The 288358-nt window shown below is 45.3% G+C and overlaps 4 protein-coding genes, 1 non-coding gene and 2 pseudogenes across 9 annotated transcripts; 4 read left to right on the plus strand and 3 right to left on the minus strand.

Annotated features, from left to right (window-relative positions):
* Positions 1-4237: 4237 nt before the first annotated feature.
* On the minus strand, positions 4238-14741 carry LOC118672282 (annotated as a pseudogene).
* Positions 14742-18523: 3782 nt separating this feature from the next.
* LOC118672498 lies at positions 18524-23457 on the minus strand (annotated as a pseudogene).
* A 9951-nt stretch (positions 23458-33408) lies between these two features.
* TRIM16 (tripartite motif containing 16) lies at positions 33409-51842 on the plus strand. Of its 3 annotated transcripts, none has more exons than XM_036341703.1 (6): positions 33412-33996; positions 39818-39913; positions 43021-43254; positions 46087-46252; positions 46716-46811; positions 50670-51842. In XM_036341703.1, the coding sequence occupies exons 1-6, from the start codon at positions 33511-33513 to the stop codon at positions 51251-51253; spliced, it is 1662 nt and encodes a 553-aa protein (XP_036197596.1). In that variant the 5' UTR covers positions 33412-33510; the 3' UTR covers positions 51254-51842. The 3 variants fall into 3 exon arrangements, with proteins under 3 accessions (XP_036197597.1, XP_036197596.1, XP_036197598.1); XM_036341705.1 differs by lacking the exon at positions 33412-33996 and adding an exon at positions 37713-39328; XM_036341704.1 differs by lacking the exon at positions 46716-46811 and having other exon boundaries at positions 33409-33996.
* Positions 51843-63268: 11426 nt separating this feature from the next.
* On the minus strand, positions 63269-63372 carry LOC118672520. The gene has a single exon (XR_004973087.1). It is a non-coding gene; the product is annotated as a U6 spliceosomal RNA (small nuclear RNA).
* Positions 63373-64681: 1309 nt separating this feature from the next.
* On the plus strand, positions 64682-117897 carry CDRT1 (CMT1A duplicated region transcript 1). Its single transcript, XM_036341709.1, has 14 exons — positions 64682-68764; positions 70557-70733; positions 72607-72807; positions 72896-73023; positions 74016-74138; positions 77716-77825; positions 80291-80491; positions 84007-84128; positions 88761-88909; positions 89808-89950; positions 109153-109311; positions 110970-111235; positions 112839-112988; positions 115700-117897. The coding sequence occupies exons 1-14, from the start codon at positions 68263-68265 to the stop codon at positions 116518-116520; spliced, it is 3252 nt and encodes a 1083-aa protein (XP_036197602.1). The 5' UTR covers positions 64682-68262; the 3' UTR covers positions 116521-117897.
* Positions 117898-119388: 1491 nt separating this feature from the next.
* LOC118672190 (Golgi apparatus membrane protein TVP23 homolog B) lies at positions 119389-145904 on the plus strand. 3 transcript variants are annotated; one of them, XM_036341706.1, is made up of 7 exons: positions 119394-119556; positions 122496-122578; positions 123547-123691; positions 127466-127555; positions 128967-129098; positions 138415-138543; positions 145250-145904. In XM_036341706.1, exons 1-7 carry the CDS (start codon positions 119545-119547, stop codon positions 145283-145285), a joined length of 627 nt encoding a protein of 208 aa, XP_036197599.1. In that variant the 5' UTR covers positions 119394-119544; the 3' UTR covers positions 145286-145904. The 3 variants fall into 3 exon arrangements, with proteins under 3 accessions (XP_036197600.1, XP_036197599.1, XP_036197601.1); XM_036341708.1 differs by lacking the exon at positions 145250-145904 and adding an exon at positions 139826-141023 and having other exon boundaries at positions 119398-119556; XM_036341707.1 differs by lacking the exon at positions 127466-127555 and having other exon boundaries at positions 119389-119556; positions 145248-145442.
* An 87387-nt stretch (positions 145905-233291) lies between these two features.
* Positions 233292-258657, plus strand: CDRT4 (CMT1A duplicated region transcript 4). Its single transcript, XM_036341884.1, has 5 exons — positions 233292-233314; positions 236840-236903; positions 237123-237244; positions 238883-238905; positions 258215-258657. Exons 1-5 carry the CDS (start codon positions 233292-233294, stop codon positions 258655-258657), a joined length of 675 nt encoding a protein of 224 aa, XP_036197777.1.
* Positions 258658-288358: the final 29701 nt, after the last annotated feature.

Raw genomic sequence — 288358 nt, forward strand, 5'->3', positions numbered from 1 at the left:
TCTAACACCCATTCTCCCCCTTTTATAGCACTTCCACTATATGTGTAGCTCTGCTGTAAAAAAGAAGGGATTCTTAGCATTTGCCACAGCATGGATGGAACTGGAGAGCATTATGCCAAGTGAAATAAGCCAGTCAGTGAAGGATAAATACCACATGATCTCACTCATTTGTGGAATATAATGAACAACATAAACTGATGAACAATGTCAGATCCAGAGAGGGAGGGCATCGATTCGACTGTCAGGCCTTGGAGGGAAGGTAGGGGAGGGCGGGGGTAAGGGGGAGAGATCAACCAAAGGACTTATATGCAAGCATATAGGCCTAATCAATGGAAACGGACCACAGGGGGTCGGGGGAGGGCATGAGCGGGGGAATTGGGGGTAACATGGGGATAAGGACACATATGTAATATCTTAATCAATATATATATATATATATATATATATATATATATATATATATGAATAAAGTAGCTATCCTATCTAATAAAAGAGAAACATGGTAATTAGTGTACAACCGCTACCCTTCCCATTGGCTAATCAGGACGATATGCAAATTAACTGCCAGCCAAGATGGCGGCTGGCAGCCATCAGCTTGAAACTAACATGAGGCTTGCTTGCTTCAGTGACAGAGGACTCCAACGTTCCCCGCCTGCCGCTGCCGACCTCTGAGCCTGCAGTTTGAAATATTGTAACAAATATAGAAGCTAAACAAAACCCCAGAAACCTGCTTTTAGTGAGCTCGGATCTCAGAGCTGGAGTTATACATTGTTTCGATTATAGAACCCAAACAAACCAGATACCTGCTTTCAGCAGCAGAGGCCTCAGAGCTGGAGCCAGAGCTAAAGCTGGCCCAGAATAAAAATAAAAGAAAAAAAAGGAGCAGTTGGGAGCTTCAGCCCTCAGCCCCTCACCCAGACTGGCCAGGCACCCCAGTGGGGACCCCCACCCTGAAGGGTGTGTGACCACCTGCAAACAGCCATCATCCCCTCACCCAGGCTGGCCAGGCACCCCAGTGGGGCCCCCTACCCTGATCCAGGACACTCTTCAGGGCAAACCAGCCAGCCCCACCCATGCACCAGGCCTCTATCCTATATAGTAAAAGGGTAATATGCCTCCCAGCACCAGGATAAGCGGAGCCGTGAGGCTTCCCAGCACCGGGATCAGCAGAGCCAAGAGGCCTCCCGGCACCAGGATCAGCATGACAGGGGGCAATTCCCAAACCCCCTGATCACCCTGCGGCTCTGTGTTTGACAGGGGGCGGGGCCACAACCTCCCTATCCACCCTGCTCTGTTCGTGACAGGGGAAGGTGCCCCAACCTCCTGATCAGCCCTGCTCTGTGACTGATACGGGGGAGCTCCCCAACCCCCTGATTGGCCCTGCTCTGCGTGCAACAGGGTGTGGGCCCAAACCCCCCGCCCCCCCCCCCATGGGCCCTGCTCTGTGTGTGACAGGGGAGCCATAACCTCCCCATCGGCCCTGCCCTGAGTGTGACAGTGGCGGCACCCCAACCCCCTGATCAGCCCTGCTCTGTGTATGACAGGGGGCGGTGCCCCAACTCCCCTATCGGCCCTATCTGTGAGTGACAGGGGGGAGCTCCTCAACCCCCTGATTGGCCCTGCTCTGTGCATGACAGGGGGGAGCTCCCCAACCCCCTAATGGGCCCTGCTCTGTGCGTGACAGTGGGGAGATCCCCAACCCCTGATCGACCCTGCTCTGTGTATGACAGGGTATGGTGCCCCAACCCCCCTGATGGGCCCTGCTCTGTGCATGACAGGGGGTGGCGCCGCAACCTCCCTATTGACCCTGCCTTGAGTGTGACAGGGGGTGGTACCCCAACCCCCCAATTGGCCCTACCCTAAGCATGACTGAGGGTGGCATCACAACCTCCCAATCTGCCCTGCTCTGTGCATGACAGGGGGCAGCACCCCAATTCCCCAATAGGCCCTGCTCTGAGCCCAACCAGCTGCTGCACCTAGGGATTGGGCCTGCCCTCTGCCACCCGGGAGCAGGCCTAAGCCAGCAGGCCGTTATCTCCCGAGGGGTCCCAGACTGCGAGAGGGCACAGGCCAGGCTGAGGGAGCCCCCCTTACCCCGAGTGCACAAATTTTTTGCACTTGGCCTCTAGTTATTAATAACAAAGAAAGAAAGAAAGAACTGGTGAGCTGATAAAATTGTCAAATTACAATATCAAACACCTGAAACACTGTAACTATATAAGATTGTATATCAACTATTCATAAAAATAAATTTAAAATAAAAATAATTAAATTTCTCAGATGTTGTAGGCTTTTTAGAAAATTAAACCTAGGAATGGATATTCTAAAATTTAAAAAGTTATCTTTATAAAAATTAATGAAATTGACAGGCATTGAAAAAGCATCTGATCCAAAATGCAACAGCCATATCTGATTATTAAAATATTGTTGTAAAATACAAATAGATAGTTGCTAAATATCTTTCACTTAAAATCTTTCACTTAAAATCCTCTAAAACTACTTATTGCACTTGGAATAAATCTTACAACCTGAACAAGACTGCAGGCTCTGGACCCCTTGACCTGCACAACTTCTGTCTCACACTCGTCTTTACTCCAGCCACCCTGACCTGTATTTCATTCCTAAAACCCGGGGAGCTCTTTCCCACCTCAGGGCCTTTGCACACACATCTGTGTCTGCAAGGCTCTTTGTTCAGGACTTCATAGGACTGAACTTTTTCCTCCTTTACATCTCATCTCCCCCCAAAAAAATCAACATGTGGAAAGTGTTATCTATCTCTACATCATGGAACTGAATAGAGTCTATTTATATTCTCTCATTTTTTGTTTTTAAATTTTTCATTCCACCTGCACTAGACTTTCAAGAGAAAAAAAGGCGCAGTAAAATGTATTCATCTTAAACTCATTTTAAGTGTTTTTGGTGAGATCTGAAATACTGATCTAATATGTTCCCCTAAATCAGTGGTTCTCAAACTTGGCTGCACATTAGAATCACCTGGGAGTCTTTTTAAAATCCTGATTTCTGGGCCTCATCCTCCGAAAATTCTGTTTCTTTGTTACTAATGTTGTGACCCCAACCCCTAACAAAGAAACAGAATTTCCGGAGGATGAGGCCCAGAAATCAGGATTCTAAAAAGATTCCCAGCTGATCCTAATGTGCAGCCAAGGTTGAGAACCACGGCAATAAACAGCTGTCCCAGTGCTATTTGTTGCCAAAGGGCCCCCACAATAATCCCCTGAGTCTCATGTGTGCTGCGCCCTGTTCCTGATGTCGCTGCCCAGCTCCCAGGACCTGCTCACTCCAGCACCAGGGCCGCACTGCTTGAGAGTCCTTCCTAATTGACAGAGCAAGTCCCCTTCCTATATTCTTTTCAACTGTTTCCTGATTTGTTTGCATATTTATTTTTAGATAAAATTTAGAATAGTTTTTGTTTCCCCAAAATCCTGTTACGATTTTTACTTCAAAGAAGTAAATTGTAGATTAATTCATGAGGCTATGTGCCCTTGCAATATTTTATCTTTCTATCTAGAACTTAGTAAGTCCATCCACTCAGGATTAAATGGACAAATAGAGCACTGGAAGGCCCTGGGCGATTCCTGTTAACATCTTAAAGCATTAGATTGTTTTGTTGATGTTACACATGGTATTTCCACCTGATGATTGTTCACATACATATGTATTTATAAAGTAATGGACCATATATATTGAGTGTCCACCACGTGCCAATTCTTTATGTCAAGCACATTTTACTTAATTTTATCCTTGCAACTCATTTTCCACATGAAAGGGGCAATCCTTAAAGAACTCAGCCAACATGCCTGAGGTTTTAATGCAAGTGGCAGTGCCATTCTTCTCACTAAGTTGTTGTTGTTGTTGTTAATTCTCACCCAAGGATAAGTTTCCGTTGATTTTTAGAGAGAATGGAAGGGAGGGGGACAGACAGAGAGAGATACATCGATGTGAGAGAGAAATCAACTGGTTGACTACTGCTCTTCCCAGACTAGGGCCAAGGATCTAGCCTGCAACCAAGGTATGTGCCCTTACTGGAATCAAACCCACGACCCTTCACACTGCTGGCTCCCTGCTACTACTGGCTGACTGCTCTGTCTCTTTCACTCTCTGACTGCTCTAATTTAATTGAGAACATCCAGAATTTTTTTCTGGTCACTAGTATAAAGAATCTTATATCCACATACAACCACTGAAAAAGCATCTGATCCAAAAGGCAACAGGCCAGCTAGATGTGCTGATACCTCCACTCCAGGGCCCTGAACCACACTCCCCAGAACCACCTGGATGTGGAAACGGGAAGCTGTAAGAAAAGGGGGAAATAGACGTCATGTCCACCACAGGCCATTGCCAAATAAAACGTCAACTTCTGGTTTCCACTCTAACATATAAGAAGTTGGAAGTCCTTACTTTCATCCTTACTATAAAAAATTAAGAACAGGTGAACAATCTGAAAAAAGGAACGCTTTTGAAATCCATCAGTTCATTGAAGTCACATGACTATGAAACTAACTTTTGCTGCTGCAAACCACTGAGGTTTAGGGCTGTGTTAGCACAACACAACCTGGCCTATCTTCCAGATAAGACAGAAATCACCTTTTCCCCTCAAAGTGAGAGACAAAATCAAAAAGCATAAGAGAAGACAGATTTGACCACATCAAAATGTAATGCATTTCCTTGGCAAAACACACAGCAAGTGGAGACAATGGCAAGCTAGAGAAACCATTTGCAAGTTACATGGCAAAAAGCTGATATCCATAGCAATTGAGATTTACTAACAATCCAATGGGAAAGAGGGCAAAAGCCCTCCAACTGAAATTCCAAAACAAGAAACAGGGCAAATAGTATGTGAAAAGGTATCCAATTGCAGCATAAACCAGAATGAAAAATTCAAATGAAAATATTGCTCTCTCACACCCTGGACAGGGTGCCTCATCAGTTGGTTGGACAGTCATTTCATACACCAGAAGGTGGCAGGTTTGATTCCTGGTCAGGGCACATACCTAGGTTGTGGGTTCTGAAAATGTTCCAGAACTAGAGTGTGTTTGTGATGTGATGTGATGTGACAGTTGTGAAAAATTGTGAATGTACTTGAATTTGGAATTTACTCTTTGAGGGATGATATAGTTTAAATTTATATAATTTAAATTTATTTGAAATAAATTTTATTTTATTTTTTTTTAAATATATTTTATTGATTTTTTACAGAGAGGAAGGGAGAGGGATAGAGAGTTAGAAACATCGATGAGAGAGAAACATCGATCAGCTGCCTCCTGCACACCTCCTCCTGGGGATGTGCCCGCAACCCAGGTACATGCCCTTGACCGGAATCGAACCTGGGACCTTTCAGTCCGCAGGCCGACGCTCTATCCACTGAGCCAAACCGGTTAGGGCTGAAATAAATTTTATTTTAAATAAGTATTCTTTTACTCAATCATATAAGAAAAATACACTAAAATTCGAAGTATGTGTAAGATAAACAATTTTTTTTTTATATTGCTGTTATCAGGGAAGGGAAGCCCTCCTGCCATAGCAGCTGACACATGCTGTGGCCCAGGACCTGGGACCACAAGCCTCAAAGGAGATGAGGCCAGTGGCCTGTATCCTCCAGATGATGGTGCTGAAGGCTGCCTGGACCTCAGGCTTGGAGCAGGTGCACACCTCGCCAGCATGTGTTGCTGCAGGACTCAGCCAGGAACTGCCCCTGCCAGTCAGAGGCATTGAGGAGAGGATGTTCTCGGCAGCTGGTTGTCAGAGATGAGGGTGCAGTTTAGGAGATCATACACTGTCATCCTGGGGATCTGCAGCTGGCTCGGTCGGTCAGGACAGTGCTTGTCCAGGCTGTTGACCTGCCTTTGTGTGGCTGTGCCACTTGTCGCTCCTTCTGGGATGTGCTCCAGCCCCAGCAGCCCACCTGCTGCCCAGAGGATCTGGGGGAGGGGATGAGGAGAGACTCGGTTTGCTGATGTGCCCGCTGCTTTCTAGCATCTCATCCTGTCACGTTGGTTGGATTTGGCCGCTCCTTCTGGCTCCGGCACTGTGGATGGTCTAGATCTCCCTCTGAGAGCCGGGGTAACATAGGTTTTCCCAGAATGGCCTGAGCCAGGGATTTGGGTTGCTGAGGACTCTCTCATGAGCTACTGTCGCTAAAGTTCTCAATCGAATCATACAGCGCATTGAGGTCATCGTCCTCCTTGATGACATTCTCCCAAGACTCCTGCTCCAGGCTCAGTTCTTCCTCCCACAGTTTCGCCCCACGCAGCCACGCCCCAACCTTCTTGATGGCATATTGTTCCCTTGTCAGGGGTGGCACACTTCCTACTCCTTGGAGCTGCATTTTGGACTCCCCAAAGTCAAAATCCTCCTCCTCTTGGTCCTGCCAGAGCCTGGGACCATGGCTAGCCTGATGGTCAGAGTAACTAAAGCTGGACTTGGCTTTGGGGCAACCCCGCGGGGTGCTGTCCTCCACTTCCATGGGCTGGCTGGACAAGGAGGAGATGCTGACCTCAGCCACATGGGCAGATGTCTCCGTGATGGTGCTATGGAGGCTCAGCATCTGGCCACCCTGGAGGGGTCGCAGCATCAGCTCAGCCATGTTGATGGTGCCCATGGCGAGCGTCTTATATCCCACGAGGGCCTGGGTGCTAAGGTGCTGCTTCTGCTGCAGCAGGACCTGCAAGGTGCTGCCTTTCCTCTTCAGGGAGTGGGGGTACTGCAGGGAGAAGGTCAGCGCCAGGTCGGTCTGCACTTGACCACTGGGGGGCAGCAGAATCTCATCTGACCTCAAGATGGTCTTGCAGCCCTGGATCTTCACACTGATGACCACACCCCTGACCTCCTTCTCCAGCTCCTTGTAGATCAGCAGCTTGTTTAAGGTGAGGCTGCACTGCCGAGGCACACAGGTGGGGCTGGAGCAGTCCACCTCCCAGGTAGCAAAGTTGTTCATCGGCACCTGAGTGTTGAGTGCAGCGGGCATGCTGTCCAGGCCTGCAGCCGCAGGCCCCATAGAGGCCTTATTTCCACCCTGTGTTGGGACAGAGGGGGCACATAGCATCAGGGTCAGCTCATAAACTGCCAGGTGGGTTGGACCCTACAGCTCAGACTGAACCCCAAGCACTCAGGGATTGGTAGCTGGAGGTGGGGCCAGAGTGATCACAGAGACCACATGCTAACCTGGCGGCCTTGCAAAGTCAGAGACCTAAAGTAACCACAAAGGATGATCCGAAATTAAAGTGTTTTTTAAACTACTTGTAAAAGTAGTGTATAGTGGGTAGTCATGTCCCAGGCTGTCATCTTCCCTGACAAAGGTCAATCTTTACCTTAACTGAGCTTGTCTATTGTCTTTTTGAATCTACAGCAACATATTTTTGTAATGTCAAAGTAATTTTCCTTCTTTCAGAACACTCAAAGCACAGGCATCATTCTGCCAAGACCACAAACCCGCTCATTGTCATTGAGTTCATTGTTGATTGTTAACTATCCTGCTCACACCTATGTAAAAGAAGTATGTGTCTATCATTTTACCTTTTATCCAACCCCAGAGATTCCCTGCTTTGATTTCTCCTGCCTCCCTAATCTATCACCAATGGATTTCATGCAATCCACACAAGTCTCTCTTTTGATTGTAATGTATAAATCAAGGTGCAAAGCTGCCATTCTCTGGAGCATTGCTATCTCATTCGGTTGAGATTTTGCTTCAGCGCAATTGTTTACTCTTTGGCTCAGAGAAACTCTGAAAAATTCTTCACAGGTTTTCATGTTTTCTACATGGACAAGAGAAAAGGTTCTTGGCGGAATCGACTTGGAGGTGAGTTATGATGAGACACATTAGTACCTTAGTCATTTCTTAGCAGAGAATGGACAGCACCTCCTGGTGTTAAAAAGGTCAACCTGGGATTTCTGACAGAACATCCCATTCTGAGATGGAAACACAGAGGCTTTTCCAGGGGTGGGAGAGTCTGGATATGAGGACAAGTGGGTTGTTCAGGGCGGCACCATTGACATGACAATAGGAGGGGGTCATGTCCAGGTCCCACAGCAGTGAACAGCTGGATCGCCAGCCTGATAACTGGTCCCCCCTTGGTAAGTAGTGCAGCCCAGGTTGGCCCCAGCTCCTGACCTGGAGGGACCATGGGGATGTGGTCCTCGGGGCAGCAAAGGGCAAAGCAAGAGACTTGGTACCTTGAGCCCCATGTCCTTTTGGGAAAAGCATCCCTACTAATCACAATGATATGTAAGAGTGGGAGAAGGTGTGTAAGCATTGTCAGGCCGATGTGGACACTTGGAGATGGGTGTTAAAAAGGGAGCGTTTGTAGAGAAATGCGAAAATACACTTGACTGAGCATGAGGTGAAATGGTAAAAAGTCTCTCTTCTGATATTCCTAAAACTTTGTGGGCAGTGACTTTGCATCTCATCTGAAAGATGACGGACAGTGAGAGTGGTTTGGGAGGAGGAGATGGAGACCCAGATTACTTTGGAAAATGGAATCCGGGATGGATCTTGAGGGAATAACAGGGCAGCATCTGGAACCCAGGGACCCCTTTGACTGCATGGGGTCCTGGAGTCTGGGTCACCTCAGCACCTGCACTCACCCTGCAGGAGTACAGCACGCTGGAAGATGAATGGGGCACCTATGCCTCCTGCAGGGGCATGGAGTTGAGGACCCCATCTTTCAGCTCCTCTCAGTTCTCCTGCGTGGGGCTCTGTGAAGACAGTTCCCATTCACCAGGGGGAAAGCCTCAGGGCCCTGGTTTGCTGGTTCTGTGACCCCTGTGTCCCTCCACTGCCGACACACACACAGTGTGATGAACTCAGACCTCCCCTGCAGAGGAAAATGTCTGACAGCCAGAGGGCTAGGAGTGTCATTGTCATTGGCACAGATAAGGGACCCCTCTGGAAGCCCATCTCCACCTGCCTGCCCTGTCCAGGGGTCTGAACACAGCAGGACCTCTAGGGGATTCACTGCCCCAAAAGCTGTTCCTGCCCCCAGGCTTCTCCCTTCAGATCCTTCTTCCCACCACATCAAGGGGAGGGGATGTGGGCTGCACGGGGATGGTGCACAGAGGTTGCCTGGCCTGAATGGGTCTGACCCAGGCCACCTTGTGTTACCTGAGGCGATGTTTTTGGACAAGGCCAGATACGTCTGGAATGAGGGTTGAACCAACGTCGGCACCGTCTCCAAAAGCTCACACTGCGGGGTCTCCCGAAGCAAGAGCACCAATCACGGGGAAAACAGCAAGAGAACATCTTGCACTGGCAAATGCCTCTTGGCAAGTGAGCTGCCTGTTGGGCTAAAATGTGGGTGCCTGGTTACGGGGGTTTCAAGTTCTATTGGATAGTGACCTCATACCTGGGATTGTCTTCCCTGAGTCCCCTCATCTCATGACAGCAATGCAAGTAGTCCTGTGGGCTGCTGTCTGCAGACCCCTCTTCTCCATGAAGCCCCTTATCTGTACACAGTGACACCAACACACCCCCAGCTCTCTAGGAGCTCTGGGTGCAGCCAGGGTGCCAGAGTTGAGGAAACCGACCTGAGCTCAGACTCAACCTCTCATTCTTTACTCTTCTTGATCCGGGATAAGTCATTGTGCCTGTGAGTGCCCATCTCTCTCCTGCCTGCACAATGGGTTATGGAGCAAGTGCTTCTTAGGGCTGTTCAGGCTCCTGTGGGGGAGGAGCTATAAAGTAGGAGGAGGACTGTCACATGTAGGTAGTGCCTCCAACGTGTTTTTCTTTCCTGTTGTCACCTCCTCTGTGTCTGCTTTTCTTCTAATCCCACCCAAGATCATCAGATCTAGACTGTGTGTGTGTGTGTGTGTGTGTGTGTGTGTGTGTGTTTGCGCGTGCGCATACCAGTGCTCCCTTTCTGAATCCCAGAACAAAACAGCCCCCACAAAGGGAGGAACGGGCAGGAGCTGCCAAATAGGTCATGATTTCTAATTTCCAAACCAACTCTGTGGGGGAGGTGGGAGCCTTGACCTAGAACAGTAATGGCGAAACTTTTGAGCTCTGCATGTCAGCATTTTGAAAAGCCCTAACTTAACTCTGGTGCCGTGTCACACATAAAAAATTTGTTATATTTGCAACCATAGTAAAACAAAGATTTATATTTTTGATATTTATTTGATATATTTAAATGCCATTTAACAAAAAAAATCAACCAAAAATGGGTTCGTGTGTCACCTCTGACACGCGTGTCAGTTCGCCATCACTGGCCTAGAATGTCTGAACTTTCCTGAACTCTGGACCCTGAATGCCATGTACCCTGGCCAGTCCCTGCCTGACGACAGGCTTCCGTTTCCCAAGTATCCAATGAGGATGTGATTCAGGACTGCATAAGCATGAGCTCAATATTAGGGGGCCTGGCTTTCTCCACTGTGGGTGGGTTGTGGACAGAGGTGCACCTTCGTGATTCCAGATCTGAGCATCTTTTCAGACAAATATTGTTTAGGCTGCCAAATGCCCACTGTCTCCCCCATGCCATCTCCATGTCTGCACATGATTCTACCAGCACAGCCTTTACCACAGCCCCTGAGAAAACCTGGGTGCAGCTAGGATCCCAAATTTGAGGACACACAGCTGGGTTTACTTCAGGCTCTGCATTCTGACCGTCTGTGATCCTGGGCAAGGCATGGACCTCTCAGGTCAGCAGTTTGCTCCTCAGGGACTCCCTATGGTCTTCACCTTCCTCCTGTGGTGTGAATGTGTGCCATCTCCTTAAGTGTGGGTGTCAGTAGTGCCTACAGAGAAGACGGCAAAGGGTTCCAACACAACCTCAATGACTTGGTTCTAAAAGTCAGTGCCTGGCCCAGCCAGAGAGGCTCAGTGTCGTTCTGTGCACCAAAAGGTTGTTGGTGTAATTCCATGACAGGGCACATGCCTAGGCTATAGGTTCAATCCCTGGTTGGGGCGGGTACAGGAGGCAACTAATCGCTGCTGCTCTCTTGCATGGATGTTTCTCTACTTGTCTCTTTCCCTTCCTTGCTCTATAAAATCAATTAATTTTTGTTTTCTAAAAAGTCAGTGCCTCACACTTGCTCACACTGAACTGTTTTCTCTCTGTCTGTCTGTCTCTCTCTCTACCTCTCTGTCTCTCAGGCCACACTGAGGAATAAGCCTCTGTGCTGTGAGTTGCTATCTGGAGAGACCCACATGGCCTAGCACTGAATGAGGCCAACAGACAGAGAGGAAGTCAGGCCTTCCATCCAAACTGAATCCTAAAGACCCCCGGCCCCAGTGAGCTCAGACCCTCAGTGACAGATCCTGCCTCAGGTGAGACCACTGTAGTCCCAGCTGAGCCATGCGGGATTCCTTGTCACAGACTTGTGAGCTAATGCGTGTCTGTTGGTTAAGTCTGTAGTGTGGGGTAACTCTCAGCAATAGATCACTAGCACAGTCATCCCACACCAGGCCCTGAGCCTGCCCTCCCTCCCTCCCTTATCTCCTCCCAGTTCCCTCCAGCCACCCCGTCCATCTTTCTAACCTCCTCTCTATCCAGACACTTTCTGCCTCCAAGTGTCTGCACAGCTAGCTGTGCCTTCCGCCAGGCTAACTACACCTGAGTGTGTGCAGGGCTGGCTCTTTCTGGTCCTGCTGATGTGAAAATAAATGCCACCTCAGTGCAGGCTTTCAGCCCCTCACCCAGAAGCCTCCAGCCCTCTTCTCAGCACCTGCTCCTTTTCTACACAGCCACTGCTCTTCCCTCTCACGTGACTGTTTCTGCATGGTTGTGTCTACCTTGCCTGCAGCCTTTGACCTCCTAGAGGGCAGGCCCTATGGTTTCTCCTCATGGACCAGTGTGAATGCTCAAGACACAGTTCCTGAGGGAACAGAAAGGCAGATCCATCCATTACAGATCAACTCAGTTCTTAGAGCCAAATTGACTTTGTCATTTTAAATGGCCTAGAAGGATAACCATGTAACTTCATCCTGTGGCTTAATCCTCTTAGGGAAGGATTAACTTATGCTGAATTATGGAAAAATCCCCCAAAATTTTCATAGCATGTCATACCAGTGCTGGTGGTTCGGGGGAGGATGCTCAGATTGGAGAGATGCATCCTTCTGTGGTCACTCAAGAACCCAGAGTTCTTCCCTCATGAGCCTTCTTCATCCCTAGGACCTCACCCCATATGCTTCCATCAGCACGAGGGGACAGGTCATAGAGAAGTGCATGGTGGGGGATTGTATCCGCCAAGTCTGCCATGTCGGTCATCAGTCCCTTTCCTCTCCGCTGACAAGGGCAGCTTCCATCAACATGCTTTGGTTTATGTATATTGTTTTCAACCAGACAAATGGCACTTTGATGAAGGCCCATTATCCCCACACTTCCTTGCCCCTGCCCTGGAGTCGAGGAACTGGGACCTTGTCTGGCTTTTCTGTCCTGGAACCCAGGGCCTGACTCAGGAGCTCAATGCAGACTCCCTGAAATACAAGACCTGGGACAAAGCCTGTGTCTTCCTAGTGTGAAGTGACAGGACAATGACTTCTACCAGGAGGCACCCCATAAAATTGACTCTGACTGATTTTATTTTGTTCTAAAGGCAAGCCGAGGCACCAAGGCTCAGTTTGGTGTCTGCTTCTATTGCTGTCAGAACCATGAGCCCCACAGCATGTGTGCCATGTCTCACTTGTCCACTGGAGGGCAGTGCATTTGCAGCTCATGACAATGACCTTGACCCCCTTCCAACTTTGACAAGTTGGCCTTTTTCAGAAGGTGCTTCATCAACTTCAAGGATTTCTCTAAGAAATATTCATTTGATTTTTTCCTTCAATTTAATTTGGAAGTTAATGTAAATCCTCTCTAAGTAACAAAAATAATAAGATCAACTCCCTGGCAGCTGTCACTTGTGACACTGACATGTAAAATCATGTGTCCCACCTTGTATATGCACCTCCTTAACTACCTCTCTCCCTCTAGCCATGTATAAAGATCTTTCTCTGTAAAGTATCTCTGACCTTACAAGTGACGTATTAGAGATATCTGTCAATCATGTAGCCCTGTCTTGGTGATAATGATCTTTAGGTAGCAAGTGGTCCTACCATTAGAACATGGAACTGACTCTGAAACCTGGGAGACCTGAGCACAGTGACTGGCAGGAGATCTCAGCAGAACCAGGCTGGCTGCTTGATCATCTCTGGTGAGAGGTGTGTGTCTGTGGGAGGTCTAAACCCTCTACAAGTGTGTCTTCTGAGACAGGAACCTGCAGGTCAGTTGTTCACCGGTGCAACCCCCAAGGCTTTGCAGGGGCACAGCAGGCATCTTAGTATTTATGGGAAGAGAAACGTGTGTGATTGAAGGGGCTTCACCTCCAGTCTCAGCAACTGTCCCATAACCTGAAGTCTGTGACAGTCACCATCGTCCCGCCCACCCAACCTCAGCTCAGCGCCTGCTCTGTCCACAGAGAAATGAGGCTGTTCTGACCTGGCCCCTCTCTGTCCCTATTGGAACCTGAAATTCTGCTCACTGTCTACTACTTTGTTTGACCCTTTCATGATCCACTGACTCTGTCACCTTAAGCTTAGATTTGGGGCTGTTCTGAGAAGATGACGTGTCCCGTATTTTGAGGAAAGGGAAAAGAGTGAAGACATGTCCTGTGTTCTGAGTTTCTGTCCTTGGTGGGGGCACAGCCATGGACTGCCACAATCAGAGCCATGGAGCAGCACCCTTTTGGCAGAAGCCAGTGAGCCCAGCTCAACCGCAGGCCTCTGAGACCCCGAGTATCAATAAAGTGTCTCCTCTCCCAGATATGGCCTCTTTGCTGCTTTTCTTTGCCTACATATGCTGTTAAAATGGCCACTTCCTGGTAAATTTAATTGTTGAAATTTGCAGAGGGGATTTACCCAGGAAGGTGCTAGCAGGGCACCCTCCCGCTGGCCTCCAGCATAAGTGACCCTCTCTCTCAGCAGGGCCTTTTGTCCACAGCTGCCCCTGTTCCCTAGTACAGCCCACGTGCCAGGTCCCAGGGGTGAGCAGCACAAAGCATTCTGCTTGCCCCAGCCATGCTTTTCCTTCTCAAGTCTCGATCTGCATCTGAGAATCAAGGGACTTCAGTGAGCGAGCAGGAGCCCAGGTATCAACATGGTGCCTCATTCCTACCAGCTTCTGCCCCAGCATGATGCGGAGGACGTAGGGAAGAGGGCACCAGTGAAACAGGGGTTCTGTGGAGAGCATTGGGGATATGTGGGCACTAGGAATGAGACACTCAGTTGTGCCTAGAGGCCTGGCTCCCTAGTCCTGTGTCATGGGCTCCTAAGCTGTTTTCTCTCAGTGTGCATCTGTGTGTATTTAAGACTGTGTGCGTGTCCCTATGGAGGTGAGCTGAATCTCACAATGGTTTCTTAAAAGCCAGGAGCTGGTGGTCTATGAAAACCACTTGGTGATGGTGCTCCAAGTATGAGGAGTAAACTAGGCCTGGATTGCAGACAACCTCGGGGTTCCCAGTGAGCAGACAGGGCTGAAGGGGAGCAGGGAGGAGAAGGCACTGAGGGGAGAGTGGAGAGCTATGCTGGGCATCCTAAATAACCAGGCCCTTTATCTGTCATCTGAAGGGTCATGTCATTACCCTTGGGCTTTTCAAGATCTTAAAGGGTGCTAGCAGCTGAGGATTTCAGAAACAAGCAGGACACAGGGGCTCCCTGAGCAGCGCTGGCTCTCCCCACAGGTGGGGGTGTCTCTGTGGCGCCAGCAGGCCAGTCAGCACTCACCTGTATACTCAGGGCCACCTCCAGACATGCTCCTGTTGCTTCAGGAGCTCCCCCTTCTTGAGATTCCATCATCCAGGTGGGTAACCACTACCTTCTGCCACAGTCTTCTACTAACCCATCAATCAGGCCACATTCTTTAGGGACAAAGTAGGCAACAGTCTCCAAAATCTCCTTCTGTCTCACCTGCAGGAAATTCGGGATTGTCCTTGAGGTTGCCTCGTCCACCTCTTACTCCCACCATTTCATTAGCACCTCAGTGCTGAGACCATCACCTCCCTCCACTTCATGGACATCTGTCCTCACCATACTCTGCAGCTTTTCATCATTTAGGACATGTGTGACATCTAACCACCTACACCTCACTCTCTCCTCACTATTGTCCATGCCCTTCTGCTTCTCATTCCACCTGCTCTCAAACTCAGGAACATCTGCTTCCCTTCTCTCCTCCTGCACCAGGACTGCGGGTCACTGCTAGGGACCATCATGCAGGGCTCTCAGAGCTGGTGTCTGACTTGCTCTCTGCTCAGCCATCCCTGTTCCGGTCCTGGGAACCAACCTCCTGATGATCCCAGTACTTGCAAGCCCACCCCCACATCCCTTATTGTTTCCTGACTCAATTCTATTTTTCTAATTCTTCCCTCTGCCTGAAATGTCTCTCAATGCCTGGCTTGCCTGGTTAATATCATATATCTCCACTGACTAGAAATAGAAAGTTCTCTATAGGGACTCTCTTTGGAAGTGGACACACAATACTTCTCCACAAAGAAATGTCCTCTTCCTGTCACCCTAAGCCCACTAGTACTATGGGAACCACATGATTTCATTGTTCTCATATATCTGTATTCCAACTTGAATCGTGATGAAAAGACTTTAGCATCGCTGGTCCCTAGTACTTAGCAGTTCCAGCACACAGGACTAACTCTAAAACCATTTTTTTTTTTTGTTAAATATATTTGTTCAAATTCTGGTCCATCCCAACTACTGAATGTTAATATTGTTAACAGCAATCCTAAATGTACAAAGGCCCATGCCTCTAAGGTAGAACTACCCTCCCTTTACTTCTCCAGCCTTTGTTTAATCTCACAATGCTTCCCTCAATTGCCTTGGTGCATGAAAAATCAGCATAAAGTGGCTAGACAAATCCTTATGCATCTTCCGGTTTGCTTTAGGAATCCGATCCTAAAGAGCCTTGTGTATGGTCCCCAGATGGGCTCCTGTTCTCAGTGCTTATGGTGCCATGTTAACCATAGGACTCATCACATTCCACTAGAATTTTTTAGTACCCCTGTCAGCCCAGAGAGGTGCTCATCTTGAGGGCATGGGTTGTATGCCTGGTACAAAGCTTATTCCCATTTGTTCAGAGACTTTGCAGCTTTTTCCAGGGCATGGTGCCTAGAAGGGTGTAAGTCCTTTCTCTACAGGGTGGTTTGGAGCGGTGAAGAGGACTGATGTAAATGGAGAAGCCAGGCCACATCCACAACCTTGTTCAGCCTTGGGGCATGAGAAAGAATAGCCGCTGGGCTCTGGTGAGACAGAAGAGCCTCAGGAAAAAGCCCTGCTGAAGCAGAGCTCAGGGACTGAGGGTGGAGAGAGACACTGACCCCAGAGGAGACTTGGAAGCAGTGCCTGTGGAGGAGATGAGTGTGGACCCCAGGCCCTGGGACATGCCCTGTCCCCTCTTCAGTGCTGCGGGCCAACAGAGGAGACTCAGAATGCTGTTCAGTGCATGTGGAGCAGGTGGAGTTTCTGTGCAGGTGGAGGTCAGTGTTCAGGAACTGCTTGCTGCTGGTTAAACCCTATAGCAGTGGTTCTCAACCTTGGCTGCTCTTTAGAATCACCTGAGAATTTTTTAAATCCTGATTTCTGAGCCTCATCCTCCGGAAATTCTGTTTCTTTGTTACTAATGTTGTGATCTCACCCCATAAAAAAGAAACAGAATTTCCGGAGGATGAGGCCCAGAAATCAGGATTTTAAAAAGATTCCCAGATGATTCTAATGTGCAGCCAAGGTTGAGAACCACTGCCCTACAGCATTCTGCAATGTGCACGCCAGGGGGCGCTTAAGGCCATGCTTTGCCCATGTGCTGGTGGGAGATGAAGTCAAACAAAATGGGGGTTCCCGGGCGCAGCCCTGACATAAAGGGTCCCTGCCCCAATGCGCCTCAGTCAATTTCCCCTAAAGTCTCATTGTCCTGGGCCTCAAGAGCCTTTCTAGAGCGGATGGCTCCTGAGAGGCTAATTCTTCCCAACCTATGACTCATAGTAACACGACGCAGGCCCAGAAGAAACAGACTTGCTCAGGGCTCTGAAGGATTGTAGAGTTACATTTTGTAGAATAGAAATTAAATTATCTTTAACAGTATTTCATTACATTTTCTTTAAAATAGATTGTAGTTTACTGAATAGTATGAGAAAAATACAGTAACATTGTAAGCATATAGAAAATAAACACAAATATTTTAAAACTGTATATAAAGGGGGTGTTGGAGCCCCATTTGCTGTGGCAGCTGACACACTCTGTGTCCCAGGACCTGGCATCAGAGGCCTCATAGGAGCTCAGGCGATTTGCTCACAAGCTGCAGCTGGTTGTGCATCTGGAAGCTCAGTGACGGCTGTGCCTGGAGCCTGCTCTGGCTCAGGTTAGGGCTCCAGAGTAGGCGTTGCCTCTTTAGGTGTTTCTTCATCTTGCTCTGGAGCTGCTTCTGTAGATCCAGGAAGAGAACATGTTACCACCATGGCTGCCTTTGTGTGCCTTACAAGGACGGAACCTCCCCTCTCCATCACTGAAGTCCCAGTTCAAGCCCCCACCCCAGGAAGCCCTCCAGACTGCAGGCCACTGGGCACTGACCTGAGCGGCTCTGTGCTCCTGCCTAAGCTCAGCCTCTGGGAGCTCTTCTCTGAGTGGTTCAGCCACGTGCCATCCCACTCACACACACACCACCCAATCCACACGCACAGCTCTCTGACTCCTTCCCTTTTTTCTAGGAGAAGCCCTCAGACCTCTGCCCTCGTGCAGAAATCCCACCATATGTAGGATCCTGGGTGTTGCCAGCTTCTCCAATTCACAGTCCCATATTCCCCTTAAGGCTCTGATCCAAAGCACATTCACTTTTTCTGCTGGTCCAGAGATCCACTTTCTGCTTCACAGTACGTGTAGATCAGCGATACTTTGAGGAAGAAGTCATATTGGCTGTCCTGTGGATGCTACCTGCCTGTGCAGCCCAGTGTGACTGAATCACTCCTGACTAGAAGGAAGCACTGGAGTGCAGTCCTGAGGGCAGGGCCTTTGCTGAATGAATGAGCCCAAACCAGCCCCATCTCACATAGCTGGGTGAGCCTGGAGCCCCACTGCTCACCCCTGGGATTTCTAATCTGGCTTCACCCAGGACAGAGATACCTAATGGAATCTCCAATGACTTTATCAAAAGAGAAAATAGCTTAGCCTAAGGCCTGAGGAGAATCACAAATAAGGCAGAAGTTTCTTTAAAAGAAGAGAAAATGGCCAATTAGAACAACCACAGGCCCTCCCGCACACATCTCCAGTGTCCAGGAAACCAGAAGGCCTTTTCCCAGGGGAACCCCCCTCCCCAAGTCCCTGCAATTATCTGATGAGGCTGAGCCTAGACTCTCCCCATGTTTAGAGAAACAAATACTGAGAGAGATGCAGGGACCGGGAGACTCACAGCAAGCAGGTGGCTGAGTGACCACTGTGCTGTGGAGGGGCAGGGCTCACCTGGTACATGGTTGGTCCCACACATGTTGGTTAGTAGCAAATATTATGTATTAACACAGAAGGGTGGGTGGGGTCAAAGGTGGGGACGCTGCTCAGAAAACTGGGCACCAAGGATTTGACCAGTTTGTCTAATCCGTGATCCTGGGCAATCTGCACTGTACAGGTCCATATATATATATATTTGCCCTCTAAGGGTCAAGTTTATTTGAAATCCAGAGTGAGTGGTGCTGGGGCCACTTGGCGGGTTGGCAGCTGGGGCCCAGGGCTGGGCTGACTGGCCTCCATGTTCTGCTCAGGATGCCCCCAATGGGCGTTCAACTCTGAGTCTGGGCACAGGGTGGAGCCAGCTCCCTGGGACGCAGAGTCCTGGCTCCAGGAAGGGCAGGTGGAGAAGGTGAGGACAGTTCTCCCTGGGTGGGTCAGGGTCCAGAAGAACAGACTTGCTCAAAGCTCTGAGGATTTTTAGGGTTAAATTTTATAGAATCTAAATTGAGGTTATGTTTAGCAGTATTTCAGTGTATTTTCTCTACAGTACACTGTATGTTATTAAATATCATAAAAATATAGTAAAATCATAAGCATATGTAACATGAACAGAAAACTTTTAACACTGCGTCTAAATGGGGGTGAGGCGGTGCCCTCTCTGCCATGGCAGCTGACAAGCGTTGTGCCCCGGGATCTGGCACCACAGGCCTCACAGGAACTGGGGTGAGTTGCTCAAATGCTGCAGGTGGTTCTTCTGCCTCTTAAAGTTCAGTGAAAGCTGGGCCTGGATCTGGCTCTGGCTCTGGAGAGGCCACTAGGGTGGCGTTGCTCTTGAGGGTTTTCCTGATGTTCTTCTGGAGCTGGTTCTGTAGATGCAAGAAGAGGACATGTTACCACCCTCACTGCCTTTTGTGTGCCTTCCAAAGGCACACTCACCCACACCACCCCCGGAGGCCTCCTCCTCCTCCTGTCTCGGCCTCAGTGGGCTCAGGTGCTCCCGCTGAGGCACTGGGCCTGGTTTGGCAGGTAGGAGACTGCAAGTTGAGCTTTGTGGAAGCCAACAGCATCATCAGGCTGGGAAATTCTGGGGGTGCTGGTCCAGCCAGATGCCCAGGATGCAGGAGATGGCCCTGGGGAGAGAGATAGGTGAGCAGCAGAATGTGAGGCCTGCCTTTCCCTCCACACGGCCCTCCCAGAGCACCACTCAGGGAGCCTGGGGTGCTGGGCCTGCTGCTCCAGCCCATCCAAAGCCAGACCTACTCCTTGTCCAGCTTATCTGGCAGTCCTGGCAGAGATGGGCCTGGTCACCCAGGAATGGTTGGCAGAAAGCCCTCCTACCTGACAGCTCTGGATCAATGAGGGAACCACCTGTCCCCTTCTTCAGGGGAACCTGACATGCTCTCGCAGTGTCCCTGTTCCCTCCCATTAGGACTGAGAGGGCTGGTGTCCACCCTGTTCATGTCACTCATTGGCACGGAGTAGGTGCTTCAGGAATACTGACCAGTGAGCAAACGAACGAACCCCAGGGCCGTCCTATCACCTCAAACTTTGGCTCCTGCACCTACATGCTGCCTCATTCACTAGCTGTCCTGTGTGGTTCTTTGCCTCCCACTGAAACTCAGCTCCCACAGGGCGGGGTACCCCCAAGCTGCCACTGAGGAGGTTCTACAAGATTAGTGAGCAAGGTCCCGGAATAGGGGTGCAGACTGGGCTGGGATTAGGAGCGGAAGGCTATGAATTGTCTGAGGGGCTCTCTGTTCACTGACCTCCCCACTCGCCCACACCACCCATATACACTTGCACAGCTCTGTGACTCATGTCCTTTTTTCTAGGGAAGCCCTCCGACCTTGGCCTCTTGCAGAAATCCCACCATGAGTGGGATCCAGGATTTTGCCAGCACCTTGAATTCACAGTCCCCATACTCACCTCATGGATCTGACCCAAAACTGACTCACGTTTTTTGCTGAACAGAGGACCACCATCCTCGTCACAATATGGGAAGATGTAGCCATAGGTAGAGAAGGCCAGGTGGACATCACATCGGCTGTCCTGTGGACACTACGAGCCTGTGCTGCCTAGTGTGAATGAATCGCTCCCCACCAGAAGGAAAGGAAGCTCTGGAGTGCAGGCTTGGTGTCTGCTCTGAGCACTGGATTATGGTCAGGGCCTAGAGGTGTGTCTGTACCTGGCAGGGCTTCTAATGTATTTTCTGAGTGAATGAGCCCAAAGCAGCCCCATCTCAGATTGCTGGGTGACCCTGGAGCCCCACTGCTCACCCCTGGCATCTCTAACCTGGATTCACCTGGGACAGAGACCCCTAATAGTATCTCCAATCTCTTTGTAATATTAGAAAAGAGCTTAACCCAAGGCCCCAAAGAGAATCAGAAATTTGGCAGTGGCTTCTTCAACAGGAAGAGAAAATGACCAATTGGCTCAATCACAGCCCCTCCAGCAGACCTCTCCACTGTCTAGGCTCCCAGAGAAAACTTACCAGGGAGGACCCCAGCGAGCCCCTACAGTAGCCCTATGAGCTTGCTCCCAGGTTTACCGAGGGTTCAGAGGAACAAACACTCAGAGAGTTGCAGTGACCTGAAGGCAAACAGCCAACAGGTGGCCTGGTGAGCATGTGCTTTGGAGGGGGAGGGGCTCACCTGGTAAATAATTGGTCCCACAGCTGTTGGGTGGTAGCAAATGTTCTGTAGTAACAGACAGGAATGAAGGTGGGTTCCCTGCTCAAGTATTCAACCACTTTATCTAGCCAGTGTGCCAGGGCGATGTGCACCATACAGGTCTTTTTTATGTCTGCCTGTGAGGCTGAAGTTCACTGGTAACCCTGAGTAGGTGGTGCTGGGCCAGTTGGCTGGTTGGCAGCTGTTTCCCAGGGCTGGGCTGATCGGCCTCCATGTCCTGCTCAGAATGCTGCAATCAGAGGCTAGCCCTTGACCTTTGGCTGCCCAGCTCTGAGTCTGGGCACAGGCTGGAGCTGGCTCCAAGGGAAGCAGAGTCCTGGCTTCCACGTAGGGCAGGTCTCCAAGGCCAGAACCCTTCTCACTGAGAATGTTGGGCATCCTGAGGCCAAAACACATCTTCCATGATGCTCCAGCTCAACACTACCCTCCTGACCTTCCACTTACCAGAGCGTTCTGGCTATTGAACAGAGCAGTTAGGAGCTCCCAGTGAGAAACAACCCCCTTAGGTTCCAGGCTCTGAGTGCATTCGAACTCAAAACAGTTTCTCTTTGGTTTTCTCCAGGGTCTGTGTCTTTAGTTAACTGATCTGTTCACAGAAAAGCAGCTGTGTTCTTCTGAGGTTGGCCAAGGCAGGGTGAAGGGCAGGGAGAGAGGCAGGGCTAGAATGTGGAATTGGAATGTCCAAAGATGCAGATGGGGAAGAGCTTGATGTGAGAGGACCACTGGGCTGCCAGCTGGAAGAATGTCACGTCATTCGACTCTGTGCCATCAATGATGACTGGCAGCATTTTCTGCTGGTTCTTTGCCTTGCAAACCAGGTGACCGATGCCCTCAATGCACTGGCTTGTGGACTCCACATCCTTGTTCTTGGTTTTCTTGGGTGCCTTCTTTTTCATCTCATTGGTGACCACTGTCATGGACATGGTGGGTGTTGCTGTGGCCTCACCACTGCTGGGCAGCTTCTTCCCAACACCAGGGAAGAAGCACTTGAGTGTGCTTTTGGCGGTAGGTAGGTCTTTCTTCTCCACAATTCTCTTCATGTCTATTGGTTGGGCTGCTGTTCATTAATCCACCTGCAGCTCCACCATCTCTTCATGGACACTGGCTGGGGAGGACAGACCCCCACTCATTGACAGAGGGGAGAGTGTGTTGGGTGAGGCCTTCCTGGCAGGAAGAACACTGGAGCATGAGGGGTCCACATCATCTGAATCTCTTGACATGGCTGAAGATCGATCCACTCTTCCAACCTTCACTGCCCCCACTAAGGGAATGAGCTTCTGTGAGGACTTCTCGTTGGGGTGTTTCTGCTGCTCATTGAGCATGGCCTCTGCGATGGGCAGCAAGTAGACACAGTTGGCACCTACTCTGTGATTCTCGACAAAATGTCCTGTGTGTCCTGAAAGGTGTTCTGGGACTCCAGGTTGTTGAACATGTCCCACCAGTATAGGTCCTGGAAGAAGTTGCTGTAGCGACATTCCATGGAACCCAGGTATCTGGCCAGGTGGTGGGAACCCAGCAGGATGACCAGAAAACGCATGTAGTCGAGCTATTGGGGTGGTAGGTGGGAAAACTGCTATCAGAGCTTGCGAATTGCAGTTGCAATATCTCTGCATCCAGGAGATGATGATGCTAAATGCCTCCTGGACATCAACTGTGGAACAAGCGCACACCACGGGCCCCTGCAGGATGTCTGAAAGTAACTGGCCCTGCCAGTCCGAGGTGTTGACCAGGATGATGTTGTCAGGCAACTTGTCTTGGGAAATGAGGATGTTGTTTGGCCGGTCATTCAAGGGCTTCCTGAGGATCTGCTGCTGGTTTTGTAGGTCTGGACTGTCATTGTCCAGGCTGTTGAACCACTCATTCGGGGCTGTGTTGCAGCCCCGGTGGCCAGCCTGTTTCCCCTTGGACCTGCTGGAGGGGATGACTACAGACTTGGTGAAGCGCACTATGGATGGGAGCATCTTGGTGAACCAACCCCAGATGGAGGACTCTGCCTCCAGGCTGTCCTCCAGCTGCTTCCCAGGGGAGCGAATTCTGTGGGCCATTGAGTCAGAGCCACTATCACTTGACATGCTGTCAAAGTATCGCCTGAGCGTGGGCTTTGGGGTTCTGGGGACACTTACATAGTCCTCCATGTCTAGACTACTCTCTCTGGAGCTCTCCACAGTGTGATACCGAAAGTCCAGGGCCTTCTCTACTTTGGGGACATGCCTCACCAGGCCCTTTTGTGAGGATATGACGTCCTCTGACACTTGGGCCATGAGTATGCATGCCACAGCTTTCGGGTGGTAATTCTGTTGCCTGGTCATGCATCTCCTTCTTACTATCAGATTCCCTTCGTTATTCTCCTGATGTAGTCCCATTTGTTTATTTTCTCTTTAGTTTCCAATGCCCTAGCTGTATCAGTGTAGAAATTGCTTCGGCATATGTCTGAGATTTTGTTGCCTTTGGATTCTTCTGGTATTTTTATGGTTTCCCGTCATACATTTAAGTCCTTTATCCACTTTGAGTTTATTTTTGTGTATGGTGTAAGTTTGTGGTCTAGTTTCATTTTTTTCATGTATCTGTTCAATTTTCCCAACACCATTTATTGAAGAGACTATCTTGGCTCCATTGTATGTTCTTGCCTCCTTTGTCAAATATTAATTGAGCATATTGGTTCGGGCCGATTTCTGGGCTCTCTATTCTATTCCATTGATCTATATGTCTGTTCTTGTGCCAATACCAGGCAGTTTTGAGAACAGTGGCTTTGTAATACATCCTGATATCTGGTATTGTGATCCCACCTACTTTATTCTTTCTCAGGATTGCTGCAGCTATTTGGGGTCTCTTTTTATTCCAGATGAATTTTTGGAGATTTTGTTCTAGGTCTGTGAAATATGCTGTTGGTATTTTAATGGGAAGTGCGTTGAATTTATAGATTGCTTTGGGTAGTATGGACATTTTAATGATGTTGATTCTACCAATCCAAGAACATGGTATGTTCTTTCATCTGTTTATGTCTTCCTCTATCTCTTTTGTCAATGTCCTGTAGTTTTCTGAGTAGAGGTCTTTTACCTCTTTAGTTAAGTTTATTCCTAGGTATCTCAATTTTTTGGTGCGATGGTAAATGGGATTTTTTTTTTCAGTCTTTCTTTCTGTAAGTTCACTATTGGTGTATAGAAATGCCATAGATTTCTTGGCATTAATTTTGTATCCTGCTACATTGCCAAATTCATTTATTAAGTCTAATAGTTTTTTTTTTTATGGAGTCTTTAGGGTTTTTTATGTATAATATCATGTCATCTGCAAATAAGGACACTTTTACTTCTTCTTTTCCAATTTGGATGCCTTTTATTTCTTCTTCTTGTCTAGTTACAATGGCTAATACTTCTAGCACTATGTCAAACAGAATAAAAAGCTTCTGCACAGCAAAAGAAACCATCAATAAACCAGCAAGAAAACCCACTGCATGGGAGAACATATTTGCCAATGTTATCACCGATAAGGGTTTAATCTCCAACATTTATAGGGAACTCGTACAACTTAACAAAAGGAAGATAAACAATCCAATAAAAAAAATGGACAAAGGACCTAAATAGACACTTTTCAAAAGATGCAAATCAAAACAACAATGAGGTACCATCTCACACCTGTCAGAATGGCTATCATTAACAAATCAACAAACGACAAGTGCTGAAGAGGATGTGGAGAAAAAGGAATACTCGTGCACTGCTGGTGGGAATGCAGACTGGTGCAGCCACTATGGAAGACAGTATGGAGTTCCCTCAAAAAACAAAAATGGAACTCCCATTCGACCCCGTGATCCCACTTCAAGGAATATATCCCAAGAAAACAGAAACACCAATCAGAAAGGATATATGCAACCCTATGTTCATAGCAGCACAATTCACCGTAGCTAAGATCTGGAAACAGCCTTAGTGCCCATCAGTAGATAAATGGATTAGAAAATTGTGGTACATCTACACAATGGAATAGAATGCTGCTGTAAAAAAGAAGTAATTCTTACCATTTGCAACAACATGGACAGAACTGGACAGCATTATGCTAAGTGAAATAAGCCAGTCTGAGAAAGATAAATATCACATGATCTCACTCATTTGTGGAATATAAAGAACATCATGAACTGATGAACAAAAATACATATAGAGAAAAAGAAGCATCAAACAAACTGTCAAACTACAGTGGGAAGGCAGGGGAGGCTTTAGGGGGTAAGAGATCACCTGAAGGACTTGTATGCATGTGTATAAGCATAACCAGTGGACACAGACACGGGGGGGGGGGGAAGGACAGTGAGGGCATGTGCTGGGGGGTAGCGGGGGCTGGGGGGAGGTCAATGGGGAAAGGGAGACATAGGTACTACTATTTGTAATACTTTAAACAATAAAAATATGTTTCCACCCTTCAAAAAAAATGACTGAAGTTTAACCTGTGAAATTACTTTGGGTTTTATTACACCTATGGTTCTTAGGGTTGATATGGTGATTCAACAGAGCACAGATCAATGATATGTGTGAACTATTTGCTTCATAAAAATGTCCTGCCCTTGGGTCTGGATAGTGTGGTCAAATTCCTGGCCACTCCATTTCCAGGGCATCAAAGGCTCCTGGGTAGTCCAGCTGCTCATTCTGGCTCCGGGCATACCTGTGTAGTTAGAAAGAAGAAGTGATCAAGAGTGTACCATGACCACACCTCATTGGCAAACAGAAGGGAACCTGGGAGCAACTCAGGACTAGACCTCCTATGGCTTATGGAGGAAATGACCCCAGCACACTTTCCTAGTTGGAGGATATTCATAGCTAAAGGCGCTGTTGAAGCTGATTCCGGCCAGTGTTCACCCACCAGCAGGAGTCCATTAAGCATTGTGATAGGTGCTGGCAGCTAGACCCTACAAGAGCTTGCAATCTCATCTTCTGAACATGTGTCCCAGTCTTTATGAAGAGAGGGCATCTGCAATGCCCTAGGGCAGTGGTCAGCAAACCATGGCTCTCGAGCCACACGCGGCCCCTGGCCCCTTGAGTGTGGCTCTTCCACAAAATACCACGTGCGGACGCACACGTACAGTGAGATTGAAACTTTGTGGCCCATGCGCAGAAGTTGGTTTTCGGCATGGGCAAGTCTATTTTGAAGAAGTGGTGTTAGAAGAAGTGGAGGGTGTCAGTCGGGTGGCAGGAGACCTGGTGCAGGCACAGGCGGGCCGTAAGATATGCAACGCAGGGAAGGCGCGAGCGATTCATGCATGAGTTCAGTAAGCCAGTCAGTCAGCAGTCTCATGTGCAGTGGTTAGTGCTACTCGCGTCCGCAAATCGTGCGAGGTGACAAAAGTACCTACTCAAAGCATAAAGTTACCTGTATTTTTCCAACCAGCTACAAATCCTACAGGTATTTTTGTCATCAATTTAAGAATTGTAATTCTTTTGTGTTGGTGGCTTTATTATTATAAAATGAAACATTTTTTTAGGTGCCCTGTTTGACATGGCTACAAAGAAGAAGCAGAGAAAAACGGAAGACGAAACCCGTGAATTTAAAGTTGAATTTAAAGTTGAATGTACCTTCCTATATAGTTTAAGTAAAAAATTTGGCTCTCAAAAGAAATTTCAAATGTTGTACTGTTGATATTTGACTCTGTTGACTAATGAGTTTGCCAACCACTGCCCTAGGGAAACCCCTCCTTCTTGAACAGGCCAGTCATTACCCCACAAAGAGATATGTGTGGGGAGTAGAGTACAACCATCGTGTTCTGAGACTAGGAGCAGTGATCCTTTGCGTGGGTAATCTCTGTTCTCCTCTCCATCAGTTAATTCTCTTGTTTCGCTAACAATAATTAATGACCAGAGCATTCTACGAAAAAAGCAAGGCTGAGGACCAATTTGCTAATAGCAACCCCAGGTTCAAAAACCCACTGGGACAATGCCCCCTAGGTACCAGGAAAATTCCGGGTTTGTTTCTGAAGGAGTGATGCAGCTTCCAGTTCTGAGGTTCCCAGACTTTGGGATATTACCAGAAAAGTTGCACAGTGAATTCAGAGCACTAAGATGTAACTTCCAGATAACTCCCCAACCCCAACACACATACTATTATCCCCATAGTTTCATAAAATATTAGACTTTTAATACCAGAAAAGAGGGAAGGACACAGTCTCAATAAAGTACAATCCCTTGGAATTCATTAAATTCAGCTGTATGAGTAGTTTATCATATTATTCTTAATTTTCTCAGTCAGATGGTCTGATTTTCCTGAGTTTCTACAGACCGGTGGACAAATGTTTGAGAATCAGAGCACCACATGGCTCAGCAGAGATGCAAATGAAAAATCCAATGTGATTATTGAAGAGATGAACTAAAAGCTATCTACTTAGGAGAAAAGCTTGAGGAGCCAGAAACAGACAAATAGAGTGTTTGGGTTAAGAAAGCTTTTCTTGAATTCTTCCAGATTCCTCAAAGTGGTAGGGGATCTGTTAGCATTCATTGTTTATGTACTAAATTCCTGGTACATCAACAATGAGCTTTGTTAGTTTGTGGGATTATTTGGCACAAAGTCAACAGGAGGAAAGATTAATAATTAGCTTCCTATGTACAAATTACCTACCACATGGCTTGGTAGAATTTGAGTTTTAAGAATTCTGGGTAGAAAAATCTCCCTCAGTTCTGTAAGGAAGACCAAACCACAACTTTACCGTAATATTCTGGTGGCATGTTTGATTCAGAAAGGGGCATCCAGGTGAAATCACATTTGTTTTGTGAAGAAGAGAGAGAGAGACTTCATTTTGTACCAGGCTGAAGGTTTATGGCTGGTTAAGATGAAGTCAGTGGTGTCTGATTAACACCACTAGGTAAGCCTTCACTCTGGCAGGACCATCCTGTTGCCTGAATTGGTCTTAGTGAATTGTTAGCATATAATAATTTGAAGCTGAGAAGACCAACTAGCAGATTGAAGAATGCCCCGTAGGACCTGATGGTCAGAGCTGAGCTGAATAGAGCCAGGAATGGGAGGAAAATGGCAGCCAACCCTTTGGTGTCACTTCTTGTTCTTTGAGTGGTCAAGCAAGACTGTCTAAGTGACTATGGAAGGCAAATGGTTTCAGTAAGAGCTTCACATCCTCATGGTGGCTCAGGAGCATGAAACAGGAAATGACATATGCCAGAAACTGTCAACCTTACAGTTATAAGGGGTCTTGTACACACCAAATGAGCCTATAGGAGCAGATGAACCATCTGTAGTCATTCACTTATTCACTTAGCAAATCTATAGCTCAAATGATAGGTGCTAGATAAACAGTGGGAAGTGGGATGACAAGGTGAGTGGTCAGGAAGTCGGTGGGGCTCCCTGGGGAAGGATATTGAAGCTGAGATTTGTAGATCTGAGTTGGACCAGCATGTGGGGTTAGGAGAAAATTTTGTTAAAGAAGGGAAATACTAGAGTGTATTTACGTGTTCATGGGAGCTCTCTAGTGGACCGGGGCAGAGTAAATGTGCAGGAAGACTTATCGCTGAAGGAGTAGAGTCCCTGATAAGGTGTAGGAGGAGGGACTAGACTTTCACAGATCTAGGGATGCCGCTTCCATTGCAGCAGAGGAAAGCGGGAGGAGAGGCTACAGATGCTGGCGCCTTTGTAGACTGGCCATGGGAGCATCAGGGAGTTCCGAATTCGTGGATCGCCTTCATAGTAAAGCATGAGTCAAGGTTGTGGAAGTGGGAGATGTAAGAATGTTGAGGACTGAGGAACCTAGTCCTTGGGGTGGGAAGAGAGGAACACAGCATAATGACAGTGCAGTGCCAGGGTCCCACGGAAGGATACTGATCCTGAACTTATAGTGGCACTACTCTTGGTGATTTTGCTCCAGTAATTCTTGCTTTTAGATGCAGGTTCAGGGAAAGTGAATGGTAGGGGTCACTTAGGGTTTTGGGGTTGTCAAGAGAATGTGATAGAGGTTAGAAAGGGCAAGGGGGCTGAGGCCAGCCGTAAGAGAAGGATGTTTGTGGTGGACCATGGAGTCTAAAAGGGACAAAGAAGAAAATGAAGACAGGAGGGGAAAGGTGACAGAGGAAATGGTGGGGAACAGTGCATTAGAGGCGCATTGAACCAGAGGCCCTTTTTTCCAAAGGGCATTTAAGCAAGTGATCCATAGGTGCAGTCAGAGAGTAGGATTATCAATTCATGGTTTTGGAGACAGAGTTCTGGTGAACTTAAAATCCATGTGTGAGGAAGGAAATTCTGATACATTCATGGAACCTGAGGACATTATGCTGAGAGAAATAAACTAGACAAAGGACAACTGCTGAATGATTCCACTTACATGAGGTACTTAGCAAAGTCAAATTCACAGAGACAGTAGGTAGAATGGTGGCTTGCCAGGGGCTGGGGGAGGGAATGGGAAGTTATTTAATGGGGACAGATGATCAGTTTTGCAAGATGAAAGAGTTCTGGAGGTGGGTGGTGATGGTAGTTGTGAATGTGCTCCATGCCACTTACAAATGGTTAATGGTAAGTTTTATATGTTTATTTTACCACATTAAAAAAACAAAAACAAAAAAAATCAGGTGTGACCCCAGGGTGGGAGGCTGAGGAGAAGGGCCTCAGCTATGAGGTGGTGAAGGGCAATTCAGAGGTGGAGGTTCTGAGAGCTGGGGTGGAGAGGGGAGGCTATGATCCAGGGGCTTCAGTCTTCCAGGAGCAAGGGGCATGGTCGAGAGGCTGGCAGAAGACAGCCCGGAGGAGAGGAGAAGGTGGAATTGCCGACTGGGATGAGCATCAGGGGAGCAGATCTGACAAGATGGTGGGGGGCAGGGGAGATGCTTGGCGGTCTGGGTATTTTAGAGGAGGTGAGGAGCCTCCCACTCCACCTTGGCTCTGAGCTACACACATGGCAGAGAAGGAAGAGAGCTGGTTGAGAGGCAGCAGGAGAAGCACAGTGTTGGGGGAAAGCCACATTCCTGGTAAGGCAGGGAGGCAGAGGGAACTATCTAGAAGAGACAGACTATTGGACGTTGTAGGGGGCACAGGGAGGAAAGGGGTGGTGGCGGTGGTTGGAGAGTGACTGTTTCAACAGGGAACTTGATTTTGGGAGACTCACAGGGTGTCAGCCCCAGCCTCCTGCTGCTGAGGTGTGGATAGGGTTTGAGGCGTAAGGAGGTGCGCTGCAGTTCCTGGAAGCAGGGTATGTGATGGTGGTGCCTCTCCCACTCAGCTCAGATATGAACTTAGACATAACAGTTTCCCAGAGAGCCAACCCAGGAACTTCTTACCAACGCTGACTTGCTCATTTTATGGACAAAGAAACTGAGGTTAAGAGAGGAGAAATGATTTTCTCAAACCAACCTGGGACTGAAAATTCAGATTTCCTGTTTTCCACTTGGCTGTGGAATGTCAGTAGCTCAAGGGCCCCAATGGGGTACTGAAGAAGGATTGAGCAGCATGAGCTGCCCTACAATTTTAGTAGTAACGAAGGTGTGGCAGGGAAGCAATTCATGGAAGGGGGAAGGGCAGGAATGAGAGGGGAGATGAGTGAGAGGCCACAGGAGACCCAGGCTGGACCCAGGCCCTCTGATTGGCACTTGAAACTGTGGAGCAGGTCAGACAGGCACCCACCTTCCCTCTGCCTCCCTAGAAAGAGCAAAGGCCCTGTTCCATTCCCAGCACCAAGTCACTCTGACATAGAAGCAACCCTGTTCTGTTAATAACCGAGAAAGCCCAAGGCCTACCAGCAGAAGGCAGCTCCTTTCCCTGCAGTTGGAGATTTAAGAACCATGAAATGAAACATAAGGAAATCTCTCTGGGGGGATCTTCAGCAGTGGAGGAGGGTAGTTCGGACAGGGTACTTGGGAAATTTTATATTTATTGTTGGGCCACATCTGAGATAGATTGTTATAATTGTCTATGCCCTCCAGCTATAAGCAGATGCTGGGTTTCTTGCATTTGTGAAATGTCCTGGTCACTGGCAAGAAACATCCCTTGGTTTATATGTTTAATTCAGATCCTCCACAATTGACCGCATGGGTGGAGAGCCACGGGGAGTATGACATTTGGGAGACACCCTGAGCCCTGATCTCAGGGGTGAGCTGGACCAGGGCCTCCTCCTTCAGTCTGTCTTTACTACATTTGTTTTCTAAATCCATGCAAGTTTATCTGAAGAAATCTGGGGGAAGCTGCAGAGTCTTTTCAGAATACAGAGTTGGGGGAAGGTACCCTGGGTTCTCGGGTGCTCATCTGGCAAATACTAAGTATGCTGTGTACCCCCACATCCAGTGGCAATGCCTTTGTTCTAAGGGGATAGATACTTCCTGTCTCATCCCCTAGCATTGTGTTATGAGCTGAATCATTTCTGTCCCCCACCCCAATTCATAAGTTAAAGTCCTAACCCCTAGTAGCTCTGAATGTGACTGTATTTGGAGACGGGGTCTTTAAAGAGGTCATTAAAGTAAAATGAGGTCATTCAGGTGGGCCCTCATCGGATAAAACTGGTCCCCTTATAAGGAGAGGAGAATGGACACAGGCATGTACAGAGGGAAGACCCTGTGAGGACGCAGGGAGAAGAGGCCTCTCCAAGCCAAGGAGAGAAGACTCAGGAAAAAACAACCCTGACAACACCTTCATCCTGGACTCCCAGCCTCCACAATTGTGAGAAAATAAATTCCTGTTGTTCAAACTGTGAAATGTTGATATAATTGAAGCCATTTAAAAATAGAGCTAGGGAAGCCTTGCATGCATATCTTACTCCTCCAACCTTTGGAATGTTTGAACTTGGAAAAGTAATCTTTGGACTGGGCCAGACCAACATTGGGTTTCAAACAACTGTTTGCAAGTTACTAGGGAAGCAGGCATCCTGAGTACTGGACTGCAAATTAAAGGCATTCTTTAGATTTAGCATCACCATGTACAGCTAAAGAATAACAGCTTAATACCATCTTCAGAAATTGTTCCTTTATTCATGTAATTATCCCCCTTCCTTTTCCTCATATAGACCCCTTGCCTGCACTCCCAAATCAAAAGACTATTTGGGTTTGAAGAGGTTCAGGACAGGCCTCCTCAACATGTGCCACTTTGGTATGTAAATTATTTTGAGCTGAAGGTAATCAAGATCCTGCAGTTTCATGAAAAACGTTTACCTCTCCCTTACATAATTCACATTTGGGTCCTTGCCCAGAATAAGTTACCATCAGAAGTAAATATTCATGACCTATCTAGATAGGAGGGTGGGGCAAGCCTCTAATTACTGAACATATGCTCTTCTTATTGTTCTCCAGTGAATGACCTTTCTCCTCTCTGAAGCCCCAAGGCGCCTTACCTCATCCTGAGCTCCAAATGCCAAATATATAATTTTCCTTTTCTGTCTCTGAAACTTTCATGTATGTGGGGTGTCTGGTTCTCCCAGGTATGCAGTGTTCCCATACATATGTATGGAATTAAATTTGGTTATTTTCTCTTGTTAATCTGTCACATGTTTATTTTTGAATATTAGACCAGCTGGAAGAACCTAGAAGGGTAGAGGAAAATTTCTTCCTCCCCCACAGGTTTCTGCCTGAATCAGTGTTTTCCAAATAGCTATCCTTTTTTATCTCAGACAAACACTGGTTGCTTCTCAGTTTGGTCTTTTATTTTCAGATTAACAAAACCAGCCAATCCGTGTATTTTATTATGGCAGCCCAAGCAAACTTATACAGCGTATCTGGGAACAGACACCTTCTTAAGTGGGCAAAAGGGCTATTTCTTGGCATACACCCCTCTCCAGGACCATAGGGCAGGATGGGAGGTTTGTCTGAATGGAGCTCCTCCCTGACCCCCCTGATCCACACTAAATACCCACCTGAACTGAAATGTGCAAGAAGATGATGTGGAAAAGGTCGGATGTCAGATGCAGAAGCATGGATCTTGTTCCTGGTTGCCTGTGAGAGGAGAATGGATGAATGTGTCTGCCTTAAGCCTGAAGTCCTTGCATTTTGGATTTCTTTAAAAAACAAAAACCAAAAAAATGTAGCCTGCAAAACCATGTCAAGCGACACAGGCTTCTTACAACAGAGCTCGGGGATATCTAGTCCTTTCCGGAGCAGCCACAGACACACATGCTCTTTGGCTTAGCCTATGGGAACAAATGATTCACATGAGAATTGAAATTTTGGACCAGACCCAAGGAGGGGCCTGTGCCTGTGGGAAGGCACCCTGAGTGGCTGTCCTGAGTGTGAGTAACCTAGCTGCTTTGGCGCCACCCCAGCTGGCCGCTGTCCAAGCACTGAGCAGAGTAATGACTAACCCAGCTTCCTCTGGGAGGGAGGAAACAGTTAAGATCTTGCAGCAGCTGCAATCACCTGGGCGTGGCTCTCTTGTCTGACTTTGGCTTCAAGGATCCTGGGCCCAGGAGCAGAAGGAGGAAAGCTCTGCCGCAGTGCTTTCCAGATGGCCGAGTTGGACCTGATGGCCCCAGGGCCGCTGCCGGGGATCGCAGCTCACTCCCTGGTCACTCTCAGCCCAGACTCTGGGTCAGCCAGCCCAGCAGAAGAGGACAAGGGCTCCCTGGAGAGCCCCCAGGGAGAGTTGGAGGGGCTGGGCGCTGGCTCCCACGATGGTGGCGGTGGTGAGGAGGAGATCCCATGTGACTTCTGCCTGGGGGCCCAGAGGGTGAAGGCGGTGAAGTCCTGCCTGACCTGCATGCTGAACTACTGTGAGGAGCACCTGAGGCCGCACCAGGAGAACAGCAAGCTGCACAGCCACCAGCTGACGGAGCCGGTGAAGGACAGGGACCTGCCCACCTGCCCTGCCCACCACAGCCCGCTGGTCGCCTTCTGCCGCCCAGATCGCCAGTGCATCTGCCAGGAGTGTGGCCAGGACCAGCACAGGGGCCATGCCTCAGTCTCCCTGAATGTTGCCCGCAGGGACAAGGAGGCAAGTGCCAGGGTCCACTTGGGAGAGGGAGGTGGGAAGGTGCTGTGCCCGGGAGGGGTTGAGCCACACTGCAGCTCCCAGGGTGCTCACTTCACTTCCGAGCTCTGGGTTCACCTGAGAAGGACATTACCCCAGTAGCCGGCAGCACCCAGTGGCAGTATCTATTTCATTTGGCTTTGGAAACTGAAATAGGTCGCTCTGCCCCCATAGAAGTCCTGCTGCCTCTGTTCTGGCTCTGCCTGTGGCTCTCTCCTCATGCTGGCTTGTTTCCTGCTGTTTTTCACGTGGCTGACGTCATTGTTACATGTTTGGATGTGGGGTGCAGAAGCTGTGGGGCTTGGGGCAGAGATGGTCCCTTTTGCCTAGGTCTCGGTGGCAGTCAATGAAATGTAAAGCTTGGCATAAATTCAAGAAAAAAGCATCAAACCTTTCCCCTAATTTCTCTTATTCCCTCTCCCCCAAACAGGAGACCAGTAGAAAGTGCCCCCCTAGAGGTACCCAGGGTGAAATTCAAGAGCTTGAAAAGGGCTAAGATAACATAGAGTTGGAAACTTACCTCCAGGCACAATGTCAAGGAAGCTTAACTCTGGGAAAATACAAGTTCCTTATCAGATAGAGGAATCAGGAGAGATAGAAACACCATACTCATAACCTGTAATTGTATTCACATCAGATAGGGAAACTGTTTCTAGAACAACTAGCCCTAAAGCTGAGAGCCTAGAGTTCTTGGGAATGGATTTGGCAAATTTGTGTACTTTGTTTCTCAGCCTTGAACTTCCCAGTGAGGAAGTGCAGTTGCTTTTGTCCCACATTTCCTCGTATTCGTATTCGCACTGCTGGCGGTTTCTGCTCTGCTCACTGCTCACTGGGCAGGCCCATCTTGTCAGTCAGGAGGCTTCTGGGAAGCGTAGTTTACTTGTTAAGCCCCTCCCCCTGCCCTTTCTTAGGCATAGATCCCGTTAGTGTTAGTGGGAATTGTTTTGAAAAGCGCTGTAGCCCAGATGCCAGTGAGTCTCCGTTTCCAACTCTGGGAGCCACTCGACAGTGGTTTCTAGAGTTCCCAGTGTCAGGGAAACTCCCTATTTTCATAACCATGAGCAGACTTTGCATGAACAGATAGTCAGGTCAAGGGGAAAAGCTCATATAACTGAGGAAATTAGTCTCTACTGAGCTCTGCTACTTGCTGACTGCTCCCCGTGGATTTTCCCATCCAGTCCTCAGATAACTCTACGAGGTGGCGATCTGTTGTCTCCACATTAGTCTAAACTCGCACAGGTGACTAAGTCATGGAGGGAGGAGTGTAAGCTCCTGGGAGCCACCCCACTGAAGGAGCCCGAGGGAAGGACCCCACGATCACAATACGACAACCTGGCTTTATTTTGTACTAACAACCTACCGCACATATAGCAGAAATAGTAAGACAAAGGGCACTGCTTTTTCCCTTGGGTATATGTCTGGATTTCTTTACACTTTACTGGCAAAGTGGTGTGTGTACATGTTGAAAAGCAGTCTCCACCAAACACTGCAATAGGTTATACAAGAAGGTTCCACCCCCATCCTGCATCTCCATCTCCCTCCCTGGAGGCAAACGCCACCATCTACACTTCCTTCTGTTTTCTTTTTTAAATTTAACTGAAAAAAATTTTTAATCCTCACCTGAGGATATTTTTTTCCATTGCTTTTCAGAGAGAGTGGAAATGAAGGAGGGAAATGGAGAGAGAGAGAGAGACAGACAGACAGACAGACAGAACTCAAACATCAATGTGAGACATGTCCATTGGTTGCTACTGGCTGACTCCCTCACGCACCCCAGTGGGGGACTTGGAGCAAACCTACAACCCAGGTATGTGCCCTTGACTGGACAGTGTGTGGGCCAGTGCACTAACCACTGAACACACCAGCTGGGCCCTTCTGTTTTCTTTAAGGAATGTTCTATGCCTGTAGCAGCATAGACAAAATATGCTTTTTAAATGTAGTGTACACTGATGCATTACAGAGACTTAGGGTAACTGCAATTCTGAGCAAAAAGTTGTGTAGAGCATGTGAACCAAACGCAAATTCAGACACCCTAAGGCAGTGGTTCTCAACCTTCCTAAAGCTGCGACCCTTTAATACAGTTCCTCATGTTGTGGTGACCCCCAATCGTAAAAATTTTCGTTGCTACTTCATAACTGTAATTTTGCTACTGTTATGAATCATAATGTAAATATCTGATATGCAGGATGTATTTTCATTGTTCGCGACCCACAGGTTAAGAACCGCTGCAAGGGAACTGGTAGGATAAAGTAAAGACAGCTGGTTAGGGGTTCTAGGGAAGGTTTTAGAGCTTAAAAGCAATCACGGTGTTCAACGGTGCGACAGCCCCAGACCCCAGATTTTTTGGTGATGGCCTCAATTCACAGGCTCGGCTTTCTGGTCTGCCTAACAGAGTACGTGTCCTGCCCACCCTGGGTCCTTGTTTTCAGCTTAAATAGTCAGTTTACTCTGTAAGTGGCAGCCACGCTCTAGATGGCTTTGCCAAATCTTAGGAGCCAAAAGGTTTCCTGCGAGGGGCCCAAGGTACTAACCCAGAAGACACAGTACCTCAAAGAGGCTGCAACTGCCAGTAGAATTATTTTGAAAGTTTTATTAGACAAAATTAAATTCCTTTCATCTGGCCCAAACCTGCTGGCATCACATGCTGAAGGTCACTCAAGCAAGCATGTTGTGCATAGAAAACTGTAAATAGCATGGTCAGCCATGAGGACAGAATGTAGCCGAAATCCAGCATCAGCGCAGAGCAACTTACATCTCAGTTAACCAAGGGAGCCCTTTCGGAAGCTCCCACAGACTTTAGCTATCCCAGGGGACAAACGCCGAGTTTGGGGAGTTCTGGGTGTTCTTTGATTATTTGTTCTATTCTGCTAGACTCTTCCCATTAGGTTCCCTTTGCTTCAAACCAGCTTCCCAAGGCCCCTTCACTTCTAAGAGCCTCTGGTCTTACCTCCTCTCCTGCCTGCCCATCTCAGGGGAGCTGTGCAGCGAGCTGTGCTAGGTGCATGCATGGGAAAGTGTGCACTCTCTCTGACTGCTGTCCTGTTTGTTCTTCCCCAGGAAATGCACAAGGTTCTTTCCTGTTTTTCCTCAAGTTTATCACTTATGGAGTGCTTCCTCTGGGCAGTGTCCTCATGACTGGCCATGCTATTTACCCTGTCTGTCCTTAGGAACAGGAAGCCAAGGCACATTCTGTGGCTCCCCAGAATGCCAAAGGGCTGGGCAACACAGCTGCCACGCGATCGAAGAGGGCGTGGTCGTGGCGCTGAGGTCAGGGCAGGCAGGATTCTTGAGGGAGGGAAGGCTGATATGGGCCCTGACTCAGATCTCAAATTCCATTAGTGACAAGCCATCGCACTCAACCTCAGCACTGGTTCCAGGAGCTCAGGCCTGTGTGCTGCCCGCAGACACAGCCTCCATGTGGAACAGGAGCCCAGTTTCTGAGAGCCCCAATATCAGTGCATCTCTGGGAAGCAGTGGGCCAGCATCGCTCACAGCCTGTTTGCTGGCATCTGGGAGGCAGTGAGCGAAGGCCTCTCAGGAAAAGAATTTCTCCTAGAAACTTTGAGGAGTGCCTTGGACTCAGTCTTATGTCACTTGTTTTTCTAAACATTCCACCAGGCTGCACGGTATGTCTTTCAAGAGCAGGGAGGATGTCTTATTTCACTGGGCTGGCATGTGGCCGGTTCTGACCGATGACTGAGGAGTGAAGTCAGGTGGGAACCAAACGCAAACACTCCCGAAGGACCAGCATCTTGTGGTGGGAAGTACCAAGGAACGACCACCATCCAGAATCTTCTGCTCTTTTCTTGTGCTCTCTGCTCTTCCCATTTGCATCTCTAATCTGGCTCCTGGCCATGGAGCTCTGGGTGGCCACCTTCTCCCTGTAGATAGAAACGAGGACAATTCTGTGACATAGTCTTGTGGCCCTGCACCAGAGGGATACGAAATGACTTGATGAAGGTTGTACAGGCAGCAACCAGGCCTCCAGACCCCAGATACGGTGCCTTTTGCACATTTGTCATTGCCCTGCTGAAGCAGGCAGGACTCTGTGCCCTTCAACACTGGGCTGTCTCCGCCATTGACACTGCTGTCCTGCTCGGGCGCCCTGGCCTGAGATGTGTATGGCTGGCATCGTAGGAAACCCTGAAGCCAGAGTCTGAGCTACCCCATCATTTTCCAGGAGGAGGAACAACTGGAGATACTGGTTTCTCAAAGTGACCCCACCTTTTGTGGTAAACAGGAGTGACTTCTCTTGGGGTGACTCATTCAGAGAGGTCACCATTAGGTTCATAGGAACCTTTTTCTCCTTTTATGGTGGTTTGCAGAAGTGAGAGAAGTGCCTCCCTGGAGATTCTCTGGGGTCTCCCTGTGGCTCTGGCTCATGGTGGGACTCACTGCTTCACCACATTCTCACATTGCCAGGGTGTTCTGCTGTATCTGCGTCTACTTTTAAACAGCAGCTCATGTTTCTTCCCCTCCTCTGGGAAAGGTTGTTGTGTAAACCTTTTAGACCAGCAATCGCCAACCGGTGGTCCACTGACCACTGGTGGTCTATGAGGTCTGAAAGGTTGGCGACCGCTGTTTTAGACAGATCAAGATTCCACAATTGCCCCCAAATAGACCCGATCCCCTCCCCCATCCGCACTCCTGGGCATCAGGTCTCAGGTCTCAGGAGTGGGAGGGAGGTCACTGGGGTTCCCTGGGCTCCAAGTCAGCGCCCCAGAGCTGAGCAAGCAGTACCTGCCTGCCAAGGCTCCCTCACTGGGAGGCCTGGGTGTCCCCCAGGTTTCAGTGGGAGAAAGGAGAGGCACTTCATTTGTAGCCTCTGAGTCCTATTAGGGCACAATGACTCATGGCTTTGAATGCAGACAACCTATTAAAAGCAAGTACAGCTAAAGCTATTCTTTTTTCTTTTTTGCTGTCTCATGCCCTTGTGGAAGCAGGAAAGTGAGAGGGCCTTGAAAGTTTTCAAAGGCTTATGTTTCATCCCTTGGCACATTTTGTGGCAGAAAGTGCTTAGGGTGTCCCAGGAGATGAAGCTGGGCAGTGGGGTCAAACCGAGGTTCCCAGGTGGGCACTTGCCTCGCTGGCTCACTATACCTGCCTCCAGGAGTGAACAAGAATGCGTGGTGGAAAGCAGCTGTGGCAGCAACAATACTAAGGATACTGACGAAGGTGACGGCATCCCTGGCATTGATGCAGCATTCACAATACTCCAGCTACTGTGCAAAGTTCTTATTAACACAGGCTACCTCATTTGACTCTCACAGGAACCCTGCAAATTAGGACTTCACAGGTGAAGAAATGGAGGTCCCAAGGTGTTAAGTAGATTTTTTTCAAAGTCTTAGCTGCCGAGTAGAAAGCCTGGGGTCCCCTCCATCAGCTCCAAGCCCATGCTCCTTGTTAGGTTATTCTGGCCTAGGTCAGATGGCCTGGACTCAACTCCATAGTTCACCTTTCATGTTATCATCTGTAAAATGGAGATAATGACCTTAACCTAATATGGGTGTGGTCAGGTTGATATGAGGTAATCTGTACAACTGCTAAAAATAATGACAAGCCTGCACCATGTATGTGCTCCCCATATTATAGCCAATTCGTGCTGCGTTCAGCACACAGATGACCCTGGGCACCTCCATTTAGGGTGCTTTGGGCTGACTTTGAGAGCAGCTTCCGAGGTCAAACTCTCCTTTCCATGAAAGGAGGTGGAGAGTGCTATTGCTCCTGTGACCTTCTGTGTGCGTTGGACTCCTTCTTACTTAATGCTGTCCTTTTCTTTTCTTAGGCTGAGCTTCGGAGCACCCAGCTAGACCTGGAGCGGAAACTCAAGTTGAATGAAAATGCCATTGCCAGGCTCCAATCCAATCATAAATCCGTTTTGGTAAGGCTGGACTGGGTCACCTGTCAGGCTTCAGCACACATCTGGATGCAGCTGCAGGCTCAGCTAGGCCATCAGGGTTGTAGAACATGGGGCTGCAGGCCCAGGACTCTTTGGGGTCTCTCAGCAAATGAGAATGATAGGAACAGATGCAGTCAGCTACACTGCTGAGTGGCAACCTTGCTGTTGGGATTTTCTATGAAATTAGTTTAAGGCTCAAACTTGGCAAGTGAGTTACTTTTTCATAATATAGAGTAAAAGCAAGACTAGTCCTGTAATTAATTACATTTGCATATTCTTTCTTGAGCAGGAGAAAAGGGTGTGGGGGATTGCAGGGGGTGTTTAGATAGAGCTCCAGGAATTATACATAATCTTTGCTTCTCCACCTGCATGTGTGTCACTAGTCCCAAGTCTTGGCAGACAGAAAAGAGAGTTGAAAACTGCTGGATTAGTGGATGGTAGTAGTTAAGGTCAATGGTGTGCAGGCTGCTTAGTGTTAGTCACTCTGGTTTTATGACCATTTTGCATATAAACTGTCTGTAGACCCAAACAGTCCCACAAATGTTTCTCATTAGTGGCAAACCAATAACCACTACTCAGAAGAGAACTCAATACACCTACCCTGTGGCAGTGAATCAGCAGCAGCATCTTTGTATAACAAGAATTATTGTATCCCATCCATCTATCCATCCACTCATCCATCCATCCATCCATCCACCCATCCATCCATCCATCCACTCATCCACTCACCCATCCATTAACTCATCCATGCATCCCTCCCTCCATCTACCCACCCATATGTAATGCATGTATTCATTTCAACTTAATTTCCTCCTCCTTAGTGTTTACAACTAACTAGCTCCTGAAGGGCAAACACCTCTTTCTTACCCACATCATCAAATGAAAACAAGAAAAACAATCGCCCATTTGAAGCCTTATAAACCCTCAGAGATTGTTGATTTCCAGGCTTGGCATAATCTGGACAATCACACAGAGCACCTTGCCTTTTTCTGAAATGTTCTTTCATTTTCAGACACTTAGATCCCTACCCAGCTCTCTTCCTAATTGCATGGTAACTGGGAGCAGTAGTTATCACCAGGTCACCATGTACGAGGGACATGGAGACAGAGATATGATAAGACTTGCCTGAGGCCTCCAGACTGATGGAACAGGTGAACCTGGGACTGTTGCTCCCTGGACCTAAGAATGAGTCAGTACACTGGCAGACATGTGCACCATCCTCTTTACATCATCACCTTTGGCACTTTGATGTTTGTGGCCCCTCCTTTCCCTCATCTTTATTTGTCATCCTTTGGGCAGTAAATTAAATCCTTCACACATTCCATTTACATGCAAGGAAGAAGTGCTTCTCCAAGGGAACGTTTAGGAGTGAGAGGCTACACATAATAGCGGAAGAACGAATCCACCAGCATCATTGGAGGCCTCCTGTCTACAGCTCCTCCTCAGGAGGACCCCTCTAGGGAGAGGGGATTTGGACCCTGAGGTTGTCTTTAGTTTTATGCCTCTGAGCTTCATGCAGTCATGCTTCTATGAGGAACCTACATGTCATCATTATAGGGAGTAAGTGGATTCCTCTCCTTTCCCACAACATCCCAGGCCAAACCAACCTTGTCTTGCTAAGGCAACAGGAAAGCAAACATCTGGCCAGAAGGACTGAAAATTATGGACTCTCTTCCTGAAGAGGAATCAGAAACCAGCCGTGTATAGCTCAAGAGTGACCCAGCTTGTCAGCACCAACAGGAATTTCTTTTTTTCCTGTTCATGTAGTTATTCCCTTCTTTTCCTCATAATAACCCCTTGCCCTCATCCTGTAATTGGGACACTGTTTGGGTTTCTGCCGGAATTGGTGTTCTCTGAGCTGCAATTCTTTTTAATTCCAAATAAATGCTTGTTGCCTCTGAGGAAAGAGTGAAAATAGGAAATATATAAAATGAAGTCACTTTCACAAAGCTGATAACATTATTAACATTATCAAGGCTGAGGCATGAGGCAAGACTCTAATCTTGTCCTAACTATCCTGGGAACTTAAACTTTCTGAACTTTCCAGTCCTGTGTCAATGCCTGGATCCCCATCTGCATACACCAGACCTCCAGGAACCCCAATTCCCTCCTGAAGGGCTCACATACCCAGGCCACCTGATATCCAAGTGACATTCATTATACAGACCACTGGATGTGGCCAGATCTCCTGGGACCCATCTTCTAGGTTACTTAGCATCCAGCATCCAGACCACCTAGCATGTAGTTCTAGGGCTAGGAGTGTAGGGCTCATTATTCATGAGAATGCAATATTTTTACTATATTTTAAGAAATCTTAACTAGAGTGAAAAAGAACTTTTTACTAGAAGAACTGAAGGCACCAGTACTTAAGAAGTACCAAAGAGAAGCAGAAACCATCCACAACTTGGATGGATATTGTAAATGTGAGACTGACTGAAGGAAGGCATTTATAAGATGTTCACCTGTGAAAGATGGATGGATGGATGTCCCACATGCACAGTGCCATGTGACAGCTATCACTCTGAGTTTGTTTATCTGTTATTTAAATATGGCGCTCACTCTGCACCAAACACACCCTAAGCATTTCATGCCTGGCAGGATGCCATAAACTTACTTATGCTTTTGGCACTGATGGCCTCAGTGGGCTGTTTAGACAGATATAACAAAATGCTAAGAAAGCTAACTCATGCTACAGATTTGTACAAAGATGCCAAAATAATAGTTTAACTACAATAAATACAACTATAAAGTACACTGAACTCTTGAGTTACCCTGGTAGAGAAATTGATTTCAGAACTTTGAATAGCAGCCCAACTGTCAGAGCCAGAAGGTGTCTGGCACACATACAATTCACTCTCTCATCCAGTGGGTGAGAGCCTAAGTGAATGACGGGTACACAAGTCCTTTTACATGCTGGGGAGTATCTCTTTTCATAACCCAGGGCTCATATGAGAATAAAGCCCCCTTTTACAATAGAAAATTGTTCCTTAATCTGCTTATCAGGTTTACATTTCGGTGTGTTTAGCTTCGATAACGGTGGACACCTTGCTAACAGGTTCTTCTCTGTGTCCCCCTCCCCGCCCGGCCAGGTGTCAGTGTCAGAGGTGAAGATGGTGGCTGAGGAGCAGTTTGGGGAGCTCCTTGCTGCTGTGAGGAAGGCCCAGGCTGATGTGATGCTCTTTCTGGAGGAGAAAGAGCAAGCCGCCCTGAGCCAGGCCAATGGCATCAAGACGCACCTGGAGCACAGCAGCGCAGAGATGGAGAAGAGCAGGCAGGAGCTGGGGAGGATCGCTGCCATCAGCAACACCGTGCTGTTCCTGGAGGTACAGTCTGGGTGGGGACAGAGGTGTCCGCACAGGACCACCAGGGAGTGAGCTGGCAGATGTGGGGATGGAGCTGCCCTCTGATCAGTGTGAGCAAGGGGGGCATAGAGGCAGGTCTTGATTCAGCATAGCACAGGAGAACAGGCAGGGCAGGGGAAACTTCGCAGAGTAGGAAGCTGGAACCAGTCAGGGAAGATGAGTACTGCTCAGAAGAATGATTCAGAGGTTTGAGGAAGCATGTCTGCAGGCAGAGGTTTGAGGAAGCATGTATGCAGGCAGAGGTTTGAGAAAGCATGTCTGCAGGCAGAGGTTTGAGAAAGCATGTATGCAGGCAGAGGTTTGAGAAAGCATGTATGCAGGCAGGGAGGTTTGAGAAAGCATGTATGCAGGCAGGGAGGTTTGAGAAAGCATGTATGCAGGCAGGGAGGTTTGAGAAAGCATGTATGCAGGCAGAGGTTTGAGAAAGCATGTATGCAGGCAGGGAGGTTTGAGAAAGCATGTATGCAGGCAGGGAGGTTTGAGAAAGAATGTATGCAGGCAGAGGTTTGAGAAAGCATGTCTGCAGGCAGGGAGGTTTGAGAAAGCATGTGTGCAGGCAGAGGTTTGAGAAAGCATGTCTGCAGGCAGAGGTTTGAGAAAGCATGTATGCAGGCAGAGGTTTGAGAAAGCATGTATGCAGGCAGAGGTTTGAGAAAGCATGTATGCAGGCAGAGGTTTGAGAAAGCATATATGCAGGCAGAGGTTTGAGAAAACATGTATGTAGGCAGGGAGGTTTGAGAAAGCATGTATGCAGGCAGGGAGGTTTGAGAAAGCATGTATGCAGGCAGAGGTTTGAGAAAGCATGTATGCAGGCAGGGAGGTTTGAGAAAGCATGTATGCAGGCAGAGGTTTGAGAAAGCATGTATGCAGGCAGGGAGGTTTGAGAAAGCATGTATGCAGGCAGGGAGGTTTGAGAAAGCATGTATGCAGGCAGAGGTTTGAGAAAGCATGTCTGCAGGCAGAGGTTTGAGAAAGCATGCCTGCAGGCAGGGAGGTTTGAGAAAGCATGTCTGCAGGCAGAGGTTTGAGAAAGCATGTATGCAGGCAGAGGTATGAGAAAGCATGTATGCAGGCAGAGGTTTGAGAAAGCATGTATGCAGGCAGAGGTTTGAGAAAGCATATATGCAGGCAGAGGTTTGAGAAAACATGTATGTAGGCAGGGAGGTTTGAGAAAGCATGTATGCAGGCAGAGGTTTGAGAAAGCATGTATGCAGGCAGAGGTTTGAGAAAGCATGTATGCCGGCAGGGAGGTTTGAGAAAGCATGTATGCAGGCAGAGGTTTGAGAAAGCATGTCTGCAGGCAGGGAGGTTTGAGAAAGCATGTATGCAGGCAGGGAGGTTTGAGAAAGCATGCTGATTTGGGGGGTTAGGTGCTTTCCCAGAGATGGGAGAGGAGGCTGGCCAGGCCTGGCAGGCATCTGGCTGTGAGAGAACTTTGCTCTTCATCAAGAAGTCACAGAAGCAGTGGAGGACCTCAGGTGTGGGAGGGATGAACTCAAGGAGTGTGCTTTTGAACCACTGTGATGTGGTGAGGCCGGCCTGGCAGGGTGAGGCTGGAGGCCTGTTACATGTGCAGAGATTGAGGAAGGCCCCATGAGGAGAGACTTAAGTTCCCTTCTAGTTACAACAAATATAAATGTTTACTGTGTGAAAACCAGAAAAATATGAAGGAAAATAATCACCCATACTCCCACCACCCAGATAACCATAATGAGTGAAAGAGAAGCAAAGACAAAAATATGGATGGAATATCTTTTTGTTAGTTCCTTGCTTTCCAATATCAAAACATGAAGAGACTATGAATCAAAATTGACCTTCATGTCACGAGTTTCTCCAAAGAGAATATACACAATTTCTTTTCATTTTCCTTTTATAGCTTTAACATAAGAACTTTAATAGGCACAAAGTATCTTACATAAGTTAACTTACTTTGGGTAAAAATAATTTCCTTTTCCCCAAATTGCTAGCCAGCTGACATGACAACAGCTAATTGATAACCTGTCCTTTCCCTGCTGGCTACTGTTATCGTGTGTGGTTCAAAATCTACATACAGTGTTTCAATGTTCTTCTACCTTTCTCTCTATCAGCTCTCTGGTTTGGACTGTTTCTTCTTTCTCACTGATCTATCTTACCGTTTTGGTACAACTGCTTCCATCACTAAGTTTTACGCTGTACCCAGTCTGCTCTTCAATGCTTCAATTACGTTTGAGTTTGGATAACGTGTTACATCTGAAAGCAACATTTCCTGATCATCATCTTGTTTTGCAGCATCACTGACTTAATGTGATTATCTCTGTGGAAGCACTTTTCAAACTCTGAATCACAGTACAAGAATGAGCGGGAATCGTGAACTCGGGCAGGGAGAGAGCAGCCAGCATTCCTGTCTGAGGTCTTATCCCTGCACCTCTGAGCGCCATACAGACTCCTCCGTTCCCCACTGTGGCTTATGTCCAAATTATTTTTAAAAGTCCTGAGGGTGTGAGCGTAGCAGGAATATCATTTCCTTTGGCTGTTGGCATGAAATGTCTTCTTGGCTCCAGTCTGGGCTGTGTATTGGAGCTGCTCATGGGCTTCTAGTACCTCTTGACTTTTAAAAACCCACTTTCCCAGCTTAAAAAATAAATGGTTTCTATGTTGCTAGCCCCTGAGACTAATGCACATCTGACATACTTCCTTTGTGAGGTGCCCATTGCCATCGACCCATTTTACAGCAGCAAAGGGGGACAGAATGAGGAGAGCAGCCAGTTAAGGAAACACAGAAACCAGGGCAATGCCGTGCTTCCCTCCCTGTAGGAGTACTGCAAGTTTAAGAACACTGAGGACAGTGCCTTCCCTAGCGTTTACATAGGACTCAAGGACAAGCTCTCGGGCATCCGCAAGGTCATCACGGACTCCACTGTGCACCTAGTCCAGTTGCTGCACAACTATAAGGAAAAGCTCCAGGAGTTCGCGAAGGACGGTGAGAAACTTCCTGTGGGCTGTGGTGTGTGTCTCTCAGAGTGCTTGATGGGGAAGGTGAGAGAGAGAGCGCCAGGGGAGGAGGCGAAATCAGCGGGACGTCTCATTTTCAAAGCCATCCTTTGGCCAGACTGTGTTCCTAATGGACAGGCCTTGATTTCATTTTACAATTGAGACCAGGTAAGGTGGGCTAGTCACATCATGCCATTGGCTGACATTTCTATGTCTCTCAGATTGCTAACACCTATGCTTTTAAGTGAAATACAGGCCAGTCTGACATCTTTTTCAGGCTATTTTGCTTCATGAGAGAAATGTGGTCCAGTGAGCATGGTTCTCTGAGATGTGATGAGGCTCCAGCCCCATATCCCTCCAGGAAACCTGGGAAAGGGTGGCTGGGAAGACCTGCTTCTGAGTTCTCCTGAACACCTGGACAGGTGTGCATTCACAACTCTCTGACTTTCTAGAGGAATATGACATCAGAACGCAAGTGTCAGCTGTGGTCGAGCGCAAGTATCGGACCTCAAAACCTGAGCCCAGCACCAGGCAGCAGTTCCTCCAATGTAAGTGTGAGCAGCTCTCTTCCTGGTTATCGAGGTCAGTGCCGTGCTCTGCTGAAGCAGGAACGCCTTCTCTCCCAGAGGTTTCAGCTTCTTGCAATCTTTGGTCTATCTCTAAATGGTACATTTTGAAAAATTTAATTACAATTGTTTTTAACTTTTCACTTCGAAACAATTTCAAACTTAAAAAAACATGCAAAAATAGGACAAAGAATTCCCATGTACTTTTTATCCAGCTTTTCCAAATGTTAACACTTTACATAACTTCAGTACATTGATCAAAACCAGGGAATAAACATTGTGGCTACAGTGATACTAACTGTTCTATAAAATGTATTCCCGCCTCACCAAGTGTTCTAACCAATGTCCTTTTTATTAACCTAAAGTCCAATCCAGGATCACAGGTGTTTCCATGCCTCCTTAGACTCCCCCAACCTGGATCTGGTCCCTCAGTCCTTCTTTGTCTTTCGCGACCTTGGCACTTTTGTACAGCCTTGTTGATACCAAATGGTTCCCCATGAAGTCTGGCTTGGCCAGGACTGCATAACACATTGTCCTGTCATGATGTGGTATTGACCTGCTCTGTTAGCATTATTACAACACTGCACTGCCAATCGACGCTTCATGATGGTTAACAAGCCCATGAGGCTTCATCTCCTAGTAGAGGAAGGACTGCATCTGCATGTGAAGGCTCGTTTTGGTGACATGGCTAATTCATCTTTTTGGAATACGCCATTGAACTCTGCTTCTTATTATTTGTGGGGATGACCCCTGGCTGACCAACTCCTGGGCCCCTTTTTCTCCAGTTATCACATGCAGCTTCAGGCTCTGATGCCTGCCTCCTACTCCTGCCACAGCTCTGACTTTTCCCAGGATCTCTTGGTTTCCACACCATTTCTATGGCTTATTCTTGCCTTCTCCTGGCAGAAGAACATCTGTATTTTACAAACAGATATGATTCATACAAGACGCCAAATACCCTTCATTCTTAACATAAAACAAAAATGACACATATCCTATTACAATCTGTTTTCTTTTGCATGACAAATATTTTTGTACACCCAATATTAACTATTTCTATGTGAGCGTTGTTATGAACCTTTAACTTTTGTAGACGCAGATGTTTCACTTTTCAAAGTTCTGGGGCTCAAATTGCCACCTTGACCAGTTGGAGCCACTTGTACGCTGGCCTCTTTCTCTTTTAAACATTGGCATTCTGCCTTTGATATCCTTAGAAGTATCATTGCGTTTAGGGCTATTCCAGACCCATTCTTGTCCCAAAACATAGAATCACCTACCCTCCAGGGAGTCCTTCATCCCCTTAAATGAGAGGAAAATCTTTGTTCAATATCTGGATGCCAAGGATTGCCCAAGGAGTTGGTGGTGGGTAAGAGCGATACTGCGGATACTGTTGGGGCCACTTTTAGTAATAGCTGCAGACTATATGCCTTTGATGGTCCTCAGTTTACGCTCATTTTTGCCTTTAATTTCCTGCACTGCTGTGTCCTTTATTCCAGGATGTAGTCTCATTGACTACTAAGAATTCCTCTTACCAAAGGAATTGGGAAAGCTCCTAGTTAAACTGAGAACTTTTTAAGTTAATGGATTTTAAAATAGCCTTTAATATGTGCATTCATTTGGCAAGTATATACTGCGCATCTTCTCTGAGCTGGAATCCCAGGAGAGAGTCCCACATAAAATGTGCCTCTTACAGATAAGAAGAAGAACAAGCATGAAGCAAAAAAATTATTACACATTGTGATGAGCACCATGAAGTTTAAAAAAGCCAGAGTGCTCAGTGATGGGAGTGATTCGGATCAGGGAGTCACAGGGAGCCTCTTTAAGGACAGGAATCTCAGCCGCAACCAGAAAGGATCAGTAGGAATCCCCGGACCCGGCTGGGGCAGCAATGACATCATGGAAGGAATGGCCTGTGCTAAAGTCCTTAAGGGGGTTCAGTATTAGGTGGGTCTGAGATCAGTGGAGAGGGCAGTTGACAAGGCTAGAGACACAGTCAAGGACCCATCATGCAGGGCCAGGTAGGTCAGGGCAAGGGGTCACTGCTTTATCCTAAGACAGTGATGGCGAACCTATGACACACGTGTCAGAGGTGACAAGCGAACTCATTTTTTGGGTTGATTTTTCTTTGTTAAATGGCATTTAAATATATAAAATAAATGTCAAAAATGTAAGTCTTTGTTTTACTATGGTTGCAAATCTCAAAAAAATTTCTATATGTGACACGACACTAGAGTTAAGTTAGGGTTTTTCAAAATGCTGACACGCCGAGCTCAAAAGGTTCACCATCACTGTCCTAAGAGCAAGGGGCACCACCTAAGGGCTATAAGCTGGGGGACATGATTCACCTTGACCTACATCCTGAAACAAACACTGTGGCTCCATCCTGGGGAAGATATGAGAGGCAGGGGTATGGGAGAGCAATATGACCAGCAAGGAGTCTATAGTCCTAGTCTGGGCAAGATCCGTGGAGGGTGTGTGTGAAGCAGTACCCTGGAGAGAAGTGGGTGGCATCTACAGAGTTTGCTAATGCCTGTGTGTGTGAGGAGGGCCAAAGTGGGTGTGAGGATGAGAGCAAAAGAAATGTTGCAAATAACTTTAGTGAGATTTGAGCAACTGGGTGCATGGAGGTGCTATCATTTTCTGGGACTGGGAAGAGATGTGTGGGGATTGTTTAAGAGTTCACCAGGCTAAATATTGGTCAGATATTAACTCCCCCCCCACCCCCCCCACACAAATAATGGATAAAATGTGCCAACACTCGGTAGAATTGTGCCTGGTTTTCAGCACATATTTGTTGAAAGAATTAATAAGTGAATCTATGGATTTTATTTCTTGATTCAATTCAGCAAATAATAAAGGAAATGCCAAGCAATTTGAGCTTCAGAAAGAAAGGAAGTGGAGTGACTTATTGAAAAGGATCTGGGACCACTTCCAACATGTGTGTGCATAAGTTTCTCAAACAAGCAGTTCTCTGAGACACCAGCTGGGTGAGCTATAATTTAATTCAATTCTGACACTATCTACCCGGAGATGGCGTCAGATCCCACCGGCTAAGGACTCAGTCCCATGAAATTGCTCCTACCCCACTTCAGATGCTGTTCACAAATAATAGGTTACCCACAACTTCTATACAATTTGGTACAAATTGTAGGTTCCCATGACCTCTCCTTGGTTGGATTAATTTGCTGTAGCAGCTCACAGATCTGTTTATTATAGGACATGATAGTGGACATAGGTGTACAGCCAGGTGAGGAGCTACAGATGGTGAGGTCTGGGAGCGTCCGGAGCTCAGGAGCTTCTGTCCCATGGAGTTGGGGTGCGTCACCTTCCAGGGTGGATATGTTTACCCACATGGAAGCTCTTTGCCTACTAATGGGATTTTTTAATGGAGCTTGCTCATGTAGGCACGATCAAGTCACTCCATTTCCTGCCCCGCTCCCTTATTTGGAGAAGTGGGGGCGGTACTGAAAATTCCAACCTTCTAATCATGGCTTGCTCTCTGCCCCATCCAGGAGCCATCCAGAGGCCCACCCCAGTCACCTCGTTAGAACAAAAGTCAGTCCTATCACCCAGGAAACTGCAAGGGTTTCAGGAGCTCTGTGCCGGCAAGGGGTGGGGGCAGGGACCAAGCATGTACTTCTTATTATAAATCACAATATCACATTGTATTCCATTTTCTGGTTTGCTAACCACAGGGCAGCAACTTTCTTCCAGGGTTCAGAGCAGCCTGGGTAAGCAGAACAGAGAGATGGGTGTATTCTCATACTCCCTAGGATGGTCAGGTTTGAGGTGTTCTATTGGCTTTCTGACCTACTCTCCCTGACTTCCGTATCTCCTCAGATGCCTGTGATATCACGTTTGACCCTGACACGGCACACAGGTATCTCCGGCTGCAGGAGGACAACCGCAAAGTCACCAACACTACCCCCTGGGAGCATCCCTACCCAGACCTCCCCAGCAGGTTCCTGCACTGGCGGCAGGTGCTGTCCCAGCAGAGCCTGTACCTGCACAGGTACTACTTCGAGATCGAGATCTCTGGGGCAGGAACCTACGTCGGCCTGACCTGCAAAGGCATTGACCGGAAAGGGGAGGAGCGCAACAGCTGTATTTCAGGAAACAACTTCTCCTGGAGCCTGCACTGGAACGGGAAGGAGTTCTCGGCCTGGCACAGCGACACGGAGACCCCGCTCAAAGCCGGCCCTTTCCGGAGGCTGGGCATCTACATCAACTTCCCGGGAGGGATGCTCTCCTTCTATGGTGTGGAGCCCGATGCCATGACTCTGGTTCACAGGTTTGACTGCAACTTTTCGGAGCCAGTCTACCCAGCCTTCTGGCTTTCCAAGAAGGAAGACACCATCCGCATTGTGGATCTGGGAGAGGAGCCTGAGAAGCCGGCACAGGCCTCAGTGAAGGCTGCTCCTTAGACGCTGGATCCACATTCCAAACTGTTTGCTAACCGCAGGGCAGCAGCTTGCCCTCCGGGGGCAGAAATCTCTGCCAGGGGTAGCTGGCTTGAGAAATTTGTGGGTCTGTGAATGAGGACAAGAGTCGCTGGCTTCTCCCTTCTGCTCTATGCTGTGCTGGTCTTCGAGTTTGTAGTCATATTCAGGTAAAAGTCCTTTTTGAGTGATACTCGAGTCTCCAATCTTTGAGTGACATCCTCCTGTCTGCTCAGGTGAACGGCACATTGTACCTATAACTGGTAACCAGGAATCTTCAGGGAGATAAAAAAAAAAAAATCACAGAATAATCGCAATAAATTGCTAACTTTATCACGCGTTTCCTGGGTCCCAGACACTGTTTTGAGTGCTTCCTGTGCATCAACCCAGGGGCTCTCATATTACAATCCCATGGGTGGTGGGTGGATGCTCATATCAGCCCCAATTTGAAGACGGGAAAACTATGGTCCAGGGGGGATAGTTAACTTGCTCAAGGTCACTGCGGTCACATGGTGAGTAGGTGACAGAGCTGGGGTTCAGACTTGAAGGGATGACATTAAACTTTTAACCACTATACCGCGCTGCCTTCCTCACTAGATCATGGGTGTCGTGTATAAGGGAATAAACTACATGATGACCTGTTTACATGGCAACAGAGCATCCTAAACCCTCCTCTCAGAGTTTGCAAATCTCTCTGCAGCCCCCACCTCTGATGGGACTCTACCTGTGCTGTAGCAGACAGCTCACTCGTGCGTTTTGGGGACAGCAAGGGTGATAAGAAGTGTGTTAGTGTATCCAAGTCTAAGACCCCATGACTCTGGGCAAGGGTCTCATTCCTCTCTTCTGAAGTCACCTGGAGTATGTGGACTTGTGATTTCTCTTTCAAAGGACAGTTCTTCACATATTTAAGGGCGGTTCTCACAACACATCCTCCCAGGAAATTCTTCACACTGTATTCCTCACTTTTCTTGTTTTTACATTTTATTTCCCATTTTCCTTCATGGTTTCCAGGTCTTTCACTCCCCTAGCCATTTCACCCTCCTTTCCACAGATGTGGAAATCCATAAGATTTATGGCGAACATTCACATTTTTTTATTTAGGCAAATGACAAACTATTTTTAAATGAGTTTCTGAGAATATAACTGAAAGTCCCTGTAGAAAATGTAACTTCTGGTTCTGTGTCAAAGCAAACGTGTTCACCCAGCTGCTGATCCCCTGGGAAAGAGGTAGGTGAGAAAAGAAAACAAAAATGTGATATTGTGATTTATAATAAGAAATACATACTTGGTCTCTGCCACCCCCCCACCCCCCCACCACCGCCCCTGTTCCTGGCACAGAGCTCCTGAAACCCTTGTAATTTCCTAAGTGATAAGAGCTCTAAGAGCATCTCTTGTTCTATATGTCTTGCCTTTGAGCAGTCTGATGCTTCTATCTGAAGAGTACATTATTACAGCATCACTTGACTTGTTTCCAGAGACCCTGTATTATTTGTATCTGAGAATATATATGGTGTAGGATTTGGCATCTTTTTTTTTTTAAATATATTTTATTGATTTTTTACAGAGAGGAAGGGAGAGAGATAGAGAGTCAGAAACATCAATGAGAGAGAAACATCGATCAGCCGCCTCCTGCACACCCCCCACTGGGGATGTGCCCACAACCCAAGTACATGCCCTTGACCGGAATCGAAGCCGGGACCCCTCAGTCCGCAGGCCGACGCTCTATCCACTGAGCCAAACTGGTTTCGGCTAGGATTTGGCATCTTTACTGAATTCTTTAAATTTGAATTCTATTGAATTATTTTTTTTAAATATATTTTATTGATTCTTTACAGAGAGGAAGGAAGAGGGACAGAGAGCTAGAAACATCAATGAGAGAGAAACATCGATCAGCTGCCTCCTTCACACCCCCCACTGGGGATGTGCCTGCAACCAAGGCACATGCCCCCGACTGGAATCGAACCTGGGACCCTTCAGTCCGCAGGCCGACGCTCTATCCACTGAGCCAAACCGGTTACGGCTTGAATTATTTTTTTACTTGAATTTTAAATTTCATTACGTTATTGCTGCTTGCTGAGATGGTTTTGATTAATGACTATTTCCAATATATTAGCTCTCCTTCCTAGCCTAAAGTCACCTATACAATTGTTGCTGTACTTTTCTTCTTAAGTCTTGATCTTGTTGATACCTACATTGTTTAGGGTAGGGCCAAATACAGAATCCTGCAGCACACAGTCAACACTCTTTGGGTTTAATTACTCAGTAAGTTATGCATCGGTAGAACTTTTGCCCCTTTATCTGCTGGACCCAAAGAAGACCTCTTTTCAGTGGCAAAGATCAAGCGAAGCATTCCCTGCTGCATCTCTATGTCTGCAGTCCTTGCTGCTCCTGTCTAGCTATGCTTTCAAAAGAGAAAATGAGATCCGCCTGGCCTGCTTTAATTTTATTGAGCCCCTGTGGGCTGGTGGTGCTTGTCACTTCTCTAACTGCTCAGAAAATATTTAATAAACCATTTAAGAATTCTGCTGTGGGCTAACATCATTTACTAGTCTGTTGTTTCCAGAATTTAACTTATTTTTCTTTTTAAAAATCAAAACGATTTTCCTGTTCCCAATTCTCCTTAATTTCTCAAAGAATAAAGCCTAGTGTTTAGTCACATTGACAAGATGTGTCTGTCATGAGTTATAAACTGTTTAGACCAGAATACTTGGCTCAGATGAGAGGAACCCTTTGGGTGTCTCCTTACCTGTTGTGAACTTTGTTCCCTCTCAGCTCCTTTCATCTGTTCTCAGTTCTAAAACTTTTCTTCTTGATATAAAAGATCAAAGCAAATTTGAGAGTTGGGGATATTTGCTTTCTTTCTGTCATTGCTTCAACTGATAAGGCTTTTTTTATTCTTTTTCTTGGCTCCCAAACTGAAAATTGCCTAAAACACACAAATAATTTTTTTGAAAGAAAATAAAGGCCTATTTTATATTCTCTGTCATTTCCCCAACTGTGTGTGTTATTCTTCTGTATTTACCCACCTTTATTTCCTCTCATTATGTAGACTCATTCTGGAAAGAAAAACAAACAAAAACTGAACTCATCAAGAGCTCCTTTTGGTGCCAGATTATTTGGTTCCATCACCAGATCACTTGTGACTGGAAAGTCGGAATGCGATTTTAGCCACTACATAAATGTATTCTATGTCAACTCTTTCTTTTTTAATTATATTTTTATTTTTTATTACAGTTGCCATACAATATTATATTAGTTTCAGGTGCACAACCCAGTGATTAGACATTACATAACTTATAAAGTGATCATCCAATAAATGTATTTCCCATCTGACATAATACATAGTTATTACAATACTAGAGGCCCGGTGCACAAAAATTTGTGCACTCGGGGGGGGGGGGGGGCGGGGTCCCTCAGCCCGGCCTCTGCCCTCTCGCAGTCTGGGACTCCTCAGGAGATAACGACCTGCTGGCTTAGGCCTGCTCCCACGTGGCAGAGGGCAGGCCCAATCCCTAGGTGCAGCCCCTGGTTGGGCTCAGAGCAGAGCCGATTGGGGAGTTGGGGCGCCGCCCCCTGTCATGCACAGAGCAGGGCGGATTGGGAGGTCACGATGCCACCCTCAGTCACGCTCAGGGTAGGGCCGATTGGGGGTTGGGGCACCGCCCTCTGTCACACTCAAGGCAGAGTTGATGGGGAGGTTGTGGCGCCACCCCCTGTCACGCACAGAGCAGGGCCAATCAGGGGGTTGGGGAGCTCCCCCCTGTCACTCACAGAGTAGGGCCAATAGGGGAGTTGGCACACTGCCCCTGTCACACACAGAGCAGGGCGGATCAGGGGGTTGGGATGCCGCCCTCTATCACCCACAGAGTAGGGCCGATCAGGGGGTTGGGGCACCGCCACTGTCATACTCAGGGCAGGGCCGATGGGGAGGTTATGGCTCTACCCCATCACACACAGAGCAGGGCCCGTGGGGGGGGGGGGGAAGGGGGGGTTGGGGCGCTGCCCTCTATCACCCACAGAGCAGGGCAGATCAGGGGGTTGGGGCGCCTTCACCTGTCACGAACAGAGCAGGGCTGATAGGGAGGTTGTGGCCCTGCACCCTGTCACACACAGAGGCACAGGGCAATCAGGGCATTTGGGCGCTGCCCCCTGTCACACTGATCCCGGTGCTGGGAGGCCTCTCAGCTCTGCTGATCCCAGTGCTGGGAGGCATATTACCCTTTTACTATATAGAATAGAGGCCTGGTGCATGGGTGGGGCCGGCTGGTTTGCCCTGAAGGGTGTCCTGGATCAGGGTGGGGGTCCCCACTGGGGTGCCTGGCCAGCCTGGATGAGGGGATGATGGCTGTTTGCAGCTGGTCACACACCCTTCAGGGTGGGGGTCCCCACTGGGGTGCCTGGCCAGTCTGGGTGAGGGGCTGAGGGCTGTTTTCAGGCTGGCGGGTGACGGAAGCTCCCAACTGCTTCTTTTTTTCTTTCTTTTTTTTTTTTTTTTTTTCTGGGCCAGCTTTAGCTCTGAGGCTCCAGCTCTTAGGCCTCCGCTCCTAAAAGCAGGTATCTGGTTTGTTTCGGTTCTCGAAACTCTGTATCAACTCCAGCTCTGAGATCCCAGCCAGCTGAAAGCTGGTTTCTGGGGTTTTGTTTAGAGTCTACATTTGTTACAATGTTTGAAACTGCAGGCTCAGAGGCCTGCAGCAGCCAGTGGGGAACGTTGGAGTCCTCCGTCACTGAAGCAAGCAAGCCTCATGTTAGTTTCAAGCTGCCTGGCTGCCGGCCGCTATCTTGGCTGACAGTTAATTTGCATAGTGCCCTGATTAGCCAATGGGAAGAGTAGCGGTCGTACGCCAATTACCATGTTTCTCTTTTATTAGTGTAGATTATTGGCTATATCCCCTATGCTGTACTTTATATCCCATGACTATTCTGTAACTATCAATTTGTACTTCTTAATCCCTTCACTTTTTTCACCCATCTCCAAAACTCCCACCCATTTGGCAACTATCAAAATGTTCTCTCGCCCTAACCGGTTTGGCTCAGTGGATAGAGTGTTGGCCTGCGGACTAAAAGGTCCCAGGTTCGATTCCAGTCAAGGGCATGTACTTTGTTTGTGGGCACATCCCCAGTAGGGGGTGTGCAGGAGGCAGCTGATCAATGTTTCTCATCTATGTTTCTAACTCTCTATCCCTCTCCCTTCCTCTCTGTAAAAAATCAATAAAATATATTTTTAAAAAATGTTCTCTGTATCTATGAGTCTGTTTCTGTTCTGCTTGTTTGTTAATTTTGTTTTTTGATTCCACATTTAAGTGAAATCATATATATATATATATTCTTTTTTATAAGTTTAGTAATGTTGCTTTTTAAAAAAATATATGTTTATTGATTTCAGAGAGGAAGGAAGAGGGGGAGAGAAATAGAAACATCAGTGATGAGAAAGAATCATTGATCGGCTGCCTCATGCAAGCCCCTGACTTGGGATCGAGCCCACAGCCCAGGTATGTGCCGGCGACCAGAATCGAAACTGGGGCCTTTCAGTTTGCAGGCCAATGCTCTATCCACTGAGCCAAACTGGCTGGGGAGATATATATATATATATATATATATATATATATATATATATATATATATTCTTCTTAATCCATTCATCTATTGATGGACACTAGGTTTCTTTCATATCTTGACTATTGTAAATAATGCAGTATACATATGATGTATGTGTCTTCTAGATTTAGTGTTTTGAGTTTCATTGGATAAGTACCCAGAAGTGGATTTGCTGGGTCATCCTTTGTCACTTGTTATAGTCTTTGCTTTAAAGTCTATTTTGTCTAGTGTAAGTATTGCTACCCCAACTTTTTTTCATGTTTCCATTTTTCTGAAATATATTTTACTATCCCTTTTTTCAGTCTGTCTCTTGTACACAGCATATGTAAGGATCTTGTTTTGTTATCTATTCAGCCACCATATGTCTTTTGATTGGAGCATTTAATCATTTGCATTTAAAGTAATTGTTGATAGATATGTATTACCATTTTATTATTCACATATTTTTTTTATATATTTTTCTTCTCCTTAAATAAATCCCTTTAACATTTCTTAAAATACTGGTTTGGTGGTGATGAAATCTTTTAACTTTTTCTTACCTGGGAAGCTTTTTATCGGTCCTTTGATTCTAAATAATAGCTTTTTCTTTTTTGGATAGAGTAATCTTGGATGTAGGTCTTTGTTTTTCACCACTTTGAATATTTTTTGGCAATCCCTTCTGGCCTGAAATGTTTCTGTTGAAAAATTAGCTAATAGTCTTATGGGGAGCTCCCTTATAGGTAACTACCTATCTTTCTCTTGCTGCTTTTAAAATTTTCTCTTTGTCTTTAACTTTTTGTATTTTACTTATGATGTGTCTTGGTGTGGGCCTCATTAGGTTCATCTCATTTGCAACTCTTTGTGTTTCCTGGACTTGAAGTTGATTTTCTTCACCAGGTTAGGGAATTTTTCCACCATTTTTTTTTCAAGGAGGTTTTTAATTCCTTCTTCTCTCTCTTCTCCTTCTAGCACCCCCAGGATGCAAATATTGGTATACTTGAAGTTGTCTCAGAGGCTCCTTAAATATCCTCATTTTTTGGATTATTTTTTTTCTTTTTGTTGTTCTGATTGAGTGTTTTCTGCTTCCTTATCTTGCAAATCACTGATTTGATTATGTGATTCATCTACTCTACTGTTGATTCCCTGTAATGTATTCATTTCAGTTATTGTAGTCTTCATTTCTGACTGGTTCTTCTTTATGTTTTCTATCTGCATCTTTATTTTTTCTATCTTTTTGTTGAAGTTCTTCTACTCTTCCCTTAAGTTCATTGAGCATTGTCATAACCAGTGTTTTGAACTATACAAAAGGAAGATTGTTCTATTTTGTTTAGTTCTTTTTCTGGATATTTTTTTCATTGGTTTTTATTTATTTTTATTGTTTGATTAATCCTCACTTGAGGATATTTTTCCATTGATTTTTAGAGAGAGTGGAAGGGAAGGAAAGAGACACAGAGAAATATTGATGTGAGAGAGACACATGGAATGGTTGCCTCCAACATGTGCCATGACCTGGGTTCAAGCCTGCAACCGAGGTATGTGTCTTTGATCAGAATCAAAACTAGGACCCTTCGATGGGCCGATGCTCTATCCATGAGCAAACCAGTTAATGCTCCATTGATTTTTAAAGAGTGGAAGGGAGGGAGGGAGGTGAAGAGGGAGAGAGAGGGAAACATTGATGTAAGAGAGACACATCAATTGGTTGCCTCTCATGTGTGCTCCAACTGGAGCCAGGGATCAAACCTGCAACCTAGGTATACACCCTTGATTGGGAATCAAACCCATGACCCTTTGGTGAATAGGCTGACACTCTAACAACTGAGCCACACAAGCCAGGGCTAGTCTGTTCTTTCATTTGGGACATGTTTCTTTGTCTCCTCATTTTGGCTGCCTCCCTGTGTTTTTTTCTCTATATTAGGTAGATCTGCTAGGTCTCCCAGACTTAATAGCGAATGGCCTTATGTCATAGGTGTTCTGTAGGTCCTATTGGCATAGCCCCCTCAGTCACCTGAGCTGGGTGCTTCAGGTTTGTCCTCCATGTGGGCTATGTGCACTCTCCTGTTGTAGTTGAGTGTTGATTGCTGCTGGCACATTAATAGGAGGTATTTACTTTCAGGCAAATTGGCTGTGAGGACTGGCTGAAACTACCATGGAGGATCTACTGTGCAGAATCATGACACTTCAGTAGGCTCCAATACCCATTAAGTCCTTCCCTTGAGTGTGTTGCTAGTGGAGGTGGTTGGTTAGTGTTTATGTGTGGTCTGAGCTGTTCACTGGGTGCACTGGCTCTGGGCCTCCTGGGAGATGCAGGCCAAAGTCAGATGACACCTGTATCTTGCCTGGGGCCATCCAGCATAAGCTACAAAGCAATCTGTAGATGGCTTCTATTTTGCTGAGGTTAGAGGTGCCCAGGAGAGACCGAGCTGTGAACCAAGGCTGGCTGATGCTAGTGCCAGGCCTGGGGCCACTTAGCAAGTGGTTAGGAGCACTTCAAGGCCAAACGCTGCTTGTTTGAGAGATTTTAGGGAGTCCACAACATGAGCTAAGACTGGCGGCTTGCATGGAAAGGCACTGGGTTGTCCTGCAACTTGAGTGGAGTAGGATCTCAGGGAATCACCAGAGTGGGGGGAACAGTGTTTGACAGGGTGATGGAGACTCAGATATGGTGCCCACCTGCCAGCTCTGTGAGAGCTCAGCAAAGGAACAATGGCTTTGCCAATACTTCTGTTTGGGAGAAAGCTGCCCTTCTAGCCCTTGCCCTGATGCCAGACAATTCAGTTCTCCCTATATGTCCCTGGCCCCTTTTGAGCTTCTGCCTCAGTGCTGGAGCTCAGAGTGAGTGAGTCTGAGTAAATTTGTGCACAGGTCCTTTAAGAGGAACACCTGTGACTCCAGAAGCCCTCTGTGTCACTCAGCCACAATCCCTGTGGTTTTTATAGCCAGAAATTATGGAGACTTCTCTACTTGGCACTGGAATCCTGGGCTTGGGGGTCTGGTGTGGGGTTGGGATGTCTTGCTCCTCAAAGGGGACTGTGCAACTGAAACATCCCTCTGGAATTTTAGCAGTCACATGTGGTAGTAGGACCCACCTATCTACATCTCTGTCCCCTCCTACCAGCCTCCACATGGCTTCTTCTTTATATCCTCAGTTATAAGATTTCTGTTCAGCTATATTTCAGGTGATTCTCAATAATGGTTGTTCTGTAGTTTAGTTGTAATTTTGTTGTGGTTGCAAGAGGATGTTGGTATTGCATTTACATGCTGAACCTTCTTGACTGGACTTTTTGAAATACAAAGGTATATGCCATTTTCTTCTGCATAGCTTATTAATTCTGAGTAAATTCCCACATTTTTCGAAGACCCAGGATAAAATGATGAGATATGAATACTTGCTCAATCTTAAAGCCCCTATCCCTTCAACTTGATTCAGCATGTTTTTGCAATGACTGTCTTCAAATCAATTTAATTACATCCACTGTGTTAGCTGCTAAGATATAGTAACTTAGAAGACAACTAGCTGTGTCTTTTGATCACAAGAAGTTGATTTTGGCCATAAAACATGCTAAAATGCTAATGTCACTAATCATCAAAGAGATGCAAATTAAATGACAATATATCAGCCCACACCTGCCAGAATGGCTACCATCAATAAATCAACAAACAAGTGCTGGTGAGGTTGTGGAGAAAAGGGAACCCTAGTGCACTGTTGGTGGGAATGCAGACTGGTGCAGTCATTATGGAAAACAGTATGGAGTTTCCTCAAAAACTTAAAAATGGAACTGCCTCCTGACCTAGAGATCTCACTTCTGAAAATATACTCCAAGAATCCTGAAACAGCAATCAGAAATAATATATGCACCCCTATGTTTACAGCATAATTATTTATAACAGCTAAGATCTAGAAAACCCAAGTGCTGATCAGTAGATGAGTGGATAAAAAACTGTGGTATATTTACACAATAGAATACTACACACTATAAAAAAAGAAGAAACTCTTACCCTTTGTGACAGCATGGCTGAACCTGGAGACTAATATGCTAAGCAAAACAAGCCAGTCAGAGAAAGATGTATCACATGATCTCACTTATATGTGGGATCTAATAAACAAAGTAAACTGGCGAACAAAATAGAACCAGAGGCATGGATACATGGAATAGACTGACAGATATTAGAGGGGAGTGGGATGGGGGTAATTGGGTAAAAGAAGATGAAGAGAGTAGCCAAAAAAGATATATACATAGCTTGTAGACACAGACAACAGAGTGGTGGAGGCAAGGGGAGGGGTGGCAGGAGCTGGGTGGAGGTGGGCAGATGGGGGAGGGCAGGGAATGAGGGACATTTGTAATACTGTCAACAATATAAAATTGAAAAATATGTTAGGAAAAGACAATAATAAGAAAGTTGTTATAAGTTAAAGTGAAAATTGTTTATATGTGAAGAGCTAAATAGGAATCTACTATTCAAGACAATTATAGATAAAGCAATATATGAAATGAATTCCTGATTTCCATGTCCTTCTAATGTAACATTTTCTCAGGCCATCTTCAGTGACTGAGTTTTGTATTGTGTCATTGACTGACCTACTCCTTGATTGCTTCCCATTTCTATACCAACTGCCCCTATTCCAGGGGCCACCAATCCAGCCCCATTAGCCTTAAATAGAAGATGCAAGAAAAAGTAGTGGGCACATGTCCAGCTTCTCCTAGATTCCTCGAATTTGAGCACTGACTTCCCCCTCACTACACATCTGTTATGAGACATGGTGGTGAGACAGGAGCCCTTGCAGGACATTCACTGTACCAGATGTATCTGTGGCTGGCTCAGGTAGAGTGACTGGCCATCTGAACTTTGCTGGAATATGCTTAGTCTTTATCTCTATTTCTGGTTTGCTCCATAGTCTTGTTGAGAAAATCCCACCATCTCTCTGAAAGGAGGAGACCAGGTACTGGAAAGGAAGAAGAAAAACAGGTCATCTAACAAGGATTGAGGATTGACATAGCAGTGATCAGTCATTTGAGGTTCAAATTTTCACCCTAAGTTAAAGACTTTCATAGAGAGTGACCTTGATGATAACCTAAAAAGAGGTATGTGTGTGTTTCATATAAAAAAAATATTTAAAAATCCTACCAAGCTGCTATTGGGTGTTCACAGCCTTTTCAAATTATAATGCACTCTCCAGAAGTTTACATAAAACTCTTGTTATTCTTCTGTTCCATCCATGCCTCTCAGACTCCTCTTGCTTCTTCTTTCTGCTCCTCCTTCAGTTCAGTCAGTTTAAAGATTAATTTTGAAGTTGACCTTTATTTTCCCACAGGATGCTCCAGGCTTTATGCTGTGATGGTAAGGCAGTGGGATTGGCTTTGTGTGCCTGGTGGCTGGCTCTGCCCTGGCACGCTGGCCCTCACTGCTGGAAGGGCTCAGGGAAACCTGTGTGAGGTGGCAGGTGTTGTGGGAAATGGGGACTACCTTAGGGGTCCACTCAAGTGTCTGACTCCTGGTCTGTCTTATCCAGCTCCCTCTGGAGGAAGACTAGGATGATTGGTTCTGTGCGATGAGCTCATTTGTCCTATTAGTCAGTAAAATCAATATAGAGTGGAACAATAACCCAAAAAGTATGGGGTCTGCTTGTTAGTAAGTTTGCTTACTCTTCAACAACCAGTGTTTCCACTTGGCAATATTATTCATTTCATTGTTCTCATCCATTCTTCAGTTTAGTTTTCCTTTTACTTTTAATCACATAAATTCTGTGCTTATCTCAGTAGCCATGGCTAGTACTAGCCAGGGCCAGGACCCCAACTCTGTATCCAGTTGGATGAAAGGTTTGCCAGGTGAACATTACTCTTCTTACTTTTTTTTCTCCATCTTCTCTTCTACCATCCTTTCTTTTTCTCTTTCCTTCCTCATTTATTCTATTTATGCTGTTTTTGACCTGCTCCTCAAACTGGCTACTGTAACTTTGGGGTTTCCTGGGCCCTATCTCAGAGAAGTAAACTTCCAGCTTCACCCCAGACTGCCAAGTTTTATGAAATGTATTATTTGTCACTCTAGTTTTTATCATTGAACTTCAGCTTAGGCATTCTACTGGTGGTATTTGGCTGTCTCAACTATTCCGGGCCTCAGCTTACCCATATATAAAATGGGAACATTGGTGTCCCCACATGTCTCCTAGAGTCATCCAGATCTAAAAGCTGGCCCTTTGATAATTTTTTTAAATAAATTTTATTTAATTTACTGGTATGACATTGGTTAATAAAATTATACAGGTTTCAGGTGTACAATTCTATAAAACATCATCTGTATATTGCATTGCATGTTCACTACTTCAAGTCAAGTCTTCTTTTGTCACCATTTATCCTCCATTTACCCTCTTCAACCTCCTGCACCCCACCCTTTACTTCTGGCAATCACCCTACTGCTGTCAATGTCAAAAATATGGAAGGCTTCCAGAATTTGCATGTCATCCTTGCACAGGGGCGCCAATCTTCTCTGCATCCTTCCCATTTTAGGACCTGTGCTGCCGAAATGAGCACAAGCCTGGCCCTTTTCATAGTCACTTTTGTAGCCTTAACCAACACATCCTGTGATAAACATAGAGCCAGAACCCATAAGAAGCCATGGAAGCTACTGTGACATGAACTTTAGGGCCTGGATAAAAAATAACTAAACAACTGCCACACAGAAGCCCTCACCGTCTCTGATAACTCCTCAAATACGAATAAGAATGTATGATAGCGTATTGAGCTGGTCAGACACATCAGAGGTTCTGGGTCCTCTTTTTCTCTTCAAACCTACCTCTGGCTGACATGTCCCTGTGCTGAAGTTTTGCTGAGGTCCTTAGGTATCTTCCAAAAAGCTTAGATTTTTTTTTAAAGATTAATGAGAAGAAAGGGCTGTAACATTGGGAGTACCATTTTTAGATACCATTTCCCATCTCTTTTCTCATTTAATCTTTGCAGCCCTGTGAGATAGATAATATTTTCTCTATTTCATGGAACAAAAGTGAGAAACTGGTTGCTCAGACAGGTTAAGTAACTCAGTCAAGGACACTCAATAATACCTTTTGAAAGAGTTAAACATTATGTTTACTTCTAAAGTGAAGTCATATTTACAGGTATGGAGACACAGACATAGCTTATATCAGTGGTTCTCAAAGTGTGGTTTCCTCTGCAGCAGCAGCACCTGCTGAGAAGTTATTAGCGATGCCAGCTCTGGGCTTCAGCTTAGGAGTACTGATTCAGAAGCTCCAGGGAGCCCAGCACTGCCTTCACAAGGCCTGCAGGGAAGCTGATGCACATTTAGGTTTGAGAGCCACTGGTTACCTCTGTTCTCTTCATTCTGGTCTGCTCTCCAGCCACCAATAGCAAGTGCCCACAAGTTTTAGTACAAGCAGGAAGAAGTCTTGGCCACCCCAAGGATACACTGTCTTCTTGGGGATTCAGTGGTTTTAGCGAGGCTGAGAACTTTTCTGTGCTCTCTTGGTTCTCCCCATTCTGGATAGAAAACATTTCTAGCCGGTGCCCTTATTTCCTATCTGTTTCTTTCACAGCCAAAGGGCAAATCGGCGACCTGGAAACTCAATGATTTCTCATGGACAGAGACGTTATCATTTAACTTGGTCATCAAGTGTAACTCACATGATGGGAAAGTGATGGTTCAAACATGGCAGTTTTCCCATTTTCCCTCATGATAACAATACAGTAGAGCCCCTTATCCATGGTGCTGCTTTTTGTTGTTGTTAATCCTCACCCCAGGATATTTTTTCCATTGATTTTTAGAGACAGTGGAAGCGAGCGGGGCAAGACAGAGAGAGGAACATCTATTGGTTGCCTCCTGCATGCGCCACAATCAGGGCTGGGGATCCAGCCGGCAACCAAGTTAGGTGCCCTTGACCAGAATTGAACCCCAGACCCTTCAGTCCTCAGGCCGACCCTCTAACCACTGAGCCAAATCAGCGAGGGCCATGGTGCTGCTTTTTAAAGTTACCTGGAGTCAGCTATTGTCCAAAAATATTAAATGGAAAATTTCAGAAATGAATAATTCATAATTCATATACTTGGCATCAATTTGAAGAGTGTGATGACATCTCACACTGTCCTGCTCCTTCCTGCCTGGGATGGAATCGCCCTTTTGTCCCGCGTCTCCACGCTGGATATACCACCTGCCTGTTAGTGACCTAGCAGCCACCTTGGTGATCTGAATTTTGGAGAGAGAGACCACAGACACATACATTTTTTACAGTGTATTATTGTAATTGGTCTCTTTTATCATTAGTTGTTGTTAATCTCTCACTGTGTCTAATTTATAAATTAAACTTTGTCATAGCTATGTACCTATAAGAAAATACATAGTGGATACACGGTTCAGTGCTACCCAAGGTTTTCGGCATCCACTGGGGGTCTTGGAACAAATCTTCCAGAGATGGGGGTGGGGGCGAACTACTAGTATTTTTCTTGTATTGTTCATCTCACGTTATAAAGTGCCTTTTATATATGTCCATTCATTTGACCCTGACACCAGCCTGTGAGCTAGGTTGAACTATAATTTCCATTTTAGAAAAGGGAAGCAGGCAGAGGGCAGAAAGTGAGTTATCCAGGGGTATGTAGTTGCTCAGAAGCACAGCATGGCTTCATTCCACACTCCCCTGCTCTGGGGCCTGAGCCCTTTCCTGACTTCCTCCGGCTGGCCTGAGGCAGGCAGCTTTGATGAGAACCAGAATAGACTCAGGTGCAGTGTTAGGCAGTCACAGAGCCAGGCAGGAAGCAGCAGCTGGACCTGCCGGATTCTCTAAACCACGTGGCAGGATGGGAGAGAAAGTGTAGATTTGGGGCAGGATGGCAGGAGGGCTTAGTCAGAATCATAAACAATGAATATACCAGTAGAGGGCAGAGAGGAAAGCTAGGGGACTGGTCTTCAGGGTGCTGGTAGCCTGGATATCTGAGAAATACCAATTTCTCAGCCCAAAGCCTTCCTTGGAGAAATGTTTCCTGACCTGGGTTTCACTCTGGCTGAGACCTGTTTGCCTGCTCACCTCTTTGGGTATCACTGAGCCACTTCTCCACCCATGAGAAATCATTGAGTTTCCAGGTTGCCTATTAGCCCTTTGGCTTATCCCATCTGGTCATCTTGTCCTGCCCTTCACCAAGGCCACTTTTTAAACCCTACCATCAGATCCCAAATGAGTCCTGAGCCAGGTGAGAAGCTGTGTGTGCGTACCCGGGTGTGCATATGTGTGTGTGGGGTAGTGAGTGGAATGGAGAGGCAGCAGAAGCAGCATGATGGCCTACTTTGATGAATGCAATCCTCACGTTACATCCTGCAGGGTAGGGAGGATCGTGTGTCATCCACAGGAAGGAAGCTGGCTTCAGGGAGACTGGAGGTACTTGTTTAAGGCCGCACCTCTGGGATTCCACCTAGTCTCTCTGACTTCCCTCAAAGGGGGCCACAGTGGGCCTCTGAGCATGGAGTGAAGGCTGTTGGCTTAGTAAAACTGTTTCCTTCATGTATATCAGCCTCAAAGATTAAAATCTTACTTTGGATTTTCAAAAACAAGCTACTTTTAGTTTTAGTTTGTAGTCCTTCTGGGGACAATATATACCCAATCCTCTGCTTTGGGGCTCCCGCCTCCTACACCCTCCTTTGTCTGGCCTTTCTGATAGATTAGATACTAATCTGCTCTTGCCTTTCAAATATCTCTTCAGATAGAAGAGGCTGAGCTACCAGCACTGTCCTTCCCAGCTTGATCCTTGTCCCACACCCGACCCTTGTATGGGACTGCCATTGCACACCACCGCTGGCAATGATGTCCAATGCCTATCTTTAACTGCCTGGTCTCTACACTGGAAGTGCTTATGTCATTGCAAATCTTCTCTTTAATATGGAGTAGTAACCATAAAAACAACAACAGTAGCAGTGACACTGGTTTCACACATTTGCTTTAATCCCAGAAGGTAGCTATAATTTTTATTACCTGCCTTCTTCTCTGCCATCTTCATCCAGGTAGCTTACTCAAGACCATGTAGTTGCAAAGTACCAGAACCAGTGTTTGAACCTCGTCTTGTCTGAAGCAGAATGGTCTCAGTGTGCTTTCAAGTCTCTTCTCTGGGATGCCGACATTTACAAGGGCATTTTGGCTGCAGGGACAAGCTGGGTAGCTATGTTAGGCAATAGTCTAATACAGTAATTTTTCCCAACTTAGCAGCAGTACGTCTTTATTAATTATTTTGAAAAATTTCTAACTGCCATGTGCACCCTTATGTTGTCACTCCTGAATGGATCATAAGCCAGAGTTAAAAGATAAAGATCTCATGAAATAAGTAAGCTATTTTCATGTCATTTTTTTATTTTAAAAACACACACTCGCATTATTTCTTTACATGTATCTCAATGTATGAACATACACACATATGAACATCCTAGTGAACATTGATTGCCCGGCTGCCAGAAGAGTGATCACAATGATAATAATGATGATGGTGACAAGGGTACAATACTTAGCATTTATTGGGGGCTAATTATGTACTAGACAATCTCCTAAATGCTTTGTGTATGGTAGCTCAGTTAATCCTCATAAGGACTTTACTAGTATGAAGTAGGAACTGTTGTCTCAATTTCCCAGCTGAGGAAACTGAAGTGGAGAGGATGAAGCAATGTACCTGTGTTCACAGAACTAGTAAGCAGATGAGCTGGGATCCAAATCCAAGAGTCTGGCCCAGACCCCACACTTTTCCCTCCTAAGCTGCCTCCTAGACACATGGGTGGGCATGTAATTGAGGTTGGAAGTCCCCAAGTACACTCTTTGTCCCAGTGAAAATTTTTCCACTAAGGAGTGCTTCCCTAAAGAGGTTTCTGGTTAGCGTTCTCAATCAGCTAAGTAACTTAAATTTATATTAAACACATGTGTGTTTACTTCGATGATGAGTTAAGAAAATGAGTGTAAATATATTCACAATCATTGGGATAGCCACCATATAATCAAACAGCTATAACCATAAGAAGTTACATCTAATTTTATATTCACAAATATTTAAAAGTCACTAAATAACAATACATATTGAAGCTCAACACCAGGCTACACAATATTTTCTCCCTTTAAAAATGGTCCATATTTTATTTAAATTTGACTAACACTATTCTCGTTCTAGAAATGAGATGACCAGCTCTTTCAGAATATACAGCAACTGCCTCCACAAAAGCAGCGCCAGGTTTAGGAGATTTACGGTAAAACCACCTTTCCTAGGACTTCCACTGGCAGTTTCTGGGAGAGCTAAGCTTCCCATCCATCTCAGAGGTTTGCTTTTCCTCTGGGAGATGTTTATAATAGAAAAGCATCATTTGGGATATTTATCAGCTTCTCCTGTCCCTCTGCTGTTTGGTGGGGCTGACCACGGGCAAGGATAAAATGAGCTGGTCATCTCAGGATCATGGACAACATGGAATCAAGGCTCAAGACTATCCCCTATTTTCACTGTGAGAAGGGAAATGAATCTGTGCCCGTGTGCCAGAGGTGTGAAACGTGCATCTTGGCTAGGAAGATCTTCTCCACTAAAGAGTGGTTCCTAAGGGTCAGTGAGATAGCTCAGAGGAGGTTTCTAGTGAGCATTCTGGGACAGTTGGATAGCTTATATTTGTTATACTATTTTCAAAATATCCTTCAGACCACACAGGGGAAGGATTTCATCTATACCAGGTCCCGGATCGACCTCAGCAAGCAGGAGGGGGACATCATGAAATTCATGAACCAGATGCTGGATAGGACAATAGAGCAGAAGATGAGGGAGATATTGTGCTGGTTTGGGAGCAGCACCCACCGGACTAAGGCAAATTACACACTCTTGCTGCTTCAGATGTGCGACCGGAAGTTACTACTCACTGCTGCCAACGTCATCAGAGTCCTTTTTCAGAGGGAGCAGGATACCATTTTAGGTAAATGAGGCTACAGGTAGAGACCAAGAGGGCCTAGAGACCAGGGAGCCAGACTCCTGGAGTTGGTAAAGGAACTACAGTTGTGGACAAACTTAGGTAGATTGGAGTTTTTCTGAAGGCAGAATAGAGTCCTTTGCCCTGACACCAGATCCTTTTTCCCAAAGGAGAACTTGCTGAATGTAACTTCCTTCTAGGAAATCATCAAATGACAAATGTAGGAGGGTGTACCGAACTTTTAACTGGGAAGCCTTTAAAATGGATTTTTTTCTCCCTTTGGCCCAGAAATGGCTAGTCTGTGTGTCTATCACTGAAGGCGGGTGTGATTCCTTCGTCAGTGAGCTAGAGGTTGGACTGGCCTTGGGAGGCATGTGAGGGGGAAGCTATAGAATTGTTTTGCCCTTTACCCTTCGCTGTGCAGAAACCAGGCCAACAGGTCAAAACCTAGAACTTTATTTTTTCACTCGTTCCACTATGTTCCTTGCTTGCACATAAAATCTGGCCTTGAAGTGGAGTTTATCCAAGGCTGGAGACAGCGAAAGGGCTAAGTAAGGCTAGCACAGTTCTTAAATTTAGCTGTATCAGAATCCCCAGTAGGGCTTATAAAATCACAGATGGCTGGGTTCCTTCAAACCTCCTGACTCAGCAGGTCTGACAAGTTGCACTTCCAACAAGTTCCTAGCTGATGTTGCTGGCTGGGACTTCACTTTGAGAGCCATTGACCTAGTGTGTTGGTGAGAAGATCTTGGAAATGTTTGGCCAGCTCAATCAGGGAAGCAAAAAGAACCAAAAAGAAGGCAAGAGGTAGATTTCTCAGGGGTCCAGGAGTGAAAGGTCCAGTGTGGGGAAAGCACAGGTTTAGTGAAGATAAGAGCAGACTGGGGGCGAGCTATCAGGTGAAGGAGTTTCAGAGTTTGAGGTCTGGAAGGATGAGAATTCCTAATGTCCATAAACCTTACTTGTGGTTATAATTGTAGACTAATGGAATCCAAAAGGATTTTTAAGCTAGGTGAACTATGGGCAATTAGGTACCGAGATATGCCACTTGGCTTCTTTGTGCATTAGGGAAGTGAAAGAATGGTAATCTGAAAGGAAGAAGTGATGGGAAAAAAAAAATTAGTCCAGCTCTTGGATTTCATAGATAAGGAAGCCATATTTCAGGGAATCTGAGTGACTTGAACTGGGTCACCCAGCCAAGGGGGTTGAAAACCAGGACTTCCTTCCTGAGCATCTCCCACTGTGCAGTGCTACCCCTCACCACAAGGGAGGGCAAACTACCGCAGGCCTGGATTTTACATCCACATGCACTGCTCTGTGGTTTACTCTCAAAGGTTTTCATCACCCTCCACAGCAATTAGCTACATATATTAGGGTCGAGCCCAGTTACAGGATGTGCAACCTTCTCCTTGTCCTAGAGGAGCTTCTTTCTTAAAAAGTTAATTTTCTTTTATTTTGACAAGGATACTTATTCATTCATACCATCGAAGAAAATTAAGCTGGAGCTTCAGAAAAGCAGTCCCTCTTTCAGCTCTTTCCCACAGCCCTCTCATGCTCTCTCCTTGTAAAAGAGCCCTGATAAATTTTGCATTGTAGGTAGGCTGGAAAAATCTAAGTAGGGGCCTTCTGTGACTTTTGCATAGAAACTCAGAGGCCCCAAATGAAAACAGACATAACTGGCTTGGCCCATTTTATATATATTTAAAAGAAACAAGTAGAAATTAAATAATTTACTGCCATTATTTTTCCCCACACACCTGCTTAATGAACAACCTTGTATTGATCTTTTGTTTTTCAGAACTTGGTCAAGACCCCAATCTTATGCTTTTATTTCCTGAGAAATACTACAACCCCCAGCTTGATACTTCAAATGTCTACTGGACAGCCAGAACCAAGAGCACATCCTTCCCTTTGTCCAAAGATTCAGGGGGAAAAAGCTTTCTTAAAAATGTTGGGTGGGAAGCATCTAATACTGGTAAGTTGGCTTGTAGTGAGAAAGCCAATAGATATGAGATTGGGCAGCTCCAATGGAGTTGGAGGGGCTGAGAGGGCAATAGCATCTGGGGGTGACAGATTTGGGGAATTAACCTTCATTTTTCACTTATGCTGTGTTGGAATCTCTGGGAAGGGGAGAAGCAAGGATAAAATCAGTTAATATGACCAAAAGTCTCTAGCAAGGTGCCTCTGAGAGATACCTGAGACTAGAGATCAGAAAGGAAACTCCCAAGGGCTTCTTTGGAAGCCTCTCTCTGTCCCAGGCTAAGTCCCTTGTTTAGCCCCTGACCTGTGGCATGGTTGGCACCCCTAGAATTCAACCCACTCTTTTTTTTTTCTTGTTTAAAGTGTTACAAATAGTAGTACATATGTCTTCTCCCCCCCCCCCCCCATTGACCTTCCCTTGGTCTCCCCTACCCCGCAGCACTCTTTTTGAAAAATGCAATGGCTGTTTTTGCAGTACTGGATTCCTTGAACAGGAAATAGAAGCAGTGGGGGATGTGAACCCTGACCTCAAGGCCTTTCTAAGTTGGACAGCAAAGCAAGACATATATATGAAACAATGACAGGAAATATAACATATAGATTCTAAACCATTTTATATAGAAAATTTGAAAAGTAGATAGAATCTATACATATATATAAAAAGCCAGTGACCGGAACGCCATAACGACCTAAACAACCAGTTGCTATGATGCCCACTGTGGCCAGCGAACCAGCCCAATTGGGGGTGGGGCTGGTGGCCAACCTCCCACAGCCCCTCCCCCTGGCTGCCTTGCCCCTGATGGGCCTCTCCCACCCCGATTGAGGGTGGGTCAGCCAGGCAACCCTCCACGGCCCTTCCCCCCCTGCCAGCCCTGTTCCTGATGGCCCCACCCTACCCCAATTGGCCCACATCCTTCCCCCTGTCTGGCCCTGCCCCTGATTGGCCCCCCACCTCAATAGGGGGCAGGGCTGGCCAGCCAAACTCCTGCAGCCCCTCCTCCTGCCCAGCCCACACCAGATCGGCCCCTCCACCCCGGTCAGGGGCAGGGCCAGCCGGCCAACCACCCATGGCCCTTCCCTCAAGCCACTGGCCCCCAATGGGCCCCCTCACCCCATTGGGGCTGGCTGGCCCACTGCCCACACCTCCTCCCCATGGCCAGACCCATCCCAGATTAGCCCCCACCACCCCAATTGGCCCAAGGCCCCTCCCCCCAGCCAGCTCTGCCCCCGATTGGCCCCCCCACACCAATAGGGGGTGAGGCTGGACCACCAACCTCCCACGGCCCCTTCCCCAGCCACTGACCCAGGATCGGCCTCCCCTACCCCATTTGGGGGTGGGGCCCACCAGCCAATTGACTGCGGACCCTCCCCACAGCCAGGCCGGCCCTGATTGGGCCCTGATCTGGGCGGGCGGGCTGGCCAACTTCCCACCATCTCCTCCTCCCAACAGGTCTAGCCCCAATTCGCCAATTGGGACCAGGCTGGCTGGACCCCACCCGTGCATGAATTCATGCACTTAGGCTTCTAGTAGTATAATAACCATTCATATAACTATCACCAAACTTCAACAATGATCAACATCTTACCAATTTATTTCATCCATTTCCCTCTTTTAAAATTGTTTAAAATGCTTCCTTAATTTGAAGGAAATTCCAGGCGCCATTCCTGAGCAGGGCAGGCTTTGAAACTACAGACATCTCCTTTAGCTGGGAAGGCAGGAAAGTACTTGCATATTTGGTTAGGGAGCTTCTAATTTCATTTTCACAGAAGAAATGAAAAACTCCAGTAGCCTAAGGGCAGACTCTGATGAGTTCTGGCCTGGAATTACACAGAGACAAACCATGTTCCTTTCTCTGGCTTGGTTCTAGAGGGACAATGGAGGAGTTCGCTCCAGTGCATTTCCGAGATGAATAGGCTATATTCCGGAAAAGCTCACATGCTCAAGGCAGGGCACACCTCCTCCAATCTGTTGGTTGACATGGATGTTGTCAGAGACTTGTCTTCTGGAGCCAGCAAATACCGGGACTTCATCCGTCAACTGCCCATCCATATCTCCAAGTATATTCTAAGTATGCTGGGATGTATTGGGGATTTCTCAAGAGTCTTCCCTTTGCAATCCAGTTTATAGGGTCCCAGGTTTATCTATTTTCCCCCCAGGTATGCTTGATAAAAGCACCCTGAACAGATGTGCCGCTGTGAGCCAGCACTGGGCTGCACTGGCAAAGAAAGTCAAGAAGGACTTCTCGATGCATTCGTTCATTCACAACCAGATCGCCTTACTGCAGGTACTCCTGTCGGGAGGGGTGGTCTGCAGATTGGCCTCACTTCCTTGTGGAAGCTGGCTGACAGGAGCCTTTCAGTCCACTCAGTAGACCCTTTGAATGGCCTGTTCCATTTTGCTGCTTCACAGGCTTCAACAGTCACTTCCTTTTTGTGTGGACTCCCCATTAATCTATACCATTGTGAGTGCATTGAGCAGGGAGAACAGGTAGAAACCTACCAGGAAGAGAAAGGCAGAGCCTTGGGAAATCATGTGAAGCAGGGAATCACCTCCCCACCCCTGCCCCAACACGTGACCCCCGGCCCAGAGAGCTGCATTGTGGCTTAGGCCAGTGGTCGGCAAACTCATTAGTCAACAGAGCCAAATATCAACGGTACTTCTTCAAAATAGACTCGCCCAGGCCGAAACCCGACTTCTGCGCATGGGCCACGAAGTTTCAATCGCATTGTACGTGCACCCGCACGTGGTATTTTGTGGAAGAGCCACACTCAAGGGGCCAAAGAGCCGCATGTGGCTCGCGAGCCGCAGTTTGCCGACCCCGGCCTTAGGCAATCAGGAAGTCATGTGTATGTTTCTAGGTCAGCCTGACACAGTACACAGATGTCTACAAGGCCACAAAGTCTATTTGTAAGTTAAAATGCAATTTTCTCTGGCATTTTTACTTCTGCTTTTTGCCTGAAGCCTAATTCAAATCAAGGATTCTTGGCAGCTAGGATTTTTCCCAGCAGAGACAGATGAGAGAAGAGGAGGAGAAGCAGGCGTGGTGAGGCAGATCATCCTCTGGAAAGCTGGGAACGGCTGACCATCTCTTTCTGGTCTTGTTCCAGAGTATCATTATCCTCCTTAAGCCAGTCTACACACACTATTGCCTTACTGGCCAGGCCCAGGCCTCCCTGAGTCAGAGCTTACCCCTCTTTCAGATCTTGCCAAGCACTAGTTTAACCTTCCTCTCGGAGAAAGGAACCAAGAGTAGCCATTTTCTGTTTTTCCCCCCAGGGGTCCTACACAAAGGGAATAGATCCCACCTATGCCTGCAAGCTTTTCGTCCCAGTTCCTAAAATGACAGATGACATAAAGCGCATACGTGCGAAAAATCAGAAATGGAAACTGAGAACAAAGGTGGGTTCTGATGGCATCGCGGGCAAATAACTGTGAGAGTCATCTCTTACTGGCCAATGAAGGCTGAAGTCAGGCTCATTCCTTACATAGGGTATAGGAAATTGGAAGATATGGAATATAGCATATGGATATAGGATATTGGAAGTGATATTCCTGAAGGAAGACCAGAATTCCGTGCTACGTGTCCTTCAGCTTAAGTTACTTCCTTTCTTTAAGCCTTAAATGCTTCATGTATTAAACAAATGGATTGATTTGGTTGTCCTCTCAGGGTTTGTCCTTACTTCAAATCCCATTGCTATGTCCCCAGAACCAAGCCATCTGGTGCAGAGCTCAGAGCCAGGAGCAATGTCAGTGATAGTTGGGATTTTCTTCCACAGCCATCAGTCCATGCATCTAGAGCAGTGATGGCGAGCCTTTTGAACTTGGTGTGTCAGCATTTTGAAAAACCCTAACCTAACTCTGGTGCCATGTCACCTATAGAAATTTTTAGATTTGCAACCATAGTAAAACAAAGACTTATATTTTTGATATTTATTTTATATATTTAAATGCTATTTAACAAAGAAAAATCAACCAAAAAGAGTTTGCGTGTCACCTCTGACACGCGTGTCATAGGTTCGCCATCACTGATCTAGAGGGTACAGGAGTCTGTGGCTCTGGAATGAGAACAGGAGGGCCAGTCCAGAATGTCCAGGGTCCAGAATGAATTAAACTTTCTCACCTTTCACGTCCAGGTTCATTCTGATTCTAGGATGGAAGGGGAGAGTTACTTAACCATACATCTCCCTATCAAATCTTAGGCAATAATGAAGAGCAGATGGAAGACCCTGAACTCTATGTTCTGCCTATCCAGGCACGGTTCATTCCTAGAACCATTAGATTACTGCTTCCTCCTCTTTGCTCGAGGGCCTTCTATTTTGAAACTATTCAATGGGTCCTAAAAGAATATTTAATGAGGGGTGGTCAGACTGTAGCTTCTCACAAGAAAACTGCATTATCAATTATAATTTGAGAAATAGAAGTGTCTAGAGAGACTATCTAGTTCATATGTCTGTAGAGGCCAGATAGGGCCCATGAATGAGGGAGGTGGTGGTGTAAGTAGTAAAGGACAGTAGAACAGTGATGGGTTAAGCAGCGGTTCTCAACCTGTGGGTCGCGACCCCTGCATATCAGATATTTACATTATGATTCATAACAGTAGCAACATTACAGTTATGAAGTAGCAACGAAAATAATTTTATGGTTGGGTCACAACATGAGAAACTGTATTTAAAGGGCCAGAAGGTTGAGAATCGCTGGGTTAGAGGGTTCACTTCCCATCTAAAGGGGCCAGTTGCTACTTAGCTAGAGCTAATTATTGCCATGGGAGACTGTGAAGCTCAACCTAGGCCACCTGAACTTTTGAGAGAAGTTAGAAACCTGAATTATCATATGACATTCTTTGCTTTTTTAAATGCTGGCAACTAATTAAAATCATTTTTTTAAAAAATATGGGCCAAGGCAAATACATTTGTTTACCTCATTTGACTTGCAATTTTTTAAAGCTTTGAGTTGGTCCATTCACTCATTCTATAGATAAAGGAACTGAGGCACAGAGAGTTTCAGGATCCTAACCAGCAGAATAACAGGCAAATACAAGTGAAATGCTGATCTGCTCTTCCCCAGCCTGTTAGCTCTGTTGGGCATAATGAAACTAACATGCTTCTTCCTTAGGTGAAAGAGCTATAATTGCCTGACAAAAAAGAACCACCCAGACAGTGTTATATATTTTAGAAATGTATAATTTAGGAAAAGAGAGACGATGTGGAGGCCAGATGAGGACATGTGAAGCAGTGAGACAAAACAGTTAAGGTGTCTGCTAGGGAAAGGTGGAGGTTGAGTGCTGCTGAGGGGTGCTGATTGCAATGGGTACTGAGCTCAAACAGTGTGCCAGGAATGGTGCCTAGGGCTTTGTACACATTATGTACTTGATATTCACCATAGGCCAGGTATATAGCTTCAGTTTATGGATGTGGAAATGCAGGCCACGGTGCTGGAAAACTTGCCCAAGCTCCCATAGCTGGTCAGTGGCAGAGCTGGAATTTGAACTCAGGTCTTGTTCCTCCCAATGACTCTACCATGTAGATTCTAGGTTCTCAAAGCTTAATTGATGAGGAAGAGCCAAGGAATTCCAGCCCTACTGTGAGAAGCCAGGGAAGCCTCATTTAATTCAAGGCTGCTTGGACTCTGGAGGAAAGGCAGTTGGACAGATTCTTCAGAGGCTTGTAGGTGAATATCACTACTTGGTTAAGATTAAGAAGGAGAGTAAGCTGAGGAAAGCAGCCGTCCTGAGGAAGAGTCTACAGGCATGGTGACGCCTAAGGTTTGGAAGGAGACTTAGGAAGAGGTGTCCCTAGGTCTGCCAGATGCAAACATGATGGTTTGGTCTTCTTTGCTTTCATGACAAACTCACCCTGTGTTTTGGTTGCCTGGTCGTGTATTATTTTCTGCTTTTGGAGGGGGGAGGGTATGCCTGAGAAGCATGGAACTTTCATCTATGCCAGAATTCAGCATGCCTGGCAGGCAATAGCTGCTCAGGAAGAATGTGATTAAGGGAGGGAGAGAAAAAAAAATGGGGAAGAAAGGAGGAGGAGGGAAGAAAAGAAGGAAGGGAGGAAAGAAGGAAGGGAGGGAGGGAGGGAGGGAGGGAGGGAGGGAGGGAGGGAAGGAAGGAGGGAGGGAGGGAGGAAGGGAAAGGGAAAGCAAGCACCTCTGCTGAGATTGGGTATATTGATTTCTCCTCTCTGAGACTCAGATACCTCATCTGTAAAATGTTGAGAACACATTGTAGGGTGAATGATGTACTTTGTGAGGCAGCTGTAAGGAAAAATTAAGGTTGCAGATGGATGAAAACTTTGAAGGGCAAATGAAAATAGAGTGTGTAACAGTAATTTCACACATTGCAGTTTCCATGAATATACTTTGTACTGTCAAGTATATGTAATGTAAATGTGAAACCCTACTTCCATGAAATGGTTGATCAAAAGGGATCTGTGCCTTTATCTGTGAGTATACCCTCTGTGAGCTCATTTTTTTAAAAGTTGGGCATCAGCAATATTGAAAGTTCATGGAATCAAAATGCATATGAAACACAAAGAAATGGGAGAAGAATTAGGGCCTTGGATTCAATATTTTCTAACGTACAGATTACATTGCTGCCTGCTCCTTGGCCGTACCCCATGACCACATAGCAACAGCCACAGCCTGAAGAGGAAGAATCCATGGGCACTTGTGCCCTTGCCAGGGGAGACTTGCAGTGGTTCTCAGCCTTCTTAATGCTGCGACCCTTTAATGCAACTCCTCATATTGTGGTGACCCCCAATTTCATTGTTACAAATTGAACATAATTAAAGCATAGTAATTAATCACAAAAACAATATGTAATTATATATATGTTTTCTGATGGTCTTAGGCGACCCCTGTGAAAGGGTCGTTCGACCCCCAAAGGGGTCGTGACCCACAGGTTGAGAATCGCTGCTCTAGGGGCTACAGGGGTAAAGTTGCCACTGTACTTTGACTCCAAGTGTTCCTTTGTTAGAATGACAACAACTTGTGGACAGCATACCAGAACCAGGAAACCCAGCAGATCCAGATGGAGGAGAGAAATGTCTTCTGTGGGACTTACAACATCCATATTCTCTCTGACACGTAGGTACTAGGGTCTGAATCTAGGTCTTCAGAGATCCTTAAATACTGGCATCTTAGGATTCCCATGACCCTTGTTCACTTGGAAAGGCAATCCTTCCTCATCTCAAGCTCTAAATTAACATGCGAATAGGTGCCTGATGTTTGCACCATTATCAGCAGTGAGTGGGGGATATTTTCCCCTTACACATGTTGGGTATACTGACCAACAAATTTATGCACAATTTATGTGCATAAAATCTTTATTTTTTGAAATATTTTTATTGTTTTATTCTAATTTCAGAAGTAATATATGCTTAGTATGTGTGGGGGGGGGGGGGGGCGGGGGGGGGGGGGAGTCCACCAAATGCCAGAAAATGTATAGATAAAAGCAAAGATCTCCTATAATCTTGTCTTCTAGAGAAAATCACCATTAATACTGGTGTCTATTCTAGAATTTTTTTACAAAGCTGGGGGCTTGGCCAGCCTGCAAACCTCCCCCAAAAGGCCCTTGGCCCCTCTCCCAGGCCGGCCATGCCCCCAATGGGGATCCTCACCCTGATGGGGGCATGGCCAGCCTGGAAACAGCCCTCAACCCCTCACCCAAGCTGGCCATCAGCTCCTTGCCCAGGCTGGCCATACCCCCCAGTGGGGACCCCCACCCCAAAGGGTGTGTGGCCAGCCTGCAAACCACTCCAGCACCTCACCCAGGCCACACCGCCCCTAGTGGGGAACCCCAACCCAATGAGGGTGTGGCTGGCCTCCAAACCACTCCAGGCCCCTCACCCAGGCCTACCCTGCCCCCCAAGGGACCCCTACCCTGATCCAGGACCCCCTTCAGGATAGACCAGCCAGCCCTCACCTGTGCACCAGGGGTCTATCTATACTATCTATACTAATAAAAGGGTGATATGTTAATTAGACTGTAAGACCTTCCAGACAAAGCCAACGTGGTGAGGCTGAGGCAGAGGCGGTTAGGGGTGTCCAGGCCAGGAGGGGAGGGCAGTTTGGAGTGATCAGGCTGGTGGGGGGGGGGGCAGTTGGGAGCAATCAGACAGGCAGGGGCAGGCAGTTAGGGACGAGCAGGCCAGCAGGGGAGCAGGGGGCAGTTAGGGATGAGAAGGCCAGCCAGGGGGCAGTTGGGGCAAGCAGGCTGGCATGCAGAGTGGTTAGGGGTGATCAGGCAGGCAGACAGGTGAGCAGTTAGGAGCCAGGGGTCCCAGATTGTGAGAGGGATGTCCCTATGGGATCGGGCCTAAACCAGCAGTCAGACATCCCCCGAGGGGTCCCAGATTGGAGAGGGTGCAGGCCAGGCTGAGGGACACCCCTCATGCACAAATTTCATGCACCAGGCCACTAGTGCTATACATATTTCTATAACACGCTCCAGCAAAATACTGTGGCTATCTTTCCATGTTAAATATGAAAATAGTATTTATGATAACTACGTAGTGTGACATGATTTGGATATGCTGTAAGAAGACCCTTTAATAATCAACTTTCTGCCATACTTTAGGCCTAGGATTTCACTCTTCATTCATAAGGTTTTGTGAAGGCCATCTCTATTTTATTTTTGGCTGTGAGTCACACTAACAAATTGCATATTGACCAGTCCTTAAGGGAAAGGCAGAGCAGATAGGAGACAGGCAAAGTTGACTTTTTATGAGTGGTACGGCAATAAATACTCTTTAGAAAAGATGGTGCCTGGTTGAACTCAAGATATGACAAATGCAATGAGAACAAAATTGCTTCTCATATTTAGAGTGACCATGCATCCCTTTTTACTGAAACAATCCCACTTTACTCTGATCCTGGGGTAATTAATAATAGTGTCCCCTTTCAAGGTGAAAAATATTTGGATAATAAATTATTTGGTCATCCTGATCATATTTTATCTATTTACTAATAATATTATGACTGGAAAATTAATTCAACTCACCTTTTTTTTTTTTTAATCAGACTACAAGCTCATTGAAGTCAAGGTCCATATCTTACTCGTTTTTGTATCCCCCATGGCTCCTATTAGCTCAGAACTTGGAACTTAATATATGTTCATTTGATATTGGTTAAGAAAAATTAAAAAAAAAAGAAATAGTGGTATATGCAGTGGGTATAGGGCTTCCCAACTGTGTTCCTCTGAGATTTTCCATGAAAAAAGGTTTCTGTGGTTAAATAAGTTTGGGAAATACTGCATACTCTATTCTCCTATTCTCTCTCTTGGGGATTTATCATACATTAATTAGCAGATTTTTTTTGGTAGTTTTGGCCCTTTGTCTTTAGGTTTTAAATTTACCCCAAATGGATTTTTTGTTATGCTATGAGGTAGAAATCTATCAGGGCCCATTAACACTAGGCCTTTATATTGGCTACTGTCCTTGTTGGAAGGCCTTGACTTTTCGTATACTTGCAGGTGAAACCACTGTGCTAGTGAGTTCCAGGCAGGACACTAACTCTCTTTTCATGGATCATCCTTTTTCCTGGCAACTCAGGTGGGACAGAAATAGAATCATCCACTATTCTGGGGGAGATGTGGTAGCTGTGTCATCCAATCGGAAGATCCAGCTTCTGGACGTCTTACAAGCAAAGGAGATCCCCGTCCAGTTCCGAGGCCACACTGGGAGTATCCGGGCCCTCTTCGTGTGTGAGGAGGAAAACGCCCTCCTGAGCGGGAGCTATGACCTGAGTATCAGGTGAGTGGGCCAAGGTGCTGTGGTGCCTCACAAACCCCGGTTTGTGGAAGAAAGAACTGCATATACTTTTTCCTTTCTGTAGTTATTGAAAAGTCTTGTAGTTACTGAAAAGTTATCCTAAATAACTGTGGGACCTCTAGAACAGTCCACAGCATTTTGCTTTTTCGGCAAGGTGAAAACCAAGAATTTGTATATTGTTTAAACTTTGGATGAGATAGGCTTATAACAATGATCAGATCTACTAGTATTTTCTAGTTGAAGACTGTGAATCAGAAAGTATATTTTTAGCATTCCTAGATGAAGGCCCAATTTATATTTCCTTTTATAGATTCCTTCAGGGAAAGTATTTTTTGTGGGTTTGAAATATTGTATAGAAGTAAGATAGTGTTTGAAATATATATATATATATATATATATATATATATATATATTAATTTTTAAAGAATATAAGAAGGACCATTGTACTCATTACTCAAGCCAAGAAATAAAACATTGTTAGTCTCCAAATCCCATTATGTGCCTTTCCCTTATTGCTTCTTTCTTCTTCCCAACCAGAAGTAATGTTATTCTAAATTTTATACTAATTATTCCCTTATATTTTTATAGGTTCATTTATAGTTTTTCTACCTAGTTATATATCTTCAAATATATTTATTACTTTGGTCCATTTTTGAACTTAACATAAATGGAACTGCTTTAAAAATTCATCCATATTTGATTTCTTACATTGAACTATGATTTTGAGATTCATCCATACAATGTAGGCAGCAATAATTAATGTATTTTTACTGAGATATAGTGTTTTATTGGATGAATATATCTTAACTCATTTATTTATTCTGTTGTTAATGGATATTTGGATTGTTTCTAGGTTTTCTATTCTTTCAAGGAGTGCTGCCATAGGTGTTCTTGGATTTGTCTCCTGGTGCCTGTATATATGAGTTTTTAGAAAAAAATTTTATTGGGGGTATAATTGGCATATACCATTTCTGTTTTAGATATAAACAAAACCCATCACCACGCACAGTTACAGTTTTTTTGTTGTTATGATGAGAACTTTTAAGATCTCTCTTAGTAACTTTCGAATATATGGCACAGTATTGTTAACTGTAGTGCATGAATTTCTTATCTTTATTTTTGACAGTATTGCAGGTGTACTCCATTTCCCCTTACTTTGCACCCAGCCATGCCTCCTCAAGTATTCCTCACACTATTGTCTGTGTCTATGAGCTATGCATATATGCATATATGTTCTTTGGTTGATCTCTTCCAATGCCCCGTACCCCACGCTCCTCTGATATCTGTCAGTCTGTTCCATGTAGCCATGCCTTTTGTTTGCCAGTTCATTTTGTTCATTAGGTTCCATATATAAGTGAGATCATGTTTGTCTTTTTCTGATGACTTATTTCACTTGGCATAATCTCTAGGTCCCTCCATGCTGTCACAAAGAATAAGAGTTCCTTTTTTATAGCTACATAGTATTCCACTGTGTAAATGTAACTAACACAGCTTTTTTATCCATTCATCTACTGATGGACACTTGGGCTGTTTCCAGATCTTAGCTATTGTTAATGCTGCAATGAACCTAGGGGTGCATATATTCTTTCTTATTGGTGTTTTAGGTCTTTTGTGATATATCCCCAGAAGTGGGACCTCTAGACCATACAGCAGTTCCACTTTTAATTTTTTTAATTTATTTATTTATTTATTTATTTTAATATATTTTATTGATTTTTTTATAGAGAGGAAGGGAGAGGGATAGAGAGCCAGAAACATCGATGAGAGAGAAACATCAATCAGTTGCCTCCTGCACACCTTCTACTGGGGATGTGCCCACAACCAAGGTACATGCCCTTGCCTGGAATTGAACCCGGGGCCCTTCAGTCTGCAGGCCAACGCTCTATACACTGAGTCAAATCGGCCAGGGCTTATTCTCCTTTTTGAAGGGAGTATATCTATAGCAAGTATATTTAAGTATCATGCTTGCTGTTACAACTTTGATTTATAAGTTTATAAAATCAAAAAATTTTCTTCTATTCCTATTCAACAAGTGTTTATCAAATACATTTTCTGTATGTATTTAGAAAAACAACCTGGACACATGGTCGGCCATGTTGCTAGAGATGGAAATTCAAAACATGGGTTTTTTTTAGACTACTGGGACATGGTCAAACACACTGTATGTGCATAGCAGGCTCTGACAAACAGGTAAGGCCATAAGACACTTGGGAGTATTAGAAGAAAATCTTCACATTCAAAGAATGTATTATTAATAATAATTATTATATTTTATCATTAATCATATGTTATGCCAAATCTAATAATAACTGTATGAGGCAAGTGCCATTATTATCCCATTTACAGATGAGGAAACTGAGGTACAGAGTTGTTTATTAAATTTTCCAAGATCACACAGCTAGTAAGTGATGGACCTGGGCTTGGACCCCAGGCATCCTGGCTCCAGAGTCTACTAACTAAGCATTTCCCTGTGACCTGCCACAGAAATAACCTGCCTGAAGTGGAAATTTGTAATAATGATAGTTAAGAGACCTCAGGCAAGCCTGTTTATTAAACAGCAGTGTGACACATACATGTTTCCATACATCTATTAGATTCGCTTCAGAAATATACATAAAATATTTTGGATCTGCATGGCTGTGGTAATTCTTCTATTTCTATCATTCAGCAAGTGTTTATCAAATATATTTTCTATATGAATTTAGAAACACAACCTGGATACATGGTTGGCCAAGTTGCTAGAAACAGATATTCAAAACATGCTTTTTTTAGACTCCTAGGACATCGTTAAACACACCGTAGGTGCGTGTTGGCTCCGACAAACAGGTAAGGCCATAGAACAATTGGAAGATCAGCTCTACCAGTGAATCAGTGACATGAATTTTAGGCCTGGTGGCCATTCCAGGAACCCTTCCACCTATTACCATGTAACAGTTATCGAGCATTTTCTACGCGTAGGTTACTATTCTAATGTCACATGCTTTACCGTGGGGTTTCTCAACTTCAGCCCTATTGACATTTAGGGATGGAGAATTCTTTCTGTGGAGACACTCCTGTGAATTGTAGGCGGTTTAACAGAATCCTTGAACTCTATACACTAAATACCAGGAGCACCTCCATCCCGCTTGTGACAACCAAAACTAACTTCAAGCACTGTTAAATGTTCCCTGGGGGTAGAAATCACCCTGGGTTAACAATCACTGCATTTGTGAATTTAATTCTTCACAAAAATCCTATGTGGTAACTATTAATATTATCACTTCCATCTTATCAATCAGGAAATGAAGCCTACACAGAAATTAAGTAGCTTTCCTAAAGTTACACCTAATAGGTACTATAACTGAGATTAAATTCCAGGCCTCTGAGCTTGATCAGGAAAGTTTTCTGCCTTACAACTACTTTTTGATCTATAGGAAAACTGTACAGTATGAACCCTTGGGTCCTAAGAAAATCTGAAAAACGTTTTTTTGGGTTTTTTTTTGGCCTAATTCCTGCAGATACTGGGATCTGAAAAGTGGGGCTTGCATACGAATCTTCACTGGCCACCAGGGGACAATCACTTGCATCGATTTATATAAGAAAATGCTCGTGTCTGGAGCAAAAGATTGCCAGGTGAAAGGTGAGAGGAAACACCCTTAACTTTCTAAGAAGTTTCCCCAAATCCATAGGTTGCCAAAATACATATTTTGGTCATTTCTACAGGCATCCACTTTTTTTTTTTTCCATCCATCCACCCATCTATATACCTATTGATCCATTTCTTTGACAATTGTTGGTTGAATATGTACAATATGCTAGACACTGTGTGAGGTATTAAGGAAATAAAATGAGTATTATATGGGTCTTTCAATATAGCTTTTTATTTCCTCCAGAGGTTCATCATTTCCTAATGAAAATAGATATATAAATATATGATGGGTAATATAATAAAATATGTGACCAATAACAACTGCCACTTATTAAGTACTAACTTTTTGACTGTGTTAGATGCTTTATTATTTAATCCCATAAGAACACTATGAGGTGGATACAGATGAATGATCCAAATTCAGAGAGAAAAACAATTTCCCCTAAATTAAAGCTGCTGAGTGGTAGAGTGTCTGACTCTAAATCATACACTTCGAACCAACATGCAGAGTTCTATGGGACTGTGGAAGTAAGAGCAGGAGGGAAAACAGCACGGACAGGATGCTATTTAGTTCTAGAGATAGAGAGAGAGAGTGGAGGACATTCCAAGTAGAAGGAACAGCACAGACAAATCCATAGAAGGTTGAAGAAAATGGTATATTCAGGGGATTTCCCCTGGCTGGTCTGGCTGGGTGTAGTGTGGAAGATAATTTGTTTGTGGCCAGATTATCAAAGACCTTCTGCATCATGGAAGGAAACTGAACCTTATCCTATAGGACATGGAAAGCTACTAGTACAAATGCATCTTAAACTGAGGATTGACATGATCAAATGTGCTTTTAAGAAAGATAACTCTAGTGATGGAATGGGAGAAGGATCTGGAGGGCAGTGACCACGTGGAGATAGGGGACAAAGTGAGACACTACTCAGTCTGGAGACTGTGGTGTTTTTTATAGTATTGGAGAGCAGGCAAGTGTGAAGAAACTCAGAAGGTGCGAATTTACATTAAATGGCATAGACTCCCTGAAGGGAGATGTCTAGAGGGGGGATTGGCAGGACTTTACCACCAATTGGATATGAAAAGTGAGAAAGATAGAAGCGCAAATGATGAGGCCAGAATTTAAACTCAGGCCACTGGGGATATAGAAGTGTCATCGATGTAAATAGGATTTAAATAGGATGAATAGGGGAATAGTAGTGATACCATTATAATAATCTGGTTATTAATTAACAGAAACGTAGTAAAGGGGAGTCTAAATAATATAGGCATTCTATTTATACAGCTTTGCCAGAAAGCTACAGTTTAACATTCTTCAAGTCTGTTCCCCACAGATCAATGGGTTGAAGGGACTGGACAATAGGTGCATGCCCAGTAAGGTCTGAATGATTTGGGAAGATGCTTACCTGTCAGTCACAACTGGGAGTGAGTCAGTGGACAGAAGGGTGTGAAATCTGAAACACTTAACTCCAGAACAAAGGGAATTCTCTCTCTTGGCTCTTGTGCTCTGGACCTACTGTGGCTGGGGACTCACTCCCTGGAATTCACCCATGTGGCTCACAGCCATGTGGGACCCACACGATGGACTAATGGACTAACGATAGCTTAATACTATATCAGACCCAGCTCCACCCTGGAACAAAAATTCTGGACACTGACAGTGCTATGGGTTCTGCTGGAGGCCCAGCTACGTATTTTCCAGGGCTGAATTAAGAGACATGGGACTGTGCAACCCAAGAAATATAACTTCATGCCAGTAAAAACCACCCTTTCTCCCATGTGAGTCTTAGAAAATTCCTCTCTAAAGATATTGTAAGAACCCCACTTCCATTAGTGACAGGGAATTGTAACCTACCAAATCTTCTGGCAACAACAGGGAAGAATGAGGAATGGAGGAGAAGGTAATGGCTTCAATTTTGAACATGTTGAGTGTGGTAGGCAGAATAATGGCTAACCAAAGATATTCATGCCTTAATTCCCAGAATCTATGACTATGTAACTTTGTATGGCCAAAGGGACTTTGCAGATGTAATTAAGTTAAGGACTTTAAAATTAAGAAATTATCCTTGGTTTTCAATGTCGGGCCATCGGTAATCACATGGATCCTTAAAACTTTATTGTCTGTGATCAAAAGGAGATGCGACTATGGAAGAATGGCCAGAGAGATGTATTGTTGCTGGCTGGAAGATATAAGAAGGAAAACATGAGCCAAGGAATGTAGGTGACCCTAGAAAGTGGAAAAGGCAAAGAAGTGGATCCCCTCCCTCATAAAGGAACACTGCCCTGCTGACACCTTGATCTTAGCCTTTTGAGGTCATGTCAGATTTCTGTAAAATAATAAGTATGTGTTGCTTTTAGCGTCTAAGCTTGTGGGAATTTGTTACAGCAGCAATAGAAAGCTAATAAATTGAGTATGGGATTCCCAAAGTTACCCAGGTGAGAATTGCAGTAGGAAGATGCATGTGTGACTACACCAGTCTGGAATTCCAGGTATGTTGATTTGGTGGTTATCAATAATAATGAAAGATGGAAGCCTTAGGTATGGATGAGAAGTTCCCTGCAAATCCAGAGGAAAAAGTGACAAGAAGAAAAGCAAGGGACCCAGAAACCACATCATATTAGGGGTAGGTGGAGGAAAAAGATGTGGAAAAGGGAGAAAGAGTGGTGACACATGCACAAACACTCAGACCTGCTTAAGATACTCCCTACCTTTTTGCCCTCCCCGAGCTGAACGTGTCTTGTTGCCATGATTGCTTTAAGGAGTAGAGCAGAAAGGATGAAAGGGTGAGGGTCTGAAGATGCAAGGGCAGACAAGGCCTCAAGCTTGAGAGAATCCTGTGAGACCACAGGCAGGACCATAACTAGGGCAAGGGGAGTTAGGCCCTTAACTCAGGTATAAAACTTGAGGGAGCACCAATAAAACCACAATAACCAAATTACACATTTTAATGCAGTATGTAAAAGTCAGAATTAATACACAAGATGAAAAAACTATCAAAAGATCTCTCTTATCCTGCCAGCAGCCCCTGGGCTCTTCCCACCTGCCTGGGTTACCAAAACCCAGGAGAAAGAGACAATTAGAGACCTGAATGGTAACCCCCCATGTTTTAAATTCTTTAAATCAGAGCCCCTTCCCAAGAATATTTTAGTTAACATTTCGTTTCACAGATCCTATATAATAAAGAGCTAATATGCAAATTGTTGTCACATTGTCACACCTTAATGGCTCAGACACTCAACACTGGGGAGAGAGGAATGGGTACCAGCCAGGCTGTGGCCCAGGAGAGGGAAAAGCCGCCCACCCCATGGTTCTGGGCGCCTGTGGCTGTGGCCAGGGTGAAGCTGCCCTCCCATGGTCCCCTGCAGCTGCAGCTGGCCCAAGCAAAGCTGGCCCAGTCCTGGGTGCCTGTGGCCAGCCAGAGGAAGGAATCCTGGGTCCCAGGTGCGGGGAGAGGCAGAGGCAGTTAGGGGCTATCAGGCAGGCAGGCAAGCGGTTAGGAGCCAGCTGTCCCGTATTAGGAGAGGCAGTCGGACATTCCCCGAGGGGTTGAGGATTGGAGAGAGTGCAGGCCAGGAAGAGGGACTCCCCTATGCACAAATTTCGTGCACCTGGCCTCTAGTCTAATTTAATAAAAGAGCCAGTATGTATGTAAAATAAGAAAAACATACTTAAAGTTAATCTGGTATACACGGTTAAGAGCATAGGCTCTGGATCCAGACTCCCTGGGTTCTAATCCCAGCTTAATCTGCTCACTGCCTGTGTGATTCAGGTGACTGAATCTCTCTGTGCCTCAGTTTCCCCATCTGTATAGTGGGAAATAATAATAGTATTTGTCTTGTGAAGATAAGTTAATGCATGTCAAGCATTATTTGAATGATGCCTGGCTCATTGTCGGTGCTATATAAATATTAGCTGTGGTCATTTTGTCTTAGGTTATTCATTCTGTTGCTGGGGAGGTACACTGTAACATGAAGCTGACTGTAACATTTTCAACCCTGAATTCATGCTTCACACTTTCAATTTTTACCCTTAAGCTCTGTTCTCCCATTTATTTTCATATCCACCCATCTTACAGTACCCTGGGCTGTTGCTCTAGCACCATCTATGTAGAAGCAGCACTAAACCTGCCCCCAGCTGTAATAACCTCTCAATTAGTACAATCCAAGTCAGACTCAGAAATACTAAAAGATATAAATGGAAATAGACAGCTTTCTTTTCTTTTGGGGATGGAAGGTGTCAGTCAGGAGCATAGCATCTCGAAAGATGGATGCCACGAAACACGTGCCATGATTTTCCCAACATTTCCATGGCAAGCATTTTTCAGGCTTGAGAAGTATCATTGGAGATGAGCTGTCCAACACTTGGACCCCAAGGCTAAGTTCCTCAGTTAGAACTACGATCTAAGCATTGCTGGATCTCCCAAGGGCCCATGATTAGGGAGCTCTGTGTTACAGGCATATGGAGCTGTTGGTGAAACTGTGGGGGTGCTGGGCCAGACTAAGGCCTTTTGGGGTCTGACTTGATGGGCTCCAATAGTCTTGGCTTCTGTGATGGGGTGTGGAACAAACCTGTAACCTGCTTTCATCCCTCTCTCTGACCTTACCCTTCTCTCTCCTCCCTTTCAGAGTGGGATATAAACACAGGGAAGTGTCTGAAGACATTTAAACACAAAGACCCCATCTTGGCCATCAAGATCAATGACACCTACATCGTGAGCAGCTGTGAGCGAGGAATAGTGAAAGTGTGGCACATTGTCATGGCTCAGGTGGTAAAGGTGGGGGCAGTAGGCTGTGGAGGGAATGGGGCACTGGCGGTGATGAATTGGAGGAAACTAATGGTGGCTCCCTAGATAACCTTGGAGCAATTGAGTTCCAGTCACCAGAAGGGCAATCCTAAAGAACTGAAGGGGAAGCCCCCCCAACAACAAAAAAAATGGGCCATTGACTGTTGGTGGAGGGTCAGGGCCCATGTGACCCATGCTGTCATGGGGCTGGTATCGGAAGGCTGCATTCTGATTAGACATTATATATGGACTCAGGATATTTTTACAGCAATGGAGAATATTCTACCCTGATTCTGGCATGGGTAAGGGAAGGAACAAAGTCACAGTGGTTTTTCCCCTTACTCTCTGATGAGAATGTTGGCTATATTGAAAGTGACTGAATGTTCAAATACATAAAATGTTCTTGCTGGATTTGAAACCCCCTAGCCCTAGTGGGTGGTGGTGAGATATCATTTATGCCAGGAGTACAGGGTCACAGCTTTTTACCACTAATCTTGTTGTCACTATGGTCTAGCCAGAATTTGCAGGCCCAAGGATGCCCCAGGTGCCCACTGGGTCCTGGTAAGGAGCTGGGGATGGAACATCTGGCCCTTCTCCTTCTGGCAGAAGAAGATAATGGTCCAGGCCCTCACTGGTACTCCAGAGAGATGGGCCTGCCTCAGCCACAGACCCACCAGCAATTCGCCCTTCACTGGGGAGGGAGCTCTGGAGAGAGGGAGCCTTATAAGAGCAAAAGTAAAGTTGGTAGCTAAATACCAAGTGAGTAGTGCTCATGGATTGGTGGAGAGTGGCTTTGGAATTTACCTAAAGAAGCTTCCAGCTTTGGCCCTTGGAGGAGTCACACTTTGAGTTGACAATTGGCTGAACACAGGGGCAACTTTTCTTGCAGATTCTCAGCGGCCATGAGGGAGCTGTGAAGTGCCTGTGCTTTGACGAGTGGCATCTCCTCTCTGGAAGTGTTGATGGCCTAGTCATGGCCTGGAGCATGGTGGGAAAGTATGAGCGATGCCTCATGGCCTACAAGCATCCTAAGTATGTGCCAGGAAAGCCCTGTCTTAGGAATGTAGTGTTCCCTCCTTTTCCTGTCATAGCTGTGACCTTGATTTTTGGTAGATCAGTCCCTTCTTCTGTCTACTGACCTTTTGTCCCCTTTGATCCTCCCCATTTCCTTTTCTTCCTCCTTTACCTATTACCTACCACCCCCTCTATTTGGCCAGTCCCTCTACCACCCTCACTTATTTCTCTTAAGAAATAACAATACTAGATGTGAATTTAGAGAAATGTTTGAAATGTTATACTTATGACACACGTGATAGACTGATATCCGTTACCTACTAAATGTCTGAGTATTGGCAGAGCTGTCCCAAGTAATGCCAATTCTAGTAAACTTAATATGCTTGGAATTGGCGTTTACCCCAGGAAGTTTGTGTTCACAAAAGCTTGAAGTGTTCCAAGTGAAAAGGTTTAAAAATAATGGAGGGCTTTCTCTGTTTGATATGTTTAACTTATATGTGGAATCTAAAGAGCAAAATGAACAAACAAAACAGAAACCGACTCATAGAAACTGATGGTTGCCAGATGTGTGGGGATAGCAAGCTGAGTGAAAAAGGTAAAGGGAATAATAACTGCAATTGGCAGTTACAAAATAGTTATGGGGGAGATGGGGTGGGATATAAGTTACAGTATAGGGGATAGAGTCAATAATACTGTAATACTATGTATGATGCCAGGTAGACACTAGACTTATTGGGGGGTCACTTCTTAAATTATATAAATGCCTAATCACTATGCTGTATACCTAAAACTCATATAACATTGAATGTCAACTGTTATTGAAAATACTAAATGAGGGCTCAGAGAAGGAGCTTATTCCAGGACAATTCTATTCCAGGACAGACATGGATTTCATTTTACAATTCCAATCCCAGTGTAGTGGTGGTGGCTGCTTAGAGGCATTTGAGAAGTAGTCTGAGGTCACATTGGGGCTTATTTGGAAAGGGTATTGTGGTCAGTTAATGGGTCTGCCGTGGCCAAAGGTTTTACAGGCTATTCTGTGCCACTCCGGTACTATGTGAATAATTTTTTTTCCTCTGAGTGCAATATAAACAATCCCAGGGATTGAAATGCTATTCTAATTGATTAAAAGAGTAAATGGATCTTCCAGGGGGATCTATCAGGGAATAGCTATTTAGTAAAACATGTCCCTAAATTTCCTTATACCCTCCAAAGAACTTCTTGGCAGGCACACTGGCTTCATAGGAGGTAGAAGGGGATTGGGGTATATATGTGTACTAGTGACTCAGTGCATAGATTCGTGCACATTGAGAAGAAATTAATTAGAAGGTGGCTGGTGGGGTGGGACTGGGTGAGATGGGCCAGACCCTTCGTGGAGCCAACTTCCCACCATTCCTCCCTGGCTGGCCGCACCTGGGGTGGCACCGTAGCTCAAAAGGCATCTGCGGAGTGAGCGGGGTATTGGGGCGTCCCCTCCAGCAGGTGGGGTCCCTTGGCCTGGCCTGCAGGGATCGGGCTGAAACTGGCTCTCCAACATCCCCTGAGGGGTCCTGGGCTGCAAGAGGGCACTCTGCAAAGTTACTGTCGTACAGGGTGTGGAATGCAAATGTAAATGTGCAGTAAACCAGATTTGGGGCCAACAGTGACCAGCAACAACATAACCCACAGTCGAAGGTGGAATCGCACGACCCCATGAGGAATCATGCTCCCTCCTCTCTGCTTCAGGGTACTTCACCCAAGAACCACCACTGCCAAGTCATTGCAGCTCGACAGCTCCTGCATTGAGTGTCTGCCCCCTGGTGGTCAGTGTGTGTCATAGCGACCGGTCAGATGGAGGGTGGGACACTTAGCATATTAGCCTTTTATATAGATAGGTATCCTCTGTCTGTGATGCGTGACTGCATTTTTGATGAGTAGGTGCTGAGAAGGGCCTGTGTTCGGTGATTTATCCAACCCTTAGGTGACCATCAGCAACTCTCTTAGCATGTCAAACCTGGACCCCCAGGAAGGAGTCAAAACTGATTATGTCATCTGAAATTTGTAACTATATGTTTTTAAAACCTCCCAACCACAATTCAGTAGGATTTAGTTTAAGTATTGGAAAATAATTTGTTCCCAGAAAACCCAGCAGTTTAGTCACTATTCCACCAATCCATGAGTCTCCCACTCCACCTCAGCTATGAGACATTCTTAAACCATTGTCATTCCCATTGAATGGGGACCCCAACATTCCATTCACATTGGTTCTTGAGACTTTGCATAGTTACAGTGAATCCATAGACAGCTGGAGGACATGGTCAATGCCCTTCTTTATGGGGTGCCTCCTCCTACTCGTCTCTTATGTACATATACTGGTAAGTACTCAATAAATATTTTCAATTGATTTTTAATAAGGACTAATTTGATAGATTGCCTTTCTGGAGAGTTGTCATGATTGGACTGATACCCATCTTTTGAATATGATAGAGGTGTAAAGACAGATATAGTTGCTATCTGTCTTCTTGACCTAACATTTTTTTCCTCCAAAATTAAGATTATGCATATAGTATGGGAGACAATGGATAAGAGAAATAAAATTAGAGGATACAAAGTAGAAAAGATAGAAATGATGACTCCTAGAAAAGTTTTGTACTCTGTAGTATTTTTCTTTAATGTTTTATAATAATACATTTTTTAAATTTTTAAATAAAGATATAATTTGCATAATATTAAAGTCATAGTGTGCAATTCAGTGATTTTTAGTATAGTCATAATGTTGTAAAACCATCACTACTATCTAATTAGAGAACATTTACATCAGTCATTGGGAATGTCCTCTGTTTCATTTCTGATTTTAATGATTTCAGTTTTCTCTCTCAGTTTCTTGGTCAGTCTAAGTAAATAATTGTCAGTTGTCTAGCCAAAGGTTTTGCTCATCTTTTCAAGGAACCAACTTTTGGTTTCACTGATTTTTCTCTATTGTTTTTCAATTCTCTAATTCATTGATTTCTGCTTCAAGCTTTATCTTCCTTCTCCGTGGTCCGTGTTTAGTTTGACCTTCTTTTTCTAGTTTGTTTTTCTTTTTTTTAAGGTGAAAGGTTATTGACTAGAGAAATGTAGGCATCTACTGCTATGTACTTCCCTATGAGCAAATTTTCCATATTTCCTTCTGTTATTCATTTGTAAGTTAATTTATTGTAGTCAAAGAACTTAATATGATTTAAGCTTTCAAAACCTATTGAGATGTGTTACTTGACCTAACATAAGGCCTATCCTAGAGAAAGTTCCATGTGCTCTTGAGGTTAATGTGTACTCTGCTGGTATTTGTTGAAATGTTTTGTATATGTCTGTTAGGTCTAGTTGGTTCCTAATGTTTTTCGGGTCTTTTGTCTAGTTGATCTAGCCATTATTTAAAGTGTGGTATTGAAGTCTTCATCTATGATTGCTGAGTTGCCTATTTCTCTCTTTAGTTATGTGAGTTTTGCCTCATGTATTTTTGAATACTGTAGTTAAGTAAATATGCACTTATAATTGTTATAGCTTCTTGATGAATTCACCCTTTTGTCATTATATAATGTCCTTTTTTTTCATCTCTATTAACAATTTTGTTTGCAAGTCTATTTTGCATGGTATTAATGTAGCCACTCCAGCTCTTGTTTCATATGGATTATCTTTTTCCATTTAACCTCTCTGTGATTTTTATTCTAATGGGAGTTTCTTGTAGACAGCATACAGTTGAATCATGGTGTTTTTAATCTTTTCTTCCAATCTCTGCTTTTTACTTGAAGAGCTTAATCTCTTTACATTTAATATAAAAATAACTTATTTTACCGTTTTGCTATTTGTTTTCTATAGTCTTATGTATTTTTTGTTCCTCAGTTTTTCTTTTATGGTCTTCTTTGGTCTTAAAAGGGTATTTCCTAGTATGTTATTTTAATTCCCTTGTCTTTTTTTTTTTTCCTTTCTATCTATTTTGAGTTATTTTCTTAGTATTCATCCTGGGGATTATAATTAACATCTTACTTTATAATAATCTAATTCACATTAATATTAACCTAATTTCAATAGTATGCAAAAATTGTGCTCCTCTCCTCTCCTTTATACTCTTATTATCAGAAATTGTCTTTACGTCCTGTGTATCCATCAGCAGCTGTCTTTAAATGAGATAGAAAAAAGAGTTATAAAAAAAGATACATTTATATTGTTTTCTTATATTTACTGGTACCTAGTTACCTTTATTGATGCTCTTTATTTCTTCATGTGGATTCAAATTGCTACTTAGTGTCCTTTCATTTCAACCCAAAGGACTCTCTGTAGCATTTTATATAAGGTAGGTCTGCTAGTGACAAACTCTCAGTTTTTGTTTATTTGGGAATGTCTTAATTTATCGATTTTTTAGGATGGTTTTGATGGATATGTAAATCTTAGTTTATAGTTATTCATTTTTGTTTCAGCACTTTGAGTATATTACTTCATTCTTCTGGCTTCCATTGTTTCTGATGAGAAATAAATTAATGTAATTGAGGATCATTTTCATGTGATGAGCTGCTTGTCTCTTGCTGCTTCCCATGCTCTCTTTGTCTTTTTACAGTTGATTATATGTTTAGATCTCTTTGAGTTTATTTTAATTAAAGCTTGCTGAGCTTCTTAGATGTGCAGATTATTTTTTCACCTTATTTGTAAAGTTTTGAGCCATTATTTCTTCAAATATCCTTTCTACCCCTTCTCTCTTTCCGGGGCTCCTGTTTTGCAAATGCTGAGGTTTGATAATGTCACAAAGGCTTCTGAGTCTCTGTTCATTTTTTTTTTCTTTTTCTGTTCTTAAGACTGGATAATCTCAATTGACCTCTCTTCAAGTTCTTTGCTTCTTCTGCCTGCTTGATTCTGCTGTTGAATCCCTCTAGTGAATTTTCGTTTCAGTTGTTGTCATTTGCAACTCCAAAATTTCAATTTGGCTCCTTTTATAATTTCTAACACTATTGATATTCTCTATTTAGTGAGACACTATTCTAATAATTTTCTTTAGTTTTGTACATGTTTTCCATTAGCTATTTGAACACATTTAAAATAGATGATTTACAGTCTTTGTTTAGTAAGTCAAACCATTGGGTTTCCTGGGGACGATTTCTATAGATTACTTTTTTTGCTATATATGGACTATACTTTCTAGTATTTTTATGTTTATACTAGAGGCCTGATGCATGAAATTTGTGCAACAGTAGGCCTTCCTTCCTAAGCTGCCGGCGCCACCTTCCCTCTGGCACCTGAGACCCAGGCTTCCCTCCAGCCGCCGGCAGGCACCTGGGGCCTGGGCTTCCTTCACAGCCCCAGCTTCGTCTGGAAGGTAGTCCAGAAGGACGTCCGGTCTAATTAGCATATTATACTTTTATTATTATAGACTAGTGGCCCAGTGCACAAAATTTGTGCACATTAAAAGGGGATTCATTAGAGGAAATATTTTAATATTGCTATTTGCCCAATCTCTATAATAGAAGTTTCAGAGATGAAAGAAAATTAGTAAAATGTATATGAAAATCTTCCTCCTGTCAGAGTCTGGGGCACACCACGAGACACAGAGTCAAGTCCCTGCCCACCCATGTGTGCCTCAAAATCATGCAAGACCCAGACCTGGCCGGCCCCACCCTCATTGGGCAAGATCCAGACCCGGCCAGCCCCACCCTTGTCTAGCCCTGCCAGGCGGGGTCGCAGCCTGAGGTCCCCTGGCCCGGCGCTGGGTGGGGGGGGCGTGCAGCATGAAGTCCCCCAGCCCGGCACCAGGGCAGGGGGCACAGCCTGAGGTAACCTGTCAAGCCCCGCCAGATGAGGGTGGTGGCCTCAAGTCCCCTGTCAAGCCCTGCTGAGTGGGGGAGTGTGGCCTCAGGTCCCTCATCAAGCCCCGCTGGGTGAGGGAACGGCCTGAGGTCCCCTGTCAAGCCCAATGGGGGTGGTTGGGTGGGGCATGGCCTGAGGTCCCCTGGCCTGGCGCCCTGGGCGGTGGATGCAGCCTGAGGTCCCCTGTCAAACCTCACGGGGGGGAGGGGTGTTGGGTGGGGCACAGCCTCAGATCCTTGCTGATTGCTCGTTAAGGCTCATTACGGGAACTCAAACTCTGCTGTGGGTGCAGCCATCTTGTGTTACAGAAACCTCGCCCTCCCCCCCCCCCCCACTGTGGGTGCTGCCATCTTTGTGGCAGAGTGATGGTCAATTTGCATATTCCCTCTTTATTATATAGGAGATAATTTTTGTTGAAAACTAGACAATTTGAATATTTTATTTTGTATTATTAAATTTATAGGGCTAATATTGGTTAATAACATTGTATAAATATCAGGTGTACAAATTTATAATACAACATCTGTATACTCAGTTATGAGCTCACCACCCGAAGTCTAGTATCCTTCCATCATCTTGTGTTTGACCCCTTTTATCCTCTTTGTCCTCCCCCCACCTTCTTTCTCTTCTGGTAACCACCATTCTCTTGTCCGTATCTATAATATTTTTTATTTATTCATCTTTTGCTTTTTGTTTTATATCTTACATATGAGTGAAATCGTATGGTTTTTGTCCTTTTCTGTTTGACATGTTTTATTTAGCATAATACTCTCAAGACTCATCTATATTGTTGCAAATGGCAATATTTCATCTTTTTTATGGCTGAGTAATTTTATTATATAGTATATGTATCATGTCTTCTTCATTCAATCAAACAAAAATTGAGTAGTTTCCATGTCTTGGCTATTGTAAATAATGCTGCAATGAGAATAGAGGTACATCTATCTTTATGAATAAATGTTTCCAATACGCAGAAGAGGCATTTCTGGGTCACATGGTAGCTCTATTCTCAGTTTTTGAGAAATCTCCACACTATTTTCCATAGTAGCTGCATCAATTTACATCCCACCAGCAATGTATGAGGGTTCCCTTTTCTCCATATCCTCTCCAATATTCACAATTTCTTGTCTTATTGATAATAGCCATTCTAATGGATGTGAGGTGACACCTCATTGTGGTATTAATTTGAATTCTCATTATAACTAGTGATATTGAGCATTTTTCCATGTATCCATTGGCCATTTGTATGTCTTTTTTGGAAAACTATCTATTGCAGTCCTCTGCCCATTTTTTAAAAATAGAATTGTTTGTTCTTTTTTCTCACTGAGTTGTATGAGTTATTTATACATTTTGGATATTAGCCCATTATTGGATGTGTCATTTGCAAATATCTTTTCCCATTCAGTTCGTTGGACTTTTTTTTTGTTGATGGTTTCTTCAGCTCTGAAAAAGCTTTTTTATTTGATGTACTTCCATTCATTTAGTTTTGCTCTTCCTTTCCTTACCTTTGGAGAGAAGTTTACAAAGACCCCTCTGAGACCAAGGTTCATAAGTTTAGTGCCTATGTGTTTTTTTTTTCTATTTATCTTATTGTTTCCGTTGTTATATTCAAGTTTGTAATCCACTTTGAGTTAATTTTTGTGTATGGTGTCAAATAGCAGTCTAGTTTCATTTCTTTGCATGTGATTTTCCAGTTTTCCCAACACCATTTATTGAAGAGACTTCCCTTTCTTCATTGTATGTTTTTGGCTCTTTTGTTGAAAATTAGTTGCCCATATATGTGTGAGTTTATCTCTGGGCTCTCAATTCTGTTCTATTGGCCTATGTGTCTATTTTTCTGCCAATGCCATGCTGTTTTGATTTCTATAGGTTTGTAGTATAGTTTAAAGTTAGGGAGTGTGATACCTCTGGCATTGTTCTCTCCCCACCCTTCCTTTGGTATTACTTTGGCTATTTTGGGTCTTTTGTGGTTCCATACAAATGTGAGGATTTTGTTTTGGTTCTATTTCTGTGAGAAATGCTGTTGGGATTTTTTTTCTTTTTAATTCTCCCTCGAGAATATATATATATATATATATATATATATATATATATATATATATATATAGAGAGAGAGAGAGAGAGAGAGAGAGAGAGAGAGAGAGAGAGTCAAAGAGAGAGGGAGAGACAGAAACACTGATGTGAGAGAGACACATTGATTGGTTGCCTCCCACATGCCCCCAACCAGGACGAAGAGCCTGCAACTGAGGCACATGCCCTTGACCAGAATTAAACCTGGGACCCTTCAGTCCAAGAGCCAGTGCTCTATCCACTGAGCCAAACCACTTAGGGCACTGTTGGGATTTTGATAGGGTTTGCATTCAACCTATATACTGCTTTAGATAATATGACTATTTTAACAATATTAATTCTTCTAATCCACGATCATGGAATATTTTTCCAATTTCCTTATGTTTCTTTCAACAGTATCTTGTAGTTTTCAGTGTACAAGTCCTTCACCTCTTTTTTTAAGTTTATTCCTAGGTGGAATTCTTTTTATTGGGACTGTAAATGGGATTTTTTTCTTCATTTCTCATATTTCATTGCTTTTACATAAAAATGTAACAGATTTTTGTATATCGATTTTGTACCCTGCAACTTTACTGTATTTGTTGTATTTGTTTATTGTTTTGAATAGTTGTTTTTGTGACGTCTTTAGGGTTTTCTACATAAAGAATAATGTCTTCTGCACACAGTGACAGTTTTACTTCTTTTTTCCCCGTTTGGATGCCTTTGATTTATTTTTCTTGCCTGATTGCTAGGGCTTCCAGAACTATGTTGAATAATAACAGCGAGAGTGGACATACTTGTCTTGTTCTTAACCTTAGAGTAAGTTTTCAGTTTGTCACCATTAAGTATATCAACTGAGGGTTTGTCATATATGGCCTTTATTGAAGTACTTTCCTTCTATATCCATGTTATTGAGTGTTTTAACCATAAATGGATGTCATATCTTGTCAAATGCTCTCTTTGCTTCTATTGCTATGATCATATGATTTTTATCTTTTATTTTGCTACAGTGGTGTATCATCTTGATTGCTTTGTGGCTAATAAACCTTCACTGTATTCCTATTTGATCATGATGTGTTACTCTTTTTTTTTTTTTTTAATATATTTTATTGATTTTTCACAGAGAGGAAGGGAGAGAGATAGAAAGTTAGAAACATCGATGAGAGAGGAACATCGATCAGCTGCCTCCTGTACATCTCCTACTGGGGATGTGCCCGCAACCCAAGTACATGCCCTTGACCGGAATCGAACCTGGGACCTTTCAGTCCGCAGGCCGACGCTCTATCCACTGAGCCAAACCGGTTTCGGCGATGTGTTACTCTTTTAATGTATTTTTATATTCAACTAGAGGCCCAGTGCATGAAAATTCAACTGAAAATTCATGCACTGGAGGTGGGTCCCTCAGACTGGCCTGTGCCTTCTCACAGTCTGGGAGCCCTCAGGGGCAGGAGGTGACCCGGCGATCAGGGGAAGGCGATGCCCCATCACACCTCTGCTGCTGCTACTGCTGGCAACACAAACCTCGGCTGGCCCTGGTTACCTGCACCTCAGGCCGGCCCTGGGCAGCTGGGAGGATAAGAGGACTGGGGGACTCCAGAGACAGGTGCACAGCAAAGCCTTGCTGAGGGCCTGCCACTCCAGCGGGGATAAGGGTCTGGGCACCGCCATCTTGTAGCTGTGGGCACAAACATCTTTGAAGGTGGGACAGCCAATTAGCATATACCCTCCTTATTGGCTGTGGGTGCCACCATCTTTTGCGACAGTGTGAGGGTAATTAGAATATTCCCTCTTTATTAGACAGAGTTTGGTAGTATTTTGTTTAGGATTTTTACATCTATGTTAACACATTTCGTACTGCTCAGGAGTTTTCTCGTGTTTCGCGCGCCACCTGTTAAGGACCGCTCACGAGTGTTCTCGTTTTTCACGCCCATGGAAAAAGGAGCGAATCTAGATACTTATGTAAATTTTGTTTGGTCCCTCTTCATAGAGGAAAATGTTTTACACAGTACCATACGTTAAAAAAGCACTAGGAACTTTGTTTGTTTTGTAAATAAAAATGTTATAATTATTGAAAAACAACACCTAAAGTGCATTATGATGATTTAAATAACATGCAGTTTGCCCAAAAACGCACGGTCCCTGGCGTATGTCTTAGAGATTTCTATGCGGTACGCAATGTGTTAATCAGAGATATTGGCCTATAATTTCCTTTTATGTGTTGTCCTTCCTGGTTTTGGTATTAGGGTAAAGTTGGCCTTGTAAAATGAGTTGGGAAGTATTCCCTCTTTTTCCAATTTGAATATAATATGAAAACTCTGGAAGTCAAATCTTTCCCATCTCTGGGGTTTGTTTTTATTGTTGCTTGTTGTATTTTTGCTTATTTGTTTCGTGTATCTGTATTCTTTGTCTTGTTTGGCCACTGAAGTCTCTGCTTTACTGTCTTGGTGGTATCCTAGTGACTGGAAAGAGATTTACTTGAACACCTTAAAAGAAAATATCTCCAATTCTTTGCCAAGGTACCCTGTGTGCCTACTGATGGAAGCCTTCAACACTCAGCCAGGCAGGTTAAGACTCTACCTTTGCTCTTACTTCCCATTTGTATAGAACATCATGGTCAGCCAAGAGTGAGAGCTAGGCCTTTTTTAGTTCTTTCCCAAGTCTGAGCACAGGCCCAGGAATATGTGTGAACTTTTTAAAGTCCCCATGGACATTTTATTCTCCAGATTTTTCTCCAAAGCTTTTTGGTTAATCAATTGTTTGCCCCGACAGACATGTATTGTCCATGGGAAGCAGTGATGAAAAGTCTAAAACAAGAGTTTTAGAGTTCTTATTTTCACCATTTTCATTGATATCACTCTTAGTAGTGTATTTTAACAAAGAAGGAGCAAAGAAGAAGACAAATGACTTATTTATAGGACAGAGATAAAACCTGAAAGGAGTCTAATCTATGGTAGGATCATAATAATAATTATGTCAGGTACTGAGCTGTTTTATATACTTTCATTAATTTATTCCTGATAGCAATTCTCTGAGGCAGGAATCACTATCCCTTCTTCATAGAAGTAAACTGAAGACTGAGAGATTGTTACTTTCTCGGGGTTACACAGCCAGTAAGGGGCAGAATCAGGTTTTGATCCCGGGCTTTCTGATCCCAAAGCTGTGCTTTTTATCAGTAGGCTGTACTGGTGTATACTGAACTACCAAATGTCACAGAAACCTATGTAAAGTGCAGGCCCAGCTCAGCAAGATCAAAAGAGATATAGAAAGAGCTAAACAATTCTACCACCAGGCATCTTTCTTAGTGCTGGACTCCCTGACAGGTGGACTAAGCGCACCAATAAAGTCACTATATTTCCATGTTGAAAAACCCTAGAACTTTGATTTTTGTGTTTAGTGCCTGGTACGTGGTGCCTTGTTGTGTTGTATTTTGTGCCTTTAAATCAACGCAGCAGATCCAAGCAACAGCAGCCTCCTGAGCACCACACCCTCTGCTGAGGAACAGCAGCTGTACGTGAAACCTCCCCCCACCAGCCAGAAGAGCCACCACAGCTGTGAACAGCACCCACCAGAGGAGCTGCTGCCAACTGAAGAGCAGCTGCTATCGCAACCGCCCGAAGAGCAACCACAGACCAAGGAGTCACTGCCACCCAGGGAGCAGCCACTGAACGACTCAACGTCTAGATATGTCAGTGAGATCAAACATGGGTAGACAAAGAAACCCCCAAAGGAAAGAGAAGGAGGACTCTCCAGAAAAGCAGCTAAGTAATACAGAGGCATGCAACATGACAGAAAAAGAATTCAGAATAAGAGTCCTAGAGTGCATAAACCAGATGGAGGAAAAAATTGACAACCTCTGCAAGAAGCAAGAAGAAACAGATGAAAAAATCAATAACATATGGAAGAAGCTAGAAGAAACAGATGAAAAAATCAACAACTTAAGTAAGACCCAAGAAGAAATGAAGAGTGATATAGCTGCAATGAAAAACACCATTGAAAGTATCAACTGTAGACTAGGAGAAGCAGAGGACCGAATTAGTGAATTAGAAGACAAGGAAGCAAAACACACCCAAAATGTACTGCAATTGGAGAAAAAAATTAAAAGACAGGAGGAGAGCCTAAGGAAGCTTTGGGACAACATGAAATGAAACAACATATGAAAAATAGGGGTACCAGAACAACAGAAAGATGAACAAGGATTAGAAAACCTATTTGAAGAAATAATATCAGAAAACTTCCCTGAGGTGGGGAAGAAAAAAGTCACACACGCCCAGAGAGTCCCAAACAAGGTGAACCCGAAAAGACCCACACCAAGACACATCATAATTACCATGGCAAATGTTCAGGACAAAGAGAGAATCTTATAGGCTGCAAGAGAGAGACGGAAAGTTACATACAAGGGATCTCCCATTAGATTATCAAATGATTTCTCAACAGAAACACATCAGGCCAGAAAAGAATGGACGGAAATTTACAAAGTGATGCAAAGCAAAGGACTGAATCCAAGAATACTCTATCCAGCAAGGCTATCATTCAAACTTGAAGGGGAAATAAGAAGCTTCACAGACAAAAAAAGGCTAAGGGAGTTTATCACCACCAAGCCAGCAATGCAAGGAATGCTAAAGGGTCTGGTATAAAAAGAAGAAATAAAAAGCTCAGAAAGAAAACAGCCACACAAAAAAAGAAATGGCTACAAACACGTACCTTTCAATAATAACTTCAAATGTAAACGGACTAAATGCTCCAAACAAAAGACATCGAGTGGCTGAATGGATAAAAAAACATGACCCATACATCTGCTGTCTACAAGAAACCCACTGCATTAGAAGGGACAAACACAGACTGAAAGTGAAAGGATGGAAAAATATCTTTCAGGCAAATGGAAAGGAAAATAAAGCTGGGGTAGCAATACTTATATCGGACAAAATAGACCTCAAAGTGAAGGCCATAACAAGAGATAAGAAAGGCCACTTCATAATACTAAAGGGATCAATTCAACGAGAAGATATAACCCTGGTAAACATATATGCACCCAATGCAGGAGCACCCAAATTCATAAAAAAAAACTCCTGGAAGATATCAAAGGAGAGATCGACAACAATACAATCATAGTAGGGGACTTTAATACACCACTGACAGCACTGGATAAGCCCTCTAGACAAACAATCAGCAAAGATACAGCAATCCTAAATGACTCACTAGATCAGATGGACTTAATAGACATCTTCAGAACACTTCACCCCAAAGCCAGGGAATAAACATTCTACTCAAATGCTCATAAGACATATTCAAAAATAGACCATAATATTGGGTCACAAGCAAAGTATCCCCAAATTCAAGAAGATTGAAATTATAAAAAACATCCTCGCAGACCACGACGGCATAATATTAGAAATAAACTACAATAAAAACAACCAAAAATACTCAAACACCTGGAAGCTGAATAGCATGCTATTAAATATTGATTGGGTTACCAATGAGATCAAAGAAGAAATTAAAAACATCCTGGAAACTAATGACAATGAAAACACAACAATCCAAAACCTATGGGACACAATGAAAGCAGTCCTGAGAGGGAAGTTTATAGCTCTACAGGCCTATCTCAAAAAACAAGAAAAAATGGTAGTAAATCATCTAACTCTACAACTCAAAGAATTAGAAAGAGAGCAACAAGAAAACCCCAGAGTGAGCAGAAGGAAGGAGATAATAAAGATTAGAGCAGAAATAAATGACATAGAGACCAAAAAAACAATACAGAAAATCAATGAAACAAAGAGGTGGTTCTTTGAAAGGATAAACAAGATTGACAAACCTCTAGCCAGACTCACCAAGAAACAAAGAGAGAGGACCCAAATAAACAAAATCAGAAACGATAGAGGCGAAATAACAACAGACCCCACAGAAATACAAATGATTGTTAAAAAATTCTATGGACAGCTCTACTCCAACAAACTAGACAACCTGGAGGAAATGGACAAATTCCTAGAAAAATACAACATTCCAAAACTCAATCAGGAAGAATCTAAAAATCTCAACAGGCCAATAACTATGGAAGAAATTGAAGCAGTCATCAAAAAGCTTCCATCAAACAAAAGCCCAGGACCAGATGGCTTCACAGGGGAGTTTTACCAAACATTCAAGGAAGAACTAAAACCTATCCTCCTCAGACTACTACAAAAAATTCAAGAGGAAGGAACACTTCCAAGCTCATTCTATGAAGCCAGCATCACCCTAATACCAAAACCAGGTAAAGACAACACAATGAAAGAGAATTACAGGCCAATATCCCTCATGAACATAGATGCCAAAATCCTCAACAAAATCTTAGCAAATCAGATCCAGCAGTACATCAGAAAGATCATACACCATGACCAAGTAGGATTTATCCCAGGGATGCAAGGATGGTACAGTATCCGCAAATCAATAAACGTGATACATCACATAAACAAATTGAAAGAAAAAAACCACATGGTCATATCAATTGATGCAGAAAAAGCATTTGACAAAATTCAACACCCATTTTTGATAAAAACTCTTAGTAAGGCGGGAGTAGAAGGATCATACCTCAACATAATAAAAGCCATATATGTCAGGCCCACAGCCAACATCATACTCAATGGACAAAAACTAACACCATTTCACTAAGAACAGGAACAAGACAGGGATGCCCCCTCTCACCACTCCTGTTCAACATAGTACTGGAAGTGTTAGCCATTGCAATTCGGCAAGAAGAAGAAATAAAAGGCATCCAAATTGGAAAAGAGGAAGTAAAACTGTCCTTATTTGCAGACGACATGATATTATACATACAAAACCCTAGAGACTCCATCAAAAAGGTACTAGACTTAATACATGAATTTGGCAATGTAGCAGGATACAAAATTAACCCCAAGAAATCTGAGGCATTTCTATACACCAATAGTGAACTTTCAGAAAGAGAGATTACAAAAACAATCCCGTTTACCATCGCACCAAAAAAATTAAGCTACCTAGGAATAAACTTAACTAAAGAGGTAAAAGACCTCTACTCATAAAACTACAGGACGTTGAAAAAAGATATAGAGGAAGACATAAACAGATGGAAGAACATACCGTGTTCATGGATTGGTAGAATCAACATCATTAAAATGTCCATACTACCCAAAGCAATCTATAAATTCAATGCACTTCCCATTAAAATACCAACGGCATACTTCAGAGATCTAGAACAAACTCTCCAAAAATTCATCTGGAATAAAAAAAGACCCCAAATAGCTGCAGCAATCCTGAAAAAGAACGAAGTAGGTGGGATCTCAATACCAGATATCAAGATGTATTACAAAGCCACTGTTCTCAAAACTGCCTGGTACTGGCACAAGAATAGGCATATAGATCAATGGAATAGAATAGAGAGCCCAGAAATCGGCCCGAACCAATATGCTCAATTAATATTTGACAAAGGAGGCAAGAACATACAATGGAGCCAAGATAGTCTCTTCAATAAATGGTGTTGGGAAAATTGGGCGGATATATGCAAGAAAATGAAACTAGACCACCAACTTACACCATACACAAAAATAAACTCAAAATGGATAAAGGACTTAAATGTACGACAGGAAACCATAAAATTTCTAGAAGAAGCCAAAGGCAACAAAATCTCAGACATATGCCGAAGCAATTTCTTCACTGATACAGCTCCTAGGGCACTTGAAACTAAAGAGAAAATGAACAAATGGGACTACATCAAAATAAAAAGCTTCTGCACAGCAAAAGAAACCATCAACAAAACAACGAGAAAACCCACTGTGTAGGAAAATATATTTGCCAATGTCATATCTGATAAGGGCCTAATCTCCAAAATTTATAGGGAATTCATACAACTTAACAAAAGGAAGATAAACAATCCAATCAAAAAATGGGCAAAGGATCTAAATAGACACCTTTCAAAAGAGGACATTCAGAAAGCCAAGAGACATATGAAAACATGCTCAAAGTCACTAATCATCCGAGAGATGCAAATCAAAACAACAATGAGGTACCACCTCACACCTGTCAGACTGGCTATCATCAACAAATCAACAAACGACAAGTGCTGGAGAGGATGTGGAGAAAAAGGAACACTTGTGCACTGCTGGTGGGAATGCAGACTGGTGCAACCACTATGCAAGACAGTATGGAGTTTCCTCAAAAAACTGAAAATGGAACTCCCTTTTGACCCTGTGATCCCACTTCTAGGAATATATCCCAAGAAACCAGAAACACCAATCAGAAAGGATATATGCACCCCTACGTTCATAGCAGCACAATTCACCATAGCTAAGATCTGGAAACAGCCTAAGTGCCCATCAGTAGATGAATGGATTAGAAAACTGTGGTACATCTACACGATGGAATACTATGCTGCTCTAAAAAAGAAGGAACTCTTACCATTTGCAACAGCATGGATGGAACTGGAGAGCATTATGCTAAGTGAAATAAGCCAGTCAATGAAGGAAAAATACCACATGATCTCACTCATTCATGGATAATAGAGACCATTATAAACTTTTGAACAATAATAGATACAGAGGCAGAGCTGCCTCAAACAGATTGTCAAACTGCAGCGGGAAGGCTGGGGAGGGTTTGGGGGCAGGAGGTAGGGGGGAAAGAGATCAACCAAAGGACTTGTATGCATGCATATAAGCATAACCAATGGACATAAGACACTGGGGGATAGGGGAGGCTAGGGGACTCTCTAGGGCGGGGGGGGGAGGAATGGACACATATGTAATACCCTTTGTAATACTTTAAGCAATAAAATAAAAAAAGAAAAAAAGAAAAGAAAAAACCTAGAACTTTGTTGGATTTTCTTATACTTAATTTATTCTATCTATCTATCCATCCATCCATCCATCCATCCATCCATCCATCTATCCATCTATCCATCTATCCATCTATCCATCCATCTATCATCTATCACATAAGGTGGAATTCAAGCCACATTGGCCTCTTTGCTGCTCTTTGAAGATGCTAACATGCTCCTGCCTTCCAAGTTCTTCGTTATTTCTATTTTGCTAGTGGTTGGGGCTTTGAAGTCTTAATCAGGCTCTTGGACCTGACCAAGGCTCATGTTAAATGGTTTGATGTCATTTTTTTTAAACACACTGTAGCAACGATCATACTCAAACATAAGCTGACACCCACTTTTTCAACAAATATTTATTGAGGACCTGCTATGGGCTAGGCCCTATGCAGGGCATGCAAAGATGAACAGACATAGGTTGTATCCAAAAGAATCCATCATATACCTAGGTGTGTGTGTGTGTGTGTGTGTGTGTGTGTGTGTGGACATGCACACGGGGGTGAAGGGTGAGAATAAGAGATAGTGGACTTTGACGGGTAGAGATGGCAGGGATGGGTGGACTTGCTTTGCATATAAAATCAAATCGGAGGCATCAAATTCAACTATTCAGTATCATTAACAGGAATGTGTTAGCTACACCTCTCAGAACTGAATACTACACATATCTGGAGTCCCACTTGGACCAGCTATTGTAGGGAGGATTTTGTTGGAAGCATCTATCTAAGTCAGTGGTTCTCAACCTTCCTAATGCCGCGACCCCTTAATACAGTTCCTCATGTTGTGGTGACCCCCAACCATAAAATTATTTTCATTGCTACTTCAAAACTGTAATTTTGCTACTGTTATGAATCGTAATGTAAATATCTGATATGCAGGATGTATTTTCATTGTTGGTGACCCACAGGTTGAGAACCACTGAATTCTAAGTCCTCTCCTGTTCCTTTCTCTTTCCTTACTAGTCATCACAAAAAGGAACTGATAAACCTCGTACCTGGGTACAGTTTTCCTTCAGGATGTTTAACAGGAAGAATGAAAGCCACCAATTTAAAACCCAAAAGAAACTGCTCAAATACCAGATTTTTGCTTCATATAAAGATGAGCATCTTTGCTTGCTTTTTTTCCTTTCTTTATCTAATAACTAGTGGCCTGGTGCATGATTTAGCTAAATTTTTTCCAGCCCAGTGAATCACCCCAACTTCTCTTTCAGGTAATTGTCAGCAACATAGCAGTAAATATCAACCACATTATTATCAAGCAGTAAATATCAAGCACATTATTATTGTAGATCACGCAGGGAGAACAAAGGGTAAAATATTTAACTGCAGCAGTGTTTGACTACATTCTGCACAGTGAGAAAACCTGAAGTCATTTTCAAGGACCACCATTTTTTACTTCTTTTCAGAAGGGTCAGGTTTCTAAGCTGTCTAAATCTTCATTTTCCGGCTAATGAAAAGAAAATAAGATTCTACCGAGTCTCCTATCTACCTACTTCAGGATTTCTGTGAGGATCAAATGAAATGAGGCATGGGAAAATGCTTCACAGACATTTGGTTAAAGTGTGAAATGTTTGCATTTGGCTATAAAGCAAGTTGTGTTTCTGGGCTGAAGAAACTCCAAGGAGGCTAATAGCTGGGAGAGGAAGACAGGCATTGCTATATGACATTGCAATGTCATTACTCAGCACCCACAGCCACCCACTGTTTTCCGGCTGGGCTGGGCCTTGGGCCGCATTTTGTGCCATGGGGTCCTGGCAGCGTTGGCTGCAATTTGCTGGGGTGTCACTCCGGGGTAATGGCAGCACCTGTGTCCCGCGTGGGGGAAGCTGAGTGTTGGTTTGTTGGCACCAGGTCCATGGTGCCAGCCAGTGAGCGCCTCAGCAGCTCCTGTGTTGAGCGTCTGCCCCCTGGTGGTCAGTGCGCATCATAGCGACCAGTCAGATGGTTGGACACAGCATATTAGAGATATATATATATAATTTATATATATATTATTTGAAAAGGAATCAAAACATTAAATAATTCAGTCTGGCCAGGTGGCTCAGTTGGTTGGAATGTCATCCAGTGCACCAAAAGATTGTGGGTTTGATCCCTGGCCAGGGCTGTATGGGAGGCAACCAATCAATGATCCATGTTTCCTCTCTCTCTAGCTCAAAATCAATTGAAACATATCCTGCAATGAGGATTAAAAGAAAAAAATTAAATAATTCTCAGCAGGACTTTTGTAGATGTCAATAGCTAGGAATCAAATTATATAAGTATGATCATCTATAAAACAGACCCCCCACAAAATCTGACATAGGCCTTTGCATTTTGCTATCTTGTGGCACTGTGACTAAATTGCAGGAAAAATCTTCGCAGAATGGGATGAATGAGTAGAGCCATGTCTTGAGAGTTACATCCAGAATTATGAGATGAGGGCAAACATCACTTCAGGGATAGTTAGGACCACTGACTCCTGACCATACACAAAATACCCGGAACTACAAAAGTCCCAAGCAGCTTACCAAATGACACACCCTGCCTATTGCTCTGTCCCCTTCCAGGGAGGTTCTCCACGTGGCCCTGCTCTTCCTCCGGGTCATCAGTGCCTGTGCAGATGGCAAGATCCGCATTTACAACTTCCTCAATGGGAACTGTCTGAAGGTGATGAAAGCCAATGGCAGAGGTGATCCCGTGTTGTCCTTCTTCATTGGTGGCAACAGGTGGGTGGTCCGAGCTATGAACAATTCTGTTTGGATGATTTTTGTCTCCTCTGGGCCACCAGCCCTGGACTTTCTGGCAGTAAAACTGGGCTTCGGCTGGAGGAGAGTCATGGTCTCATGGGAGACTAAATGGACTTTGCACCAAACTTAGCAATCAGGGTTCACATCACTCCTGATTTGTCCTGGATGTCTGGGCTACTCATGCAGTGAGTGCAGCATGGCTTAGCTGCAGGGACCACAGCTCTGAAATGGGCAGCCCCTGCTGGCTCCCTGAGCCTGCACTCACTGCACCAGAGCTCCACCCACTGTCTCTGCAGCCTCACTTCAGATGCCCAAAAGTGCAGGAGGTGGGGAAGGCAGGGGAAAAGGGTCCCGTGTCTCCTGGGACAGTGCTGAGCAAATGAATTTATAGAAGCCAGAACTGGGACTAGACTAATTGTATATAATACTGTGCTTGTTATATGCCATGTTCAGGGTGCTATTATGTGAAATATACCCAAGTAGAATTCACTTTTTAAAAATTCTACCACAGGCTCACTTTAGACATCAAGTTAATCTCCATGAATCATAATGCCTTCTCTTTAATGAAACTTTACTATTTCTCATCTTAAAGAGGGAGCACTGGTAATAAGTTTCAATAAATAAACACTTTTCAGTCACACGGTAATAATTTTTTTTTTTTTTAAATCACCCCTGAATTTTTCTCACCCCTGACATCTGAAGAGAGACTATTTGCTTTTTGGCTTGAGTAAAAATAAATCAGAAAGAGATTTTTAATTGGAATGATTCCCCAAATTTTATTCCAGTGTTTTCAACCAAAACAAGTCACTCTCTTACAGAGTTTACACTAACCATTACGATCTTAAAATTACAGCCTTTGGAGTAGAAAGGAACCTACACACAGTGTCTCTGTTTCTTGTTTATGGTCAGAGGAGGTCCAGGTAGAGCAGAGAAAGTGGCTTTCTCTGAGAACAACAGAAGCCATGGGCAGGTGGGAGGCAGTTCTTGTGGGGTGGGGGGAGTGGCGGGGGGCTAGATTTGGAACTCCTTTCCCACCAGGTCATTAAAGTGGGGATTAGGGAAGATGGAAACCATCCTGCTTTAAAACATCCTACATGTTCAGTCTGAAGTAGAGAATGCTCGGAGACCTTGGAGTGATGGAGTGAAGGGGAGTGGACTGGAGGATCATCAAGGCAGGAACCTCTCCCATTAAAGAGTTTTCCACACCCCCATCACAGCAATAGAAACATGGCGCTTGGATGCTGAGCTTAAAACAAGGGTGAATTTCAGAACCTAACATTCATGCAAAGTACCCAAGTCTTCTGCCTCAAGCATCCGAGGTGCTTGGCACTCATTCCAAGAATGGAAATGCTTTTTAAAAGTATTTTAATTCCAAAAGCAAAGTAATTAGAACATATGTGCCCTGCTCACATTTCATTAACAACAACAACAAATAGCTACAGAGCCCATGAGCCCTGCTGCATGGTCTGCTATCCTAGACCCTTCAACAACCTACACCCCCTACCAGCACAGTAATCTCCTGGGGAATTTTCCTTGGCTGAGGATTGGACAGGACAGCAGTTGGCCTGCAGATCTGGAGGCCGGGCATGGTGGCCTTCATGCTCCTTTTCTGGGCAATCTTGTTGTTTTCGTTCCAGGATGGTGATCAACACAGAGAGCAATATCCTCCTATTCCAGTTTGAGAATATCAAGTGGCAGTACTTCCTGGAACGGGCCAAACAAAGAAAGATCAGGGATAAAGAGGACAGGGAGGAAAACCTCCTGGAAGTCATGTCTAAGGCTAGCACTCCGATTCACAACCTGGGGAGCTCCATATCTAATAAATACCTGGTGGTTCAGGAGTCGCTGTTAAGTAAATCTCACAAGTCCCGCGTTCTCCTGTTGCCATCCAGGACAATGACAGGTAAGAGAACTGACTCCCAGGCCATCAGAGTGGTACCCAATGGAGCAGGTCTCAGGCTGCCAGGACTAGTTTCTTCATGGGATATTTTGTCCAGTGGTTTCTTGATGATATAAATCCCACCTTTAAAGGAAGGTGGGAGCAATTTTCTTTGACTCACCAATTTATTAGCCAGCTCAAGGGAATCTCCCGATTTTTAAGGCCTAAGTTTTCAGATTATTAGAATCTTTGTACAATAGCTAACAACATTAGCCCTTAATACTTGCCATTAAAACAAAAGCAAGCAACCAACATCCTCCCTCCACACCCCCTAGCCAAACATATGGTACGTAATTATTTTCTTAGGACAAAATCCTATATAGTAAAAGGCTAATATTCAAATCGACTGAATGGCAGAACAACTGGTTGCTATGACATGCACTGACCACCAGGAGGTAGACGCTCAATGCAGGAGTTGCCCCCTGGTGGTCAGTGCGCCAGAAGCCGGGCTCACGGCTGGCGAGCACAGCAGCGGTGGCAGGAGCTTGCCTAAGCCATTAGTTGGACATCCCCTGAGGGCTCCTGGACTGCAAGAGGGTACAGGCCAGGCTGAGGGGACTCCCCCCCAGTGCACAAATTTCGTGCACTGAGCCTCTAGTGTTGTTATAAGGCAGAAGAAAAATGTTCTATGCAAATGTATTATCTCTACCCCTGATTGAGAACACGATACCTGGAAAATATTAGTTATGAAGCAGATACCTCTGTATGTGTGTGTTTGTGTGTGTGTGTGTTTAAGTGTGCAGTGGAGTGGCATGGCTCATGCCATTTATAAGACATACAAAGAATAAATTGTGTGGGGACTAGAGTAGGCAAACTCCTTTTATTAACCTACTAGAGGCCCAGTGCATGAAAATTCATGCACTGGAGGGGGGTCCCTCAGTCCGGCCTGCCCCCTCTCACAGCCCAGGAGCCCTCAGGGGCAGGAGGTGACCTGGTGATCAGGGGAAGGTGACACCCCCATCACACCTCTGCTGCTGCCACTGCCGGCAGCACAAGCCTCGGCTGGCCCTGTTTACCTGAGCCTCAGACAGCCCTGGGTGGCTGGGCAGCCACCATCTGAGGCATGCCTGTGCCTCGAGCTGGTCTTGGGCGGCTGGGGTCTGAGGGGACTGGGGGACTCAGGAGGCAGGCACCTCAGCAGGGCTGAGGGGACTGGGCGCCACCATCTTGTGGCTGTGGGCGCCTGCCATCTTTGAGGGTGGGACAGTCAATTAGCATATTCACTCTTTATTGGCCGTAGGTGCCACCATCTTTGTGATGGTATGAGGGTCAATTAGCATATTCCCTCTTTAATAGCTAGGATATTTGATGTTTGAAGTTGGACCCATAAATTAATAGATCACCTCCCAGAATATAGAGGACAGAGAGTTTCAGATAATGCTTAGAGCTTAATAATCAGTAGGTGGGGTGATCAATCCTTAGGCTCCAGGTGACTACCTAGTTTCATATGACAAACAATAAGATGATGGTTTGGGTGAAAAACAATCAAATTATCAGCTATGCCCCCATTATTCAGGCTTAATTGAATTATGTACTTACTATGGTTTTTTCATCAATCTTAATTTAGCAGGGTCATTAGAGGTGCCTCAAAGTCAAATAAAGCTAAAATCACCCCGAAGAGATGGAGATAGCAAAATGAGAGTGAGTGCTGTTTCTAAGGAAGTCATTAGCTCAGATAGTGAGCAGGAGAGTCAGCAAGCAAAATCCCTTTCAGGAGGTAAGATGGATAGTGATACTTTAGTCTCAGTGGCTTACTCCAACTCTCTCTCTCTCTCTCTCTCTCTCTCTCTCTTCAGTCTAGTTTTTTAGCAGATCATTAAAGTTGCTTATCTTTGAGAATTCAGAATGGATAAAATGCCTGGCTTTTCCTAAGAGTGATTGGTTTTACTTAATTGTTTTCTTAAGAGCTTGAGGCCACAAAACGAGAAACTTTGTAAGAGCTAAATTTCCAGTTTTGGGCTCATAGCCTGACTTCCTTCCCTACCATTTAGTCTCCTCAGTTCCTGGACAATTATGTCATCAGTCTGAGTAATGGGGAACAGAAGAAAGAAGAGAAAGTTATGTCTGATTTCAGAGGGTGTTTTAGGGGATTTCATGAGGAAGAAGATAAATTTGGGGACAGGTGCTATACATATGAGATAAGGAGATAAGAGAGATGGAGAAGGGGCTTTTAAGAATTACTGGACATCCATAAATAGTATGACCCTTTGTTTTTTAAGAACTTCGATAAAGATTTACAATGCCTTTCAAACAGTTTGGTTAATACAACAGTGCTTCTTTGAATCAAACTACCTGCAGAGACTAGTTTTAAGGTGAGGGGAAAACAATTAAGTTTTAGAAGGGCTCTACTAACAGTGGGTATCTTTGTATGTACCTATGTCTGTGTACCTATGTAGATATATACCTATAGTATAAAGTGCTAGGAGAGGCTTTGCTGAGCCAAAGGATAGCTGCATTTAAAAACTAGAAAGATATTGTCATGGTTGTCCTTTAAAGATGGTGTATCAATTTACCATACCAGCAAGAATGTATGAGGACTCCCACTGCACCCATGCCAACAATCTAGCATTTTCTCTCTTTTTGTTTGTTAATTCTCATCTGGGGAGATTTTTCTATTGATTATTAGAGAGAGTAGAAGGGAGGGGGAGAGACAGAGAGAGAAACATCAATGTGAGAAAGACACATAGATTGGTTGCCACCCAAACATGCCTTGACTGGGGCCAGGGATTGAGCCCGTAACTGAGGTACATGCCCTTGACCAGAACAGAACTCAGGACCCTTTCATCTGCAGGCCTATCCTCTGCTCACAGAGCCAAACCAGCTAAGGCTATCTACCATTTTGCACTTGCTTGTACCATACGAATAAATGGTCTTTGCATTTCTTCAAGAATGATCACTAACAAACTAAATGTTCATCAGTGGGCAATGACTAATAACAACAAATATATATTCTGCAGTATTACACAACAGATACAATTATGTCACAAGGATCTCTATATATACTGACTTGTAAAGAGATCCACAATATATCATTATATAAAAAAGACAAGTCAATGAACAAAGAGTTGTCATAATTTTTATAAAAAGAGAAAAAATTGTGTGGTTTGTTATACATGTACACACATAGGTGTGGAATGGTTTGTTCTGGGATTGAGAGCGGGGAAGATTTTGACATCTTAATTTTATTTTGTTTTATACGTTTTCATAAAATATTATTTAATTCACAAAGTGAAAGGGAGAAATATGAAGTTTTATTCCATCCTAGTGTGTCCATACACAAACATCTTGGGATAGGGAAGATTATATGCTTAACACATGGTCGCATTTTACTTACTAGTTATAGATGGCTATAGTTAGTGATGCAGACTTTCACTTGCTGGGTCTGACTAAACAAATGACTTCCACTTTTCATGACTCAGTTATTCCTTTCATAAAGTGGCAATGCTACTTTCAGTGTACCTGTGAGGTATTGTAGGGGTCAAAAGGCCCAACTGAGATATAATAGCACCAACGTAGTAGATTTGCTCACCTATGAAGACATTCTTAACTCAGATCTTAGGCACCTTGTTCTTGACCATGATAGAGAGCAGTGATGGCAAACCCATGACACGTGTGTCAGAGGTGACACGCGAACTCATTTTTTTGGTTGATTTTTCTTTGTTAAATGGCATTTAAATATATAAAATAAATATCAAAAATAAAAGTCTTTGTTTTACTATGGTTGCAAATACCAAAAAATTTCTATATGTGACACGGCACCAGAGTTAAGTTAAGGTTTTTCAAAATGCTGACACGCCGAGCTCAAAAGGTTTGCCATCACTGATATAGAGTGACAGGATGAATCTCTGGTTCTTGTCAGCAGCTTTTGGTGTTGCTGCTGTTGTGCAAAACATTTTAGGAACTCCTATTCAGGAGCTGCCTTTCGGTCATGCTGTGTTATTTAGCATTTCCCAGGGGTGACATATCTTTGGAAGGTAGTTTTGACTTTAGAAAATGTCCAAAGATCATTTGGAGTCAAATTTGATTAATAAGATGGGAATCCAATTTTGTCATTCAATTTTTCTTTAAAAACAGGTATGTTACTATGAATTTCTAAGGCCTATTTTGTGTGAATTATAAATGAGGTATGACATTTCAAAATATGTGTGGCGCATTGGGACTACATATGTTCCCTCCATAATATGCATCTAGAGGTTAATGCACACTTACACACAAGTAGTAGCATATTTGTTAATGACTTGTTGCATTGAATATGTCATAATTTCTGGTATCATGGAGGATTTTTGCCCACATGATGGATGGCATGTCCATTGGGCAACAGATATGTCAGTTTGCATCCCAATTAGAACGGATTTAATTTCATGCTTAAGTACTTAATGCTTTTCATGGAACACTGATTTTTCTTTTCTTTTCTTTTGGAAAAACTAGATGATATGGAGAGAGTACCCAAAAAAGGACAACTGGAAACTTTTGGACACAGGCCCAAACACTCAAGGAGGAAGTCCTGGAAAATCTCTATGTCGCCCGACCGGTTCCTACTGACAGTTAATGCCTTGCAGCAAGCCCATCATTCAGGGAAGTATGCCTATCCCCATAGGACAAAGTCCCAAGTCATTGATGTTTGGGAACCTTCAATTTCACACCCAAGGAAGGTCCTTAGTTTCAAAGGAAAATCAGTACAACATGCAGTTGACACTTTGAGAGTCAGCCACCCTCCCATAGATGTGAAACAAACCAATATTTCCCTTGAAATCCAGAAACTGCAGCCCAACTTGAAGAACTCTTTGCACGATTCCCGAGTCCAGTCTTCCATACCCCAGCCCATGATTATCCGCTCCAGGATCTCTGGCAGCTTAAAGGTTGAAGATCAAGTCACCAGTTCCATTGACGGGGCAGTACGCAGCATCAGACCCTTAACCAGCCTGCATGTCATTAAGGCAAACCGTATGGTGGCTCCACAAGTAGACATGACAACCCAGCCTGTCAAGAAAGAACGGCCTTGCTACTGCCCGGCCCTGGATCCATTTAGAATGAACAGCGAATTCATGCTGTTGACTGTGAGGGAGGAGAAAGAGTACGAGGAAGCCAAGCTGAAAGAATATCAGGCCACAAAACCCACTGAAGTGGTCAACCCAGAAAGGGCCAGAAAAGCTGCATGGATCAGGAAGATCAAAGGCCTGCCCATAGACAATTTCATGAAGCAAGGGAAAACCGCAGCCCCTGAACTTGGTCCAAATGTTTTTATCTGAACCAGCCTTGTGAAATTGCAATGTCTTGCAATAAAAAGGAAAGCAAGTAGACATTGGTGTTTGGCTTATTTTATTTTATTTTATTTTATTTTATTTTATTTTATTTTAGTGAAGTTGGAATGACATAGGGAGGGTGCTTGCTGTCAGTCAAACCTGGGAACAGAAATAAGTGGGGGTCTGTGAAAATTTGGGAATGCATAATCCCCAGGAACTCGCTCTCTTGTTCCTGCTTCCTTGCATTTCATGTTTCCTCCATAGCCATGTGGCCCTGCGGAGCCCACACGCAGTGGACTGATAGATGCAGATGGGAACACAAGCTAAGCTAGCCTGATGCTGGACTGGACACTGCTCCAACATGGAGCGAAAACTCTGGACACTGGCTCTGATTCCAGCTCTGCTGAAGCCACAGCTACACTGCTTCCTCGGCGGGACAAGGGGACATGGGAGCTTGGGAACTCAGGGGTTTAATTCCACAGAAATAAAGCTTTCTACAACAGCTCATCCTCCCGTGCGAGGCTCCGAAAATTCCTTTTCTCGGGAAATCACAAGAAGTGCACTCCCACCAGCAACAGATGGAGATGTGGAGATCTCCCTACCGCTAACAGTATCGGGGTCCAGGCAGGTGATTTAGAAGAGTGCAGTCCACCACTGGAGAGTCCAAGCCCCATCCAAAGGGGACTGCTCCTACTCCGTGGCCAGCATGGCCATAGGATGCTGTGAGATAATAAAAAATATCTATTGGCCTCTGCCCCGCGTTCCTGGCACAGGCCCCGAAAGCCCTGTAATTTCCCAAGCAATAAGAACACTAGGAATATCTTTTGTTCTAATATTTGTCTTTGACCCCCTCCCTGGCACAGACATCTTGAAAACCTTTTAATTCCTAAGTGATAACAACACTTAGTGTTCGAATGATATGACTGGGTGGGCTCCTGGATGGGCTCTTATCACCAGAAAAAACAAGCCATGAAGTTTGGAAAGAAAGGCTGGAAATGGAGTTAAGGATTAGACATGCCTGCATGAGGAAGCTCCATAAAAACCCCAATAGCAGGGGGTTTGGGGAGCTTCCAGGCTGGTGAACACATCCACATCCTGGGAGGCGACACACCCCAGCTCCACAGAAGCTCCTGAGCTCCGGACCCTTGCAGACCTTGCCCTATGTATCTCCATCTGGCTCTGTGGTTTTTTTTTTGTTTTTTTTTGGTTTTTGTATCCTTTTATAAACTGGTAAATGTGTTTCCATGAGTTCTGTTAGCTGCTCTTGCAAGTTAATTGAATCTGAGGAGAGGGGTCCTTGCAACCTCTGATCTATAGCTAGTTGGTCAGAAGCACAGGTGATAACCTGGGCTTGTGACTGGCATCTGAATACGTGTGTGTGCGTGTGTGTGTGTGTGTGTGTGTGTGTGTGTGTGTGTGTGAGAGAGAGAGAGAGAGAGAGAGAGAGAGAGAGAGAGAGAGAGAGAGAGACAGACTTGTAGGACTGAGCCCTTAACCTGTGTGATCTGATGATGTCTCCAGGTAGATAGTGTCAACATTTGATTAGTTGTAGGACACCCAGCTGGTGCTGCAGAGAATTGCTTGATGTGGAGAAAAACCTCAAGATATTTGGTGACAAGAAATTAAGTGTTTTATATGAGTAGTAAAGAAGACACACAGGGAGCAACACAGTAGGGAAGAACTAGTTTTTTTCCTACACAGGATATAATGTGAATTGAGATTTTCCTATACAGATGGTAATGAGTTCAAATAGTATGCAAAACAAAAACCACAAAAACCCCAACCCCACAACCCCTCACAACCTACATGGCATGGGCTGTCTAGATGCACAGGTAACCTGTTCACTGCCTCCACTTTTCACTTTCAAGCACAGGAATACTATTGTTTGCCAAATTGAAAACAATTTCTTTTATGATTAGGTTTAAAGTAGCACTGTCAAATAGCCATGTAACAATATTTTAATAGAATTCTCTCAATTAAGGAAATGTGCTAATACACATTATTCCACGAGCCTTCAACAGCAGCTGGACCTGTAGGCCACCCGGTAGGATGCTGTTATGATTAATGTCAAAGATGATTTATGACCCCTGAGTTTCACATCCTTCATATGGGCAAGATCACACCATTAGCAGCTGAACTTAAAACAGTAATGCGAATGCCATCTTCTATTTACAAGGTGCTTACCCCGTACGTTACCATTATCATCCCCACTTTACAAAGAAAGATGTACAGAGGTTAGCTAATCAATAAGAAGAGGAGCGGAGGTGGGGGGCTTTGGGGCAGCTCAAACCCCGAAGCTCACACTCTGGGGACCAGCTCTCAGCCTCTCTATTCCTTACTCTTTCCGGGTGTGTTTTCCTCTCATAATTAAACCCTCCACTACTAACTGGAGTCCTGCTTTGTTCTTCTTACTAACTTTTTACCCCTTCGCAGGAGCACATCAATTGTTTTCCATTGCTTCTAAAATTTAAGGTAGAAATATGATACCCTCGCCTTCGGACATTGATGCTGGCAGGAATACTACTAATAGCTCTCAGGTGGCACTAACACCTCCACGCGGCTAGCCACCCCCCCACTCGCCCCGCATAGCTTGCCGCGTCCCTGGTAGCCCCGCCCCCGAGCCGCCCCGTCCCCGGTCGCTCCGCCTCCGAGTCGCCCCAGCCCGCCCCATCCCTGGTCGCCCCGCCCCAGCCCGCTTCTCGCGACCCTTCGCCACGCACTCTCGGGCCTCCAGCTTGCCCCGCCCCCACGCTCGCCCCGCCCCCACGCTCGCCCCGCCCCACGCTCGCCCCGCCCCCACGCTCGCCCCGCCCCACGCTCGCCCCGCCCCCACGCTCGCCCCGCCCCCACGCTCGCCCCGGCCCGCGTACTTGCTCCTCCCGCGAGGCGCTGAGAAGCGGAAGTGGGGACGGGCTGGGGCCTGCCCTTTGGCTCCTCTAGGCCTTCGGTGACCCAGTCGCGTCAGTTCCAGCCCCCGCCCGGCGGTCGGCGCTGACGTGGCTCCCGGAAGTGAGGCTAACCTGGACCGCCATGTTGCAGCAGGTGAGGGGCTGCGGCGGCGGTGTGGGCGGCTGTGCCCAGCCTGGGCCCGGAGAGGATGGGGCGCGAGCGGAACGTCCCGGGCTTTGGCGTCCGTCCCCCGGTGGCTGCCCGAGCCCGAGGAGGAGCGGCGGGGCGGGCGCGGGCCGCGGCGGCTTCGGGGGCGCCGCTGATGTGGACGCGCGCACTGGAGCGGCGCGGGCGCTGCGTGCCGGGGCGGCTGCAGGAACGGGGCGGAGCGGGGGAGGCGTAGCCTGACCGCGAGGGGCGCGCTGCCCACTGCCCCTGCCTCGGCGGTGGCTGGAGGATTTACTCACAGCCCACACGTTTCCGGTCAGATGAGTCTGGATAACTCAGAGTCCTTTCTTTAAAGAAGAGCTCTGCGAAGTGCTCTTTCCCTTCGCTCCTAGGTGTGTTTTCCCTTGTTGGAGGGGTCACTGCGGCCCAGCGCCGCCCAGGCCCTGCCCTCCGGAAAGGCCGGCGGCGGCCGCGGGTAACGCAGTGGCCGCTTTTTTCCCCGATCTCTCCTTTCATGGTCGCATCACCTTCCCTGGCTCGGACCCTCCTGGGTTCCCCCTACAGGGACCATTGTGATGGCATCACTGGGGCCACCTGGGTGATATCCCATCTCAGGACCATTCATTCAATCCCTTCTGCCAAATATTCTTCCCAAGTAAATGTACAGATTCACCCTATGCGGGGATTAGAACCTGGACTTCCCTGGCGGAGTCAGAGGAGGCATTATTGTCCCACCACGGTTAATGGAGGGGATGGCCTGAGAGGGCTTAGAGGGGAGCGGGGCCAGGTTGTGCTGTGTCAGGAGGAGCCTGTTTTTCAGCCACGAGCTGTGCGTTGTCAGTAGGGGAAGGATATGACCTAATGTGAAAAGGTCACCCTGGCTGCTGGCTGGAGACTGGACTGTTTGGATCAAGAGCTGAAGGCGTCAGGGGTATTTGATTTTCTTATTAGGACGGTAATTCCATAGCATCATACTCTTGGCTGCACAGTGTTACCATCTAGAGCAGCGGTTCTCGACCTCGACCCCTAAGACCATCGGAAAACACATATATAATTACATATTGTTTTTGTGATTAATCACTATGCTTTCATTATGTTCAATTTGTAACAATGAAATTGGGGGTCACCACAACATGAGGAACTGTATTAAAGGGTCGCGGCATTAGGAATGTTGAGAACCGCTGCTCTAGAGCGCTTTCAAAAATCCAGGTGCCCAAACCACACCCCCAGCCCCTGATCCCTGAACCTCAGGGTGGACCCAAGTGGTTCCAGCCTATAACCAAGGCTGAGGACCAACTGGTCTCTGACCTGAGTCCGCTTTACCTTTCTAGCCTTGGTTCCCCCTCCACGTCTTCCCCTTTCTCTTACTCCGTGGGCTCTGGCTGTTCCCTGTACATACTTTGTGTATTCTCACTCTGTACCTTTGAACATATTCCTAGGTAAGGGACTGGAATGAGCAGGAGCCTACTTGTTCTGTCGCTGCCCCGCTGGTAAACTCTCCTCCCGGGAGCTTCTCCTGATCCTCTGCCCTGTGCTCCCACTTGCCCTTGTCTTTTTCCAGGCACTGGTCAGTCCGCCACGCTTTATGGGTGATCGCCTCCTCTGTGGTCCGTTGTATTGCCTGGCCTCCTGCTCTCCTAGACACTAGGACGTACAGCGTAGGGTCAGACCTTGCCCTCCAGTAGCTTACCGCTTGGAGGGAAGGAGAAGTACATAAGAATAATTCTTATTCTTGCTTAAGAATATCTCGAGATAATTGTTCAAATGGAGATTTGTTCAAGTGCTGTGGGGACAGGGGAGATGGTATGCCTGGGGATTCCAGGGAGAATTCTTCTGTTAAATCAGTATTTGAGCTGAAATTTGAAAGATGATTTGGTTTTGCCTAATGGTGAGCTACGTAGGAGATGGGAAAGGGAAGAGCTTTCTGGGTAAACGTGAAAGGCAGAAGGAGGGGAGAGACCCTGGTGTTTTCAGAACATGTAACTGTTGCTGTCTGTCCAGTGGTAGGGAGTGTCAGAAAGTAAGGAGGGGATCAGATCATGAGATCTAAGCTGCGTGGGAGGGAGTTAAGTTTTATTCCGTACGTGTAGGGGCACCATAAACAGTTTGGGCCGGGAGTGACGGTATGATTTTCATGTTGGGAGGATTACGCAGTAGATAAATGAGAGGCTGGAGTGGAGCTGAGCCTGCCACTAGACTAGAAGCAGGGAGGCCGATGAGTGGCTGGCACTAGGAAAGGTATAAAGAGCAGATTTATTGTGGTTGAGGCTGAAGGTGAACTGCAGTGAGTTGAAATGTAAACCACTCTTAGAAGTCTAAAGTTGTGAAAGGAAGGAACCCTTTGGAAAGTGGGAGATAGAAGGAGAGATTCAGGTCAGGGTTTTTAAATAATATTTTCGCTCCATAAAGGACACCTGAAGAAGTTTCTGTGCTGATTGGAAAGAGCTAATAGAAAGCTTTGAAGATACAAGAAAGTAAATGAAGGGAAAATTAATGGAACAAGCCGCCGAGGAGGCAGGAAGAGAAGCAATTCAGAGCACAAATGGTTTTGCTTTGGGTAAAAAAGAGAGTTATGAGAAGGGGTCAGGGAAATAATGCAAGTCAGATGGTTCTGTGAAGGAGCCAGAAATACTGAGTTTCTCCCAATGCAGGACCATTGGCTGCACCCTGGTGGTTTTCACAGGCTTATCAGCTTGGGTACGGGTGGAGACAGCAGATACTTGGATTACCACGTGGGGTTTTGCCAGTTGGTTGGACGGGGGTGAAGGGGCTGCACATGCCCTTTTCCTAAGTTCTGACTCCAGATGGCTTTGACCATGCCTTAACCTTGTTTTCCATTTTGACTAGCATGCTTGCCTTGTATGTAGTCAGCATGTACATACTGAATTCGTTTTGCTTCATGGGTATTTTAATTTTCTTATTAGGACAGTAATGATGACAGTGAAGATGTTGCACTATTTGATGCAGAAGAGGAAACAACTAATCGACCCCAAAAATCCAAAATCAGGTATGAGGATAACTTTTACGAGTTGTGTTAGTGTCCAGTACTTTCTGCCTGTGACAGCTGATGGGATTCAAGCAGAGAGGTTGTGATGTCCTTGTGAATATTGTATCTCACTAGTGTGATCTTTAGTCTTAGACAAAAATGGGGACATTTCAGATTCTCATTGTGCATAACTGACAAGGAATTTTACTCAACACTGTTTTCAAATCTGCAAATCCAATTACATGAACACTACTATGTTTTCCTTTAAATACTAGTAGTTTCTGTAGATGCATTATGACATTTTGATTTATTGTGCAAATTTCAGAATTGCATCTTTTATATAAACTAACATGAAAATATTATGCCAAACATTTCTATTCCGAATTTAGTTCTCTCTAAAGAAATTCACTTAATGGAATCAGATTCTACCTGAACTTTGAAAACAAAGTGAGAGATACCAGTCACAAAAGACCACAATTTCATTTATATGAAATGTCCAGAATAGGCAAAAATCTATACAAAGTTACATTAATGGTTGCCTAGGGCTGGAGAAGGGATGGGGTTGGTATAAATGGGGGTGAGTGCCCATGGGTAAAGGTTTCCTTTGGGGTAATTATAGTGATGGCTGTACAATCTATGCATATATTTAAAAAAATTATGTACTTTCAATAGGTGAATTGTAAGGTATATGGACTATATCTCAATAAAGCTGTTAAACTCTTCCTGATGGTTACTTTGTCTAAATGCCTGAAGTATTCAATGAGCTGTTAAAGTCCTGTTTACATAATGTATTTGCTGTTTTACAACAGGGCTTAGTCAAATAATGGGACTTAAGAAAAAAAAGAGGTTGGTGATTTGCTTCTTCCTCAAATCATCTTTTATTTTGACCAAACTGCATGGTTATGCTATGGCTGAAGCATTTTTCATCTACATCTGCAGTAACTGTCTAAAATGTAATCACATTTCTTTTGTTATGTTTTGGTTTTCAGACATCCAGTGGCATCATTTTTCCATTTATTCTTTCGAGTCAGTGCAATTGTAGTCTATCTTCTCTGTGAATTGTTCAGCAGCAGCTTTATTGCCTGTATGGTGACGATTATCTTGTTATTGTCATGTGACTTTTGGGCAGTCAAGGTAGGTTTGATTGTTTTTATTTTGAAACCATTTAATACGATGAGATTGAATGGTGTATAAACAGTACAAAAAATGAAACATAGCATTTTTATTAATTTATCTTTTTGTTACCTTTGGCCTCATCTGTGTTAAAGTGCCAGGTGTATCAAATCATGTGTAGATTATTACACTATTTGTCAGCCTACATCAGCTTTAAAATCTAATGTGACTACATACTGCTTTTAATCCATTTCACCTTTTTTGCTTTGGGGTCACTTCTGGCTGTCTAGATAAGACCTCAGGATAGTTTGTTCACAAATACTTAAGGAGTACCCACCATCTGTGAAGGCTCTAGCGCAGTAGTTCTCAACCAGGACCTGTTTTGCCCCCCAGGGCACATATGTCTCAATGTCTGATGACATTTTTGGTTATCACAACAGGTGGGGGAAGAGTGCTCTTTGCATCTAGTGGGTAGGGGCCAGCGATGCTGCTAAACATTTTAAATGCACAGATTGGATAGTTCCCCAAAACCAAGCATTATCTAGCCCAAATTGTCAATAATGCTGAAGTTGTATGGGGATAGAAAGGAATGTAAGAAATGGCTTCAAACTCAAAGGCAGTGATGAGTAGAGAGATGGATGGATAGATAACATAGGTACACATGTGATAAAGTAACTTTTAAAGTATAAACTGTAGACTCTAGGTGGTAGGTATATAGGTGTTAACTGTAAAACTACTCTTCTGTGTGCTTGAAATTTTCATGGTAAAATGGTTTGGGGAGGAGGGGGAAAAAAGCAAAAGCTAATTTTGGAATTTCAGAGACATATATTGATTCAAAGACCAGTAAGATGTGACAAGTCTGTTCACTAACACAGCAGTTTTTAGACCTTTTGATTCTTACAAATACCAGAAGTATTTGGTTTGGTGATGGCCAGTTTCCATAGGCCACAAAATGCCGAGAATGAAGAGTACGGAAGTCTGTTTTATTTAAGCTTTTCTTTTGTACAGTCTTTGGCTTGCTTTTCTTTGAATTTCTTCTGTTGCTTTATGCTCTAAAGTGTTTGCTGTATCTTGGTCACAATTTTGTTCATGTAATTTCTGTTTAGCTGGATAGAACATGGCCTTCAGTCACTTCTTCCTGGTAATTTCCAATTTCTTAAAATTAAATCCTTCTGGGCTTAGAGGTTTAAAAAATATGCCCCCAAAATATATTTTTTGATAACTTGGGGTTTTGTTTGTTTGTTTGTTTTTAATGAGGGATTTAAAAATGTTACCCTTTATCTGGCAAAATTACTTACAGATATCCAAACAATTGCTATAAGAAGCGTAATTAAAAAGTCAAGATGGGGAAATTATTGAATGAACTTGGGAAAGGGGTAGGCAGGGTTCAAAACCTAGTTAAAACAGATATATCATACTAGTAATTATTATAAATCTCAGTACAGTTGTCAAAAGAAGAGATATAATCATTAAAACAAAAAATTATTTAAAATTTTAAAAAAATTTAAATGTTAAAGTCTATATGGTGCTTTTGCTTTATTCCATACTCTGATGGACTAAAGAAGTTTAATGGTTTTAAAATTCTAGTGTTAACTATTAGTAAAATTTAAAGTAAGTGTGTATCTTTCATAGCATTGCAGAAGATAGGAGCAACTTAAACATAGTTTATAAAGCAAGGGAAAGAAAGCGCATGCCAAGGAAGCTTAAGTGTCATAAGGCATAGTACAAGGTGATGCAAGTAGTAGCAAATTAGTACTAACAGTAAATGTAATTTGATTAAACTCTCTTCTTAAAGATGAGAATTCTAAGATTGTGCCAAAAATCAAAAGTCCAACCAGAAAGTTCTAACTGAATCATGACATTAGAAAAAAGTATAAAATGCAAAGATAACATCAGGCCAATTCAAAAAAGAAACTTGGTATTATTATTATTAGATAAAATAGAAATGGGAGTAAGACAGCATTCAATGGAAGAAAAATCATTTTATGAATCACACAGTAAGGCTCATTCACAGAATAACAGTACATCAAACTATGTCTAGTGAAAAACTTAGGAACTCTAGGAGAAAATGGAAGGAACATTATTGTGATAATAGTTGTCTTTGACCAATCAAGGCAACAAAAGCTGAATATAAATAAGGTCGAAAGGATCTGAATGAAATAATGAGGTCAGTTTAATAGTGGTATTTGTAACTTTTTACATGCAAGGATAATTTAATAACAAGAGTTTAGTTCCTAATATTTATAAAATTAATCAAATATCACTACGAAGGAAATCCAAATAAATTGCTCAGAGCAGCTACGTTTTCTAGCCCAGTGCAACAAAACTAGAAATTAATAAAAAATAGTTGTCGAAATTGGAACTTTTAAAAGAGCCAATCTAAAAAATATCTTGGCTTAGAAAGAAAACAGAACTGTCTGCTTTTCTGCCTAGAATGTTCTTCTCATCTGCATATTACCTTAACATAGGGATTCCTAATTGTTTTTGTTCCATGGGTCCCTTTTCCAGTCCCATGAAGCTATGAATAGTGCTTTTAAATACTATTCTGTGGTTTTTATTGTGACAAACCACCAGTACTGTGGATAATTGTCTGTATTCATTATTTAAAGGTAAACTAAATTTAGCCAGAAGATAGTGAAAATAAAAGATATAATTTTCCCCATCTAAGCTCACAGAACCTCTGAATCTATTAGTGGATGCCATTAATTAAAAATCTTCTGTATTATTGATTTATACTTACTCTTTAAATTTCATTCCAGATGTTGATTCCTCAGAGAGTCATTTTCTGATTCCTGACGAGATAATATTTCCCTGTTAGAATCTTAAGGCACCCCACACCTCTCCCTCACAGTACTTAACACATTTGGTAATGGAACTTACGCCCCTTGGTTGGCTGCCTCTCTTCCCCACAAACACGTGAAGCTCCAGGAGGACAGAAAATGTATCTGTTATCCCCCTTTTATGACATGCTTAATAAATATTTGTTGAATAATAAGCATCAGGAAAGCTATCAAAATAATTAGTTATGTTCATAAAAGGAAAAGAACTTGGTATATTTGATGTACTGAGAGAAGTCCAGTACTTGCAACCATTGTCTTAGTTTGAGCAGATATAAAAGAATGCCATATAAACTATAGGGATTTATTTCCCAAGGTCTGGAGGCTGGAAATCTAAAATCAGGGTGCCAGTATCATTGACTTCGGCTGAGGACCCTCTTCGGGGTTCCAGACTGCTGACCTCTCCTTGTAGCCTCACATGGTAGAGGGCAGAGAAGAGGTCAGAAGATCTCTTTTGATTCTTGTAAGAGCACTAATCCCATCTATGAGGGCTGTACCCTAATGACCTAATCTAATCCTAATCACCTTCTAAAATCCATGGTGTGGGTAGAGTGTCAGCATATAAATTTTGGGGGGACATAAACATTCAGTCCGTAATAACCAATTTAAGAGATATGTAGTTATAAAATATAAAATATATGTAGCTGCAGTCAGAATATATAGGAAAAATAAGTCACAGTAGCTAAAGAGCAAGGCGTTTTGAAACAAATTACTGAACCGGAGAAAGGACAAGAATTCATGAGGGAAAAGGAGGTGTTTATGTATGCTTACCCTGTCACCTCCACCCTTGCTGGTCCTGCCATTGCCATTTTGTTTAATCTTTCATCCAGGCCTGGTATGTAATGGTCTTTAACTGAATATTATGGAGGTAAATTTGATGCTATTTTGTTTGTGAAATAATATGGTAGATCTTTAAATAATGCTTTTAAAACATGTTGCATATATTAATCTTTACCAGAATGTCACAGGTAGACTAATGGTTGGCCTGCGTTGGTGGAATCATATTGATGAAGATGGAAAAAGCCATTGGGTGTTTGAGTCCAGGAAGGTAAACTCCTCCCTCCCCCAGTTTTTAGTATCATTCAATGAATTATGTGTAGTTTACATTTGAGTGTCTATGGATGAAGTGTTCAAGATTAAAAGTACTATCCAAATCATTTGTCATGTCAATGCTAAACCAGATGGCCTTCTAAAACTAATTATATTTTTCTTACTAGTTCAGACCAGCAACTGTACAGGAAGGAATCCTCAGGGGGTGGACTTTGGGTTAGAGTTTATATAGTGTGCTAAGCTGCCTGTTGGGAGCTGATGACAAAGGGTCTCTTCTTAAGTTGCCTGGCCTGGAATTACTGCTTCTAATAGCTTGTTCTGTCCTTGTTCCAATGGTTCTTTCCCATTTGTGGGCAGGAGAAAGAAGGATTGCAACTGGATAGAAAATCTGAATTGATCAGCGCAGTGCCATCTTTAAGTTGAACCTTCCGGAGCCCTAGGGGACCCTGGTCTGTTTTGGGGTGGCCTGCTTGTCTATAATGAACGTTGTTTGGGAGGCAGAGGACAACACTTTTGGAGACAGTACCAATGAAATTTCTTGCGTTCTGCTTGGAAGGGCCTTCACAAGTGTTTCTCAGAAAGCAGCATATGCTTAGTGAGCCCATATTCCTTTGCATTATAAAATCCACCTTATAAACAACTCGCCACTCTTATCAATTCCTGGGTTCTGCTGAGATATTGGGGTCATTATCCAGAATTCCCTCAATTCCATTTTTTTCCTCTGGACCCTGACTCGACTTTTTAGGATGACTATTATCTTGATATCCTTGATCCTCACCTAAGAAGGTATCATTTAAAGCTTCCTTATATGCATAAACATAAATACAAGAAGAATTGAAGTCTATCAGAGATCATTCTTAAACTCTCTACTCTGTCCTGAAAATTCTTGATTTAAAACAAGTACAGTGGGGCCTTCACTTACGAACGAGTGTCCCGACTAACGAGTTTTTCGAGATACGAGCCATCTCTCGGCCGATTTTTTGCTTTGAGTTGCGAGCTAAAATTCAGGTTACGAGCCAGCTTCAGATACCCCGCCGCTAGCTGGTGCAGCAAACGTCACAGTGAACGCCACAACATCAGCCCAGCATCACGTGTCTCACTTGTTCACTTTTTGATTTGACATACAAGTAATTTGAGTTACGAGCTCCATCACGGAACGAATTAAACTTGTAAGTCAAGGCCCCACTGTATATTTAAACCAGTTCCTAAAGTTACAATAATGGTAGACCTAGTAGCTGGTTTTTTGTTTGTTTGTTTGGGTTTGTTTTTTTTTGGTTGGGGGAGGAGAGTGATGGTTCTAACTTAGGACTTTGGTTGTCTGTATTTATTTGAATTTGAGGATAAAGTGTTTTTCATAAAAAATGTTAAACAGTCTTACTGATGGTTATTAAATTCATGTTCTTGTGTAGGCATCTCCTCAAGAGAGTAAAACTGTTTCCGAGGCTGAATCAAGAATCTTTTGGTTAGGACTTATTGCCTGTCCAGTGCTTTGGGTGATATTTGCCTTCAGCGCTCTCTTCTCCTTCAGACTGAAGTGGTTGGTGAGTATCAGTGTATAGCTATTGAATAATACATTAAAATGTCTGATGGGTAATCATAGTAAGCATCCATCTATGTTAACATTAGGGTCCCATCTTGAGTGGGCAGCTTGATCCTAAATTTCCCATTTGATTTCCCAACTCTCCTTTTTTTTTTTTTTTTTTTTAAATATATTTTATTAATTTTTTACAGCGAGGAAGGGAGAGAGATAGAGAGTCAGAAACATCGATGAGAGAGAAACATCGACCAGCCGCCTCCTGCACATCCCCCACCGGGGATGTGCCCGCAACCCAGGTACATGCCCTTGACTGGAATCGAACCTGGGACCTTTCAGTCCGCAGGCCGACGCTCTATCCACCGAGCCAAACCGGTTTCGGCCCAACTCTCTTTTTTAAGCATTGATGAGCAGAGTCGTAGTAAAGACCCAATTTCACCAGTTCTCCGGATGTCTGGCAGAATTTTAATTTAACCCACCTGGTACAGAGATTACTGTATTTATCACATTGTTAACTTGTGGGATGAGGATATTCAGTAAACTCCAGACAAACATGTTTATCTTAGTTTGGAACTAACAGACTAGTCTTTTTTAAAATAGTGGTTGCTAACCTGTTCTGGCTATTGCTTATACAGTAAATCTTCCCAAAATTTAGTGGCTTAAAACATCAACAGACATTTCATGATCCCTCTGTTTCTCTGGTTTATGAGCTTGGGAAGTGCTTGTCTGGAATTTCTGGCTTCTGTAGTTGCAGTTAGTCAGTTGCTGGAGTGGCTGGGAGCTGGAGTGGCATCTCCTCTTCATGAGGCCCACAGCCTCCCACATGGTCTGAACAAGTGGCTTAGGGTTCCTCATAGCCTGGTGTTCCCATGGCAGTTAGATTGCTTACTTGGAGGGTCAAGCTCCAATTAAGAGTGTTTGAGCTCACAATCTGAATTACCTTTTACAACTGTACGAGTTTGCTCAAGCTACTGTAACAAAAGACCACAGACTGGGTGGCTTAAATGACAAACATTTATTTCCTTACAACTCTAGAGCCTGGAAGCCTCAGGTCAGTGTGTTGGTTGGGTTGGTTTCTTTTGCGGCCTCATTCCTTGGCTTGTAGATGTTCACCTTCTCCCTATGTCTTCATATGGACTTCTCTGTACATGCCTGTGTCCTGTTTTCCTCTACTTATAAAGACATCAGTCATTTTGGATTAGGGCCCACCTAGTGACCTCATTTTATTTTAATTACCTCTTTAAAGACCCTGTCTCTAAATATAATCACACTAGAGGCCCGGTGCACAAATTTGTGCATGGGTGGGGTCCCTTGGCTTGGCTGGCAATCCCTCCTTGGGGAGGAACCATAGGAGGTTGGCCTGCCGCGGGAGGTTGGCTGTAGGAGTGCACTGACCACCAAGGGGCAGCTCCTGCATTGAGTGTCTGCCCCCTGGTGGTCAGTGTGTGTCATAGCCACCAGTTAACCGATCATTCGGCCATTCAGTTGCTTAGGCTTTTCTATATATACTAGAGGCGCGGTGCACAAAAATTTGTGCACTGTGGGGGGGGGAGTCCCTCAGACTGGCCTGTGCCCTCTTGCAGTCTGGGACCCCTTGGGGGATGACCACCTGCTGGTTTAGGCCCGCTCCCTGGGGAATTGGGCCTAAGCTGGCAGTCAGACATCCCTCTGGCAGCCCGGCAGCCCTCGGGGGATGTCCACTTGCCAGCGAGGAGCAGGCCTAAGCTGCAGTCGGACATCCTTAGCGCTGATTAGGAGGCAAGAGAGGCTCCTACAATCACCGCTGTACTGGCAGCCATCAGACTGGCTTGTGGCTGAGCAGAGCTCCCCCCTGTGAGAGCACACTGACCACCAGAGGGCAGCTCCTGCATTGAGCATCTGCCCCCTGGTGGTCAGTGTGTGTCATAGTGACCAGTCATTCCCAGTCTTTCTGCTGTTAGGGTCAGTTTGCATATTACCCTTTTATTATATAGGATAGAGACCTGGTGCATGGGTGTGGGCCAGCTGGTTTGCCCTGAAGGGTGTTCTGGACCTGGCCAGCCTGGGTGAGGGGCTGGTGGGTGTTTGCAGCTGGCCACACCCCCTTCAGGGTGGGGGTCCCCACTGGGGTGCCTGGCCAGCCTGGGTGAGGGGCTGATGCCTGTTTTCAGCTGGCCACACCCCCTTTAGGGTGGGGGGTTTCCACTGGGGTGCCTGGCCAGTCTGGGTGAGGAGCTGAGGGCCATTTTCAGGCTGGCCAAGCCCCCCGGCGATGGAAGCTCCCAGCCTCTTCTTTTTTTCTTTTTTTTTAATTCTGGGATTTATTTACCTTCTATAATTGAAACTTTGTTGCCTTCAGTGGAGCTCAGAGCCAGCTCCTGCTCGCTCCAGCTCAGTGGTGACAGCCAGCTGAAAGCAAGTATCTGGGGTTTATTTATCTTCTATAATTGAAACTTTGTTGCCTTCAGTGGAGCTCAGAGCCGGCTGGGAAGCTTGGCTTCCTCCATCACTGGAGCAACCAAGCCTCCTGCTCGCTTCAGCTTCGTGGCTGCCGGCCGCCATCTTGGTTGGGGTAATTTGCATATAGTCGCTCTGATTGGCTGGTGGGCATAGCATAAGGCATATCGAAGGTACTGTCAATTGCATGTTTGTCTTTTATTAGATTAGACCAGAGGCCTGGTGCATGAAAATTCATGCACTGGATGGGGGGATTCCCTCAGCCCAGGCTGCCCCCTCGGGGCAAGAGGCGACCCGGCAATCAGGGGAAGGCCATGCCCCATCACACCTCTGCTGCTACTACTGCCAGCAGCACAAGCCTCGGCCGGCCCTGGTTACCTGAGCCTCGGGCAGCCCTCGGCAGCTGGACAGCTGCCATCCAAGGCTTGCCTGTGCCTCCGGCTGGCCCTAGGGGGCTGAGGGGCTGAGGGGACTGGGTGTCTCTGGAGGTAGGCACATGTAGCAGCCAGGCCCAACTGGGGGCAGGCCTGGCTTTGCCGTGCGCCTGCCACCCTGGCAGGGCTGAGGTGATTGGGTGCCGCTATCTTTGGGAGTGTGGCCGTCAATTAGCACATTCCCTCATTGGCTGTGTGTGCCACCATCTTTGAGATCGGGGCAGTCAATTACCACATTCCCTCCTTATTGGCTGTGGGTGTCGCCACTTTTGAGGGCGGAGCAGTCAATTAGCATATTCCCTCTTTATTAGATAGAACTAGAAGCCCAGTGCATGAAATTTGTGCACAGGGAGGGGGTTCCCTCAGCCCAGCCTGCACCCTCTTCAATCCGGCACCCCTCGGGGGATGTCCAACTGCCTCTCGCAATCCCGGACCGCCGGCTTCTAACCGCTCGCCTGCCTGCCTGATTGCTCCTAACCCCTCTGCCTGCCTGCCTGATTGCCTCTAACCATTTCTGCCTGCCTGCCTCCTTGATTGCCCCTAACTGCTCCGCTGCTGGCCTGATCACCCCGAACCGCCTCTGCCTCACCCTCACCCCACACCTGGGACCCTGGATTCCCTCTTCTGATCAGTCACAGGCACCCGGGACCTGGGCTTCTCCTCCTCTGGCCAGCTGCAGGCACACAGGACCCGGCTGTCTTCGCCTGCGCTGGCCGCAGCAAAAGAGGACAGTGGGTGGCAGCTTCGCCCAGGTCACAGGCGCCCAGGACTGCGGGGCAGGTGACTTGTCCCTCTCCTGGGCTGCAGGTGCAGACGCAGCTACTGGCGCCTGGGACTGCAGGGACCGTGGGGCGTGTGGATTTTCCCTCTCCTGGGCCACAGGCACAGGAGCAGCTGCTTGCGCCTCAGACTGCGGGGTGAACAGCTTGTCCCTCCCCCGGGCTGCAGTTGTAGACGCTGGTGCCCGGGATCTCAGGGTATGTGGCTTGTCCCTCTCCTGGACTGGGCTGCAGGCGCAGCCACTGACATCCGGGATGCGGGGCGGGCATCTTGTCCCTCTCCTGGGCCACAGACCCAGCCACTGGCTCCCGGGACCGCAGAGCCTGCGATTTGTCCCTCTCCTGGGCCGCAGGCTAAGGCATAGCTGCTGGTGCCCGGGACCGTGGGATGTGCAGCTTGTCCCTCTCCTGGGCCACAGGCCGGCTCAGGCAAAGCTGCTGGTTCCCGGGACCATCGAGCAGGCAGCTTGTCCCTCTCCCAGCCGCAGCCTGGCTGGTCCCCATTCCTCTCTCATGAGCTCATTTGTGCCTAGCTGGTCCCCATTCCTCTCTCCCCAGTGTTGAGTGTCTGATCTGTTACGGTGTGACAGCATGAGGGCGTGACAACCATTTGTATATTAGCTCTTTACTAGAGTCCAGGTGCACAAAATTCGTGCACTGGGGGTTGTCCCTCAGCCCAGCCTGTACCCTCTCCAATCTGGGACCCTCAGGGGATGTCCAACTGCCAGTTTAGGCCAGCCTTATCACCCCCTAACAGCTCCCCTGCCAGCCTGATTGATGCCTAACTGCTCCCCTGCCGGCCCAATCGCCCAACTGCCCTCCCCTCCAGGCCTGGTCCCCCCCAACTGCCTTCCCCTGCTGTTCCCCCAACTGTCCCCCCAACCCCCCGTTGGCCTGATTGCCCATAACTGCCCTCCCCTGCAGGCCTGGTCCCCCCCAACTGCCTTCCCCTGCTGGCCCCCCAACTGTCCCCCCAACCCCCCGTCGGCCTGATTGCCCATAACTGCCTTCCCCTGCCAGCCATCTTGTGGTGGCCATCTTGTGATGATATATGGGATGGCCATCCTGTGACGACGTGTGGGGCAGCCAGCCACCTTGTGACTACGTGGGGGTGGCCATCTTGTGATGACATGAGGGCATGAGGACCACCTAGGCTTTTATTAGTATAGATTATATAGGACTAGAGGCCTGATGTGCGAAATTCATGCATGGGTAGGGTCCCTAGGCCTGGGTGGCCGATCTGTGGGGTGACCGGCGGGGCAATTGGGGAGTCCCTGCTAGCACCCGCCTTTGCTGGCCTGGCTCCGCCCACTTTCCAGCCGGCCAACCCCGTCCCCCACCGCAGCCTCTGGTCGCCTCCCTCTGCAGAGCAACCGGCGGGATGATTGGGCTTTTATTATATAGGACTAGAAGCCTGTTGTACGAAATTTGTGCACGGAGGGCATGTCCCTCAGCCCAGCCCACACCCCTTTTAATCCCGTACCCCTCGGGGGTTGTCCAACAGCTGTTTAGGCCTGATACCTGCGGGATTGGCCCTAAACCGGCAGTCAGACATCCCTCTTACAATCTGGGACCACTGGCTCCTAACCGCTCACCTGCCTGCCTGCCTGCTTGATTTCATGTAACCACTCTCCCCTGCTGGCCTGATTGCCCCTAACTGCTCTCCCTGACAACCTGATTGCCCCTAACTTCTCTCCCCTGCTGGTCTGATCGCCCCTAACCGCCTTTGCCTTGGCCCCGCCACCATGCCTTTGTCTGGAAGGACGTCCGGAAGGATGTCTGGAAGACGTCCGGTCTAATTAGCACATTACCCTTCTATTAATATAGATAGATTCAGGAATACTGGGATTAGGACTTCAGCATATGAACTTTTGGGGGACATGATTCAGTCCGTAATAACAACCTACCCTCAGAAGTCAGAGCATCACTTTGCTACCTATCCCTGTTCAAGGGAGTGGGAATTAGGCTTCACACCTTGATGGAGGGGAGGACTCATGTTAAAGGAGGGTCTAGAAGAGCATGTGGAACAGGAGATACTGTTGCTGCTATCTTTGGAAAATGTAATCTGTTGCTTGACTCAAACTACGAGTCTTGTTCTTTTAATGGTTAAGTTTGTCTCACTTGACTATTGGTATCAGATATATTTGCTTTTTAATTGTTTTTCCCTATTTTTTTATATTTTCTTGTCTTTGTTTTGCTGTGTAGGTTCTCGTTTTCTTTGCATGTATACATAAATGCTTTCCCTTTTTAAAGTTGGAAGATTTATTGTCTACTTTTAGTTTTTCTAGTATTTATCTTTATTACATGTTTGTATCATTCCTTCTTTCATTAATTAGGAAATGCATTTAATATCTGATTTCCTGCTATGGAGATGGAAGAGTTAACACTCATGGTTTCTCCTACCTTTCCTCCCTGCTTCCACCTATGAATTTTTGTTGAATATACAGTTGACCCATGAATGCAGTAGAAAATATGTGTGTAATGTTGGTCTTCCCAAAAACTTTACTACACAATCTTTATTTTAAGTAATACACTTAAACCTGTTTATTGACTTTGTTTACAAAAGAAATGGAATACTCCTAAAGTTCCTCCTTTGTTTGTTCCCTTTTCTATCGCCTGTTTTGTTTGTTCCACTATTATTTTTATTGTCAAGGTTCATAATTATTACCTTTTGAATGACATTTCTGACCAGTTGTTCTGTCTTTGATCTACAGTATTTTAAAATACATTGATTCAGTCTTTTTATTGCAGTTTTTCCTCTGACGTCCTGGATGGTTGGCTAAATTTCATTGTTGGGTGATTTAAAAAGCAAGTTGTAGGTGTTGTTTTCCTTTGGCTCTGTCATGTTTAAGGATATGAGCCTACTGACTTTATTCTTGAACTAGAGGTCCAGTACATAAAATTCGTGCACTGGGGTGGTGGGTGTCCCTCAGTCCGGCCTGCACCCTCTCCAATCTAGGACCCCTCTGGGGATGTCTGACTGCCGGATCGGGCCTAAACTGGCAGTCGGACATCCCTCTCACAATCTGGGACTGCTGACTCCCAACAGCTCGCCTGCCTGCCTAATCACCCCCTAACATCTCCCATGCCAGCCTGATCAATGCCTAACTGCTCCCCTGCCAGCCCAATCACCCCCAGCTGCCCTTCCCTGCAGGCCTGGTTGCCCACAACTGCCCTCTCCTGCGGGCCTGGTCCCCCCAACTGCCCTCCTCTGCTGTCCTGGTCACCCACAACTGCCCTCCTCTGCCCCCCATTTTGTGGCCTCATGGGGTGGCCATCTTGTGCAAGGGTGTGATGGTCAATTTGCATATTACTGCTTTATTATATAGGACTAGAGGCCTGGTGCACAAAAATTTGTGCACTTGGAGGGGGGAGGTCCCTCAGCCCAGCCTGTGCACTCTCACAGTCTGGGACCCCTCAGGGGATGACCATCTGCTGGCTGAGGCCTGCTCCCCAGGGGATTGGGCCTAAGCTGGCAGTCAGACATCCCTCTGGCAGCCCAGCAGCCCTTGGGGGATGTCCACTTGCCAGTGGGGAGCAGACCTAAGCTGCAGTCAGACATCCTTAGCACTGCTGAGGAGGCAGGAGAGGCTCCCACCACCACCGCTGTACTGGTAGCCATCAGCCTGGCTTGTGGCTGAGCAGAGCTCCCCCCTGTGAGAGCGCACTGACCACCAGAGGGCAGCTTCTGCATTGAGCGTCTGCCCCCTGGTGGTCAGTGTGTGTCATAGTGACCAGTCATTCCCAGCCTTTCTGCTGTTAGGGTCAGTTTGCATATTACCCTTTTACTGTATAGGATAGAGGCCTGGTGCACGGGTGGGAGCTGGCTGGTTTGCCCTGAAGGGTGTCCCGGATCAGGGTGGGGGTCCCGCTTGGGTGCCTGTCTAGCCTGGATGACGGGCTGATGGATGTTTGCAGCTGGTCATACCCCCTTCAGGGTGTGGATCCCCACTGGGGTTCCTGGCCAGCCTGGGTGAGGGGCTGAGGGCCGTTTTCAGGCTGGCGGGCGACTGAAGCTCCCAGCCTCTTTTCTTTTTTTTATTTTTTTATTCTGGGATGTATTTACCTTCTATAGCAGTCACTGGAGCTGAGAGCCGGCTCCAGCTCTGAGGCCATGGCTGGCTGAAAGCAGGTATCTGGGTTTGTTTAGCTTCTATAATTGAAACTCTGTTGCCATCACTGGCTCTCTAAGCTCTGAGGGCCCAGCTGGCTGAAAGCAGGTACCTGGGGTTTGTTTAGCTTCTATGATTGCAACATTGTTGCATCTGGAGCTCAGAGCTGGGCCGGGGCAGGCGGGGAACCTTGGTTTCCTCCATCACTGGAGCAAGCAAGCCTCCTGTTCGCTTCAGCTGTGTGGCTGCCGGCCGCCATCTTGGTTGGCAGTTAATTTGCATATCCTGCTGATTAGCCCATGGGAAGCATAGCAGAGGTATAGTTAATTACCATGTTTGTCTATTATTAGATAGGAGGATGCCTATTTGGCTAGGATAATGACCTCAGGTCACAGTTTCTTGCATCATTTAGAAGACATTTCTTACTTATATTGAATTTTGCAGAGGAATCTGAGGCTTACATAATCTCCATGGAAGTGAGTGAATCATTTTTCTCCCTGGACAAAATTAAATTATTTTTGAAGTTTTAAAATATTATAACTGGAATGTCTTTGTGTTTATCTTTTTGTATTGATTTTTCTGGAAACTGTACCCCTCGTATATGTAGGCATAGGTTTTCCTTCGAATCAGGAAAATTGTCTTCTGTTAAGTCTTTAAATTTGTTAAGTCTTTAAATTTATGTTCTATTTTTTTATTTCTCTGATTCTGAGGTATTTGTTATCTCTGTTGTATTGTTTTTATCTGTTCTCATCTAGCATCTTTAATTGCTTTGATCTCTCAGTTCTCTTCTGTTTATTCATGTAGCAAATATTTTAAGAGCCTGCTGTATGCCAAACCTGTTCTGGGCACTGCGGGTATTGTTAGGGCCAGATAAACAAGGTATCGCTCTGATAGAGCTTATGTTCTGGTGGAGTGTGCTGTGGACCTGTGGACCTGTGGACCAGCAGCGCGTCAGAGAGTCAGAGAGCAGGTGGTATTAGAAAGGCAGTGACACCAGTGAGAGTGGAGAGTGCAAGAGAAAGAAGTGGGTTACTTCGGATTGAGCGTCAGCAGAGGCTTCTCTGTATTCCTTAGCTCTGCCAGCTTCATTTTCACCTCCTTCTATTTTGTTGTCTTACCTTCATTCACTTTGAATTTGTATATTTAGGTTCTTCTGTTGGGTGAAGCATACCCTGATGACCTTCTGTACCTGGCCCCTCATCCTCGCCCTGCTCATGTCTGTCTAACTGCCTACCACAGTTCCCCACTGGATTCATTCCCAGGGGCGCCATGGTGCCCACTGTAGCATGTGTATTTAACACGTTAAGCCCATGTTATTCACCGGTGACTGACACTATACTTTCCATCCAGAAGACAAAACAGGCTGGGCGCTTAACGTGTTAATAAATGTTTGTTAGGCAGGTGATGGAGTGCCTTTTGCAGAGTACATGTTGCATAGATCTATTCTGGCAGGTGAAGGAGTCTTATTGGCACAGCTCCCCTTCCTTTTCCTTCTCCCCAGGACACTGTTGGGTCTCATTCATGGTGTTGGTCAGTAATCATTGCTTATTTTTCTCTCCTAGGCTGTGGTTACCATGGGTGTGGTGCTGCAAGGTGCCAACCTGTATGGCTACATCAGGTGCAAAGTGGGCAGCAGAAAGAATTTAACCAGCATGGCTACATCTTACCTTGGAAAGCAGTTTTTAAGACAAGTAAGTTTTTCTGGCTGTGAGGCTAAATTTGATGTGTTAAGTGACTAATGCAGTAATTTCTAACTCTTGTAGAGTTTAATTTTTATGAAATACTTAAAGTTTTTTAAGGCACATATTTATTTAGGTATGAGTTGATGATAGTTATTTTAATTAATTTTTGGAGGCTTTTAAGACATCCCAGAGTATTATCAGTATCCTAAAATTATTTTAAAACCAGAGAGAGAAACTGTCATTGATAATAGCTTACTAAAAAAAAAAATCAGTTACTTTTCATTAATTCTGGGGGTTCTAACAGTTTTGAAGAATGATATTGTAAGGTTTTAGGTTTTATGTAGAAAGAACGATTAGAAACAAAATAAGACTGTATATTTAAAGATTGTTTTAAAGTACCGAGATTTTTTTTTTTTAGAACATAATGGTTTTACTACAATTCCCCAATATGAATATTTAAATCAGGGTTTTCAATGGGATAAGTAGTAATCGTAGATTGTTAAATTTCTTGGGAAAAATGATTAGGTTTTTGTTCCAGGCAGTAGGTTGTCAAGTAGTATTGTATTAGACAGTGATTCTCAAACTTGAACAGGTATGAGGATCACCTAGAGGGCTGAAACATGGGTGGGGGGGTCCCACCTCCAGAGTTCCTTATTCATTTGATCTGGGTGGGGTCTCAATTTGCATGTCTAACAAGTTCCCAGTGGGTCCAACAATTGTATTTAGATAACTGAAGCCCTACTCAAGATTATAGAAGTTATAAATGGTACAAAATTAGGGTTTATTAAACTCTCCTCTCTGAAATTCATTGTTCTTTTCATTCTGCTGTGGTTTCTCTTGTATAAAGGATGAGAAGTAGAGAAAACTAATATTTTTGGAGAGACATGATTCTCCTCCTGAGGGTTTTTGCAGGGTGCCAAATCATCTTTGCTGTGGTCCACCTATGGTAATGGTCAGGTGTGTGCTTAGGAGGTGTTTTTCCTTAGGATTTTTGGTGTTTCTGAAATGGAGGTGGATGTTGAATACAGTGAAAGTGAATGTTGGGTAGGATTAGTGGACTTACCTGGCACCTGGCGATACTCTGCTAAAATGACACTGACCTGCTGGACGTTGGGGTGGATCCATTGCTTTGCTTCTCCAGCATGTTTGTAATTTTTAACATGATTGGGGCCATTAAATGTAAGTTAATGTAGCTAGCTCTGCTTACAAATACGGAGTATTTCTCTAGTTCTTTGAAGTCTGTATTAAGTAAAATAGCTTTTTTTATTCAGGAGTTCTTACTCTTTTGCAGAACACCGGAGATGATCAGACTTCCTGAAGAGGGAGAGGAGTCCCGTGTGTTCTGTTATATTGGGAACAACTGAAGAGATTCTTCACTCTGAGCCTTTTAGAACTCAGTACACGTAGCAGAGCGGAGTGTTGGGTTTGTTTTTCCATTTGAAAATTTACTTTAAGAAAAAAGGAAAAGTAGTTGTCATTTTCTTGCTAGCATTTGGGGCTGAAAATATGGTGTTGCTAGAAACATTGTCAAAATTTGGATCATGGTATACATATGTGTGTGCACAGTCATGTAATATCTATGTACTGCAGTTTGACAAAAGTGTTTATGTTCATGTATATATGTAATGAAGACTTTTGCATTTTGATCCATAGAATGTAGAAGGTTGTTCTTAATCTCATTTTAAAATTATGTGTATTTAAATATTTCTGTAGATTATTTTCAGAAGAAAGTTTTGCTTCCATGGGAAGAGTGAGCACTTTGGCTATGTATAAGTTAGAAATAATTGTTAATTTTATGGTTTACTATGTACTTCATAATGAAACTCTTATCTTAGGCATTCACAGGCAGATAAAAACCAAATTTGGATCAGTGGCATGAGCTAGTTTCTACATTTTGTTTATTTTTATTGTAACAAGTCATGTATTTTTGGTCCGTTAATATAAATGAGTTTTCATGGTGTCTGTGTAAGGGATACTTAGAGATTGCTGTGTTCTATTTATTTTTGGAGAGGACAACCAGCTTTTGCTTTGGGACCTCCCGAAGAGCGTCAGTGGTCCTTGGCCTAACGAAACCTTTTACCATAAAGAGAGCATTCTTCTTATGTCATAATAAGAATAATTATTTAAATACTTGGCATAATAAATGCCTAAAAGACATTTTATTTGATGAATCTTGAATTTTTTTTTTTTTTTTTTTTTTTTGCTTTAGTGGGGATATTATAAATCATGCATTTGTGTTAATGGTATTTCTTAAAAAGCAATATGTGTCACAGTCTAGGAACTGTTACGGACACATGTAAATTCTCTTATAGGTATACTGTAGGTAACCTTTGTTGGAGTCTTAATCAACAGACTATTTTGTCAATGTATTTATACATCGTTAAAATTTTTTAAAGATGTTTTGTTTAATTGAATAAGTGTCTATTGGAGTGATAGCTTTGAAAGCGCATAACTTTATATTTGTATAAAACTCTAATGTTTACAAAGCCCTTGACATGTGTAATCTCATTTGATCCTCATGACATACCCGTTTCATGTGATGCCTGGAACGTCAGGTTACCGAGTGACTTGTCCAAGGAAACAGGTTACAGGAAGTCTCTTCAGGATACAGTACTGTGTTTAGAGGAAATATCTGTCTCTAGTGTCTTTTCCTTTCTTAAGAAACATTAAGTTATTAAGTCATTCATTTATTAAATGCCTGTTTGCCATTTTACTTGTGCTTATCTGGTGAGGAAAGTCAGCGCTGCATACAGACATGTTATTATTTAATTTGAAAGATCTAAATCTTTAAAGTTGAGAGTCTGACAGGGGACACATGGATACAGGTTTTGATATAACTATGTTGTTCCTTGATCCTGCAGTCCCTCAAACCAAATATGAATTGATTTTTGGGATAAGTTTACCAATTATTCCTAATATCCATTTTCCCTTCTACATGTTTCTTACTTATTAGCTGGAACATGGCAACAAAGACAGCTTGTTCCAGATTTGCTTGCTGCATCTTATGTGGCCATGTGACTGAGTTCTGGCCACATGCACATTTCCAGGAAGTATTCCTAAAAGAGGGGCATGCCTGTCCCCTCCCCTTTTCTCTTTCCTGCTAGCTGAATCGTGGACCACATAGGTGGAGTTTGTGAATAGCAGATAAATAAGGCGGGTATTGAGCTCCCTCTAATGGGAATGGCAACCCTGAACTGCCTATTGAATCTTCTATAATAATAAAAGTGTAATATGCTAATTAGACCAGAAGTCCTTCCGAATGAAATGGGGCTGCGAGGGAAGCCTGGGTCCTGGGTGCCAGAGGGAAGCTGGTGCCGGCAGCCAGGGGAAGGAAGGCCTACTCTTGCACAAATATTGTGCATCAGGCCTCTAGTTTTTAAATAAGAAACAAACTTCTATCTTGTTTGAATGTTATTGTTTTGGCTTTTCTATTGCTAGAGTCTAACTGAATTCTTCAATAAACTGTAGTTTCAGCATCCCCCCCTAATTGTTTGCATTAGTATAGTATTTGGGATAGAATAATTCAGTAGGTACCTGTTCAGCTGTGCTAACTTTTGCCCATAGTACAGTGATTTTTCATACTAGTACAATTCTTTCTTCCAAGTCTTGTGGCAAAGCTTAATATTTATAATAAATAAAGCAGAGCTGCTCTAGTGGAAACAGAATTGGAGGCCCTGGAGTCACCCTCTCAGCCCTACCTACCAATTTCCAAGGAGCCTCCTGAGCCGCTGTTTGCAAACCACTACTAGGAAAAGTGAAACCAGTCCATTCCTGGTTTTGAAGAATATAGTCTCAAATCATATGTTAAATATACTTTTTAATTACAAATAAAATCAGAAGAATACCAAATTCTTATGAAAATCAGAAAACACTCCTTCAAACCTTTATGTTGTTCTAAATAAGAAAGGAAGAAGCCTATCATTTCCTGAAGAAGTTATAATTTAGTGGCAAGGAAAATGTAATCTCACATGTAATTTTTTCCCACTACAACTAATTAAAGAAAGAAAGCACCCATGGTCAGAAAATGAAGTGATACAGAAGGGCAACAGATAAATGCAAGTCTTATTAGCCCATTCTCAGTTTTGTTCCCCAGGAGCAAACATTTTCAACTGCTTGGTTTTATGTTTTGGGATATTTACCTCTGTACCTCTAAATAATATGCTTAGTGCTTATATTATTTCTTGACTTAGTGACTTTATAATTAGCTGTTGACTTCCTTCTGTGAAAAATTAAGATTTAACTCAACCTCCCCTCCCCATATATAATTTGAGCACTGTTCTGTGTCCAATTGATTGTAATATTATAGGCTTAGCATAAACCTCCATTTTTTAATTTCCTCAATGACCTGTTATAACTATTAATTTCCTCTGTTAGTAATTTGTTCAACTCCAAGTAACAGAAAATCCTACAAATAATGGATTTCAACAAAGGAAGTCTGAAAATAGGTGATTGCTGGTGTTGATGTAGTCACTAAACAGTTCCTTAGAAAGCTGGGTTTTGTCCCTATGCGCACTGCCTCAGGGTCATGACTGTCACAGCTGAAGAAATCACAGGAGACTTTTGCTTCTACTTACATCTCATTAGCCAGAATGGTGTCACCCAGTAAGAAAGTCTGGGAAAACAGGTTGTTAAGGAAGGCACATTGCTGCCTTGAATAAAAGAGATTTTGTTAGTAGGGAAAAGGGACACTGGGTAGGTATCTAGCAGTGCCTTCCACATACTTCTCATGTGGGGCTTTCTGTAGGAGACACCAGCCCCTCCCTGTGGTGGCCAATGCTCTTGGCATCCTTTCTATAGTAGATATATAGCCTTTGGTCTAGATGGCCTTTTAAAGGCAACTTGTTATGCAAAGCCATTAAATCAAGATAGTTCAGTGAGGGTGTAGGCTGGTGTACTCTTAAGCATGTATCCTTACTCTAATATGATTAGGGGATTGGATTTAGAATATTCAGAGCAGCGGTTCTCATGGAGATGGTGCCACCCACAAGGGAGAGTGTTTTGTAGTATGGAGAGAGAAGGGTTGATTAACACGATGATTGGTTATTTTCGTGGATAGAGCCGAGGATGCCAGGCCAAGAGGAGGACAGGACCAAAAATTGTCATGTATGTCTAATAACTTCCATATCTCATGAATAGTTATGTCCATAAAAACCTGCTTATAAAGGGAAAGAAAAAGCAACCCCTGGAAGCTGACCTGTTCTGACAGCCAGGCTATGGTGGTCTGTTGAACATAATTGTATACACCATGAACATCTGACAGAGCCATTCTGACCATGAGGGTGCAAGAAAAAATAAGGACTCTGTGATCATGAGGGAGCATAGAAGTGCTGTCCAGACCTCAAAAAAGACCTAACACCCTCTCCCCTGGCTTACATGAGTGCCTGCTGCTCTACTAAAGACAGCTTCAGACCACAGTTCTTCCTACTTTCTAGATGAAAATTATTAGGATACCACTCAGGCTTGCTTTACTTTCTGAAAGCACCCAATCCAACTATGATCCATGGAGCCAGCCCTTCATGAAGTCACAGAGGCCCACCTATAGGCCCACATCTTATAATAAGCCTTTCTTAGCACCCTCCATGAGACACCCTTGATGTGGTCTCTCTTGTGCAAAAGGTTCTAATAAGCCCAACTGCTCAACCACAGGTCTGTTCCCCATGGTCTCTAGCTGGTGAGCATTGACAATGATCTGAGCCTAGACTATCTGTCCCATTGTACCTATAAAAACTCCATTTCACATTTTTAGTTGCAGATTTACAATATTTGACATCAAAAGCAACTGTTAAGTGGAAGAGGTTATACCCTGTTCAGCACTTTACCAAGAGTTTTCCCGCATTTTTAAAACTCACCAGTGGCAACATTGCTCATGGCATTTGTATTGCAAGTCAGACCTGCTGCAGCTTCCTTGTCCGATTTGTAGGGCCACACTCCTGCTAATGACGTGCTCATAAATTAGGCACCTGACTACCTTATTGTGTCTTCAGTAGTTGTGGCCATTTCCTTTCATATTGAACTACATATTTCCATAAGTTGCTTCCTTTTATTTCTCCTTTTTATAAACATTGACTTTAAAAATGCCTGAGGTAAGTTATATTGTCTATCCATCTATATGTTTTTTAGAATAATAGAAAGGGTATTTAAAAATATTTGTAATAAAAATTTGCTGTGAGGCCTAACTGGTTTGGCTCAGTGGATAGAGCATCGGCCTGTGGACCGAAGGGTCCCAGGTTCGATTCCGGTCAAGGACATGTACCTTGGTTGCGGGCTCAATCCCCAGTAGGGGGTATGCAGGAGGCAGCTGATTGATGTTTCTCTCTCATCGATGTTTCTAACTATCCTTCTCCCTTCCTCTCTGTAAAAAAAAATCAATAAAATATATTTTTTTAAAAAATTTGCTGTGGGTCTGAAGGTGTGAAAAACACTGGTCTTCAGTTACAGCTGGACAGTCTGTCCCTTAGACTTCCTTGCTCAGATCGAGCTGAAAAGCAAATTTGAGCTTGTACTCAGGTGTTCCAATATTCTGAGTTCTTACTCAGGGTGGGTGCCATAGACTTTGGAAACTAGTGCTGACATTCTATGAAATTTGAGAAGTCAGACAATTCTTGTTTGGGTGGTATATATCATAGGTGGAATGTCTGATGTTCTAAGTGAATTCAGTATATGCTGCTTGCATTAATTTAAGAGAAATCCATTGTATCCCACTTTCTACTAAGAGAAATTCTGGAGAAACATTTCAAGAATGGTGGAGTAAAGATCTCCAAAGAACTGATCCTCCATGGAAGCAAGGAGAACACTGGCAGAATTTGTCAAAATCAACTTTTTCAAGCTCCAGAAATTAACCAAAGGATTAATTAGGATACATGACAAACATGTATTAAATAAAAATGGTTGAATCTCTGTAAGAATAATAAGCTTTGTGGTATTTTAACTTGTCCTCATCCTACCTCTCCTCAGCTCTGTGGTAGCCTGGAAAACCAGCAACCTTGAACCACCACAGCTGAGAAAACCAACCACTGAAATAGTTTAGAAGTTCCCCAAATAGGTTTGGTGTTGGAGTCCCATCCTCAGAGAATTGTCACTGTTGGATTTGTTTGGCAGCTCCCTAGGAAGTTCCAGTTGTAGGGCTTATCTTTATTTAACAGACTCAATGAGGAAAGCCCTAGCTCCAGGTGGTTTTTTTGAAAAAAAAAAAAAAAAAATAGCAATTGTTTAAATAGCACAACTGCCTGAGTTGCTAATACCTTTTGAGACAAACAGACTGGTAAAAAAAAAAATTAAAAATTAAAAGGGCAATATGGGGAGTGAGATGTTCATAGGAGGCTTTAACAAGTCCTGACAGCCCTAGCCGATTTGGCTCAGTGGATAGAGTGTTAGCCTGTGGACCAAAGGGTCCTGGGTTTGATTCAGGTCAAGGGCACATACCTTGGTTGCAGGCTCCTCCCCAGCCTGGGCCCTGGTTAGGGCTCATGCAGGAGGTAACCAATCAATGCGTTTCTCTCACATCGATATTTCTCTCTGTCTTTCCCTCTCTCTTCCACTCTCTAAAAATCAATGGAAAAATATCCTCAGTTAAGGATTAAAAAAACAACAAAACTACTAGAAAAATAAATATATAGATAGATAGATAGATAAATAGATAAATAAATAGATAAATGAAATAAAAAGCCCTGACATACTCCTGGGCTGGGGGGGTGGGTGGGGAGAGGGGGATGGGGCGGGGGGTCGGAGAGCCACATGCATGTGTGGGGTTTGCACGCCCAGTAAAAGACCTGAACAGGCCCTGTCTCAGCTCTGGATGGTCTTGAGGCTCTGCATAAACAGGAATAAATGCTTAGGCAGAGTTGTAAATGCTGGAGTCTTGAATATGTGCCCCACTATGCTGGAGCCCTTCAGTAAGGGAGACTTACTGTCTTGGGTACTTAAGGAAATCCCTATCTAATTATTAGCTGAAGACTAAACTCACTTTAGAAATTTTAGTGACTACACATGACAAAGGATAGCTTTTATACAATTAGTTTAGAAAGTCACTAAAAAAAAAACCCCACCAAAAAAACAGTAATAACAACAAACCTTAAAAGGAAGGGACCATAAATCTCATTTCCAAAGTTGCTATCTTATATTTTTAAATTGTCCAGTTTTCAACAACAAAAACATGAGGCATGCCAAGAAATAACGTATGGTTCATAGAGAGGGAAAATATAAAAAAACCATTCCTGATGAAGCCCAGACAATTAAAGCCCAGACTTTAAATCAACCATCTTAAGGAGCTAAAGGAATCCATGGACAAAGGACTAAAAGAAACTAGGAAAGTGATTTGTTAAAAAAAAAAAAAAAAAAAAAAAAAAAAAAAAAAAGAATCCTATCTAATAAAAGGGTAATATGCAAATTAACCATCACTCTGCTACAAAGGTGGTGGCACCCATAGCCACAAAGATGGCAGTGCCTGCTGGAGCCATGGAGCCGGCGGAGCCGGCGGGAGGCTTGCCTTCCAAGCCTCCCGTATGCCCAGGCCGGCCACCAAGGGAGACCTTCGGGGAGTGCAGTGGGGAGACATGCGGGGAGTGAGCGAGGTTCCTGGTCTGGGGGTTCCAAATCTGCTGTTGGTTCCTTTCACTGCTGATTTCCCTCCTCGCAGGTATCCTCCATGCAAAAGCCATTCTGTGCAAATATGTCATGTCCTAGTGGCTGAATCCTAAACCGAATGAGTGTCACACCTGGGCAACCTAACTCCCGTTAGAAAAAGGACCTGGGAGGAGGGATTGAGGAGTCACAAAGCCATCGTGACCTGCTCGGTCTCCAGAACTGCTGTCAAACACAGGCAGTCTGCAACCCTCCCAAACACCACCTGAGCTAAACCTGAAAACCAAGGTATTTTCAAGGCCCAAAGTTGACAGGGGTAAGGGGGGCAAGGGAACAAAGCAAGCAGAACAGCCAACTCAACCAAAGACGCAGGAGCCTAAGATAACGCAGAGGAATGTCCCGGCCAGCGATGCCCTCCCGCAGACGTGGTGCCCACACCCAGCTGGGGGACGGGGTGTGTACGTGCGGAATTTAAGGCCACCGGCAGGAGGGAAAGTCGAGGCATGCTTAAGGATTTTTTGTATATGTCCCACAGTCGAGAAGCAGAGTCAGAATCAAGAAGCGAAGTCTTACCTCAGCGCTGGGGTGTTTAAAAGTATCGAAAAATAGCAGTTCCATTGCCGAGTCCACCACCATGTTTGCCCCAACGGGAGGCATGTGGAGGACTTCCTGGGCAGCCCTATAACCTCCAGGCAGTGACAACAGCTCTGGAGAGGGAAAAACTGCAGCACTTCCTGTGTCCAAAGTGCTAGCGCCGCAAACCTTGGCCTATCTCCAGTGTGGCAGTGAAAGGCTGAGAGAGGAGAGGTGGGTACAGTGGCTCCAGTGGTCCCAATCTTCTCGTCGTTTTGTGTTACCTAGCCTCAGCGCCCTCCAGGGCAGCCTCAGTGCCAGTGCAGAGGAGGCTTTGGAAAGGGTGGTGGTGAGGAGAGTGCTTCCGACTCTGGATACCCAGTGAAACTGCTGTCAAGAGCCTTTCTAGGGCTGGCAGGAAAACGTGGCAATGAGTGAAGAATAATGTCTCAAAATGAAGAGGGTTTTTTTTTGTTTTTGTTTTTTTCTCATCAGCAAAATGTGAATATTACCTAACCCACAGACTTTGCAAGAATTAACTGAAATAAAATTCCAGAAATTGTATAATGGCCAGGCTGAAGTGGATAGTTTGGTTGAGTGTGAGTGTGGTCCTGTGCATGGAAAGGTTGCAGGTTCGATTCTAGGTCAGGGCACATACCTGGCACATACCTGGGTTTCAAGTTGGATCCCTGGTCGGGGCTCCTAAGGAAGGCAACTGAAGGGATGTTTCTTACATTGATGTTTCTCTCTCTCTACCCCTCTCCTTTCCACTCTCTCTAAAAATCAATGGAAAAATGAACTAATGCCATATCTACAAACGTGAATAATCTAAAAAAAAAAAAAAAAGTTGGGGGCCCTAACCGGTTTGGCTAGAGCATCAGTGGATAGAGCATCAGCCTGCAGACTGAAGGGTCCCAGGTTCTATTCTGGTCAAGGGCATGCACGTTGGTTGCTGGCACATCCCCAGTTGGGGGTGTGCAGAAGGCAGCTGATCGATGTTTCTCTCTCATTGATGTTCCTAATTCTCTATCCCTCTCCCTTCCTCTCCATTAAAAAAATCAGTAAGATATATTTAGAAAACAAAAACAAACAAAAAAAAAGGGTAAAAGAGGTTGGATATGTACTGTATAATTTAAAGCATGTAAAATAATATAACTTTTTAGGGGCATATATGTTATCTATACTAATAAAAGGGTAATATGCTAATTAGACCTTAGACCGGACATCTTTTGGACATCCATCCGGATGTCATTCTGGACAAAGCCACGGTGGTGGGGGCCAAGGCAGAGGCCATTATGGGCGATCAGGCTGGCAGGGGAGGGCACTTAGGGGTGACCAGGCTGGCAGGCGGAGGCAGTTAGGGATGATCAGGCTGGCAGGCGGAGGCAGTTAGGGATGACCAGGCTGGCAGGGGAAGGCAGTTAGGGATGATCAGACTGGAAGGCGGGGGCAGTTAGGAGTGATCAGACAGGAAGCAGAGTAGTTAGGGGTGATCCAGCTGGCAGGGGAGCAGTTAGGGGTGATCAGGCCAGCAGACAGAGGTGCTTAGAGGTGATCAGGCAGGCAGGCAGGCAGAGAGGAAAGGAGCGATCAGGCAGAGGTGGTTAGGGGTGATCAGGCAGGCAGGGAAGCAGTTAGGGGCATCAGGCAGGCATGCAGAGTGGTTAGGGGCAATCAGGCAGGCAGTCAGGTTATTGGTTAGGAGCCAGCAGTCCCTGATTGCCAGAGGGGTCCCAGATTGGAGATGGTGCAGGCCGGGCTGAGGGCCTCCCTCCCGTGCATGAATTTCATGCACTGGGCCTCTAGTAAAATTATAAAAAGAAGCCAAATTAAAATTTTGGAACTGAAAAGTACAATAATTAACAAAAAAATTTAGTAAAAGAGTTCAACAGATTTGAGCCAGTCAAATGAAAGAATCAGAAAACTTGGAAATCAGATAATTGTCATTGTCCAGTTTGGGAGCAGAAAGAAAAAAAAGAATTTAGAAGAGTGAACACAACCCAAGGGACCTGTGAGACAAGAATACCAATATACATGTTATGGGAGTCCCAGAAGAATAAGGGAGAAAGGGTCAGAAACAATATTTGAAGAATTAATGGCTGAAAACTTCCCAAATTTAATGAAAGATTTGAAAAAGATAACATTAATATACACATCTTAGAAGCTTAATAAATTCTAAGTAGGATAAACTCAAAGATCGTCACATCTAAACACATCATAATCAAACTGTCCAAATCCAATGACAAAGAATATTGAAAGCAGCAAGAGAAAACAACACATCATGTATAAAGGATGCTCAATAAAATTAGAGGCTTGCTTCTTGTCAGAAACCATGAGGTCAGAAATCTTTAAGGTGGTATATTCAATATAGACTTTCAGACAAAAATATTGTTAAAGGGGACAAAATATGACGTCATCCTATATAATTAAAGGCTAATATGCAAATAGACCGAACAGCAGAACAACTGAAACAACCAAACAATTGAACAACTGGTTGCTATGACGTGCGCTGACCACCAGGGGGTGTGTGCAGAACATGGCGGGAGTTGGTGGCAGTGGGATGGTGGAGCAGGTGAGCAGGGGCGACAGACCAAGGTGGGGTGCCCGTTGCTGTCATCAAGGCGAGCCTTTGGTGGTTACTGAAAATTCTTTGCTTCTGCAAGCCATGGTCCCTCCTGGCGCTCACACCTGCTATAGGCTCCAGCCCTGCTTGCACCTGCTGCCAGTGCCTGGTGCCAGCCCCAATCACTCCATGCCATCAGCAAGTGTGAACTGGGCCGGTGCCGGCAGCTCTTGGGAGCGGCAGTGGTGGGAGTGGGGCTGCTGGCACAGAGGGGACCAGGGGCTGTGTTGGGTGGGGTGGGTGGGGGCGTGGAGAATGGGCTGAGACCCACCCCTGTGCCCACTGCAGCCTCATGGCCCACAGTTCCTTTCAAGGTACACGAATTGATGCACTGGGCCCCTAGTATATTGATAAAAGGGTCAATCCATCAGGAAGACATAATAATTATAAACATATGTATTTGACAACAGAGTCCCAAAATGCATGAAGCAAAAGCTGAGAGGATTGAAGGGAGAAATAGACAAGTCCATTATTAGTAGTATAAATGATTCACTCTTATTTTTCAGTGATTGAAATAATCTATGTAAAATATTCAGCATAGTTTCAGGCATGTGGTAATCAGAAAGAAAAACTGTTATTTAGAACAAAAAACTTAGTTTCTTTGCTGTTGAAAGGTGGTGAGATCAGGAAATCTAACCATAGTAGCCAGAGACTTCAATATCTCACTTTTAGTAATGGATAGCCACACTGGACAGAGCAACAAGGAGACAGGATCCCACAGTGCTGTCAACCAACAGAGCTCACAGACATCTACAGAGTACTCTACCCAATAACAAACAGCACAACACACACTTTACTGAAGTTCACATGGAACATTCTCAAAGATGGGCCATATGTTAGGCCATAAAACAGCCCTCAATAAATCTAAAAAGATTAAAACCATACAAAGCACAATGGAATTAAATTAGAAATCAACCACAGAAGGAAATTTGGAAAAATAAAAAATGTGTGGAAAGTAATCAACACACTGTGAAATAACCAAGGATCAAGAAAGAAAATCACAAAGAAAATTACAAAATACTTTGAAATGTATGAAAATGAAGACACAACATACCAAAACGTATGGGAGGCAGCCATAACAATGGTTCGAGGGAAATTTATGACAAGAAACCCTTTATTAAACTTTTATTCGTTGATCATGAGGATGCAGAATGGTACAGCTATGCAGGAAGGCAGTTTGGTGGGTTCTTATAGAACTAAAGGTACTGGTGTTATCGCTGTAACTAGGTAGCTAATAATAGGAAAGGAGCAAAGGGGAGGCCGGACATAAGCATGGTCATCTGGGCAGCTTCACCAGGAAGCAGCAACTTCATGCTCCACAGGGAGCCACTGGTCCATTCCCTGCCAATCACAGGGGTAAGGGGAAGGTGGGTACATGCACAGTATAGTTGGGGTGATGTAGGGAAGGTGCTTGCTTCTCAGTCTTACCTGGGAAAAAAATTCATTGGCTAGAGGGGGTGGAGCCACTGCAAGCACACAGAATCCTGAGGTTTAATTGGTTATGCTCTAGTTAAAATCCCCAGGGACAAAGGAAGTCTAGCTCTCTAGTTTCCCTCCTTTCCCTCCTGCTCCTTGCACTGGCTTGCTCTGTGACCTGTGCTAGTCTGACATTTGGCCCTAGAAGCCATGCAGACCCCACACATGATGGACTGCAGCTGGGAACACAAGCTAACCTAGCCAGAGGCTGGACTGGGCAGGACCTTAATATGGAGCAGAAACTCTGGCTTTGAGTCCAGGCCTGCTGAAGACACAATGGGACTTTTTCCATGTGGGGCAGAGGGAGACGGGACCTTGGAAGGGAACTCCTTAAGGTTACATCATCAGTAAAGCTTTCCATGATTCCTCATCCTCCTGGGGGGGCGTCAGGAAATTCTTGTCCCCACAGCACCCCAAGAAGCCCCCTTCCACCAGTAGCAGGTTGGGGATGTGGAGGACACCCCATCGATAACATATAACTTAGCAATTGCACTCCTTGGTATTTATTTAAATGGAATAAAACTTACATCCACACAAAACCTGCACACAGATGTTTGTTTACAGCAGCTTTCTTCATAACTGCCCAAACTGGAAGCAACCCAGATGTCCTTTAGTAGATGGATGAATAAACGGTGGTACATCCAGACAATGGAATATTTCTTTTTTTTTTTTTAGTTTTTTTTTTAATTAAATATTTATTGTTCAGATTATTACATTTGTTCCTCTTTTTTCCCCCCATAACTCCCCTCCTTCCAGTTCCCACCCCACCCCCCGCCCTCACTCCCCACCCACTGTCCTCATCCATAGGTGTATGATTTTTGTCCAGTCTCTTCCCGCATCTCCCACACCCCTTTCCCCCCCAAGAATAGTCAGTCCATTCCCTTTCTATGTCCCTGATTTTATTATAATCAACAGTTCATTCTGTTCATCTGATTATTTATTCTCTTGATTCTTAGATTCACTTGTCGATGTGTATTTGTTGTTCATAATTTGTATCTTTACCTTTTTCTTCTTCTTCCTCTTCTTAAAGGATACCTTTCAGCATTTCATATAATACTGGTTTGGTGGTGATGAACTCCTTTAGCTTTTTCTTATCTGTGAAGCTCTTTATCTGACCTTCAATTCTGAATGATAGCTTTGCTGGATAAAGTAATCTTGGTTGTAGGTTCTTGGCATTCATCACTTTGAATATTTCTTGCCACTCCCTTCTGGCCTGCAAAGTTTCTGTTGAGAAATCAGCTGACAGTCGTGTGGGTATTCCCTTGTAGGTAACTGAGTTTCTTTCTCTTGCTGCTTTTAAGATTCTCTCTTTGTCTTTTGCTCTTGGCATTTTAATGATGATGTGTCTTGGTGTGCTCCTCTTTGGATTCCTTTTGTTTGGGGTTCTCTGCGCTTCCTGGACTTGTAAGTCTATTTCTTTCACCAGGTGGGGGAAGTTTTCTGTCATGATTTCTTCAAATAGGTTTTCAATATCTTGCTCTCTCTCATCTTCTGGCACCCCTATAATTCTGATGTTGGTACGCTTGAAGCTGTCCCAGAGGCTCCTTACACTATCTTCGTATTTTCGGATTCTTTTTTCATTTTGCTTTTCCAGTTGGGTGTTTTTTGCTTCTTCGCATTTCAAATCTTTGACTTGATTCTTGCGCACCTCTGGTCTGCTGTTGGGAGTCTGTATAGTATTCTTTATTTCAGTCAGTGTATGCTTAATTTCTAGTTGGTTCTTTATCATAACATCGAGGGTCTCATTAGATTTCTTGTAGATCTCATTAAGTTTATTGGCGGCTTCTAGACAGTTCTTGAGAGACCTTAAAAGTGTGGTTCTGAACTCTATATCTCCCATTGACAATTTTGTCCTGTTTCTTTGTCTCTGCATTTTTTTATGCTTTCTTGGTGCACCCCCTAGTGGTCTTTGTGCGCAGTCTTGTTGTAGTTAAGCCTTGATTGTTGTAGTTAATACTAGGGGGATTTGACCTCCAGGCCAACTGGCTGTGAGAGTCAGCTGTGTCTGCAGTGGGAAAACTTCTGTCCTCTGGGGAGGTGCTAATCTAGCCTTTGCCTGAATTTATCCAGCAAATGGCTCTGTGCAGGGCTTGGGCAGGGCGGGTCGCATGGGATCAAACAGGGCGGGCGGAGGGAACAGTTATGGCTGCTGTCAGTCCTGTCCCCAGAGGCTCTGCCTCTTAGAGTCCCAGCAACCGCTGCAAACCTCGGAAAGAAAGCTGCCCTCGCGTTCCGACCGATGCCAGACAGTCCCGCTTCTCCTGTTTGAGTCTGGGTCCCTAGAGACTCGCCCAGAACTGGAGCTCAGAATCTGAGACACCCCCATTGAAAACAACACCAGCCCACTCCGCGTGCACCTCCACACCTCAGACAATGGAATATTTCTCAGCATTAAAAGGAAATGAGCTATCAAACCATGAAAATGTAGGGAGGAACCTTAAGTGCATATTACTAAGTGAAAGAAGCCAATCTGAAAAGGCTACACATACTATATGATTTCATCTGTATGACATTCTGGAAAAGGCAAGACTATGGAGACAGTAAAACTATCGCTGGTTGCTAAGAATTGGGGTAGGGAGAAGGATGAATAGATGGAGACTAGAGGATTTTTATGGCAGTGTAACTATTCTGCATGGTATTATAATGATGGATACATGTAATTATGCATTTGCCCAAACTCATTGAATGTATATACAACACCAAAAGGGAACCACAAGGTAAACTATGGACTTAACATGATTATGACATGCTGATGAAGGTTCATTGTCTGTGACAAGTGGGGGATGTTGATGCTGGGGAAGGCTATGTATATGTAGAGAGTGTATGGGAAATTATTGTGTCACACTCTCAATTTTGTTGTGAATCTAAAACTACTTTAAAAAGTAGTCTTAAAAAAATACCAAAAGAGATTTAAAATCAACAGTCTAATCTTTCACTCTAGGAAACTAGAAAAAGGAAGAGCAAAGTAAACACAAAGGAAAGAGAAGGAAGGAACTCATTAGGGGGGGAAAAAAAAGACTAAAGTTACTAAAATAAGGAATGAAAGAGGGGACGTCGTATGAGAAAAAGCAATTCTTACTGAATACTTTAGTGAATAGTTGTCCCAATAGACTACAAAGCATTTTATACCTATTTGCAGTGTTAACATTCTGTTATAGAAGCATTCAAACATTGTGCTTCCTCCAAAAAGTGCTGGCATGACTGTTCCATCCTCACAACGTTAGCATGCTGGAGATGTATGTAGGAAAATGTATGTGTTTCCCCCACGTCCCGCATGGTTCAGGGTTCAGGATCTGGAAGAGGGGCCGCACACAAATGAAAGAGACGGGACAAGTAATAATAATTTGGAAATTGGGGGGCCAGGCGAGAGCCCGTCCCAAGAGGATGGACTCCGCTTTTGCTCAGGCCTTGCCATCTTTTTATTCAGTTTGGGATCCACCCATAGCCCTTAGGCAGGCAAGTTCCAGTAACAGGCAGACTATCCCATCAGCAAGGATTTACATGATAATAGATGGGGAAGTTGTTTCAGCTACCATTGTCTCAACTAAACAGTGGTGCACAGCCCTGACCATTGCCAGGGCTCAAGGATCACCAGTCTTCCGGGTTCCTTGTCCACACCTCTCTGCTAGAGAAGACAATAGGCTGCTTCCCACAAAAATGTAATCATGAAGGACTTGCGTTTGAGTCAGTCTGACCTGGGTTGTGGATCCAGTTCTACTTCCTGGTTCTGAGTTTGAACAGGCTACTTATCCCATTTTTACAGATGAGGCAGTAAGCTGAGGGTCATAAGTAAGCTTACTTACCCTTGTCTTGGGGGAGAGGAAGGGGTTCATAAGGATTAAATGAGGTAGATAATTATATAAAATATTCAGCATAGTCCCAAGCACAGGGCAAGCGCTTGATAATAATTTATTCAAAAAGCAAAATAGAATTGCTTAGCTAGTTAAAGATAGAGCTACCATGAAATCCAACAGCTAGTTAAGTGTCTTCTCTTTAATTTAGATTCACATCCAATCTATGGCATGGAGAATTTTAAGGGAGCAAAGCAGTCAGCTGAAGGAAAGGATGCAGATTTTTTATTTTTCCTAGAACTAGTTAGAGATCATAAAATTATGAGTTGGTTACTTTCTACAGTGTTCATTTCTAATTTATTTTATATTTAAAACACATCCTGTTATTTATGTTTTTCAGATTGTTTAAAATTCAACTATGCTGGTAAACATTTCTTTTAGGATTTACCTTGCATCCCTTTTTCTTCTTTTTGCTTGCAGCTTGCACGTCTTCCACTAGGTGGCAATACACCAACATAAAATGTAAATGAAACAGCCATATATCCTCACCTTAGTTACTAGGTCTAACGGGAAATCAGGGTTTTTCTGGAAAATCAGCCTGCAAGTCATGAGTTAGGACTAAATCCATGCTTCCTGTTATGCAATTAATTAAAACCAGTGCTTGTGAATGAACGAATGATGAATGAGTAAGTACAGTAATAGATTTAGTACTGTAAATGGGGACAGATCTCCCTCATCGGGCAATTGGAAGGGGTCAAAGTGGTTCAGTATAATATATGTAGTACCTGCCTCAATGTCCCAGACACAGGGAGACGCAGGCACTGCACCATTCTCATGGACAAATGAGAACTCTGAGGACTAAAGGTCAGTAGTTTTCCCAGGGCCATACAACTAGAGAGAGGGGAAGCCAGGACTTGTCAATCAATGATGGGGGAAGAAGATGACTTTGAATTTAACATATGCTTTAGGGTTGGGCCAGAGGCACGAGTTTGAGAGCAGCCTGGAATATGTATGGGGCTGTCTATGGCAAAAGTGGCTATAACAGAATGAACAGCCGAAATGCCATTCCCAAGGAGCAAGGTGAGAAGGCAGACAGCTACAGGTGCCTGCACTGGAAACAGACAGACCTAAGAGTAACCATGACTCTAGACCAGGGGTGGGCAAACTTTTTGACTCGAGGGCCACAATGGTTTCTTAAACTGGACCGGAGGGCCGGAACAAAAGCATGGATGGAGTGTTTGTGTGAACTAATATAAATTCAAAGTAAACATCATTACATTTTTTTTTTAGTTTTATTCATTTCAAACGGGCCGGATCCGGCCCGCGGGCCGTAGTTTGCCCACGGCTGCTCTATACTCTCCAGCTGGGTGTTCTTGGGCAAGATACTGAACCACTTTGACCCCTTCCAATTGCCCTATGAGGGAGATCTGTCCCCATTTACAGATGGGGAAACTGAGGCTTCAAGAATGCGGGAATTAGTCCAAGGTCCAGTGTATGTAGTACATGATGGATCCAAGATTAAAATCTGAGAGTCTGGCTTGGGTTCACACTGCTGGGTACACATATGATGCTTCCAGTGATAGCGCTAGGACACAGCCTAGCAATGCCCTCGGTCTCTGAGTCTCCTGTGTCCGTCGGGATTCTTGAGAGAAACAGGACCAATGGGAGAGAGAAACACATGTCTTTATATCTATTTATCAACAGCTATGTATCAGTCAGATATGTCCCTGGAAGTGAATATCTTTGCATATGTATATGTGTACACGCACATACACAAAGATATTTATTTCAAGGAATTGGCTTATACAATTGTGGGAGCTGGCAAGTGTGTTCAGCAGGGCAGACACAGCTGGGACTCGGGCAGGAACTTATACTGCAACCTCCAGGCCAAAGTTCTCTTTCCTCAGGGAACTCTGAGTTTTGCTCAGAAGGTCTTTTAACTAATTGGATTACCTCACGCCCTGCTCTAGGGCATCACTTTTATGAGGCAGCAGCTGAAGATGTTAACCATGTCCACAAAATGCTTGCAGCAACACCTAGATAACAATTTGATTAAATAACTGGGTACTACAGCCTAACCAAGTCCACACATAAAACTAATTGTCACTCCCCTCCCGTTATCTGTAAGCTCTGGGACTTTCTGGTTTGCCTTTACATTCTCAGTGCAGAGCCCGTTGCCCGGCACCGAGTGACCCTCAACAAAGAGGGAACGCGAACATATGCATCCTGTTTTTCACTGCAGACCTTTCACATGACAAAGAATCACACATTGCTTTCTTTGGGGCCCCTGGATGAGCTGCAGGAGACAAAGATGAAGCCACTGATGGTCACCGCCCGCTGGGGCCGTGAGCAGGGCTGCCACCACCCAGAGCTCACGGGGGTCCCGGGACGCGGTGCTGTGCGAATGCTGTCTCTGTGTCTGTTTCTGCTGGCACTGGTTTCTAGCTCCTGACGCTATTTGCAATTTTGTCAATGAAGTGCAAAGGTTTTCAAGCAGCTAAACCTGCTGAGGTTAGATCAGGGTGGAGAACTGTGGGTTCATGAGTGCCTGTGGTCACCAAAGGACGGGCCCTGCGAGCTCCTTCCGAGGCCCAGCAGCCTACAAAAAGCGAGGCTGCAGATGCATGCCCTTTGGGGGTTTTCTGAAGCATCTGACTTTATATCTTCCCCACTTTAAAGAGAAAGGCGTCACCTCCTATGATAAGAAGTTAAAAACATCTTGGAATGCTTCTTATCCTTTCTCCTCTCTCCTCTCTTTCGGATTACATCATGTGCCTCCTAGAATCCTGCCCCTCACCTCCTTCCTTAGATTTATCTACATACAGAGTTTTGCAACAACCATTCATCTTGATCCCTAATACCCAGGACAGAGACGACTTGTAGGAGAGACTGAAAGCCCTGTTGAATGAAACAGGACTGGGGAAGGTGAAATATTTGCCAGGACCTACTTGTGTACCCCACCCCACCCCCCAATTCACAAGTTGACATCCTAACCACCATTGTGACTGTATTTGGAGATAAGGTTTTTAGGAGATAATTAAGGTTAAATGAAGTCATACGGGTGAGGTCCTAATCTGAAAGGATCCGTGGCATTACAAAAACAAAAAGAGAGATCTCTCTTTCCCACTGCACACACCAAGACAGGGCCATGTGAGGACACAGAGAGAAAGTGGCTGCCGGCATGCCAAGAAGAGAGCTCTCATTGGGAAATGAACTGGCTGGCTCTTGGATCTGGGGCTTCCAGGCTCCAGAATTGTGAGAAATAAGCCAGCCAGTCTATGGTAGGTAATACAATACTAATCAAAATGAATTGTAACATCTTAAAGCTTGTCTAATGGGTGATGTAAAATGTGACAGAGAAGCATAAAGGAAGAAAACTAATTTTCATGAAGTCATTTTCAATTCCAGGAAAAAAATTGGGAAAGAGATTTTTAAGTCAAAGAATTACTTAAAAAATATTTTTATGGATTTCAGAGAGGAAGGGAGAGGGAGAAAGACATAGAAACATCAATGTTGAGAGAGAATCATTGATTCACTGCCTCCTGTATGCCCCACACTGGGGACCAAGCCCACAACCTGGGCATGTGCCCTGACCAGGAATTGAACCGTGACCACCTGGTTCATAGGTCGACACTCAACCACTGAGCCATGATGGCTGGGCAAGGCAAAGAATTACTTATGCAAAGGTGTGGAGAGTAGCGTGAGTAGCATGCAGGTAGATCACACATAAATACACACACACACGCACACACACACCACTTTGTGGTACAACCGTGGGAGACATCAGGTTCCCCTCCACATGTGCTGGCTTCCTTCAGCAGTGCCTTGTCATGTGTATAAGACATCGGTTAAATATTCTGGATATTTATCCTTGGTCTGTGACATGTGGTGAAAATATCTTCTTCCAGTCTATAACTTCAACTTTGTTTAGGGTGTTTTTGGTTTATACAAGTTTTTTTTTTCTTTTTCTTTAAATGTAATAAAAAAGCAACCAGTGTTTGGGTCCCTGCCACAGACACCACCCCGGACTGCGCGGCAAAAACCTGTGGGACCCTAAGCACCTGCAGCTGACACCTGTAGGAGCAGATTTGTGGGGGAAGGGAATAAAACTCAGAACAGGGGCCATCAAGGCTTAAAACTCAAGGCAGACCCAGCCTCTGGGCTAAGGAATCCCCAACCACTGGACTACTACTAGCTTCAACCTCTCAGACCTCCTCCAGGTTGTCCAGGGCCAGAAGGGAACAGTGACTCACATTCACCTGCTGCTGGAAGTCAATTCCAGCATGTCATAATTGCAAGTTTCATCAAAAAGTTGATGGAACTTGGGGACTCAACAGGGTCCCTGTTGGGAATGACTGAGGGCATTTTCCCAAACCTGAAAAGAGATGCTTGTTGGCTGCCAGACAGCTTAGGGCATCTTAATCTACATGTTATTGCCTACTGGCCAAACACCTGAACAGCTATAGGCTAATTCCCCCATTCTGACAATGCTCGTGTATACCCTTTGAAGTGTATATCTCTGCCTCACCTCAGGACAAGTGTTAATAAAAATCATGGGGTCCTGGGACAAGGAGACCTTAGATCTTAGAACTTAGTTTCCTTTAAGGTAAACTCCTCTGACCCCCAAATGCCTTTCAAAATTATGTTTCGTCTATGGACTCCTATTTAATCTATGCACAGCCTTCTCCAGATTGCTGAACCCTTCTTGATGCTGGAACAAGAACCTTGCAACCTGCATTAGAGAAGCTCCCAGGAGGCCCAGGATGGACACACCAAGGGACCAGATTCAGTACATCAGAGAAAAACCTACTGAGCCCCACAAATAGCAGACCTAAAGCATCAGTATAACACCTGGCATGACAATATTGGGGTTGAACCTCTCTGGCAGCAAATTGGAGGGGAGATCCCTCTCATGAACAGAATATCATCAAGTCCCAATTACAACAGGAGAGCCCAAACAATGCACACAAGGGGAATTCCCAGAGCATCCAGCTCAGGTGAACAAAGAGACTGCACCACTGGACCCCTCAAGAAACTTTCTACATAAGACCATCCACAAATGGGAGGCATAGCAGTTCTAATACACAGAAGCAAATACAAAAAGATAGCTAAAATGGGGAGACACAGAAAAAAACCCCAAATGAGAGAAAAGAAGGACTCTCCAGAAAGATAACTAAATGAAATGGAGGCAAGCAACCTATCAGGCATAGATTTCAAAGCAATGTTTTAAAGATGCTGAAGGAATGGGCCTATTCCTAGAAAAATACAATCTTCCAAAACTCAATCAGGAAGAATAAAAAAACCTGAATAAGCTGATAACTACTGATGAAACCAGTATTACCCTAATCCCAAAACCAGATAAAGGCACTACAAAGAAAGAGAATTACAGGCCAATATCTCTGATGAATATTGATGCTAAAATCTCCAACAAAATCCTAGAAAATAGGATCCAGCATTACATTAGAAAGATCATACCCCATGACCAAGAGGGATTTATTTCTGGAAAGCAAGATGGTACAATATCCGAAAATCAATAAACATGATACAGCACATAAACCAATTGATAGACAAAAATCACATAATCATATCAATTGATGCAGAAAAAGCATAAGACAAAATCCAACACACTTTCTTGATAAAAACTCTCAGCAAAGTGGGAATAGAGAGATCATACCTCAACATAATAAAAGCCATATATAACAAACCTACAGCCAACATCATACTCAATGGGCTAAAACTAAAACCGTTTCCCCTAAAAACAGGAACAAGACAGGGATGTCCACTTTCACCACTCCTGTTCGGCATAGTACTGGAAGTGCTAGTCATAGCAATCAGTCAAGAAGAAGAAATAAATGGCATCCAAATTGGAAAAGAAGAGGTAAAACTCATTATTCTCAGATGACATGATATTGTACATAGAAAACCATAAAGACTCCATCAAAAAACTACTAGACTTAATAAATGAATTCGGCAATGTAGCAGGATACAAAATTAACATCCAGAAATCTATGGCTTTTTTAAATTACCAATTAGGGGCCCAGTGCACGAATTTGTGCACCTTGAAAGGAACTGTAGGCCGTGAGGCTGCAGTAGGCACAGGGGTGGGTCTCAGCCCATCATCCGTGCCCCTGCCTGGTTCCTCCTGCCATGGCCCCCAGTCCCCTGTCTGCCGGAAGCCCCACTCGCTGCCACTGCTCCCACATGCTGTAGGTGCCGGCCCCGCTCACACCCGCAGATAGTTTCATAACTTTGTCTTTTACATTTATGTCTTTAAGGTTAACTTTATGGTGTGAGGTAGGGAGATGCAGTGAATTTTATTATTTGTTCACAAGTTTTCCTTTGTTTTCTGGTCTTGCCATGGTTCATTATGGCCAGAATATACTCCACTATCTTTGGACATAGCCATATGACCTGCTTTGGTGAATGGAATGTGAGCAGATGCCCCGCCCAACAAGAGACTTTAAAGGTGCTATGTTGTATAGCTTACCTTGTTGGTTCCTTACTTGCAACATGACAGGTACATGTCCCAGGTAGCCACTGCTCCTTCAGCCTGGTTCAGAGAATGACTAATACATGGAGCAGACCTGAATCTGAACTGATACATGTCATAGCTGATTGTAGACCTGTGTGAGAAATAAATGTTTTTTGCTGTAAGCCACTGAAATTTTGGGGATGTTTGCTATGCAGCATCAATGCAGCAATATGCCTGACTAACACAAGATTTAATTTATTTTTATTTTTATTTTTTTTTAAATATATTTTATTGATTTTTTACAGAGAGGAAGGGAGAGAGATAGAGAGTTAGAAACATCGATGAGAGAGAAACATCGATCAGCTGCCTCCTGAACATCCCCCACTGGGGATATGCCCGCAACCCAGGCACATGCCCTTGACCAGAATCGAACCTGGGACCTTTCAGTCCGCAGGCCGACGCTCTATCTAATGAGCCAAACCGGTTTCGGCTTATTTTTATTTTTGACTAGAGGCCCAGTGCACAGATTCGTACACATTGAAAGTAAATTAATTAGAAGGTGACTGGTGGTTCGGGACTGGGCAAGACAGGCCAGACATGTCCTGGAGTCAACTTCCCACGTTCCCTCCCTGGCCAGCCACACCTAGGGTGATGCTGGGGCTCGAAGGGCATCTGCCGAGTAAGTGGGGTCCCTCCGGCAGGTGGGGTCCCTTGGCTTTGCCTGAGGGGATTGGGCCGAAACTGGCAGTCTGACATCCCCCGAGGGGTCCTGGAGTGTGAGAGGGCACTCTGCAAAGTTGCAGTCGCTTGGCAGATCCTACATTGCGCGTCTGACCCCTGGTGGTCAGTGCGTGTCATAGCTACCAGCCAGCTGGTTGGATGGTCGGATGGTCACTTAGGCTTTTATATATGTATATATGGATAACCAACTATTGAAATGTCCATCCTTTTTCACAATGATCTCCAATACAAACTCTGTCATCAGTTAAGTTTTTGTATGTACATAGGTCTGTTTCTGGGCTCTTTTTTCAGTCCTCTTTCTTTATTTGAATATCCCTTATACCAATATTACACTAAATTAATACAGATTTAAATATAGTAGTTACTAATCTTATAAGGAACAGTCCCCAAAATTGGTCCTTATTTTTTAGAAGATTATGGTAGTTGTGTTTGTTTTTGCCTCCTTCCCTATAACGTTTAGAATCATCTTGTTAAGTAGAAGAGTCCTATTGAGATTTTAATGAGAACTTTACAGAAGCTACATATCACTTGGGAGAATTCCCACCTTTGCAGTATTGAGTCTTCTCATCCATAAATGTTATGTATCTCTTTATTTCTTCAATTCTTTCAATAAAGATTTTGTAATTTTCTCCATAAATAACTTTAATGTTTGTTAGCTTTATTGTTAGGTACTTTTAATTTTTTATTGCAATCATCAATGTTATATTTTACAATTACACTTTTTATATGTTTGTTTTAAGTTTACATATTATAAGATTTTTGTTTTGATACTTTGTGATTTTTATGTAGACAATTATGCAAACTGCAAATAAAGACAAATTTGTTTTTTCATTTCCAATTTTTGTGTTATTTATTTACTTATGCCTTGATACACTGGCTGGGAACTCCAGTATAATGTTGCAAAGACATGGTGATAGCAAGTACCCTTGCTTGTTCCCAATATGAAAGGCAATGCTTTGAACATTTTACCATTAAATATGATATTTGCTCTATGATTTTTGTAGATACCATTTATCAAGGTAAGGAAGTTCCTGTCTATCCCTAGCCTTCTGAGAGATTTGTCATGAATGGGCGATTAATATTATCAAATGGTTTTTTTCTGCATTCATGTGAAGGTCGTTTTGTTTTTCTCTTTTAGTGGTGAATTATATCAAATAATTTTCTAATGTCAAACTAACTTTACATTCATGGAATAAATACAATGTCTTCATGATGCCTTACCATTTTTATGAATAGCTGAATTGCTTTTATATTTTAAAGTACTTTTTTTCATCTATGTTTATGAGTGAGATTACCTGAAAATTTTCTTTTTCAGACTGTCCTGTGAGTTTTGATATCAAGAGGTATGAGTGCCTTGTAAACTGAGTTGGCAGGCATCCCCTCTCTCCCTGATGTCATAGGCTTCTCTGTGCAACACTGGAAATGGTGTTTATTTAATGATTGGTATTGGAGCAACCTCTTGAGCCTGCTGTTATATTAGCCTCATAAATCAGTTTGGGAGGGTTTCTTCCTTTTTCTTTCCTCAGGAACAAGTTGTGCAAAATGTGAAATATGTGTTCCTTGACTATTTGGTAGAACAGGCTTGTCAGACTGCAGGCATGGTGATAGCATGTGTATGTTCCAAATTCCTGATTTAATCAGATTTATTGTTATTAGTCTGTTCAGGCTTTCTATTTTATTTTTTAATCTATATCTATATCTATATCTATATCTATATCTATATCTATATCTATATCTATATCTATATCTATATCTATATCTATATCTATATCTATATCTATATCTATATATATCTATCTATCTATCTATCTATCTATCTATCTATCTATATCTATATCTATCTATCTATCTATCTATATCCTTATATAATAAAACCCTAATATGCAAATTGCCCCCTTGGGCAGTCGTTTGACTGTGAGTTTGACCTGGAGACTGGGAGTTCAATCACTCACTATGACATACACTGACCACCAGGGGCGGCAAAAAACATGGCAGGCATTGGTGATGTGGCACTGGCAGCGGGCACAGTGGAGGCACTGCCGGCCCCGATGGGCCCCAACAAGAGCAGAACTGCAGCGGGATGATGGAGCAGGTGAGCAGGCAGTGCCAGGCCAAGGCACCTGCAAGTGGAGGCCTTATCTCCCTGCCAATGGTGACCAGCAGCAGCGGTGGGGGGTGAGGTTGCTGCCTGGCTCCCAGGTACTGAGGGCACCGTGCAGGGGGTCTGGCCCCAATCAATTGCCCTGCAGGCAGGATGGTGGAACAGGTGAGGGGGCTGCACCATGCCAAGGCCTGGTGGCAGGCGGGGCTGTGGGGCTGTGAGGCTGAGGTGTGAGCTGGGGCTGTGAGGCTGGGGGTGTGAGCTGGGGCATGATATCTGCAGGCCACCCTGAGGGACCCCACCCATGCACGAATTCATGCACTAGGTCTCTAGTACATATATCTATACTAATAAAAGGGTAATATGCTAATTAGGGCAGATGTCTTCTGGGCATCCATTCAGACGTCCATCTGGACAAAGCCACAGTGGCTGCAAGGCCCGGGGCTCAGGCCTCTCAACCACTGTGGCTGGCAGTGGCCACCACAGCAGGGTGATGGGGGCGGCACCTTCCCCTGATCAGCCTGGTCACCTCCCGCAGAGGGAAGCCAGATGGTGGCTTAGGCCCGCTCCCCATGGGGAGCGGGTCTAAGCCATCAGTAGGACATCCTCTGAGGGCTCCCAGACTTGAGAGGCGGCAGGCCAGGCTGAGGGACCCCCTCCAGTGCATGAATTTTCGTGCACTGGGCCCCTAGTATATACATATATATATATATATATCCTATATAATAAAAGCCTAATATGCTAAATGTCTGGTAGTCCATTCAATCAATCAAAGCATAATATGCTAATTGTATGCTAAGGCCATTCAACTGCTAGCTATGATGTGCACTGACCACCAGGGAGCAGACACTTCGACCGGTAGGTTAGCTTGCTGCTGGGATCTGGCCAATCGGGACTGAGTGAGACAGGCTGGACACACCCTGGAACCCTCCTGCAGTCTCTCCCCGGCCCTGATCGTCCATCGGTGGAGTCCCTCAGCCTGGCATGTGCCCTCTGGCAATCCAAGGACCCCTCAGGGAATGTTGGAGATCAGGCTGGTTTCGGCCTGATCTCACTCAATGCAGGAGCTGCCCCCTGGTGGTCAGTGCGCTGCCCCAGGAGGAGCACTGCTTAGCCAGAAGCCAGGCTCATGGCTGGTGAGCATAGCAGTGGTGGCGGGAACCTCCTCTGCCTCTGTGGCAGAGCTAAGGATGTCTGACTGCTGGCTTAGGCCCGGGGAGCCTAAGCTATCTGTTGGGCATCCCCTGAGGGCTCCTGGATTACAAGGGGGTGCAGGCCAGGCTGAGGGACCCCTGCTAAGTGCACAAATTTCATGCATCGGGCATATATATATATATGGAGAGAAAGAGAGAGAGAGACAGAGAAAGACAGAGAGAGTGTTTCCCCTTGCTCAGTTTTAAAACCTGGGGGTACAATGTGACCAGGCTGGAGTCTTAGTTCATTGGTCACAGTCGCCAGAAAGTGCACATTTCCCATTTGAACTTTAATGCTATGTGCATGGTTAGGAGGTTGGGGCTCAGAGGGTGTGCTTTGCACCTCAACTGGTCCCATCCTGAGTACTTAGGCCTACCTTGTCAGGTGTGAGGCTTGATTGCTGTTGGAGGTCAAGCTGGTTCAGGGTGGTGTGGCCTCACACACTGGTGGCTGCTGGGGCTTGGTCACGTTTAACCTAGCTAATGTCTTTGAGCCTGGTTTCCTCATCTGAAAAAGTGAGGATAATACCTACTGATAGAACTCTGAGGTTTAATGATAATGTGTGTGAGAGTCCCTGGAAGCACCCAGGTACAGTCAGACATACAGTCTCTGGAGACCTTCTGGACCTCCCCTCCAACACATCGCTGGGGGGACTCTAAGTTGGAAGGTCTCTAAAAGGCTCAGGAATAACTTTCAAAATTACAGATGTGTAGAAAAAAAAATTTATATATATATATATATATATATATATATATATATATATATATATATATATATATATATTTGTTACTTCCACTTCCAGCCATGATGTTTTAACAAAGACTGGACTCAACCACCCACAGGAAAAAAAACAAACCCAAAACCTAGAAAGCTGGACAAGATACATAAACTAGCTTTTCCTTAGGCAGCAGGTGGTGTACGATTGTGAATAGGGGAATAAATGAAGTGAGCCTTACAACTACCCTGGCTTTCTGCTTGGAGAAATTTTCAACAATTGGATCAGGAAGGAGGGACAGAGCCTGGCCGCCTCTGAGTTAGGAGATTCAAAGGTAACCCAAAGAAGCCAGCGAGGGTGAGAGGTGACCTGAAACTGGGTCACCTGGAAACCGTTGGAGGCCTAGGGCTGTTTACCTTGGAGGAGGAGAAACTCAAGAGAAACCTGCAAATTTCCTTCGGAGCTTAGAAGAACTGTCCTGGTGAGAAGTGGTTATTCATGTTCTGTGCGGCCCTGAAGACAGAATTAGGAGGGTTGGATGGAAATTAGAGGAAGCGGCGTTTGGCAAAGCCCAAGGAAGCACTGTCTAGTGGTCACGGCTGATCGGTTTGCAGGGCTGCCTTACCTGCTGGGCAGCCCCGGGAGACTAAGGGACTGGACAGGGTGTTGGGCTGTTGCTGAAGATGGAGACATCCCTGCAGTGAACAAGGGATGGATCAAATGCCATCCAGGGCCAAGTAGCAACACTTTTTATAGTTTGGGTTTCATTGTTTGGCCTCTATAAGAGGCAGGTGACACCACCTAACTATTTTCAAAGCATATTGAGAAAACCAAAAGCTCCATTAAAAAATTAGAGTACATAAGGTTTAAAACAGAGCAATTTTCCCTACACATTATTGGTATTTTTATTTGATTTCTCACCTCGGTGCCTTTTCTTGAAGGCAGGACCATGTCTTTCCATGTTTTCATGCCTCCCTGTAATAGACCATGTGGATACCAGGTGCTTCCTCAATACCTGGGTGAACAGTATAGCAGTTTGGCCTGGAGGAGGGTTGGCAAACATGCATATTGTGTGCTGTTCCCTTGACAGACATCACTAGTCAACCATGGAACTCTTTTCCACAGACCTCAGTCTCAGCTATGGTTCTATCTAGACAATCCCTTCTAATTAATTACAACTACTTCTGACAGTGTTCAACTATTTGCCATCCTGGGGCTGGAGGAATGCTTAGGATTCTCTAAAGCACAGTAACAACCTGGTCACAGTCTGTGTTTTCGACCAGCTGCTGGGAGCTCAGTTGTCATCTGCTTTCCGGACGAGGAGCTATGTGGACACGGCCTGTGTGCTGATGGTTTGGCTGATCACCATTTTGGGGTACTGAGTGCTAGGGGTGCCTTTTGGATGATGTAAATGGAAAACCTCTTGAGTTTGAATGTGCTGTTGATGCAGTTCACAGGGCTGCAATTACATAGGGTAGAAGTTGAGACATGATCACATCTCTGAACCCCTTAGTTTTGGGTAGAGCCTGATGCTGTACTGGTTCCATTTCTGACTCTCCCTGCCTGTGGGGTCCTGTGTGAGTAACTGGGTGTGTTCCTCTTGACTGAAGGTTATCTTCAGCCTAACTGTGCTGCAGCAGCAAGAAAACAGGTATGAGACAGCTCGGAGCTTGCTCACCAGCTGAGGGGCACACTGCTTACCCTCCCCAAACCTGGCTTCCTCCCCTTTAAGGAGGGGATGTCAATGCTCACCTCAAATGGTCTGGAGATTTAATGAGACACACTAGCTAATAGGTCAAGTACATAATGGATATTAAAACCACCAGCACTTATGCAATGTTTATTGTGTGCCATGCATTGCTCTAAGCCCTTTACATATATTAATTCGTTTAATGTTCATAACTTGAAGAAGAAGGCACTCTAAGTATCACCTTAATTTGATAAGATGGGGAAACAGACACAGAGTGGTTGCTTCTACCCAGGGTCACACAGCGTTGTAGAGTCAGGATTCCTATCTGGGATGTCTGATCGCAGCTGATGGTCTTAGCTGTTCTCCTGTACACCAGGTAGAGGCCAGTCCCTGTCTCACCTGCATGACTATCACATAGCTTTATTGGTCACCTGCTCCTTGCAAGGCACCATCAGATGACGGGGAGGATGCAATTATTAATGAGATACATTTAGGAATGGATATGAAATCAAGTAGGATACAGTTTCCAGACTACAGAAACTGGAGTGATGGGACAGGGGACAGAAAGCCAATTAGTCAGCAGGAACAGAGTGTCTCATGGGAATGACTGGCACTCATTGTCCTTCCAGAAATCTCCATGGGCAAGTTATTAAGTAGGCACTCGAATTTACAGGGGGGCCTCTTTTTAGTTTTCTGGGCATGATCTGACTCCTGAGCTTGGTCAGCACTGGGTGAATAGGCAACCTGAGTTCCTGGACGTGCACACCTGAGCGAGATGTTGGCACCTGGGTGCTTCCCCAGACAGCACGTTCCCTGAGTGCCTGCTGAGTCAGGCTGCAAGCAAGCCCTTCTAGTCTCGGCAACAAGGGCTTCCTGCCTGAATTCTATGCCCGACCTACAGGGAGGCCTGTTGGATATTCATGCAGAGTTGAGAGGTCTGGCCATCACCTCAAACTCAGCCTTCCTGGAATCAAACTCATCGTCCAATTGCTAACTGTCAGGGGCTAAGTTGTGTCCTTCCAACACTCATGCTGAAGCGCCGGCACCTCAGAATGTGAGTGCACCTGGAGACGGGCCTCTAAAGAGGCCGGTGATGTAAAATGGGGTCATTTGGGAGAGGAGATTGGGAGTCAGACATCGCAGTGGGAAGATCCTGTGAGGACAGCGAGAAGGCAGCCCCTACAAGCCAAGGGGAGAGGCCCCGGGAAAAACCATTGTTGCTCACACTGGATCTCAGGCTCTCCAGAACTGTGAGGAGACAAATTCCTGTTGTTTGAGCCACCAGGCTGTGGCTCTTTGCTATGGCAGCCCGAGCAGATACATATGCTAACTGTCTCCATCTCAGCTCTCAAGCCCCTTAGATTTCCCTCCCACCCATCACCAGGACCCCTTCCCTGTGCAGCTTCTGGGCGGGCCCTGCTATGGGTGCCCTGGCCTGGTGCAGCGCTCACGTCCACAGTCCACTCTGCAGACAGTTGTGAGACGCATGATGAGAGCTGGGCTTCAGGATAATTATGGGCCAAACTCCTGGTGAGGTGTTCAGAGACTTGTCTTCTGTTACTGGCCTTTCTGATTCTGGTTCTCCCCAAACAAAACCAAACAAAAAGTACTCCACCCTCGCTGTCCCCTGAACCGGATGACTCTGTGACATCTCAGCATACAAGTCACATCTCCTGTAGCCCAGGTCTCCTGGCCCATGTCTGAGCCTCCCAAAGGGGCACAGGGCTTCGGGGCGTGGGGGTGCTGTCCTGGGCAGCAGGTTCTTGGGGTGCTGGTGCTGCCCTTTCACCTGGGAGCTTGTCACAGCCAGGTTTCCCAGAGTGACATGGGTGATCGTGGGCTTAGAGGAGACACCCAGCAGAGCGGGGGAGGCAGAACAGGGGACAGTGAGATTTTAGGCTGCAAGGGGAACTGTGGAGTGCAGGCTAAGACAGGTATGAGTCTGTTCTGTGGGAGTGAAGGTTGTGGGCACTGGGCTTTCCTCTGCTCTTCGCATCAATCACTGGCTAAGGGCCACCGCCCTGTGGGCTGGCAAGGCCCACCACTTCTAGCTTATCCCAGCAGACTGCAGCCCCGAGGCCGTGGAACAGAGGGGCAGCCCCGGGCTCTGGGAGGAAAGCCACTGCAGCTGGGAGAGGATGCACCTGAACCTGAGAGGAACCCGGGAGGTCTGGGGGGTACAACAGTGTCCACTGCAGCCCCTGTGCTCATCTGTAGTCCCATCCACCCGAGCCAGCTCATGACTGGGATCCATTCCTGCCTTTGTCCTGTGGGGGGAGGCACCGCAAGGCACACAACCTTCCCACACCACAGGGTTCCAGGCCTGTTTGATGAGTTTCACCTTTGACCCCAGTCCTTCAGATGCAGACCTCGCAGTTTGTCGTGTAATTAATTGCCTGCACTCCCCTCTCCATGATGTCAGCTCATCTCTTTCCTGACAGCTGGACTTTTGAGCCCTGGTTCTATTTTCTCTTCTTTCCTTCATGTGCTCTGTATTACATATAGTTCAGCTTTGTGTATACTATCCTTGAAAGTAATGAATGATAGACAGGGCATACAATTCTTTAAGCAAGTAAGGAAAGCCTTAGACCTGTCCTCAGATCTGACAAACTAAGCTGAGAAGAGGCGATGTATTCATGGTACATGTTACAGAATCTCAAGATTGGTTTTTCAAGAATAAGTAAATCATTGTTTAGAAACACATACAACTATTTTAAAGTGCCTTTCCTTGTCAGTTACCTTGTCAATGTGTATGTCACAGATCCAGGTCTCTTGTGAACAGAGTTCTGTCTGCTGTGAAAGCCACATGTGGCTGCTCCGTAGAGGAGACGCCTCTGCCCCTGGATAGAGCGCTGGTGGCAGGCGCGGGGTTTAGACTAGGGGTGCCTGGGGTGTACTGGCTCTGTCCATCACCTTGGACAAGTCATTCAATGGCTCTAAGCCTCAGTTCGATGATTATCAAATGTGGACAGTGATAGTGTGGCCGTCAGGGTGTCCTAAACGCTCCCATCAGCCTGCAGAGACTCCCCCAGACTTTCATGCCCTCAGAGCCAACCATGCCAATGGCTGAGGGTCTCCTGACCTCCGTGGTCCTCACCATCAATCACCCCAACAGTCATACTGGTACAGTGAGGATTGGCGTGGGTTCATCTAGTGAGCTGGCCAAGAACAGGCAGCCTGGGTTCAAGTTCACCGCTTCCTGGCTGTGTGGCCTTGGGCCAGGCTAAGGGGACACTGCAGGGGAGATGGAGATCCAGCACCAGCTAGGGGAGCTCAAGAAGTCTCAGCCCAGCCAGCACAGATTGTATCTGTCCATCATGACCTCCAGGAGAAACTAGTGTATGGTTGACTGTGGCCAGTGGCAGCTTCAACGCGTGCCTGTGGAATCGCTTGCCCTGGGCAGAGCTTGCACCCTGGCTTCTGCACACCTCCCACTGCACCAGACACAGGGCCCCGGACACCTCTGGACGCTGGGCACCTTGCCGGCTCCCCCATGTCCTGCACACCATGGGGAAGGGGCTGCTGAGAACCCATGCAGCCTCTGGTTGGCAACCTGCCATCTACCATCTGTACCAAATGCTCAAGTGTGTTCCCCTGGTCTCACCTGGGGCATGAGGACCATCTTGTTAGTGTACAGAGCTGACAAGTGAACGGTGGGAATTAAGGGTTGGGTGCGCTCTTGAGCCAGTCATGCAGCCAGACTTGGGACAATCTGTCCCAACATCCTAAAGTTTACAGATAGCTGTTGCCACTTTGTCAAGATTTTGATCACTGTGCTGGTCCAAGAAGACTGAGATTGCTAACTGAAATACAATTAAATAAAAAAGGATTAAGAAAGTGCGTTGATTATTTGATACTAACAGTGAGGATCTGCTAGAGTGCACGTAGCTACCCCAGGTGCAACGGGCAGTGGTTCTCAACCTTCTGGCCCTTTAAATACAGTTCCTCATGTTGTGACTGAACCATAAAATTATTTTCATTACTACTTCATAACTGTAATGTTGCTACTGTTATGAATCATAATGTAAATATCTGATATGCAGGATGGTCTTAGGTGACCCCTGTGAGAGGGTCGTTCGACCGCCAAAGGGATCGCGACCCACAGGTTGAGAACCGTTGAGTTAAAGAGACCAGGGCGACTCCAGGTGTTTCATTTTGAAGGGATGGTTATGTACAGAGTTAACTGAGTAAAGCCAGGTGCAGAGCGATGTATGTGCACAGAATAATTTCATTCTTATTACAAAGTTTAAAAAAAAATAGGAAGATACTTCCATATATGTGCCTATCTCTTTACAGGGCACAGAAAAAGCTGAGCAAAGGTACATACCAAATTGGCAACCTTAACTGGATTAAAAGGTGGGACTGTAGGCAGAGTGGGGAGATGAATACTTTTCACAAATAAACCTTTATATTATTTTACATGTTATACTGAACACAATTACGTAATTTATAATTTGGAAAAGCAAAAATAAAAGAGAACAAGAAGGACTCAGCTTAGATGCTGCCTCTTCCAGGAAGCCTCTCAGGTGTTCCAGGCTCTCTCTCCCTCCCCTGCTCTCCCTGCCTCTATTACTGTAACTTCTGCAATGAATTGCAGGAATTTGCCTGCCTTCCGGCTCCTGCTGACTGGGAGCTCCTTAAGGTCAGGATTTATGTCTTATTCGTATCTATATCTCTGACACCCAGCACTTGTCTGGCACATAATAGGTGCCCAATAGATGGATGCTGAATGGATGTGCTGTAGATTGAACTGTTTCTCCTCCCGAAATTCATATGTTGAAGCCCTAAACCCTAACACAAAAGTTTGGAGCTAAAAAATAAGTTTGGAGCTAAGGCTTTTAGGCATTAACTAAGTTTATATGAGAGCATGTGGGTGGGGCCCTCATGAGGGGATTAGTGCCCTTATAAAGAAGAGATGCCAGAGCTTGCTCCCGCCTCTCTCTCTCTCTCTCTCTCTCTCTCTCTCTCTCTCTCTCTCTCTCTCTCTCTCTCTCTCTCCCCCTGCCATAGAAGAATGCGGCAAGGAGGTGACCATCTGCCAGCCAGGAAGACAGCCCTCATCAGCAACTGACCATACTGGCACCTGATCTTAGACTTCCAGTCTCCAGAACTATGAGAAAATAATAATTTCTATTCTTTAAGCCACCCAGCCTATGATATTCTAGTGTGGCAGCCTTGCTAGGTAAGATAGGATGGGTGGCAAAGGCCTGATCCCACCTGAGCTAAGACTCTTCAGTTTAACGTTAGATCCAACCTCTGCGCCTTGGCCAGCAGCCTCAGCTGAGGGGTTGCACCCACAGAGAGCGACGGGCCGTTTCTCTCGGCTGTGCAGGTGCCTTCTTGATGCTGCGGTTTTCTGGTTGAGGCAGAGCCTGGGTCTCGGGGCCTCCCTCTGGGACTGCCCTGCATGGAGAAATCCGCAGTAGGCATGCTCTCCTCCACGACTAGCAGGAGGAAAAGGGAAAGCATTTATCTCTTTGCTTTGAAATGTCAATTGTTTGAGAGATTTAAAGTTATTAACCTTGGTCCTCTGGGCAGAATCTCAGGACTGGGTGGCCCTTCGGTTCATGATGTTCAGGCCCTCCTCCGAGCCTGACCCCCTCGGTACTTCTGTTTCCAGTAGTGAAAGTCTAAATAAAGAAAATGCATACTGTTTTAAAGAAGAAATGTCCAATTGTTTCCACACAGAAAGTGTTTTAAAGCCTAGTTGAGAAATCAGTCCACTCTCGAGATATTTTTAGTCTCCTGAGAATGTTTCAAATCGCTGACTTAGTAAGCCCAGGCTCTTAAAAATGCATGTTTTTTAAACTCCACAACGGGACATTGTGTGAGCTCCCTGCCATTTGAGTCTGGCTGTTCAGTCTGAAATCTGCCTTGGTTTCCGAGGGGCTGTCCTCAGCCTTTCTGGGCATCCAACACCCTCTAACTCAATTCTGATGAGAGGGCACGTTCCTAGCATAGCACAGGGGCAGGGGACAGCAGTGGCCTGGGAGAGGACAGAGAGCTACTGTTCATAGTAGTCGGGGCCCAAAGGCTCCTGGGCTCCTGAGTTAGCATCCTCACTTTGCAGAAGAAATGAGAATCCGGGAAGGGGAGGCGTTGGCCCGAGGCTCACACTGCCCACGTGGTTCCCCCTTCTGCAGCCACCCACGCAGGAAGTGGACAGCATGTCTCCCTCTCGATTCGGCGTGGCTTCTAATCCAGGCACCTTCCTTGGTACAACTAGGTTTGTTCATGATATAGGATTGGTCTGCTTAACACACAATGAATACTTTCGGAGTTGGTAAGCAGGGAGTGTCACCAGTATTTACAAATCTGAAGTGCATTACATTAATAAAAATATCTCAATTGTGATCTTCTAGGGCTATTTAAATATATATCTTAATATATATTTATAAATATACTATTTAACCAATAATCGATATGCACAGCAGGGGGAATACTCCCAATAGTGTCAGACGGTAGCAGCACAAATCGCTACCCAAGGGGCTGGGTATCACCAGATGGGACAAGGTAATCTCCTTTTCTTGAATCCCTCAGCATTGCAAGGTTGTGTGGGTACCATCAGGGAACATACCTGTGGGGTCCCAGGGAGATAGACAAAGCCCGGTTTTAAAAGGACATCAGACTTCATGATTCCTAGCTCTCTGGGGGAGACTGTCAGGGAAGTATATAATCTGACTTAAAGAAATTTCAGCAAAAATGTTACGAATGAGACTCATCCCCTGCCCAGTATGCCTTCCCCAGTCTTTCCCTGACCTGGCCCCTTCACCATCAGAACAACCCACAAACCAAGAGAACAGCGAAGGCTTGGTGGTTGGTCTTCCCTGCCTCTTCCAACAACCATTGTTAGGTCTGTGGCTTTCACAGTGGGATTCCAAGACCAGCAGCACCTGGAAGTTTCCAGAAATGTGGATTCAATATCCACCTCAGTCCCAGTGAATCAACAGCTCTGAGAAGGGGCCCTGTGGTGTGTGTCTTAGCTATGGGGTGCAGGACGTGGCTTGTCTAAGGTCACGCGGCTTGTGGGTGGCTGCCCCTCTCATTATCCTTCTTAACATAAAAAGAGCCAGTCACACTGACTTTTTGTTGTTTAAGGAACTGTGTGAATATGTGCGAAAGAGCTGGCATATGGCACTCGCAAATGTTTGTTGTTACTAATTTCTTGTCTTCATTCTATCTGGGGATTCTCAGAGGGAGCAGTAGCTTAGAGGACATTCGGGCCATCAGAGAGCCAGAGAGCAGGAGAGCTGGCCGAGATGCCAGCCCGCAGCCCAGCTGCCCTCTGAACCACAGGGAGCAGCCACCGCTGGCCTTGAGGGTGTCATAATTTCTGCTCATCTTCGCTCCCTCCATTCTCACCTTATCTTCCCAGGCCCCTGCCCACCTCCACTTCTCCTTTCCCCTGGGACTTTATTCTAGAACCTCCAACAAAACACACAAAAATACCCACCTAACACTACTCCTCGCAGAACACGGTTCTGGATACATCTCTTTAACGGAACACAAGGAAGAAAGGACTCCAAAACTCACATGTGAAACAGTTCTTTCCCTGTCGAAAATGCACGACTGAAATGCCTCACACGGGAGGCCTCACACCAGCCCAGCCTGGGCCCTGGGCTCTGGGCAGGTTGGGGAGGAGAGCACAGGGCTGGGGATGTTCAGGATCCCTGGCCTGGCCTGCTGCGCTGGGTAGGGACCAGGTGCAGATGACGTACACAGCAGCTCGGGCTGCGCTCTGATCTCAGGAAGATGGGGCTCTTGAGCCTTTTCCCTGAAAGTTATTACCTAGGTGTCTGAGCTGCTCGTCTAGCCCCAGGCTGTGCCTGGCTCCCTGGCACTGGGACTTCATTCATGTGCTCCCTCCCCGCCACAGCCCTCCCAACCCCTCCCTATCCCCACTTTCAATGGACTTTGAATCCACTCCTTGCACAGCTGCCATAGTTCACCAATTGAAGCAGTTTCCTTCAGTCTGAGTAGAATGTCAGTGGCCTATGCAGGCTGCCCTGAAAGGCTCCGTGGCGGTGTTTCCCCACAATAACAGGCCCATTTACTTCCACTTGCTTCACTCCCTTTAAATTTCCCTCCTCCTCTGCCTAGTACACTTCGCCAAGCACAGACTTACTAGTTAGGTTGCACAGTCTCCTCTTAGCTAATTTTGTTTAACGCAAGATTGGATGCAAAACTGCCCCCTCTGCAAAGGATTTGATGTTAAAAAAACCCAGCTGGGCTCCAGAGTGGAATTTCAAAGAAATGAAATAGAACATAACAAAGGAGCAGAATGAGGCAGGATTGTCCAATGGCTCTGTAAATCTCTAGTCCCCTTTGCTGTTCATTTCCAAGGACCGGGGCGTTCTGATTTATGTCATATTTTGCCGAAGGACTTTTCATCGGATAAACCAAATTCTTCCACAGAGGCCTTGTGAATTGACCACCCCCCCCCCTGCCTCCAGCCCCACCCTGAAATCCTCCTCTTCTCCCCTGAGCTCTGTGCTGCTTCCAACAGGTGGCGCCAGCCTGCCGGCTTTCCTAGGCCTTTCTGGCAAGGGGTAGGGGAGAGGCCCTGGCAGAACTGCTGAGTCTGGGCCAAGATTTCTTCTGGCATCTGGAATTCGTTAACTGCACTCCACAAATTTGAATCTCATCTCCTTAGAGGGGAGAGGGAGAGAGGGAGAAAGGGAGGAAAGGAAAGAGGGAGGGAGGGAGGGAGAGAAGGAGAGAGGGAGAGAGAGATTAGGGAGGGGGAGAGGGCAGAGAAAATGCAGCACAGTAAGTCTGGGTTCCTGGGAAGGGTGTACTTCTGCCCCTGCCAGGCCGGTCCAGCCCCCTGCACATCCGCTCTGGGTGACAGGCCCAGCCTGGAGGAAGGAAGCAGGGAGCCAGCAGGGTCCAAACAAAGGATGGCAGGACGAATCCCTGAGCTCTGGGCCTGCCCATCTCTTCTCCCTGCATGCGTCCTTCCCAGGGGAACACAGGGGGAGCGGGGAGATTGCCACCTTCATCCTTCCTATGCAACCTTGTCGATGTACCCTTGCTTCGTCGGGTGACTGACGGGTAAGGCTAGAAGGGTCTAATTCCAGAAAATCTGTATTTCTATCCCCCCCCTCCCTAATTTGTTTTTGTCTTTTCTTTTCTCTGGGCCTTCATGATGAAGTTTACTGATTTTCCTACCCAGTGCGTCGTGCTGGCAAACACAGCTAAGAGGTCCAGATAGTGCTCTGGGTGGGGAAGGAGGTCCGGGGGGTGGCGGGGGGAAGGACATGGAAGAAGATGGGGGACATGCCAGCTGGGCACCCCCTCTGGGCTACACCTCAGCGGTGGCAGCTCTCCAGTTTGGAGAGTGAGGTCTGGCTCTCCCTCCTTTTCCTGAGGCCAGAGGTACCTTTGTGGCTAAGGTGGAGAGGAGCTGGGCCAGCCTCTGTATAACTCTGCCCACTGAGGGTTACCCGTGTTCTCAGGTGAGTGGCAGCCCCTAAATCTGATCATTTTATACCTTAATTGTGTTTCCATCTCAAGTCACTGTGCTGGCTGCCCTAGCGTGGACCAGTTCATCAGTCACTGCGCCTGGTGGCTGTGTTTCCTGGGACTGTGCAGAAGAAAGGGCTCAGAGCTCCGAGGCAGAGCCACCAGGCTGGGTTAGCTGACTTCTGGATCCTTCCTTGCCTTCCCTTCCCCAGGGAACTCCTTGAGGAAGGGTTATTAGTAGCAAGTCATGAGCTCCTGAATGGAGGCATACTGCAGCTAGTCCCACAAATGCCATGTTCTCCATTCCCCAGGGACACATTGCATAAAATAGAAACTATATATATATATCAAAAAGGCTAATATGCTAAGGGTCCCTCCTACCATCTGACCAGTCACTATGATGCACACTGACCACCACGGGGCAGATGCTCAATGCAGGAGCTGCCAAGCTGCAGTGACTTGGCAGCAGTGGTTCTCTGGTGATGCACCCTGAAACCAGAGAGGAGGGAGCCCGATTCCTCCCGGGGCTGCGCAATTTCACCTTTGGCAGTGGGTTATGTTGTTGCTGGGGCACTGTTGTCCCCGAATCTGGTTTACTGCACACTTGTGTTTGTGTTCCACACCCTGTAAGACAGCAACTTTGCAGAGTGCCCTCTCACATTCCGGGACCCCTTGGGGGATGTCAGAGAGTAGGTTTTGGCCCGATCCCCACATGCCAGACCAAGGGACCCCGCTCACTCTGCAGACACTGGGGAGAACCTCGGGGGATTGGCTCCAGGTCATGTCCAGCCCATCTCATCCAGTCTCACCCCACCAGCCACCTTCTAATTAATTTCCTTTCAATGTGCATGAATCCATGCACCGGATCACTAGTTTTTAACAAGCTGCCAAGTCAGCTCAAGATTAGGGAGGTAGACAATATGACTATGGAATGAAAATAATCTCCAAGTGGTCAGAGGAATAGAGGAATAGAGGACAGAAGAAAAGGATCCAGTGGTCATAGTGAATCCCAAGTTGAAATGAGGCAGTAGGATGAGGCAGTGCTGGAAAGGCACAGACACTAGGAAACCCTGCCAGAAGTACATCAGCTGCATTCTGGACCTTCCCTCTGTTAATAGAAGATGCTAGGGCCTTGGTCTAAGAAACTTAGGGGAAATATGTATTACAAGTTATAAGCTCTTTAAGAGCAGAAATCATGTCTTCTACATCTTTTGCATCTCCCACTGGGCTTAAAAATTAATAATTTCCACATACCCTTAAGATACAAGGTTTATAAGATTTTCATACATGATAATTTCTCAATAAATTCTTATTGAAACAATGAATGAATAAATTATAGACTGAAAAACAATTTGCAAGTCAGAAGAGATCAAATAGTTAAGCGTCTGCCATAATATTAGTCATACAATGTAGGGGCTATTCTAGACTCTAGAGAGTCAAATCTCTGACTGTGTCTCCTCACTTCTTCTCTTTCTTTTCTTTCTAGGAATACACCTGTCCTTGGCTCATGTTACTTTCTCACTGACAAGGCTGAGTGAGGTGACAATGGCTGAGGATAAAAGTGACTCCTAAGTTTGAATCCTCAGCCACAGACTGGCTCTGTGAACTTGACCCAGGGACTCACATGCATCATGCCTGCAGTGGGACTAGGGAGTGGGCTCTCCTGGCACCGCTGTGGGGGCTAAAGGGACTGTGTGGGGGCAGAGCTTGGGAAAGAGGTGGGTAGACTGATGGTTCTGAGTGAACTGCAGGACCTAACCCTCCCTGCCCATTCAGAGCACATCCAAGTCCAACTGGTTAAAACCAATGGTGCACTGCTGGGCTGATAGGTGGACAATTAAAACAATTAAATGGAAACAGAAGCCACAGGCCTCCATGTTTCCTGAAGCTGGGGCTGCAGTCCAGGAGGGTCACTGGACAAGGCCGAGGCTCCTGGTGGTAGAGGCTTCAGTCAGCAGCAGAGTGACGCCCCCAGAGCAAGAGGGCTGCTGCTGGGCCAGCGGCCTCTGTGACATTCCTGGCACCCTGGTATCGCCAGAGACGGGCCTCTCTTCCATGCAGATGACCAGGATGCCTGGGTCCCTCGGTGAACATTAGGACCACATATCTTCAGAGGAAGAGCCAGCCACTCACTCTGAATAAAAAGTCTGAGGTGAAGAGACACAGAGCTACTGAGGAATTTCCTTGGGGTTTGAGTCATCAGATTTTTAGCCCATTTTACTGTAGGGAAAGAGGCATAGAGCCACGAAGTGATCGGCCCAAGTCTTACAGTCAGAAGCAACACTCGGCCACACACTCCGACCATCTGTTTCTCAGCCATGAACAGGCCTCGGTCACACTCAGGAGGAGCTGGGGCCCAGGCTGGTTGGCACGCTGGCTCAGAGAGCACAGTGATGGGGCCCTTGAGCCACCAGGCGGGTTTCCTCTTGGGAAAGCACCTCTTTAGGGTCAGGGTGAGGCTGGGCCAGGTGGATGCTCAGGGGCAGGTAGAGACCCAGAGCTCACCTCATCCCATTGCCCGAGTCGGGAGGAGCACCCTGCACCCTGGGGGACCATCCCCTGGGGCCGTCTTAATCCCAATTTTCATGCCAAGATCAACCAAGGAGAGGCACCAACATGACAGGGGACTGTCTGGGTGCTCTGCTCTCTGTGGGACTCCAGCAGCCCACCTCTGCAGGCCCACCTGTTCTTTATCCTGCTCCCAGGCACCCTGTGCCCGGCTGCCTCTGCAGTAGCCCCCTGACTGGCTGCCTCCACTCAGTGCACACCCATGCCACCCCGCCCAGCCTGGCTCCTCTCAGGCCTTCTCTCTACTCGAAGGGACACCTGCAAAGAGCTGGGAGCTCATCTCCCAGTTTCCCTCTGGCTGACAGCACAGCCTTTGGAGCCAGTGTCTGAAGTTCCGTCTCAATCTGCCTCTGTGTGATGTGGGACAGGTTGCTTCATGTCTCTGAGATTTGGTTTCCTCGTATGGAAAATGGGGATAATAAGTAGCATCAACCTCTTCAGGTTGTTTGTTGAACTACATGAGTAAATATAGGTAAATTGCTTAGTCAGTGGTTCTCAACCTTCCTAATGCCGCGACCTTTTAATACAGTTCCTCATGTTGTGGTGACCCCCAATTTCATTGTTACAAATTGAACATAATTAAAACATAGTGATTAATCATAAGAACAATATGTAATTATATGTGTGTTTTCCGATGGTTTTAGGCCACCCCTGTGAAAGGGTTATTTGACTCCCAAAGGGGTTGTGACCCACAGGTTGAGAACCGCTGGCTTAGTTAGTGCTGGACATAGGGGAAGTGCTCAGTAATAGTAGCAATTACTGACATCTTCCTATGTTACCCCAACACTGGCTCTCCTCAGCGAGTCCTGTTCTGCAACAGGATGAGTTTTCCAGACCAATGGTTTCCAAAGGGCAGGATCATGTACCTCTCAGGTGGCTCAGTGATTCTCTGGGGACAAGGAGGGAGACTCTGTCTCAGAGTCTGCTAGGTGATCACCAAACCCATTGCCTTTTCCTCCCAGGCACAAGCTGGACTGCATTTCCCAGCCTCCCTTGTCGTTAGCTGGGGCCACATGACTGCATTTGGACCAGTGGAATCCGAACAGCCAAGATACTGTGATGCTGCCTTTCCAGGTGTGTTCTTCACAGCCCACCCCCACCCCTCTCCCCTGGGCAGTCATCTAGGTCTCCTCTCCTCTGTCTGCTGGTTGAATGAGGAAGACCCCAGGGCCCTGGAGGAGGGAATATCCATAAGATGGAAGGATCCTGAATCCTCCAACGAATGCAGGGAGCAGAGCCCCATCGATAACCCACGCTAGCTTCTGACGTGAGCAAGAAATAAACCAGTGTATCAAGCCACTGAAATTTGGAGGATTTTTTTGATTTGTTATAGTGATTAGCCTATAGTTGACTGACTAAGTCAACGTCTATTACAATTTGTTTTTAAAAAATATCTTTTAAAATGTTCTATCTTGGGAGCACATGTTTGTATATATAATACATGGATAAAATAGAACATAGCTACAATTTAATGCTCAAACATTTTAGCAATAGGTGACCAACACATTTGGAAACCACAGCTCAGGACTATTGAGACCAACTCTCTTTCCTATTCAGGGCCGTTGCCCATCTTGGCACTTGGGAGACCCTTGCCCCTTCCCATCTCCCAGGCCACACTATTGTGCTCTGTTTCCTTGCTGTGTCCTGCTGTCATCCTGGAGCAAGTCAGCCAGAAAAACGAAACAAAACAAACCAATCCCCCACAAAAACAACTCAGCATTTTTTGGTTTTGCTTTTTAAAAATGTTAGCAACAGATAAAAGCAGTCTGCACTAGGCGTTCGAGGGCCAGAGTTCTATTCCCAATTTTATTCCCAATATCTGACGCGGTCACAAAGATCGGGCATGTCGTCTCTGGGTCTCTGGGCCTTCATCTGCACAATGGAGTCGCCAGACTGGATAATTTTGGAAGCACTTCTCAGCCCTAATATTTGATGAGCTTTGTATTCTGCTGTTTTATGTGGGTGTGTGATTAATTTTGGAGCAAGCTTTAAAGGATGCTTGTGGTGGTGTGCTTACACCCTTTCCCACTCACCAAGAGAGGGGGGACTCGGCCAGGGGTGCCACTTGACAACCTGCTGCCTTCTGGGGATTGGCATCTGTACGGAAATTCCAAGGCAGCACTTTGAAACTGTTCATTTTCTTCTACTGGGAGAATCCACCGGCTCCTTGAAACTCTAACTTCGTGTAACCATCTCCTCTTTCCAGTTCCTGGCCAGCACCCTGGTTTCTGTAAATAAAATCCTATGATGCTCCCAGTGCCCAAGTATCTGCTCCAAGGAAATGCCCTATGACAGATCATTTTTCTCAGTCTCTGCGGGGCCAGAGCACTCCTGGCACAGTCACCCAGCATGTGATTGCGTGGTCGTTAGGGGGAAAGCCAAGGCAAGAGCAGCTGTCCCAGCTTTGGGTTTCTAATGGTTGACATTGGTCAGCAAACATTATTCTAACATTTGTTGATAGACATTTACACCTTCTGGAGTGCAGTGGGATGTAGATGTTCAGACTTTGTATACTTGGCATTGTAAGAAAGGGGGCTCTGTTTATTATAATCATTGTATTAACTCTGGTAGCATCATTGGATTCTAGATTCTGAGTTCAATTCTACCTGAGAGTAAAAAACAACTTTGCTAATTCAGAATATTCAGAGTGCACTTAGCCCCACGGCAGAAATTTTCTCATGGTTTTTTTTTTTTCTTTTCCTTAAATTCAAATCTAGGGTTCTCTCACCTTTCTTGTCTTCCCAGAAAAGTATCTGAGACCAGTCACCCATTATCTAACATGGACAGGGGGCAGTGGAGAGAGGCACTAGTCTGAGGGATGTTTTAGTCTGCACTGGTACCCACTGATGTATCCTATATCTTTATCCTCATTGGCTTTCAAGTCTTGCAATGCCGACTGCATGTGCTTTGGTATCCTACCTCAGATCTCAGGTCTGCTGGCTCTCGGTCTTCTGCCTGCCCACCTCTAAGCATGCAGCCTCCCCCCTGACCCCAGGAGTGGGCAGGACTCTATGAGGAACTCAGCTGCCTGGGCACCCCCTGCAGGAGGCTCTCCTTTTCTTTCCCATTGAGAATGGAAATATTCTCACCTAAAATGGGATTAAAAGGCTGCATGTCTACCGCCCACAAGGTTAACTTCAAAGCATGGAGTGGTGGGGGATAAAAAAAGCCCCCAATGGATTTAGAAATCCAACAACAGAGAGCACCCCCGATTCTCACCACCTGGGACTCTGGCAGGCAGCAAGCTCACTTCTGAAGTCTCTTTGCTCTGAGTGGGAATGCAGCTTTTGCCTTGAAAATTCATCTTCAACGTATCAGTGAGATGCACTGTCTTTATAAGCTATTCGAGGTCCTGAGAATGGCCTTTATCTTAACTTAAATATTCCTTTCAAAACCCCAAGAAAGTGCCCCCCCCCCCCCAATGCTGCATTCTGCTGGGGGAAAGGAGAATCTTGAACTTGGGCTCATTTCCTCATGAGATGAGCTTATAAGATGAACTTCCAGTGACCACAAATTGACCATATTCACAGTTTTCACAATTTACTTCAACACTGAATCATGATGGAGGGAATTTGTTGGCCTCATCTACGCTAATCAAGCAGGTGTGTGTGGGATGGCTGCAGGTGTCTGATTGTCCCAGCATGAATTTTCAAGAGAAGACAGGCCAAGTCTTCAAGTTCATTTCCCTCTCTCCCCTCTTTCAGTCTATCCATACAGATGATCCATATTCTGCATGTTAGTGGTTTAGACCAGAGTTTTCAACTTGAGCTCTACTGACATTTTGGGGCCAGATAACTCTTTGTTGTGAGGACTGTCTTTACTTTGTAGGATGTTAGCAGCATCCTGGCTTTTCTACACATAGATGCTAGTAGCAACCCCCCCCCCCCGCCCCCCTTTACCTCCATCCCCAGCTATAAAAACCAAAGTATTTCCAGATATTGCCAATGTCGCCGGCAGGTGGATGGTGGGTGGAAAATTGACCCTAGTTGAGAACCGCTGGTTTAGACAAATCACCAATGAAAATATTTGCTGTCACGCTCAGTAGTAATTTCTCTTACACATTGATTTTATTATCATCTGATAAAGGAATTTATTGCTAAATTAAAATAAAAGCATGTGCTTTTATTCTAAGCTGACATTTATTCTCATTTTAAGTCTTTTATTCCTCAGTATCTTAGAAATAGTGTGAACTGCTTTGCTACCGAAGCATAACTTAAAATGATGCCTCTCTGTTTTGGTCTCTTCTTCACCTTTAGTGACAAAATTAGTTTTTTTCTTGAAAAACATGACTGCACTTGTATAAAAAATTAATGGAGTTACCTGCAAGTGATTTAATAGAGTCTCTTAACTGACAAGCCATTAAATATAGGAAAGGATCATTCCAATGAAATTCAATTTTAAGATATAAGTTGCCATAATTCCTATTCATGTTTTTATTTTTGACATTATATTAGAAATTAGTGAATTTGCAGATTTACGAGCCACAGCATTTATAAATTATCAGTCTAAATTCCCATTGAGGCTGTGCTTACAGGTAACTATTGTTGTTATTCTAAGATGTACTCTGTTTCTATTATGTTTTTCTGAGTATATGTCATTGATTTCATTACTACTTTTATTTCACAGGGAATTGCTTTGGAACCCTCGATTCATTTGTGTTATGGCACTATACCATGAGTCAAATGTAACAATAACAAAAAAGAAACCTAAACATTGTAAGAAATAACCTCCAAATAATGAGAAATGTTAATTGAGATAAACCATATTTTATCAAATGGAAGTTAGCTAAGATGAATAACCTAGTGCAGAATGTGTAATTTGTACCCAGACTTAGGTTTAACAATTTAGGTTGTAATAACTACTAGGAACATACTCCTCTTTAGATACCTACTAAGAAGGGTTCCCAATGGCTAACTGGGCTCAAATTTAAAAAACAGATCCTAGCAGCCATTTCTATACAGGGGTCTCTCACACAAACTGCACTTCAGTGCAGAGCTATCTGCCTCTGCACGGAGTTGTCTACCTGAACTGTATTCCTATCATCTGAGACAGCCCTTATAAAGGAGTCCCTGGAATATTATTTCAACCAATAAGACTGAGACTTTCCCTATTCAATCAAAGCTTCATGGCTATATCCCGTCAGCTTCTCCACTGACCAATCAGAATGACTCCATTCTGACCAAGTGTGACAGTGCCTTTTGGACCATTCAAACTGTGAAGATTTGGAGTCCTCATTTGCATGAAGGTAAACCAATCAGAGACCAGGGGCAGGGACTGCTGTCTATATAAGTCAGCTCCCCTCTGGTTCTGGGAGTGCACGCTTCCTTTCCAGGGAAGACTGCAGTTCCCCAGCTGGAAGTGAGACATTCTGCCTGAGGGAGGAACCTATTATGGTGGCTCCAGGAGTATTGAGTTTTCAATGCCTACTTGAAGGAAGGCTGAGCTACTGCCAGTAATGTGTATTTGGATGAGAATGGCAGAGCTCAAGAAAGACAGCACTTCATTCTCGTTGCTTCAGATGCTATGGGTTCTTCTGCAGGCAAGTCAGCTCCCTGTGGGCAGGCGCAGCTGCTTTGATTCCTGTGTATTTGTCACTGTCCCCAGCACAGGGCTCTGGCCCAAATCACACAAAGCTCTTGGCATGAAAGGGTGAGGCTGTGTGTTGTTGCCATTGCTGCTCTGGCTGCCATGTGACCGGAGAATCACCTTCACCAGAGGGTGAAGCCCAGAGTTGAAATGCAGACAGACAGGTCCACAATGCCCAACCCCTGTGGGGTTGGAGCTTCCAAATGCATTCTTTTGACAAAGACTAGGGTTCTCAGGGCCAGGACATCTCAACAGTGGAAGCTGGCTCCAAGCATTGTCCCTGGCAACCACCCAGGGACAGGCTTTGGACCCCATATCCTGCTCTCTGTGTCCTACCCAGTGAGCAGCTCTCCCTCTTCCAGCGTCTAAGTGAGACCCGGACTTGGGTGGGCGTAGTCTACTGCTGTGAAAGGCCTCTGAGAACACACGTGGCTCCGTTTTCCTCAGTCCCTTTTGCTACCTGATCACACCTCCATGCCGTTTCTCTTTGAGAGTTTGAGAGTCCATTTGTAGCGGGCTCCACATTGATGTTCCTTTGAATGACCCCTACCGTAAACCCCCTCTCCCACCAGAGAAGGCAGGATCGTGACTGATGGGTTTCCATCTTTACCACCAGTAAGTAGGTCTGGGCAACCCGCGCTGTGAAAAATTAGGTTAGGTTTATTTAAGAACTACTTTATAGTACCTCCATTTTTGAAAAATCTTACAGAAGGGTATAGAATGTTTGCTACAAGGATGGTTTAGCTGTGGTTCTGGGGGAAAGACTTGTTGGCAAACCTGGGTATTATTATTAGTAGTGTTATTATTCTAACCTTTGTTGCATGCTTACAATTGCCACCTGCAATTGGCATATGAGGAAATGAAGGCTCAGAGAGGGGCTTTCACCCTGACTGTCAGTAGTGTGCAGACCTGGGTCAGAATTCAGGTCTCAAGGCCCTCCGCTGGGAAATCACATGGAGGCTGAGTCACACGAAGCCTACCACCCTGGAATGTTCAGATTCCAGCACAGGGTGATACAGGGTGTTGGAACATTCCAAAGGAAACCAATGCAAGATGAGCAGAGAGACTGAGACCTGTTAACAACACACTCACAGTACACGAGTGAGGGTGCCTGGAAACTTCCCAGGAGGGGTGACTGCCCAGGGCAGAGGACACTGAAAGGAAATTTGGACTCCCAGGGTCCCCTGGCTGGAAGGAAATGCTGGCATTGCCTCTGGGCTGTGCTGCTTTGAGTTCTCCATGCTTCCAAAAAGAGTTGGCCCAAGGTGACTCAGATTTCCTGAGAATCCTCTTATCTCAGCCAGCACAGACAGCTGTGCCTTCTCCTGTCTGAGATGTCATCCATTCAGGGCCATTTCCTCCCTCAGCCAGATCGATGGGCCCTCATGCTCTGCAGGGCGGGTCCCAGGACCAACCCCATGACGAAAGCTCTGATGACTGTCTCTAGGATTTCTGTTTGCTTCCTCATCCCTATCCTCCTCCCTGTACTCAGAGGAAGAGTTGACTCATTCTCTCCTTGACTTTCTTGCCTGCAAGAGGAACAACGCCGTTGCTATAGTGATCATTTTTCCAAAATTAAATCAGGTCAAGAGGCCTGGATGGAGAGTTGGCCTGTGAATGTGGTCTCTGGATATGGCTTGCCCAAAGGAAGGCGGTGTAGGGTGGGTGCATGCAACACTCAGCTCTCTCTGACCTGAGTGTCCAATGTTCTACCTAGACAGACAATGACTGCACACCTGTTGGGGTCCATCCCCAGCAGGTCCAGGTGTTCCCAAAGGTGTGGACAGAGTCGGTGAAGAAGGAATGACACAGAGACAGTGTTCAGTCGATCATCATAGCCAGGTTCTCTCTTTATTGTCCTGTTACATCTGTATTTATACCAGTTGATTTTAATCCTATCCATTCTATTCCAAAGGTTAGGGCATTTCTTATCTCCATTCCAAGCTTACTCTATTGTTCTATTAAGCTACAAGGAAGTAACTGAAGGAGATTATCCTAAGTAAAGATTTTGTAGCTTAAGCGTGATTGTTCATAGTTAAAGTGATTAACTACCCGCCTGGCACTTAGTTAAGGGGTTTTACAGATTTATTCCCTTCCTTAGTCCTGTTAATCCCTAACTCCAGGGAAAAAATCCTCACCTGGGGAAACAACCTTTCTCGGGGAGGTGGTCCTGTTTAAAACGCATAGCTTTAAGAAGGGGGGCAAACATATTAAGAACAGTATACCATATACCCCAGGTCCCTTGAAACATATGCTGTGCAGATGTTTCTTCCCTGAAGCAACTGTGTCAAGCAGCAAGGATGGACCTGCTTCGGGCACACACTCGCTCCAAGACCGCCTGGGAAGGGACTGGCAGGTAGATGAGAATCTAAGTTGATGTTTCTTGCTTGTGGCCATGGAGATCATGAAGCTGTACTGCATCAGGCAGCACAATATGCCATTAGACTGTATTAACAGAAAGTTTTCTGCAAATATAACCCTGAGGGCTAGTCCTCTAAGTTGATCTTTAGTCTTAGAGTTTCAAGGAATCTCTAAGATCTTTTTATTTTAGAATTGAGGAAATAGTCTCAGAAAAGTTAAGTGATTGACCGCAACCCCTTATAATATTAGTGATGTTGCTAGACTCAAATTAGTGAATTGTTCCCAACTCCTAGTCCAGTACTTTCCCAAGCAGATAAGCCCTCCTTCCACAGAGTGGCAGTTTTTATTTTCTAAATAGCTCCCTTTCCAAGTAATGAGCTGGTAGAAGATGTCAGTCTCAATCTGACACAGTCAAGTCAGGCCAGGTCAATTCCGGAGCCCAGACCATCTGATTTAAGAACAGACATTTTCCGCGAATGGTCAACTGGTACACAAGACATGTCCGACATCAAATCATCAGACAAATGCGAATCAGAGCCTGAAGGAGCTATCACCTCACACCTGTTAGAATTGTTATTATTCAAAAAACAAAGATAACAAGTGTTAGAAACACTGTGGAGAAAAGGGAACCCTGTGCACTGTTGATGGGAATGTAAATAGGTGCAGACATCATGGAAGGCAGCATGGAGGTTCCACAAAAAATTAAAAATAGGAACTACTATATGATCCAGCAATTCCACTCCAGGTGTTTCTCCAAAGAAAACAAAAACACTAACTTATAGCCCTGCTGGTGTTGCTCAGTGGTTGAGCATTGACCCATGAACCGGAAGGTAACAATTTGATTCCCTCTCAGAGTACATGCCTGGATTACGGGCTCCATCCATGATGGAGGACATGCAAGAGGCAGCCGATCCAAGGATTCCCCCTCATCATTGATGTTTCTCTCTCTGTCTCCCTCTCCCTTCCTCTCTGAAATCAATATATTAAAAAAATACTATCCAGGACACTCTCCCTCATTTGCCAGAGACACTGACAAGGGAGCTGGAAGGAGGCGTATGTGGACTTTATCACCACTAGCTTCCTGGACCCAGAGTCCAGTGCCCAGGTGCCCAGGTGCCCAGGTGCCCAAGTGCCCAAGTGCCCAGGGCTTTACAATCTGGCTTGGAAGCAGGCACTTAAATAATTGATTAGGACTCAAGCAACGACTATCATGCAAGCTTTAATCATACATATGGTTCTGCAGCCACACAGGGGAGACATAAATTTAGAGCAGAAGGAGGAAGGCACACAGGCAGGGCGCTGTTCGCTGGGTTCTGGAGCCCGTCATCTTGGCGGGCGGAGAAGGCCTGAGGGTCCCAGCAGCATCATCTTGAGAGCCACGAGGTTTCTGGGATGCCAAGGGCTCAGGTGGGACTCTGGTGCTTGGAGACCAGCCACCAAAAAAGGGTGCCTGGGCCAGTGTGTCAGGAGCAGGAGCGTGGCCTGCTGCACGGCCTTGGACAAGTCTGCTCACATAGAAGGATGTGCAGGGCTCTCAGCAACACAAACAAGGCACCCTGTTTAATGTCTTTGAAGCAAAGGAAACCCTCTTTCTGTTTCAGAAAACATCTACTTTCTTTCTGGCCAAGGGGGAGAGAGGGACGTGGAGTTTGGCTTTTAAAAAAGCCAGAATCTGCTAAGGAGTTTAGGATTTCATCCCGTGGGCTGCGGAGAGCAGTGGCAGGATCATTCTTCCTTATATAACATTTATATAACCCTGACTATGAGTCTAATACATGTTCAGTGTAGAAAACTTGCAGGAAAAATTACTTTAGGGAAAGAACTCTTGAGGTGCTCCGAAGGCAGCACAGAGCTGACCACGTATTCACTGCAGACATATGTGTGGTTTGACTGCCTTCTGACTGCCAAGCTCTGTCTAAGTCCTGTGGACTCAGCAGTGAACAAAACCAATGCAAATTCCCACCCGCATGGGAGCTTACCTTCCAGATGCAACACAGGCAGTGAACAAAATGGGTAAGTAAACAGCGGGCTGCATGGTGAGGAGGGGGATGGAGAAAAAGGGAGCAGGAACATGGTGAAGGGATGAAGTGCCACTTAGGCAGGTGTGATCTGCCAGGGAAGCCTTGTTGGCGAGGTGACAAAGTGGCATTCGAATGTAGAACTGTGGGAGGTGAGGTAGTGAAACATGTAGATTCATGGAAGAAGAAGCAGCAGGTGCAGACAGATGTGTCTGAGGTGTGACTATCAGAAACAGCGAGAGGCCGAGGCCAGGGGGCAGAGGAGGAGGCTGAGCAGCATACAGATCAGAGGTCAGACAGACAGCGTGAGCTGGATGGGGGCCTTGAGCAACCAAGCTTGCGTGAGATGGGGATCCACAGCAGGGTTTATACATAGGCACATGGACAGAGATTTTATGGTCCATACAATTCACCCATTTAAGTTGGACCACTCAGTGGTTTTTAGTATATTCAGCGTCACCACCTTGCAATGTTTGCATGCCCTTAACTGTTAGCTATCACTCCTCATTCTCCCCTCCCTCAAGCCCGTGGCAACCATCAACTAGGTTCTGTCTCTATGGATTTGTCTGTGCTGACCATATCATATAAATGTAACATACAATACGGGAATTTTTGAGATTGGCTTTCTTTCACTTAGTGTATTTTGAGCGCCATCTATTTTGAAGCACATATCCACACTTTAGCCATTTTTATTGCTGAATAATATTCTGTTCTGTGAATGCACCATGTTTTGCATATCTGTTTGTCCATTGATGGACACCAGCTCTTTTCCACAGCGGGGATGAACAGAGGAGGGTCAGGACCGAATTTTAATGGGACCTCTCAGGCCACTGTGTGAACGGCTGAAGGTGCACAGGATGGCACCTGGAGCTGGTGGGGCTGCTGAGGTGCAGTTGGTGACGGGCTTGGGTTGGGGGCAATGGGGGAAGTGGTAAGGAGTGGGGGTGAGAGAACCCAGGTCCCTTCTGTGTTCCCTTCTCCATCTCCACTCACTAGGTGACCTTGCTCAGAGTCATGGTTTACATGTCTTCTGTGCCCTAAGACTCCCAACTTCAAATCTCCAGCCAGAATCCTGCCAGCTGCCCACTTGACATCTCTTCACATTAGCTCTTGAGGCCTCTCACACTCGGTTCTCTGAACTTCAAAACCAACCCCTGCCCCAAACCTGCTCTCCCTGCATCCTTTTCTACTTCAATTGATTGTACGTTTATCCATCTTTCCAGTTACTCAGGTCGAAAACCTTGAAGTCACCTTTGCTGCCTATCTTTTGCTCCCCCCATAGCCACTCTCTCAGGAAAACTTGTGGAGTCTGCCTTCTGGAGGTATTTAAAATGAGGTCACTGTCATCTCTTGCCTGAACTACTGCCATCATTAACATATCTTCTTGCTTCCATTCTTCTCAACAGACTAGAACAGTGATGGAGAACCTATGACACGCATGTCTGAGGTGACACGCGAACTCATTTCTTTGGTTGATTTTTCTTTGTTAAATGGCATTTAAATATATAAAATAAATATCAAAAATATAAGTCTTTGCTTTACTATGGTTGCAAATATCAAAAAATTTCTATATGTGACACAGCACCAGAGTTAAGTTAGGGTTTTTCAAAATGCTGACACCCCGAGCTCAAAAGGTTCGCCATCACTGGACTAGAGGGATCCTTTTAAAATACAAGCCAGATTCCATCACCCCTCCACTTAACACCGGCAACAGTTCCCCACTTCAGTGAAGAAAAGGTCCAAGTCCACACAGGGTCTTATGGCCTAGAGGGTCTTAGGGATCTGGCCTCAGGACCCCTGGCCCTGGCGCCGGGGTGGAGGGTGCGGCCTCAGGAGGGATCCTGTTATCTCTTACCCCTTTCTCTCTCTGCTCCAGCCACCTCCTTGCTGTTTCTTGAACTTTATAGGAGCTTCCCTATCTGAGGGCCTTTGCACCAGCTGTATCCTACCCCTGCAATGCTTTCCCCTGATCTCTGTATGGCTATTCCCTCCCCTTCTTAAAACCTTTGTTTAAATGTCACTTGCCATGAAGCCTGCTATGGCCTTCCATTTAACACCACAATCTGGGCACTCCCTTACCTTGCTCTACATTTTTCTTTCTCCTGGAACTTGACAATCCCTTTAATGCCTAATATAATTTACTTGTTATGTTTGTATTTTACTTACTATTTCCTCCCAGTAGAATATAAGCCCCGGGGGACAGTAGTCTTAGTCTGTTTTGTTCACGCAAATAGAATAGTGCCTGGCACATAATAGTAACTCATGAAATAGATTTTGAATGAACCAATAAATTTATCATGTGGATGTTTATATAAATGCCACCACACAATATATTAGTTATTTAATTCATTTAATCAACAGTTATTGATTAAACACACTTTCAACCCCAGACACTGGATTAAACCCCGAAATGCCATTTGCTTCACTGCCTGTGACAAGGGATCTGGCTGCGATATTAACTCTATCAGAATCAAAAGGCTTGGCTTCAAAAATGACTGACTCACCAGAATTTCAGGAGTCAACTCTTCAATCAGATAGAGAGCAAACCCCTCACCCAAACTTAAGGTCCCTGAATAGACTGACTAAGTCCTGTTCTCTCTGCTCCTGCCACACTCTCTCATTCGGGTCCCTGGGACTCCCTCCTGCCATCTGCTTGGCATTTCCCTCTTGATGCCACAAAGGTTGCTCATGGGAAAGAAGTTCAAAATCAAACTCACCATCCTTCTCTGCAAGAGACTCTGTTAAAAGAATGAAAAGACAAATCATAAACTGGGTGAGAACATTTGCAAAAGACCTATCGGATAACTGAGTTCTCTCCAAAATACACAAAGAACTCCTAAAATGAACAAGAAGAAAACAAACAAGCCAATAAAAACTGTCCAAAATATCTGAACAGACACTTCACCAAAGACAATATAAAGATGTTCAACATCATATATCACCAGGGAATAGGGAGTTAAATCAACAACGAGATACCATTACACACCTATTTTAAAGGTTAAACCTAAAACAGGAACGATGGCAAATGCTGGTGAGGATGTGAAGAAATAGGAACACCCATTCATTGCTAGTGGAAGGCAAAATGGTGCAGCCACTTTGGAAGGCAGCTTGATGGTTTCTTACACTACAAATCACTCTCTTACCATACGATTTGTGCTCCTTGGTATTTATCCAAATGAGGTTGAGACTTATGTCACACAAAATCCTTCATATTAAATGTTCACAGAAGGTTTATTCATAACTAGAGGCCTGATGCACGAAATTCGTGCAAGGGGCTTGGCCCCCACTGCCACAATGGCTGCCTCTTCCTCAGGCCTTGCGGCACCACGGCTTAGTCCAGAATGTCGCCCGGAAGGTCGTCTGGTCTAATTAGCATATTATGCTTTTATTATTATAGATTGCTAAAACTTGGAAGCAGCCAATATATCCTTCAGTAGGTGGATGGGGTATATCTAAGCAATGGAATATTATTCATTTAATAAAAACAAGTAAGCTATCAAGCCACAAAAAGACATGGAGGAATGTTAAGTGCTTATTGTTCAGTGGAAAGGCTACAGATTATATGCTTCCAGCTCTGTGACATTCTGCAAAAGTGAAAACTAGGGAAGCAGCAATCAGATCAGTGGTTGCCAGGAGTTTCAGTGGAGAGAGGGGATGAATAGATGAAGCACAGGGGGCTTAGGACAGCAAAGCTATCCATTTGGTTCTGCAATGATGGATCCATGACATTACTCATTTGTCAAAACCCATAGAACTATACAACACAAAGAGTGAATTCCAATGTAAACTATGGACCTCAGTTAATAATAATGTTTTAATACTGATTCCTCAGTTGTGACAAAAGCACCATACTAGTGCAAGGTGTTAACAACAGGAAGCTGAGGGAGAGGGCATGTGGAGAAACTGTACTTTCTTCCCAGTTTTCCTAAAACTAAAACTGCTGCAAAAATAGTATATTAATTAAAACAACAACAAAAACTCACCAACTCACTTAAAGCCAGCTCACCTTTCAGTTTGCCCCATCAATGGTTCCAGCCAGCATCCAATTATACAAGCCAGAAATCCAGAAGCTGACCTTGATACCTTCTCACTCTCAATTCTGCATCTAATGAATGAGAATGATCGCCACTTTGACCTCCTGAAAAACTCTGAATTCAATCTCCATTCTTCCTCCTCCTCCACCACCCAGTTCATCAGCCCTCACTAGCACTAGCAGGATAGCCTCCTCAGTGCTCCACACCTTCCATCGTGACCCTTTCATTCTTTCCCATGTTGTGTCTACCACGAATTAAAATACAAATGTGAGTGGGTCACTCCCTGCTTAAAACCGTAGGCTCCCAGGATGAAGAGAGCATTTCTTCATGTGGCTTCTCCTCACTGTGTGTCCTTGCCAGCTTTCCTGGGCTCATCCCTGCACATGCCCATGTGTATCTGAGGGACATTCTTTGTTACTACTAACCTTTGTACATTCTGTTCCTTGTCCTGGAATGGTTGCCTTCACTGGATGCCTTCTACTCAATCCTTTAAATTTCAGTTGAATTATCACTTTTCTGCAATTATCACATATCTGAAGTCTTCTCTGACCCCCAATAGCCCCCCCTCCCCGCCATTAGGTCCAATCTCCAACTCATGCTCCATGCTACCTGAACTGTATGTTTATTTGGGATTGATTGATACCACTCTGTAGGCTGTACAAACTCTAAGTGAGGATATGTCATAGCTCCACGAGGGTGGAATTCAGTGTGTTTTGCTGACCATTGCTTCTCACGCTTGGACACAATGCTCAAAAAAAATTTGTTGATGAGTGAATAAATAAACAAGCAAAAACATCACTGATGACTTTGAAGGTGGTGAATATCAATCATAAAAGCCTTCACCAGTGGCCAGCATCTTTGCCCTTGGTTTAAAGCAAATGGAAAGAGGTAGTTGCATGAGTGGAAGTTGTTTTTTTCTTTTCTGTAAGCTCACCAACTCAGCCGCAAGTCCTCACTCCATTTGTGATCTCATCTAGGGAGGGAGCATTGGATTTAAGCGCATTTGGCTGTTGAAGAATTCTGATTGCAAAATAGGGTGACTTCATGCTCTTCTTTTTCCCCCTTAGAATAATCACAGTTCTTTTCACCCTAGGGTATCCTGGTGAGGAGTTCCCTGAAGGGACAGAAAAACAGTATTTAAGAGACATCCAGTTTTAGAACCATAAAAGGACCATTGTAATAGGGGTTTTGCATGCCCATTTTTTATCAGTTTTCTTTGTGTCTGTCACAGAATGTCACATCACCAGGCATTAGGGTCTACAGTATGAGTGAAGTTATTTATTCTCACCTTCTGGGGTTCAGAGATTCACCCACCTCTTTCTCTTCTGAAATCTCATTTTACATAACATTTTGGAATCCTACAATCTCATCTCCATGAGCCTTCCGATGTAGTTGGAACTCAGTTGGCAAATCTACTTGCTCTCATTACCATTTATTTATTCATCCAACAAGTAGCCAGAGCCCGTAAGATATTAGGCAATGAATTTGCCACAGTGATTTCTTTGGCTTTCAGTGACTTACTCTTCCCACCCGGAGTGTTAGCTCCAGGAAGGTATGAATCTCTGCCCATTTTGCTCACGGATGTATCTCAGGTGCCTAGAATCATGCTTTGCCCTCAATAAATACTTGTTGACTGATTGCTAAAATGCAGTCCAGACACCTTCCGATGTTTTGCCTGCCTACCATTCAGCACCCATTTCTCCATTTTGGGGGGATTAGGACCCTGTTCTTCCATGGAGAAAGAAATCCTTATCTCACTCTCAGACTCCATGGGCTGGGTGGAGGCTAACCCTACCCCAAGGTCCAAGCCACTCAGACTTGAATCCAGGTATTTTTTGGAATTCCTGGGAAAAGACTCTCTCCCCCAGGAGCCTTGAAACTGAAAGTTTGTAAGTCTGCCACTTCTGGGGTCACCATGAGGGACAGCCTGGGAGTGGGACCCAGACAGAGGAAAGCAGAGCTTGGAGGAACTGAGAAAAATTGAGTTCTGATGGCATTGCTTTTCCGCTCAGCCGTGTGCACCTGTGTCAGTTTTCTAGAGCTGTTGTAGCCAAGTACACACACTGGGTGGTTTAAAATCCAGTGATTTTGGATTAGGAACCACTCTAGTGACTTAATTTTAACGTGGTCACCTCTGTAAATCAGGTCACATACACAGGCACTGGGGGTTCAGACTTCAACATCATTTTAGGAGACCCAATTCAGCCCATACCCATACCTCTTGTGGTTGAGACCTTACATGCTTAATGTTTCCATTTCATAAAGAAAATCCTATATTTTGTAGAAAGCTTTCCACATAAAGAGCAGTAATTTTCATACAATTTTTCCATGTGATTGGGTGAAAGGAGCCCAGAAATGAAATAAACTACAAACTGGATTCGAAAAGAAGGTAGCACTGCACATTTCTTGTAATATGTATGCACATAGATATAGACATACATGTGTGTACACCAAGCACGTCAAACTCGTGGCCTGTGAGTTTAAATGAGGCATGCGGCCTGCCGGCCGTGAGTTTGACATGCTTGGTGTACAGTATATATATGAATTCTATGTAATTCTATTTACCGATCCGTCTGTCTATCTATCTATCTATCTATCTATCTATCTATCTATCTATCTTCTATCATCTATCATCTATCATCTATCATCTCCACATGTATGGCACAGATGTTTCACAGCCCTATGTTTTCTTCCTCATGAGTTAGTAATCCTGGGCTAAAAACACATTTAAGCTGACTACTATCAGTTCCTTGCAAAGGGATTCCTGCATTTACCTGGTGCTGTTAATGTCTCTCTCTGGGTGGCTGGTCACTCAGCCCAGTAGCAGCTGGAGATCTGAAGAGAAGGGCAGAAGCTGGAGTTGGGGCTGTCCCGACATGAGGAGCTGATGTCACAGGTGGGCAGCTCCTTTGTGGCAGGCCGCCTGGGCCGGAAAAGATGAAAGTTGTCTGCACTTCTCTCTTTGGCCAGTTTCTTAGCGAGTCCACACAAAAAAAAGCCATCATCTTTTCTGTGTCAAGCACTGTTCTAGGTGTTGAGGATGCCACAGTGAACAAGAGCAACTCGAGTGTTAGGGGCTTACATTCTGTGGGTTAGTGAAGTCTCCGTTTCCTTCTGGGGAAGCCAGGCCAACATCATAAACCCTTAACCTACATTTGAGTGAGAACCGAGGCAGAGAAAGGTCTGGCCTCCATGTTTCTCTTGGGGTGCTCTCCTATGCTCTGAACCTGGGGCGGGTGATCTCGTCTCCCCATTGGGACACTGGGTGTGGGTGCCAGTCCTTCCACTGCCGCCTTCACCTCCAGCCAGTGCACCTCGGACTGGGAGACATCATGGCAGCTTCCTAGATCCTCCTTTGCTTCTTATCACATTGCTCTTCCTCTCGGGAATGGGAACAGGCCGAGGCCTCCCTTAGTCCAGTCCCGCTTGCTCCCTGCACAGCCGTGGGTGACGGGCCATCCTTCTGCACTCAGGGAGGGTTGCCCGGCTTTTGCTTCCTGTGTGGTTTCAGTTGGCTTGTACAAGGGTGGTACATGGGCCCTTGCTCTGGTGCTGCTCTCTCTCATCAGGTGTCCTCCTGATTTTATGTCACCTATACCCTCTTCCGAAAGTAAGTCTCATTTTTGGTTGTAACCTTGGTTGTGTATGTAGCCTTGATAGTAAACCTATTTCCAGTATCTTCTGTACTTTAAAAAAATGTATATATTTTATTGATTTTTTACAGAGAGGAAGGGAGAAGGACAGAGAGCCAGAAACATCAATGAGAGAGAAACATCGACCAGCTGCCTCCTGCACAACCCCCACTGGGGATGTGCCCTTGACCAGAATTGAACCTGGGACCCTTCAGTCCACAGGCCGATGCTCTATCCACTGAGCCAAACCGGTTAGGGCTCTTCTGTACTTTAAAACAACACACACCACACCTCTATTCTTTATGCTCAGCAGCTTTTAGGCTCAATTGTAAAAAAAAAAAAAAAAAATTTAAATTTTTAAATGTTGGACAGATGTTTTAGAAATGTAACAAACACTGATAACAGTGGGTGTTTTGAATTTTCCTGAAAGTCTGCAGAGCTTTCAGGCTGGGCAAGGGTTAAATATTCCTCCGAGGGAGTTGGGCTCTCAGGAAACCAGACATGATCTCTGTTCAGTTTCCAGAAATGAGAGTTCAGCCTGGCTCCTCACCCAGGATGGAGCCGTGTCAGAGCAGCCTGGGGAGCTCAGAGGCTCTCCCGGGAGAGGGCGGGCAGGAAAAGGCAGGCTTTTCTGGGTTTGAATGTGCTCTGGCCGCCTTAAGGCCGTGGTGTCCAGGTCAGTTTTCTCAGCCAGGAACATTGAAGAAAAAAACACACCAATTTCATGGGATGTTTGGGAAGACTCTTTAGGGTTTGAGTGGGTACAAGCAGGGGCTTCTGAGAAACGACACCCCAGAGCAGCTCTTTGCTGGGCGTGCTGCCCCTCCCTGTTCCCGGTGGACTTCCGGTGGCAGCAGCTCAGTCTGCAGATGTGCCAAAAGCTTACCCACTGGTAAATGAAAACCGAATCGAAGCCCATTCAGTGGCTCAGTGCTATGCTAGGGAGTTGATCAAACCTATCCGAATGTAGGGACCTGTCATCTGGCTCTGTCACTCTCTAGCTGTGTATCTGAGCAAATTCCTTCCCCTTTCCATGCCTCAGCCTCTTCATCTGTAAACTGGAAGAAATACGAATACGTACCTTACAAAGTTATTGCTAGTTAGTCAGCACGCATAAAATGTTTAGAGCAGGCCCTGGCACAGGATAAATATTCAATAAATGTTAGTTATTATTATAAACCCCACACTTGGAGAGGCTTAGTAACCCCAGCAGTGGCTTTCCGCTGGGGAGGGAGGGTGGTGGCTCATGCCAGAATCACTCTTTGCAAAGTGAGTCGGCAGGTGTTACTTTGCTGTCTCTTCCATGATAAAGAAATGGTGCTATCTCAGGAAGAAAAGGGCCTCCCTAAGGCTCCCGTGTTTGTATAAATTAGAATACAAACCCTTTCTATTGAGCCACAAGGCGCTTGGAACCAGAACGGTTACTGCCTGGGGTTTTCAGATGTTCAGTTTACAGGTATTCAGTAGCTCCAGGACAAATGTGTCAGGGAGACATGCTGCTAGGACCGTGGTTCTCAACCTTCCTGATGCCGTGACCCTTTAATACAGCTCCTCATGTTGTGGTGACCCCCAACCATAAAATTATTTTCGTTGCTACTTCATAACTGTAATTTTGCTACTGCTATGAATAGTTATGTAAGTATCTGATATGCAGGATGTATTTTCATTGTTACAAATTGAACATAATTAAAGCATAGTGATTAATCACAAAAACAATAGTTAATTATACATGTGTTTTTCCGATGGTCTTAGGTGACCCCTATGAAAGGGCTGTTCTCCCCTAAAAGGGGTCGCGACCCACAGGTGGAGAACCCCTGTGCTAGGCGGTGTCAGATGGCAGAGACAGGCCTTATGGGACAAGACAGCACCTTGTAGCCTCGGGCTGCACAGGACATGGAGAAGTATCAAGTTTGCTTTCCAATAGAAAAAAAAAAAATCACCATTTTCTGGCATTGGTCCATCTTCATCTTAAAGGAATTTTGCAAAAAAGTGGCAGTTATTTTCTGAACACTCCCTATCGAGGACTTTGATGTATGTATAGGGTCTGCTAGAGGCCAAGAGAGCCACAGGCCACCCCGGGGTGCCTAGAATTGTAAAGGAGGAGTGAGAAACATGTTTTCAAGCTTGCTGTGATACTTTTGGCACTCACATTGAAAACGTAATGCCTTTTTGCTCCATATCACATATCATCAGGGAAATGCAAATGAAAACAACAAGAAAACACTACACACCTATTAGCCTGGCCAGAATTCAGTGACGGCAAGGATAGGGAGCAACGGAGCTAGTTCATCGCTGGTGGGATGCAAAATGCAGCCACAGGGAGACAGTTTGGTGGTTTCTTACAAAACTAAACATACTCTTTTTAAAAGTGTATGTATTTTTATTGATTTCAGAGAGGAAGGGAGGGGGAGAGAAAGATAGAAACATCAATGATGAAAGAGAATCATTGATTGGCTGCCTCCTAAATGCCCCCCACTGGGGATTGAGCCAGCAACAGCATGTGCCCTTGACCGGAATTGAACCTGGGGCCTTTCAGTCCACAGGCCAATGCTCTACCCACTGAGCAAACTGGCTAGGGCGAAAACTAAATATACTCTTGCTGTATGGTCCAAATGAACTGAATCTTATGTCCACACAAAAACCTGCATGTGAATGTTTATAGCAGTTTTATTCATAATTTCCAAAACTTGGAAGCAACCAAGATGTTTTTCAATTGGTGAATGAATAAATAAGCCGTGGTACATTAAGTCAATGGAATATTATTCAGTGTTAAGAAGAAATGAGCCATCAAGCCACAAAAAGACATGGAGGAACTTTAAATGCAGATTACTAAGTGAAAGGAGGCAATCTGAAAAGGCTACACACTGTATGATTCCAACTACATGATGTACGGAAAGGGCAAAACTGTGGAGACCAGCGGTTACCAGGGGGTGGGGGAGGGAGATGAATAGATGAAGCACAGGGCATTTTTAGGGCAGCAAAAATATTCTAATGATGGGCATATATCATTATCCATTTGCCCAAACCCATAGAACATATAAAGACAAAGGTGAACCCTAAGGTGAACTATGGATTTAGGGTGATTATAATGCATCACTGTAGGTTCATCCTTGATAAAATATGTACCATTATGCTGAGATATTGATTATGGGGGACACTATTGTATGTGGGGGATGGGGGTTATCTGGGAAATTTCTATATCACCCTCTCAATTTTGTTTAAATTGGAAAATGATCTAAAAATAATGTCTTAAAACCAGGAAATGCTTTTCAATATACTAAAACTACAGTGCAATATAATTGCACAATTTTAAATTAATTATAGAATTTCTAAAATATGACGATTCCGTAATGTTCAGCAGGAAGTGCCGCAGGCACCTGGCCAGCCCTCTGTGCCTTGGATACAGTGGTAACTAAAACACAGTTGCTACTTTTAAGAACCCACTGAAATGAACAAACACATGAATAACCAACAATATCACAGTGAGTTAAGTATGAATAGCGTGTTAGGGGAATTTCAAAAAAGGAGTGATTAGCTTTGCCTGATGGGATCAGAGAAGGCCTCACAGAAGCCTCACCTCTATGGATGAGCAGAGCTCTGCAGAGTAGGGAGGAGAAGAGGGCATCCAGGTGTGTGCATGTGTGTGTGTGTGGGGTGGGGGAGGCGAGAACATGCCTGATGTAACTGGGAATGGTAGTGTTCTAGAGCAGCAATTTTCAACTGGTGAGCCACAAGAATTTTTAAAACATGCAATACCTGACTATTTTCAGGTACACTGACCTCTATTCCCTTACATTGTCAAATTTAAAAAAATGATAACAGCCAACACAACAATAGTCTTCTGGTGTGAATGAATCAGAATTATACCTATTTTTTTTTTTTTAGCAGGTTGGCAAAAAATATATATTTTTGGTATGCCACAGAATTTTAGTAATTAGTTTATGTGCCATGCCATGATGAAGGCTGAACATGCATCACACTGATACCACTGGTTTGGTTTATCCTAAAAAGGTTCTGTTTAGTTCTTATGGGGCTGTCATACCTCCACCCCTCACAAGGCATTCGAGCCTCTCCTCCTTTTTTTTTTTTTTTTTTTTTAAATTTTTTTTTTTGATTTTTTTACAGAGAGAAAGGGAGAGAGATAGAGAGTCAGAAACATCGATGAGAGAGAAACATCGATCAGCTGCCTCCTGCACATCTCCCACTGGGGATGTGCCCGCAACCCAGGTACATGCCCTTGACTGGAATCGAACCCAGGACCCTTCAGTCCGCAAGCCGACGCTCTATCCACTGAGCCAAACCAGTTTTGGCAACTCCTCCTTTTTGATTCCGTGGCTGTGGAATGGTAGAAGTCCATAGCTGATGGTTCAGTGAGGGTCCACAGTCGAGGTCAGCTTGACACAAAGTCTCTTCCTTTCTGTGTTCCTGGACTGTTGCGTTGTTTCAAAGAACTGGCTCTTTCTCCTGTCTCACCTCTCACACCCTGTACCAGCAACCTGTGTATAGTTACAGAGTTTCTTCTAAGAACATGAACTCATATTAATAGTTGCCAATGAAAAACGAATTAGATATGTGGATCTCTTACAAAATAAATTACGTAAAGTGTTCCAAAGATTAAAAAATTCCTATGGGTTTGTCTGCTATTTCAGATAACTATATTGCAGCATTCTTTCTTGAGTTGAAAGTTGAGGGTTGACTGGGTAAAATATGTCTCGTGCTCCAATATGATAACACAGTCTAAAGCTGGGGGTTTTGATGTATACCTAAGAGTTAACAGAGAATCCACACAATGTGGGACATTAGGACTAGGGAGCACCTGTGTGTATATGCCTGGTGTTTAATACTCTTTCTTTGTTGTTTGCCAAATTCGTGATAACTTAGTAACTATTATGATTTGTTGATAGATCTTTTACTCTCTCAGGCTGCTGGTCTTGGAAGGGAAAACATGATGAAAAAAAAATAAACAGGTAACATGTTTATGGTCTATTTTGGATCTGTCTACCAAGCTAACTATCTAATCTACCATTATCTGTTATTTATTAAATGTATATTTTATCTATTCTCATCCTCATCTAATCTTTGGAATATATTTGGAAAGATAATCAACAGGAATTTTTGTTTTTAAACAGTTTTATTAAGATATAATCACATTCCATGAATTCACCAATTTAAATTGTACAATTCAATGCTATCCTATCTAATAATAGACAAACATGGTAATTGACCATGCCTTCGCTATACCTCCCATTGGCTAATCAGCATGATATGCAAATTAACCGCCAACAAAGATGGTGGCTAATTTGCATACTGCAGGCAGGGCGGGACAGCCCAGCCACCAGTGCGAGCTGCCATCCCAGGCTGCAGGCTGGTCCCAGAAGCCGCCCAGAAGACGGTGATTGGGGGGAGATGGGGGTCCCCTGTCCAGGCCTGACACCTCTGGCAGAGGCTTCAGGCCTGGGCAAGGGGCCAGTCTGGTGATTGGCAGGTGATGGAGGTTGACGCCTCAGGCTGAGGTGTCAGGCCTGGTCGGGGGGCAAAGCCGGCAATCTGAGGGGTCTGGGGGTTCCCTGCCCAGGCCTGACGCCTGGGCCAGAGGCATCAGGCCTGGGCAGAGGGCAGAGCCGGTGATCAGGGGAAGATGGGGTTCTCCAGCCTAGGCCTGACACCTCTGGCGGAGGCGTCAGGCCTGGGCAAGGGGCCGATCTGGCCATTGAAGAGTGATTGGGGTTGACACCTCTGGCGGAGACGTCAGGCATGGGCGAGGGTAGAGCCGGTGATGGGGGGAGATGGGGGTCACCTGCCCAGGCCTGAAGCCTGGGCCAGAGGCATCAGGCCTGGGCCGGGGGCAGAGCCATCAATTGGAGGGGTCTGGGAGGTCCCCTGCTCAGGCCTGAAGCCTGGGACAGAGGCATCAGGCCTGGGCGGGGGGCGGAGCCAGCACTCAGAGGGGTCTGGGGGTCCCCTGCCTAGGCCTGATGCCTCTGGCTGAGGCGCCAGGCCTGGGCGAGGGGCCAATCTGGCGATGGGAGGGAGATGGGGGTCTTCTGCCCAGGCCTGACACCTCTGGCTGAGGCCTCAGGCCTGGGCAAGGGGCCGATCTGGCAATTGGAGGTTGATGGGAGTCGACGCCTCTGGCCAAGGTGTCAGGCCTGGGTGAGGATGGAGCTGGTGACTGGGGGGAGATGGGGGTCCCCTGCCCAGGCCTGAAGCCTGGGCCAGAGGCGTCAGGCCTTGGCAGGGGGGAGTGGGGCAAGCCAGCGATTGATGTGAACTACAGAGGAAACACCTTTTCTGACCACTCATTGGTTAAGCTCCCTGTATGCCACTGGTAATATTCTTAGTAATTTGGGTAGTAAGAATCCAAAAAGGTGATCTAGGGTTTTTTACCACACTCCTGGTGAGAAAAATGAAGGGTCCGCTGCTGGAGGGCTAAGAAATGTCATATCCTGCCCTAGCCGGTTTGGCTCAGCGGATAATGCCTTGGCCTGCTGATGGCAGGGTCTGAGTTCAATTCTGACCAAGGGCATGCACCTAGGTTGCAGGCTCCTCCCTTGCCGGGGCCCAGGTCAGGGCTCATGCATGAGGCAACCAATCAAAGTGTTCCTCTCACTTTGATGTTTCTCTCTGTCTTTCCCTTTCTCTTCCATATTCTCTAAAAATCAATGGAAACATATCCTCAGGTGAGGATAAAAAAAACAATAAAGAAATTATTATTATATGAAAGACACATCTTGAAAATGCCTAAAGAAAGTTGTCATTTTTTCATGGTGAAGGGACTGGAGTCTGTGTTGATGAAAAAACCTTGCTGGCTGTGGTGACTGGTGGTGGCTGCAGCAGCGGGGTGATGGGGCTGGTGCCTTCCCCTGCTCAGCCCGGTCACCTCCCACAACGGGAGGCCAGATTGTGGCTTAGACCCTATCCCCAAGGGGAGCAGGGAGCAGGCCTAAGCCATCACTAGGACATCCCCGAGGGCTCCCAGTATGTGAGAGGGGGCAGGCTGGGCTGAGGGACACCCCCCCCCCCAGTGCTTGAATTTCGTGCACTGGGCCCCTAGTCTATAATAATAAAAGTGTAATATGCTAATTAGACTGGACAGCTGAATGACCTTCCGGATGTCATCCAGATGAAGCCACAGTAGCAGGGTCCAAGGCAGAGGTGGTTAGGGGCGATCAGACAGGCAGGCGAGTGGTTAGGGATGATGAGGCAGGCAGGCAGGTGAGTAATTAAGGGCAATGAGGCAGGCAGGCAGAGGTGGTTAGGGGCAATGCGGCAGGCAGGCAGAGTGGTTAAGAGAGATCATGCAGGCAGGCAGGAGAGTGATTAGGAGCCAGCAGGCCTGGATTGCAAGAGGGATGTCTGACTGCTGGCTTAGGCTGATTAAACTGGCAGTCAGACATCCCTCAAGGGGTCCCAGATTGCAAGAGAGTGCAGGCCGGGCTGAGGGACACCCCCCCTCCCCCCCATGCATGAATTTTGTGCACCAGACCTCTAGTTTAGTATATTAACAGAGTTGTGAAGCCATCACCACAGTCAACTTTGGGGACATTTTAATCACCCCATCAAGAAACCACACAACCTTTAGCTATCGCCTTCCTAACTGTCCCATCCTCCTCCAACCCCTGGCAACCACTACTTTCTATCTCTGGATTTGTCTATTCTAGACATCTCATATAATGGAATCATAAAATATGGTGTCCTTTTGTGACTGGCTATTGTCAACTCTGAGAAAGAAGATGACTACTAAGAAGGACTCCTGGTGGCTAATTTAAAACAGAACCTAGCAGCTATTTCTAAACAGGGGCCTCTCATGCAAACCACACTTCAAGGAGAGGCCTGCACTGAGCTTCCTGACTCCCACACTGAACTGCCAGCCGATACTGTGTTCCTGCCATCTGAGCCAGCCCTTATAAAAGAGGCCCTGGAGTCCTATTTCGGCCAGTAGGACTGAGGCTTTCCCGTCCAATTGGAGCTGTGTAGTTATATCTGCATTAGCATTTTCACTGACCAGTTAGGGCAGTGCTTTTTGGAGCAATCAAACTGGGAGGATTTGGAGTCCTCATTTGCATGAGCACTGCCCAATCAGGAACCAGGGGTGGGGACTGCTCTCTATATAAATCAGAGTACATCTTCCTTTTTCACCAAAGACTGAAGATTGCATTTCCCCTGCAGGAGTTGGAATGCCAGAGATGCCTATCAAGAATAGACCAGAGGAGAGGGGGCCTACCAGTGGTGGGAAAACTGTGGCTCGCGAGCCACATGTGGCTCTTTGGACCCTTGAGTGTGGCTCTTCCACAAAATACCACGTGCAGGTGCGCATGTACAGTGCGATTGAAACTTCATGGCCCATGCGCAGAAGTCGGTATTTTGTGGAAGAGCCACACTCAAGGGGTCAAAGAGCTGCATGTGGCTCACGAGCCGGTTTGCTGACCACTGGTAGACCAAAGGCTGCCTTACCCCTGGGTCATCTTGTTTCTGGGCTGCCTTGTAGTCATGCTGTTCCACAGCCATGCTGTTTTCACAGCTGTGCTCTATCACAATTGGGCTATTTGAATCAAAAAAAGGTTTCTTCTTCACCAAACCCCAAACTGGGGATTCCTGTTGGCTTTGAATTGGTGCTAACAACCTTCTGTTGACATTACATGGCACCCAACCTGAGGTTCTGAAGTGACAACCTGACGCCATCCTGAAATGAACACACTTGGTTCCTGCAGGACCTGAGGGTCTTGGTTAAGTCCTTTTAGGTCCAAGATCTTCCACACCTGTGGTCGAAGTCCCGGAGATTTTGCTCAGTTTAGGTAGGGGACCCTCATCCAGTGACCTCTGTTTATGTATTTGGATCTAGAGAGCGCCTGCATACCATTTGAGTTTGGTGCCTAGGAGGGGCATCCCTCATTCACATTTAGAACTAGGGAGGGCATCACCCCGGGAGGGCTCTCCTTCATTGCGTTTGGTACCAAGGGGGTATCCTTCAGGTTGGTATTAGGCTTTATCTATAAGGTTTGTGGGGATGCCTACACTAATGGGCACCAAAAAGGATGCTTTCATATGGAGGGGTGCATGTGAGAACGCTAATGGGCACTCAGGGGAGATGCTGCCCATGAGGAGTGCAAAATGGGTAACCCATACTCTAAAATTCTCCTGCTCATCAGCACCTCCTGGTGGCGGCAGGGGCACTTTGGCTGACTGCATGTACAATACTGCAGTCCAGAAAATTGTGATTGGCCAGGCCTCTGGATAAAATCACAGAAGATGTTCTCAAGCTCTGTTGGCCAAGATGGGGTTTCTTTGAAACCCCAAAGCTTGTCTATTTGCACGTTCAATTAGAACAAAGAAAATGCCGTAACTTCCAGAAACAATGCGAAGCTTTTTTCTTTTAAATTGGTAACTTGAGAGCTTTAAATGAAATGTAGAGGGTACCACCACCTCCCTCAGGAAAAAAATAATTCTAAATTGGGCAAATGCCTTAATAAATTAAAAAGGAAACTGGTGCTCATGAAGCTGGAACAAAAGGGGGATCATTGGAAAACATTTCCTCTGACCCTTGTGCTTGGGACTCTAAAGTCAAGTTTATTCAACAACCGGGAAGAGCCCACCTTTATGAGCCCCCTTCCTGCCCTTCTCCCCCATGCACCCTTCCTTCCCCTCCCATCTTTGCCCACAGATGCGCAGCAGCCATCTTACCATCAAACTTCACCTCCGAAGCCATTTTCAATCTTTTTCCCAGGAAAATCTGCCTTTTTATTTTATTTTAAATATGTTTTTATTGGTTTCAGAGAGGAAGGGAGAGGGAGAGAGATATAGAAACATCAATGATGAGAGAGAATCATTGATCAGCTGCCTCCTGCACACCCCTTACTGGGCTAAAACCATGACCCCTGGTTCATAGGTTGATGCTCAATCACTGAGCCATGCCGGCTGGGCAAAATCTGCCCTTTTAAAACTCAGGCCTTAAGGGCCACTCTCTTCACTTCCTGACCTTTCCAACTTTATTGTGCATATTTTCTTTTGTTTGTATTTTTTGATAAGCCCACCTTCAGAAGAAACTTTAAAGGAGTCTGAGACAATGGAATGCATTCTTTGATTTTAAAATCAGCTTTAAAGGAATTCTTACAGCATGCAAAAACTTGGGCCATATGAGCAAAACCTCAGTTTAGTCCATCTGCCAGGAAACATGTTTGAATCCATAATTTTACTTTTGAGTTTTGTATATTGTGCTGCCTGTGTGCTTATGTATGTATTTGCATGCATGATATAGTAAGGTATATTTCCCTGCTAGTTAGTATTGCCAGAATTGATTGTAAATTGAAATTGTAAAAGGTCCTTATTCTATTGGCTTAAAACAAATGAGTGCTCATACAAACTGGAGAAATACCAGAAACTAACACACTTTTCAAGTGCACATAATTTAGAATTAATCTTCAGAAAATAAAAAAAAACAGTTTAAGGAAGCTGGTTTCATTAAGAAGGACTTGCAGTTGTTCACTGCTCTGCTAGCTTTGGAATTAACCAACCAAATGGGAAACCAGGAGAATAAGTTTGGAGGCTTTAGGGCAGTGGTTCTCAACCTTCCTAATGCCGCGACCCTTTAATACAGTTCCTCATGTTGTGGTGACCCCCAATCATAACATTATTTTTGTTGCTACTTCATAACTGTAATGTTGCTACTGTGATGAATCGTCATGTAAATATCTGATCTGCAGGATGTCTTTTCATTGTTACAAATTGAACATAATTAAAGCATAGTGATGAATCACAGAAACAATATGTAATTATACATGTGTTTTCTGATGGTCTTAGGAGACCCCTGGGAAAGGGTCGTTCGACCCCCAAAGGGGCCGTGACCGCCAGGTTGAGAACCGCTGTCCTAGGGTGTCATTTTAAAAGACTAGAAGGGCACAAATAGCCTCGGATTAGGATGCAGGTGCACACCGCAAAGCTGGTCAGGGCGCTATGGGGACGAGAACTGATTCCTGCGGAGAGCAAGGAGAGGAAATGGGGAATGGAAACGTATATACGAATATATATATGTGTATATATGTGTGTGTGTGTGTGTGTGTGTGTGTGTGTGTGTGTGTGTGTATTGATATTACATTGATATATATATATATGAAGGGGGAAGAGAGAGAGAGAGAGAGAGAGATGGATATGAGAGAGACACATTGATTGGTTGCCTCCCAATGATGCTCCAAACACTGAGCCACACTGGCCAGGGCTTGGAAATACATTTTTATTGAAGAAAAAGAAAGTAATTTTGACCTAAAATAAAGTGATTGTTCTCGAATAAGAAAGAAAAAAGAAGGACAAAAGCTGAAAGTTGTCTATTCTAAACCCACCCTATACATTGGTCACACTCTCCCCAGGTGGGACCCAACTAGCTCCCACAGTTGAATTAGTCACTAGCCACCCATTATCACATCACTACCTATACCTTAAATCTCTTAAATCCAGTTGTACCTATTTTGACCCTGACCACTGCAGAATTCCCTTTGTGAGTAGAAAGAGCCTGCACTGTCAAGGACCTAAATGTTCACCCCACGATGCCCAAATATACCGGGAAGGACTTCTCAAGGGATGTCCAAACCAGACTGACCCTGTTGGGAAATGTTCTGACCTCCCTTCCTATTAATAATTCCATAAGTGAACCAATTCTTGCAGACCCTCTTTGTGCCCCCACAGGTTAGGCTTATGTCTGGGCATTTGATTGATAGCTGGAGGCTGAATGGGCAATACCTTTTGAGTCACTTAACACTGTTATTTACTATCCTCAAAATGACAACAGCCACCCCTCCATACTCTCATCCAAAGAAAAAGAGGGCTTTATCAACTGCCCTGATGTGGGTCCCTCTGTTTAGAAAGATACCTCTTGTGGACTTTCTGTGGGATGTGACTTGCCAGTAGTTTTTTAGGAGATGAGGATAATAGCTTTCTCAGAATTGTATTTTCATGAGTGGCCTTGGTACTGCTCAATTAGACATATGATGTGAAACCTAACTAGAACATCAATAGAATTGCTAGCTCAACCACTAGAGCCATTTCATACCAGCAGACATCTTCAGATTTCTTAGCACAAGTAGTCCTCACAACAGAGTTGCCCTTGATTATGTGCTCAGGGCCCAAGGAGGAGTTTGTTCCACAGCCAGTACCCCCTGCTGTGCCTGGATGAATACTACTTCTCTCCAGATAGAATTAGAAACAACCAAACTCTTTAATCTTGCCAAATCCCTTAAAGGGCATTCCAGTTTTGCTTCTAGTGTCATGGCTAGATAGAATTTAAACTCGGACATTTTCAGTTGGCTCCCAATTGGGCTTGGAGCTATTTTAAGGTCTGGGTTGTAAATTTCTTTGCTTATTGTTATTCTAATTTATTTGACATATTTCATTGTCAAGCTATTGATATTCTGTATAATCACATGTTTAAAACCTACAAAAATTTGAGTAATGGTTGCATAAAGGCTAGAAATGATACATTAAGCCATTGTATCCCCTTCATGTTTGTAATTCATGATGGGTAAAATCTAACTTGTGGTGCCAAATATCTTTTGTCAATTACCCCTTATTCCTCTTGTGAACTAAGTGTATTTATTGTTCTTTAAACTTTCCCAACTTGCTTTGGCTGCTTTTATAGGAAACTGTGAATTTTTTGAGTTTGGCAATTGTGTGAGAGACCTGTTGTAAACAAATGCTCTATTGGCTACTGCCTGCCACAGGAGTCCCACCGAGGGACTCAGTGGAACAGAGCAGGTAGCAAGCCCAATAAGGGACTGATAAGGGACAAACTGACCTGATGGGTCACCAATGTTGTTACAGGTTTTGATTGAAAAGGGGAAATGTCAATGCCCAGAAAGAGGATACCTACCAAGAAGGGCTCCCTGTGGCTAGCTGGGCTTAAATTTAAAAATAGAGCCTAGCAGCCATTTCTAAACAGGGGCCTCTTGTGCTAACTGTAGTTCAGAGAGAAGCCTGCACTAAGCTTCCTGACTCCTGTACTGAACTGCTTTCTGACACTGTGTTCCTGCCATCTCAGCCAGCCCTTATAAAGGAGTTCCAGGAATCCTATTTCAACCAGCAGGACTGAGATTTTTCCTGTCCAATCAGAACTGTGCAGCTATATCCTCATTAGCATTTTCACCAGGGATCCAGCTGAAACCGGCAGTCCAACATCCCCCAAGGGGTCCCGGATTGCAGGCCCACCTGTGCATGAATTTGTGCACTGAGCCTCTAGTCTCTATATAATTTAGCTCCCTTCTGTATCCAATAGTACACTTTCCCTTTCCACCAAAGATTGAAGACTGTGTCTTCCCAGCTGGTGCTGAAACACCAAAGATGTATCACTGGAGTAGACCAAAGTAGAGCAGAGTTATCTAGCTAGAGAGGGGCCTCACCCAAGAGTCACTTCACACCTGGTTCCCTAATTTGGAGTGTGGTGAAGTCACTTCACATCTGGGCTCCCTCACTCCTAGCATGCTTTGCATTCATGCTGTTCCAAAGCCTGCTGTCTCATAATTGAGCTGTAACACTATTGAGCTGTTCCACAGCCATGCTGCTCTCACAGCTGTATTGTATCACAATTGAGCTGTTTGTGCTGAATGAAGTTTTCTCCTTCACCACACCCCAAATTAGGGATTCCTGTTGGTGTTGAATTGGCACCATTGGTTGATATTACATGGCACCCCATGTGGTGCTCTGCAGTGACAACCTATTCCCTGATGCTGCCCTGAAATCAACACACCTGGTTCCTGTAGGACCCCCTTGCACTTGAGCTGTCTTCCTGGCAGTGCCTGATGGTATCTGGACACTTTCACTTAGCCTACATTTTCCAAGGTTTATCCACAAGTAGCTAATTTTCTTGAGGAAAACTTGTGAATCAGGTGAGACAATAAAAATGACTCTCTTGCCGGAACCGGTTTGGCTCAGTGGATAGAGCGTCGGCCTTCGGACTGAAGGGTCCCAGGTTCGATTCTGGTCAGGGGCATGTACCTGGGTTGTGGGCACATCCCAAGTAGGAGATGTGCAGGAGGCAGCTGATCGATGTTTCTCTCTCATCGATGTTTCTAACTCTCTCTCTCCCTTCCTCTCTGTAAGAAAATCAATAAAATCTATTTAAAAAAAAAATGACTCTCTTATTTCCTTTATGGAAGTAGGGAAGCAAACTTTGCATGTTATAGTTGCCCAATAAAGCACTGTTAAATTAATTTTGCTTTATTTAAACTAAGGTCCTAGGAACTGAAATTTCCAATTGGACTGGGACATAAGTTCTGTCGTTCAAAATAAAGTTCTGGTTAAGAAAGTAGATTCTGTAGCCACATTGCCTTGGTTCAAATCCTAGCTCTTCCCACCCACTTATTTGCTAAATATATGAGCTTAAACAGCCTATTTAACATGTATTAGACTCAGTTTCCTCATCTAAACTATGGGAATTAAAAATTGTACTCAACATCTATAGTGTCTAATAGGACCAAGTGAGATCACTGACCTAAAGCTCTTGACCTGGTTCCTGGTAAGCCCTTAGTAAAGGTTGGCAATGATTTTTATTCATTTTTCAAGAGTGATAGTTCTATAGGCACAAGGAAAAATTATACTACAATACAAGTGCATTGAAAGATGTATAATCGAAGGGCCATGGGAGACAATGAAGGGGATAATCAGTTCTTTGTGGGGTGGGTAGCAGGGGAGAGAAGGCTTTTTATGGCAACTTGGAGCCAAGATCCAGACCTGGTCTGCACATATATATTTTGGGGTTGCTGTCATGTTTTAAAGATTTTAAAATTCAACAACTTTAGGCAGGTAGTCACACCTCCCACTCCTTAATGATGGCCCTTGACCGAGACCTAAAAGTTTGGTTATGAATTAGACAGGAAGCAAAAGGGGGCAGGATGAGGGTTCTGGGAATTACTTCAGACTATATAAACTTACCACATGATTAGTGTCACTCTTTCTTATACTTCCTTTTAAAAATCAGTTTTTTTTTTTATAATGAATAAATCATAAGGGCATATGTTAAAACAAGCTAGACAAAAGAAAAAGTAAGTCTCCCCCCTCTGGCCTGTGCTTTTCCTTTGCCTCCTCTGTTGCAGTTGGAATTTAAGAATGTGTAGTATTCCAGAGACCAGTCTTCTGTGCATATTCAAGCATTTAAATATATATTTGTCTCATTTTTGTTTTTTCAAGGACAGCCTTTGAAAATATTTTTTTTTAAAAATATTTTATTGATTTTTTACAGAGAGGAAGGGAGAGAGATAAAGTCAGAAACATCGATGAGAGAGAAACATCGATCAGCTGCCTCCTGCACATCCCCCACCGGGGATGTGCCCGCAACCCAGGTACATGCCCTTGACTGGAATCGAACCTGGGACCTTCCAGTCTGCAGGCCAACGCTCTATCCACTGAGCCAAACCGGTTTCGGCTGAAAATATTTTTAATGAAACATGAAAACAAAAAACACAAAAAATAAAAACAAGCCTCAGAAACAAGTGGATTTGTTTTTATTTCAATTACAGAATTTTATCAACGTGCACAGGAATAGAGACAAGTACAATGAACCCTCACACAACCATCACCCAGCTTCAAAAGTCACCTACTTTTGCCCATTCTTTTTTTTCATTTATAGCCTACTTTAATTAGTTTTGCTTTGTTTCTTTTGGGTTATAGTATTTTAAAGGTCTTGTCATTTTTGCTTAAATTTTATGGTGATCATTGTATATATAAGTTTGCCTCATTCATTTAAATAAAGACATAGGCCTGGTGGGCATGGCTCAGTGGTTGAGTGTTGACCTATGAACTAGAAGGCCATGGTTCAATTTCCAGCTGGGGCATATACCCAGGGTATGGCTCGATCCCCAGTGTGGGGCAAGCAAGTGGCAGCTGATGAATGATGCTCTCTCATCATTGATGTCTCTCTCTCTCTCTCTCTCTCTGTTTCTCTCTCCCTACCTTTCTAATCAATAAATATATTTAAATAAAGACATAGAATTTCCATTATGAACAACATTTGCATCATAGGCGTACCAGAAGGAGGAGGGAGAGAACAAAGGATTGAAACACTACTTGAAAAATAATGATTGAAACCTTCCCTAATCTGGCAAAGGAAATAGACATACAAGTTAAAGAGGTGCAAAGAGTTCCAAAGAAGATGAACCCAAGGAGGCCTACATCAAGACACATTTTAACTAAAGAGCCAAAGGAGCGCGATAAAGGCAATTAGTTACCTACAAGGAAGTTCCCATAAGGCTGTCAGCTTATTTCTCAATAGAAACTTTGCAGGCTAAAAGGGATTGGCATGAAATATTCAACGTGATGAAAAGCAAGGATCTATAGCTAAGATTATGCTACCAAGTAAGGCTATCATTTGGGATTGAAGGACTGATAAAGAGCTCCCAGACAATAAAAATAGTTCATCACCCAAATAAATATTATAAAATAATGTTAAATAAACTTATTCAAAAATAAGAACATAAATATGAATAATAAAATGGCAAGAAAACGATATACCTATATTAACTTTAGATGTAAATAGATTAAATGATTCCTACAAGAGACACAGGGTGTATGAATGAATAAGGAAACAAGATCCATACATATATTGCCTATAGAGGCCCACTTCAGATAGAAAGACACACACAGCCTGAAAAAAAGAGATGGAAAAAGGTATTTCATGCAAATTGAAAAAAAATAAAATCAGACGTAGCAATATTTATAACAGAAAAAAATACTTTAAAACAAAGGTTATAACAAGAGACAAAGAAGGACAATTTATAATGATAAAGAAATCAATCCAAAAAGAGGATATGACCCTTGTAAACATTTATGTACCCATCATAGAAGCACCTAAATATATAAAGCAAATATTGATGGACCTAAAGGGAGAAAAGTAATACAGTCATAGTAGGAGATTTTAACACTCCATTGACATCAATGGATAGATCATCCAGACAGAATATAAACAAGGAAACAATGGCCTTAAATGACACACCATACCAGATATATTTAATTGATATCTTTAGAAGGTTTCACCCCAAAGTAGCAGAATATACATTCTTTTCAAGTACACATGGAACATTTTCCAGGATAAACCACAATTTAGGTCACAAATAAGTCTCAATAAATTTGGAAGATTGAAAATATATCAAGCATTTTCTCCCATCACATTGGAATGAAACTAGAAATCAATTGCAGTAAGAAAACTAAAAAACACACAAACATGTAGAGGCTAAATAACATGCCACTACAATAAAATCAAGGAAGAAATCAAGATACCTTGAGGCAATTGAAAATGAAAATGCAATGACCCCAAAATTTATGGGACACAGCCAAAGCAATTCTAAAAGGAAAATTCATAGCAATACATGCCTACCCAGGAAATAAGCAAAACCTTAAATAATCAATCTAATCTTATACCTCAATGAACTAGAAAATGAAGAACAAACAAAGGCCAAGTGAGTAGAAAAATCAGAGCAGAAATAAATGAAAGAGATCAATAAAACCAAGATTAACAAAATTCACAAAACTTTAACCAGACTCATCAGTAAGAAAAGAGAGAAGATCCATATATAAAATCATAAATGAAAGAAGAGAAATGACAACTGACATCACAGAAATCCAAAAGTGTATAAGAAAAATTATGAACAATTATAAGCCAACAAATTGAAGAACCTAGAAGAAATGGATAAATTCCTAGAAACATACAATCTTCAAAGACTGAATCAAGAAGAAAGAAAATCTGAACAGACCAATAATTACTAACAATCAAATCAGTAATAAAAAGAAACTCCCAAAAAACCTATGGTCTTGGACTAGATAGCTTAACAGGTGAACTTTACCAACATTCAAAGAAAAATTAACACCTATACTTCTAAAACTATTCCAAAAAATTCAAGAGAAGTGAAGAATCCCAAGCTCATTTTATAAGGCCAGTATTACTTTGATTCCAAAATTAGACAAAGACATTATAGAAAATAAATATTATAGGCCAATATCCCTGATGAATATAGATACTAAAGTCCTCAAAATATTAGTAAACCATATCCAGCAATACATTAAAAAGATTATATACTTTGATCAAGTGGGATTTATTCCAGGGATGCAATGTTGGTATAATATTCACATCACATAAACAATATAAGGAGTAAAAATCATATACTCATATCAATAGATGAAGAAAAAGCATTTGAGAAAATCCAGTATCTACTTATAATAAAAACTCTCAGCAAAGTGGAAATAGAGAAAACATACCTTGAGATAATAAAGGTATGACAAACCCACAGCTAACATCACACTCAAAGGTGAGAAGCTAAAAGTGTGTCCTTTAAGATAAGGAACAAGAAAGGGATGTCCATTTTCACCACTCTATTCAACACTAGAGGCCGATGCACAAAATTCGTGCAAGGGACTTGGCCCCCTGTGGCGGCAGCAGCTGCCTCTGCCTCGCCCCTGCAGCGCCACGGCTTAGTCTGGAAGGTTGTCCAGTCTACTTAGCATATTACGTTTTTATTATTATAGATAGTACTGCTGGTAGTTCCAGCCACAGAAATGAAAGAAGAAAAAAGAAAAATATAGGCATCCAAATTGGAAAGGAAGAAGTAAAACTGTCATTATTTGCAATGGGCATGATAGAGAACCCTAAAGAGTCTACCAAAAAACTATTAGAATTTATAAATGACTTCAGTAAAGTAGCAATACAAAAATTAATATTCAGAAATTGGTTGCATTTTTATGCACCAATAATGAAATGTCATAAAGAGAAATTAAGAAAACAATCCTACTTATAATTACATAAAAATACCTAGGAATAAATTTAACCAAGGAGGCAAAATATCTATATTAGAAAATTATGACATTGAAGAAAGATATTAAAGAAAATACCAATAAATGGAAGAATATACCATACTCATGGATTGGAAGAATTAACATACATAAAATGTTCATACTACTATCCAAAGCACCCTATAGATTCTATGCAATTCCTGTCACAATACCAATGAAATTTTTTACAGAACTAGAAAAAAATTTCTCAAATTTATATGAAACCACAAAAGGACCCAAATAGCCAAATCAAATGGAATTCCTGTCACAATACCAATGAAATTTTTTACAGAACTAGAAAAAAATTTCTCAAATTTATATGAAACCACAAAAGGACCCAAATAGCCAAATCAATCTAGATAAAGAAGAACAGAGTTGGAGGTATCATGCTACCTGATATCAAACTATACTACAAGACTATAGTAATCAAAACGGTGTGGTATTGGCATAAAAACAGCCACAGATAAATGACACAGACTAGAAAGCCTTGAAATAAACCCATGCTCATATGGTCAATTAATCTCTGAGAGAGGAAGTAAGAGCATACAATGGGGTAAAGACAGTATCTTCAATAGATATTGGGAAAACTGGGATGATATATGCAAAAAAAATTTAACTAGATCATTTCCTTATATCACATACAAGAATAAACTAAAAATGAATTAAAGACTTAAATATAAGACTTAAAACCATAACACTTTTAGAAGAAAATGTAGGCACCAGACTCTTTGACATTGTCCTTAGTAATATATATTTTTTGGATATGTCTCCTCAGGCAAAAGAAAAAATAAAAAGGACTACATCAAACTAAAAAGATTTTGCACAACAAAGGAAACCATCAACAAAATGAAAAGGTAACCTACTGAGAGATAGTAAATATTCACCAATGATATATATGATAAGCAGTTAATATCCAAAATTTATTTTAAAAACTCATAGAATTTAACACAAAAAAAACCCAAACAATTTTATTAAAAAACTAGAGGCCCAGTGCATGAAAATTTGTGCAATCGGGGGAGTCCCTCAGCCTAGCCTGTGCCCGCTGGCAGTCGGGGCCCTTCAGCCGCAGTTGGATATCCTTAGCACTGCCTCGAATGTGGGAAAGGCTCCCGCCACCGCTGTTGCGCTCTCAGCCATCAGCCTGGCTTGTGGCTGAGCGGAGCTCCCCCTGTGGGAATGCATGGACAACCAGGGGGCAGCTCCTGCATTGAGCATCTGCCCCCTGGTGGTCAGTGCATGTCATAGCGGCTAGTCATTCCTGGGCATTCTGCCATTAGGGTCAATTTGCATATTACCCTTTTATTATACAGGATGGGTAGAGGGCTTGAATGGACATTTCTCTAAAGAGGGCATACAGATGGCCAATAGACAAAAGAAAAGATGATGAACATCATTAATCATCAGAGCAATGTAAATTAAAATCACAATGAGATATCACCTCACACCTGTCAGATTGGGTATCATCAATAAATCAAGAAGAAAATCCTTGTACACTGTTGCTGGGATTGTAAATTGTTGCAGCCACTATGAAAAACAATATGGAGAGTTCTCAAATATTGAAAGTAGAGCCCGGCCAGTGTGGCTAGGACCTAGCCGCTAGGTAGTTGAGCATTGACCTATGACCAGGAGGTAGAAGTTCCATTTCTTGCCAGGACACATGCCCGGGCTCCATCCCTATAGAAAGCATGCAGGAGGCAGCCAATTGATGTTTCTCTCTCATCAATGTTCTATCTAAAATCAATAAAAGCGTATTTTTAAAAACCTGAAACACTAATTTGAAGAGTTATATGCAGCCCTAGCTGGTTTTGCTCAGTGGATAGAGCATCAGCCCACGGACTGAAAGGTCCCAGGTTAAATTCTGGTCAAGGGCATGCACTTTGGATGCGGCCTCAATCCCTAGTAGAGGGCATTCAGGAGGCGTCTGATCAGTGTTTCTCTCTCATGGATGTTTCTAACTCTCTATACCTCTCCTTTCCTCTCTGTAAAAAAAAAAAAAAATCAAATACATTTTTTAAAAAGAAAAGATTATGCATCTCTATGTTCATTGCAGCATTATTTATAGTAACCAAGATATGGAAGCAACATAAAGTGTCCATTGATAGATGATTGGAAAGAGAAGAGGTGGATAGATGATTGGAAAGAGAAGAGGTGGTACATATATACAATGGAATATTACTCAGCCATAAAAAGAATAAAATCTTACCATTGTGACAACATGGATGAAACTAAGGTATTATGATAAGTCAATTAATCTCTGAGAAAGAAGGCAGGTAATCTCTGCAAAAGACAAGTACCATATGATTGCACTTAGATGTGGAATCTAAAAAAATAAAATAAGTGAACAAACAAAACAGAAACAAAGTCATCATACAGAGAACAAACTGATATTTGCCAAATGGGAGGGTGGTCGGTGGGCTGGGTGAAAATGGTGAAGGCATTAAGAAGTATAAATTGGTAATTACAAAGTAGTCATAGGGACATAAAGTACAGCATATAATCAATAATATTGTAATAATTATATATGGTGTCAGACGGATACTAGATTTACCATGGGGATCACTTTGTAAGTTATATAAATGTTTAATCACTGTGCTGTACACCAGAAACTAATATTATATTGAATGTCAACTATAAATTTAAAAAAATTTGAAAAATTAAAAGAATTTTCATTATGTGGCTATTCCATATTTTAATTAGTCTCCTCTTGACCAGCATTTTAGCTTGTTTCATGATTCTTGGCATCATAAGCAATGTCACTAGATTAGCCGTGGGCAAACTACGGCCCGCGGGCCAGATCTGGCCCATTTGAAATGAATAAAACTAAAAAAAAAAAAAAGACCATACCCTTTTATGTAATGATGTTTACTTTGAATTTATATTAGTTCACACAAACACTCCATCTATGCTTTTGTTCCGGCCCTCCGGTCCAGTTTAAGAACCCATTGTGGCCCTCGAGTCAAAAAGTTTGCCCACCCCTGCACTAGATGCATTCAATTTAAGGCCATTATATTACTACTAGAGGCCCAATGCATGAAATTCATGCAAGGGGCTTGGCCCTTGCAGCCCTGGCTTTATCCAGAAGGACGTCTGGAAGATCATTCAGCTGTCCAGTCTAATTAGCATATTACGCTTTTATTATTATAGATTTGAGGTACGTATTTTCCTGCCTGGGGAGTAGAATATGAATTAGTATCTCCCACCAATAGCTACAAGTTCTCTACTTATTTCAGTGGAGAAGACATTGCATTTTGCGCCTTTTCCCCCCACCCCTCAACGTTCCATATGTGTTTTATTTATTTATTTTTTGTTAATCCTCACTTCTGGACATTTTTCTATTGACTTTTAGAGAGAGTAGAAGGGAGGTGGAGAGACAGAGAGAGAGAAACATGGATGTGAGAGAGACACATTGATTGGTTGCCACCTGCACACTTCCCAACCTGGGTTTGGGATTGAGCCTACAACTGAGGCACATGACCTTGATCGGAATCAAACCAGGACCCTTCACTCCATGGGCCAATGCTCTATTCCAGGGGTGGGCAAACTTTTTGACTCGAGGGCCACAATAGGTTCTTAAACTGGACTGGAAGGGCTGGAACAAAAGCATGGATGGAGTGTTTGTGTGAACTAATATAAATTCAAAGTAAACATCATTACATAAAAGGGTACGGTCTTTTTTTTTTTTAGTTTTATTCATTTCAAACGGGCTGTATTAGGCCCACGGGCCGTAGTTTGCCCACGGCTGCTCTATTCACTGACTCGAACCGGCTAGGGCTCCATATGTGTTTATTCAGCTAGGATTAGGTTCAACTGTGAGGGGCAGGAAATCCAAAACCAGCAGAAGTTCATTTCTCTCTCATGAAAACCCCTGGATATAGAGGGTCTAGAGGTGAGAGTGCCCTCCAAGTGGCAAGGACCTGAGCTCCTTGTTGTCTGCCTGGCTGGCTTCCATTCCCAGTCATCATATAGTACAAAATGGCTGATCCAGCACCAGCCACCATGCCTGTATCCAGGCAACAAGACCAGGAAAGGAAAGAATAAAGGTACACTCCCTCTTTTTAGGAACCTTTCCTGAAAGCTGCACTTTCCACTTCCATTTACAATTCATGGGCCAGGACTTAGCCTCATGGCCTCTAGTTATGAGGGTGGTTGGGAAATGCCATCTTTATTTGGGACTAGAGGCCTGATGCACGAAATTCATGCAAGAGCAGGCCTTCGCAGCCACAGCTGACTGGATCCCTCCCTCACAGCTGTGGCATCTGCCTCGATCCCACGGCGGTAGCCCCAACTTCATCCCAGAAGGATGTCCGGTCTAATTAGCATATTATGCTTTTATTATTATAGATGGATGTGGATTCAGCTACACCTCGGATGTATTAATTGCACTTCTGGTGTGAAGGAGGTGCTGTGGGGGCCAACGATGTGCTGTGGGTGCCTGAAGAGAGGTCAGGAAAGGCTGCCTAGAGGAGGTGACACCGGTGCTGGCCTAAGATGGGCAAGGTTTGCTTTTTATGAGATTTACAAAAGATAATCTGGGAATTAAAGGTAAATTCAGTTAAAAATTGTTCCATTTCCAAACCTTTCTCATTTTTTCAGATGTTCTGTATAAAGTCCTCAGCAAGAGTTCCTGGCCTGACTCAGGATTATTTGTTGTGTCAATGAATGGATGACTGACAGGACCACAACACACCTCCTACCACACACGATCTTCTACACATTTTCCTTGTCATTCCTCCACTGCCTTCTTGACGCTAGGAAAATGCTGTGACTCTGACCAATAGAATGTGGCAGAAGTGACACTGTGCCAGTTCTAGGAGTAGCCCTTGGCTGGCCCTGTAGTTCACTTCTCACCTCTCGGAGGCCAGAATCCATGTGAGAAGCATGACTACCCTGAGACCACTCTGCTGGAGAAGAGTACAAACCACATGGAGAGGCCTTGAGGATGAGATACCATGGGGAAGAGAGAAGAAAAATGGAGGAGGGAGAAAAAGAGATGCCAGGCATGTAATGAGGATGTCATTTTGGAAATGGACCCTTGAGTCCAGCTGCCCTGGCTGATTCCATGTGGATCAGAGATGAACTACCCAGGTGAGCCCTTCCTGATGTCCAGGCCCACAGAGCTTCAGCGGAATAACCGATTTGCAAAACAGTAATTAATCTCTGGAAATCTACCTGGAGAAGCTGTTATGAAGTGCAGGCTGCTCCCGGGTGGACTCTGCGTGAAGGTCCTGCAAGACATCTGAGGAGGGCGAGGTTGTGGCCGGAGAGCTGCGGAGTGAGAGCTGTGCGGCCTGCTATAACTTTCCTCACCAAAGGAAGGAAAGTGCTTAGCTCATGTTCCGGATGAGCCCAGAACAACTTCTCATAAGAACAGCAAGGATGCCGAAACCGGTTTGGCTCAGTGGATAGAGCGTCGGCCTGCGAACTGAAAGGTCCCAGGTTCGATTCTGATCAAGGGCATGTACCTTGGTTGCAGGTACTTGATCAGGAGGCAGCTGATCAATGTTTCTAACTCTCTATCTCTCTCCCTTCCTCTCTGTAAAAAAATCAATAAAATATATTAAAAAAAAAAAAAAAGAACAGCAAGGAAGCTAGCAAAGACTTCTAGAGTCATGTGGAAGACTCAGGAACCAGCTTGAAAAGGCTCTGCCTAGTTAGAGAAGGAACAATGTGAATATTCATGGGAATACGACATGCTGTGGACCGAATCACTTCCAAATTACTTAAATCCATTACAAAACCCAGTAATTTTAGTCATGTTTGGAGCATGCAAAGTGTCCCGTTTATTATTTTGAAAATAATAAAGAAGGGGTAAAAATTCAGAATTTGCCTTGGTTTTTTTCCCCATAAACTGCCCTTCAGTGTAAACTTGATAAGAAATGTCTCCTTTTGAAGTGTTTTGGATTTGAAAAAAAAAAAAAATGAAGAAGAAATTATGTAGTTAGAATATTGCCAATTTGAAGCTTTTAATAAAATAACTTTTCTAGTCAACCATCATCAACAGCTGCTAACATCACAAAATGAGAAACAAGTGGGCATTGCGTACTTACTACCACATCACCTTGGAAAAGCAAAACTGACCTGGTTAAGGCTCTAGATCAGCCGTGGGCAAACTACGGCCCGCGGGCCGAATCCGGCCCGTTTGAAATGAATAAAACTAAAAAAAAAAAGAAAAGACCGTACCCTTTTATGTAATGATGTTTACTTTGAATTTATATTAGTTCACACAAACACTCCATTCATGCTTTTGTTCCTGCCCTCCGGTCCAGTTTAAGAACCCATTGTGGCCCTCGAGTCAAAAAGTTTGCCCATCCCTGCTCTAGATCTTATGACCAATTTATAGGGAGCAGAGGAATAGTTAAAGGACACCATGGAGATGTAATCAGCACCATCTGGGCTGTGGAAAATTCAGTTTCTTTTACAAACAAGGCAACAAAATAAGAGAGGCAAGGGGAAGCTGTGCATAAAAAGAGCTTTAAGAGGCCCATCCACCAGGTGCAGCATGGGGGGCTCATCTGCGTTTGCCATGACCCCTCCAGGCCTTTCTGCGACTCAGGACCCTGTCAGCTTTGGCTCCTGCTGCGAAGCGCCAGTTCTTTCCTTCCCTCCTGCCTGTGTTCCCAGAGAACTGGTTGGGTCCTGTCCTCTTTGGTTGTCGGCCCTGCCAGGTCAGAGACCAGGCAGTAGACTGCCTGGTGTGATAACAGGTCGCTCTTTGACTCACTCAGCTGAAGGTGCAGGGCCATGCGGGCCCTGCTAGGATGGGGTGATGTGTAACATTGTCTGACACCTGGAAGGCAAACTGGGGACCCTGAGGGAGCACTGATAAACTTCTGACCCAAAGCCTTGATTTTACTCTGACTTTCTTTTATTTTCATAGAAAATCTGAGTGTGCAGGCCAAAGACATATGTCTGAGTCCACTTAGCCAGTGGCTTGGGGGAAGGAGTGGGGGAAATGGCTCACACAGGGAAGGAGGGAGGGGGCGTGGGCAAGCTCACCGTGGAGCTCCAGGGGCACCTCCCACCAGATCTGTGCAGAACTTCCTGGGCTTCCCCTTCGTAGTGGCTCATGTTCTGGAGTTTGCACATCTGGTTCTTCCACTTGTGATTGCGTGTCCTTGGGCAAGTCACTCAGCTTCTCTGTGCCTGTTTCTTCTTTTGTAAAATGGGGATTAAAATAGCGGGACCTGCGCATTAGGTCTGTGTAGAAGACTGAACACAGGGTCAGTGAGTGCATGACAAGTGAGAACAGATCTGGCACTGGGTGCATGCAGGGGTGACCTTGAGCCAGCTCTGGGACCCTGGGTGCCCTAACTCATCTGCCCTGAATGAAAGAACGGGACATGCTCAGTCCCTGCCTGTTTGGAAGTCACAAGGAGCACCAGTGCCGAGGCTGTGGGGTGCACTGAAGGACCCTGAAGGTGGGGGTGTCTTGGGGCTGGTCAGTGCACCCTTACACAGCCCATCCTTCTCACAGCCTACCATTTGTGCACTGGCAGGTGGCAGGGCTGATGGCCCCCATGTGTCACTCGGGCTCTATAACCAGTGGGTGCAGGGGTCTGATGCCCCACTGGGCGCTGGCCCATCCCCTGCAGTGCTGGGTCTGTAAATAGCTCGGAGCCCCTCCCAGCCACACGGGGCTTCAGGCTTGCATCTGTGGAATTTTTGTGAAACCAGGGGGCGGCTCACTGGCCATCCCCACACCTCAGATCTCTGCTTGCCCCTGGCCTGTGAACAAAGAGGTGTCCACAGTTTCCCCTACTATAGCCCGGAGAGAACTCAGGCCCTCCCAGATTTCCCCTCCCCTGGCCATGCGCACCCTCCGGCATCTCCAACAGCTGGGAGTGGGCTCTGTCCCTGCTTGCAGTGTCTTTCATGATGCACAGGAGAGACTAGAGGCTCGGTCCCACTGGGGGACAGTTACAGAGTGAGGAGGGGGTCTGACTGGAGAAGAAGGGGGGTGGGGCAGAGGAAGGCTCTGGAGCAGCGATGGGGAGGGTCTGAGGGGCTCTGGCTCCTGGGCAGTAAGGGAAGGCAGTAAGGAACCACTGGGGAACATTTGGGTGCATTTTCCTACCATCATGTGATAACAAAGAGAAAGATCTGCCTTCTAGTCCTGGGCCTGCCCCAGTGTGCACCTCTCTCCCCAGTTTCCAGGGGACCCGCAGAAGAGGAGACCACAGGGAGTGGTGGTGATGCTGGGGCAGATGAAGTGCTGGCTTTGGTGGCAGAGCCCCGGGGTGTTGGGGTCCTGGCTGGCAGACTGTGGTGGGGCCTAGCATGGCAGGCAGTGAGGCGATGGCACAGGAGACATTTCAGAGGGGCTCCCAGCGGGGGCTGGGACTGACAGAGAAGTCGGGCCTGGCTCCGGTGCTGTACCCAGGCCACCGCAGCAGGGACAAGGCCACACTTCCCGGACTGCTCCGGCCAGGCCTCCTTGGATTCTGGAGGAGTTTTGGAGATGGGGCTGCAGTGAGGTTAGCTGCACACGAGCCCAGTGGTGAACAGGGACAGGCCGCTGGAGACTGAGGGGCTGATTTCAAACAGCTTCTTGGTGACAGGGATTTTCTGCTGTTGATCCTGAGTGCCTTGCGTCAGGAGAATGCTGAGAGGAGCTTGTTAGAAAGATAAATTCTTGAGCCGCACCCCTGATCTACTGAGTCAGAAACTGAGGGGTGGGACCCCGCATGGTGGGTCTTAATCAGCTATACATGATTCTGGCACTGAATCGACTACCGGTCTCCTCCACCTCTGTACCCAGCCAGGCCCGATGTACCGTAAATGTTTGTTAGAATGAAGTGACCTCAATGATCTCACTCCCCGTCCGTGTTAGAGATGTCAAGTGAGTCATGCTCATGCAGCTGGTCTAAGGCCCAGCATGTAAGGTGAGGATGGCGTTTTTGGCTCAGGCTGGAATCGGGGGGAGGAAGAGAACAGGACAGAAGGTTCAAGGGTGGGCGCATGGCAACTGCTGATGTCACAATGCCCCCATTTACGGCAGACTCAGACTCCTGGACCACCTGTGGTGGCAGAGAGAGCATAGCTGGCAGCAGCAAAGAAACTGACCAACAGGGAAGTGGGATCAAGCACCTGGAGGAACCATCAAGACACTGAAGGAAGCATGGGGAACCTCAGAAAACTCTCAGGTAAGGGAAGCATGGGAACCTCAGAAGCTGTCAAGTAGTCCAGGTGGGAACAAAGGTGAAGGTAAAAATGCAGGAACCTAGGGCTGTGCCCTTCACAGGAGTCTTCTGTTGGTGGAGGATGGCGGAGCCCCTCCTAGGGGCATTCTGCTGGCACAGCCCCTAGGGCCAGGCTTCAGCTCCCTGATTCTGATGAGCTGTCTGCAGAAGGTTTGGCTTTTAGGAACAGTCAGGTGAACCCACAGTGCAGTCAGAGTGACAACTCTATTTAAACAGGAACACACACACACGTAACATACCCACACTTCCTCCTGGATGGTGGGGGTGAGGGAGCGAGTCGAGTCCCCCTGTGATGCCTGGTGTCCAGAGAGAGCTGAGCACCGGGGAGAAGTGAACGAGCAGGTAAGTGACTTTTCTGTTCTGTGAGGCAGCTCTTGGATGGTCAACAGTCACACGAACAGCAGAGTTTAAAAAGTAATAATGAATATTCAAGTTGCTTATTTAAAAATATCTAAGAACAGAGAATAAAAAGTGTCAGTAGCACTAGCTGGTTTGGCTCAGTGGATAGAGCATCGGCGTGAGGACTGGGGGGTCCTGGATTCGATTCCAGTCAAGGGCTTATGCCCGGGTTGCGGGCTCAACCCCCAGTAGGGGGCATATATGTTTGTGTGCACATGTGAACAGCTGATCAATGATTCACTCCAATGATTCTCTCTCATCATTGATATTCCTCTCTCTCTCTCTCTCTCTCTCTCTCTCTCTCTCTCTCTCTCTCTCTCTCTTCCTCTCCCTTCCTCTCTGAAATCAATAAATATATATTTTTAAAAGGTGTCAATAAATAAGAACAATTCATAAACTTTATGATCAATGCAGGCCCTGTGGAGTAAGGATAGGGCAGGAGACTTATTTATGGGTGAGGAGGTGCTCCCCTCTCCGCTCTGCCCAGCCCCAGGTACCACTCAGGGTGGTGTTCTTGGCATCCAGAGACCCAGAGGCCACTCTGTGCTGGCAGCTCTGGTTTGGCACTTGTTTGCACTCCATTGAGTTAGCATGAGAGAAGCAGAAAGACAAGGAAGGGCAAGCACATGGGAAGCCGGAGTTTCTGGGTTCAGATTCGATCTGCTCCATGCTGGCAGGGGCGGTGGCTCCTGTTTCTCTCTGTGTGTGCCTGTGTGTGTATGTGTGTGTGTGTGTGTGTGTGTGTGTGTGTGTGTGTGTGTGTCTTTTGTTGACCTTCTGGGTTTCAGGGTCACTGTCTCCCTCTAAGCCTCCTGACAAGCACTTCACTCTCTTGACGTCTTCCAAGTGTTCTAGTTGCAGAACTTTCAGGCTCCAGAAACACGATCTGCCCTGTGGGGCAGCTCTAGCACCCTCACTTCACCCTCTGCTGCCAACATCGGGGGTCTGGAGTCCTCAGGCTCAGGTGGGGTGGCCTGCAGCTTCCTCCTCATCTCCTCTAATTGAACTGAGGGCCCCCTGGCTACCATATCAGATGGGTGAGTGTGGGTGTCTGTGTGTATTTCTGATGTGTCTGTATGTGCTTATGTGCTTGTATGTCGGTGCATGTGTATGTCTGTTTCTCTGTGTTTGTCTCTGTGTGTATGTGATTATGTCTCTGTGTGTATTTCCATGTGTGTCCCAGTACATGTATGTTTGTGTGCACATGTGAACCTGTGTTTCTGTATATGTCTGTGTGTGCATGTTTGTGTGTATGTTCCTGCGTGTATTTGTGTATTTCTATGTGTGCCTGAGTGTATATGTGTGTTTGTGTCTATGTATATTTCTGTGTGTATCTGTGTGTCTCTGTGCATGTGTGTCTGTGTGTATTTCTGTGGGTGCACATGTGTTTATGTGTATTTGTGTGTGTGCCTTTGTGTTTGTGTGTCTGTGTGTGTCTCTGTTTGTGTGCCTGCACTCCCACACTTTCCAGAGGCCCCTTCTGGCTATGCCCTCTGCTCCTCTAGCAGTGACTGTCAGAGTCGAGGATGGATGCGAGGCTGCGAGGCCCTGGGGAGTGTGGAAAGGGCAGCAGCTGGCCCAGGCCACTCCCTGGGAGTTTTGGTAGAAAAGGAGAAAAATAGAAGTCAGGAAGCTTGGGGTCAAGAAAAGAATTTTTCAGAGGAGCGGGAGACTTGGGAATATTTGAAAGCAGAAAGGGAGGGGGAAGTGGAGAGGGACACTGGGCAATGCTGGAGAGGAGGCCGGGAGCGAGGCTAGATGGGAGAGGCTGGAGGAGTGTGGGGCCAGGAGAGGAAAATGGGCATCAGCCCAACCGCTCTCATCAGGATTGGTACCAGGCTTGGAGAGAGCTGAGACCCCAGCACCCGGGGCTGTCACAGTCGGGAATGGACTCCACCAGCAAAGGAGCCGACAGAATAAGCAAGCTTAGAAAAGGCAGACACCTGGGTGAGCTTAGTATTATTGTTCATGCACCTGTGTATGTTCACTTCCTCATGGGGCTCATGCCAGGGCTGTCTCTGCCTTTCACAGGCTCAGGATCCATTGGGATATGGATGTATCTGTTGTACTTGAAATCTTGCCTAGCACATGAGTCTTCACCCCTGCCCATGCCCATATCCATGCCCATCCCTACTCCCAAACCCGTTTCCTCACCTTCCCCAAGCCCATCCCCATCTCCTTCGGCATCCTTGTACCCATCCCCCTTCCCATCCCCATTCCTATGCTCATCCCCATGCTCATGTCCAACCCCATGTCTATTCCATCCCCATTCCCTTGTCCATCCCCTTTTCCTATGCCAATCCCCATGCCCATGCCTATCCCCCTGCCCATCCTATCCCCACTTTACCAGAGAAAAATGAGGTGAGGAGAGGTCAGTAACTAACCCAGAGTTACACAGCTGGCTGATGCCAGAACCAGGACTTGAACCTAGCATCATCTGATACCAAGGTCCACGCTTGAACTCCCATGACATATTCTCAGATGGTCCCGGGCCCCGTCTGAGTTCTGACTTTATTGAGTGTTTGACCTTCAATGTTGATTTGTCTGCTCCTGACTTGGCCCTTCACTGTTCAAACTTCAGTCAGCTTATGCATCTCAGCTCATACTTCTCCACCAGCTACTGGCCACACACTTGACCCTTGCCCTACTTCTTTCCCGGATATCAAGGGACTTCCCCAGCCCCAGTTTCCCTCAGACCACCACATCTCTGATGACAGGACCTACAGGTAGGCAGGCAGGAAGATAGGCTCATAGGAAGGTGTTGAGGAGGTATTTTAAGTTGAATGGACCAACCTCATGTCCAGCATGTGGCCTGGAGGGGAGTCTGCTGTGGAGGGAGAAGGTGGGCAGTGAATCCATGGCTCACCATGGGTGCAGCTGTTTCGAATGTGCTAGGGAATCAATGAGAAAGGAAGAAAGGTTTGTCAAGTTACAGTGAGTTGAGACCAGACTCTAGAATGTGTGCTAGGAGGTCAGGCCGGCTGCCTGGGAAATACTTGGCCTACTTTGATTTTCAATTTCCATTGTTTCTTTCTAAAACAAATGTTCCCTTTACCTTTGTAATTCTTAAAGTTTTTAGGAACATGGGAAAGGATGATTTTGTTCTGGGTTTAGAGACTTGCTTTTGGCCTTAGAGAGACAAGGGCCAATTTGCTAATTAGCTAATTACATCCTAAAGCCACGGGCTGATGGCCAGGCCCCTGAGAGGTGCAGGCTGCCTGCAGTGCATCTCAGACACTGCATTCATCTCCAGCCAGACCCTGTGGCCCACTGTTCCACTCACACTGGAAGGCTTTAAGCCTCCCCACGCCATTGCCCCTTGTTTTTCCACTATACCCGATCTTTTGTCTCTTCTTCCCCCATCTCAATCCAAGTCTCCTCACTGATGCTAAAGAGAATCTCCCTTTCTCTCTCACACACATACACCCATCCCCACACACCCACCTAAACACACACACTCATACACACCTACACACACTCACCCAACACCCACACACTCACACCCATACCCAATGCACCCATACATACCAACATACCCACCCAAACACATATACCACACACCCATACATACATACCCACATCCATTCATACCCACACATAAACATATTCACACCAACATCTACCCATCCATTCCCACATACTCCCATGCATTGTATGCATACCCACACTCTCTCATATACATACACTCATTCTCTCACACACATACATCCGCACTCATGCATACACAACACATACACACACATACCACGCTCACCACCCCCTCCTGCCACTGGTCACCCTAAAATCATGGTAACAGTGGTTGGCTTATAAGTAACAGCCAAACAATTCTACACAACCTTCCATTTCCATCCTTTTAGCACTTTTTGCTTTATGCCTTTCCACCTTTTCCACCCCCTTCCTCAGCTCTACCATCCTCACATCTTTTTTTTAAAAAAAATATGTTTTATTGATTTTTTAGAAAGGAAGGGAGAGAGAGAGAGAGAGAGAGAGAGAGAGAGAGAGAGAGAGAGAGAGAGAGAGAGAGAAACATCAATGATGAAAGAGAATCATTGATTGGCTGCCTCCTGCCCACCCCCCACTGGGGATCGAGCCGGCAACCCAGGCATGTGCCCTTGGCCAGAATCTAACCTGGGACCCTTCAGTCCACAGGCCGACGCTCCATCCATTGAGCCAAACCAGCTAGGGCCCATCCTTACATCTTAAAAAAGATTTTTAAAATGTGAAATTACATCAAGTGCACAAAGACATACAGCTCACATCTTTGTGATTTAGCCAAAGTGGCCACCGGGTAATAATCCCTCATGTCAGGGAATAGGGCACTGCTAGCCCCCTAGTTCCTCCATGCCCTCCCATTACTTACCTCTTCTCTAATGCCCAGAGGTAACTACTCTCCCAAATGTGTGGTATTCACACCCTTGCTTTACACTGAGGAAATGTAGCCCCAAATACTATAGTTTGCCTGACTTCTTTCACTCAAGATTATGTTTGTGAGGTTCATTGTGGTTACACATAGGTATAGCTTATTTATATTCATTGCTATATAGTGTTCCATTGAATGATTATACCACTGTATATTCTATTCCATCCCCCTGTCCAGTTCACCCTATGTAGATATTTGGGTTTTTCCAGTTTGGGGCTGTTTATAAGTAGTGCGGTTATAGACATTCTTGACCCTGCATTTTCATGTCACACATTTCTGACCTGGGTGTGGAACTGCTTGTACATAGAGTGTTTACATGTTTCTCTTTAAGAGATGATGTCAAAATTTTCAATTCATGTTCCCACTGGCAGTCTCATGGGCATTATCATTGCTGTATATCTTCTCTCCACTTGACATTGTTAATTTAAAAAAAAATTAGCCATTCTAATGGCAGTATCTCATTGTGGTTATAATGCAGATTCCCTAGAGGTTGAGTATCTTTTCCTTTGTTTATTTTACCATTTTGATTCTATCTTTTGCGATGAACCTATTCACATCTCGACGATTTTTTCTATTTTTTGGTCTTTTAAAAATTTGATTGTAGTTTTTTTTTAATTACATATATTCCGTATATAAGCCCTTTTTGGTTATTAGAGTACAGAAACCTTCTCCTATACTGAGGCTTGCCTTTTCATTTTCTTAGTGGTATCTCTCAGTGAACAGAAATTCTTAATTTTAAGAAATTTCTTTCTGCCCTGCTGGCAGGGAGATATTTCCCTTTGCTGTCTCCTAGAGGCTTTGTTGTTTAGTTCTAACATTGCAAACATTTACAAGTACAACCCACCTGGACTTGATTTCTTGGATCTTGTGAGAGGGTAGGAATTAGATGTAATTATTTTTCCATACGGGTATTCACGTGATCCAGTATTTTCAATACTGTCCTTCCCTCACCGCTCTGCTGAGCCATAAGGAAACTTCTGAGGTTTCTGGTCTATGCTATGTGTCTGTTTATCTGTGGTTACACCAGTTCTGCACTGTTTTGAGTTATTTGGAGTTTATGCATTTTGAAAACTAACATAATATGTTCTTCAAGTTTGTTCATCTTCAAGATTGCCTTCTCTATTCTTACCTCTTTTTATGTCCATATAAAACTTAAAATCAGCTTTTTTTACAATAAACATGGTACATTCCTCCATTTATTTAGATGGTAAAGATTTTTTTCAATAATGTATAATTCTCTGTAGGGTGGATTTGTACATCTTTTGTTAGACTCACTCTTAACGTTGATATTTTTGAAGCAATTGTATCATTTTAGACATTTTATGTTATGTTTATGTCTGATATTTAGAAATGCAAATTATTTTTGTATGCTGTTCTTATGTCAGCAACCTTGCTAAACTCACTATTTCTTATGGCTTATGTGTGTATTTGTTTGGGTCTCTACACATACAATCATAGAGTACCAGTGAAGGACAGTGGTTTTAGAGTCACACTGACTTGGTTTTGAATTTTAACCTCACCACCTGATAAACGTAGGACTTTGAAAATGGTGGCACCTTCATAGGTTCCAGTAAGGAATGACTGAGTTGGAGCGTCTGTTCCTTGAGCAGGGCTGGCAAGGCCTCCATTAGGATCTGTTGTTACAGGCTCAGCCCTCATTTCCTCCCTCCCCATGATCTCTGCAGCATGCCAAAGGCTGGTGTTTATCCTCTCATTGAATGGAATTACCCTCCTAAATGCATTTCTAGTGTCACCTCCAATGGGTTCATTTAATCCTTGAGTCTTTTGACATTCCTGTGGCCACTGATGTATCCATCCCTGTGATGTTTTTTTTTTTTTTTTCTGACATCAAATGTGTGATGTTTCACACACCAACCAAGTCTTTGATTCTCAAACACCAATGGGGTGTCCTAGGATTCAATTCAAATATGACACTAACAATGCAAAGTTACCATAGACCCCACAAAGGTTAGGGGCTTTGTCCTATAAGACTGCCCTCACTTCAGACACTAGTTTAAATTTCCAGAGGCCCCTGTTCTTCTAACTGGCTATAAAGTCAGGGGTTCCTACGACCCCTTCCTTTGGTTTGATCATTTGGTAGAATGACTCACAGAACTCAGGACAATGCTTTGTTCAGGTTCACCAATTTGTTATAAATGCTGCACGTCAGAAAGAGCCACATGGAAGAGACAGGGTGGCACAGAACTTCCATGCCCCTTCAGGCATGTCACCTTCCCAGCACAGCCATGTGTCCACAAGCCAGGGAGCTCCCTGAACCCCAGTTTACAGGAATTTTATGGAGGTTCAGTATGTAGCCACGATGGATCAGATCATTGATCACAGGTGAGTGACTCAATCTCCATCCCCTCCCCTCCATGGTGGTTGGGATGGGGCCAAAAGTTCGGGCCCTTGAATCACACAGCTGGTCTTTCTGGCCACAGGCCTCATTTGAAGCTATCCAGGAGTCCTCCATGGCTATATCATTAGCATACAAAAGACATACATCTCAAAGGTTTTAGGAGCTCTGTGCCAGGAAGAGAGCAAAGACAAAACAATTTTTTAAAATAATTTTATTATACTACATCCTTCTCTCTGGTGGATTCCACCCAGTCCTGGTTCAAGTATCAGTCCTTTCTCAACTCATTTTAAGCAAATGAGGTATATGATGATCTTTGTCCTCACTATTAACCAATTCTATTCCTATAACCATGGCCATTTCCTTGGATAACAAATTCATATGACCAATTGCTCATTGGGCACACTTCCTGGATTTTCTACAATGCCCCAAGTGAAGCTAAGCCCTCTTTTTCCACACTGGATCTTCTCTGTTGCTCTTCTCCATCACCCATCTCAGAGACCTGAGTATCATCCTAGAGTCTAGGACCTAGACCCCTGTCTCTCCTTTATCCCTATAGTTAGTTGTGATCGCATTCTGTTCCCCTATGTTCATTTTCACTGTCCTTCATTTGGTTCAGTTTCTCATATATTTTCCCCCAGTTGGCAAGGAGCTTATTTACTGACTTTTATCCTCCAACCTTGTTGGCCTCCAGTCCATTATTATAGCAAGGCCATAGGGGTTATTAAGGTATCCCCAGATGCTGTAACAAATAACCACCCACATATCAGGGACTTCACACAATAGAAGTATAATTCAATTGGGTATTTTGTGGTCAAGTGCCATGTGGTGGTTCAGGGATCCAGGTTCCTTCCATTGTGTGGTTTTGTAATCTCCTGGGAACTTGGATTCCTTTACTTCAAGTTTATGAACAGAGAAAGAAAGAGAATGAAGGGTCACATTGGAGCAAGGTCTGCAGGTAGCCAGAACTCAGACACAAGACTTCCTAGATACAAAGTGGGGGAAATAGAATTTTTGGCTGGGCAATTGATTTCCAGCATCAAGTTGTACAAGTCCTTGGTGGATAGTTATAGGTCTCTGCTTTCAAAAAGCCAAAACTGACAATGCTGCTCCCTGCCTAAAGCCATTCAGCAGTCACCACAGTGCCCAAGCTGAAGTAACTCTTCAGCATGAATGCTCCAGGTGAGGAAACAGGGAGCACAGCACACCAAGGTGGGGCCTTCATGGTTTGACTTCCACTTTTGTTTACAAACTAATTTCTCCCTGCAGTCCTCTCCCTCCTCCTGTGTGAACCCTATGTGTTGGCCATGGAGTCTAGTCACATGGGTCCTGGCGCCAACTGCCCACTACCAACCCTGGCTTCACTACAAGAGATGTGTGGCTTTTAACAAACAAGTCACTGAGACTCTATTTGCCTCAATTTTACCCTCTGTAAGAGGGTCTCAAAGTAATACTTAACTCATGTGTGTATTGGGAAAGTTCAACAAGTTAATACATGTAAAACATGGGCACCCATGCTGTGAGCCATTAGTAGTAGTAGTAGTAGTAGTAGTAGTAGTAGTAGTAGTAGCAGTTGTCATCAGAGGAGAATGTAGAGAAGATGATAGATTTAAGATACTGTATTTCTGCAGGCTGAGTTGACGTGGCTTGATGATAAATTGGATTTTGAGGATGAAGGAAAGTTGAAAAAGACTCCTATTTTGTCAAATGGTGTGTTGGTTGTGCTGTTTAATAAAACGTGGGAGACCAATGAAGAAGCAGGTGTGGAGTGTGTGAGTGTGTGTGTGTGTGTGTGTGTGTGTGTGTGTGTGTGCAATAGAGTAGTTCTGAGACACTGTCAATATCCAAGGAGAGCTATCCTGTTGGGGATTTGTTATGCAATCCTAGAGTTCAGATATGAGTCCTTGGCTGGAGACTTGTGTGGGAGCATGGCACAGTAATAAGGTCACCCTGAGAGGGGGTGCCCTGGGGAAGAGATGGGCACCCAGACTGAAGTGGAGCAGAGGAGAAGGAACCAGCAAAGAGCCTGAAAGAACAGGCAGTGAGGTGGTGACCCCAGGCAGAGGGGGAGGGATGGACCTGGGGGAAGAGGGGTTTGGATAGTGGCCGGAGGTTCCATCGCTGCAATAGGCCAGACAAGCTGGGTGGTAAAAGCAAAGTAGGTAACTGGGTTTGGCAACATTAGAGACATTTGCTGAATGGACAACTGAGATTTTACTTCATCAGTTGGTACTTTCATTTAAAAATCAACTTAGAAAATCGGTTGGTATAATCTCCTTGATGCCCACCAAGAATTAGGTGAGGAGGACACCCCAAAGACAACCATCTTCTCAAAGTAGCCTTTAAATGAAGCCACGAGGCACAAGCTGAAAGACATCCCACTTGTTTGATTGCTCAGAAACCACCAGTAAAAGGTGGCCAACGTGAAGAAGTGTTTCTGAAACTTGAATCAACATTTCCAGTGACATCACAGTTTGGCACAGCTGTTCTGAATCTAGGGGCATATTAACGCACCATTTCTATGACGTGCCTGAAGCAAACCATTAACCTTTCTGCTTTTCTGTTCTCCAGTGAGGAGACCACAGATTAGGTTGGGTGATTCTTAAACTTACTTCTCAAACTTTCAAAGGCATCAGCATCACCAAGAGGGCATGTTGAAATACAGTCCCTGGGCCCCACCCCAGAGTGTATGATGTAGGCCAGGGTGGAACCAGAGAAAATGCATTTCTAACATGCTTCCATGATGCTGCTGCTGCTGGCCCTCAGACCACCCTGAGGACCCCTGTCCAGAACCCATGCTCCCTGAGAGGAGGGATGCTGTCCCTCTGGCTTTCCTGGTTCTTAGGAGGCACTTGATAAATCTGCATAAAAATTAGTGAATTAAAAGCACCTCTGTGGACCCCTAAGGGCTGATGCTGAGGTGAGAGCTGTGCTGAGTCAGAGAAAGGCTGTCCCTGGATTTGCTCCTGGGCAGCCCTGCAAGGGCTCTGCTTGGAGCTCCTTTGGCCAAGCAGCCACCTGTGGACTCTGCATTCTTGGGGAGCTCTTCCTAACCTGCAGGGTTTTGTTTTGACTGTAGGAATCCTTTAACAATTCAGCTCATGCCTGTGCGGGGGGGGGGGGGGGCACGGGGGGGTTAGGCAGAGGAACACAATGACACAGCGACTTGAGGGGTAACATTTTTCTGGGGCCCATCGTGTGGCCCCTGATGATTCAAGTGTTGCTCTCTGCTCTCCAGGCAGAGGAAACCGCTGTGGCCTGGCTCCTGGCTCTGAGAGGTGGAGTGAGTTAGGTCTCCCTCAAGGCACCATGGCCGCTGGTGGCCACAGCCCATCACACACACGTCTTCTGGTGCAGGCCCTGTGCCCTCCCTGTACCCTCCCTGCGCACAGAGCCCCTTTCTTCCTGCAGGAAAAATGCTTCCTTCACAGCCTGCCGCAGGCCAAGGAGCCCAGAGTCCCAGACATCCTGACCCGCTCAGCTCTACCGGGAGGTGCCTGCTGTTTTCCCAGGGTTAAGGACCCTGCGGCTGCTGCATACAGGTTGGGTCCCGTGGGCTCCTGTGGGATCGTGGCTGTAAGGGGAAAAGCCCATGTGCTGACCTCCCAGCCTTGACTGTGGCTCAGCCAGAAAGCAGCTCTGGAGTCCCCGGCCCTCCCAGGCCGCAGTCCAGGCAGAGCCGCTGCTGATCTCAGCCCTGCTGGCTGCACATTCCTGGGTGATGAGGAGGATTCCAGTGTTTACTTGGAACAATGTTTTCCTGTGTCTGAACCAGCGGGTGTTAAATTCTTCCAGATTTCTGGCTCCACGCTGAAGCTGCAAGGACAGACCCGGGTCTATGGCAGCTGGCAGGCAGTGGAAGCCGGCCTGCTGGGCGCCTTCAGTGTCTGGAATTCCATGTGGTGGATGGAGAGACTGTGAGCCTGGCTCTGTGGGCCCCACTCAGAACTCTCACTGTGCTTTCGCATTTCCACCCTTCAGAGCAAAAGTCAGCTTTCCTCTTGAAATGTGGTGGGGACCGAAAGCCAGCCCAGTTCTGGCAGTCGGGCTTGCAGTGTTTTCTCTGCAGTATAAACCCAGGAGCTGGGCTCCGAGGGATTCATTTGGTGGGTCCTGGCAATGTGAGTGCATCCAGTTTCTGGGGCCTGCTGTGCCAGGAGGGCGGGGCCTGCTGTGCCAGGAGGGCAGAGCCTGATGGAGCTGAGGGTGGCAAACCCGAATCCTCATTCTACCCAGGAGGAAACTGAGGCCCAGGATGGTCTAATGACACGAGGGATAGAAAGTCAGGCTGGAAAGACCTGTCCCCAGGATAGCTGGTTGAAGCTCTCAGAACCGTGCTGGTTGGAGACTGTGGTCGCCTATACCTACTGCTATGGTTTATTGCTGAGCAAGATGATCAATGATGGCACAACTCATTAGAGACAGTCTCCCCTGTAAGTGTTGATAAATCAATGGCTGTAAAGACACCGAGAACTTCAGGAAACCAATAGAATCATTTCAAAGAGAATGGTGCTCTTTTCTTCCACTTCGCATAGCAAACAGCTTCTTCATCCAATGTTCTGGGCTGAGGACCATTCAGGGACACACTGGGACCCATGATGACTGGCATCTGTGGAGTCTTTGGTGAAGCTCCAGCCTCTGCACAGGTGCTGTTCAGCCCCTTTTTTTTTCCACCAAAAGACATGTTTTTATTGATTTGAGAGAGAGAGGAAGGGAGAGAAACATTGATCAGTTGCCTTTTCATACATGACCCAACCAGGGATTAAACCTGAAACACAGGTATGTGCCCTGACTGGGATCAAACCCACGACTTTTCAATGTATGGCATGATACTTCAACCCACTGAGCCACACCGGCCAGCACCATTCAGCCAAATGCGAGTATGGCATGGGGTTGACAGTGGCCTTGAAACTCACATCATTCCCCTGTGCTCTCAGACCCCAGAGCCCCTTTTATGGTGTTTGTGTGTGTGTGTGTGCGCGCACATATGCATGTGTGAGCTTGTGCAGGCACAGCAGGAAGGGAAGGTCAGTGGCAACCCTGACCTCAGGCTCTGGGTGGAGCCCATATAGTCCTATCTAATAATAGACAAACATGGTAATTGACCGTACCTTCACCATGCCTCCCATTGGCTAATCAGCAAGATATGCAAATTAACTGCCAACAAAGATGGTGGTTAATTTGCAAACATAGGCGTGAAGTGGCAGAGCGAAGACTGAAGGCGGCTCCAGCTGGAACGAAGGCCTGGGTCCCGGGTGCCAGAGGGAAACCGGTGCCGGCAGCCAGGGGAAAGGAAGGCCTATTGCATGAATCTTTTCATGCAACAGGCCTCTAGTATTTACATAGTGGGGTTGGATAAAACAGTTCCCCGAGAGAACTTGTCATTTGATCTGGCTGCTTTCACAAAGTCATTTTGATGCTAAGGGTATGTTTACTTGGTTTTAAAACAAACCATTAAAATTTCAGCTTCCTGTGCTCCTCAGGTAATGTGCAAAGCAAGCACCCTAGCACCATCTCTGCATCCCCTTCACACTTTGTCCCATCCCTCCCTCCAGTCCCAACCCCTTTGGCAGAGTGAGTAAGTCTGCTGTTTCAAGATGGCTGCTTCAAAATTGACAACGGCTTCATTTTTTGCTATTTTATAACTCTGTGTTCTCCTCTCAATAGCAACGGTTTTGTCCTGTAGAGATGGGGTGAGAGGAGTGGGGGAGTGAGGGTGAGTGAGAGGAGTGGTTACTCAGTGGAGTGGCTCCCACCGCTGGCAGAGTGCAAAGCCCTTCGCTGTGCAGCCTCGTGGCAGGAGTTTCTTCTGAATGTCAGGTAAGGGTCTGGTGTAATGAATTACCCCACACTAGTTGTTTGAAGCAAACGTTTGTCCTAGTTTCTCTGTGCCTGGAATTTGGGTGTGACTTGCTCTGTGCCTCTGTCTGCAGGAAAGATGGGCATGGTTCTGGCTGGGGCTGTGGTCCCACCTGGAGGCTCAGCTCGGGGAGGCTCCACTCCACACGTACATAATTATTGGTGAGATCAAGTCCTCACAGCCTGCTCCATGAAGGGCCTCCATTCCTGGCTGTTGTCTGGAACCCTCCCTCAGTCCCCTGGTATGCTGGCTTCTCCAGAGGGAAGCTCATCGTATAGCTTCCCACAGAATGAATGAAATGGGGGAGAGAGAGAGTTCAAGATGGGAGCCAAACTTCTGTAACCTAATCTCAGAAGTAGCATCCTGGCACTTTTGCGTATTGTATTTGTTAGAAGTGAGCTGCTGCTCAAGGGAGCGTTTCATAAGCATGTGAGCACCAGGAGGTGAACCAATAGGGCCATCTTGGAGGCTGCCTCCTTGAGGCACCGTGAGCCCAGCTGCTGTGGAGCCTGTGCAGCCTGCGGGCTGGCTGCCAAGCAGTTCTGACCAGCCAGTGGCCATGATGGGCAGAGGGAGCGAGTTCCGTGTCCACTCCTTGGAGCTTTGTTGTCCTAGCATCCAGAAGACTTCTCAGAGAAACATCGATCACTTGAGATTGAACCTGCAACCTAGGTATGTGCCCTGACCAGGAATCAAACCTACAACCTTTTGGTGCAGGGAATGATGCTCCAACCAACTGAGCCCCCCAACCAGGGCAGTCATGAAGTGCTTTTATCTGAATCAACAGGATTATCAAAACATCTATTGAGGCAGGGTGTTTCTCATCCTGGATATGAGAAAACTGAAGTTCAGAAAGTTTAAAAATTGCCTCAAGATTAGACATAAATAGGTGAAGCTGGATTTCAAAAGCAATTCTGACTCTAAGTCCCATGCTCCATCCCACATCCCCTTTAACACTGCCTGCATTCCTCAGTCTCCAGATTATTCACAGTAGGAATTTGGCGAGACTTCTTGGCCCAGTGTCACTCATTAAGTCATTTTAGAGCAGGCTGCAGAGACCTGAGAAGAGACATAGAACTCAGCTAGGATGGGGGTGTCAATGCTGGAGGCTGCATGGGAGACATGGCTGCTGACTCGAGTTAGTCACACAGGGTGTGTGTGTGTGTGTGTGTGTGTGTGTGTGTGTGTGCTCACATGTTTGTGCATGCTGGTGTGTGGTTCATCCCAGAGAACATTCATATGTCCCATTCAGTGCTCTGTGTTACATGTGCATGTGGACACATGTCTACAAGGGAACACAGATGCCTCAAACTGCTCAAGGTCAATAATGCTCTGCAGAGGGTGTGCTTTGTGAGCAGAGGGTATAAGTGGTATACAGAGGGTTGTTTGGATCTGCAAAGTGGGGCGGACAGGGTAGGGTAGTGAGATGTGGGGGCAGCAGTGTGGTAGTATTTGTGTTTCAGGGTCCCCCGAGTCCATCTTCTGACACCTGCTGTTCCAGTCTCTTTCTCGATCTTCACTTTTTAACCTGTTTTTGGTGGGATGCATTCTGTTACTAATTGCTCCAGCCTGAAAGTTGGACCGGCTGTTTGACATTGTGGAGGATACCACAGTCCTACATACTAATGTTGACAGCAGTTAACCGACGGGCTCTCACCACACACCCAGGCCCTGCTCTCAATGCCTTATGTGAATTATCTCATGACAAAAATCCTCAGAGCAACCCATGGATAGTTCTTGTTATTGTCCCTATTTTATAGTTGGGAACAATAAGACTTCAAAAGTTTAAGCATCTCATCTCCACTCACACAGCTAAGAAGCAGTTGGCCTGTACTGAACACATGCTCTTAATTTTATGCTACACTTTCCTCCAAAGTTCAAACAATTATTTAATTTGCAACTTTTCCTTATCAGGAACTTTGGCTAGTTCTCTTACTAGTTGCCCTCTTGAGATATTGAGCTACATATGTAATAACAGCACAGAAACACCACAAGGGCAGCAAGGAGCAAGCTAGGTTTCTGCCATGCTACCCATAGGTGGACACTAAAGGCCAGGCTTTTGCTGGGGTGAGGGCAGCCATGCGATAGGACACACTCTGTGAAGGGCTGTTCCCAGATTTCCAAGGATTCTGTGCATCTCACGGCTGTGCCAATGAGACACATCACAGCCCTTGTTGTTTGATTGGACTTCTGACTCAACAAAAACTCTTTTTATCAGGACTTCAAAATCTCCTGGCATGCTGCCCACACCTATTTCCTACATGGTTAGCAGTTATGTCTCACTGTATACCACCTGAGTATATTTGTGCCTAGAATATACTGAATATCGCTCCTCAATTTCAAAAGGCCTCTTTCTTGGCCTCCAGGGAAATTGATAATTGTTATTTTCTCTTGAAACCATAGGCAATAGTTTCCTATATATTTAATTATCCATTTCCCACAAAACAATCCATAATAGTGACATTATATTTATAGTTTGCCAGTTTGCCATTATATTTATAGTTTGCCAGACCCCCTTCATTCTGTTTCTCAGAAACATAGTGAAATGAGCTTCACCAGGGACCTACCAAAGCTTCCAGCCAGAAGTGAGCCCTAGAGGAGATCAGAACCAGGCAAGTCAGTCTGGCCTTGGTTTGGACCATAATTAGTCCTGAAAGTAGACAACTTGTGGCTGGAATCTAATTATCTTACTTCAATCCTTAAGAAACAGTGAGAGAGAGAGAGAGAGAGAGAGAGAGAGAGAGAGAGAGAGAGAGAGAGAGAGAGAGAGAGAAATAGAGAGAGATGGGCAGTCCTGAGTAGATGACACCTGGGGGCGGTGGGGGAGAACGTTGGCTATGGATAAGCCTACCTAGAGGGCTGGCCGGCCTCCCCTAAGGACAGTCATAGGAGCAGTTCTGGAAGGAGAGAGAAAGGGACTGGAGAGCAGGGGCCACACGAGTACATTTACAGTCATTCTGAGGGAAGAAAACAGCAAGTGGCAGGTACCCTGGGTGCTGCATCTGATGGTGGTAAGACCTGGCCAAGTCTGGTGGGAATGGAGCACAGACTGGACCAGTGAGGATGGACATGGAGGTTCAGAAGAAAAGCGGAGTTTGAATTCAGTACATTTAGGCCCCAGGAACTTTCCGTATCAGATAGGGCTGCACTTTACTTGCGATCCTTGACTGCTGTGGCTCTAAGTCCCTATCTGTTGCTCTTCTGGGCACTTCACAGGCAGGGTCGTATTCAGTCATTCAGTCTTTACAGTCTTCCTGCAAAGGAGGCATGTTGTTCCCATGTTACAGATGGGAAAGCTAAATCCTAGAGGGAGGGAGGGAAAGAGAGAAAGAGAGAGATATTTGCCCACTTAAAAGCAGTAAGTGACAGTGCTAGGATTTGAATCCAGGCCATCCCATTATTTATATTTATTTTTCATGTATATTAGGGTAGCATCCACCTCTGCCAGTTGACCTTCATCACTAGCAGCTACTGTCAGCCAGCTAGTCTACGGTTCCCTGTGCAAGTGTGTGGCTGCCCAAAGTTTGGATTCCCAGAAACCCTTGGCAATCCCAGGGGAAGTTGCTCTGGCAATTGCAGTAACACCTGTTCATCTAATGGTTCTGATTCAAGTGCCTGAGGACAGAGCAATGAATGTGATCAATGAGATCCCTGTTCTTACCTTCTAGTTGGTTAAGAGGAAATAAACAAATGAGAAAATCGTAAGGAATGCCAGCAGGAATAGTGCTATGCAGAGAATGAAAATAAAAGATGTGATAGCAACTGGCAGCTACTTTAGGAAGTCATGAAAGGCCTCACTGAAGAGTTCACATTCAGGATGACTTATAAGAAGGAACCATCCATGCGAAGATAAGGGAAACGCACATCCAGGCAGAGGGACCTGCTGGAGAAGGTCCCTAACATGGGAATGAACTTGGTGTGTGTGAGAAGGCAAGAAAGACCAAGGAGGCTGATGTGGTGAATGATGGGAATGGCACCAACTGAGGCTACAAGGACAGAAAGGAGCCACTCAACTCCTTGGCTGGGTTTGTAGGCCAAAGTAAGGAATTTGCATTGCATCCTAAATGGAATGGGAAGTCTGTGGAGTGTTGGCAGCAGGAGGATTTAATTTGATTTTTGTTTAAAATTTATCACTCTGGATGTTCTGTAAAGAAGGCATTGAAAGGGAAAAAAGTGGAAGTAAGACCACCTAGCAGGTCTTTGGTAGTCCAATGAGTAGATGTTGATATCTTGGATAAGACTGGCAATGTAGAGAAGTTAAATAATGGTAGAAGAAGGTGGGGGGAGAATAATGGATTGACTATGCTAAGTGAAGAAGCAAGAGAAATCAAAGACAACTCAGATTTTTGAATGAGGCAATTTGCTGAATGATGGCATCTCTCTCTGAAATGGAAAAGACTGGAAAGGAACATACTAGGGAGTAAGGTTAAGAGTTTAAACCATGAAAAGTTTGACATCCTAGATACTATACAAATGAAGATGTATGGATGGCGGTTCGATATATAAGTTTGAACTTTGGGGAAAGGATCAGGCTAGAATTAAGATTTGCCAAATAGATGAGATGTAAAGCCATAGAACTGACTGATGTCACCCTGGGGGCAGGTGAAAATTAAAAAAAAAAAAAAAAAAGGGAGCTCAGAAATCATCAATAGAGACTGAGAAGAAGGGCGGTGAGTGGCGTGGGAGGAACATACGTGTAAGTGGTATCTGGAAACAAGTAGGAAAATGTTTGAAGAACATGAGAGTGATTGACTATATCCAGGGCCATTGCATCTTGGAGGGGCCTGAGTTGCAATGGAGAAACATTCTTTGATAAGAATAAGCACATCATAGTGGGAAGGAAAGCAGTGTGGTGGTGGGGAGAGATACAGGAGTTCCTGATGAATTCTTTTTTTCCCCAAGGTGGGCGAGGCAAGGATATCAGCTGAGAGAGAGAGGGAGAAGAAGGTGCTGAGGTGGTTTGGAATAGTTATTTAGGGAGTGGGAAAGTGAAAAGACTTGGAAAGGGGGATAGTAGTTTGGGCTAGTTGTGTTGACTGACTTTTAGAGAAGCAAGAAGCAAAAGGATTCTGTAGGTAGACAGCCTGAGTGAAAACCTTGAGTGATGTTGGATGAGCTATTTAACATCCCTATGGACTTTAGTCTCCTTTCTTATAAAATTAGGTAATATAGCATCTAATACATAAGGTTTTGGTGAGGATTAAGTTAGTTAATATAGGTGAGGTGCTTAGACTCTACCCACAGGAACATGTCACAAGAACTGTAGTTATTATCATTCTCTGTGAGACAATAGAGTGGGTGCATTTTTCTCCCAGCATGTTCAGCTGCTGAGGTCACACTCAGGAGAGCCCAACAGTTGGGTTTCACTAGTACTGGGCCTGGTCATGCAAATATGGTAGGGGCAGGATATGCGGGTTTAAGGTCATTTGCAAGAGATTATAAGGAGAGACCATGGAATTTAAACAGGATAAAGCAGGAAATGAGGGCATGAAGGAGTGACTGAGAGAGGAAGGCAGAATTAGTGGGTTGAAATAGAGGAATTGCTAGACTGGGAGCTACTTGAGGGAGTGAGTCGGAAGGATAGAGGTGGTAAGAGAATGGGGTGCTCACAGCTGAGACTGTGGATACATGCAGATATTGGTAATGATGAGAAAAATGGACTAACTACAGGAATGGGTGGCAGAGACTGAGAGGAAGACATGTATTAGTTGCTATATTGTCCCCATTTTAATGGAAGTGAGTAGGTCAAGAAAGGTTGGGCTAAGGATTTATATGAATCATTTATGGGATGGTGATGAAACCACCAATGCTGGTCGGAGTAAAAGTGCCAAGGAAGGCCATTACCAGGCGGTAAAATTGTCAGTGACTAAGGGTAAGAACCACAGGGCAGAAGCTGGCAGAAAACAGGTGGATGAGGGGGTGGCATGAGCTTCAAAGAAGCAGAAAGAAAGATGGTTTGAGAATGGCAGTGAGAAGATGGGGGATAAGTACCCATCTGGGGTCCAGAAACCTAGAGGCTGTGAAGGGGCAAATAGCACTCCCTTGAGAGACCTGTGGGGACCAGGGGGAAAGAGTCCCTTTGGTGATGATCTGACAAAGCATTCTTGACAGAAAGTCTCAGGGTTCTATGGAGGTAGTGGTGTCTCCAAATTGCAGCTTTTATCCTTAGCTTTTCAGATTTTGGATTCAGTTTAACAGTTTGCTCAAAACTCCAAAGAAATCCCACACTTTTTGTTCCCTGACAATTTTCTTAACATAATGTGGAATGATACTTATACTAGAGTTATTTTTGTCTTCCTCTGAGAGCACAGGGAAGAACAGCGTCTTTTCGGGGGAGGTTTAGGAAAGGTTTCCGAGTGGTTGAGCTGCACTCTGGGTTTTGGAGGACATGCAGTTCCTTAGGAGTGGGGAGAAAGAAGAGAATTGAGGACAAAGGCAACAGGACATGCCAAGAAGTAAAGGCCTGAGAGCTTGGTGAGGGTGGGGTGATGGGGTGTCAGAGTCACTGGGCTGTCAAGTGTACATGTGTGGCTGTGTATGTGTGTGTGTGTGTGTGTGTATGAGGTGTGGTGATAGGGGCCAAGATTGGGAAATTTCCTAGGACTACACTTTGAAGGGTCTTGCTAAGGAATGTGCATTTTATTTTACAGGCAATAGAGAGTAAGAAAGTTTTGACCAGAAGTGTGACATGATCAGATTTTCCTCAGTTGGTTTTCTCTCCTTAGAATGTATGCCTGGTGTAGTGCTTGGCACAGTATAATTGTTCAGTAAGTATTTATTGAATGAATGGATGAATATATTTATAAATGATAATTCTTGCAGTAGTCATGTGGAGGATAAACTATGGGGAAAGAGAATAGAGGAGTCAGAAGATCCATCTGGGGCATGGACTCTGAACTCGGGATACAAGAGGGAAGGAGGAGTTAAGTTTCTACTTTGAGGGTCAGGAAGGATGGTGATGCCATTGACAGAAGCAGGTGTGAAGGCAGAGATGTTTGTAGAAGTGTGTGTGTGGACAATACTGAGCTTCGTTTTGAACAGATTTAAATTTGATGAAAAGGCAACACTTATTTAATAAGCTTTTGGAAATAAGAATCTCTTAGGAGAAAGATGGTTCCAAGTAATATATTTTGGTTAATTATCCAGATCTCAGTGGTACTGAAGGCACAGAGGTAAAGCTTTTGGGAAGTGATTAATTTTGGCCAAACTAAAAAGAAAATGATTAATAATTTAGGATGCCAATGTAATCATTTATAATGGGACATATACCTACGTGCTATTTGATATATCAATTCTCAGAAGACTGCTGAGTGAACAGGAACAAAAGGGGCCACTCTCATTGAGTTACATAGCCAATGAGCCCCCCTTTTTATCCATTCACTTCTCAGAGAACAAATATGGACATTTCCAAGCCCATGGTGCCCTGTCCCTTACACAGTGTGGCAGGAAACTTGCAAACATTAGAAGGATCTTTTCCACACTGTCTTGCTTTCTTGATAGAAAATATGAGACACAATTTGACAATTTATTGATGGCCCAGGGATTTCATTAAGAGCACCAATGATTTTTATTGGGAGCAACGCTATGGGAATGGCTTCATTAGAGTTGGGGACTGGGGTGGGGAATTGAGACCAGTGGCCCCTTCACTAAGTGGCTCATGCTTCTGTAGGAAATTGTTTTGCTCCTCATGGTTCTTTGGTCCCCTCAAGCATCACACACCATGTCTTGACAATTGGCTGGATAATTTTGCATCTCCTGTTTGGCGAGTTTGTTGGGTGACCTTCACTTGGCTCCTACAGCATGAGTTCTAGGCACCAAATCTTGAAGTTCAGATAGTATTTTTCATTGATCCCATTGTTAGTTCTTTGCTGGCACATACAATTTTAACAAAGCATCCAAGTGTGTAAGATACTTTTGGGGGCAATTCCCTGGTCTTGGCCACAGGGAGCTGATTCTTTTTCACTTCTTCCCTGGTCCTCCTATGACTGGAGTGCAATAAGGCTATTGCTCCAGCTTGCCTGCCTGAAGTCTACCTCACACTGGTGCTGAGAGCATTACAGATTTCATTTTAGTGTCTGACCTCATCACTACAGGCTGTGCTCTAGTGAATGGTAGGCCTTGGAGCTGGGAGGACTCCTAGGAACGAATGCAGCAAATACCCTCGCTGCTTCTTGTTCATGAAGACAGGGGAACACTGAAGACACTACCCACCTCTTGGTGGGGAGGGGCAGTGGCTTTGGCAATACTGAATTTTGTGGGAGACTAGCAACCATCGGTGGCCAACATTTGCCAAGCACCTTGCTATACAGAGGTTTATAAATAGGGTAAGAGTGCTGGTCAATTTTCATTATAAAAGACACAGTTTATTACTTATAGCAGCTAAAATTGGAAACACTGTAAAATTCCCCAATGGAGACACAATTAATGTTGGTTCTTCATTGGATGGATTATTAAATAGCCTCTAGAATAATTATGAAAAACTTTAGGAACATGAGAAAATATAATGCTAGAGCAGAAATGATGGATTCAAAAGGATATGTGCATTTGGTGACCATGGCTGTGTAAGAGCCAGGAGAGTACACAGGCACCTACTGAGCAATTCTTAACAAGGTTACAAGATAAAAAAAACAACCTTTTCCAAACTTTCTACCACACTGAAATATAACTTCAGTTATGAGAACACGTACAAATAAATACAGCAAAATGCACCTGGCCCTCTCTGACATGGCACTCACAGGAACTGCTCTTCTAGGAGGGGAGATGGTTTCTTCTGGCTTCTCCCCCTGGTCTGCCAGGGGCACAGGTGGAGGAGGGTAGGGCTCCGCTCATTGGAGAGAGTTGTCAATGCACAGCATTGAGATCATCTCCTTCACTCCGTTTTCTATTTCAACAGGTTGAGTACCATCTTCAGAGCTTTCCTTGCTTTGATTCATCCCCAAATGATGTACTTTTCTTTTGTTTAAAAAAGATTCAGGGCAAAGTGCTAACTCTTGATTTTCAGGAGGTGATTTATTTGGATTGTGGTTCATCTCAGGAACACTCATCTCTAACCATTAGGAGTTTTTATTTAATCACTAGAAGCCCAAAATTCATGCACTGGGTGGGGTTAGGGGGTCCTTCAGCCCAGCCTGCCCCTTCTCACAGTCTGGGAGCCCTCAGGGGATGTCCTACTGATGGCTTAGATGTGGGGAGTAGGCCTAAGCCGCAGTCTGGCCTCCCTCTGCGGGAGGCAACTGGGCCAATCAGGGGAAGGCGCTGCCCCCATCACCCTACTGCTGCTGCCACTGCTGGCCACTGCAGCTGCCTGCCCTTGGCCCTGGCAGCCGCTGCAGCTTTGTCCAGAAAGACTTCAGCTGTCTGGTCTAATTAGCATATTATGCTTTTATTATTATAGATTATTATAGATATTTGGAGGATATCTGTTAGCCAAGAGTTGGGTGCAATGTGCAATGCATGGATTTTCTCACAGTTGGGCATCAACTTGGGTAACTGTATGACACTGAGGACACCGTGTCAATATGCTAATGGAATGACTGAATTCTATAGAAGGCAGCTACTTTAGTTCTTTGCTTCTGGGCAAAGTCTCAAATACAAATCACCTTCTTCAAAACAGACACTGGCCTGAGTTGCTAGTGCTTTTAGCATTTTAAAGGAGGGGGTGGCCTGGTCCATTGGCTGAGGCAAGTCCTGGGAAATGCCTGTCTGTCTCCCCATGCTTCTCTAGGTGCACAATGCCCCCATTGTTCCAGGGAGCAGGACTTCCTTTTCCTGATGGATTAGACACGAGAGGCCATGCACTTTCATGGGCTCATTGCTCAGGAGCTAGCTGTCAACAGAGGGAAGGCCTCTGAGCAGACGTCACCTAACATCTGTCATGTCCAGTTTTCTGAACATGGGTCTGCAGGGCCACTTCTCAATGCCTGTTTCTCTATGTATTTCCTACTTGTTGGCCATTAGAGCAAACTGCTTCCCAAACTGTCTGCAGGAGGATAGGCTGAGGGGCTCTCCTCCAATTGTGCCTTTTTGGCTTGTTCTGAAATGTTCATTTTAAACTTTGAACTTGATCTATAGATCATCTGGCCATATGCTTTATGCCTAATGGATCTTCATATTACATCTTAAAATGGGAATTTTGATATTTATGATTTGATATTCCTTGGATCAGTATAAAATTAAATTCATATTTGTACTTGATAGGTATACAATGCTCAGTACTTTTTCCTGTGGTGAATGTGTAAAGCATTTATTCAGCCCACTCAACATTATAGTTCAGATGCAGAAATATACCGTTGGGAAACAGCCCATGTGAATTGCATACTGGATGAAAATGTGGCCACTGAGCAAAGAAGGACTTCACTCAGGATCTGAAAACACTGAGGCTGGCGGACATTTAGCACCCACTGCCCATCATGCTCTTGTGCTTCAAGATTCACCAGCACAAATTTCTCTTCTTGAACCTGTTTCTTGACATCCTCCCCATGCAGGCTGAGTCTGTCCCTTACTGGGGCTGCAAGCTCCTTGAATCAAGGCTCTGCCTCCTCCTGCTCTGTGTTCCCAGTACCTGCTGCATTGGCTAGCACATGGGAACACCAACACCCGTCTGAAGAGTGACTAATATGACTTGTTTTGACCTATGTACAAAGATGTGTCTCCTTTTTCTGATGACAAAGAAGACATGGATTATTCTTTTTGAATTGTTGGTATGGGAAACAAACCTGCTTCGTGGAATCTTGACATTGAGAAGCACCTCTTGCTTGGGGTCAAAGCAAGAGGTTAGTGTGGAGAATTCATGATGTGTTTTGTGTGGGAGCAGGGCCCCCACCAATATAGATTTTTGAATGCATGGATGGATGGATGAATGAATTGATGCTGCATGGTCATAGACACTTGAACTCTCTCTCCACTGTTGTGTCTCTCAAGGTATACACATAATTCTCCAAGAAAATACATAGCATACAGAATCATATCCACAAGGAGGGTGTGCCCCTCCCACCCACCATAAATGGTGAATTGATGAGGCCAGATCTCTATGAGAAAGAAGATGGCACTTCTGACTAGATTCCCACCTCCCTGCCCAAGATGTGGTTAGAGACAATTGCTCCCCCAGAAAGAGACATGGTCTGTATTAGAACATGCTCACAACTACTAAAGATGCCCTTCATGTGCAACTTGACTTTTTAACAGAGTGCAAGAATGGGCTTGTTCCTCCTCTCCTTGGAGTGTGTGTGCGTTTAGGGAAGGGCAGCAATGAGGATGAGAAGAGGGCAGCATAAGGAGGGGCCAGAGAACTCTTCTTTTCTGAAAGACCATCTTACCCCTCTCCATCCCCATTTCCCTCTGTCTAAACAGTTCTAAGGTTCCCAGTGCTTCCCAACATCAGTGCTGCTAAAGGCACATCAAACCATTGCCTGTGGGCACCCTCAGAGCCTTCAGGTGGAGGTGGGACCGTGGCAAGAGTTTCCATAGCTTCCATGGGATTGGGGGCAAGGTAAAGAGGTGAAGACAACTGTGATACGGTGGGGCTAATGGGGAGTCTGTGGTGAGCACTGTGCTTTCCTAGGTCTAATTGCAGTGGTCAGAGCCTATGGGTAGCCTGTAAGGTGGGGGGCACTGGGGATGAAGACTCCCAAGAAGAACACACTGGCCCTGTGCCAGGCTGGTTCATACCAGGAACATTGCTCTGCATCGTAGAGAAAAGTCTTCTGGCCTAAGTGGCAGCTTCCTCTTCAGCCAAAAATAAATGAGGAGCAGCCAGAGGTCAGACAAAGAAATAGGGAAGGGGAGGAAATGAGAGGTTGAAGGGACGTGTCGGGGTGAAACAAAACTGCATCAGCTTCCTGTTTCAGATAATGTGGTTGTCCTTCTGGGGCAAGACAAGACTCTTAGGTATGGCTGAGGAAAAAGTGAGAGCTGAGACACAGCAAGACAAAGCAGCTGAAGACTGGAGTAGAGAAGAGAGGAGAGAGGCCAACAGAGGGAAATAAGTCTGGTTTCTGATGGAGCACTAGGCCCTCATGCTGTCTTGTTCTTCTGGGTATAGACACTTTTGAGGGACCAACCTTCCGAGATGGATTTCAGAGGAAGTGAGCCATCAAGGACTCAGCTACTCCCTGAGCAAGTTCATCCTTCCATCCTCCTATATCATAACATTCTCTGATGCTCACAGTTTGGAAACAAGGGCTGGAGAAAGACCTCAGAATCCACACATATGTTTTTCTGGTTACTTGTTCCATGAATGAGTGCATGACTGAATGAAGGGTCCTCTGGTCAAATGAGATTAGGGATGCTACATTTCATCTGCTACAAATCAATCTACCTTTGGAGATTACAGAGCAAGTCAACATAGTAACAGCTCTGAGAAACCCTGCACTAAAGGAATTTGTTTAACATGTCAGTTTTTAAACTTACCTGACTGAGGACAGATCTGCTAAACTTATAGCCCACCACACCATCCAGGGGTGGGCAAACTTTTTGACTCAAGGGCCACAATGGGTTCTTAAACTGGACCGGAGGGCCGGAACAAAAGCATGGATGGAGTGTTTGTGTGAACTAATATAAATTCAAAGTAAACATCATTACATAAAAGGGTTTGGTCTTTTTTTTTTTTTTTTAGTTTTATTCATTTCAAACGGGCCGAATCCGGCCTGCGGGCCGTAGTTTGCCCACGGCTGCCATAGACTATGTCGATAGTGCCCCGGATTAAACAACTAATGCGGTCATATAGGGTAATCCCCACCATGGATAGTTTTCCCCCTTTATCTAACACCTATTACTATCCTGAGATATTCTTGCATTCTATGGGACAAGCTTAGGAAACACTGGGTTAAGATAATGTCTTGCCTATCATGAGATTGCAAATGGCACTACTTCCATAGCATTATTGGGGCTAACGGTTTGAGTGGGGTTGACTTATGCTGGTGCATTCATCCATCAGTCCTGCTTGGAAACCACAAAGTCCTTTTGTAAGATGGTTCCTGAGATAAGGAGGCAGCTTGTGGCCACAGAGGGTGAGATGAGCTTTGCATGAGAATATCATTCACAGCCACAGTTTTCTTAGCTTAGTGCTTTAAGGTACTGGCTTTTTTTTTTTTTTTTTTTTTTTTTTTTTAATCTAAGTCAATTCCAGAACAGGCAGGTGGTGATAGAAATGCTCCATGGTCCTTAAATATTTAAAGGTCACTGATATGCAGTACTGACTATATATAACAAAGCATTCTTGAATGAAAATGTATTTTAGAATTGCCAGAGGATTGGAATGACCTGGATCTGCTTCCCATTTCTTAAATAGCAAATATCCTATAAATCTTCAGTGTTTTTTGGTTTAGATTTTAAACAGCAGTTCCCAAGTTGTGTTGCACATTAGCATTAAGAATTTAATTCTGATGCCTGTGTTGCATCCCATTCCAGTGAAATCACAATATTGTGGGTGGGAATCAGGCATTTGAATTTTTAAAGGTTCCCTAGTAATTCCAATGTGCAGCAAAGTTGAGGTATCACTGGTTTAGAGCACTTTTATTTCCAGATATTTAATTATAACAGCAGTGCCTCTATGAGAGAAGCAGGACAGGAATTTCTCCTCATCCTCACCTTTTTTTGATAACAGAAGTCCAAAGAAGTTAAGGATCATAATCAAGGTCACACATTCATGTTAGGTTCCAGGCAAGTGCCACTCCTTTGAATTTATTTAGGTCACACCCAGCATATCAGACTGGATGCTGGACATGGTGGGATAAGAGATTGGATGGGGTAGGGATGGGGAGGAGCTGGGATTGAAAACCCAGTGGATGGATCATGGGCCTTGTGTCTGAGAGAGAAACACGGAAACCACATCAGTGTTGTGTCTCCTGCCCTCCAATCAAGGTTGTTTCTATCTGAAGACTGCTGGTCTACATTTCATCACAGAGAGAATGGAATCTTTGTCACAGCCTAAAGCTTGTCTTCAGACTTAATGTCAATTATTTGTCTCCTCTTATTTTCTAACAAATCCTCCCCATACATTCTAAGGCTGTCTCAAACATGCCCTCCTTTGGTTTTCTAGTTTCCTCATTCCTGGATCAGCAGGTAGGAGACAAACTTGCCATTTTCTAGAATTGTGCTACTGGCCAGAGGGCTACTATAGGGTCCAGAAATATATGGTGAAAGGTTTTGAGCAAGATGGTGACTTATACAATTGTAGATTACTATTGAAACAAACAGTTTACTAATAACTGGACTTCATTGAGGCTTCAGGGTTCATTAACTAGAAACTTAGCAGGAAGGACAAAGGGAATTATCCAAAATTCCCCAAATACCACCAACTGAAGACAGTTTTCTTTTCACCATCTGGCATGATTGAGTAATCCTACTGAACATATGAGATGAAGTAAAAACACATTCCTACCAGCTCTACAAATATGGAAAATAAGCCAAACATTCTCTCCCATTGTAGGTAGAAAAGTGTGTGCTGGGGGACCCTGGAGGTCATACTCTATACTACTGGGAACTTGGAATGATGCACTGATATTCTGAGATCCCATGGTAGGTCTTAGAAGAAGTAAGATGCTTTCACTTCCAATTTTTTTTTTTAATGACTATGTGAAACTCTCAAGGTTAGAGGACTATTTGAGCATTACTTCTTCCCTAGCCTCAGAAAAATGACACTGAATTCTCCTAAGAATGTATTGTCATGAAAGATTTTCACTAAGACAAAAAAGGAACTCTGTCAGGCCTGGATCAGAGGTTTGACAAAAGCTAGCTTAAAAAAAAAAAAGAGTATGGGAAGAAACCAAGACAGCAGCATAGGTAAACACACACTGCCTCGCACAACCACTTCAAAACTACAACTAAAAGACAGAACGGACATCATCCAGAACCACAGGAAGGCTGGATGAGTGGAAATTCTACAACTAGAAGGAAAGAGAAAAGCATACCGAGACTCAGAGGAGGTGCAGTGCGGAAGTAAAATACTAAGGTACGGAGGCGCACACGGAGCAGGCTGGCGGCTGAGGGTGCGGTTGTTGTTTTCAATTGGGAGGGAGTCTCAGGCTCTGAGCTCCAGTTCTGGGAGAGTCTCTGGGGACCCAGACTCATATGGGAGAAACGGGACTGTCTGGCATCGGTCAGAACTCGAGGGCAGCTTTCTCTCAGAGGGGCTTGCAGCAATTACCGGGACACTGAGAAGTGGGGCCTCTGAGAGCAGCCATAACTGCTAGCCCCGCCCTGTTGATCCTGGGGGACCTGCCTCGCCAAAGCCCTGCAGGGAGGCTTTTGCTGGATAGCCTAAGGCAGAGGCTAGATTAGCACCTCCCTAGAGATCCAGGAGCCAGTGTACCCAGAGGTCAGAGTGGGGCCATCCAGTTTTCAGCTCCATGGAACCATAAAGGACACACTCAGGGAGCAGACTCAGTGAGCACCAAAGCCCCATTGAAGCAAGTCTTGCCCTTGAGGGGTGTCTCCAGCACAGAAGTTCTCCCACTGCAGACACAGCTGATTCTCACAGCCAATTGGCCTGGAGGTCAATTCCTCCCAGTGATACAACAATCAAGGCTTAACTACAACAAGACTGTGCACAAAGACCACAAGGGGGTGCACCAAAAGTGTCCTCCTCAGGTAATTGGGGAGGCTGAACCACTGGGCCCTAGAGGACACTTAGCACAGAAAACCACTTTATCAACACAGGGAAGCATAAAAAATGCGTAGACAAAGAAAAAGGACACAAATGACAGAAATGGAGGAAAGAAAACTACTGGATATAGAGTTCAAAACCACACTTTTAAGGTTTTTCAAGAATTTTCTAGAAACTGCTGATAAACTTAATGAGACCTACAAGAAATCTAATGAGACCCTCAATGTTGTGATAAAGGACCAACTAGAAATTAAGCATACACTGACTGAAATAAAGAATATTATACAGACTCCCACCAGCAGATTAGAGGATCGCAAGAATCAAGTCAACGATTTGAAATATGAAGAAGCAAAAAACACCCAACCAGAAAAGCAAAATGAAAAAAGAATCCAAAAATACAAACATAGTGTAAGGAGCCTCTGAGACAGCTTCAAGCGTACCAACATCAGAATTATAGGGGTTCCAGAAGATGAGAGAGAGCAAGATATTGAAAACCTATTTGAAGAAATAATGACAGAAAACTTCCCCTACGTGGTGAAAGAAATAGACTTACAAGTCCAGGAAGAGCAGAGAACCTCAAACAAAAGGAATCCAAAGAGGACCACACCAAGACACACCATAATTAAAATGCCAAGAGCAAAAGACAAAGAGAGAATCTTAAAAGCAGCAAGAGAAAAAAAGTCAGTTACCTACAAGGGAGTACCCATACGACTGTCAGCTGATTTCTCAACAGAAACTTTGCAGGCCAGAAGGGAGTGGCAAGAAATATTCAAAGTGATGAATGCCAAGAACCTACAACCACGATTACTTTACCCAGCAAAGCTATCATTCAGAATTGAAGGTCAGATAAGGAGCTTCATAGATAAGAAAAAGCTAAAGGAGTTCATCACCATCAAACCAGTATTATATGAAATGCTGAAAGGTATCCTTTAAGAAGAGGAAGAAGAAGAAAAAGGTAAAGATACAAATTATGAACAACAAATACACATCTATCAACAAGTGAATCTGAAAATCAAGTGAATAATCTGATGAACAGAATGAACTGGTGATTATAATAGAATCAGGAGCATAGAAAGGGAGTGGACTGACTATTCTTGGGGGGAAAGGAGTGAGGGGGATGCGGGAAGAGACTGGACAAAAATCGTGCACCTATGGATGAGGACAGTGGGTGGGGAGTGAGGGAGGAGGGTGAGGTGGAAACTGGGTGGAGGGGAGTTATGGGGGGTAAAAAGAGGAACAAATGTAATAATCTGAACAATAAAGATTTAATTAATCAAAAAAAGTATGAATGAATATCTAAGATTCTATCTTTTGTTATAATAACATGCTAACATTTGTAAATAAATCACTTTATAAAGATAGTGAAATTTGAGCCTGCTCTTGTCTACAACACACTCACTTGTATTTCACAAAGCTTCCTTGAGTAGAAGGATAAAGAGTGGAACATCTGGGAATTGCTTATTTCAGGGGAGTGTTTCACACATGAGCAAGTCAGCTAAAGAAAGTTTAGAATCATTATTCAGTCTAAACTAGGCATTCTCAGATTATGGTCCTCAGACCAGCTAAATTACCTGGGAGTTAGTGAGAAATGCAAATTCTCAGATCCCCAAAGCAGACCTAATGAATCAGATCCACTGGGGTGGGACCCAGCCTTCTGTGCTTTAGCTAGCTTTCTGGGTAATTCTAGTGCTCATGAAAGTTTGAGCATTTCCCCAGAGTGTTGGTTCTCAAAGTGTGGTCTCCTGACCAACATCATCAGCATTTCCTGGGAAACTTCTTATAAGTCACCTGAGACTTGTTCAATGGGCATTGGCAGGTGGGAACAAAAATGCTCCATGGTACTTTTAACTGTTCAGAGGCCACAGAGGTGGCAAAATTGAACATATAAACTAGTGAATTCTAGAAAACCAGAAGTTCTCTGGACAGGTATGGTGCTAAAGCTTTACATAAATTCTTTCTTTTAATCCACAGAAAGCCCTAAATTGATCTTATGCTAATCATCATTTTACATGCAGCAACTAAGGTTTAGAAAGGGTTAAAACACTTGTTTGAACCCAACCAGCATGGCTTAGTGGTTGAGCATTGACTTATGAACCGGGAGGTCACAATTCGATTCCTGGTCAGGGCACATGCCCGGGGTTGCAGGCTGGGTCACTGGTGGAGGATGTGGGGGAGGCAGCTGATCAGTGGTTCTCTCTCATCATTGATGTTTCTGTCTCTCTGTCCTTCCCCCTTCATCTCTGAAATAAAATCCCCACTCAAGCAAGTCCTACTCCATAGGGGTGTCTCCTGCAAAGAAGATCTTCTACTGTATTTGAAGCTGGTCCTCCCAGACATTTGGCCTAGAGGTCAATTCCTTCCAGTGATGCCAACAGTAATAAAGGCTCAACTACAGCAAAACTGTGCACACAGCCCACACAGGGGTGCAACTGGAGTTCTCAGCTCAGGTGACTGAGGAGGCTGAGCCACTGGGCCCTACAGGACACCTACTACATAAGGCCACTCTACCAATTCCAGGAGACATAAAGCTCTACCTAATACATAGAACTGAATACAGGGAAGCAGACAAAATGCAGACACAAAGAAATGTCACAAATGAAAGAACAGAAGAAATCTCCAGAAAAAGAACTAAATGAAATGGAAGCAACAAAATTACTAGACAAAGTTTAAAACAATTGTTATAAGTTTGCTCATGGATTTTAATGAAAGCTTCAAGGGACTTAGTGAGACTTTTAAGGATCTTAGTAAGAATTTCAAAGACATAAAAAAGGACCAGTCAGAAATTAAGCATACACTAACTGAAATAAAGAATACTTTATAGGGATTCAACAGTAAAGGATTCTGAGAATCAAATCAACAATTTGCTATATGAGGGGGAATCTGTAATACTCTCAACAATAAAGATTTTTTAAAATTAAAATATATTTTAAAATATACTTTTTAAAAAAGAGACAAAATAAAGACACTTGTTGGAGGTTCACAGCTGTTAAGGTGGGAGAGAAGCAGTTGAAGTGAGAAGCCCGTATATTCATACCTTGAACTGCACTGTTCCAAGCCCTTAGATACATCATGTTATTTAATCCTTACAGTAGCCTATGGTAACCATTTTTATTGTCGAACAATAGAAGTTCAGAGCTAAACAAGTTGATATTATATAAAGATCTGAAACCCAGCCTGGGTGATACAAGCTCCCTACTCTCCACTACCATGCTGTTCTTTACTTAGTATGCTCTATGGAATGTCATTGTGTTTCCCAATTTTGGATTAGATTTTATTCCCCCTAACAAAGGTGTGGGACAGCTATTATAGGATCGAGAGACATTCAAAATGTAATTCCTATACCCTCCCCTTCTTTGAAGAATTGAATTATTTTCTGTGAGAGCCTCTAAATTACCTAATTTTTTTTGTTGTTGTTGTTGGTAGAACTCACAGAAAACATTGGGCTTCCCCTGGAACTGCTGGAAAAACAAGACCCCTGGCCGGCCTATGTCACATATACCTCCCCGATGGTGCAAAGACTCATTGAGAAAAGCAAAGCTAGAGAACTGGAATTCACGCAGGTTCTGGAGGAAAACCGATGGGCTCACAGGCAGAGCAGGACGCCCAGTATCGTCCATATGAAAAGAAAACTGTCATCCAAGACCTCTGGCAAAATGGTGTTCAAGGACACGAAGTCCGAGACCATGTTGTCGGTGTGGAGCGATTTTTCGGCATCGGCTTCAGGTCCCACCATCATCCCAGAGCCCTTTCAAATGGATTCCAGAGAAAGTCCCACTGCAAACTTTAACAAGATCATCTTCTCTCGAAAACCTCTGATGAGGATGCTTCCATCAGCTCACTTCTGGCCAGCAAAGAGAAACATTTAAATGTTTAGCAAGCAGTCCCTGCAACCCTCCAAGACTGTACAGCAATTAAGCTTCATTTGCCACAAGTTTCACTATGTCCTTCAAGGCTGAACTTGTCCCTGCTCAGGCTGGGAAGCCAAGCTCTAGTTTCCACTATCAATGCTTGGGACCTAACTGTGGGTAAATTAGGCTGGGTCCAGACAAGAGACAGAAGTCACACCAGTTATTTTATTAGAGATAATTGAATAGGATTATTAACTTGGTAACTGAAGAGACAGGAAGTATGTATCACCTCCAAGGCTGGGGGTGGAGGGGACAAAGGGAAGCTATTGGACTACCTAAAAGTGAGACAGTTGGAGGGAGTGTGGGCTGAATCCCAGGTTTCCGAGGTGAGGGAGTGGGGTGCTCCTTAGCTGGTGCTGGTGCCTGAGCTCAGCAGAGAGCCCCTATGGGGATGGCACTCCTGCAGTGAGGAGGGGGCTGTTTTGGCTGAGGTTGATTCTGTGAGTGTTGGGAAAACCAAAAAGCTGTCCTCAAATGCTTCTGAAGGAATTGACACTACCTGAGTGAACAAGAAGCATTGCTAGGGGAAACAGACAGGGACAGGAAGCCCCACAGAGATAAACAGGAAGTAAACCAAACATGAGCTACTTCCTCTGCCTCCAGCCTCTAGGCTCCCTCTAGCACCCACTGTGGGCAGAGCCTATCAGGGCGGAAAGCAGGAATGTGGGTTGCAGAATCCCAAACCCAGCATCTCAAAGAATAGTATAAAAGGATGGACTTGAAGCCATGAGGAAATTAGCTTGGCCCAGCACGGTGGAGTTCCTGTGGTCCCGCCTCGCTGCCCCACTTGGCACCTGAACCTGGCATTGAGATGTTTTGCCTTGGACGGTTTACAGAGTGCAGGGAGGCTCGGCTGCCCCCTGCTAAGAAATGGAGGGCTTTCTCCCTGTATCTCTTTAAGGCTTGACTTGCCGAGCAGAGCTGGTGGGAAGCCCGTGGCTGGACCTCAGCTGCTGTCTGTCAAAGCACAGCTAGACTGGGGCCACTCAGGCTCTGAGTGGCTCCTGTGTGGGGCCAAAGCACGGGTTGCTAAACCACCGTTCCAGCAAACAGGCTCTGTCTTCACACACGAGGGGCCGGGCCGCCTGGCGGCCCCAGCTGGTCTCAGGTGTGGGTTCATCTCTGAGCACAGCTCCTCTGGGGGCTTTTCTTCCCTTCAACCTCCCCTGAGTTCTGTGTTTCTGTTTCTACAGCAGCTAATACTTATCATGCTTCCCTGTTGCTATAAATGCCATTTGAAAAAGTTGAATTTGCCCTACAAATGTGTCCTCTCCACCCCAGAGTCTGGGGAGAGGGTGCTCAGCTCTGGCTGCTGTGCGCTGGGATGGAGTGGCCGCCCATCCTGCATCTCAGCTCTGGCCAGAACGAGTTCGGGAAAGAACATAAGTGGGTCCCAGCTCATCCAAGCGGCTATGCTTTGTGAGCACTGAGCACTTACAGACATGGAGGATAAATTCCTCCAACAAAAATTTTTATCTGTTCTTTCATGGAAGTTTATTGCCAGAATCGATTTAGAAAGCTAGGGTTAGAGTTTGCAGGAATTTGGAATTATTTCTTCCGATCCTTTTGAGAGCAGAGAACTTACAGTTCTTTTTTAAATTAAATTTCTAGGTGTTTAATAGTTCTTATGAAAAGATATACTCTCTCAATTTAAATGAGTGTCTATAAATAGCGTTTAGATGAATTTAATTCTAGGTCTATTATAACCACAACACCATGAGCTCCATGTGTGATGAGAATGGGTTGCATCTGTGGCAGTTCAGACTGTCTCCTGAGGCAATTTTAACACCAAAAACGTCCGATTCTATTTGAAATGTGGACTCTGCTCAAGCCCACGCTGGGCTCATGGGTCTGGCCACACGTGCACAAGGCGGAGGAGGCTGCTGGGAAACCCTCCTCCAGGGAAGAAGCAGCTGGGTGAGGCCAGCTGAGCCAGCAGCCACGCCTTGGCCGGGGCAGGGGGGCATCCTGTGTAACTGGTGGCTGCTGCTGAAGTTTGTCTCCTGGTGCAGACTTCTGTGAGCTCCATGGAGGGGGGTCCCGTGAGTCAATGTTTAAAGGGCTCTTTGGCTAAAATCTTGGAAGGCCCTGTAGTACAAGTGGAGTGTTAGGAAGAGAGCTTCTTGCTTTCACAAGTACCAGCACACGGGGCTGGGCCTGTGCAAGCAGCAGCCGGGTCTGGTGGAGCCCAGTGGACACCTGGCAGCGCCAGCTTTGTTCAAAGAACCTTCCAGGCATCCTGGGCCCGGCCCACAACAGGCATCCCGGGTGCTCCCAGAGCAGGCCTGGGGCCTTTCCAGGGCCTGAGCCCAGCCAACTCCTACAGGCCGGCGCAGGCAGGAATGCAGACTATTCCTAGTATGGCCGCATCTGCCCTCCAAGCCCAGGCCGGGGCAGCTCAGGTTACGCTGGACATATTGAACTTCCATCTCTAAGAGAGAAATGGCTTTCTTGGATGTCCCACAGCCCACAGTGGCCTCCTCTCATCTCCTCAGAAACTGGAATTTTCTGTTTGGCATGAGAGCTGCCGGCAGTTAGCCTCCCTGTTGGTGTCGTTCACGCAGCAGCAGGGTTCTCTGTTGGCTGCTGTGTGGCCGTAACTAAGGCCCTGTCTGACACATGCCCAGGAGCTGTGTCACTAAGGCTCCATGTGACATATACCACGGAGCTGTTTTTGAACACATTCTCTGGCTCCCGTGCACAGTATGGCACTCACCCATTTGCAAATTCCACAGTTGGTGTTGAAATCCTCAGACGTGACAGCCTGCTGGCCATTTTTGCTCTGGCCGGGCTGTCAGGACATCAGACAGCTCCATAGGCAGCCCAGCCAGGCCTGGGGCACATCTTGAAGGAGATAAGGCTGCCTGACAGATGAGGGGCTGCAGGAGAGTCTTCAAAGACACACCACATAAACAAAGGCGCTGGCGCAGATTCCTGCCAGGGTGGCCTGGGAGCCCTACCAGGAATAGGAGGCTGGGGTGGGACCTAACTGGCCGGCCTGAGCACCGGACTTGATCAGCAGCACCGGTGGCCCGTGTGGTGCAGCCAGAAGACCTGTTCTTGACACTGTTGGCCTAGGTCAGTGGTCGGCGAACTCATTAGTCAACAGAGCCAAATATCAACAGTACAACGACTGAAATTTCTTTTGAGAGCGAAATTTTTTACACAAACTGTATAGGTAGGTACATTGTTATTAATTAGGATACTCCTAAGGCTTAGGAAGATCCACACTCTAGGGGCCAAAGATCCGCATGTGGCTCACGAGCCCCAGTTTGCCGACCACGGGCCTAGGTCATTGTCTAGGAACAGACTGATTTACAGACCCCTTAGTCTCTTCCTTCAGTACAGACAGACAACATGGATGCCTCCCTGAATTGAGAAGGTGGAGGAGGGGGCCTGGATGTAGGGGGATTTTGACCCTGGGGCCTGATGGGAATCCTCAGAGGTAGCCCAGAAATCTCAAGGAGCAGGGATACTGCACAGGACTCCCAACCAGGGACCTGAGGTGTGTCCGTGGAGACAAGACCAGGAGCAGGGGTGCCATAACAAGACAGTGGGGGTGCTTTGGGAGATGGGTGCAGGCAGACTGCCTGCTGCATCTCCACAGGGTGGTGCTCTTCAGCGAGCAAACTCAGTCCTAGAAGCCTTAGGAGTCCCCACCCTTCTCCCGTGGCCTGCAAGCTGTCACAGCTGTGCTTTATAGTGTAGATGAGGCTGAAGGAGAGACGGGAGAGAAATCAATGGGACCTGAGATTTATTGATCTGACATCCTGAGTCCGAGCTGGAGTTTAGACCTGGGTTTGTTTGCTGAGTAGTCAGAAAACTCTCTCTTCCAAAGCCTCAGCCAGCTCCTTAGGTACATGGAAATCCCAAGTACATGGTTGGGCCCGGCTGCTCATGGCACTGGGTACATACACAGGCTTCCTCAGGGCCCCAGGGACGAGGAGCCACAGGGAATGCAGGAATACCTCAAGGGTAAGTGGGGCCCATTGCCACCCCTTGACCTTGACCATGATCTGGATTCCATATGGGACAGGGCAGGATAAACCGTGTCATAAAAGGACATTGGACTTCTGTCTCTTCTCCCAGGGCAGTAGAAGCTGTCACCCCACCTGAGGCCTTCCTAGGTGACAGCGCTGGAGCCCAGCCTGGCTCAGGGCACCAGTCACCTGTGCTCCAGACTCAGTTGTTCAGTTTCCCGGAACATTCCATTATTTTTGGTGGGCAAGTGATGTGAGACGCCACAAATTTCAGGCAAGTTTGAAACCTCCCTCTGTGGAACCATTTCCGTGTGTCAGCCAGTGAGGGTGCTTTTATGGAGATCAAAGTCAGTGCCAGAGTCGCCGCTGGGAGGAAGCTCACCTGGGGACACCAGGCTGCCTGCCACCCTTTGGCACTTTGGAGCTCGTCCGTGTCCCGCAGGCTTACATCCTGGCTTCCCTGGTGGACACGCCAACGCTGACACAAGCAAACCTCTTGGGACTGGAACCAGGCTCTCCACTCAAACGCAAGCTGCCCCCTACACCCAGGTCCCCTCCTCGCACCTTCCTGATTCAGCAGTGGCACCCACCTCCTGTGTGCCCTTGAGTCTGCCAGGTGTGTTCAGCCTGTGGCCACTGAACCACAGGCTCAGTTGTGGTGCCTTTGGCTGTGAAATGGCTTTGAGAGGCACAGTGACCCAGAGACGATTTATCATGTGCTGCCGGATCAGCAGAGCAAGGAAGGTGAGTTAGAAAGTGCCACGAGACCTCGACGAGGTCAGTCATGTTCACTGTCATGGTCCCAGAGCCCTGTCCATCATGGTCTGGCATGTAGTTGGTGCTTAACTATTTATTGAGATTATTTACAACAGTAAGTCTTAACCTCTAAACCAAAATGGATTGGGAAGAGGTGGTTTCTTTCATAATAACCAGAGGCAGCAAAAACCTCATGGCCAGGTTTTGTAGAAAGTGGGAGGCACTTAGTAGGCAACTTTGCTATAAAGTTCCTTCTAGTCCTGACAGTATGATTCAAATAAAGGATCATTAGGTGCTTCTGATGTGCCCTTCCTTAGGGGGTGCTGGAGGGATAGAAGGAAGAGGAGTTTGTCTTTTAAAACTTAACACCTAGTTCTTCTGTTACTTTGAACCACCAATCCATGCCTACCTGATGAAATTCAATGTCAGTTATCTTTTCTCCTCTGGCCTTTGTCAGAAGGGATATAACTTCAGACTCATCGTGTTCCCTCATTTCCCATGTTCACAGCCATGCCGATGGGCATGGACAGACACTGGGTGCTTGCTGGTGCCTGGCACTGCACCTGGGGCCCAGCCGCGAATCTGGCAGACATGCTCAGGTTTAGAGCTGGCAATGGAGACGTTGGACAGTCACATTATCCGATTGCAAATGTGATGCAAGTTACAAAGAGGCACAGGGTTCTGTGAGAGGGTATTTGCTTTGGGCTCATGGCACGTTCTCTCCAGTCTCATGAAAGAGGGATTATGAGGGAGGCAGGATTAGTATCAGGACAGCTGCTCATAAAAAGGAATGAGGTCACCGTAACTTCTTGGCCAAGTTGAATTTTAGTGGCCTGGTAAATTTGTCAAACTTTGCAAAGCTGCCTTCAGTTTATACTTGGCCCTGACTTTCATGTTTGTTTCTGCAGCACCATGGAGCTGTCACCTAGCTCGGCTGTGCTTAGAGAAGGGCCTCCCCGTCTTGACCCCTGGCAACAACACAGAGGCAGGACACTCCTCTTCTGCCCACCTTTCTGTTCTGGAGGAGCGGGCTAGGCTGCTTCAGAGGAGACTCCAGCCATCTACTGTTCCCAAAAGACTTTGGGCAAATCTGAGTCTCACTGAGCCTCACCTCAACTTGCCCAGGTCTCCAGAGCAAAAGACTAGTTCTGGCTTTCCATTTCCTCTCCATGACAGAATCCCTGCTTCCTGCCATCTGCTCCAGGTGTTTGTAGCCCCCCCTGTAGACTAGGGTGGGGGTGGATGTCAACACAGGGAGAAAGCACTGCATGATCTCCTGGCTAGGCATTGCCCTTGCTCCATCTCCCTCCTCCATCTGATTATATCCATAGCTTCTCCCTCCCTCCCTCCCTCTTCCCTCCCTCTTTTTTCCTTCCTTTCCTTTTTATCTTTATTGGTATTTATTTTTTGTCATCACAAACTTAACTGCTTTTTTAAAGAGACTCAGTCTCCTTAAAATGTAAGAGACTAGAATGACCCTGACCGCGCAAAATGGAGGATAGGCATGTCCCTCTAATTCTCAGATACCAGGAGTCTGAGCCTCTATTCTGAGGACAATGGTAGTTCCCAAGAACTTTCTGGAAAGCTCTAAGGAATGCTTGCATATTCCACAAAATCTTCCTCATGGTCACCTGGCAATCCCACCATTGTCTTACTCCAAAAACAGTTACTTCAAGGAATTAGGTCACTGCTGTCTCGCTTCTCAACCTAACCATTGGGTCCCCCTGAAGCTTCCCAAAGCATAGCTCTGCCAGGGTTGTGGCAGTCAAGTCCTCCCCAAAGGCTTGGGACAGCAGAATAATAACAGAGTAACTACAATTGCTATCAGAAGTGTCTGCTTTGGGAAGCCCACACACCTAAACCTGAATTCTGTTCCCTGGTGATGGCCAGTTCTGCCTCCAACATGAGTCTCAGTGCATCTCCATGATCTCAGAATCCAGGTCCAATTCCCCCTTAATCCTGGAGATATTAGAGTCATACCTCTGCCCTACTCTCTTCTGTAAATAGCCTCCCTCTTTTCTTGGTCACAGCCAAAATTGCCATTGCCTCACCCATATAATGTGGTTTAGTTCTCCTGTCCTGGAAATGATAGTCACAGTACTCAACATCATGTGCTTGGGGCTTCAGGAAAGTTTAGCAGACTGAGAGCTTTTGTCTCATCCTCTTTAGGGTCCCATTGCCAGTATGTGGGGGAAATAATGCCTTCTGATGTCCAAGAGTGGCTAGCTCTTGAATGGAATACACACAGCAGCAGCAGCACCATCACCATCTCCAACTGCAACTCCATCATTTCCACCAACACCATCTCCATGACCACACCACCTCTTTCACCTCCTCCATCTGCAACTCCATCATTACCACCAGCACCATCACCATGACCACACCACCTCCTTTACCTGCTCCATCTGCAACTCCGTCATTACCACCAACACCATCACCATGATCACACCACCTCCTTCACCTCCTCCATCTGCAACTCCATCATTACCACCAGCACCATCACCATGACCACACCACCTCCTTGACCTGCTCCATCTGCAACTCCATCATTACCACCAACACCATCACCATGATCACACCACCTCCTTCACCTCCTCCATCTGCAACTCCATCATTACCACCAACACCATCACCATGACCACACCACCTCCTTGACCTGCTCCATCTGCAACTCCATCATTACCACCAGCACCACTACATCACCACTGAATAAATTTAGGAAAGTCCAGTCTTCATTGAAAAATTATTCTCTAAACCATCAAAAACACAGTCTCAATAAAAGACCAATGTTATAAGCCAGAGAAAGACAAATAACTGTGTGATCTCACTTATATGATATGTGGAATCTAAAAAAGACAAACTCAGAGGAACAGAGACTAGAGTGGAGCTTGCCGGGGAATACGGAAATGGGAGCTGTTGATCTAAGCTGCAAATGTCCTGCTATGAGTAAGAAGTTTGGAAATCTAATGCACAGCATGATGATTATAGCTAATCATTTACTTGAAAGTTGTTAAGATAACAGATCTTAAATATTCTGACCACAAACAAGAAATGGTAATTATGTGACATGGAGATGACCACTAATGGTAGAGTGACAATCAATTTGCAATTCATAAGTGTATACGAATTTACTCAATGTTATATGTCATTCAAGTCTCAATAAAGCTGGAAATATAAGACCTATTTTATATTTTACATCAGCTAACAGATCATGTAACATCTCCATCAGAGGCATTTGAATTTGGGTTATTTCAAAGTCTGGACACCCTAGGAAGCCCTACATCTCTGCACCGGTAAACTCTCCAGAGCACTCCCTCTCGGGAGAAAAGGAGGGTGTCACCCAGAGACTGACTGTTACATCTTGTTATTTAGTGCATTTAAAAAATCCACAGCACAATTAGCCAACTTCTCTTGTAAAAATACTTTGATTACTTAGTTTTAAAATAGTTTTCTTTTTTAGTCCTATGCACTTTAATTTGAAAATGGTGAGAACTGGGCCTAAGGTCAGTTGTCATGACTTCAAGACCTTTCACATCTTGCTTCTACTGAGCAGCTAAGCAAACCATGGAAGCCACTCTCCCTGGAGGTTCACCCCAGGATGCAACCGTTTTTTACGGTTTTACAGTTTACAGTATATCCTCCCAAACCTGCTTTTTTCAATGCAAATGTAGATGTATTTAATAGATGTACACACACCCTACATACATATCAGAATATTCACAGCTATTTTTAATGGGATACATATTCTGCAACTTGCTTTTGTCATTTAACATCCCTCCCTGTGGATGTGTATAAATTGCCTCCTTCTTTTTGGATTGTTGTGAGGTGTGCTCCTCCCTGGGGGACGTTCAGGTTGGACCAGGTTTTCCTTAGTATCAGGTGGGAACCATATTTTAGCTTCTTTCTTTTATAAACATACTAGAGGCCTGTTGCAGGAAATCCATACACGAGTAGGGTCCCTAGGCCTGGCTGGTGATCAGGGCCAATCTGTGGGGCAACCACCAGGGCAATCAGAGCCCCCCACTGTCATGTGCCTTGACCAGCCTGGCACCTTGCTCACTGGCCCCACCCCCCCAATCACCCTGCCACTGCCAGTAGTCCCTCCCCTCTGTGGGGGGATGTGGGGCAATCAGGGTAGGCCCCTGTTGGCACCTGCCTTGGCTGGTCTGGGGCCTGTGGGCTGGGGGCATCTGCCCCTGGTGGTCAGTGTGGTTATAGCAACTGGTCATTCCACAGTTTGGTCAATTTGCATATTAGTCTTTTATTATATAGGATTTTTACTTATTTCAGAGAGGAAGGGAGAGGGAGAGAGAAATTGAAACATCAATGATGAGAGAGAATCATTGATTGGCTGCCCCCTGCATGCCCCCTACTGGGGATTGAGCCTGAAACCCTGGAATGTGCACTGATCAGGAATTAAATCATGACCTCCTGGTTCATAGGTTGATGCTTAGCCACTGAGCCACCGCGGCTGGGTGCTTTTTTCTTTTTTAATATATAAATTTTTACTTATAATGAACTTATATGAACATGAAGGAGGACTCCGTTTAACTTTTCTCCCCATGGTGAGCCAGTCTTCTCAACAACATCTATCCACCTTTCCCTCATTGACTGGAAATTTCCCTTTCATATACATTGAATTATTCTGTTTTCCAGTCTCTTTTGGGACCTTTTATTTTGGCTCTTTGATCTATCTGTTTATTTGTTCGCCAGAATCAAATTATTTTCATTAGTGCAGCTTAAAAATCTATTTTGCTGTCTGATAAGCGTAAGCCCAGAGTGCCTTTCGGAAACTTTTCCTGATTGTCTCTGAACCCTTTGGTAAGAATGAAATTGACTTTTAGGTAGTAAAACTGCACCCTTTTCTCATAGGTGATCAGAAAGGTTAGTGGAATGGAAGCTCCTTCATCCTCTTAAGGAACAAGCCTTGTTGCCTGCTGAAAGGTCAAACATTATAATAAGGGCATCAGAAATGAGCTGGTCATATTCCTTCACTTCCCCAAAATTATAAGCCTGCTTGCAACCCCAACTGCTGAAATTGTGCTGTGACCTGGTTACCTCCAGCAGGTGTGATAGGAAGGGTAGACACTTGAATTTACCAATTAATGTAACAGTCTGAAGGTGTACGTTTTCTACTTAAAAATATACCACAATGGAAAAGAAATACAAGTCAGAAACATATTTCCATCCTTGGAACCCTGAAAATGACTGTGTAAATGATTCCATCAAATGTTTAAGAAAAAACCAAAAGCCTGCAGCCAGAGCTAGTGGGGAACCTCCCTCCACCCCAGCCTTCCCCCCCCCACCCCCCCACCCCAGGGCGCCTCAAGTCCCTGGACACTTCCTTAGTGGGAGCTTGGTATGAAGTTAATGTTTTGAGTGGGTGAGGCGTAGGAAGCAAAAGCAGATATTTAGACTTTTTTTCTTCTTGGTTTCTCTTGCATGGACTATTCCTGGCTTCTACAGGAAAAGGCCCCATTGTGCAGCCCTGCCCTGGGCAGCTTGGGAAGAGTGCTGTCTACAGCCTCATCCATCTTCGAGTGTGTGGGGAGCCCAGGTTGCAGAGCTCAGTTCCTCAGAGAAGCAGCTAGAAGACAGCTCCAGGCTTACTCCAACCCAGCCTCACCCTGAGGGAGGGGAGGGGGAAGCAGTGGGCAGTACTCAGCTTGATGCCTTCAGGTCCCCTCCCTCCCTCAAGTGCTTATTGCTGCAGAATCACTCAAACCTCACGGACAGGAAAGGAAGGTGCCCAGAACTTGGCACTTATAAGCCAAGATGAGCCTAGCTCATCTTTACACATATGCCAAGGAACACAATTTCGACTTGGGCACCCTCTCATCCTTTTCTTGAAGACCATGTTGATATGTGTCTGAATGGCCAAGGGGAGGGGAAGAGAACAGGATGTTTTGATTGGGATGAATAAGCTATGTATGAGTACACGCCAGGTGAGAAGGAAGCCACCTGCTTTCAGCACAACCTCAGAGCCCTCCCAGGCAGTTCAGTGTCTAGTTCACCTGCTAGGTGTTTTGCAGGACCTGCCCCAGTGGTGGGGTAAGTGGGCTAACACACCTGTCAGTGGCTTGACTTGTGGAACCTCTTGGCAAGAATGAAGGTGACTTTAGGTAGTAACCTTGCACCCTTTTCTCTTAGGTGATCAGAATGGTTGCTGGTGCTAAGGCCGCCCCTGGCTGGCTCTAGTTAGCCATCTGAGGAGACGTCTTCCTATTCTCTGGCTCAGTTTGTGCTGTTCTTTTCAGTTAAAATTCTCTTCTCTGTTGCAAAAGCTCCCCATATGTGCCTCTTCTCTCTTTCCAGAGCTTCCCACTTCGTCATTGTAGTAGGGTTTCCAGAGAAGCAGAACCAGTGGCTATTTATTATGGGAACTGGCTCATGTGGTTATAGAGACCAAGAAGACCCGCAATCTGCCCTCTGCCAGCTGAGGAATCAGTAAAGCTGGAGGTGCAATTCAGATGAGAATCAGGGATAGTACACATCCTGGTCTGAGTCCCCAACCCCGAGAACCAGGAGCACTAATGTTCGAGAGCAGGAGGAGGTACATACCTCAGTTCAAGCAGGGAGAGAAAATTAGCCCTGCCTGGCCTTTTTGTTCTGTTCAGGCCCTCACTGTGTTAAATGAGGCCCCCCCACACTAGTGAGGGCTACTTCCTCTACTTAGTCTATGGCTTCAGATGCTAATTTCATCCAGAAACACCCTCACAGACACACCCAGAAAAATGTTTCACCGGCTATCAGCATCCCCTCGCCCAGTCAAGTTGACACACAAAATTAGCCATCGCAGTCATCCTCAGGAGGTCTGGTAAGTTAGGAGTTGGAGTCAAAAGAAGAATGTGCTACATTGCCTTCCCAGTAGACCAGTAGGTTGCACATAATGTTCTTAGCTCTAACCACACATGTACTCCCCAAGTAGGGGCTCCCATCAGCAGTCCAATGGACATCTGCACCATTTGGCTATTAAAAGATTAATATGATTTTGTGTATTTATTGAGTGTTTACTATGTGCCACCCACTGCTTACTCAAAATCATTTTACGTGTATTCATTCAAACCTCACAAAACCTGTGAGGTAAATATTTCCATTATTTCTACTAGTATTTTTTTTTTAGATAAATCACAGTGAAGTGCTAGGATTTCATGAGCCTAAGAAGGTGCCTACCTCTTAGAAAATTTTCAGTAAATGTGGTAGCTGTAGCCACCACTTTTAATAGCTTGTTAGGAGCCAAGTGGTCTCTATCACCACATTTCTTTGCAACACCATGTGCAACTGGCCGCTGGCCAGTCCCATGACATTATGTTGGCAGCTTGAAACTGACCATAGTGGGAGTATTTACACGACAGGAATCAGCAAACACTACGGATCGGGGTTTTGTTTTTTTCTGAAGAGCCCATATCACCAACATGAATACTAACATACTCCTATTGACATAGAAATAATCTTAGAATTGGCTCCTACAAAAAGCAAAACACCCCCAAAAATGGGCCTTCCCAGATTTCTTAAATGGAGGAAACATCTTTACCAAAATGATAATAAAATCTAATTCGGGAAGAGTTTAACTCCTGTGGGCTTCACTGTGGGAGCAGGAGAAAACTCACAAGGGCTTGTGATCAAGGCAAATGGTTGAGAGAAGGCATCTACCTCATAGAAAATGGTTGAGAGAACCTCCAGGTACAGGCTGGAAAGAGTGTTAGTGGCCGTAGGGCTTGGTGATGAGTAATTTGTCAGCACTGGGCAAGTTGGGTCTCATTGTACTCCACCACAGCATTTTTCTGAAAGCAAAGATGCTGCCCAATAGGTCATTTGAAGGGGCTGTAAAGAGAGGGTCACTCCAGGAGAGGCGAGGGAAGGAGACACGAAGGGCAGTGGACTTGGCATGGGTCACGTGCAGCTCCAGGTCCGCTCACTTCCCTGCGGGAACTCAGAAACATCATTTGCAACCTCTGATCATTTCCATAAAATATGAGATTGAATCTAGAAGGAGCTGCAGCAGCCACCAGCCCATCACAGGCATATGCAGAAGGTTTGTTCACAGGATGCAAATCATCACACCGATGCAATCATGATTTCATGATCACATTTCTCCTTATGTTCATGTAAAACCAAATGCAGTGTTGAAAGGAAAGAGAGCTGGCTTGGTGTTTAGATGTAATGGCTAACACTCAGGGAAAGAAGAAGCCGGCTGTGTGTGTGTCTTGTTCATCAAGCAATCGCATGCTTGCTGAGCACCCAGGTATGGACTCAGGGCAGCCTCTGTCTCTTGCACACATGCCTGCTTGTTGGTGATGATTTCTAATCATTCCCCCCAACCCCCATAAACTGTGAGATTTTTTGAAGGCAGGGCTCAAATTGTATTCATTTCTTCACTGACTTCTATGTGCTTCAAAGAAGATCAGAGACAGATGAGACAAAATTCTTCAGATGGGTGCTTCCTGGGAGGAGGATGGCCGAGAGGCAAGTGTGGGAACTCATAGGAGGCAGGAGGCAGTGGAGGTGGAGGGTGCTCCCTGGTGAGGTGCAGGCTGAATGTGCCATTGCGGCTGAGAAAAGGTGGGGTCAGTAGGGGGCCGGGGGCTGGAAAGCACACTCTGAGTGACTTGGACTGTAGGTGACAGTGTGTGGATAATGGGACTTTACCTGGAGAAGCTCAATGGAGACACGCTCCTATGCTCACAAGAACTTTCGATGCTTTTGGAAATGTGAGCCAGAAGCGCTCACATAAAGACGAGTGAGCTCAGAACTCTCCAAAGCAAGGTGAGCAGCAAGGCTAATCCAAGGTCAGTGCACCTGCTGACCTGAGCTGCGGCCAGAGCCATGGGCGTCAGCGGTAGAATTGTGTCCCCACTTCAACACTGTGTCACAGACTTCAACATTGAAGCACTAAGCCCTGGCACCTCAGAATGGAACCTTATTTGTATATGGAATCTTTATAAAGGCAACCAGGTTAAAATAAGGCTGTTAGGGTGGTCCTTAATCCAATATGACTGACCCATTATGAAAAGGGAAGATTTGGGCACAGGGACACACACACAGGGGACAGCGCCCACACACAGGGCACAGCACCCACATATAGAGCACAGTGCCCACACACAGGGGACAGCACCCACACACAGGGCACAGTGACACACACAGGGGACAGCGCCCACACACAGACACAGGGCACAGCACCCACACACAGGGGACAGCGCCCACACACAGACACAGGGGACAGCACCCACACATAGGGCACAGCGCCCACACACAGGGCACAGTGACACACAGGGGACAGCACCCACACACAGGGCACAGCGCTCACACACAGCGCACAGTGACACACAGGGCACAGCGCTCACGCACAGGGGACAGCACCCACATACAGGGCACAGCGCTCACACACAGGGGACAGCACCCACATACAGGGCACAGCACCCACACACAGGGCACAGAACCCACACACAGGGCACAGTGACACACAGGGCACAGCGCTCACACACAGGGGACAGCACCCACACACAGGGCACAGCGCCCACACACAGCTCACAGTGACACACAGGGGACAGCACCCACACACAGGGCACAGCGCTCACGCACAGGGGACAGCACCCACACATAGGGCACAGAACCCACACATAGGACACAGCGCCCACACACAGCTCACAGTGACACACAGGGGACAGCACCCACATACAGGGCACAGCGCTCACACACAGGGGTCAGCACCCACACACAGGGCACAGCACCCACACACAGGGCACAGCACCCACACATAGGGCACAGAACCCACACATAGGGCACAGCGCCCACACACAGCGCACAGTGACACACAGGGGACAGCACCCACACACAGGGCACAGCGCTCACGCACAGGGGACAGCGCCCACACACAGGGCACAGCACCCACACATAGGGCACAGAACCCACACATAGGGCACAGAACCCACACACAGGGCACAGTGACACACAGGGGACAGCACCCACACACAGGGCACAGCGCTCACACACAGGGGACAGCACCCACACACAGGGAACAGTGCCTGTCTTCACTGGAGGGTTGGCCCCAGAGCAGTTGCTGCCCTCACAGCCCTCAGGAGGGACCTACCCTGCTGATGCCTTTATCTTGGACTTCCAGCCTCCAGAACAGAGATGGTGAATTTCTCTTTTAAAGCCCTCCTCCTCCCCGGTACATGGCACTTGGTCCCAGCAGTCCATGATGCCAGCCATGGAGGGGGTGGTGGAACAATGGGGCCTGGGTCTCCTGCTTCTCAGGGCCTCCCTTTATTTGCTCAGCTTGTGGGACCAACAGGTTCCTGATCTGACAGCCAATACAGCCCACTTTACCAGCCCTCCTGAAGATGACTGTGAGAGGAAGCAAAATGTGTCCGAGTCAGCTTCTTGTAATTAATGTCACCTGCCCTTCTCTCCACTTCCCTCTTTCCCAAAGTCCCACATGACAGAGCAGCTGCTCAACTCTTCTCTTTCTCTCTCCTCTCATTTTTCTTCTAAACAATCCCAGCTTCACTGCTTCTTCCCTGCATCTCCTTCCCTTCTCTGTTCATGCACTTAAAATATATATATTATTGATTTCAGAGAGGAAGGGAGGGGGAGAGAGAGATAAAAACATCAATGATGAGAGAAAATAATTGATCAGCTACCTCCTGCACACCACCTGCTGGGCATTGAGCCCAAAATCTGGGCATGTGCCTGACCTAGAATCAAACCATGACCTCCTGGTTCAGAGGTCGATGCTCAACCACTGAGCCATGCTGGCTGGGCTCTCTTCATGCTCTTTCAACTTCCTTCCCCATTTTGTGTCTCACCCCTACCCACCAGTTTTGGTAAAATCATGCTTTTTCTTATGTAGATCAAATTAGCTTCTCTTAGCTATTTTCCTATTCTCTTCGCTATTTTCCTATTCTCTTCTCCAGTCTGTGGCCCAAACAGTACAACAAAGGCCAGACAAAATTTCATCCTCACTTTTGAAGAGAAGGTTGCAAAGATTTCATTTAATAGATATGATTGATAGTGTGAACAATAGAATAATTACTAAAGTTACCAAAGCTACTTCATATGAAATTACTTGTGCTACTGCTCAGAATGCACCAATATTTTATTTTTAAAATATATTTTTATTTCAGAGAGAAGAGGGAGAGAGATAGAAATATCAATGATGAGAAAGAATCATTGGACACAGTGACACACACAGGGGACAGCACCCACACACAGGGCACAGTGACACACTGTGATTGGCTGCCTCCTGCAGAGCCCCCACTGGGGACTGAGGAGCAACCCAGGTATGTGCCCTGAGCAGGAATAAAATTCTGATCTCCTCGTTCATAGCTTGACAGTCAGTCACAGAGCCATGCTGGCCAGGCTAAGGTATATTTTAAGTTTGAAGCTCATCCTGATCAGAAAATAGAATAAACAGTTAGGTTTTATGTGGCTAGTATAAGTAATACATCTAAATTTATGTTGATTAGTGGATATGGTATAGGCAATAGAATTGCTATTGTTAAGGCCAGCATAAGGGCTGAGGTTGGTGTACTAATAAGTATAAGCATTGATAAAGCTAGTGGTCATAAAGGGTCCTTGCTAAATAATCACATGTCTAATAAGTATACACACACACACACACACACACACACACACACACACACACACATAGATATACAGCTGACCCTGGAACAGCATTGGGTATTGGGTTCAGGGGCCCCCTCTCCTATGCAGTTGAAAATCCACATATAATTTTTTACTCCTCCAAAACTTAACTACTAATAGCCTACTGTTGATTAACATATTTTGTATGTTACATGTAGTGTATATTGTCTTATAATAAAGTAAGCTAGAGAAAAGAAAATGTTATTAAGAAAATCATAAGGAAGAGAAAATACATTTATAGTATTTACTAGTGGCCCGGTACATGAAATTCATGCACAGAGGGGGGCAGTTCCCTCAGCCCAAACTGCACCCTCTCCAATCAGGGACCCCTTGGGGGATGTCCGACTGCCGGTTTAGGCCCACAGGGATTGGGCCTAAACTGGCAGTAGGACATCCCTCTCACAATCTGGGACTGCTGGCTCTTAACTGCTCACCTGCCTGCCTACCTGATCACCCCCTTACTGCCTCTGCCTGCCTGCCTGATTGTCCCTAACCCCTCTGCCTGCCTGCCTGATCACTCCTAACTGCCCTTCCTTACTGGCCTGATCTCTCCCCCAATGACCCGCCCCTGCTAGCCAATTTGGTTCTTATTGGTCGGTTTCTATGCCAGTCAGTGTCAAAAGCTCCACCTCCTAGGCAGCCATCGGCTCCTCACGGTTCATCCAGATTTGGTTCTGATTGGTCAGTTTCTATGCCAGTCAGTGTCTCCGGGCCTATCTCCAGGCCTGATCAAAGAGGCGGGGCTGATCAGCAGCCCCAGCAGAGGCCCAGAGAGAAACAGAGGCACAGCTGCTGGTGAAGCCCAGAGAGAAAGAGAGAGGCAGCAGCTGATCAACAGCTGCCATGGAGGCTGTGGATCAGACCCTGCCTCTCTCTCTGGGCCTGATGCATAGCCCCTTAGGCAGTCAGTGCTGGGTTGCTGCACCCACACCAGCCGCAGTCAGTGCTGGGTCACCACAGTAACCCAGCACTGACTGCAGGACTGACTTCTGATGTGCGGTGGAGCCTTCGCTTGGTCGTTATGGACCCTGGGTTTTGTATATTAGGATTGGAAAACATCCATTTATGAAGTGGAGCCACACAGTTCAGATCCATGTTGTTGAAGGGTCAACTGTATATACTTTTAATCCCAGTCACTTAGGAAAATACAAAATTTACACTTTTCTTTGCGTAGGCCTAAACTGTATGTGCGGAGATCCCCAGTCTCAACCAGGACCCTGAATTTCCCAAACCACACACACACATACACACAACGTCTACTGCCATTACTCTCAGTGCCAATGTTTCTTTTAAGACATATTTTTGTTTTGTTTTTATTTCATGTAAAATGCATTTACCTGAAAAGTTAGAAAAGTTAAAAGAAAGAAAATGAATCCTACTACTTAGAGATCACTATGAACATTTTTGAATATATCTTTTCAGATTTGTTGTATTGAAATTTACCTATCTATATATTTATCTATCTATAAATACACATTTACAAAAGTGGGATTAATGTGTATTACTTGTCTTTACAAAAATTGTATTAAGTGCATACTATTTTGTGAGCCCTTCCACCTTTCCAGACAATTCGATAGTTGTAGCATCACTTTCAGTGGCCACTCTGATTATTGTGGGAGGGTCCTAGGCAAGTTAATTTTCTTCATGAGGAGGAATCAGAGCCACACTCTGATATACAGGCACTCATGGATAATTATTGATGGATTGAGTAAAACATCTAAGAAAAACTTCTCAAAGAGAACAGCTAACTTATTTGTGACACATTACAATGGCTTTATCAGAGGGGTTTGGGCTCATGAGACGGTTGCCCTTGAGTGAGTTGAAACACACAATTCCCCAGCAACTCTGATACTTCCAGCTTGTGGACTGACTGTCATTTTGAGTTTAAAAGTTCTACATCCAACAGTCAGCTGCTAGGACTTGCTAATGAGGGCATTGGGCAGTCCCGAGGGCCTCCTGGGAGCTTTCCAGTGAAATCTTCAGGCTTGTTTTATGGACACACCCACACTTTTGGGACCTTTTCAACCCAAATTTCTGAGATTTATGCATCACCACACAAAAATTTCCCTTGACTTAGATGTCCAAGAGGAAAAATAATGCTGTTTTTTACACACAGTCGGATCTCTTGGCTCAGGGGACAGTGGCTGAGGAAACCTTATAAACAGAGCGGAATCGTACAGATATCTGCATGTCAGTCAAGAGCAGAGGCAGGCCCCACCCCCCTGAAGCTGCTGTCTGGCACAGGTCTGAGTGATGGCCATGTGAGGTGACCAGGGGTGGTACAGGCACTGCATGTCATAATGAATGCCCCTGAGTTTGAGCACTGTTGCTGAGACATCTGTATTCTTAAACATGCCAGGCAGTTCAGGGGCTTCTGAGCAGCTGACATGAATTTTAGGGGAAAGACATAATTATCTTCGGGAGTGCCCCGTAACCAAAATTGGACCCTGGTTATCTGTGCTCTCTGATGACTCCCATTCTGGCAGCTCCCTCCTCCCCACCCACCCATGTTTCTGAGTGACTCAGTGAAGGTACACTGAAGTCCTCTCTTAGATGACTGATTTTTTGGGGTGCAGAGAGGCCCCCGCCATACCCCACTCAGTGGGTTCTTTTACACTCTTCCTGTCAATTAGGAAACTCAGGGATGCTTCAACTGTATAATTGGGGTTGCCCATAAAGCAACCCCTCTTAGTTTGTACAGGAAAAACCTCGTAAGTTTAGTGAGATGGTATGGAACAGTACATCCTCAGTTGCCGGTTCCACAGCTCACATTGGACTAGATTTCATTCGCTGATACTGGGATCAGTCTTTGCCTTTCCAAGCCCTTTGAGCTCGAGGCATCAGCATTTCCCGCTAGATTTTCACCTCTCTAACCTCCACAGTTATTAATATTTTTGATCAAGGCTAGCACTTGACTAGTAGGTTTAGGTCCACCTTTGGATGGTATGAGAGATTTGTCTGGGTGTGCAATGTGCTTGAGGTGAGATGTGGGCACTGGTGTGGCTCCCCTGGCCCACACCTTTGCCAACACCCAAGATGTTTGTCAAGGACATGCTCACCTTCTCCTCCTACAGGTTCAGCACCCAGGAGCTGGCAGTCTGGTTCCTACTAATATGCTCAGTAGCCTGCTGGTTCTGTCTCCTTGAACAGAGTGAAAGAGTCATTGATCTTTAGGTTAAAAGTCCCAGATTTTTAAATTTTCTAAAATTGTGATGAAAAGCACAATATAAAAATTATCATCTTAGTCAGCGGTTCTCAACCCTGTGGGTCGCGACCCCTTTGGGGGTCGAACGACCAACCCTTTCACAGGGATCGCCTAAGACCATCGGAAAACACATATATAATTACATATTGTTTTTGTGATTAATCACTATGCTTTAAGTATGTTTAATTTGTAACAATGAAAATACATCCCGCATATCAGATATTTACATTATGATTCATAACAGTAGCAAAATTACAGTTATGAAGTAGCAACAAAAATAATTTTATGGTTGGGGGTCACCACAACATGAAGAACTGTATTAAAGGGTCGCGGCATTAGGAAGGTTGAGAACCATTGATCTTAGCCATTCTAAAGTGTACAGTTTAGTGGCATTAAACACAATCACATTGTTTTGCAACCATTGCCACCATCCATCTCCAGATCTCTCTTCATCTTGCATAACTACAAATATGTAGCCATTAAACACCTCGCCTCATCTCCATCCTCCACCCCTGGCAACCGCCATTCCACCTTCTTTCTATGAATTTGATGACTCCAGGTACCTCATGTAAGTGAAATCATACATTTGTCCTTTTATGGCTGGCTTATTTCACTTGGCATAATGTCTTCTAGGTTCATCTATGTTGTAGCATGTGTCAGAATTTAATTCCTTTCTGTGTCTGAATTATTCCACTTATGCATCGTCCATATTTTGTTTATCCATTCATCTGTCCATGGACACATGATTCTTCCATCTTTGACTATTGCAAGTAATGCTGCTATGAACACACGTATACAAATATGGCTCTACTTTTTTAATTAAACATTTTTACTTTGGAAAACTGTAGAGTTGCATTCAGTTGTAAGAAATTATCAGGTGCATGTGTCTGTATGTATTTAGTTCTATGTAATTTTACTGCTTGTGAAGGGTCACTGTTCTGCCGCCTAAGTCAAGCTACAGTAAGTTCCATCATACTGGAACTGAGGGCCACCATGCTGACAGGGCCACACTCAGCTTGGGATTTCATGCTCCATTTCTGAGGGGCCGTAGGCAGTCACATAGCTCATCCCTCACCTGCGGTTGCTCTGGGTTTTCTGCTGACACTGTAAGTGGAGCACCTGGAGGCCATGGTCTCCAGGGTGAGGATGAAGAAGGACAGGGCAGAGGCCCCTGGTGCCCAACAGCTCGGCGCCAGCGCTCTCACTTCCCATCCCTGTCCTGTCAGCAACCACCGTGCATCCGCCATCAGTCACCACCCTGCCAGTCAGACCCTGGCCAACAATCCTGGAACTAAATCGCAGAGAGGGGCCTCTTGAACCAAACACTTCCCGGAACAGCGCTGACCAACAGGGATATGATGGGAGCTGCATGTGTAATTTTAAACTTTAAGGTGGCACACTGAAAGCAAAAAGAAATGTTTGAAGTGAATTGTAATAATACATTGCATTTAACCTCACATATGCAAAATGTTATCATTTAAACATGAAATCAATGCAAACATTTTCAATGAGGTATTTTACATCCTTTTTCTCATACCAAGTCTTGGATATCTTGTGTGTATTTTGCACCTGGAGAGCATCTCAATTTGGACTAGCCACATTTCAGGCGCTCAGTGGCTAGCTGTGTGGGATGGTGTACATTCAGAAATAAATTCAGTGTAATCAAGTGCTGTGACTGCTTGTTATCTGAGCATCTGCCTTGATCAGCATCCGGGTGAGCTTCCTCGGGCCAGTGGTAGCAGGGAACATACTCTTAGGATTTTGTTATGTTGGGAACCTGTCACTTATTGGCAGCTTTAGTTGGTCCACCTGTTTAGTGGCCTCAACACCAGGACTTATCTAGAGGACCAAAGGAGAAGGACTTGGCCATGACAGGCATGTTGCCACCTTGGGACAAGGTGGAGGCCAAGCTGGCTGGCTGGCAGTAGCTTTTAAGGGCTTGCAGCAGAATTCCAGGCTGTTGGAAAGGAGAGGAACTCTGGGACTCAGTTCAGTCCAGAATGAACTCTGAAGTTGGCGGAGTGCCCTGGCCCCAAGGGGCTTGGGAATTCCGCATTAGTCATCGGGCTACCTCACGTGGGCTCCAGCACCAGGCGGACAGTCCCTCTGTCTCTGAGGCACTTCTATCCTGTATTTTTCCCAGGAGTCCCCACTGCCACCCACTTCCAGCCACCTCAGGAGATAGCTGGAATACCAGCACCTACAGGCGTCCTTTGTCAGCTAAAAGCACCATGGAGATGGGTGGCTGGGTACAAAGTCCTCTGTGTGCTGTGGGCTGGGACAATGCCTATCACGGCCTACTCTTTCATTATGGAGAGTTTTCTCTATGCTCCTGAGAGAAGTGCAGATTTTCTGCAAAATGTGTGGTTTACTGGACTTGCACACTGATTGCTTTTCTTGGAAAGGCTGCTATTCAGAGTCTGAACCCCACTCCCTGTCGTCTTCCCTTCCAAGCCCAAGATCTCACATAGCATGTGTTTAGCTCCTGGAATAAAAGTGTGTCCAAAGGGAGTCTGTATATTTCACACACTGGATGAAATATACTAGTAAGGTTAATTTCACCCGTTTCATTTTTAAGTGGCTACCTGAAAGTTGAAAGTTGCATCTGTAGTTTGCATTATATTTCTTTTGAGCAGCACTTCCTCTCCGGTGGGCTGGACCCTGGGACTCTGGGCACCGTGGGATCCCAGTCCAGTGCTGTATACCGCACCGATGAGCCAGAACACTTTGAGCAAATCTCTTTTTTTGGCTCCCAGTTTCCTCATCCGGGGAACAGGAGAGTTGAACTGAATAATATCCAAAATCCCCTACAACTTCCAACTTCTCTGCTGCCCAAATGATGTGGATAAATGAGAAAGAGATGATGGCTTGGCTTGGCTTGGCACAGCCAGAAAGACAGGGCTCACAGCCACACAGCTCTGATGAAAAGTTAAACAGCAAAGTGTTGGTAAATGGACAGGGCCTGTGGGCAGGCTTTACTTATTCATTAGCCATCTCCCAGTCGAATTCCCTAAGGACTCTTCTCTCTTTGGAAACCTGAGCTTTTGAGGCTCAGCACAGCCCTGCCCAGGAGGCACTATGGGCCTGAGAAGCGCTCCTTGCAGCCAGCGTGCAAATGCGGGACCTTCTCAGAAATCCATTTCAGGGCAAGGGAGCAGAGGCATTAACGGTCTCTTCCAGGAATACTTTACAGAAATCTTTTAAGAGCTGGAGGGGGGACTGCCTCTGGGCTCCTGCATTGTTTATGCATGCAAACATTAAAATAAATATTTAAGACCAGCAAAGAGAAGAGACAAAATTACTCACTGCTGTTCTTTAGCTTCACAGAAGCCTGCAACTGGCCTCCCTGTGTCCCCTTCCCCTGTGCGAGTCCTTCCATCAGCTGGCCCGCACTCCCTTTCTGGCTTGTCACTTCCTTGCCTTACAAGCCTTAAATGCTTCTCTCTTTCTTGGCATAAAGAGTAGTCCGGTATTCCAGTGCTCCCCTTGCTCTTGCCCATCCCAGGCCCAGGCTCCCCCTTCCCCGCCCCCACACACACTCTCCTAGTCCTGCAGGTGACTCCCCTGTCCCCAGTCCCCTGTCCTGGGAAGGCCCTGTTATCCAGTTATGTTTACACCACTTTGTGCTTCAACATCAGTTTATAGGATGCCTCTCCCTCCATAATAGCTGATGCGGCACAAGCTACCCCACTGTGGGCTTGTCTGTGACCCGTGCTGTGCTTGCTTTTCCTTATTTCATCCTCCTTCACCCATGCCTGGCAGGAGTGTCACACGGGCGATGGCAGATGATGGTGTTTGAGCCCAGCCAGTACACTCTAGAACCCACACCAGTAACCTGAGGCTGCCTCCTTAGTCTCAGGATCCATCACGTTTCCCCTGCATCCCTGTAGTGCAATTTCTTGTCTCTATCATGGCACTTGTGTGAGCATGCTCAGTTGCCATAAGAGTGCCACAGACTGGGGTTGGGGGTGAGGGTGTCTTAACAACAGAAATGTATTATCTCACAATTCTGGAGGCTGGAAGCCCAAGGCCACAGTGTCAGCAGGGTTAGTCTCTCTTGAGGCTTCTCTCTCTGGCTTGTAGATGGCTGCCTTCTGTCATCCCGTGGCTTCTCCTCTGCATGTATGTGGCCTAATCTCTGCTTCTTATAGGGACACCAGTCAGATGGGATTAGAGCCCATACCAATGGCCTCACTGTAACTTGATGACCTCCTTAAAGACCTTGTCTCCAAACACACATATTCTGAAGTGCTGGGGTTGGGGCTTCAACACATGGATTTTGGGAGACACAGCTCAGCCCATGGCAGCACTGATCACAGCCAACTTCAGGCTGTGGTGGGTTCAGTGAGTGTCTGCTTCCCCTGGGTCTGACTCAGCCCTTTGTCCTCAGTGCTAAATCCAGCTCAGCACTTTAAAGGAGTCACTCCCACTGGTGAGCAAATCTGGGCCGTAAGGGCCAGGATAGCCAGGTGGTCACCTGTGATCAACGGGAGGATGGGTGATGTTTTTTTTTGCTTCTCCAAATGTTGTGTGTGTGTGTGTGTGTGTGTGTGTGTGTGTGTGTGTGTGATGAAACAGAGGAACAGTCATCTGCTCTGCTTCCAGCTAGAAAGGGGTCTGAGAAGGCCTGGGATGGAGGTCTGTGAGTGAGCCCCAGGGTTCAGGAGAGGGTGGGGTGGAAGGTGAGCTCCAGGGGGAGGAACCAGCAGGCACTTATGCATCAGAAGCGAAGGGGGCAGCGTGGGTGTGCAGGCTGCTAGGGTGCCTGGGACACACTGTGTGTAAGCGCGGGGTGGAGGGGGAGGGGCCAGCATGTGGCAGCTGAGGTCACCAAGTACAGCTGGGTTAGCCTGAGGATGCTACGGAAGTCAGCACAAGGAAATGGGTGGCTTTTTTTGGCTCTTAGTTACACGTGAAGTCCAATGACAGGGTTAAGATGTAAAGCTGTGCAGTGAACTGGCAGTGGGAGGTGCTGAGAAAGGGCTGATGAGCTCAGGGTGTACCTGGCCCCTTCCTCTCATTTGTAGTGTTTGTGGAGTTTGTGAGAAGGGAGTATTGTTGCTTTTTTATTTTTTTTTTAAGTAAGAAAGATACAGCAAACCCTGCTGAACTGTCCCCAGGGTTCCCTGTCTTAGTAAATGTCACCATACAGATGCCCAAGCCAGAAATATGACTCCACCCAGATCTTCCCTGAACATCACTCCCTAAATGAATCCATCTCCAAATCCCGGGGATTCTACCTCCTCTGCACGACCCTGCGGAAGCCGCCAACATCTCCTGGACCACCACTGGGTCTGGGCTTCCTGCCACAGGCAGACCCTCCCCTGCAATTCGTTTTGCAGTCAGCAACCAGACATTTTCCAACATGTGAGTCACTGGCCCACTTGGAGCTGTCCATTGGCACTCCATGTTCTTTGGGCTAAGTCCAAACTCCATATGTGACCTGCAAGCATGTACAGCCCCAGGCCCCTCTCACCTCCCGCGGCTCCCCCACACACTCTGGGGCCACACAGAATGCTGCTTCGGGGCTACACAGAGTCTTGCACTCACATGAGCCTCTCCCTGCTTCTCTGCTTCTTAAATCCCACTCCTCGTTCCCATCCAAGGCCGCCTCCCGTGGGAGTCATCTTTGACTCCTGGCTTGAGATCACACAGTACTCTACCACCCTGACACACTCCCCATATAGAGGGCACCTGCCTGCCTGGTTGCATCTCCCACAGGTCCTAGGATCCTGCTGGCCTTGGACCCCAGCCTAACGCAGGGTTTGCACAGAGAGGGGCTAGTCCACGTTTATCACTTTGTGAGCAGGTCATGTATTCCTGTGTGAGACCAGTCACCCTGTTCTGCTTTAACAAGTCTGACTTCTGAGATGCTGTCCTCCCTCTGATGTACTTCATTAAGGTTTGGGCTCTGAGGTTCTGGTTATTTGAATTGAGGTCCAAACTCTCCACCAGTATAAACGACTCCAACAATACAGGCAGGAGGTTAGGGTAGCCCATCAGCCTGGGTCAGCTCTTCCTTATCTCTATTGGGTACGTGGGGTGTGAGCATGTAGGATGGTTGGAGCATATGAAGAAGGGGAGCTTGGCAGGCCATCTGATCAGGAATATCTCCTGGACCAGGCTATTATCGATCAGGGTAAGTCCAGGGGCATGAACTTGTGTGTTTGCTACAGCCTGAGGATTCTTCTGTTTTCCTCTGAAGAAATGAGGACATGCAGGTGAGGGCTGTATTTGCCTTAGATACTGTTTTAAGCTCCCAATGGGGCCTTCAGACCCAATGGGAAGCCCATGACGTGACAGAAGATGCAACCCGACCAACTCCACAACTTGCCAATTGGCCAAAGGTGAGGTGCACTGTGCCTCCATGGGGCTGTGGCCAGCACAACCCCCTGGAGTCAGATGCCAGAGGAGACTCAGGGATTCACAGGGAAGTGACCAACTCCACATACCAAGTGAACAAATGTTACTCAGGGCATCAGTTACTCAGTTAAAACCATTTTGCATCTGTCTAGAGTAGTGCTTTCCAGCAGCAGCCACAGACGCGGGGGGCTGCAATGTTGCTGGGCGGCCAGATGCATTTGAGGCAGAAAGAACTTAGCAACAAGGACAAGTGGCCACATGGGACTTCTGGTTAAAGAAGGCAGGCAGATACATGTTCCTGAAACTCCCTCAACATCACAGAGAGGGGCTGAAAGAAAAGCAGAAGAAGTGAGGCAGGACTCAGGTGCAGCATCGTTTGAAAAGTATAAAGATCATGAACAAATAATAACTGGTCTAGTAGGTGCGGGAAGCTCATTACTAACCCCGCGTGAGGGAAGATGAAAGCAGTACCATTCATACCCCAAGAACCCCAAAGGCTCAGGAACGGCAGCACACGGGCCACCGGAAGTGAAGGCCCAAGAGACAGTGTCCCTGAAAGCTGTTCAAAAAGAAGTGAGACCCCGCTCCATTCCTCTCCTGCCCTGCATAGCCAGGTGACTCCCTGGCCCACATTCTGAGAAGAGAGTCAGACTTTTTCCTCTGAAGATGTCTAAACTGGCACAATGAACCAATACTCAAATGGCCATTTTGGAGTGCTGCCTACAGACCGCGGTAATGGCCCTGACTTGATGAGGAGGGAGAAGGTTTATGAGGGGAGGATGACTCATGACAAATCACAGAGGCAAGAGGGACCAGTCCTTAAGGAGACAGGCTTGGCGGGAGCAAATGGGGATGGTATCAGGGAGATAGGAATGAGAAGGCTGGTGAAGTGGCTCTGAGGACATGATGATGCCAACCTGGACTCAGATTCAGGAGGAAAAACACTCACTGAGTTCGTAGGCAAGGACATGAAAGGATGGAACAAGGTTTCAGGAAGACTTTTCTGCAAGTTGAATGTCTAGGTTGGGGTCTGGTGAAGGTGGTGCAGGGAGCCCAGGAAACAGCCTTTGACTACACCCTCGGGGTGGGAGAGCAGGGGCAACGGTGGGGATGAGATGAAAGGGGGAAACATCACAGACCAAAACCCTTTCGTGGCCAAGACAAATGCGGTTCATTCCTGTAAGCCTGTTCATTTGCTTTCCTAGGACACTGTTACTCTTCAAAAATGCAAACATTTTGGTAGATAAGACTAGGTTTATGAAAGCAAAGTCCCAGTTCATTGAATTGTTTGAAGGAGTCCTCGCCAAAAAAATGACTTGACTTCAAACAGAAAAACACACGATCTGAAGGGATTTCTCTGGTATCAGTCTCTGGCCACACACAGAGCCCTGGGTGGACTGCTCTCCCAGAGACATCCAGGAAGGCAGTGAGCTCTGTTCATCGACCATCGGCCTGAGCTTCCCCAGCCCTCTCTGTCCTGCCTTCTCCTAAGTTCCCTTCCTCCTGGGCCCAGGGCTCTCCTTTCTAATGCTGCCCTGTGCACCTCATAATAATGTAAGCACATGCGCCGTAGGTAGAAAGTGCTCAGTAAAACCAACTGTTGCTTTCAATCATTATAGCATTGGTCTTTCCCTCAGCTCTGTTGGGTCAGTCTTTGACCTGCAAGGGAAGTGGGACTCAGTGGTTTGACATCACACAGCTAGCTTCATGATTGGGCACAGAATGATACTGACTAATTTTATGTCAAACTTCTTTATTCAAATTTCAAGACTTGTCCTGTCTTATAGCAGAGATGCGTCTTTTGCCAGAAGTCTAAGGGGTGAAATCAAACGTTCTTAATAATGTTGGAAATCTCCTGTGTTTGAGCATTTTGTTTGATCTAGACATGGATCTGTTATTTTTCTTCTTCTGCTAAGTTAAAAAAAATTTAAATATATTCAATGTAAAATTTAGCATTTTAACCATTTCTATAGTTCAGTGGCATTAAGCATATTCCCATTGTTGTGCAACCTTCTTCTGATGTTTTAAGCCCGATCTCCCGCCCACATTTCTCATGAGCAGCCTGCTCTCCCCCACGCCCTCTGAAGAGCCCTCATTCCAGCTGCAGTCTTGGAGTCGGCAGCAACTTAGAAATCCTCTGCTCCAACCTCCAACCAGAGGCAACCCTCTCTGCGGCTTCCTCACATCTGGTCTCCGGGCTTTTACTCAAACCTGCCCGACAGGAAGTTCCCACTCAGTGAGCTACACCACTCCCTCCAGCCACTCTCATGCTGCCCAGCCCACTGGCCCCTCTGTGCTGTTGCCCACAGACCCCTGCTCCGCCTACTTAAACACATTCCCCAGGGCTCTTCCCCGTTCTGCAGGAGACTTCATCAAACATCCGAAAAGCCTTGCAGCATCAGAAGCCCCATTGGCCCTGCAGTCAGATCTGAGTTTACATCTAAACTCTGCTGGTGCCCCAGGGACAACCAGTTATGTCCCTGAGCCTGCTTCCTCTTCTGGAAAATGGGGATTCTTCCCTCAAGTTGTTGTGTGGCTGAGAAATACTACCCAGGAAGCACTTAATACCATTGGAAATCATTTTTGTTTAAAGGCAAATAAGATTGCTCTGGCTGGATTAGCTCAGTGGTTAGAGCATCAGCCCTCGGACCAAAGGGTCTCAGGTTCGATTCCTGGTCAAGGGCACATACCTCAGTTGCAGGCTCAATCCCCAGCCATGATTGGGGTGCGAATGGAGGCAACCAATCAATGTGTCTCTCACACCAATGTTTCTCTCTCTGTCCCTCTCCTCCTTTCTCTCCACTCTTTCTAAGAAAATCAATGGACAAATACCCTCAGGTGAGGATTTAAAAAAAAGACAGAAAATATCTCTCTGACTGCACATCACCAATAGCTCCCACTTCCCCTCATGTGGCAAGGTTTCTATTTATCCACAATCGATCCCCTCCACTGGCATTACGTGTACATCTAATTGAGATTCTATGGTTATACATTTGCATTTCAAAAACTGCTCTGCCTTGAAATCTGACTAAATGATCCAGAGAGCTTGTAAATACTAATCAGCCACCCATCAAATGTTTATAACACTGTGTATTTACACAGAACTAGAGGCTTTTGGTATTGTTTATATAACAGTCTATGATTATTTATGTAACAGCTTATGATTACATAACTGCTTACGAGTCTGAGCTGGAATCCAGACGTCTGTGGAAGAGGCAAGTCCTTGGCAAGTATATTTTCATGAGAGGCTGAAGGGGATCCTGAGAGGGCGTCCATCCCAAGGCACAAAGGGCCAGGTGGGATAAGGCTCTTTGCAATCATTCAAAGGAGGGCGATGCTGTGTGGTGTCACTCAAATCTATTCCAGTAGAACATGCGTGCATGTATCAGGGTTCAAGAAATATCTGAAAGTAAAACGGGGGCTGTGCTGTTAGGAATGCTCAGACAGTGGTTCAGGATGAGGGGGTTGGCCAGGAGCCAGGGGATCTGCCTACTGGTGGTGGTGAAGATGGGAGAAATTCAAATGAATTCAGTACAGAATACTGCACCAGGGATGACTGAGTTCAACAGGGGTTATGATAAAAGAACACAAGTGACCATGAGAGGTAGGAAGTGCTATGAGTTAGGAGAGAAGGTCAGATCAACTATGGTTCCCAGTGGTTCAGGGAGTGGACAGATGGCTGTGGAGGAGGTGGGACTTGACTAGAAAG

Source organism: Myotis myotis, unplaced genomic scaffold (assembly GCF_014108235.1).
Source record: "Myotis myotis isolate mMyoMyo1 unplaced genomic scaffold, mMyoMyo1.p scaffold_m19_p_17, whole genome shotgun sequence".
Classification (NCBI taxonomy): domain Eukaryota; kingdom Metazoa; phylum Chordata; class Mammalia; order Chiroptera; family Vespertilionidae; genus Myotis; species Myotis myotis.

Bases quoted from the DNA above. Each gene is read 5' to 3' on its own strand.
- CDRT4 (XM_036341884.1), top strand. From the start codon at position 233,292: ATGGATCAGATCATTGATCACAG. The intron at 236,904-237,122 runs GTAAGGGGAAAA...AAATTCTTCCAG, and splicing joins GCTCCTGTGGGATCGTGGCT to ATTTCTGGCTCCACGCTGAA. The intron at 238,906-258,214 runs GTAAGTCTGCTG...TGTTGTTGGTAG, and splicing joins CAACCCCTTTGGCAGAGTGA to AACTCACAGAAAACATTGGG.
- LOC118672190 (XM_036341707.1), top strand. The intron at 122,579-123,546 runs GTATGAGGATAA...TTTGGTTTTCAG, and splicing joins CCCCAAAAATCCAAAATCAG to ACATCCAGTGGCATCATTTT. The intron at 123,692-128,966 runs GTAGGTTTGATT...GTTCTTGTGTAG, and splicing joins GTGACTTTTGGGCAGTCAAG to GCATCTCCTCAAGAGAGTAA.
- CDRT1 (XM_036341709.1), top strand. From the start codon at position 68,263: ATGGACAACATGGAATCAAGGCTCAAGACTATCCCCTATTTTCACTGT. The intron at 80,492-84,006 runs GTGAGTGGGCCA...TAATTCCTGCAG, and splicing joins AGCTATGACCTGAGTATCAG to ATACTGGGATCTGAAAAGTG. The intron at 88,910-89,807 runs GTGGGGGCAGTA...CTTTTCTTGCAG, and splicing joins TCATGGCTCAGGTGGTAAAG to ATTCTCAGCGGCCATGAGGG.
- TRIM16 (XM_036341703.1), top strand. From the start codon at position 33,511: ATGGCCGAGTTGGACCTGATGGCCCCAGGGCCGCTGCCGGGGATCGCA. The intron at 33,997-39,817 runs GCAAGTGCCAGG...TTCTTTTCTTAG, and splicing joins TTGCCCGCAGGGACAAGGAG to GCTGAGCTTCGGAGCACCCA. The intron at 46,253-46,715 runs GTGAGAAACTTC...CTGACTTTCTAG, and splicing joins CCAGGAGTTCGCGAAGGACG to AGGAATATGACATCAGAACG.